Source organism: Python bivittatus, unplaced genomic scaffold, assembly GCF_059951505.1.
Source record: "Python bivittatus isolate LINGU-HERP-01145 unplaced genomic scaffold, Pbiv_v1 ctg000480_np1212, whole genome shotgun sequence".
Classification (NCBI taxonomy): domain Eukaryota; kingdom Metazoa; phylum Chordata; class Lepidosauria; order Squamata; family Pythonidae; genus Python; species Python bivittatus.
The window spans coordinates 66,254,595-66,542,952 of NW_028277075.1; the positions used below are offsets into that span (position 1 = coordinate 66,254,595).

The following is a 288,358-nucleotide window of genomic DNA, read 5'->3' on the forward strand; positions in this document are numbered from 1 at the left end:
GACAGACTTATTCCTTATTGTTTAGAACTGGTTTGCAATCAATCAAACCTTCTTACAGTCACAGGCAGATACAAATTAAATAGAAATGGGGAAAAAATGTAAGGCTAAAAAAGAAAATAAATTAATTCAATGTTTTAGACATTCCTGCTCACAGGAAAAACAAACTGTCAGAAAATGTCCTAGTGTTAGCTTGAAATCATTATGAAATTCATAACTGGCAAATTAATAGAAATGCTATAAGAGCAGATTAGCATTTATAAATACCTTCAAGGCCTCACTATCTTGGAGAGATTTTTTTTATATATATATATATAATTTTTTTTTTTACTTCTGAGATATGACCTTTCTGGAGGCCAGAAGTAAAGAACAGTTGGAGCCTTGCTCTTATAGGCATGCTACAGTGGGGATGGTGCTCCTGCCGAAAATCTGTAGCTCTGGAAAATTCTTGACAACATATTACTACACAAGTCCTGAAATCCATGTGTGTGTGCCTTTGATTTAACTTCCCAAAACAATACAATGTACTGGATCCATCTCTCTCCCTCTTCCTCTACTTCTGAGAGGCTATCTTGCCATTTTTTTAAGAGAGGCATTTATATCCACACTTCTTCCATGGTTATATGATTATATTTAAAATTACAAAGCAGAGTCCTGACCTCTTTTCAGAATGATCTGTATTTGTAATTTGTAAGGACAGAAATGGAAAAAAACTAGTATTAATTGTTTCTGGATTGACTTTGCTGTGTTTGATGGCATGGTGAAGATACATTGGTTTAGGATGCCATGGAACGTTACGCCCATCTTCCATGCTCCTTTTGAAGCTTTTTGAGCTCAGGTATCCCAAGTTCACAAAGCCCGTGTAGACTCTTCTTTTAACCTCCTCTAAGTGCATTTGGGGTCATGAAAGAAATGAGGCGTTGCAATTTGTTGTCCTTGTGACAATGAAAGGTTCAAGCAGCTGGGCCCATGCATGTTTTACTACAAAGGATATCTTACTATGGATTTAAAATATGTTACCAACTGTTACCAATTCTTCATCTCCATTAAAATATTTTTACCTTGTCTCTTTTGGACATCCTCAAAACATATATCATTCTATTGTACAAAAACTTGTGCCATGTTAATTGTTCAAAGGCTATTTGTTGCAACTTTTTTTTTTTTTTTTGCTGTTTAAAACAACCAGTCACTAATAAATTTCAGTATGCAAAAACAATATGAATGGAAATTATTTTTGCTTCATAATGATAAAAATATTTTGAAAATCACAGAGGCATAAAAGGAAAATCACAGATTGAAAATCACAGAGGCATAAAATCAGTTCAGAATTTATTACAGAAATTGTAACAACTGAAATAACATCAAATATTTCAAAAGTCTTAAACAATTTCAGTGGTCCTTTTTGGTGTTTTATTAGCAGTTTCATCTAAGTAACATTCTGTAAAAGATTAAAATGTGAAAACTTTTCACAGAAAGCTAATTAATAAAAAATGATTTCACCAAGGATTTGACAGCACTCCTTAGTTGCTGATTTCTGTGCAAAATGTTGCATCCTTGCTCTGTGAGGCTGGCACATATTTGCTTTTCATGAAATTTTTCTTAAGCTGGAGTTACGGGAGCTTATGTAAGTATATCCCTGTATAAGGAAAAATTAACAACTTTAATGCATTCCTTGTACAATAAAAATCTAATTCAGCAAATGTATAATTAGATAATATTTTTGAGATTAACCATTGATATAGTGAAATAAAAGCCATAAAATTTAAATAAACCTATAGACATACTTTCCTAGGAATCATAAGGATAAAACAGGAAATACTGCATTTTGTAATATAACAGTGAACATGGCAATGAATTGATTGGACAGTGAATAAACAATTAAAAAATGCCATCATGGTTTCTGCTTATTCTGTGCTAGTGATGAAGAGCTGGCCATTACTGGAACATAAATAGTACTGAAAGCCCAGCAGCAGTGTGTAGGAAGAGGCAGTGGGCCAAAAACAGAGAAGGAAAGCAGAGGAAGAATTTCATTACCTGAAAATGCTTAAAGAACAGTTAAAACAAGGAGGGGTTGGTGCCAGAAACTTTGAACATTAAGCAGATTACAAAAGAGAACGATCAGCTATCAAAGGCAATGGACAGATCAAAACACCGATTTGGCAGTGAGGTTTTCTTGAAGATTTTTAGTGGAGGATTAACAGGAAGAAGAGATGAGGAATAAAGGACAAGTTCAGAGAAGACTGTTTTAAATTTAGCATTGAAGGAAGCAAGGAACTAAGCTAACATTAAGAACAGGAGGTAGAGCAGTCAGGATTACTAGAGCTGGTGTGATATGGAAAAATGCATTGGAGTTACTAATGTGTCAAAATGAAAAGTGTACAGGAAGGCACTTGTTACAGGACACCACATCTGCCTTGTCTGTCACAGCACTTGCCCTTTGGAGCGTCCTCCCATCTGAGATCAGGTTGGCCCCAACCCTGCTGGTCTTTTGGAAAGCTCTTAAAGACCTGGTGTTTTCCTGGGCAAGGGAGTCAGGAGATTAGTGGATGTGCAACCATGATGTGCTGGTTGCTTGGTTATCCCCAGCTGTCTTTTTATGTTTATGTTTTGTTTTAGTTAACAGAATAATTTGTAATGAAGTTTTCAACTGTGTTATCTCCCAGAGTTGCTGTTGCAAGATGGGTGGCCAGATAAATTGAAATGAATGAATCATTATGGAGAGGGTAATTAAGGAGATGCAGAAAGGCCAGACAAAACCATTCTTTATGAAGAACAGATCAAAAGCATCTAAGAAGGCAAGAGGAAGAATTTGTCCAGGATTGGAGACTTCATTCTGGCTTAAAGATTTGTACTCTCTGTCTTCTCATGAGCACAGTTAACGTATTTATAAAACAAGCTACGTTTGGAGTGGTTTCTGCGCTGAACTTGAAACTGTTTTTCAAACAGACTGAACCATTATAGTACAGCAAAGTGAAATAATATGCAGCAGTAACAACACTTTACTCAATTGTTCATAATATAGCCTTCACAGTATTTTAACTAGAGCTGTAAAAAAAGCTGCATCTGGGAATTCAGTTGTCCTTTACCTTTCCTAAATGACAGCCTAGTCACAGTAGTTATTTATCTTGTTTCCAACTGATGTGCAGTTCATTGGCTACATTGCTCTGAAGAGTTAGGAACGTTTAATTTTAAAAAACCCTCCCAGTATTACTTTCTTTAGATCATCTGAAAATTTAATTTTACGAAATAGTTGCAAGTGTTTGTAACTATACTTAAAAGTTTCCAAGAGCTTTTCATCAGGCAAGATGATTAAAAAAGGGGTGGGAGGAACTGTGACTTGGCTAAAGGAACAGGCAGTCCCAGAAAGGCACTTATGGTGGGATTCGGAGCTCTCCCAAATCATGCTGGGAAGATGAAACAAGCAAGTTTGGATTTTTTTTTCTTTAATCGTATAGCCAGTATAAAGAGACTCTTTAGTCTTTACCTATCACCCAAAGCAGGCTGGCATAGTAGCTAGGCATCCTCACATATACATAATTCTGAATAAATGCAATACGCATACTTACTAAATCCTCTGAAATTGTGCTCTGACTGCTATGGTCTGAAGGAAAAATGTGTCCCAAGGTGGCTATTTGTTTAAGAGAAAAACATTTGAAAGCCAGCTGAATTGATTTTAAACATTCCAGTAGACAGATCTACACAACACACAATTTCCCAATATTCATTCTGTTCAGTTATCTCTGCACATTTCCAAAAACTAAACGGAGATGTGCATACACTATCCCTCTAAGGCTTTTATGTTTATAAACTATAGAAAATCCATACTGTTGTGTTGTTTGTTTTGTTTTTGGATCACATAATACTGTTTGGTGCAGTGGACAAGGCGCCAGGCTAGAAACCGGGAGAGCGGGACTTCTAGTCCTGCCTGAGGCACGAAGCCAGCTGGGGGACCTGGGCCAGGCGCTCTCTCTCAGCCCTGGGAAGGAGGCCGGGGCAAACCACTTCTGAAAGTCTTGCCCAGAAAACTGCGGGGACTTGTCCAGGCAGTCGCCAGGAGTCAAAAACTGACTCAAAGGCACCAAAAAAAAAAAAAAAAAAAAGCCAACATTTGTTTCAGTTTCTCACATATGTTTGGAAGCCAAAAGAACAATTTAATTAAAAATTGGATAACTACTATAAAAAATAAGTGGATTTTAAGCATAAATAACAGGTTTTTGATAGACATTTGCAATTAGTTTAGTCATTTATTTGAATTACAGGGGAATTTATTTCAACTGTTTTTTAAATAATTACTTCCTATCAACCACGGCTGAAAATGTATACCTTAGAAATAATTTATAAAGGTTAAGGCATTTCCTTTATTAAGATAACTAATATTATTTCTAAGACTCTTAGTTAAGGCTATAATTATATGCACATTTACTTGGAAATAGAGCCATGATAAACATAACTTTAACACAGGCATTAAGACTCTGATCCGAGCACATACTATGTCCATAAAACAATTCTGCCATTATTTTGCTAGAAATAAAGATGATTTTTGCTCCCAGGAGACAAAGGGTGGCAAAAATAGTCTGGCTACATTCATTCTTTCTCGGGGCAGGGGCAGGAGCCTGAATCGCTTTTTAAATTATGCGAGATGACTGGACTTTTCCATTCTTCAATAGTAAAAGCAACCTGCATGTCACAGAGTTTTACATTTAATAAATCATAACACAGATTATAGGTAAACTATACTTGAATTATAAATATATAATTGATTGATTATGTGCCATCAAGTCAGTGTCAGCTCTTAGCGCTTGCCTAGATAGATTTTCTCTAGATCTTTTCTGTCCCCAACCTGGCCCTTCAGTCTTCCAACAGTGCACCCATCACTGCTGTAACTGAGTCCATGCACCTTGCTCCTGGTTGTCTTTCTTTTTCTCTTCCCTTCCACAGTATGCAAAGACCCAGCTCTCTTGAGAAGCCTATAATGCTGAGAAAGGTGGAAGGAAGGAGAAGAAGAGGACTATAATTTCAGTTAGATTCTCTGATATCAAGGATTATAAATTTCCCCTCACCTCTCTGTCTTGTGTGATACTGGCAAACGCTACCACATGTTGCAGTGCTCTTCCGTGCTCCTTCATCTATAGTTCGTATAATTAATAATTTTGTTGCAGTTGAAGTGCCTTGTACCTGGAAGAGTATCATAATACTGTAAGTTATTGTGGAAATCACAAGAGTTCATTTCTGTAGCATCAGTGCAGTGAGCTCTACTTATAATGATATTGAGCTGACTTGAGTCTTTGGATGCCTATACATTTTGCAAATAAATATTTAATCCTAACCAGCAACCTGTTATATTGATGATATTGTTCTTTTAATTAACAGACCAGATATATAAATATATAAAATAAATAAAAATTTGAAAACAGAACATCAAAGCTATCCCACCCTTTCTTCCTCCTTTAATTTTAATTTTATTTCCTCATGCTTTGAGGATGTTTGCTCCCCTATGCAGCTGACTACTTGTTATAAATCATGTAATTATTGTCTAACTACAAAAGTATTTCTTACCTGATGGCAAGTTTTAGGTAAAATGCAAGGTGCACAATAAGGCTGCCCAAACTGACAATCCTGCACAGATCCATGTACAAGAATTACATCATCCATAGCTTCATCATAAATATCACATTTAGTGTGATTTGGTACATCCAGTACATACATATTAGAAAACTGCACACACACTTTGTATGTCCAATCCTATACACCAAAGACATATTATATGAATTAGATGAACATTTATAGAAATTCTAGCTTGGCCATAATTCAAGACTTTCATGCAAGATAAAGTAGAATCTCTCTTAAATCAAGCTTAACTCATGATAACTGCATAGCCTTGTCCAAGATGTTTTTTATACTGAAAAGTATCTTGAAAGATTTTAACTTGTTGCCTTGTTCTGCTTATTATTTCATTCTTTGGATGAACCATACAAAACTTCAGTAAATGTTACTATGTATTTATTTATTTACTAAATTTACAGGCTACCCATCTCATATACATTTACTTAAATTATTTCCTAGACTTGTATCCTAAATCATATCTTGAATATAAGCAGAGAGTTTCAAGTTAAGCTTTCAAGTTATATATTCTAGTACTCAAACTATTTGTCCAATTTTTGATATTTAACTAAAAGAAAAGTTTTGCACAATTATGTTAATCAACAAACTGTATACTAATACATACATATTTAGTATACATTGGCTAAAACCACAATAAAAAAGTATATCAATTCCATTCAGTACTCAAATGTACCTATTCATTCAATAAGATAAAACATGAGATGTTGTATTGATTCCATTTAAATACATAGTTCATTTAAACAATAAACTATTCTTTACAGTTTTAATGCTCTTCAGTATTCTATCAATGTGTCAATTTGTTAATCATCCATAATTAATAATTCAGAGGCTGATGGTTTCCAGAGCTACGGACGACAGGCCCCTAAGGGGCTAGCCATCCCCATACTTGATGTCTTCCCTCCCCACTCCAGGCCAATCGGCAGAGCCAGGTCTTCAAATCCCACCGGCAGGCCAGGAGTGAGGGGGCCAATCTCACCTCTGGGGGCAAGATATTCCAAAGAGCGGGGGCTGCAACAGAGAAGGCCCACCTGGACCCTGCTAATCAGAGCTCTTTTAGCAAGGGGGTCTGAAGCATGCCCTCTCTGTGTAATCGGGTGGGACGGGTTGAAGTCATGGGGAAGAGGCAATCCCTTAGGTAACCTGGTCCCATGCCATGTAGGGCTTTAAAAGTGATAACCAACACCTTGAATTGGACCCAGAGGCAAACCGGTACCCAATGCACTTTGCGGAGCAACTGTGTTACATGGGCCCTTCTTGGGACTCCAAAAATAGCCCGTGTGGCCGCATTCTGGACCAGCTGTAGCTTCCGGATACTCTTCTAGGGTAGCCCCATGTAGAGCGCATTGCAGTAGTCTATCTGGGAGATAACAAGGGCATGAGTGACTGTTCGAAGGGCATCCCGATCCAGGAAAGGGCATAACTGATGCACAACCCAAAGTTGTGCAAAGGCCCTCCTGGCCCCGGCTGCTACCTGCTCTTTGAGCAGGAGCCGTGAGTCCAGGAGGACCCCCAGATTATGCACTGGGTCTGTCTGGGGCAGTGCTACCCCATCCAGCACCAAAGATGACAAAGTTCCGGATACAGAGGAGCCATTAACCCACAGCCACTCCATCTTACCAGGGTTCAGCTGAAGCCTGTTGTTCCCCATCCAGACCCTTATAGCCTCCAGGCACCGCGAAAGGGCAGTCACGGCATCACTTACCTCACCTGGGATGGAGATGTATAATTATCATCGGCATGTTGATGATACTGCATCCCATGATGGTGGATGATCTCACCCAGTGGTTTCATGTAGATGTTGAAAAGGAGCAGAGAGAGAACCGAATCCTGCAGCACCCCACAAAGGAGGGGCCGGGGATGGGACCTCTCACTCCCTATCACCACCGATTGGGATTGGCCCTGGAGAAAGGAGGTAAACCAGCACAGAACTGTGCCACCCACCCCCAATTCCCTGAGTCCCAAAAGGATACTGTGGTTGATGGTATTGAAAGCCGCTGAGAGATAAGGAGAGCAAGGATGGTCATGCTTCCACCATCCCACTCCTGCCAGAGATCATCCATAAGTGCGACCAATGCCATTTCCGTTCCATATCCGGGCCTCAAACCTGATTGAAAAGGGTCCAGATAATCCGTTTCCTCCAGAACCCTTTGAAGCTGTGACACCACCACTTTCTCAACCACCTTCCCCAAAAAGGGGAGGCGGGAGACTGGACGAAAGTTGTCCAGTACAGTAGGATCCAGGGAGGGCTTCTTGAGGAGGAGGTGCACCAATGCCTCCTTAAAGGCATCCGGGAACACTCCCTCCCACAAGGATGTATTAACCATTGCCTGGATCCAACCACATGTCACCTCCCGAGCTGCTTTCATCAGCCAGGAGGAGCGTGGGTCAAGATGGCAAGTGGTAGCCTTCACAATCCAAAGGATCCTGTCCACTTCCTCAGGATCAACTGGATCAAACTGTTCCCAGATAACTGGGTAAGAACGACCCCCTGGTATCTCCCCAGATCCTGCCCCACGCTTGGAGTCTAACTTAGAACGAATCCGAGCGATTTTGTCCTGCAGATGCTCCGAAAATTCCTCCGTGCGGCCCTGCAAATGAATCACCAAATCTCCCTTACCAAGGAGAGCTCTAGTGAACCCAAACAGGGCTGCCGGGCAGCATTCTGCGGACGTAATAAGGGTGGAGAAGTATTGGCGCTTTGCCATTCTTATTGCCACAATGTAGGCCTTGATAGCGGCTCTAACCGTGTTCGGTCGGATTTAGTCTTTGTCTTCCTCCAGTGGCGCTCTAGATGTCTCTTGACCCTCTTCAGAACCCTCAGCTCCTCTGTAAACCACAGGGAGTGTCAGGGCTGATGTGGCAAGAGAGGTCGCATAGGCGCAATCCTATCCAAGGGCCCGGCTGCCTTCCTATTCCACGCAGCAGCCAAGGCCTCCACTGGGCAGTGCAGCAGATCCATGGGAATACCCTCCAGCTCCCTCTGAAACCTTGATGGGTCCATCAGGTGCCAGAGGCGGAGCAGTCGCATGGGTCCTGCCTCCCTGCGGAGAGGGGTGGCATAGGAGAAATTCAGGGTCACCAGGATGTGATCAGACCATGATAACGGGGAAAGCTGTAAATCTCCCTTCAGATCACTTTGCCATTGCTCCAACAAGAAGACCAAATCCGGCATGTGGCCACTGTCTTAGGTCAAGTCCAGCACAATTTGAGACAGGCCCATGGCCTCCATGGTGGCTATGAACTCCCGAGCCACCTCCAAGGTCCATCCCAAGGATGGCAGGTTAAAGTCCCCCAGAACCATATGTCCAGAGAACTCTACCGCCAGCCCCAAGACAGCCTCCAGCAGCTCAGGCAGGGAGGTTGCCACGCAGCATGGAGGCTGGTTCAGTAGCAGTACTCCCAACTGTTTGCGGGGACCCAACCTAAAAAATAGTGTCTTACAGCCGGAGACTTGTGGAGCAATGCTGTGAAGGCCACCAGAGATTCTCGGATAACAACAGACACCCCTCCTCCCCTGCCCTGGCATCTCGGCTGGTGCCACACTGTGAACCCAGCTGGCCACATTTCCAAGAGGGGCACCCCCCCCAGGCCCCAGCCAGGTCTCGGTAATGCATGCCAGGTCTGCCCCCTCCTCGGTGATCAAGTCACATATGAGGGGGGCCTTGTTATTAAAATTTATTTCTTTTGAAAGAATTATCACTGGCAAAGTATAGTATTTCTGTAACATTTAGTTTATGCGAAAACAGAACACAGTAGATACCAGAAGTACAGTGGAACCTCGGTTTACGAACTTAATTCGTTCCGTGACTCTGGTCGCACCCTGAATTGGTCGCAACCCAAAGGAAATTTCCCCATAAGGTTCAATGTAATTACCGTTAATCCGTTCTGGAGTGGAGGACAGGGAGGCGGCTATTGCTTGGAGGGAGAGTCCCCCTCCCTACGACCACGTGTCGGGGCGGAAAATGGCCGCGGACCACGTGTCAGGGGCGGAAAATGGCCGTGGACCACGTGTCAGGGGCGGGAAAATGGCCACGGACCACGTGTCGGGAGGGAAAATGGCCGCATATCCTGTTCGTACCCCGAGGCGGAGTTCGCAAACCGAGGTAAATTTTTGCGGCCGGAGCTGGTCGTAACCCGAAAAGTTTGTTAACAGAGGCGTTCGTAACCCGAGGTACCACTGTATTCCAGTCCTTCCCACTGCTTCCAGAGTTCTTCCATCTGTCTCTGATTCAAAATGATAGTGTATCAGCCTCTCTCCCCACTTTCTCAAAGCTGACAATCCACATATTTAAATAGCAGAGATACAAAAATCTATTCTGAAATCATTTTCTAGAAACCAGTGAATGGGGATATTCATTGATCACTATCTATAAATATTGCCAGGATTTGCAAGCTACACCAATTATTAAAATTCCCAGCTTCTTCACTGAGAAGTCTATTTCAGTTGCAGCACAATTTAAGCGAGAGTAATAGCAAAACAACTGTACTAAAATCATAAAAATCATGCAGATATGCCTACCTGATTTGGAAGATTTTCCTTAAAAGTTTTGAGAGCAACATCAAGAGCAATTTTTAGCCATATTTTATATTCCAGGGAGGGTGGTTCCAAAAACGTATCAAAAGCTTCAAACAAATTATCAATGGAGATGAAACATGTCTGGAGAAAAAACGTATAAAGTAAGCCTAAGAGAGAATTACAACTGTTATTGTACCCTCTATTTGGGCAACTGTATTGACTTCAATTTCAATTTCTTCTTTGGCTGAACCTGACAAAATCTTGCACTTTTCATACCCTTGTGTGATAGAATGGAGCAGATTAACACTGTCTGCCATCCTGTCATGAGATCTACCATGCAATACAAGCTGTACTTGTAACTGAGATTCAGATGAGGTTTTCCACAAATGCACGCATGCACACACACTGAAGCTCTCATAAGGGAGTAGGAAGAAATTGAAATGGGATAAGGAGCTGATAGGGAGAGAGTTGTTCTTGGACTGAGAAAAAATGAGAAGATGGCTAACAAGGAAAATTGGATTTAGGTAGTTTCAGACTACCGAAGATATGCAAGTTCCTGGGTATGGAAGAACACCAGAGGAGTTGACATAAAGGTTGCTATGCAGGGAGGAAGACAGCATGGTATGGATCATGTCTACCTGGCACAGATTTCAGAGAAGAAGAAGAGGATTCAAAGATCAAAGTTCTGCTACCTGTGAGAGGTTGCTTGCTCAGTTTTAATTTAAAAACTTGATTAACTTTTTATGGAATGTAGTCATAACTACTCACTTAACAATAGCATACTCATGCTGACATAGTAATAAAAGCATTACTTTTGAGGACAGATAATTAATTCCAGCCTGTAGAGCAATTACACCATAAATCAATTTGTCATATTCTACTTTCTTCTGAAGTCAGAAGTGGGAGGAGGAAGATTTGTTTCTCTCAGCTTCAGGTGGGTAATCTCTGTATCTTATTCAATAGTCATACAAATATGTCTCTTCCCTTCCTTGAATTAGTTTCTCCTCTCCTGCTGGACGTGAAGCCAGAATAGAAGGACAGTTGGGTGGTTTCAGCTTGTGGAAGATATGGCAAATAGAACGGTTGAAAGAAGTGAGGGGTTTCAATGTCCTCTGCCACTTTCCATTAACTTTGTGTCTGTGTATTGTCGAAGGCTTTCACGGCTGGCATACGATGGCCCGGAAGACCCACACCAGCTTTCTGTGTCTGTGTTTCTCAACCTTAACAACTTGAAGATGTCTGGACTTCAGACATCTTACTGGCTGGGGAATTCTGGGAGTTAAGTCCAGACATCTTCAAGTTGCCAAGGTTGAGAAACACTGGTCTAGGTAGTCCTTTCAATGAATTCAATTTTCCAGTCTGTCACTTCTATGCCAGGAATCCAAAATACATTCAGCCTCAAATTCTTCCTCCACTCTTGCAAGATTGGAGAATGGTGGGCAGGAGCATACAAGGGGCAACAGAAGCATTTCAGGCCCAGGAGGGAGTAGTGGAAAGTAGCATCACTTTTCAGTATGGCTCAGAGCTGCAGTCCAAAGGCCTGTGCAAGTTGGAGACTAAACGTGGCATCCAGCTTTTTAGAGTCGTGTGGAAAGAGAAATCTGGTAGAAAGCCATATGATTTCATTGTTGCCTGTCAGATATAATCCAAGGTATTTCACTGAGTGAGCTATCCAATAGCCAGATTCTTCCTGCAGAAGATTGATTCCTCCTTGCATTAAAAATCTTGTAATTTTGTTTTTTGAAAACTGATTTTATATCCAGAGTATTCTCCAAAACTATGAATTGTTTTCATTAACTGTTTTATTGCCTTTTGTGGTTCTATGATGCTTAATATTACATCATCTGCATATATTCCTCTCCACAAAGTTTGAGACCAGTTATTTGTTTATCACCTGAAACTTTTTCTGCCAGTATTTCTAACACAATGAAGAATAGTAAAGAAAAGAGTGGACATCCTTGCCTTGTTCCTTTACTGATTTGGAAATTTGCAGAGAGTGCTCCATTAGCCATAATCTTTGCTTTCTGTCATTGGTATATACTTTTAACCCAAGCTTGAAACTCTTCTCTAGGGTTCATTTTATTCAGTACTGCCAGCAAGAAATGCCACTGCATTATCAAAGGCTTTTTCTACATCTAAAAAAATTAGTGCAGTTTTCTCCCTTCTTTTGTTTATAAGTTCTATTAGATTGATTATAAACCTACTGTTGTCCTTTATATTTCTCTTTGGGATGAAACCAGTTTGGTCAATATGTATAATATCTGAAACACATGTTTTAAGTCTACCAGTTAATATTGTTGTAAAAATCTTGTAATCTACAGCCAGCAAGGAAACTGATCTATATGACTGTTTTTTCTGGGTCATTCCCTTCTTTGTAAATCAAAGTTATATATGTCTCTTCCCATGTTGGTGGTATTGCCTTTGTTTCTTTAATTTCATTCACTGTATTTGTCAATGTTTCTAATAGTTCTTCAAATTCTTTGTAATATTGAGCTGTCAAACCCATCTTCCAAATTTTCCAAATTGCATTTGTTTTATTGCTTTTTTCATTTCTTGGACAGTTACAGGCAGTCCCCAGGTTAAGAGTGCCTGGTTTACGGACGACCCATAGTTAAGAACGGAGCCAATTGTAGCAAAACATGAGTAAAATACACAATGATTCAAGTTAAATAAAAGCACCAGGTCCAGATGGGTTGATAGCTCAATATTACAAAGAATTTGAAGAACTATTAGAAACATTGACAAATACAGTGACAAATACAATGATTTGAGTTCATTACACAATACTATTTATACAGTATTATACAATAATACTGTTCTGGCTTACATACAAATTCGAGTTAAGGACAGACTTTGGGAGTGGAACTCATCCTTAAACTGGGGACTACCTGTATAGGTATACTTAGTATTTGCCTAAGTTGATTGTTAAATTCTTTGATAACTGACTTTTCAATATATTTATTCATAGCAACTTCATCAATGTTAATCTTGTAATATAATTCTTTTTTAAAAAACCCTGCCAATTCTATTATTCATGATGTTGAGTGTAACAATATGGACCCTTTCTTTATTGCTGACATTGTTTGTATTTTTCTCTTTTTTCAAAGTTGATAGACTAATAATTTTCCTAGTTTATTCACATATTCAAAATTTTTCTGTTTGGCAAAGTTTATTTTCTTTGGTAACTCTTCTGGTTCTAATAGATTTAATTGCCGTTTAGTTTCTTGCAATTCTTTCATCAATTATTTATTTGGGCTTGTTTTATGCCTTTTTTCCAATTCTCTTATTTTGGCATCCAATTGTTCTTTTTGTTTATTGTATTCTTATTTTTGTTTTGTGGCTAATTTAATTAGAAGGCCCCTCATACTGTATATGTTTTGTTTGTTTCCCAGATAATAGTATGGGAAACTCCTGGTGCCCTATTTATATTAAAGAAAATTTTCAAAGACAGAATTTGAAATGCTCACACAAAACCAACACCATCTGTTAGGGCACATATATAAACTTTTCCTCAGATATGATACAGACACAGAACAAACAAAAAAAAAGTATGATAAAATGGGTGCAAATTTTTAAAGAAACAGTTACAATACAATAATGAGAAGAATTATGGACTAAATCTATAAAATTTACACCAAGTTATAACTTAAAGGAAAACTGGTATGAAATGTTCTATACGTGGTATACAACTCCATCAATAATATCTAAGATAGACAAATCATACAGTAATAAATGTTGGAAATGCCATAAAACAGAAGGAATATTTTATCACATGTGGTGGACATGTAAAAAAACCCCGAAAGTACTGGAAAGATATGTATATAGTACAGTGCTGAAAAATTTGGAATTTAAATTTGAAAGGAACCACAACTTTTCTTACTATGTATATAATCTCAGAAATAAAATTGACATGAAACCTCATAATTTAATGAGATAAATGCCTACAGCAATAAGAATAAATTTTGCCCAACACTAGAAGAAAGATACAATTCCAACAATATCTGGCTGGGAACTTAAACTTGGAGAATATGCAGCAATGGCAAAACTAACAGTATATATTCATAATAGAAATTTAACCAAATTTAAACAAGAAGGGTTGCCATACATACAATACATCACGCAGCATGGCAAATGTAATCACTTACAGTCTGGCTTCTAAGGGGACCTAAATATCTACAAATATTGTAAAATTAGCAGATGTATAAAAAGGGGGAAGTTAGAAACCCAATAGTTCTTGTTCCTTTTGGGGGGGATTTTAATTGTTGTTAAATTTGCTTTGCTCATCTAGTTTTTCCTTTTTCCATGTAATAAAAATTAAGTAAGAATACAATGGAAACCTTTACACTAAATAAACAGCTCAAGACCAAAACCTTTATTGTACAAAAAATACAGGTAGTCCTTGCTTAACTGGGGCCAGAATTTAGGTCACTAAGTGATACAGCTGTTAAGTGAATCATCACGTGACCAGACCCAATTTTATGACCTTTTTTGTGGTGGTCATTAAACGAATAACTGTAGTCATTAAGTGAATCACATGGTTCCCCATTGATTTTGCTTGCTGGAAGCAAATTGGGAAGGTCACAAATGGCGATCATGACCCTGTCATAAGTGCAAACTGGTTGCCAAACACCCAGATCACAATCAGGTGACCATGCAATGCTGCAATGGTTGTAACTTCAGGCACTGGTCGTAAGTCACTTTTTTAGTGCCATTGTAACTTTGAATGGTCACTAAATGAACAGTCATTAAACGAGGACTACCTGTACTTTGATCCAATCTGCAGTGGGTTTTTTTCTAATATTATATTCAATTCTGGTGAAAAACTGCTGGGCAGCTAGGGGGTTGGTATATTACCCAGTAGCCCTAGCTTCTTCCATACATAGGCACTCACACCCAGTCACCTCCAGGGCACTGGTCCTTGCTACTGAGATAATATTGCAAACTATAAAGTGTCCCCTCCTCTTCAACATTGGTGTTGCTATTGCTATAGCACCTGAAACTCAGCTAGGAATTTTCCAACGGGATTATATCCCTGTTGCTGTCAAGCCAGGTCCCCTAAATACATGGAAGGTCTGCATATTCATCCAAGAACATATAAAGGGATGCAATTTTATTCTGTGCAGACCTGGCTTTTAGCAACAGAGGTTGGAGACCAAGGTGCTTGTCAGTTCAACCACATAGGCCTTGGACAGGGACAAATGGCTTAGAAGAGGGGAGATGCATATAGGTTCCTCTTTGCCTGCAATGGCCATCCCAGCCTCCCCCATAAGACAAAGGAATTAATTTTGGTCTTGCATTCTTTACAAGAAGCAGAATAAGTCTGGGGGGAGGAGAACCACTCATGGTAAAGGGGTCATTCTGCAAACCATGATTGCTTCAGTTCTAGATGGAAGAAACAATAACCTAGAAAGATTTTGTTTACTTCTTTGTTCATTGAAACCTAAAATGCCAATATAATTTGTGATTAGCAAAAATATCAACCCCCAAATAGGCTATTTTTGACAAAGTAATTCTATACAAAACTGTATTGTGTACCCTTGACCAAAGATTAGTATACTCCTTCTATCTGGGATGGTCATCCTCTTCCATTGAGCGTGCAACTTTGGGAGGGATGCACATGAAATGGTGAGGGAAAGACACTTGTCTAGCCAACCAGATCTGCACATCAACATCAGCAAACAGGAGGGTGACAGATGTCACAGCCAGATTGCCCCCACATCCTATATAACAACTATGTAGGAAGCACTGAAAATGCAGAATGAATTGCTTTTCTAATCTAGTTATGTCTTCCATTACAAAAGCCTCAGGTAATTCCCTCAGTCATAAATTCTGTAACAAGATGTTTTGGTATTTTTAAGAGCAGCTTATCTTGCAAATATTAAGTAAATTAATTTTGTGCAATGGACACATTAATCTGCTGCTTTCTATACTGTTCCACACTATATTGTTTTATCTTTTTGACTTTAGGGCATTGGAGAAAACAGGAATGGTAATATAAAGCAGTTGGATAATTCAATATGCATTGTTTAACATCTGTTAAGATTTAAGTGATTTAACGTTCAAAGTATTTTGAATTCAGTTTTAAAACCCAAAATAGGAACTACCATTTCAAAAAATAAAGTTTTGTATAATTATATATAATTTGTTAGTCAAAAACTTTAATTCTAATACCATGTAAAATCAACATTATAAAGCAGAATTCTCCAACCTGCACAGCAGTTTCACAAGTAACCCCATATTCCATTTCTTGCTTAGTTAAGCAATTGAGCTCTCCTATAATAGCTCCAGTCACGTAGTAGTCCGTGTAGGCAGATGTAAGATGTTTATGGCTGTCTTTGCGGATATCTTTGTCAACATCTTTCTGAGTATCTTTATTAACTTCTTTATAAACTCCATAAGACGGGGCAGTACCAGAAAGCTAGGTTTAAAAAAACAGTAATAATTAATTTTAGACAGGTAATGAAATAACAATAATTTGCATGTACTGGCATAGGCTTTCACATCTGGCATCAATGAAGCAGGGATGAGTTTTTGGGCTGAATGGCCATGGTCTAGTTTTCTTTTGTTCTGACATTCCACCAGCAGCTGTGGCTGGCATCTTCAGAGGCAAAGTGAGGTGCTTTCTGATGTACCTCTCAGCAACTCACAGGCAACTGAACTGGGCTGACTGGGCTCTTGTATATGAACCTGGCAAGCTGATCTCTGATTGGTCCTTGTGTAGCTGGACTTCTGTTTATTTTGGACAATTCCAGAAGATCTGGTTCCTGATTGGACTGTTTTTGAGCCAGGATACTACTAGGTATTCTTTCTGGTGAGGCTGCTGCACCAATCAGCAGCCTGCCTCAAAGACAGACTAATCAGGAAGCGGTACTCTTGGAATTTCTTCAAAATGGATCAGTCAGACAAAGGACCAATTAGGAGCCAGCTTTCTTGTACTCCCGTGACATGGACTAATCAGAGATCAGCTTGCCAGCTTGCCATTCTTGCTTCAATAATTTGCACATATTTTATTCCACTATTAACCCTTCAAATATACATTTGGTAGGTGCACTACAGTAAATGCAGAAAGACAATTATAAAGCAAACTTCTAAAACTGCATACTTGTTCCCCAAAGGATGAACCAATGACCACCTAGCAGCCTTATAAATCTCTTCTATCAAGAGATTTTCCATGGAAGGCCACTGAAGCTGATGTCCTCTAGCTAAATGTGCTATGTTTCTCCTTAAGGTTGTTTTCCCAAGGCCATGTAGCATTTGATAGTACAGTATATTCTTTCAACCAGTGGGAAATAGAAGCCTCAAACACTTTATCTCCTTCAGGTTTACCTTAAAAAGATACAAACAAACATTCAGATTTCCTAATTTCCAGTAAAGTATCCAAATAAAAATGGAGGGCTCAATATACATTGAATTTGTTTCAATATTTCTTTTCCTAGTAAGAAGCATTAGGACAAAAAGAAGAAAAAGAAATATTGTATTTGGAGAAAATGAGAATTAACTTCAACATTAGAGTCATGCCTAAGCATCATCTGATCTTTGTGAAAAAAACGTAACTTGGAACCTTAAGAAAGCTTGCCAAAATCTGACATTTGCCTGATTAACCTTACAAATACTAAAAAAACAATCCTAAGTGTAAGTAAATTTACCACATTTGACTTAAGGTTTAAATGGTGATCTATGAGCACAGTCCAATTCAGATTCTAGGTCAGAAATCTATGAGCTGCAGGCAGGTTAAGTACAGTGGTACCTCAGGTCATGAACTTAATTCGTTCCACGACTCTGGTCGCAACCCGAATCAAATTTTCCCATAAGGTTCAATGTAAATACGGTTAATCCGTTCTGACCCCTACGAATTTGGTCGCCAAGCGATTTTGGTCACGACCCGAATCAAATTTTCCCATAAGGTTCAATGTAAATATGGTTAATCCATTCTGAACCATATGTATTTTTTTTAAAACCACAAAAATATGAAACAAAATACAGTACAGTACAGTACGAAGAGAGAGAACACTAACCTTGCTCGAGGTGACTTCTGGCGTGGAGGACAGGAAGGCGGGTGGGGAGGCGGTTATTGTTTGGAGGGAGAGTCCCCCTCCCTACAGGAAGCCATGACCACGTGTCACAGCAGGGAAAATGGCCGTGGATCCTGTTCGTCACCCGATGCGGAGTTCGGGAATGGAAGCAAAATTTTGCGAACGGTGCTGTTCGTGAACTGAATTGTTCGTGAACAGAAGTGTTCGTGACCCGAGGTACCACTGTACTATTTCTTCCAAAAAGTCTCTTGAGGTAAAGACAAAAGATAGCAATTATCTCTCTTAACTGCTAAGTCTTAGTTGCTTGGATTTGTGCAGCCCAGATGTAAATGCTGGGTAAATATTAAGGAAAACAAAATCAAAGGACAGGGTTTGTGCATATATTAGAGAGGTATGCAGCTGTGGGGTGCTCTCAGTCAACTTCCACATCATTCCTGTAAAATTATTACTAACCTATTGACCAGTCAATCTATCTTTGCCTGCAATCTGGATTTGTGAAACAGAAATGCAATGGCTGGATATGTGCTGTTGAAAAACCAGAGTTTGAGAAATCACTTTACTGATTCTTGTGTCAAATTACAGCACATACCATTCTGATCAACCAAAACAATAGGAGAGGAAAAAAAAATGTGGCTGCATGTTGAAGTCATATCTGTACTAGAATATATTATGTAGCAGAATTACCTTTTTAAAAGAACATTCCTTGAGGAGAACCAAGGAACCAGAATTTCTCTGAAAGCAATGGGCATTGGGCAGAGAATTCCCCATCATGCAGGCTACAGAGGCACAACAGCAAAGTCCTTCCAGTTAATGAATTCTATCATGGCACTGCCCTCCAAATGACATTTCCCCTGGGATTCATATAGCCCCCACCTGACCTTATTTAAATGAGTCCTTCATGTCAGTTCCCCCAGGCCTTGGGTTAGAGTGGGTGATGGATCCCTGAGTTGTATTTTAATTACTAGTCGGTATTGTTTCTCTAGATTTTTCTTTCTAGGTTATATACGTTTCTGTTTTTATTGTTTTATTCTGTAAGCTGCCCAGAGTTGTGATAGATTGTGGCAGCCTATACGTTTCATAAATACATAAAAATAACTGCTTCAAAAGGAAGATGGGCTAATCATTTACAGGGATTCCACATAACTGCTTCAAAATTATTGACTTGTTGATCAGTCAACCTATTGACCCTGAGGTGGCAGCAAAGAGAGTTTGATTGCCATTTACTGATAATCCAGATTTATGCAGCTGAGATGCAGCTGCTGGATAAGTGCTGTTGAGGAGCAGTATGTTGAGGCCATACTTTTACGGGTTATATTCTGCATATCTGCAGAGTATTTGAAATGAGGGCTTTGCAGAATAAGGGTTTGAAAGGGCAATAACATCTTCTTGAGCTGTCAAGAGTGAAAAGGGCCAGGAGATGAGATCATGGCATGACACCATCATTTCTAACAGCAAGCTAACTCCATTGGATCTGATTAACTTTGAACAAAAGATTCTAATTGCACAATATTTGAATAATTTTACTGAGTGAGAAAAATGAATTGATTTGAACTAATTTATGTCCAACCTATTCTCAAGCATCCCAGGCATTGAGATGGTCTCAAGCTCCTTTTCTACAATTTCAGTACTAAGCCACTGTCCTCCAAGCAATCAGTGATGATCTGAACACTATCCAGGTACTGCTGTCTTCATAATGTGCAAATCCAGCTATTACCCATGTACAGAAAAAGAAAAGCTCCCTATGCATGCAGGTGAGATGCTGGTACTATTAGTATTAATACAAATACCTAAGACTATATATTGGTGGAGGTTGATCTCAGTATTTTCAGCATGCTTTAGTATATACAGGTAATCTTCTGCTATGTCTGTAAAAGCTAAAACTTCCTGTTTACTGAACACTAACAACACTGACTTCATTGTTTCCATTCTGAACTAACTCTTAGAGCCATTTCTGATGCAACATAACTCATATGTTCCTGTTCTTTGTGTATAATAAAAAGAAAGCAGACTGTGGACCTATGTTGTCTTTTTGCCACTAGTTCTTTCACTTTCTTATCCAGGAAATGACTAATGGCTTGAGATTTCTCATTGAACTCTCATTGAGAATTCTCATTTACTTTAAAAAAACAGGTTGCTTACATGACTCTGGTTCTTTGAGTAGTTGCCTCTGTATTCATGCTTCTAGGTGATATGCCAGCACTGACCTATCATCAGAAATTTCCTACAGATAATTTTGGCAGGAAGCATGCTCTGAATTGAGTATAGCCTGAGCCCAGCTAATGAAGGAATAATATTTGAAATTGTTGGAAAGGAACAATTCTATCAACCACTAATGCCCACTGAACATCTAAAGTACAAAAGGATTGTCCTTAATCAGATTCTAATTGAAGAAAAATAGGCAGAACAATAAAATGATTAATATGAAAATCAGAGATCAGTTAGGTAGGAACTAGATATCACAGGAACTGTCAAAATGTGAATATTGTCTGTCCACAAGACACAAAGTTCTCCAGCCTGGTGTGCCTATGCAATGGCAACAAAAAACATCGTTGGCATAAGAAAATGAAAGCCAAGCCATGGGTTGAAATGATTTCCCACCTCACTTGGTTGATGTAACACTGTGGCAAAATTATATATTATGATTTGAAGAACCTGGGGCCATAAAAAGATTCATAAACCTGTAGAGCTTTGAACCCTGCCAATAGTTTGAAGCTATTTATGTGCAATTAGCAGGCATGGCTATCCAATAGCCAGTAGCAACCAGAATTCCCTCTCCCTTCAATCAATTCTGCATGTTTGAATAAATCTCTGTTGTTATTATAGTCACTAGAAGACCCTGTGAAAAAAGCAGCCTTAAAGTACATTGGGAGGAATGATCACTGTCAAAGCAACTAGAGAATCCTATGGGGAAACTGGAGATAAAGATGATCTGAATCTACATCAGAATGAAACACAAAGAGCAAAATCTCTGATGAAGAGGACCCCTCCCATGATGGCCACTAAATACCTCAGTAAAATCTGAATAAGCTTGGTGTTAGCAGTGCTTTAGCAATGACAATAGTCCATTATTATAGTTTTATTATGTGATGAGCTGACATATTATCAGATAGAAAAGATGCCAAGTGAAAGAAGTCCAGAAACAATATTCAGTGAAGTGGAAAGTGGAATAACAAGGCAATGTACTGAAATAACAATGAAAGAAAAGTGCTAAAAAACATGAGGTGGGACCATAGCTAATAATTCATATACTGTAAGGACAAAATTCCACAGAGGTAGAGATAGGTAACAGTGAACATCATACATTTTGTGAAGACAGTGGAGTGATGAAAAGAACAAAGAGAAAAATATGAAACAAAACAAAAACCCACTATACATCAAAGAAACTTATGCAGCTGGATTCCAGTGTGGACAAAGACCTTTTTGAAATCTAAAGATGTGAACCAACCTTTCTGCTAAAGTAAAGGACAGAAGGTAGAGACAAAAATGTGAATATAGAATGGTACCAACCATGGGTGTGTGTACAGTTGCACACATGCTTCAGCAGGATTTACAGAAAGAGAGAGTTTGTCTGCACTGAGTCAAAGTTGAAGTCAATAGACAAGTAGCATGCTCAGGTCCTGGATTGAGGTTCAAGGTGTTCATGAGAATGTTATTAGTTGGTCCAGAGTTAGAGTTACAGAGTTGCTGGATACATGAGTTTCAAGGCTCAAGAGCACAGAGACCAAGTTTCATTGGTTATTCCTAACAGAGATGTACCCATGACACCATGATATACAGGGCCATTGCCAGATGGGAACAAGAACGACACCACTCTTGCTGAAGAAACATCTACTGAACTCCTCTATTCAGCTCTCCAGAATGTATTGCACATCTAGGGACTGGGTAGTTGCTCAGATTGGAACCTGTGTCATCTAACTGCCAGCACAGCTGCTCCAGATGATTGCTGACAGAGTCAGCTTCAAGGGCTGAATTGGTTGCCCTTTCCTGGGGCTGACATTCATCTGGTGCATCCAGTGTCAGCATCAGAATCCCCTGAGTCAGAAGCAGGATGTCATAAGATTTTTGCCAGAGAGGATGAGATATTAAATCCTTCCACAAGGCAAAATATAGAAGGGATGCCATACAAAGACAAGTGGCTATAAGCTGCCAGGAAAGAGATTGGATCTATTCAAACATAAAGTCTCACGAAGTTACCAAAATGAAGTTGCATATGGTTGCAAATGAGTCTTCACAATTAAGTGAGATGCAGAAGAGGGCATTAAATGCTACAAAGCCAGTGTAGTCACCAAGGGATACTCCCAAAGTATGATGAAGATTGTGATGAAACCATTGCACTTGGAATAAAATATACTTCAATTAGAACTCTCCTCAGTGTTGCAGCATTAATAGTACAGTAATGTATTTTAACACATAGATGTAAAGATGGGCTTCTTCTACAGCAGCATCAAGGCAACATAGACATGTAGCAGCAACCAGGATTTGAAGAACCTGAAAAAGAAAAGCTTGTGTGCAAGTTACAAAAGAGTATTTCTGGGCTCAAACAAGCAGCAAGGGCTTGGTATGAAAAGCTGAATCAATTGTTGCTTAGTGAGGGATTCATACCAAGAAAAGCTGATTCCTATTTATATATCCAGTATTAAGAATTGGAAATTGACATACTTTTAAACTTATATTGTGGATCTAATCATGTGTTATGAGGATGAGAAAGACAATCAAGAAATTTTAGAACATCTGAGCAAAGAAACAGAGGTAAAACAACTCACAGCTTCCATATCTCAGAATCAAGACTTAAAGAGAAGAAAATGGAAGCTTCTCAACTAGAAGCAGAAAACAATTCTTAACAAAGTGCCTTGAACTATCTAATTGGGATTCTCCCCTTATTCTATTGTGATACCAATTAAATCCTATATCTGAGACGATGGAATTAATTCTGCTGGAAAAACAGACTGTAACTTAAAGTTTGTAAACCTGTATGGAAGGCAGTAATAGATGTAAATCACTAGTTTTATCAAAAAATCCTTTTATAGATCTATGGGATGGTAGCCAAGGTGACAAAGAGGGCATTGTTTTCTTCTATATAACAGCAAACAAATAATTATCACAATGAACAGTCCAATAAAAATAAAATATGCCCTACTGTTAAGGAAAGAAAAATCCCAAAACCTCAGTTGAATAGAATCAACCAAATTCTAATTTTTATTAGGATCACCCAAAAGGTCAAAAATGAGCACACAAGCTTTTAAATTCTTCAGAACTTTTCATCAGGCAGATTGTAGCAGACAGGGGCATTCAGTGAAGAGAGAAGGTGTGTGTCGATAGAGTCAAGATGGTGGCCACAACTACATGATCAAAGCCCAGTCCCTTTTTTATACGCAATACAGATACTCCTAATTATAGTAAACAGCAATATAAGGAACAAAGAAGTCTAAAACTTTGACCGGAAATGAAACAGAAATTCAGTTTCAAAATGGTTTGTAGACTACAGTATATAATATTACTAACATAATTCTAAGTAATATTAATTTCCTTATTCCAAGTTATATTCCCAGGTATTTGTTGATACCTATATCTTACCTTAACCATTCCTGATACAATTAAATGGATTCCTTGTGGTAGTTCGCCTTCTTCACATATGACATCTCCATAATCGTAATAAAGAACTTTTGCTTTTTTCTGAAAAAAGAAAGCAATAGTATTATAGAACACAGAATAAATAATACTTTCTTAAGCATACCCCCAAAGATATCAAGTAAGAGAAGTATTTTAAGGTGCTTTGAACATTTAAGAGTGTAGCAAATGACAAATATATACAGAAGAATTTTAAAGTTAGAGGATGAAGATCAACTTTTATCAGAAGTATATTAAGATATTTAAATTATGTAACTATTTCAAATAACTTTCCTATCCAGAAGATACCCACAACATATTTGAGTACAAAATGCTAGGGATTTTAGTTGGGCAAAGAATGAGCTCCAAACATTGGGCACAAACATCAAATAGTGGAATAACAGATGGATGCAAAGGGAGCCTGGGATGTGAAGGTGAAAGCCACTGGACCGACCTGTGCAACAATGGGAAAAGACCACATATAACAGGTATCAACTTTTTAAGATGACTGTAAAATAGGGAAAGACTTATTTCAAAGCCAGACCTCAGTTGTCAATGGTGATCTACAAAGCATCTGTAATGTTCCTTGGCATGGTCCTGTTGATACTTGACCTTTTAGAGGGCTTGCAATTTCTGGTTGGCTGCAGGAACAGGAAACTGAGGCAAAACTAATGAAAAGAATAGGGATTAATTTTAAAAAAAATTGTTGGTGCCAAGGCATGCACCAAATTACTATAAGTAAATTCTCAGGGGCAGAAAATAATCCTAATAATCTTATTGAGAACTAACAGAGTAACACAGTACTGCTAGAAGGTTGCAGACCAGAATTTATGGAAAATAAAATCTTATAGTATCCAAAAGGTCCTAAAGACTGTTATAACAGAGATGTGAAAGCTCTTTCCTGATGGAACCAGGAGAAAATAAAGCTGATGGTGGTGTAAAGTCAAGTGTGTGAGACATAAGACCAATCCCCACATCAGAAGATGATCAGAGTTCCCTGCAATGGGTTTAACATGCAGATCTGAATGCTGTAGACCATAAATCCTGTCCAACAAAGGTCACATAAAACTTCAACATTTTCCAAATTATGTATAAAATGCCAAAGAGCTTTCTTCCAGTCCTTTGTATATTCAGGCATTCCGGAAAGGTCATCTGCCTATTTGTTAATAGAAGAAGGAATATAGAAGGTGGTAAATCTATAGGAAAAACAGAGACCAGTGACTTTGTTTCCTGTTTCATTTCCATGCAGTCTATGAATGATTTAGGTACATACCAGAACAGGGAAACAAACCCCTTTGAACAGATGATGCTAGGACTTGAAGGCTGACTTAATTGCCAGCTTTTTCTCCCAGTTTGTTTAATTCAAAGGAATTATGTTTTCTGAAGTGGTATTTAAATCATTAGTGTGTGGTCCTTTTTGGAGGACTGTAAGAGCACCACTATCACAATATCTTTCCAGAATTCTGGTAATACAGCATCGGCTGGAAGATAAAGGCCTGTTTTACAAAGTGAAAAGCCTGTTGAGTCCCTTCATCCTTTTAGATCTTGCTTAAGACTGGAGCAAATTGGAAATTCCCTCTTCCTGGAAAATAATAATTGTAATAATTGACAAGTTTCAAAAGCAGTACCAACACTCTCTTAGAGGAGGCATCTGCATGGTAACAAGTACTGTGGAAAAATACTGTGGATTGACTGAGGTTTTTTTTTTTCCTAGGTTTTCTGAAACCTTTTTTCCTGAGGTTTTCCTTTTTTGCCTGCTTGGCAAACAAGCAGTTTGCTGACACTGTAACAGTATCTGGACTTATTTTATTGGGATTGCTAGACTATGTCAGCAGATTGCCCAAGTAGATAATGAGGACATTATTTAGGAAGTCCAGAAAAATGTTCATGAAGTTCTGAAAGACCATGAGAGCATTGCAAGGATAGAAAAGCATGCCTGTATATTCACAGTGCCACAGCAAGTATTAAACACAGCCTTCTACTTATCCCTTTTCTAGATTTGGATGAAATTCTAGGCTTTCTGGAGATCTACATTAATAAAAATTGTAGCTCCCTGTAATCTCTCTACAAATTCAGGGATCAGAACTAAAGGATATCAACTTTAAACTGTAAACCTATTGAGCCCCCCAAAGTCATTACACAGGTATGACTCCATTCAGAAAAAAGAAGGGAGTGGCTACTGGCAAGGTGGAAGATTCTTGTTCAGAAGTTCCCTCAAAACCATCAATTCTGGTTCAAGGATTAGGTCTATCTGCCCTGTTAGAACACTGGCTTCTACTATTAAACCAGTAGGGCAACTGATTTGGAAGTAGCTGGTCTGCCTCCTTTATGTCAAACTTTCTCTCAGAAATCTATTTCTAGATTGATTTCTCTGAGTTGATGGTGCAGCAAATCATGTTGACAGGCTCAAAATAGCTTTGTCAGTAAGAAGAGCTAAATTCAACCAGACCTGAAAAGGAGAATTTCCTTAGCCACTCCAAATCCAACGCCAACTTCCCATCAACGCTGGAAAGTTGTTGACACACACACAAAATCCCAACTGTTTGGCAGCTCAAGAAATAATTAGTTGGTCTATTGCTTTATGGGATCACCAGGCAAAAGTTGCCCATTCATGGTCTGTGCTTTGATTAAGCAGATAAAGAATTGATTATGGAGATAGCTGATGAGCTTCTTTAAACACAGAATCTATAAAATTGCCAGTAATATAGAAATAACAATGGTTCCAGTATGGACATTTTCCTCTGGTATATGGAGTTGAATCCAGCTTCAAATTCTTCAGCAACAAATAGTTGGCCCTTACTGAACCATCTGTTGCTCAGATCTAGGAGGCTTATGATGCTGAAATCAGATGGATGGCTTCAAAGGACAAGTAGAGAGAGCATGACACTTTCATAATAAAAGCAGAATCCCTTCTTATACTGAGTTCTCCTCCAACTGTGGGTATAAACATACTGGTGTTAACTATTTTAGGCCCAGAGTTATGATTTAGGCCCTGTCATAAATTGCCGTCATGAGAATGCCTCCTTTATCCTTTCATTTGGTCATCAAAGTGCAAGCACAACATATACAGGCTTTGTAGCATGGTGGGCAGGTCCTGATTAACAAATGTATCTGAAATATTATTGTTATAATTGTTTAAATTTTCCTGACACTAGTCTAATAAGATTGCTTAATTCTAAATTAAACTGTCTACTAGAAGCTGAAAATCAGTAATGTATTCCCTTTATGGAATTCTGTGTCTTAGACACTTTATCTTCTATTTTGCTGTGGGTACTTTTAATGGATCCTCATATACCAACTTTAACTGGGCTATACATTCTGCAAATTATTAGATGGAACTAGGCTGAAGTAAGGAGTATTCCATTAGGCATCAGACAGAAGACATACAGGTAGTCCTCATTTAGTGACCACAATTGAGATCAGCAACTTGGTCCTTAAGTGAAGTGGTTGCTAAGTGAAAAATCACATGGCCGCAACTATGCTTACGATTTTACTTCAGCTTTCCTTTGCTTTATAACATCAGAAGGATATGACCCCAAACAGCCAGGGGAGGCCAAACGGGAGGTTTCCAGAACTCAACTCATGAGGAAACCGGATATAAGGACAAATCTTATAGCCCTTTTACCTCACTCCTTTGTCCTGAGGAATGCTTACCCTGGTACTGGGATAATTAGCAAGAACAGAATATTTGTATTTACATTCATTGGAGAAGAAGGGATTATAGTCAGTCCTTGTTTAGCAACCATCATTGGGACCAGCAACTGGATTGTTAAGCAAAGCAGTCATTAAGTGAAACCATGACTATTCTTATGATCTTATTTCAGCTTTCCTTTGCTTTACAGACCTGCAAAAGTTGTAAATGCAAGGACTGCTCACAGGGTTATTTTTTCATCACTGTCGTAACTGTGAACAGTTGCTAAACAAGGCAGTTGGTAAACAAGGACTACCTATACAATAAAGTAAGCAGGCACACAATGGGGAATGCACATTGAAAGGAATGCGCTGGCACAGTGGGCCTAGCATACTGGGCTGCAAGCTGTGAACTGCTTAAAAGCCTTGAGTGTGAAACTGATTAGGGTCTTGTCAATTTCAAGCTGTAGCTGCCAGCCAGCCAGAGGGTTCTAAGCAACTAAGGTCACAGAGGTGACCGTGTTAACTTACCATTAGCACATTTTAGGGCAGCTCAGGAAAAGATAGCTTGTTTAGATAATCTCAGCTCTGGGTGGGGGATAGATTCAAAAAAAAAAGTCATACATAGGACAACACATACAAACTGACTGTAATGGCAAACACATGGCTGAGAGAGAGAGACACTGCAAAGGTGGTAAATGCAGGCACTGGTCGCAGTTACTTTTTCATCACAGTCATTAATTTCAAACAGTGGCTGTCTGAGGCAGTGACTAAATGAGGACTACCTGTACTAGTTTGCTTGATCAGAAAGGAAATCTTATGCTCTTGTATTTGTATATGACTAACTCTGAGCTAGGAAGATAGCAAAATGTTTCTTTCTTACTATTTAATTTTTCTGGAAGAACAATCAGAATATTTAAATGAGATGAGCAGCTTGCTACTGACTAAGCCTGTAAGGCAATGACCAAAGTTGTGTGCTGAGCCAACTGTAAAAGAGGTAACTGTTTTGGTTGTTGTAACTCCTTTATTATACTGCCAGAATTGATTGGGGGTTGTTTGCCATTTACTCTCCTTTGGCTATTGTTGCCATAATGAGCTCTAGCAAATGTGGATGACAGGTCTACTACAGAGGGAAAACCAAGAGAAACAGTGTTTCTGAGATAAGTAGCCACTTAGAGAATGAATTCTGAAGTTCATAGCTAGGTTGACTGTAGTCTAATTCAAAGGGATAGTCAAGAAAAGACGGTCATGAGTCAGTATAACAGCCCTGATACCTGGTTTGTGATATGCAAGAGATTCATGGGACACTCAGAAAAGCATCTGAGTTGAAACCAATACCAAACAAAGTCAAAGGGCAGACAGACTGCAGAGCATACCCTCCAGGTGTTGCGCAGCTGCTCTGCCAAAAAAACTCTAATCCTGCAGCCCTTAATTTCAGATGCTCACTCTATCTTTGCCCAATTAGCCTCAGTTGCCTCTTGCTGCTCCTCTTCGATCCAGAGGACAAGATTCCAGCAGTTCATCAATTTTAGTTGTGTTCTTTTTAAGTATACTGGTTATCTCCAGCTTTTCTCCAGAAGTTGACTTAGTCACCATTGATTTTTGCAAGTTCTGGCCCTAAAGAGATATCAAATTCTCTTCCTCCAAGGATTCAGACATAACATTATTTCTCTTGCAAAAGTCCACTTCTGCAATGAGCAGGTTTGAATTCAGAAAGCATGAAAACAATACATTAATCATTTCCAGCAGTGTTGTTTTAGATGAATTGGTTGTCTAAAGCTCTTCTCCTACACCTGCCATTGTCATCTCATCAGAAGTAAATAGACATGACAAGACTCAAAAAGCAGTGAATGGGGATGGGCTGTGGAAATGACCATAACCCATTCATGAATACTTATATATATTACATTCCTGGGAATCTACATGCATATCAAATAGGAAGCTCTTCTTATGCATTCTAATGATACTTCACCAATGAAGAAACCATGTAACAAAATTAAAGAATTATAACTCTGTAATTTGAGAGCCAGAAACCTATTCAAACAATATATTCAGTGTATGGATATGAGGCAGGCAGGCAAGCCAAGGGCACCTGATGAATGGCACACATAGGATCTCCAACTTATAATTTGGGATCTCTACTACTTTAACTCCTATGAGTTTCAGCCAGCATAGCTAATGTCAAGTGATGTGGGAATTGCATCTGAAGGATATCAAATTATCTATATCTGATGTACTGTATACATGTGGGGCTATGCATGAATAGTATTTTTTCAAACCTAAGAAGATCCCCCAGATCTTACACATGAAAGGAACCCTCAGCATCCCATCTTGGCACATGTGTACTGGATAGGTAGGATACACTTGATGTAGATGGTCCTTAAGGTTCCCAGGAGCCAAGCCATGTAAGGCTTTAAAGGTCAGATATATAAAGCACTAGAGTTATGTGCTCTGGAGATAGTGGCTTTCATCTGCCAACAAGCAGGCTGCTGCATTTTGGACTAATTGCATCTTCCAAGTAGTTTTCAAAAGCAGCCTCATACTGTATAGGATGCATTATAGTAACCTAAGCAGGAAGTAACAAACACACTGGCCTCCTTTTCCAGGAAACGGTGCAACTGGCATACCAGCTGAAACTGAGCACATGCCCCCTAGTCTTGCCCTCTACCTGCCTATTTGGCAGTAGGCCCAAGTCATGTAACTGTTACTTCAAGGAATACTACCTCTCCCAGAATTACCACTAAAGTGAAGAGAAAGTCGTATGGTTTCTAAACAAAGAGTAATTCAATTTTTTTGGGATTCATCATCAATTTGTTTTTCCCTATCCAAATCCTTACAGCCTCCAGACATTGGTCAGAACTTTCACAGCATTGCTGGCTTGGCCTACATGGCTTCAAGTAGAATGTTAAACAGCAGGGAGAAAATGAGAGGCTTAAGGCACCTGAGACTAGAATGAAAACCTCTCCACACAACCAGACAAGAACCATCTACTCAGGAAGAAGAACCACTGTCAAACAGTACCCACAATCCCCAAATCCTGCAGGCAGCTCAGAATGACATTATGGTCATGGCACTGAATGCTGCTAAGAGATCTAAGAGGACCAAGAGGGATGCACTCCCCTCATTTAGGGCCACTTCAGATCAACCACCACCACCCAATGCAGTTTCCATCCCATGCCCAAACTTGAACTCTGACTGAAAAGAATCAGTGTTTTTGGAGTTGAATATTTACCACCCTTAAATACCTAAGCATCATTACCTGAATGTATTCCATTTGGTTTTTATTATTCTGAAGCCACACAATATTGCACAGGAGATCATGCGCAGTAGGTGGAGCAATTGTAGGGGGAAGTCTTGCAAGTTGGTTTCTTTTTAACAGAATCACCTAAAGAAGAAAAATATTGTTATAATACAATTTACATTACCTTTTAGTTCTTTAAATTCATATTATTAATAACCACTATGAATGATTTCTACATTCTTAGATCTAAGACATCTTGAGCAATATAATTCTAAAGGAGGTAAAATGCATGTAAAAAACATATACTACTATATTTTTCTGATTGATGCAGAGGTCTTTCTTTCAATGTGCTGATATTTATTATAATTTCAAAAATAAAAAAAAATCCTGAGCTATTGTGTTTTAAATAGAGTATATTTTTACTACTCTCCAAAAATACTAGTGAGAACTAATGTGAGACAGATTGCTTACCTTTAACTGTCGTTGTCTGAGAGGGTGGTGATGTCCCTTGATTGGGAATCTTCCAAAGCTGAGGGGGACTTTTGAGTAGAAGCATGCCCCCACTATACATAATCTTGGGTCTGGCTCCCCCTATCTCCTCAGTTCCAATGACTGATATAGTAAAGGAACTGCAGATGCATTATGTGGAGGAAGCCATAAATGAGGCCAGTGCTTTTGATACATGTTGGTAAAGGCTTATCTGCTAACTGACACAGAAACAAATAATATGTACAATCCACCTGGAAAGAGTTTGAAATTAAGGTATCTTGTTCTACATGATGCCAAGAGGCAGAAAGTGTGTACCTAAAGACCTCCATGTTCATAAATAAGTTCATTAACAAAGATAGATCTATACATTGGTTAACTATTGAAAACTAGTTGGAACAAAGCAAGCGAAACATGATGTTAAGATGGAGCTATTAATAATGCATGTTCACCAAGAGAACTGAGTTAATGACCACCATGAATGGCACTTTGATAGTTAAAAAACAAGCAGAAGTTCAGTCGAGTTCTAGGATAGAACAAGTAGCTAAGTTGAAAGGGATTAGTAAGGCCTCTCAAAAAAGACTTGTGAGAGGATGGTGAAAAACTGCCTCAGTTTGGAAATGGTTAACTGAGGTAGCTGCTAGTAAATTTGACAATACTCTAGACAGTAACTGGATTAAATTAATGAGAGCAAAAAAGTAATACTGTTTTTTATATTTCCATTGCTTATCCAGTAAGGACAAGATGTGGATGTTGTTTCTCAGAAACAAATTGCAGCTTATTCAAAGAAATATGAAATAGTAATGATTAAAGAATTCAATCTGTTAGAAACAAGCTCTAACTATGGATCTTCCAGGAAATTCCTGACTAGTTTTGCTGTCAACTTTCTCCTTCAAAGGTTAGAGGAAGGCACAAGAATATCCATTACTTGACAATAACCAATAAGAAAGATTTAGGTAAGAAAATAGTAATACTGTAGCAGACATACTGGGGGAAATTACCATGCAGCTCTAGAGTTCTTAATACTAATAAAATCCACTTCATAAAAGTCAATTTTAATACATTCAGAGTTATGGTAAATATGATTCCGTGACAGAGAAAGAGCTCAGGATGTATTGGAGTTCCTTAAAAGAGAAATATTAAAAGCAGAATTGCAAATACTGTAATTCCAATGTTGGAGGGGAAAAACCCAATGTGGCTGCACATATCAGTGAGCACATGAAAATACAAAAGGATATATACAAGGTAGAAAGGGGAACAGATCACCAAGAGAACCAAGGATAAGCTAGAACTGGAGATATATGTGAAAGGGTAAAGCTCAGCATGAACCAAGATTGATAAAGGAGGCTGAAAGCAATAACAATACTTCTTTGGTATATTTAAAACAGAATAAAGAGAATCAATACTCAGTGAAGACATACAATACTAACAGAAAATTAAAAAAAGAGATACTAAATGTTGACTCTAACTTAATATTCTTTGAGAAGAGGATATACTCTACCAGACAACTGTGAAGACAGGATGAAGTGGCAAGATTGCCCCCTGAGACTGAGAACATAGTAAGGGCGTACTTATGTACTGTGAATGGGATTAGATTTCCAGGACCAAATTAATTACATTTGAGGGCAAGTACGAGAAATGTTTTAAGGATCAAAGACTACAGTTTAACCTTTTGTCCTCTGGAGGGCCAGAAGAAACTGTCCAGTGACATGGAGATATTCATTTTATTTATTTTCCACATTTCTATAGTGCCACAATTATATAAATTTAGCCAAATTAAGGGGGACCCCTAAGTTGCAGACCTGCTGTTTTGGGGACTGTGTGACACCATGTGGTTGCTGGACAAATAGCTACTCTGTCTTGCTAGGATTTAATCTCAACTTGTTTTGTCCTGTCCAATTCAAACCCTTACAATCTTCAGACATCTCCTGTCTGGCTCCAGATGAGATGTATAACTGGACATCCTCAAGGTATTGATGATATATCACCTGAATCAATGAACATTTTTTTTATACCAGCTTTATGTAGAGGTTAAATAGTATGGGGAGAGGACTAAGCCCGAGGCACCCCATATAAAAAGGGCCACAAACTCGACTGCTCATCCTTCTGATTATTATCCTCATTCCTTCCACTCAGGAAGGAATGGAACCAGTGTAAAATAGTCTTTCTAATTTCCAGCCCTTGCGTCTTGATCCTTACCCTAATCCATAGTCAACATTATAAAAAACAGCTGAGAGATCCCACAATGACTTTTTATGTTATTATTTTTAGTGCTTTGTGCATGATAATTTCTTTAAAAACATGACAGAATATCACAGGCTAATAAAGCTGTCATAAAAGCATTGCCTCAAACAAAATAATGCAAGCTACAGTATGTATAAAAATAAATGCTACATCAAGAAACACATATGTAATAGGACTTCTGGTAGAGGCATGGTGAGCTAAACATGTCTTCAAGGAGAGTGAAGATGATGACCATGGCAAAGAACAAAGAACAGGTGAGTAGACAGGTCCCACAGAACCCCTCCGGACAAGGAGAAGACAGAAGATTGCCCATGCGTGTTCTGGATGGCTGTTCTTTGCAAGGAAACTGCAGGATAGTGGTCACCAGAGGGTCTGAAGCTGGGAGATAAAGGGATTATTCATCAAGCTCACAACCGCAGTGGTGTCTTTTAACGGACACCAAGTTTGCTAACCTCGCTTCTAATCCTTTTGGAAATTGCTTATGTAAATGTCTTAAGACTATTAGAGGTCTTTGAAAAGTCTGAAAGTCACCTGGTGAATGCATCTTTCTTCTTGAACAAACAACCCCCCCCCCAAAAAAATTAACTATAAATTTAAGAACTTAAAGAATTCGAAATAAACGGCAAAAAACTAAAGATTTTGAACTAAGAAAGTTATAAATGAATTAAGAGTCCAGACAAATTTGGAATATTGAAACTTTTAATATAAGATTTTGGAATTTATATAAAAGAAACAGCTTTTTGTGAAAAGCAGAATTATTTTGACTAGCACAAGTCACAACAGAGATAAGAGACCTTATGATTTAAATTGGACACTAGAGGGGATTAAAGTCCAGGAAAAAAAAAACGTGACTTTAGCATTGGGATTTACCAAATGACACAAAATACTATAACATTTGAAATATTAAAGAAGATCTTCAAAGAATGGGGCCAGAAATTAGTAGCCACAAGATCAACAATATCAGTAACAATGTCTGCTTCTATGGATAGGCTGTATCTAAAAGATGTTAATGAAGGAATGACAGATTTGGAACAATTTTGCTTGATGCAGAAATAGGGGAATCAGAAACATTGGATAAAAAAAATACTGGATTAAAAAAAACCAACAAGGCATTCAAACTGGAAATACAAATTATAGGGAAAAGTGTGGATTACAAGATGGAGAAGAGCCAAGAGAACAACCCTAAGGATTTTTTACTGAATACATAAAAGAAGTTGGATAAAGCTTTGAAAATCAAAGGGAAAAACCAAGACAAGGACCTGGATAATGACTTTCCACTTTACAAAAGAGGTCTGCTAAAGCTTCGAAGAAGCCTCCACAATGGGAAAAAGAAAGACATGATTGAATTAAAGATCAAGGCTGTTAGAAGTAAAAGAAAGGAATATAAAGTTGGTTTGTTTGATCAAGGTTAAAATAAGACATCTTTTTATAAAGCTCTGGTAACTCATTACAGACTTTTGGCTGACACTGGGACTGAAAAGTTGATGATTTATGGTTTTGTAGATAGAAGGGACAGGTTATGGGAAGAAGAGATATTTGTTTGTAACTTTATAAGTGGTGATGAGTTATCAAATTTGTTTTTATTTGTGATGAAGACTGGAAGTCACTTCTTTACTATTTTATTTTTCTTTATTCTACTTCTTTCCCTTTTTTCTGTGTTCCATTCTTTTTCTTTCTTTGTACTTTTTATTCTTTCTTTTTCTGAGTTTAATTTGTATCTGCTTTTATTATTGTACTTTAAATCTTTAATAAAAATTAAAATGGGGGGGGGGACACATAAATAATAGAGAAAAAGAATTGCCCACTCAGGCCAGTTCACCATACTGTACCTGGAAATCTTAGTGCTCCTAGTGCAATGCCTTAAGATTTCTAGAGTTTACCTTGCTGAAGTCTTTTCAGATCTGATATCTAACCTACCCACTACCAAAGTTGAAGCAACTGGAAAGTTTAATTAGCTCTCAGTTTCTTCTTCATACAACAAAATTTGGTTATGGGGTACCATTATATCAAAATGTTCATTATATGATAACAAATATGCTGAGAGTACACAATTAAAGCCCTTGATTAAAATAATATTGAAATGTCAGAAAATTAGGAAGCAGAAGCAGTGGTTTACAGGTTATAGTGATTATGGGCACAACAAAGAAAGGCAGAAAGAGAGTTTATCTTCGAGAAATTTTCAGATCAGAAGGAAGAAGCAAAAAATCTGTCTCAGCACTGATCTCAGGTTCCAGATAATAGTAGGAGCAACTTATATTTGCTTGCAAAATTTTGTGCACAAATCTGTGCAATAAGCAAATATGCAGCTTTTTAATGTTCTAAAAATTCTCTCAATGAAAATGTATCAATATGAGGCAAATAAAAATAGTGCTTACTTTTACCTCCAGCTTTCTCATTTTTAAAACTGGAAATCCCAGCATCCAAAAATTGTAAATATAATCTGAAGATTTTTTTCTATATTAACAGAAATATCTCATAGTTATATGTATAATTTTGTTTGAATTACCTTATTTAATTCAGCTCCTTCATTTTTATCCACAATTCCTCCTGATATCATAAATTTAAGAGTTTCAAAAGCTGTATTTAGCACAGTCTGAACTGCTTGTTTGGTTTTCACAGCAATGACAATATCTGGATAGTCACGCTGCATTAACCCTAAAGTAAACAAAAATATCTTTCATACAAAAAATGATAAATACCATTCAAGTTAAGGAAAACTATTTAGGAATAAATGCCCCTTCCCCCAAGACTAGCAGCAACTGCAGTTTTGGAGATATGCAGAAATGGAACTGAGATGTCATGCCTAAAAAAAAAAAATCTAAATTCTAGAATGTTCTGAACAAGGCTCTGAATAAGTACAGAATTCCATTCACATGATATACAAGATTACAATATGTTAATATAGCAAAACTCACTATATCACACTGAAGGACAGACAACAAAAATACAAAGCATTCTTTTTCCAAAATTGAAAATTCTTTACAGTTGGCCCTCACTTAATGACCACTCATTCAGTGACTGTTCAAACTTATGATGCCATTCTTTACAAGTGCTCCTGACTTAATGAGTGGTACTTACAACTGGTCCTTGGAGTTCTAGCCGTTGCAGCATCCCAAGGTCACACGGCCACCATTTGCAACTTCCTTTGCTGGCTTCTGACAAGCAAAGTCAATGGGGAAGCTGCCATGAGGTCACAATTGATGACCACATGACATCCTTGCTTAATGACCTGTGGTAATTTGCTTAAATGACACCAACCAGGAGTGTTGGAATTGCCGTCACTAAGTGGCGTGGTCACATGACATTGTGCTTTATGACTGTGTTGGTTAGCTATGACAATTCCAGTCCCAAATGCCATTGCTAACTGAGGACCACCTGTATTGATTTTCAACAATAAGATGCTAATATACAAATATCGGGCATCTCTTCAATTATTTTTAAAGAGTTTCTGATTGTGCTTGCTTTGAGTAGGTCCTTCATGTGCATAGAAAATGCTGTTTTGGCTTTGTAAGAATTGACACTATGGAAATTAATGCTCCATTAATGGGAATGAAAACAATATTAATGTTCATAATAATGATAACCTCTTTAAATGCATACCTAACTCTTTCATGGCTTCTTGTTTGTTTTTTCCCAAAATTTTGTTAATTTCCTGTTAAAAAGGAATATATGTTTTATATTATTCAAATTCTAAATATCCAAGCAAGACCATTTTCAATAGTAGCACTCTTCCCAATGGGCTACAGAGCACAATGCTAAGCTTGTTTTTTTTCGCTTCTTCTATTTCTTTACTCCCTATGACTTTTTCCACATATGATGTCTTTTATGCTGTTAGTGACAATTATTTTTTTAGATAGAGTGCAATAAAAATAATTAAATAAATTGTTTATAGTCATCTATACCTTACTTTGCTCCATCTCAAAGTTTAGAGATATTAATGCAAATCAACTCTAAAACAGATTCTGCTAGAACACCCACCCACATACATTTGTGAATCATGATTATGACAATCAGGGGAAACAGTGGAGAAATTCATAATCATGAGAAAAGGGAGCATGTCTTAGAAATCTCACTCTCCTAACTATTCATATATTTGCACTGAGTTTCCATAAGAATACTTAACCTTTTTAAGAAATGAATATATCTGGAAGAGAAGCATTTTCTTGCCTCTAAACAGGGACTCCATATTTCTGGGGGCTGCACTCTCTGATGGAAAACAGAATCAGTCTGTGGAGTGTACCAATAACATAATCATTTAAATGAAACTGAACTGCTTTCTAGAAGTTCAGTATCATAATCTTGGTCTCTTTAACTTTTGCTTTGTGCACTCATATATATTATGTTGTAGCAATGTATTATGTAATAATGTTTTTGTGATATAAACATATTTTCAAAATATGTTATTATTATTTAAAGAAAATAAATGAAGAATGATATGACAGATACATATTCTCTTTAAATATATGGCTATTTTACTCACAACATAAACTTTCTCATGGCCAGCAATCTGTCCAATTAAACATTTTATATCTTCTTCACCTTGAACATATCCTTTGGCAATATCGTATCGGAAAGTGAGTTGTCTGTTTATTTGTTTATTCAACAAGAAAATCATTGTGGGTATCACTAGCTGAAATAGATAACATACTAAAAATCAGTATTTTTTTCTACACCCCTTCTGTAGTTTCTCTGTATCATTCTTCCCATTAAAGCTACTTCTTTGTCCACCTCTATACCTTGTCTTACTCCCCCATAATAAGGGTATTTCTGTTAATCTCCTGTTTCACCTTCCCAAATTCCAACATTACTTTGTCAGGTTTCCCCACAACAATACTAATTTCGTCAGCTTCCCTATTCCTTCCCAGCTTTCCTGTAGCTTTCTTCGGAACTCCACAGCTTTTCCAACTCCCCAACCATAGTAGCGTTGCTTGCTTCATCTCTCTTAGTTTTTTTTTTTTTTTAAACCTACCTTCCTTATTTCTGCACCTTTCCACTTTTACATTTTTCTGTTGAGAAAAAAGACTGAGAAAGTAGTAAGAAAACATAGAACACCTGAAGGTATGCAAGATTACACTATCTGAACACCATCATCAGTTAAATTTAATGAAGAAAGGCAACTGTGCAGTAAATGGCTCCCCTGGAAACATCCTTGGTACCCAATTACATTGGGCATTTTATGTCATATTAGCACTTTGAATTGTGCCTTGAATAACGATGAGTGAAGCTGATGAAATAAATGAACCTACATTTGGCTTGTAGCTACCCAATATAATTTTCTTTATAAGGAATGCTGCTGCGTCTCACATGACTTTCAAGATCAACCTTTCATTTTGCATTATCTTGCCAAGTTAATACCTAAAAGTGTTAACCTTACTACTGGTTGTTTTTAGGTTTGGGAGCTTGGGAAAGTTTTGAGAAGGCTACAGAATGACTGTAAGGAGGGGTATTGGTGAAGAACATTATGGAGCAAATTGGCTTGGTTGGAAAGAGATTAGAAATTATTTAGAAGGGAACTGAGTGTGAAATTAGGAATATTCAAAGAGAGGCTCTGATAAATTTGCAGTGTAGAATGAAAGAGTTTGCCAATAAAAGGAGTAGGTATATTCCTAAAAAGAAAGAAGAGTTAATTTAAAGGGGATTATTTAATGTAACGGTAATTGGATCTATTCTGCTTTGTACTGCTCAACCAGATAAGAATCATGCTATGAGATGTAATCCCATGAAAACCCATGTAATCCAATCTGTTTAATTAAAAGAAAAGCTGATAGGAAAGCATTGTCCTTTTTCAATTTAGGAGAAAAAATCAGCCAATGATTTTCTCTTTCTAGACAAATTCTCTTCCACTATTTGGAAATACCTACTATTAAGAAACAGCTATACAATCAATAAGACTTATCTGTTGGAGAGCAGATAGCTTTATGCAGCAGAACAAATGCATGGAGAGAGAGAGATGCTAAGGTAAGGATTACAACTTTTGTAAGATAACATTCCTAAGACTGGTACTTGTATGAAAAAAATAAAATAGGCTTCTTTAGGAAGTAATATGGAGATAGGAAAGCCTAAGTTAATTAAGTCTATTTATAGTTAAAAGCATATAGTGTGCTCTCTTCCACTATGGACAGAGGGAAAGTCAGGTAAATGCTGAATCACATAGATCGGTGTCAGGTGACAAATAGAACTGAAGTGACAGAGGAGGGAAATGATGAAAGCCCTGAAAATACTAATCTAACCAATAGGCCTTTATTATGTGAAGAAATACCAAGTAAATCTTTTAGATGAGAGGAGATAAATATGCAGAGTCCCTCTGTTATTACCTCTACATCTATTGCCCTATGAGTCAGTAAATTTATAGATGGAGAAAACCAGCACATGCAAAGTTGAATTCCAATATTATCTGCCCATGAAAAACATCATTCAGCACGTACATGCAACAGAAAGAAAAAAGAGAAAGAAATTTCCAGAGATGGAGAAGAAAATTCTCTTAAGGAGATTCCAAAATGAAAAATGTCATGTATGAATGTGCTATTGGCTTTCCGACTATGACTTCACTTGGTTAAGTCTACCTTTTTCCACTTACTAAGTGATGAATAGACACAATCTCATGGAATATCCATCTTTGCTTTTTTGTACTATGCATTAGTAGGAAAATCTAAGATTTCAGTAACCAGAATAGTTGGCCATCACAAAATGAGTGCTGACAATATTTTAATATAATGTGCCTCTCAAAAACTAACACCAGATAAACCAAAGTAGAAATCATAGTCTTTATCTCATTTCAAATTCAAACTCTCCCAAATTATACTCAGAGATATGAATAGATGATACTGTCTTTTTCTGGGCATTGTTTTCATGAAGCTTATAGTAAAGGAAAAGACAGACTGTTGAGAAGCATATTCAGTGCCTCTTCCTGTTCTGAGAATAAAATCAGGTAGTACGTCAAGCCTTCCCAACCTGATGCACTCCATAAGTGTTTGGACTGCACCCCCAAATTAGCAGAGACCATAACATTAAATGAATTTAATTGAACAGTCCAACAATCTAATGTTTATAGTCAACAGACTATACAGATAAATGGATTTAAGCTAAACCATTATTAATAATGTACAAATATTTTTTAACAATTTATTTTTTAAACAATTCTGAAACAAATGAAAACCTAAGTTTTTCAACTACAAGAACATAACATCGTTATGTTTACCTTCAAGAGACGCAGAATTCTTATAACACGAACAAACCGTAATATCCTGACAGAATAAGTAATAGCAGATGATGTACTCATTGATTTACCAACATTAATAACTACAACATCTATAATTCCAGTGATTATGATTAGTAGATCAAACTGGTTCCAATGAACATGGAAGTAACTCCTCCCCACTGCAGACATCTGTTAAAAACAATACATTGATATTAAATAGGCAGACAACATTAGATATAAATATTACAGGACTCACTTTAAGATATATCTTTGTACTTAAAATTACTGTATAATCAAAATTATTGCATAAATGTTAGAACAGTAGGATGCTAAATGTGAGAACATTCACATTGTTGAGTCTTCCATTTCTGAGAGTAGACTCCTGCATCACTATATAAGCCACAAATAAATTATTATTTATTAAATGTATATGCTGCCCAACTCCCAGTGACTCTGGGCAGTTTACAAATTATATAAAACATGAAAAACATGACAATAAAAAAAACAAGAAACAAAAAAGGATAGAGGTGGCAGAATAACAAACTGGGTAGAAACAAAAGAAAACAACCTAAGTTAAAAAGAAACTCCAGTCATCCCACCAAAGGTCTGGGTAAAGAGCCAGATCTTCAGATCCCTCCAAAACACCAGTAGGGTGGGGGGATCTTGGGAGAAGCTCATTCCAGAGCGCAGACATTGCGACAGAGAAGGTAACAACCAGCACCTTGAATCATACCCAGAAGCAAACTGGCAATCTGTGCAGCTTGCAAAGCAAAGGTGTTACATGGGCATACCAAGGCATGACCATCACTACTTGTGCCACTGTATTCTGGATCAGTTGAAACTTCTGGATGATCTTCAACGGTAGCCCCATATAGAGCGCATTGTAATAGTCAACCCATGAGGTGACCAGGGCATGAGTGACTGTCTGAAGGGTCTCCTGATCTAGGAAAGGGCACAACTGGCACACCAGATGGAGTTGCGCAAAGGCCTTCCTGGCCACAGCTGCCATCTGCTTATTGAGCAGGAGCTGTGAGTCCAGGAAATCCCCAAGTAGTGCACTATCCTTGAATGGGGAAGTGCCATCTCATCCAAGGTCAGAGATGAAATATCCCCAGATCTGTGTCTTACGAAGACACAGCCACTCTATCTTGGTAGGCCTAAGTTGGAAATGGTTCCTCCGCATCCAAACCCACGCAGCCTCCAGGCTCTGAGACAGGACCTCAATAGCCTCACTTGGCCAGCCCAGGGTTGAAAGATATAATTGGGTATCGTCAGCATACTGATGATACTGAATCCCAAACCAGTGAATGACCTCACCCAACAGTTTCACGTAGCTGTTGAAAAGGAGGGGAGAGAGAATAGAACCTGTGGCAACCCACACAGGAGGGGCCTAGGGAGCAATCTCTCCCCCACCCCCCAACAACACTAACTGGAACCCGCCCCAGAGAAAGGAAGAGAACCATTGTAAAATGGTGCCCCCAATCCCCAAAACTAGCTCAGAAGGATACCATGGTTGACAGCATCAAAAGCTGCCAAGAGATCAAGGAACACAAGGATAGATTCATCACCACCATCCCACCTCCACCGCAGGTAATCTACAAGTGCAACCAGAGCTGTCGCAGTACTAAATCCTGGCCTGAAAGCTGACTGAAATGGGTCTAGATAATCTGTCTCTTCCAGGGTTCTCATCAGCTGCAGACTAACCACCTTCTCAACAACTTACCCCAGAAAGGGAAGATTGGAGACTGGTCATTATCAAAGTCTATTAGGTCCAAGAACAACCTCTTGAGGAGGCCAACATTACAGCATGGACCCAACTGCAGGTCACTGTGGAAGAGCAGGCTGCTAAAGAAAACTGTAGGAACTTGCCTTTCTTCTTTCCCATTTGAGCCTTTCCCCTAGCATAAGTATGGCAGAATTGTCAATAAAGCAGCAATCTTGACACCGGTGTGGGAGGAGAAGGGAAGAGGGAAGAGGAGACATGTATTTTTGGAGCTCTACAGCCACCAGTAAACTGACAAGTGCAGCAGCCAATAGAAAGAAGGCCTTTTCCTTCAGAGGGAGTGGTGGTCCAGAGAACAACAGAATACAGAGGCCCAGCATGGGAAAGCACAACTTGGAAAGGTGCAAGAGCTCTATGTGCTGGCCATTAACAAGCACAACAGAAAAAAGTAGAAGAAATCCCAGAGAGAGGAATTAAGACAGAACAGGCTCTGTAAAAGGAAAACATTGCTATATAGTAGCAATAATATGGAGTATAGAAGTAATAGTAATAGAATATTACATAGAGAAAATTGTAATGGTCATAGGAATAGCATAGTAGTAACAGTAATAGAACTAAAATATAGGATAGGATAGAAGTAATAAGAAGCACTCACATATATATTTGTAAGTTACACACATCACTTTTATACCTTTGTTTTACAAAATAAAAAGTCTCCCCATCCCTTATAGGGAGATATAAAGAAACCGCCTGGCCCAGTGGTTTCCTGGGTCTGGGTCAATCTGATTAGGTATGGTTTAAAAAAGAACATGTGACAATTGGTGGTAGCCGTGGGATTGTCTCAGACTCAAGGAATACTGTACATGAGAAGTAAAAAAGCCTTATGTGCTAAAGGAAGAAAATTTGGCCCTCGTAAACCTCAGACTTTGTAGGCAATAGCCAGCATTCTGGCTACAAAAACCAGGCCTGTCACTACAGCCTACACCAAACAAATAGGGATAGAAAAGGTAGAAGGGGCTGCTTCTCCTCAGAGGAGGCTACTACTTGGGTAGAGACAGGTGTCCAGCCTAAGTCTGTAGTTAAAACAAAGAAAAAGGTAGAACATCCAGAAAAGGGGCTAGGCCCATATACTTGAGCCAATATCATATCAGAAATGTTGAGGCAACAGCAAGAAGATAGGCTTCAATTAATTAAAAAAGAGGAAGAGTGGATCTGGAGGGAGACAGAGAGGAAGGGTAGGTTAGAATGGGAAAAGATTGAGAGAGAGGCTAGAAGAGAGACGTTTAGAGGGCTGATAGACCTAATTAAAGGAGTCTAGCCTCCAGGAGGGGCACACTCACCTCTAGGGTTTCCTCAACATATAGGGAGGGAAAGTAGTCCCAAAGATATCAAAATTCCTAAATTAACCAAGGAAGACGATATAGAGGCCTATTTTACTATGTTTGAAAGGATTGCTACTTCTTGTAAATGGCCTAAGAGTGAATGGGTGGCCCAGCTGGCTACCAGTATAGCAGGAAAAGTTGTAAGGGCTTATAACAGTTTTCTAGCTAGGGAAGTAACTGATTATTATCATGTTAAAGAGATAATCCTACACTAAAATGATGTAGTTCCTTATATTTATCAGCAGCAGTTTAGGAGTTACACTTATGACAAACATGAAGAGGTTCATGAATTGTGGGTGAGACTGGAAGACCTAGTTAGGAAATTATTGAGGCCAGATGAAAGGAACAAAAAAAAAGTGGTAGAAGAAGTAACAGTTTCTATATATACTCCCTGCCAAAGGGAGATTTTGAGTGCAGGAGCACCACCCAGAAACAAGCCAAGGGGCAGTGGAATTGGCTGGGGCTTACGTGGCAGCAAAAAGGCAGAAGATGATTGGGAGATACAGAAGGAGAAAGGAGAATAAGAAAACCTGTGTTAGAAAGTAAGAATCATAAAGAATGGGAAGGATTGAAGGAGAAAGGTGTAAAGAAGCCTTTGGCTCCTGCCCAAATGAAAGGAATACACTGGGAAGAGAGACCTGTGGTTGGTACAATTATGGGAAAAGTGGACATTTGTCCAAAGACTGTAAAAACCAGAGGAAAAAGCAAAGTCTGCAGTGGTGCAAGCACTTCTGGGGAGCAAAATTACAATCCAGCAAAATGTACTGTCAAAGGCTTTCACAGCCAGAATACGATGGCTGGTGTGGGTCTTCCGGACTGTGTGGCCGTGTTCTGGAAGTTTTGTTTCCTCCAAAACTTCCAGAACACGGCCACACAGCCCGGAAGACCCACACTAGCAATCTAGCAAAAGTTAAAGGGGTGACTGTCAGAGGCCTGGTAGATACCAGGTGTAGGACTTTAATACGCCCTTACTTAGTAAAAAAAAGGCAGTATATATGGGAAAAGAGCCTCTCACACGTGTGTTTGGGCAGATTGAGCTGGTCCCATTGGTTAAAGCCAGAATACAGGCAAAGGGAAATGAATAGGTAATGGTGGTAGGGGTAATCTCTAAATTACCATGTAACCTGGTGATTAGAACAGATTTTCCAATTGCCAAGGGTTAGATTCAAACAAAGGGTTTCAGGGAGGAAGGAAAAGTAGTGGGAATAACCACAATAGTCCAGTCTAAGACAGAAGTGAAGAAGGAGCAGAAGCAGGATGGGAAGGAACCTGGGATCCTTCCCATCCATGCCGATTCAATAGGGGAATTGGAATGCCCTAGAAGGGAGAAAGTATTACAAAAGGCTGATAAAGCCAGAGGCAAACCCATAGGGAAAGACATTCCTAAATGAGAAACTGATTTAGGGCCCTTACAAAAGAAGGATCCTACCTTAAAATGCTGTTGGTTAACAGCAGCACAGGAGGGAAACGGAAACATCACTCAGATTCCAAGAAAAATCAGTATTGCTGTTTCAAATTAGGCTTCATCCATATACAAAGGAACAAATAGTTCCCCAGGAATACTGCATGGCTATATTGGATCTAGCCCATGAAAATCCATGGCCTGGACATAGGGGTAGAGATTGTATAGCATTTAGAATATTAGACAGATTTTATTGGCCAGGGATTAGTAGAGATGTGGCCTATTACTGTAGATCCTTACCCGTTTGTCAACTAGTGAAACTAATAGGGGAACAAGATAAAATTCCATTGGAGAAAGTGCCCTTAATTCCCACTCCCTTTTCTAAAATAGCCATAGATATTGTATGCCCTCTCCCCCGATCCAGTAAAGGCAATGAATATATTCTAGTTGTATGTTACTATGCAACTCGCTTTCTGGAAGCAATGCCATCAAGAAATGTGACAGCTAAAAGAATAGCAGAGGAACTGGTCAAAATCTTTAGTAGGATAGGCATACCAAGGATCTAATTTTCAGTCAGCCCTGCTTAAATATCTTTACACTGATTTAGGGATAAAGGGAATGGGTACCAGTGCTATCATCCCCAGGCAGATGGTCTGACTGAAAGAGTTTAATAGGATATGTATTAATCCAGAGAAACAAGTTAAGGGCACTAGGACACATTGCCCAAAAACATTCAGAAACAGCCAGTGAAGAACAGAAAAGGCAGTATGATAAGGGTTTAAAATCACAGGAATTCAATGTAGGAGACTGGTCAATCGTCAAAAACTGTTGGGTCCAAGGACAGCCTCTTGAGGATGGGGTGCACCGCCACCTCTTTCAAGGCTGGGCATACCACCTCTTCCATCAAAGAGGCCACCTCTACAGCACGGACCCAACTGTGAATCACCTTCCTGGCCACTTTCATGACCCAGCAGGGATGTGGATCCCAGTAAACAGGTGGCTGACAGCATAGAGAGCCCTCTCTATTTCCTCAGGAATCACTGGCTCAAACTTATCCCACATCACACCAGATCACGGCTCAGGCATCTCAGCCTGCCTTGCTCAGGCAGAGTCCAAGGCAGAGTGAATCTGAGTGGTTTGATCTGCCAGATAGCCTGAATAATCCTCACAGAGGTCCAAAAGATATTCTGAGGGGCCCTCCCTACCCAATAGGGTCCAGATGACCCTAAGCAGGGCTGCTGGACAGCTATCAGCAGATGCAATAAGGACAGGGAAATATTTTTGTTTTGTCGTCCTTGCTGCCACAAGATTATCCCTAATATGGGCTCTTACCTGTGTCTGGTCAGACTCGCTTTAAGCCTTCCTCCAATGGTGCTCCTGGCATCTCTTCAAGCGCTTCATCTCCCAGAACTGCTCAATAAATGAAGGTGCACTCCAGGATGAACACACAGGGAGAGGCCACATAGGAGCAATATAATCCAAGGCCCCAGCTGCCCATCCATTCCAGGTAGTGACTAGGCCTTATCCAAATTGCTCACCAGATCCTCAGGGAAAACCCCAAGCCCTCCCTGGAACTCCAGTGAGTCCATCAATCACCTGGGGGGGACTGATTGAAAGGGCCCTGTCTCCTTGTGGGGAGGGGTGGCACCAGTCAGCTGAAAGGTAACCAGGGAGTGATCTGTCCACAGCAACAAACTGATGTTAATGTCCTCCAGATCACACCTCAATTGCCCCAAGACAAATATCAGATCTAGTGTGCCACCTCCAGTATGCATTGGACCATCAATGACTTGGGACAGGTTGCCATGGAGGTCCATGGTTGCCATGGAGGCCATGAACTCCTGAGCCGTCCTGGACTCAACATCACCAGGTGACAGATTAAAATCCTCAAGCATCAACAGTATTGGGGACTCTATTGCCATCCCATCGATGGAATCCAGCAGCTTAGGCAAGGAGGACACTGTGCAGCAGGGAGGATGGTACACAGTAATGACTGTGGATTGACATCTGCATTTTCCTATAATCACAGGACTAAAAATAGCATAAGCTATTATCTAATAGTTCCAATGTTCATGAAAACTTTTAACCAGAATTCCAATCCCTCATTAAGAATATCCATTTGTGCACTAAATATTTCCATTCTAGTCACAGAATAAGAAATTGCAAGAGGAAATTCAATCACATCAACAAAAGCAGAATATAAGGAAATAGCCTGAATCGGCAAGGATGGGATCAGGAAGGCTAAGGCTCAGCATGAACAAAGGCTTGCTATGAATGCTAAAAATAACAAAGAAGGATTGTTTAGGTTTGTCTGGAACAAGAGGAAATCAAGGAAACTTGGCCCACTGTTTGGAGAAGATGGCAAGATGAGTGACAGACAACAGGGAAAAAGATGAAATGCTTATTTCCTACCTTGCATATGTCTTTTCACAAAAGGAAAAAAACCCAGTCCAACTTGTCAGAAGTGATACTGTGAGGAGCAGAAGATAAATGAAGATCAAAATAGGTAAGGAATTGGTGAGACAACACCTAGTTGCTCTGAATGAATTCAGTTCTCCTAGACGAGATGGATTATATCCCAGGATGTTAAAGGAACTGGTGGACGTCATCTCAGAGCCGCTGACTGAAATCTTTGAGAAATCTTAGAACACAAGAGAATTGCCAGAAGATTGGAGAAGAACCAACGTTGTTCCAGTATTTAAAAAAGGAAAAAGGTGGACCCAGGAAGCTACAGACCAACCAGCCTGACATCAATACTTGGGAAAATCCTAGGAAAACTAATCAAGCAGTGGGTTTGTAACCACTTAGAAATGAACAGGGTGATTACCAGAAGCCAGCATGGATTTGTTAAAAACAGGCCATGCTAGCCAAATCTTTTTGCTTTCTTTGACAATGTGACTTGATCAAGGGAATGCTGTGGCTGTACTGTACCTAGTCTTCCATAAGGTGTTTGATAAAGTATCCCACAGTCACCTTCTTGATAAACTGGAACATTGTGGATGGATGGTCTCACTACCAGATAGATTTATAGTTAGCTGAACAACCATAACCAACACATGTCCTTAATGTGTCCGTGTTCACATAGAATGAGATGTGCAGTGGGATACCTCAGGGTTCTGTCATAGGCCCAATACTCTTCAACATCTTTATAAATTACTTAGATAAGGGAATAGAAGGGATGCTCATAAAATATGCAGATGACACAAAGTTAGGAGGGATTGTTAACACTCTATAAGACAGGCTCAAGATTCAAAAGGATCCTGATAGACTTGAACACTGGGCCCTGTCTAACAAAATGTTCAATGGTAAGAAATGGGAGGTTTTGCACTTTGGTAAGAAAAAACATACACAAGATAGGCAGTAACTGGCTTAGCAGTAGTACTTGTGAAAAGAATCTGGGTGTCCTGGTATACCACAGATTAAGAATGACCCAGCAATGTGCTGCAGCTGCCAAAAGAGCCAATGCAATTCTGGGCTGCATCATTAGAGGTAGAGAGTCAAAATCACAGTAAGTGATAGTACCACTCTATGCTGCACTGGTCAGACCACATCTGGAATACTTTGGCCAGTTCCGGTCACAATACAAAAAGGACACTGAGGAACTGGAAAGAGTACAAATAAGAGCAACAAAGATAGTAAGGTGCTTGGAGGCTAAATCCTACAAAGAGCAGTGAAAGGAATTTGGCATGTTTAGTCTAAAGAAGAGAAAGCTAAAGGGAAACATGATAGTAGTCTTCTAGTATGTTAATGGATATCACAGGGAAGAAGGTGTGGATTTATTCTCCACAGCACATGAAAGTAAGAAGATCAATTGGGTGGAAACTTTACTGTGAGAAATCCAAATATAAAATAAGAAGGAATTTCCTGTGAGAGCTATTAAGCAGGGGAACAGCCTACTCCTGAGGTCATGGGTGCCTCATCATTGGAAGTTTTAAAGAAAAGATTGGACAACCATTTGTCCAGGGTGGTATGAGGATTCCTGCACTGTGCAGAGGGTTGGACTAGAAGACCTCCAAGTCCCTTCTAACCCTATGGTTTTATGATTCTGTTACAGCAGAACTGCTATAAAATAGTGTTTCCAATTCCCATCACAGACATTCAGAAGAACGTTATGATCAAAAGGTACTGAAAATGTAAGAAAATAAAAAGGGTTATATTTCCCCTTTTTTGGCAAAGATCATGCCCAAGTGAAACTAACAGTTTCTGTCTCAAAACAATGTCTAAAATTGCAGTGAAATTGATCCAGAAAATAAATGCCATTCACAAATTTCTGGTATAATTCACCAACTACCTATTCAAGCCTTTTATCCAAGTTATCTATCACTTTCCTCAGAAGTAGAAGTAGCCCAAGTGACTCCTCTTAAACACTAATACCATTTCTTCTCTCAAGGAGTTAATAATCTCTTAGATCAATCAGCCATCCTCTTTTAATGTCTAAGAATTCAAGAATAGTAACCAATCTTTTCATTGTGGTCTCTGTACATCACACAGATGAATTAACAGGCAGTGCTTGCCAAAGCAGCTTAAATCAAATAAAAAAATCAGGCATGCTCCCAATCTAAAAAGACAAGACTCTTCAAGGTCAGAAAGAGTGGTGATCAATATAATAGTACTGATTGATCAATCAAATTCATGCTGTACTGATATTATCTTCCTAAAGCTTTGTCTTGAATGTGTCACTTTTTCTATTGGCAAATGGATAGGGATAGAATTGCCACAACCAATAAATGGTTATGGCCAGAATATACTGCCTTTCAGTCTCTACTCCAGGTCAACTATTATTAGGTTCTGAGTATTCTATATGACAAGGTTAAAAAAAGTTCTCTGCAGCTGCTCCTTCTCTGGCCAAAGTAAACAGATACAGCAATCCCCTTTCCTAGGAAGTTTGGTCTAGGAAGCAGAGGGAGCAGTCTCCCAATGGCCTTTTCCATGGAACTCTGGTTGACAGATGAACCTCTATTTTAGGGGGCTATTTTCTAGGAGGCACAAGGTCTTTTGCTAGGCTTTTCAACTTAAAGGCACAACACCTCAATTTGTGTTGGGTCTCTAACACCCCAATTTGATCAGAACTAGTAATTAGAAATTAGAGGTGGGTTGACCAATGCCCTCTTCTGACCCCATGATGCAGCTTTGTGCCAACTTGGTTCTAAGGAAGATTTGGGGCCTCCCTTAGGGAACTCCTACTGCCTATCTTAGAATGAAAGTGGGGCTATCCTTAATCTCTGTTAGAATTCACCTTGCATTATTAAGAAACTATACAAAATTAGAAACTTCCAAGAATCCCACTGTTAAACTGTTTCTTGCATAAGGGGAACTTAGTTCTTAGAGAAGTGAAAACGTCAGAGATAAGGTTTTTGAACAGGAAGACTGTAGAGACATTATTATGGTACAGTCTTCAAAGTTTTCATCTTGATACCACCACTATAAGAAACATAGAAGCCTTTCCTGGTATCTGGTTAACATTATGCTTCATTAAGGCAAGCTTTTACAGGTAGTCTTCATGTTATAATGGCAGCTGGGACTGAGATTGCCATTGCTAAGCGATGTGGTCATAAAGCGTGACGTCACGTGACTGCATCACTTAGCAACAGCAATCCCAGGGCAGTCCTGGTTGCTGTTTTAAACCCAAGACGCACGTTAAGTGGGAAGAGGCGGGAGTCCCAGGTAAGGAGCGCAGGGATGCCATGGGGTAGGGCCTGGGAGGCCAGCACAGGTCATGCATGAGTTGTGGGAGGCTGGGGGAGGGCCAGTGTAGGCTGGTGTGAGTTGTGGGAGGGCTGGTGCAGGTCTTGCAGAAGGCCAGGGAGGGTTGGCGCAGGCCACGCTCGAGTCACAGGAGGCTGGGGAAGGCCTGGGAGGGTCAGCACAGGATGTGTATGAGTTGTAGGTGGCCAGGGGAGGCCCTGGAAGGGCTAGCACAGGATGTGCATGGGAAGGGGGATGATGTGTGCAGGAGAAAAAGCAGGAGCGACTTGCAACCTTCCCTGCTAGCTTCCCTATTGAGTTTGCTTATAGAAAGCCAGCAGAGAAGGTCACAAACGGCAATCACGCAACTGCAGCTCCCTGCAACATCATAATTGTGAGCTGGGTATCTGGATTGCTATCACTTGACCACATGGGGTCCTGCAATGGCTGGAACTCCACGGACCAGTCGTACATCCATTTTTTCAGCACTGTCATAACTTTGAACAGTCACTGAACAAATGGACATAAGCCGGTACATCTCTTTAACTTCAGACCATATCCTCTGCTTACCTCAAAGGGAAATTTTGTAAATGTCCAGTGGAACACAATGCCTGGAGGACATTGTGGAGGACATTACGCTGATGATAAACAAATTTAAGGGGTAGGATACTGAACAACCAAACTACCTTCTCACAGGCACAATTCCAATTATTAGCAATCAGGTCACCACCTTTGCCATGGTTTCTTTTAAACTTAGAAATGAAATTTTAAGCTCCCAGTTGTAGTACTGGTTGAATCTTAATTCTCTTGTATGTGTTCTTCTTTGTTGTTTTTTTACTATTATAACCAATTTTATTCTTTTCTGCTATGTCATATTGTTATGACCTGTGGTCACAATAGTAAATTTATTGATTGAACTGTGTATATATGTGAGAAGGACTGCTGATATTGTATGTGAATTTCCTCCCATACTGTAGAAGGTTCTGTTATTATAGCCCATCTCAGTAAAAGTAGTTTTAGCCTTCCTTTGGAGCTGATTTCCTGGTCTAACCTACCTAGTGGGACTGACATCAGTCTTGCAAGTTGTTATTTTGTTGCTCTGGACTTAAAAAAATATTTCAGCCCCTCTTTCCTAGGTAATGGTTCTTGTATTTTTCCCGCTTACCATTCCATTTCCCTTACTCTCTACACATAAAGAAAACGCAATTGTTTCATATGGCTAATTACCTGTTTGGTAAAAATCACACACAATGCTTGAATTAAACTTCAGCAAAAGGCAGGATATTAATTTTAGAAAAGCAATTACTACAAATACTGAAAATGTGATAGCACTATGTTTCATATTTATTAAAAAAAAAAAACTAGGGTTTCACATTCACACTTTTCTGATAACATTTATTTATAACATTTCTAACCTGCTTTTCTATTACAAACAATCCAAAAATTCACATTTCAGTTATTGAACATATAGCAGGCATATTTATTTACATTATTATTAAGAAACATATCATTACTTTATATAGTCTGTACCTTCAATATAGCTTCCAATATGTACAAACTCAGAAAATAGTAGTTGCACAATTTTAGTTGTGGAATAAATGGTGAAGCACTAGGAAGTATAAAGTAAAGTGCAATTGGAAAACAGTTCAAACAGGTTATCATGCCACTTATATATTCGAATTCCTCCATTGACACTATTTGGTGGCACATTTTCATAAACTTGTTTCTTTAAAGTGAAAAAAAGTTAGACATGCAATTAGTAACAGTCATTTAAATATCCAGAAAATATTACTTTTCGTTTCTTAAAATCATATGTGGCTTGTAATCAACATTGTCCAAGAACCTTGCTCTGAGAGAATAATTCAACAAGAGTCCAACTCTGCAATTTTATGAACAGTTAAAGATGCCAAGTAGACATGTGAACTCAAATTACTGAGATCAAAGAAAGTACAAGAGAGTTATTCTCTGTTTCCTCTGCTAACAGTAGTTATTCCTATGTCTGAGAATAAGAAAAATGGGGAGTAGTGTAACTCTTATGAATTCCATTTGGCCTCATCAAGGAATTTCAATGCATTTTGGGATTCTCAACATCCTAACTTTAGTCCAGTACCTTTCTTCTATCCATTGCTATCACTGCTGCCTCCTCAGCCTGGAGGAGAAATTGTAAGAATGTATTTTGGAAGGGGCTGGTAGCCCCCATACTCAGAACTGTTCTTTAAGAGTAGTTGTTGTGAAATAATCAGAGAGGGGAACCCACCATGGGCATCCTCCCAACATATTGTTTTGAAGCACATTATCCAGCTGAGGAGAAAAAAACTTGTATCAATCTCCCCCCACTCTGCCCCTCATTTAAATACATACATAAGGATATGGACTAATTCCAGGAGGGTTATAGTCAAGATATTCAACAGCCAGTGGACTTCTGGGTGGAAACATGACAGACTAGCACATCTCCATGTACTGGGGATGACACAGAGGCAAAGACTGCCGGGTGGTGCACCCAGGCTAATGGAGCTTCTGCAGACAGAGAAAGCTGCGAGATTGCCCACTTGAACTCTGGAGGGCAGCTCCTCACGAGGAAACCCGCAGGATCCAGAGGGACTCTGCAGGTGACTCATGAATATAGAGCGCCAGGAGCTGCGGGAGAAAACAGCATGCTCACAGCAAAGCCTGTTTAAAGGACACTGGGTTTGCCCAATCCACCTTCTAAAGCACTTTGGATGGAGAAAATTGAAAGTATAAAGAGCCCTTCAAAGCATCAGAGCACCCAAAGCCACCCAACTGAGTGTGCCTTTGACCTGTGGGAAAGATTAAAGTAAAAAATAAGGATACAACTATAAAGAATTTTAAAAAATTAAAACCAAAAAGCTTGCCAGCAGTTTTTAATGTGAAAGTTAAAAATGAATTAAGGGGACAGTCAAATTTGGAATATTGCCTTATTTAAAGTACTTTTGAATTAATTAGATACATAAAACATACTTCTGTGAGAAAGAGGATTATTTAAACTTGCTAAGGAAGTTTGGCTGACTTTGCTAAACAAAGAGATAAGTAGAGAAAGAAGGGAAACAGGAAGTTGTAAAAGATCATGCAACTACAGAAGTATGGAGTGCCAAAAGGGACTAAAGAGTTACTGACAGAGAAAAAAAAGTCACTCTTTTATTCTTTACTTCTCCTTTCTGGATTACAAATTAGGGGGGGAAATGGCTACTGCTAGAAAGGCAGCGAAAGTTACAGAAGGGAGGAGAGGAACATTTACAGACAGACAACAAATAATAGAAAAAGGGATTATATCAGAGTCCTTACAAAGGATGTTTGAAGAATTAGGGAAGAATGTTACACCATCAGTAACTGCATCAGTGCCTGTATCAGTCAAAAGAGACCTGGCTACCCTCGAAGAGAGAATGGAGAAAAGATTTACAAATATGGAAGAAAAGATTAATTAAAAAACTGTAAGAATCTGTAATACAGATGAGTGAGGTTAAACAAATCAAAGAAAAAATAGAAATTTTGGAAAATAAGACAAAAATAATAAATTGTGAGATGGAAAAGGATTTAGACAATGTGGCATTATTGGGATTACAAAAGAATTTTGTTTAAGATAGAACAGTTCCAGAGGAACCTGGTGAAGATATTAGAGAGTTATAGAATCCCTAACAACATTTTTGGAATGGAATGAAGAAGATATGGATGCAGAAGGGGACAAAGTGTATAGAATTAATACAGGATATGCAAAATTAAGAAAAGTACCAAGAGATATACTTGCATGCTTAGGAAGAAGACAAGAGACCATTTTAATACTGAATTAAGGATAAATAATTCAAAGTAATTGTCCTCAAAGAAATACCTATTAGAACAATTTGTAAGAGAAAAGAATATATCTTTTTGACAGATAAACTTAAACCGAAGAGGATATCATTTTGTTGAGATAAACTGGAAGGAGTAATTCTAACTTTTAATCAACAGAGATATTGACTTAACTCAGTCCAAAAGGTGAGATATTTTTATGAAAGGTTCAAAGAGGAGATGGAGAAAGTGCAACTGGATCAAAAGGAGGGAATCATGCAACAAATACAGCAAGAAGATGAAGAAGAGACCACAACATTGGGTGCCACTGGCATAGACTTTTCTAAGCTTATAAAATAAACATGGATTTTAAATGCCTAACCTGGAATATAAATGGGGCAAATGCCTCTCAAGAAAGAAAAGTATTTCATTATTTTAAAAATTTTAAAAAGATGCCTTTTGCCTACAAGAAACACGTATAAGAAAAAAAGATTTTAAAAAATTGATTCATAAAAATTTGGGACAAAAATTTATATTGGTAGGGACAGCCAAGGAAAATGGAGTTGCTTTGTATATATACCCAGTTGATAATGAATGACAAACATAGCAGATATATAACGGTTGAAATTAATTGGAATGAAACTAAAATTACAATATATGGGATATATATATGCTAAATGACAATAAACCCAGATTTTTTAAGTGACTTATAGAAAAACTGATAGAATTGTCCTATGAAAATTGGTGTTTTTTGGGAGACTGGAGTGCTTTGCCCACGAAAAGACAGAACCTCTGTGAAAGGAATTAAATCAATACGAGGTAAATTGCCAAAAATATTTTTTGAAATGATGGCCAATTTTGAGTTTATAGATAGATGGACACATAAAAATTGTGATTCCAAGGAATGTATGCACTTTTCTGAAAGACACAAATCTTTCTCAAAAATAGATACGTTTTGGATTTCTAAGAAACTCACTACATCTACTAATAAAGTAGAGATATTACCAAAATCTTTTTTAGATCATAACCCAGTAACTTTAATATATAAGAGGAAAAGTAGAAGCTACAGATGGAGGCTAAATGAAACCTTGCTACAAAAAGAATAATTGAGGACTGTAAAAAAAAAAAAGCTCAGAGAATTCTTTGAGATTAATTTAAATAAAGGCACAGACATAAGTAGTATGAGATACAAGTAAAGCCTTTATGAGAGGACAATTCATACAGCAAAATGGTTAACTGAAAAGACAAAGAGAAGATGCAAAAGATTTTAATGGAGATAAAAATGAAAGACAAATTAAAGAGGTCTCCAGGGAGGAAAAATATCTCACAGCAAATTAAACTTCTACAACACCAGCTTTCTATATTAACTATTAAAGAAATGGAAACAAAAATTAATTTTACAAAACAGAAGAATTTTGAGTTGGCAAAAAAGCCAGGGCAATGGCTATCATATAAACTGAGAAAAGAAAGTGAGAAGAAAATATTAAAATTACAAAATGGGAATGCTATAATAACAGATAATGCAAATATGCAAAGAATATTCCATGAATATTACACAAAACTTTATAAAGGAGAAGAAATTTCCCCAACGAAAGTGGATGAATATTTAAAGAAACAAAATTTACCAAAAACAATGGATAAACAAAAGCTGATGTTGAATGGACCTATAAAAAATAAGGGAAGTCTGTGAGGCTATTAAAAAAGACTAAAATAGGGAAAGCTCCTGGCCCTGACAGAGTGCCAGCCTCCTATTATAAATACTTGGTGAATTGTTATAACCTCTTCAAACAATGATGAATTCCATTCTGGAGAGGGGAAGGATACCAGAAAGTTGGACAAGTGCAAATATAGTACTAATTCCTGAAGAGGGTCAAGACCTGACTTTATTAAAAAAAAAAAAAACCAATCAATTACTTTACTGAACAATGATTATAAAATATTTACTATGATTCTAGCTGAAAGGATGAAAAGTGTCTTGCAAGATTTCATATATGAAGATCAATGTGGCTTCTTGCCTAAAAGACAGTTAAGAGACAATATTAGAAATATTTTTAATATATTAGAATATTTGAAACATCATAATAAAAAACAAGCAACATTGATATTTCTTGATCCAGAGAAACTATTTGACAAGCTGAATAGGACCTTCCTGTTTAAAATTTTGGAAAATATGGAATATGGAGGAAGTTTTATTAAATGGATGAAATAAACATATACTTCACAAACAGCACAAATAATAGTTCATGGTGAATTGACAAAACCCTGTGAAATACAGAAAGGGACAAGACAAGGATGCCTGCTTTCGCCACTCCTATTCATTCTGGCTCTTGAAGTTTTGAATAGAGATATAAGATGAGAGAATAGCTAGAGTGAAGACCAAAACAGATATAAATTAAGGGCATTTGTGGATGATTTGGTTTTAACATTGAAAAATCCTATGGAAGGAATAGATATATTAATTGAAAAGTTAAAGGAATTTGGTGCATTAGCTGGATTTAAAATCAGTAAGGAGAAAACGAATATGTTATCAAAAAATATGAGGATGGAAGATCAAAAAGAATTGATTGCAAAAACTGGTTTTCAGATTGAGAAAAAAGCAAAATATGGGGCATTATAGCTGATATGAATTGTATGTTATTTCAAAGTAATTATGTCAAGATATGGAGTGAAATTAAGAAAGATTAATTAAGATGGGAAAAGTTACAATTATCATTGAAAGAATTTCTGTGGTAAAAATGAATGTGTTATCTAGAATGATGTTTTTAATTTTAAACAATACCTATTTTGAAAAATAATTCGCCTTTTAAGGAATAGCAAAAAGGCATGTCCAGATTTATATGGCAGGGTAAGAAACCAAGGGTTAAATATAAAATTCTTCAAGATGCAAAAGAAAGAGGAGGATTAGGATTGCCTGATTTTAAATTGTATTTTGCAGCCTGCTGTTTGGTTTGAATGAAAAAGTGGATTTTGCTGTGAAATAAAAGAATGCTAGAATTAGAAGATAATGTGAGGTTTGGTTGGCATGGGTTTTTATGGTATGTTAAACCTAATGTATATTTCAAAAATCATTATGTGAGAAGCACCATATTAAGGATATGGAATAAATATAAACTCAGGTTATACCCGAAAATACCTTTATTGGTATCAGCACAGGAAGAATTTTATAGAAAAGAAACAGGCAAATAGAAATGGTTAACATATCAAGACTTATTAATACAGAAAGATGGACAAGATAAAGTCAAGAGAACAATTAACTGCAGAGGGATTTAGTTTTTGATGGTTTTCATATGTACAATTAAGAGAAAGATTTAATACAGATAAAAAGGTAATTGGGATTGAACAACATAAGATGGAATTTGAAAATGAATTGCGCACAAGTGATGAACATGTGATTGCAAAAATGTAACCTTTTGTTGAAATTTGAAACAGAAGAGGAACAAGTTAAAGACTGCATGATAAAATGGGCTAAGAATTTTGGTTATAATATACAGACAGATCAATGGGAGAGAATGTGGATAAAAGGACTCAAATTCACATTGTATTATAATTTAAGAGAGAATTTTTATAAAATGATGTACCATTAGTATATGATACCATAGAAATTGTATCAGATGTTTCAAGGTACTTCTAGTCAATGTTGGAAATGTGAAAAACACGACAGGGCATTTTAACATGCATGGTGGACTTGTGAAAGAGCAAAAAAAAAAAATGGAAACAAATACATATGATGGTACAAAGAATTTTGAAGATTAATATCAAGATGAAACCAGAACTTTTTTTATTGGGACTTATAATCAATTAGAAAAGACTGATTTTATATGTGGGAACTGCAGCATGACTATTATATGAACAATGATGGAGAAATATTGAAATACCCACAATGGAGGAATGGATTGTAAAGATGACAGAATTGGCTTGTTTGGTCAGGGATAAAACAATAAATACTTTTATAAAAGACTGGAAACCTTTTATGGACTTTTTGCTGAAAATGGGGAAAAAATGAAATGGTGATTTCTGGATTTGATTATTGCAAAAGCATTGAATAACAGGTGAAGGAATTATTGTAATGTAAATGAGGGAGAAGGGATAATGAGTTTATTTGTAACTGCTGTAAAGAAGGTTGGAAGTCATGTCTTTGTCTTTTTTTTTTCTTTCTTTAACTATATTGTTCTCTGCACTGTTTTTTTTTCCCTCTTTTCTTTATATATTTCTGCATTTGTCTTTTATCTATGTAAAAACTTGCAAATAAACTACTTGGAACTGTAAACTGATCATGAGAGCTAATCACAATCTTCAGCTTCACAATTCTCTGAGCAACTGAATATTAAGAATCTTCCACAATGTATTGTCGAAGGCTTTCACAGCCGGGATACTATGGCTGTTGTGGGTCTTCCGTGCTGTGTGGCCGTGTTCTCGAAGTTTTGTTTCCTAACGTTTCACCAGCACCTGTGACCGGCATCTTCAGAGTGCAGGAGCACAGACAGGAGCAGTTCTCTCTGTGCCCAGGGTGATGTGGCCCTTTTGTGGGTATTTATAGAGATCTGAGGGGGGGGGAAGGGGGGACTTGGGGGGGGGCTTGGGTTACTGAGTGGCTGCTTGTTTTGGTGTCAGAATCTGTGTGTATCTTCCTGGGGATTAGCAAGACAGAAGCCCTTACACCCAGACTATACGGACTCCCCAAAATCCACAAAGACTTGATCCCACTCAGACCCATCGTAAGCACCATTGGCTCCCCAACATATGAATTATCCAAACATCTGGCCACCCTTCTATAGACCCACGTTGGACAGACTCCAGCCCACATCAGAGACTCAGGACATTTCATCAACAAAATCAGCACCCTGAAACTCAATCCCACGGACAAACTGGTCAGCTTTGACGTGGTCTCCCTGTTCACCAAGGTACCAGTGAGGGACACCCTGGCACTCATCAAACAGATCTTCTCAGAAGACATCACAGCTTTATTTCAACACTGCCTAACAACCAGTTACTTCCTATGGGACAATGAGTACTACGAACAGATGGACAGTGTCACCATGGGAAGTCCCCTGAGCCCAGTCGTAGCAAATTTCCACATGGAACATTTCGAAAAATGGGCTTTAGAAACCACACCCGTTACCCCAACAGTCTGGTTCCGATTTGTGGATGACACCTTCGCAATTTGGAGTCAGGATGAAGAAGACCTAGAGAAGTTCCTGAACCACCTAAACAGCGTCCACCCCAATATACAATTCACCATGGAAAAAGAAGTGGACGGCCAACTTCCATTTCTAGACACATTGGTCATACGCAAACCAGACCTCAAATTAGGACACAAAGTCTACAGAAAACCCACCCACACAGACCTGTACCTACACAAAAACTCCAACCACCACCCACGTCAGAAAAGAGGCATTATCAAAACCTTCATGGATCGTGCCAATCGGATCTGCGAAACCCAATTCCTAAACTCTGAACTTAACCACCTAAATTGGGTCCTACAAGCGAATGGCTACTCCAAAAATGAAATAAAAAGAGCCATCAAACCAAGAAAACCACATGCGACTGAAGAAGAAAAACAGCCACCTACCAACAAAGTATTTCTGCCCTACATCAAAGGGGTCATAGACCGCATGGAAAAACTGATGGAAAAACACAATTTCCAAACAATCTTCAGACCCACCAGAAAAGTACAAGAAGTGCTAAAATCAGCAAAAGACAAAAGGGATCCCCTCACCGCTGCAGGAGTATACCGCATACCATGCAGTTGCGGGCAAGTATACATCGGGACCACAAAACGCAGCATCCATACCAGGATAAAAGAACACAAAATACACTGCAGACTACCGCAGCCAGAAAAATCTGCAGTAGCTGAACATGCTCTCAAGCACACTGGACACAAAACCCTTTTTGAAAACACAGAGATACTGGACAACACCAACAGCCACTATACCAGGCTATACCGGGAAGCCATTAAGATTCACAAACACCAGCACAGTTTCAATAAAAAAGAGGAGAGTCTAAAAATCAACAAAACCTGGCTACCAATCCTGAAAAATACAGCCTGCAAAAGGTCAAGGAACTCAGCTCAACCACCAGGACGTGTGAACAGTTCACTCAATGAACTTGCTAATCACCTCCAGCAGCCCCTTGTTAGCAATTCAATAGAAGAAAAAACCCTGCCTAATCCCCAGGAAGATACACACAGATTCTGACACCAAAACAAGCAGCCACTCAGCAACCCAAGCCCCCCCCACCCACCCCTTTCCCCCTCAGATCTCTATAAATACCCACAAAAGGGCCACATCACCCTGGGCACAGAGAGAACTGCTCCTGTCTGTGCTCCTGCACTCTGAAGATGCCAGTCACAGGTGCTGGTGAAACGTTAGGAAACAAGACTTCCAGAACATGGCCACACAGCCCGGAAGACCCACACCAGCCAATCTTCCACAATCTTTCTCATAAATCTGCCTTGGAAGTTGATTACAGGTAGTCCCTGGGTTAAGAACACCCGGGTTACAGACGACCCATAGTTCAGAACAGAGCCAACTGTAGCAAAATTTGAGTTAAATACACAATGATTCAAGTTAAATACACAGTAGTTCAAGTTAATTACACAATACTACTTATACAGTTTTATACAATAATACTGTTCTGGCTTACATAGAAATTCGACTTAAGGACAGACCTTGGGAATAGAACTCGTTCTTAAACTGGGGACTACCTGTACTGGTCTCTACTAGCCTTTCTGATATTGAGTTTCCAATTTCGAACTTAATTTGCTGCAGTTCCTTTTTTCTGGCGTTCTATAACTGATTGCTATTTCGAGACTAAATATTTGCTGAATTGGAACAAAAGCTGATTTCCAATAAATCTGGGTGCTTGGACCCAGTAGTTCTTGATCACTGTATTCAGCATTCCAGTTACTAATCTTAGAATATAACAGTGTATATATCACCTTCATAATATAAAAATGTTAATTTTTTCTTCATAGATATTTTAATATACATTAATATATACTAACTTTGATGGCTTAGAAGGTTCCTCTTTCACAGTGTAAACCCATTCAGATAGCCATTTCTTAACTGTGACCAGCATGCCTTTGCTTTCCCAATATGTTTTTACTTCATGAATATTCATAAACCTGGAATAATTAAAAGCATATACTTGAAAACAGAAGCGAAAATGTAAATACAAGGTAATCCTCAATATCTTCCATTGTACCTGACTGATAACATGAACATACTGTATTTTCAAACAATGTTTCTAGTTACTGTCTTTGAGTCAATTATTTCCCCCTTAAAAACTGTAGTTTCTAGGTTTGCCTTGTTGTGTGACATACCTGTATGATATTCTGTATGATACAGATACTGATATTCTGTGTGATACAGAAGCCATTCTTGCTTAAATTTAGTCAAACTTCTGTTCTGAATATATACTGTTAATTTTACTATTGCTGCATATTCCCCAAGTTTGGTTTCCCAATCTGATATAGTTGGCAATGTGTCTTCACATCCATCAGCATATAACTTAATAAATTGGGGGTTTTTTTTCAGTTATTTGTTCTGGAACAATTCATAGTAAAAAGTTTTTTTTTTAATTTTTGAATAATGCTGTGTATTTCTTTCCAGCATTTTATTATATGATTTATTTATGTTTGTAATTATTGATGGAGTTATGTATCATTTGCAAAACATTTTGTACCAATTTCCCTTAAATTATAGCATAGGGTAAATTTTATTTTTTCTATAAGTCATCCCATTGTTGTATTGTAATTGTTTGTTTAAAATGTTGCATCCATTTTATCATACAGTTTTTTACTTGTTCTTCTCTATGTTTTATCTTAATAGTAATTTGTATGTATGTCCTAATAGGTGGTCTTGGTTCTCTGTGTTTCAAATTATGTCTTAAAAAGCCTTCTTTCTGAAGATCACATTTTATTCTTCCAGAAATCTGTAAATACATCGACCATGGTAGATTTTGGCCTTCACCAAATAATTCTTGCTGTGTCTTTAACCTTAATTAAGTTTGGATGTATCATATCCACATATGTAATTATATTTTTCTTGCAATAAATATCTCCTGAATAAAAAGCATTTGAGAGTGAGAATAAAGTCAAGATTGTTGAACATACTATCTTTGTGGAATTCCATATTTTTATCAGGCTCTATCTTAAAATATGTGATTTTAAGTTTTTTCTTCTTTTGTATCATTATGCCATAAATACCTGTGAAGGCTAACATTGGCCTTCTAATATTGGCATTCTGCTGTTTGGGGATTTTATCCATTCAATTATTCATGTCAAACAACTTCACAGTAATATAAAATTTGGAAGAGCAAGCCACCTCAAACCTTGTAAAAAATTTTATTTTACTCCAGGTTTTTTTCTTCCTTTCCAAATAAATTTATTAACTACTTTTTGCCAAAGATTTTTGGGGGGATTAAAACTGACACTATTTGAAAAAAAAATGTAGGTAATATATTCATGTTAGCAGTCACAATTGATCCTCACCAGGAGAGTTTTAAATATTCCCCTTTCAAAATCTTTTTACATTTCCCTCCATAATCTGGTTTAATTATTTTGAAATTGCAAATTGAAAAGAGACAAGTTGAGAGCTTTTGCAGATGACCTGGTGTTGGTTTTGGAAGATTCCTTAAAAGGGATTGAATTACTAATGAGAAAATTAAAAGAATGTGGTACATTAGCTGGTTTTAAGATTAATAAATAGAAGACAAAGATGCCAACAAGAAACATGAAGACACAAGATCAAATACAATTGATGAACAAAACAGATTTCAATATTGAGAAAAAGGTAAAATATTTGTGTGCTACTTTGACAAATATGAACTGTATATTATTTCAAAATAATTATGTTAAGACATGGAATGAAGTTAAAAAAGACATGTTAAGATATTACAGTTATCATTGTTATGGAGAATTTCTATGATTAAGATGAATGTTTTGCCTAGAATGTTATTTTTGTTTCAAACAATACCTGTTTTGACAACTGATGTACCAATTAAACAGTGGTAGAAAGATGTATCTAAATTTATCTGGTAGGGGAAAAAAACACAAGTCAAATATAAGGTGTTACAAGATGCTAAGGAAAGAAGAGATTTGGATTTACCTGATTTGAAATTATACTTTGCAGCTTGCTGTTTACTTTGGCTGAAAGAGTGGGTGATGCTGAGAAACAGATTATTGGAGCTAGAAGGACAGGATTTCAGGTTTCGGTAGCCTGGTTATAATATGATAAAGCTAAAATTAATGTTGACTTTAAAAATCATTTTGTTAGGTGGGCCATATTGAGAAAATGGAATACAGGTAGTCTTTGCTTAACAATCACAATTGGGACTGGAATTTAGGTTGCTAAGTGATGCAGTCATTAAACAAATTATCACGTGACCGCTTCGCTTAGCGACTGCAATCCTGGCAGTGCTAGTTGCTGTCATTAAGTGAACTCCCCAGACGTTAGATGAGGCAATTTCCTGCTGGCTTCCCACAACCAAGTCAGTGGGGAAGCCAACAAGAAGTTGCAAGCCCCAGATGCTGCTGGATGAGGGAGTGAGGGGGTGCATGGGATGTAGTGCAGGTCGGGTGCATGAGGGCCTCAGAACTGCTTGGATTTTAACCCGAGTCAAGAGGCTTCTGAAGCCTCTCCACTCTGGGGCTGAAAATCCTCCAGGGCTCGAAATCCTACTTGGCTTTCTGCATGTTGGTTTTTCAGCCAGCCCACAGGGACAAGAGGGAGTGCTGCAAAGAAGGGGGGGGGAAGGCTGCTTTCAGTTCTTCCCCTTCTTCCCAGCACAACGCTCTCTTTGCAGCTCCTGGGAGGGGTCAGGGCTGGCTTCACACTGGGAAGAACGGGAAAAGAGCCGAAAGCAGTCTTTTTTCCCCCTTCTTCACAGCGTGAAGCAAGCCCCACTCCTCCCAGGATCTCCAAAGAGGGCTTTGTACTGCAAAGAAGGGGGGGAAAGCCTGCTTTCGGCTCTTTTCCCCTTCTTCCCAGAGCAAAGCCAGTCCCATGGGGCCCAGCAGCTAGGCCAGGTATCCCTTGTCAGCAGCAGGAGCAGGAAGATGGCGGTGAAGGTCAGCTGGGATTTGACATTACCCACAATGGAAGAGTGCAGGGCGGCAGGGGGCCAAAAGGGCAGAGATTGGGGGAAGATAGGCGGATCAGGGGAGTTGAAGTGCTCCTGCAGTTGAAAGTGTGGGTGGGCTGCCAAGCACCCAAATTTTGATCACGTGACTGCGGGGGCACTGCAATGGCCATAACTTTGGGCACAGGTTGTAAGTCCCTTCGTTCAGTACTGTCATTATTTCAAATGGTCGCTGAACGAATGGCTGTTAAGCAAGGACTACCTGTAGATATAAATCCAGATTGTGTCTGAAAATACCTTTGTGGCTTTCACCACAAGAAGCATAATACAGAAGACAAATGATAACATAAATGGTAAACTTATGGTGATATATTAGAATTTTCACAGGGGCAATTCAAAATGAAATCAAGAGATGATTTGACATTAGAAGGATGTATGTGTCAATGTTTTTTCTATGTACAATTATTAAAAAGATTTAAAGTACATAAAAGAACTTTTGGTTTTAAATACCATAAGAATGAATTTGAAACAGAATGATGTACAAATGATTAACATGTTATTGCTAAAATGTATAAACTGTTATTGAGTTTTGAAATAGAAGAACAAGTGAAAGAATGTATGATAAAATGGGCCAAACATTTTGTTTATAAATGGAACAATGGGAGAATATGTGGATGAAAGGACTGAAATTTATATTCTGTTATAATCTTAAAGAGAATGTTTATAAAATGATATATTGTTGGTATTTGTCACTGGAAAAATTGTCTAAAATGTATAAAGTTACTTCAAATCTATGTTGGAAATGTGAAGAGGGGACTTTTGTCATGATTGGTGGGCATGTAAAAAAGCTAAACAATTTTGGATCCAAATACATATATTAATTCAGAAGATGTTAAAGATTAAAATACAATTGGAGCCAGGGGTGTTCCTTTTGGGACTGAATGACAAAGAGTTGGAAAAAAACTCATGGAACTTTGTTTTTACACATCGTAACAGCAGTGAGACTTTTATATGTTCAACAGTGGAAGGATGTGACATTACCCACAATGGAAGAGTGGATCGTGAAGATGATGGAGCTTGCTGAGATGGCTAAATTGACAGCTTTGATTAGAGACACTGCTTGGAAATACTGATTGGAAACCCCTTTTGGACTTTTTGTGTGAAACAGAAAAAAATGAAATTATAATATATGGGTTTGATGATTAGAAAAATATTAGATAGAAAAAATGAAACTTATGTTGTAACCCTAGAGTAAGAGTTCAATTTTAATCTATAACTATAACTGTTGTATAAGAAAATCAGAAATCATTTCTTTATGCTTCTTTTTTCTTCCTTTTCTTTCTGTACTTTTGGCTTTGTTCTCTTTATTTTTTTTCCCCTTTTCTTAAATATTAGCTCTTTTTAGTTTTTATCTTTCTTGTTTAAAAATTTAATAAAGTTATTACAAAAAAAAAAAGAATTTACTACTGCCTGTCAAATACAATCCCAAATATTTGTTGTCTGGCAACCCAACCCTTTCTGCACAAAGCTTTCTTCTTCTTGAAGTAAATGCCTTGTTTAATATATTTATTTTTTGTATGTTAATTTTGTATCCTGAGAATTCACAAAAACCTTTGTTTTCATCAGTTCTCTTATTGCATTTTGCAGTTACATAATAGTACATCATCTGCATAATATTTTTATTCCTCTCCTTGAGTCTTGATGCCTAGTATTTATTTTTTCAACGCTTATTTGCTAATACTTCTAAAGCAATCAACAATAGTAAAGGAGAAAGAAAGTGGACATCTTTATCTGGTACCTTTACTCATTGAAAAATATGTAGATATTTCATTAGCTATGATCTTTGTCATTTATCATTGATATATACTTTTAACCCAAGCTTTAAATTCTTCTCCAGGATTTCTTTTATTCAGTACAAGTAGTATTTCCTTTTGCTGATCTGTAAATCTCTAATGTGTGTTGTATCCAAATATTCTATAATCTTCTCCAAAGTTGGTCTTTTCCATATAGTTGAGAATAGCATTTAACAAATTGACTCATCATCTCTTAATTTGAAACATGTTTCTTTCTGTCCCAAATTGTTCTTTTTTCAGTTGATAAGCGAACGATTTACCTGATTTGTTACCTTCCTTGAAATAGTTTGGCTTACTAAAAATTCATTTTTTTGTAACTCTCATCTCCTTCCAAAAGTTTTAACTAGTTGCAAATTGCCTCCCCCCACCAATCTAGGATCTGATTCTGCTTGTTTCTTGATTCTATTTATTTCTGCTTGTTTCTATTTGAACAAAATACCTTGCTAGTTTTGTGCAGCTTGCTTTCTATTTGCTGCCAAAGAAATAAATACTGTAATCCTCTCATAACACTCTACTAGATTCCCAGGCTGTGAAAAAAGAAACATCAGGAACTGAATTCATTTGGAAGAAGCTCTAATTCAGATTGGCTTTTCAAGATTGTGCTTGAAAGCAGATCTGCTTTAGTATCTGAATGGATTTCAGCCAGGAAATGCTAGACATGCAGATTAGAATGCAGAGTTAAAAAACTATCCTAGAAGGTAACAATGGCAAGCATTTCCATCCTGCTGCCAAGAAAATTACATGGGTATGTTCATGAAATAATCAAAATGGATTTGATAACTTTAGCTATAAATTAGTGCAGCTCTTAAAGGTCAAGTTTTTTAAAAAGGGAAGCAGATGTATTTATTCAAGAAAGTTCTTGCCGTGTATATATATTGTGCATTTCATAATTTCTTAGCCTTTGGATTGCTTCAAATGTGTTTTTTAAATAGTTTTTGATACTTTACTCAATAAAACCTTTCTTAGTGCTATACTAAAAAGTTGTGACAGAATAGCTTAGGCCAGTTCTTGAAACTGGAGATGCCCAGAGTAAAATGTCCTCCCCATACAGTCAAATGAATTTAGGTTTGAGAACCTTAGAGGCTTTGTAGAGGTTAGGGTTGTGACTCTGAAAAACAAAAAAACAAGGGCCTGTTTTGAATTCCTATTGCTCCCAGTGGTGGAACATTCAAAATGAAAGGCTTCATTTTCTTCCAAGCTTAGTATAAAATTTCAGAAAATGCGAGTATATTCTTCCAGGTTCAAAACACTTGAAATTGCTATTGCAAGAATATGACATTTTATATATCCCTAATAATAAACTTTATTTCAATTTACATTTTTATTTTTACATATCAATGATAATGTAAAATGTAAATAAATATTACAACTGAATTCTAATTACTCTAGTAGTTTTGGGGAAAATCATCCATTCAACCACATTTTTAAATATTTGAAATACCCTTTTAAATTTCATCTATCAAACTTCTTGATGTTATGAACACATGTAACTAAGTGACCTTAGTTCATAAAGATCCTTTAAAAACAGACTAGTATACAATTTCTATTTTTTTTAAAATTAGGCTCATTGAGAAATGTGAAAATAATATATTCCTAGCTTCAAAAATTTTATAAATATTACATTGCAAGTTTGAATAAAACAGATTTAATTCATTCTGGAAAGGAGTTGCACTTCCCCTAAAACACAAAGATCATTGTTTGGGGGTGCTCTTGAACCCATTGTTATAATTAGCAATCTGGATAATATCACTGATATGGTATGATGCTCTGATTAATTCCCATTTATACAGTTTAGATTTAGAAATTACAGCTGCTGCAAAATGTGGTAAAAGTCATAATTAGGATTATCTGGTTTATATGGTATTAGAGTTTGCTCCCAATTCATAGCAACGGTTTCGATTTATAAAGTTTTTCAACTCATAAGACAGAACCCATGCACAAAGGTCACATTCTAAAGTCCTTCTCAAGTGCCCTCACATCTGAAACTTAACTGCAAGAAAGAGTGGAACATTCCCCTTAGAAAAATTCATTTGCAGCCAACATGTCTTTGTTCCTGTCATTGGGTTATGAAATGTTCATTCTCCAAAGTCTTTTAATGTTTTCTTTAAATCAAAAAAAATCATTCTGTTATATGTCAATAATTTAAACTCTTGCTTCAACTCACTTTTATGGTATTTTATATCGCTGGCAATATATTTTTTATTAGATCTATATTGCGTTATTTTTTTAAAAATACAGCATTGCTCTATTTATAAAAGGTCTAACATTTTGTCAATAAAAATAATAGCAACAACGATAAAAATAACATATTAAATTACAATATCTTCTTTTCTTATTTGGAATATTGAATTACAATAGCTGCATGTCCATTTAGATTTTTTAAATTAATTGTTAAGCACTTACTTTCCTTCAATATCAACATAGCTTTCTGCCGCGCCTATCAATGTTTGGGCAGCATCTTGGTTCAGCATACCACGGTTATATTGCTTCTGATAACTAGCCTATATTTAAAAAAAATATTGAATAAATATAATGCCAGAACTGTTGGCTAGTTAACCTATAAGTCAATTATTTATATGAAATATATTCATGCTAATTGCTTGCCTGCTTTTATTCATACAACCCTATCAGTTTACTAATTCTACTTATGGACTCCACTGAGAAGCACTATCACATCTGAGATAAAACAGCAGTTCTATATGTGGTTCTTAATCTCTGATGTCATATAATTTTGATATGTAACCACTTAAAGTTGCAATCTTCAATTGAGTCTGCCATCCTTTATTAACTGATAGCCATCTTTGGACTCCAACCATTCTAAATCTGAGGGGAAAAACAGGTAGGATTGCAATCATCCTGTTGTATAAATGGCAGTCACCTTGAATTATCTGTAATAGCTATTGAGAATGTTTCTCCATCTTAAAACTCTAATTGCATACCAGGGACCATATTACATCAGTGATTTCTCTTTGTCACAGAAAATACCTAGTAATGAAGAAAGAAAACTGATTTCCTTTTGCTTGTCAAATCGTTTTCTCAGAACATAAAGGCAGTTCCATTCCCCATGGAAATAGAAACAATGACCACAGACATGCAAGTGTCAATGTGTAATGTGTTTAAAGTTTTACCATTCTGAACTTTTTGAGCCTGATGAAGTTCCTCTCCTAAAGACTGAGGTTTGGCAAAAGCTACCATCCTTTCAAGAGATAATGAAATACTTCAAATGAAGCCCTAAATCCTAGAACCCAAAGGAAACTACAGCCTTCTCCTATAAAAGACGACAAAATAATTTTTGAGCAAAAGATCCTGTCTGCAGTGAGTATAGGTTCTATGAATGTTAACTAGCATCTAAATAACGATGATAGCATCCTTGCATTGTTGATTTTGTTGATTCCCCATTGACTTTGCTTGTCAGAAGCCAGCTGGGAAGGTTGCAAAGCCTAGTCCTCATTACCAGCAAACTTAATTTTAAAATGACAAAATGGGCATCAAAGCTAACAATCATGGGCCTCAACTAATTTGGAGACCAGAACTTTATAGCCAGTGAAAAATGGATTTGGACCTGGCAAAGATATCTTGATGGAAAAGCATGGCATAGTGCAACTCAGAGATTCTGTATGCCAGGTATGAAACTAACAGAAAGATTATTTATACTTGAAGCTCTTTGGAGGCAGGGGGTTTGAGGTCTGTACTGCTGAACGTGGATGCCTTTCCTTAGCCACTACAAGTACTCCTCAATTTATGACCACAGTAGGGACTGGAAAATTTATTAAGTGCTGCAGTCATTAAGTAAGGCATCACGTGACCACACCCAATTTTACGACCTTTTTTGCTGTAGTCATTAAGTGAGACATCATGTGACCGCAACTTCCCTGCCATTTGCAACCTTCCCTTCTCCTTTGATTCTGCTTGTTGGAAGCCAGCTGGGAAGGCTGCAAATGGCGATCACATGACTGTGGGGAAGTGGCAATGGTCATAACTGCGAGGACCAGTTGTAAGTCACTTTTTTCAGTGCTGTTGTAACTTTGGTCAGGAAACAAATGGTTATAAGTCAAGGACTACCTGTATTGCACTCATCTTTCCTCAAACCCTTCACTGCTCTTTACTGGCCAGTTAAAAGCATTATTACAATGGGGATGTGATGTAGAATGATTCTCCCCACACACCATTCTCTTAGCATAACTGTACTTCATCCAGCCTGCTAAACAAGTTAGTGAACTTACCTGAGAGTATCATATGTTAGGAAGGTATGTGGACATTTGAGATATACAAGTAGTCCTCGAATTATGACTGCAATTGGGACCGGGATTGATGTTGCTAAGCAATGTGGTAGTAAAGTGCAACATCATGTGACCACATTATTTAGTGACAGCAATCCAGGCAGTCCCGTTTGTCATCACCCAACCCAGTAGGAAGCAGAGGGAGTCCCAGGTAAGGAGTACAGGGGTGCTGCAAGGGGAGGGCCTGGGATGCCTGGCACAAGCCGCGCACGAGTCGGAGGTGAGGGTGCTCAGTGCAGCGCAAGCTCAGAAAAGCCAGGGAATAAGGGCGCGGGGTGCATGCAATTGTAGGGAGGCCAGGGAAAGAGGGCATGGGGTATGTGCATGTGTGTGTGTAATCACAGGGATGCCGTGGAAACAGAGTGCAGGGTGTGTGCGATTGCAGGGAGGCCATGGAAAGAGGGCACGGGGTGTGTGCAAGTGAAGGGAGGAAGGAGGATGCGGTGCGTGCAAGTGAAGAAAGGCTGGGGGGGGGAGAGACTTACCCCAGCGACTTGCAACCTTCCTTGCCAGCTTCCCATTGACTTTGCTTGGAGGAAGCTGGCAGAGAAGGGTGTAAATAGTGATCACATGACCATGGGATGCTGCAATTGGTTGTAAGTGCAAGTTGGTTGACAGGCACTCGAATTTTGTTCATGTGACCATGGGGACACTGCAATGGGCAAAACTTTAAGGACGGCTTGTAAGTCCCTTCATTCAGCACTACTGTAACTTCAAATGGTTGCTGAATGAATGGTCATAACTCAAGGATTACCTGTAATATACATGTGATGGAATGTCTTCCAGATTCAGAGAACAGAGTATGACCATTACAGAAAAAAAACCCTTAGGTGTGTGGGGGGGGGGGAGCATGAGAAAGAAACTCAGTAACTCTACCTTAATTAATTAACAACTAGGTGCAAATTGATCTGGAGAACTGCTTTAGTAGCCTTTCAAGAGTAAAGGTAGTATATTACCTTACTAGCAATAAAGATCATTCCAGAAATCCAAGTGGTTCTTATTTCCTGAGTATGCCAGCCTAAAGGGCTTGATAGGCAAAGGGACCACCGCACTTTCCCAAACCCACATCCACCCAAAACTCACTTGCCAAGCTCAGCTATGATGGTATGGGATGGATTTGCTGGTTGGTAACAAAATAGGTTTCCTGCTAGAAAACCTAAACCAGTCTAAAGTGGCAAATGCAGATTGGACCAAACCTCTGAAATCCAAAAAAAGCTTCTGTAGGAGCTACAAGAATAAGGACCTATGTGAACCGTTTTTTTCCTTGCCTTCTGAAATGGACCAAATTTTTCATAGGTTACTAAAATTGTTTATACAGGTATTTGTTGTGATGAAGGGAAAAGTAATTTCTTTTCTTTTTGTTTACTATATTCTTACTTTCCATTCTTTTCTATTTCTTTTCTATTTTCTTTTTTTCTGTACCTTCTATTTTTTTTTAGTTTGTATAGTTTTTTATCATTGTAATTATAATTTTTAATAAAATTACTATTAAAAAATTGAAATAGACCAAATTTTTATTGCTGGATGGAATTTGGGTCAAAGAGACTTGAGGCACTGTATTCGAATTTTCTTTATGGTTACATTAGTCACTGAATTAGTCTTCAGCTTTTTTAGTACTGAAGGTGGGAGCAAGAGAAGTTTTCTAATGCTAGGAGGGTCCAGGGACTCTTGGACAGGTCTAAAAAATGATAAATAGGATACAGCTAATGATGGGATCAGCTGCCAGTGTGGGTGAAAGGACCTGGAGTTGAATTGGCTTAGACAATTAATATTTTAGCATCTTACATTTTTTGATGAGGATGAAATGGCTGAGGAAGGAAGGAGATCTAAATTAGCAAGAACTGGAGTCTTGCAAATTCTAATTGCAGATGAGCTTGAAACAAAAGAGGCTGATCTTAGAGCCAGTCCTAAATGAAATATTGAAGTAAGTAACCAGCTCCTATACACCTCTGGTGTGAAGTTCTGACAATAAGCACAGGAATCAACATGGTGGCCTTTTCTGAGACAATTTTAGAGTAGACGTTGAAAAGTATCCAATAGTATCAACAGTTAAGAATACTGTATGCCATCACAGAAGTGGAAGAAAAGAGGAACTGAAGTTGCCCACTGTTATAACGGTATGAAAGAAATTATAGATTTTCAGTTATCTAAAAAATATTTGATTTATAACCTGTCTTTAATTCAGGAGTTAAAGGAAGAATACATAGTGATCTTTCCTATTTTTTCCCCACAATAACATTCCTTGAGATACATTGAGCTGAAAAAGAATGACTGGCCTAGTCACCCAGTGAACCATTTGTGGCTGAGGGTGTACTAGAAACTGGATCTCCTGATGCCAGTGCAAAATCTTAACTACAACACCACATGGCTCATTTGAAATATGAGACAGCTAAAAACAAATTGACCAGAATTTGATTTTTTAAATTTAATATCATAATTTCCCCCCAGCACTGTAAAAACTGTTAGGGAGAATATGAACAAAGGTGGTCCTAAATTCATCAGGACCAAACAATGTTATTCATGCTAGGATCACTTCTGACAATGGATGGTGTCTTGCCAAGCAATTTCGACAGAGATTGCCAGTATGCCAACAAGAACCCCAACAAGACCAGAACAGAGTAGAGTCACAAATCCTGAAAGGCTTAAATGCTGTTATTAAATATAATTATTTCAAGAGATAAAGGATTAAGGTGGACCTGTCTGATAAATCCCCGATAATGCAAATATGAACACAAATTATCAATGTTTCCTTCAATCATATAGAAAAAGCAGTACATACCAACCACTATTGACTCCCTCACAAGAAAAGCAAGACAGCTGTCAAAATGGTGGGCTTGAGGTGAGAGCCATGCTCCTTTCAGATGTATATTGAGAATGAGGCAAACTTCCCACAATTAGAAAAAATTCCAATATAATTAAGGGTAGGTAGAAAACCTTCTATGATGCTATAGACAGATTGACCACAAAAATATAGTACATTCTGTTTATATTTTAGCCTTCATGAGAAATTCCAAGAAGTACAGTGGTCTACTTCATGCATACATAAGAATAGATTAGATTGGCCCTGGAATAGGAGCATCTGTCAGTCATGATACTGTTAAGCAATCTTAAATCCAAATAGACCTATACTCCATCTCTCATGAAAGAAAAGAAAATTAAGAAAATGAAAGAGGAATGTTAAAAGATATCTTTAAAGTCATGAACTAATGTGGTGAGATAGTTTCTGTGTTATTGTAGATTATAAAAATATCCAAATTATTCCTCATAGAATTGTATTATAGTGATGTAGCAATTCCTTTTGAAATATCCTATGGCATATTAGAGACTGTATGTGGGTCACAGAAGTATTACTATACATTTTATTATCAGAATATGGTCAAAATTCTGGATTAAGCTGTGGAAGAATGTAATAATACGTGGGAACAACCTTAGGAGACAGGATGAAGAGCTGATAATGTAACCTTACAATAAAGATACAGCTGGTACTCATAGTTCTTGTCTGGACTACCTCAAAGGGCTAACAAAGGACCAAAAAATATTGGTTCAGGGTCCCTCAACCCAAGAAAGACACCAAGAATCCTCAAAGGCAAGTAATAATTGCTTGCTGCTCCAAGGCCAGCCAATGAATTTTCCCAAAGCAATATATCACTCAAGACAGGTGTTCTTAACCCCTTAGGGGTCTGTGGATGGATTCAGGGGATCCATAAATTTGAATGGGAAAAAAATTACAACTTTATTTTCAGTAACCTCTCCCTGAAATTTAGCTTTTCATTCAATAATAAATATAGGCAACAAAATAATGTATGGCTTCTACACTCTAAAAATGTTTATTAAACCCTATAAAAAAGTGAAACTAGAACATGTTTGGTTGAGTGAAGTACCTTTTATTTCTCAAATATTTGTAATTGATAATGGTCAACCCAGCTTGCATTTCAAAGGTTCTTTTGTGCCTAAATATTCATACAAGCCATTAATCCTATGATTCTAGTAATCTAGAATCCATTGTCTTTATTTTTTATTTTCTCTGCTTCTTTCTCAGAAAGTGAAGTTTCTCAGATTCTCAGTGGGGTCCATGGCACAAAAAAGTTAAGAACCCCTGAATTACAAAGTGGATATTATTTTAAAATTTACATGGAGGTGGCTAAACAAATCAGTTGCCAGGGAATGCAAGACAATGAAGGCACTAAATGCCTTTCTATTTCAGTGCCCTCATTTCTTGCAACACCCCCCTCCCAAAGCAGCATTTTATTATCTCAATTATTTCACATATATATGAGGATTAATTATTTATTAACATTGTGTGACTTTTATAAACTACCCGAGGAAGGTGATGTTGTGGCCCAAACCTGGCTCATCTAAAGCAACCCAATTACTTTGAAAATACAACATAATTTTATTAGGCATGCAAACAGTACAGTGTACCCTGGGCTCCCAGCAAACCATTGGCAGCTTGTTGGGCAGCCCTGAGCAAAAGCAGAAGCAGAGCTTACATGCCCTTGGCTTACTACGTTGCAAAGATAAGACAAAGAAAAAAGCAGAGACAGTGTAAATTACAGCATGACACTGGAATGTTTTTGATAAACCCATTCGGGTGACCTTCTTATTTAACCTTTCCAACTAGGACAACATGTCAGCTATACTATCTTTGAGATATGGTCAGTGAATATAAACAATTTGGTTTACTGGGCCACTGATCCCTGACTGATTCTTCTCCGTCGCCACTCAGGATCAGTTCAGCTTGCTGTAAATGTTTTTTTACAAGGGCACTTTAAGCAGATCATATGTGGGGTATGGAGGGAGCATCTCATAGTCTGGTACTGAATGCAGCTCACAAGTGTATGGGGGGTGGTACCTTTTACTACCACACTGAGTATATTTATTTGCTTCAATTTATATAGCTGCCCATCTCAAATATATGACTCTGGGCAGGATACATGACTCTGGGTGGATATATAATTTACATAATTACCAAAATGGAATGGCTGAAACCAAGGAGCTATTGAGGGAATAAGAATAAGCCCCCCCCCAAAGCTCTTACCCTAGTCCTGCTAAATACTTTTGCTCTCAGATTACATACATCAAATACTATATTTAGAACAAAAAAACATTAACACAAATAAAAATACGAACTATCTGTGCAGTTAAGAGACGTAACCTGGCTTCCTCCATTATATCAGCAATTTGTTGAGGATCTCTCTCAAATGTAATATCTGCACTGCATTCTGGACACCTAAGTGTTCTGACCAATTGATTAACTTCTTCTGAATTTAACTGCAGAAGGAAGAAAAGAATAGTAGTGTAACTAAAAACCAATGATAATGATATTAAATTATTCAGTCAGTTAGGGGAGGAACAATATTTCCCATAATGTTTTGAGAATAAGCAACATACATTAATTATATTAATTACATAAATATAGTAATTAAATAAATAAGGATGGTTACAGATAGCAGGCAATCTGCCATGAAGGTTCAGATAAGCAAAATCCAGAGACTTTTAAAAAATATACAGTGGTACCTCTAGTTACGAACTTAATCTGTTCCATGACTCTGGTTGCAACTCGAGTTGGTCTCAAGTTGAGGTAAAGTTTCCCATAAGGTTCAATGTAAATACGGTTAATCCATTCCGCCCTCCGAATTTGATCGCACCATGAGGCAAATTTCCCCATAAGGTTCAATGTAAATACGGCTAATCCGCCCTCCGAATTTGGTCGCACCCCGAGGTAAATTTCCCCCATAAGGTTCAATGTAAATATGGCTAAACAGTTCTGAAATATATGCATTTTATTTTTAAACCTCAAAAACCTTCCAAACGCCACAAAAACCTTCCAAACGCCACAAAACACACCACAAGCCTCACTGAACATCTCCTTGCTACCGCGATCTCGCCCACAGGAAGCCGCGACCGCGTGGCAGCAGGGAAAATGGCCATGGATCCGGTTCGTAAGTAGAGGCGGAGTTCGCAAGTAGAGGTAAATTTTTGGGGCTGGAGCTGGTCGTATCTTGAAAAATTGGTAAGGAGGGGCGTTCGTAACTAGAGGTACCACTGTATTTAAGATATTATGAGTTTAAAAAGTTCAAAAAATACAACCCCCCAAATAACTACAAAAGACTATAAACAAAAAGAGGGAGAGTTCTAAACATTTTAGGAATACCATATCCCTCTCTTGGCCTCCTATCAAAGTGAACACCAGTCTGCACTATTTGGACCTTGTGTTGCACACTCAGGACAGATTACTGATTTTGTTGGTGTTTTTGTTTTTGCCATAAGCATTATTGTTCTGAGGGACTTCAATATCCACGTCAGAATAACCTGACTAAAGTAGCTCAGGACCTTTAATGGGATTAAGGTTAGAGCTCCCATCAATTATATAAAACTGCTCCTGAACATAAATATTGTGGGAATACCTACATAACATTGATTCCAGATCAGTGCAAATGCAATGTATAGAGGACCCTTTGTATAGCTGGTGATTGTTATTCTAGAATAAAAAAATAAACTACTAATCTAGATCTACGTTTCTAGATTGATAGTATTTGTACCAATAATGGTACTCAGAAGCCATCTAGGTGGGATGTAAAGCAAGTTCTTAAAATTTCCCAATTCGGTGTGTTCATCAGCACTTGGGATACATTCTCCCTAGCTCTTCTGTGGCCTCTCTACTTGCATATCTCACCTGTTTCAGATCACTGAACTAGCCCTCTGCGTTTGCCTCCACCTTTGGACCACCTTTGACTCACTACCAGTGGGACTTACATGGCTGTAAGCATGTTTAAGATTAAAGCCTCACTATGCTGACACAGCAACAACAATAGTAATGAATAAATATAACAGAATGCAAGTATACGTAAATATATAAGCATCCTTTTCAGGAAAAAAAAGTGGGCCTTTTTTCTATCTTAGTGAGAACCTGGTTCTTTGCTATTGTGATTAGCGGGATATAAGATGTGAAAGACTGAGAACCACTCATCTAGATCTTCCTTAATTTATGCCAGAAGTTCTAATAAATTACATTAACTTTTGAAAAGGCTTCCTAGGGACTGACTTTCCAAAATAAACAAAATAACCCAAAATATTAAGCTCTTAGCTAATTAGTATTACCACTGAAACTCGATATTGTAACAGGTAGTCCTTGACCTACAACCATTTGGTCAGTGACTGTTCCAAGTTACGATGGCACTGAATGAATAGGGGTTACGACTGGTCCTCAGAATTCCGGCCGGCCGAGCATCCCTGCAGCCACATGATCATGATCTGGGCGCTTAGCACCTTGCTCATGCTTACAACCAGTTGTCAAGTGCCCCACAATCATGTGATCACCATTTGCAACCTTCCCTTCCCCAGAAAGTCAATGGGGAAGTCAGCAGGGAAGGTCACAAGTCGCTGGGATAAGTCTCCCTCACCTGCGCACCTTTGCCCAGCCACTTGGTGCTCACACTGCCCCGGCCACTGTGCACCCCTGTGCGTCCTCCCCGACCCATGCCTTCCCTGACCTGCATGCTGCATCTTGCACACCCCTGCACATCCTCCCCAACTTGCACAGTGCCCCTCATGCACCCTCCCCAACCCATGCAGTGCCTCTCACACACCCTTGCACCCTTCCGTGCCCTCCCTGACCCACACAGCACCTCTCGTGCACCCTTCATGACCAGTGTGGCATCTCTCACATACCCTTGTGCACCCTCCCCAACCCACACCCTCCCTAACCCTCCCCTGCACTTCCTCACTCGCTCCCCCACCCGGCAGCAGCCACATACCTGCCTGTGGGCCTGGGAATTGCAACTTCCTGCCAGCTTCCCTACTGACTTTGGTAGGGAAGTCACATACCCTCGCACCCTTGCATGCCCTCCTTGATCCACACAGCACCCCTCATGCACCCTCCATGACCAGTGTGACACCTCTCACACACCCTTGTGCACTCTCCCCAATCCACACCCTCCATAACCCTCCCCTGCACCTCCTCACTCCCTCCCCCACCCGGCAACAGCCACTTACCTGCCTGTGCGCCTGGGAATTGCAGCTTCCTGCCAGCTTCCCTACTGACTTTGGTCAGAGGGAGCTGGCAGCAAATTGCCTTGCCTAACAACCATAAGATTCAGTTAATGATGACAACCAGGACTTCAGGGATTGCCATTGCTAAGCAATGCGGTCATATTTTACAACCGCTTCGCTTAGAGATGGAAATTCCAGTCCCAAATCCTGTCATAAGTCGAGGACTCCCTGTATGTTCAATTTATTATGCTGAGGTCAGCATGTGATTCTCCGAAATTTCTTTAATGATCCCTGGAGCATTATAAGCACCTAATAGTAAATGGGGATAAATACCAAGTAGAAATTTATCAGCAGTAGTCCACTATTCTTTGGTGTATCTCATATTTATTATCAATTATTTTTTATAAAACTGAACACAGTATCCTTCTGGATAGGCTTTCTGAGTTGGGTATGGGAGGCATAGCTTGGCACTGCTTCTAATCCTACCTGAAAGATTAATTAAAAAGATAGTACTCAAATATTACCTGGACAATCAATAGTTATGTTGTGGTCCTTTTAGAAATTTAATTTTCCTTTCCCATACTGCTTTAACGTCTACTGTATATGGAACTATAAGAACAGATTATCTAAAAATATAAATTGAGGGATCTCAAAAATTCTCTTTTTTCATCAAATGCAGATAATCAACATCCTGGATCAGAACGATCTTGGGTGAAGATGAAATCTTCAGGCAAGATAAACATACTATTATCAAATGGTTCATTCCCTTAGCTAAATTATATTCAATTCACTCTAGAAAAATGTGCATTCCTCCACACTGTTTTCCACTTCAAGTTTATACTTTAAGGAGAGTGGCAGGACGCACATACTAGAGGTGGGATTCCTCTATCACAAAAACTGGGCACTCTGCTATTCATTAAAACAGCACATCTTTCTTCAGGCTTTCATAGGAGCCTGAAAAAAGGTGTACCTAATTTAAGGAGCCGACTCATTAAACCTAATGCAATTTGCAAAGCAGTCACTTCTTTTTGTTAATGTCACATAGAATTCTGGAAAAAAAAAAGACTGGCTATTCTAAAGCATACCAGAGAAGTACTGTGTTACATGAGATCCAAAATCATTTTCATAGTCTGCATAACCCAGTTCTTTTCCCTGTTTGATCCCAGTTCCCAAACCATTGATGCCCTCCTTGCCTATGGACAGTATTTTTCAAGCAAGCTGTGCTTCTGCTAATTGATTTTACCAGGGTCACAAAAGTAATCAAAAGCCAAAAGATGCGAACTCCATTAAAACCTACAGTCAAACTCTTCACTCTAGTTGTCTTAATTGTAAATATTCTTTTGTTTTTTTACATTCTGTATTACTATCACACTCTCCATCCAGTTCCTCCATACTTCTTTCTCTCCACTTACAACTATTCCATCCTTTCCCACTCAATTCCCAAGCAGCCTATATCCTTTCCACATTTCTACTTCAAAAACCCCTGCAAGCTGAATAATGAACAACTCAATTGTATTATGAAAGCTAATATCCTACATTTAGTCATAGCAAAGTAGTAAATGATATTAGTTTATGTGCTTTCTAAACTATATTTTTATTTAATATTTGTAGTACTTACTCTATAAGGATAATCCATTTTAATTGCTTCTTCTGCCATTGCCCAGTTTGCATCAGCCAAAAATCTATCGAGCTTTAACATTGAAAAAGTGTTGGCCTCCATTTGTCTAATACGTTGAACAGCATTAAACATTGCCATACGCTTTGGAAGAGTAATATTACAAAGCCCTGTAGTGAAAGAAAAATAATAATAATATCATTAAGAAATGTGTATGAGATCTGTAAACATCAATGATAGTTCCCTATAAACTACCATTTTGAGAGGTGCACCTAAGATTTTAACAGCATTTTCACTCATTTTCTGAAAATTTTATTGGTTTTAAAAATGAAACTATTGCTTGTTCATAAAACTTGGTGCACATGAAGGCCTGTAACACCTCTATAACATACATAATAAGGATCAAATTAGCCAAAAATTTGGCACTTTAAAATTTCAGTAAATTAAAATTGTATGAAAACAGCTTTTTGCAAAAGCAAGCAATTGAGAAATAATAATAGTAATAATGGCAATTACAAAATAGTTTAATAGTTTAGGAAAAGATCAATTCTTCAAAAATACATAGAACAGAAGAAATCTGAAGACATGTCTTCCCTGGTGAGTCAAACTTCAAATCTATAAAGGTTTGAGAACAACTGTACATCCCATGACGGCCTTACCAGTTTACACTTTCTCTGATATTGGTAATTGGTATAGCTAAGAACTTAGCAGATGTCAGCACAGAAACTAAGCATGATCAGATCTGGCTAATACTCAGATGGGAAACCTCTAGAATTTAGGGCCATAGACAAGACTGGAAAATAAAGAACAATCGCAAAAGAAGGCAATGACAAACTAAATGGATGCATCCATGAAGTCTCCAGGAGTAAGCAGCAACTGTTGCAATTCCTACCTTCTGGAATGATCTCTCCCCTGCCCCCCCCCCCCCCAGATTCACAAGGCTCCCACCCATCAGGAAATTATTGAAGACCTGATTATTCTCTCAGGCCTTGGGGACAGAGTGACTGCAGAGTCAAGTTTTTGTTTTGGTTCAATCTGTTTTAGTTTGTTTTTGTATTTTGCTCTTCTGAGTTTATTGCATTTTTTAATCTGTTGGGTTTTGTTTTGTTTTTTTAGTTGTAAGCCACCCAGAGTCACTTAGGAGTTGGGCAGCCTATAAAATAAAAAAAATTAAACATAAATAAAATAATTCAATTTGAAGGAAACTTCATATACAATTTTAAGAGAAGCCTTGACTTCAATTGCTAGCTCTGTTTCAACCCATTATCCTCTGCCATTTTCCACCACTTTCTCCTGCTCCCACCTTTGCCTTTACATTGCTTCTCACCGTAGTCCACATCACATACTCCCTGTGCTCAATGCCTTCTTTCTTTCCTCACAGTTTCCCTACAATTTCTCCCATCCCTACCTTCAAGTTTATGTACCATCCCATCATTATCACCAACTAGGGTTCCTATTCTTTCCCTTCCCACCATGCTGTTTTTCACTTTCTCCTGCTTTTTTTTAGTTCCCTGCCCTATTATCCCACCTCTTTCTTAAAATCTTCCTTCCTTTGGCACCATACTCTCCTTTGCTGACTTTGGCAGTGACTTTTTGTGTGTCCTGTAGAGTAACCTATTACTCCAATTAAAAGTTATTCTAATACTCAGTTTTAAATGTCAGTTACAGTTCACTCTTGTATCTCTTCAGAAGTTAAATGGGACTTAATTCCAAAGTCAGTCTGTATAGAACTGCCATCTTTGGTGGATTTAAAGTAAATGGAAAAATATAAAAATGTATTGATATTTGGACTGTGGATTAAAATTTAGAATATGAAGATATCAAGTAACATATATCATGTAAAGAATGTTTCTGATTTGACAATTCAGTATAAAAAACTGAAAATGATTAAGACAGATATATTGAGCCCCAAATGTAAATTTAAAGCATACATATGTGTGTATACATATATAGAAATTTGTATGTGTATGCAGCTACATATTTACCTATGTTTGGCATGAAATTCTGTGAGTATAAATCTGAAGTTAAATTCCTATCCAGACAATGTTTACACCTTAAAAACTTCATTAAGTAAGGAATTCGAATTCAAATTACTGGAAATGTAGATGCATTTTATATATAATTATCTTGCTTAACTAAAAACTGGCCAGATACACAAGTTAATCAAATTACAACATTTTCCTCAAATTTGCATTTGTAATATGCAACTATTCAATATATTAATAGCATAAACCCAGACATACTAACTTAGACATGTCCAACTGCATTCAGTAGGAATTATTTCCAGGAAAATGTACACAGCATAACCTATCTGTTAGAGACTGAATAGAAAAACAAATTATTTTTTAAAATGGTATGTTTAATGTGTCACCTAATGTTACAACGAGCTTCTTCACAGTGGTTGAATTAATAATCAAGGTTAACAGTGATGCTGTTCCAGAATGCATTAATATCTGAAACACAAAAGATTTGAAGTTACGATTAGCAACCTGATAAAATGTTTGTATATTTATGCTACCATATTTTAAGGGACCAGAGCAAAGTAGAAAGAATAATACTGAAACATAGAATACAATATCACCTAATATGTTGAAAAAACAAAATTAAACATAACCAACCACAGAAGTATAGTTCTATATTCTGAACTGAAAACAGAGTTTCCTCCCCATAAGAAAAGGAGCTAAAAAAGAAAAATAGTTAAGTTGCCTTCTCCACCCATCCCTTCTCTGCCACTAATTGTTCACATCAATATTTTAACAAAGAGCAATTAAGCTTGTGTTACTAGAGGTGGCAAGATGAACTTTTAGCAACTTATTTCTTTGGTTACAAAGAGTCAAATCCAAGTTTAGCAGTGGAGCTAAAATTATTTATTTATTTATTTATTATTTATTTATTAATCATATTTAGATAGATGCCCATCTCACATAAAAGTGACTCTGGGCGGCGTACAATAATGAAAAAGAATAAATACATAAAAAACAATTGCAAGTAAAAACAACTATAAAAGCACACAAAACAGGAGGGGATAATATTAATAAGGAAGCTATTGCAAAATCTCCCTGGTCCCCTGGGATCCTCAGGCCTGATCACATAGCCAGGTCTTGAGGGACTTGCGGAATGTTGAGAGGGAAGGAGCTAATCTCACTTCGGGGGGAGAAGATTCCACAAGGCGGCCGCCACAGCAAAGAAGGACCACTTTTTTGGGACCCACCAAATGTAATTGCCTGGCAGACAGGACCAGCAGCATGCCTTCTCTTCCAGATCTGATGGGAAGGGCAGATGTAATCGGGGAGAGGTGGCCCCTCAGATAGCCCAGCCCATGCCATGAAGGGCTTTAAAGGTCAAAAACAGCACCTTGAATTGGGCTCGGAAGCAAACTGGCAACCAACGCAGCTCACGGAGCAGAGGTGTTGTCAGGTTCGGCCGGCACGGCACTTCGGAGAAGCTTGCAGCCGCACCGCACGAACTCCGCCGGCGGTGGCTAGCTGAGGGAAAGAGGAACTGAAAGCGCCGCTAATTAATGGGCCACCTGCGCCCAGCCAAACAGGAAAACCGCAGCGGAAGTTTTAACTCCACACTGATAACGGTGCGAGCCAACAATGAGCGGGGCCGCAGGCAGCGAAACAAGATCACCACGCAACTCAGAACCCTTGGGCTTGCACGTAATGGGGGGGAACCAACCCACGCCGGAGGGGACTGCCAATCAAGGACAACAGACCCTGGCCGAACCTGCCATCATGGACAATTAAGGGGGATTATTGGGGGGCCGATAATCCGCAGCGGTAACGCGATCACGGGGCGAAAAAAGCGCGGGAAGGGGGGAATATAACGAGTGATGCAAATGTACCAAGCCAGTCCTGGCTTTGCTTGTAACCGCTACATTACGCATGAGTAAACCTCTTTTGTGAACCACACGTGTCACGGGAGTTTCTCTGTCGAACGGGGCAAACCTTACAGGTGTAACATGTACCGCTGTAGGTGCACACATAACTGCCTGCACCACTGCATTCTGCATCAGCTGAAGCTTCCGGATACCCTTCAAGGGCAGCCCCAGGTAGACCGCATTACAGAAATCCAAATGGGAAGTGACAAGGGCATGTGTGACAGTGAGTAGAGGCCCCCTTTCTTGGAACAGGTGCAACTGGCATACAACATGAAGTTGTGAAAAGGCCCTCCTAGCCATGACTGCCACCTGTTCTTCGAGCAGGAGTTGTGAGTCCAGGAGGACCCCCCAGTCTGTGCACAGGGTCTGTCTGGGGTAGTGTGATCCCATCCACTACCAAAGATGGTATAGCCTTAGAATCAGAAGGCCCCAAAACCCAAAGCCACTCAGCCTTGCCAGGGTTCAGTTGAAGCCTGCTTTTCCCCATCCAGACCCTCACAGCCTCCAGGCACTGGGATAAGACATTCACAGCATCATTTAATTCTCCAGGGGCAGAGATGTATAATTGGGTATCATCAGCACACTGATGATACCTGTGAGAGACCAAGGCTATCAGGAAGGAGGGGGTGAATTCCAGGAGGGGAAAGGAGACAGAAGACAACACAGTGCGCGGAGGGGGGAGTGAAACAGGTTCACAATAGCCACTCCCTAGAATCTCCCAGGGTATATCCACTAGTTGCAATAGTATAGATTTAGTCTGGTAAGATTCTATCTATAAGGTGTAAGCAAATAAAGGAACTTTACTCAGCTGGACTGTTTCACTGTTGTTCTTGGGCTGGGCCTGACAATACCTCACCCTATGGCGATGGATGAGCTCACCCAGCAGCCTCATGTAGATGTTAAATAGGAGGGGGGAGAGTACCAAACCCTGCAGCACCCCACATAACAAGGGCGAGGGCAGGATCTCTCTTCCCCAACCACTACCCACTGGAATTGGCCCCGAAGGAAGGAGGTGAACCAGCACAACACAGTGCTGCCCACCCCCAATCTTCTGAGATGATCCAGAAGGATACCATGGTTGATGGTATCAAAGGCTGCAGAGAGGTCAAGTAGGGCAAGGATGGATGCACAACCTCTATCCCACCCTCGCCAGAGATCATCCAAAAGTGCAACCATGCTGTTTCTGTCCCATACCCAGGCCTGAATCCCAAATGAAAGGGATTCAGATAATCCATTTCATCCAAGGTCCTCTGAAGCTGTTGTTCAACCCCTTTCTCAATCACCTTCCCCAAAAAGGGAAGGTTAAATACTGGATGAAAATTGTCCAGTATAGTGGGGTCTAGTGATGACCTCTCGAGGAGGGGGTGAACCAAAGCCTCCTTAATAGGTGAGGGAACAACCCCCTCACTCAAAGAAGCATTAACCATTGCTAGACCCACTCACACAACACCCTCTGGGCCACTTTAACCAGCCAGGAGGGGCATAGATCTAAAGAGCAGGTGGCTGAGCTCACAGCCCTAAGGATCCTGTCCATTTTCTCAGGTCCAACAGGTTCAAACTGTCCCCAGATAACAGGGTAAGACTCCTCCATAGGCATCTCCACTGGACTTGCAGCCAAGCCAACATCCAACTGAGAACAAATCCAGGTGATTTTATCTGACAGGTGCTGGGAAAATTCCTCCGCACATCCATGCAGAAGGTTCTCCAAGCCATTCTTACCCAGGAGGGCTCGTGTCACCCAAAACAGGGCTGCAGGGTGGCCATCTGCAGACGCAATAAGAACGGAAGAGTAATGGGACATTTTCCATTTTAACCATATTCAATATAATAGAATTACCTTAATTTCTTGGACAAATATCAGGATATACAAGGAAATTGAGGGGAAAAAACCAAATGCAACTGACTGCTGCAAGAATCAATTTGTAAATATCAGATCATTTTGGTCATACATGTTTCTCTTAGGACTAATGTAAGAAAGATGGAAAAGCCCTCAAAGCAAGAACGTGAACCCTATCCCTCACCACCAGTTCTTCTCTTGATTTTATTTCACATTCCCCTTGACAAAATTCTATATCTTGCAATAAGTTAGCCATTTGTGTTTGCCTATTACAGTATTTTTCATCTATAAAATGCTTCTTGTGCTGAGATCCACAAAGGAGTTTTCAGGCACAACCTGGGTTTGTATCTATTCCATATTCTCAATATGCCGTGTCTAACATAATGATTTTTAATCCACATTAACCTTGACTTTATCGTACCACAAATAACTATGCCACCCAAATCTCAGGTCATGTCCTTCTAACTCCAAAAGCCTTCTATTACTCATCAACACCCACTCTTTCATTCAAACCAAACAGCAAGCTGCAAAATACAATTTCCAAAAAAAATATTTTTTTTTTGGTATTATATGGTATTAAAACACTAGAATCAGTAGGCTGAGCAGCATAAAAGTCTGTGTAAATAAGTAATCATAATAGGTATCCCTTTGATCATGTTACCATCCCTTTAGACAAAATAGTTATAGTGTGGAATGAATCCAACTGTTGAGTTCTGGAAAATGAGATCATGCACACATTCAAAGGGGACACTGTAGCAATATTAAGCCATTCTACAGACTGAAATTAGCATGCTAATTTTGTATTTTTTAATATAAATTAGGCCTCATATCTTTTACATGTCAAACTGAAATATATTTCCGTTACTATATCTAGCATGCTGGGTGTGGCTTCACTTCATGGCTTCAAAAAGCGGATCCAGAAGACATTTTGCTCAAAAGATTTCCATAGGTTTAGTTTCTAATACAAACTGATCAGAAATGTTGCTTTTCAAGGTACTAATTTATTTTTACCTGGGTCTTAATGCTAGCCTCAGCTGGAGTCTCACTATCTTTCTGGCTAAATTGAAGAGCCATGTTCAAAGTAAAAGTGCCTCTCATTCCACTCCAAACAATAATAGCTCCCCAACGCCAATTAAATCCATAGCCAAGTCGACTCAAAAAAGGGCTCAATGCCAAAATAACTAAACCCCTAAATAAATAAAATGTAAAAATAAGCAAAAATATATTTAAAATATTAGCAGTTTTATATAATAATCAAAATTATAAATACATATATTAAACAAATAATTAAACTTTATCATCTACAAGGCAAAAGACTGCATTTATCAATCAACATAAAATTCTGACACTAAACAAAAAGATCTCATGTTATTGTTTATTTCATATAAACACCATCTTTTCTCTAGGAGCCCAAGGCAACATACATGGGAGTTTTCTCTTATAACAACCAATCATTCTATGAAGCTGATTAATCTGAGAAAGAGTGACTGGCTCAAAGTCATGCAATGAACTCTACTATAAATGGAGAGTTAAGAGACTTATGTACCTGAATGGGAAGAACCTGAGTCTCTCCACCCCAAGTCTAACAATTTAACCATTACACTACACTGGCTCTCCAATGTATTATTCAAATACTCTCTATATACCAATCTTTCCAAAACATAGCAGGTGTTATGAAAATCTTAGTACTCTCATGTTGATTAAATCACTATGATTGGTTTTGAGTTATACTGTAATTTACTTAGCTCTAATACAGCTTACAACATCCAGACAGATAATGACCCTCAATTGCAGGCCTTTTTTAAAAAAACTTTCTTTCTTCTTCTTCCCTATCCTGTTTAATATTTTTAAAATTCAGCTTTCTGGAGAACTCCAAAGCTTCCACATTTTTGACATTCTGACATGTCTTGATATATGTATTATTCAGCTATCGATTTTTCCCCCATGGATGAGTATGATATATGCAGCACCTAAAATAGTGGCATAATTCATTTCAACCATCAGGGAAGAAGAAGGGAAGTGACTCCTTTATTCAATAGCAGAAGCTTAATGGGAAATAGTTTTTCTATAACTGGATTACAATCCAACTCATTAGGAATTGTGAGAATAAACTATACATATACAAACTTGATGACAGAGCTACCAGAGATTCAGCCAAACAGAGTAACTTACACTGAGGGCTTCCATGCTAAAATAAACCACAGTGAATGGATCAAAGATTTTTGATAATTACTGTACCACTAAGAATTTTAATAGTGCAATCATATCAGTTAAATATAAGTTCGACTCTGACTGTGGCTTACTTCCAGTTAAATGTACAGAACACAGCAACCTAAGAATATTAATTACTGTAGATGGGTTTTATAAGCTGATACGCAATGTTAGTCAATTCCAAAAAAAGTAAAAAGGCAAGTATTTACCTTACAAGATTCAGTGAAAGGTAGACTGTTACAATGTAAAAAAAAGCACGAGTATTTATGTTTGGAAACGTTTTTTGAGCTATCACAATTCCCATTATAAGGTATATCATAATGTGAGCCAAAAATGTCAACATGGACCAAAACCTGTTTAAGAAAAAGCAGATTAAGAAACACATTAAATCATGCCAATGAGGAAAAAAGTATTACAATTATTTATCATTTACTAGTATATCCTAAGCTAAATTATACAAATTCTCACTGCCCTACAAAAGTAAATCTCCCACAAACATTTCCATTTTATACATTTTTATTATATGTTTAGTTAGTAATAAATGTTAGCCCATTTAAGATTATATGTTGGACTGGAAATATATTTTTAAAAAGTAAAATTAGAGATGGGCAAAATGTAACTAATTCCAAACTGCTTTTTATCTAGACTAACTGCACAATCATTGAGACTAACGAGACAATAATCTGAATATCTCTTCAATATTTCAAAAGCATATTTACTAATGTGCTAATAAGAGTATATAATATGTAGAGTATAAATTGTTCTTTTCCTCTCCCAAATTAAATTGAAAGACAAAAAAAAGTATAATTCCATACCACTTCAATACGGAAATTATGGCCACAGAACATGATGTTTTAAATATTCTCTGTTCATTTCAGTTCTTGAGAAAACTACAGATTTTATAATATGTGAGATTATAAAGAAACATAGATTGCTTATCTGTAACTTTGTCCTCTCAGTGATTGTCTTTATATATCAGTCTCTGCACCTGCGCAGAACAATCTTTGAAATATTCTACAACTGATTTCGTTAGGAAGCTTCAAATTTACTCTGCTGTGCTTGCTCTCAGGCACTAATACTGCATTTTCTTAATTTTTTTAATTACTAGCAATGTCTCAGAATACAGCTGATATGTATCTACATCAGGAGTCAGCAAACTACATCCTGCAGGCCAAATCTGGCCCATCAGCTGTTTTTGTACAGCTCATGAACTAAGAATGGATAGGCAGGTGGGTGGCAGATTACCAGGCCCGAGTCGCAACCAAGATCCAGGAGGGGCGCGAGGGGGGGGTGTCCTGGCAGCAGCCTATCAGTGGCCTCCTTGCTGGTGGACTGGGACTCTCCAATATCTGCCATGCTCCTTGGTCTGTAGACCTACCAGCCACACCTGTGGAGGCAGAGGAAGGGTGGGATCTGATCCTTTACAGAAAAAGTATCCTGAGCCTTGATCCACATGAAGACACCAGAGTTGGGTGAATGCATAGGTGATTACCCAATAAATTACAATTACATATAAACAGCCTGTCCTTCATTGTGATCACTGTATGTCACACATATGCATGACTACAAAGCTATACTTACTGATGATGGGGCAGGTTCATCATAACAAGAGATGAAAGCAGAACACCGTATCTGCACAGACTCCAAAGCTGTTGGGGGGCTGGAGGCTAGTTCCAGAGCCCAGAACATTTGTTAATACATGCTTTTTACCATTTGCTCCTCTTACAAACCAAGTCCCAATCTTCTGTATACCATTACCCGACAGGCCCACAGATATTGACTTCTGCCACCCACCATTGCTTTGGTCAAACAAGTTCACAGTGATAACATTTGGAGCAGAATGGCTATATGGGAATTCAATGGTCTACCCATAAACCCAATACAGGATTTCCAAGCATTCTGAAACTGGAGGGAAAAAATATTTTTGTGAAGATTCCTTCATCAACTGTAGGAGAGTAAGCAGGGTTGGAATGTAAACTGGAGAGGCAGAATTGGATGTGGCCAGTTGGAATACTGGGTCTGCCACAGGAATAGTTGGGCATATCAACTCAACAGTGAGAGATTATAAGAGGTCTCTGTAGAATCTTTGCCAGACACTAAGCAAAAGAATTGAAGAAGTCTGTGAATCCACTGGCATCAAATCCAACTCACAGTCATCAACTGGATTTGAGTCTCAGGGAAGAAAGAACTTATGAACCCTTCAAAACAAACTAGAGGGTTGACTATCAGCAAGGATGATGGATTCCAATCTGCAGAAGGATGAGAAAAGGATTTTGCTATCAATAAAAATGGCATAGTGGATGACAAATTGTTACTATCACAGGAACTGCTGGAAAGGAATCTTCTGTAATGGGGCTGGGGGGACGCAGGGGATAAGAAACCATTGTCTTCAAGCTGAGTATGGCTACTGATGGCAGTAGATTTAATATGGTCTCCAAAGCGTAAAGTCTAGATTTTTGCATGGGACATAATGAGGATAATATACAGTGGTACCTCGGGATACGAACTTAATCCATTCCGTGACTCTGGGCGTATCCCGAGTTGGTCGTAACCCAAAGGAAATTTCCCCATAGGGTTCAATGTAAATCCGGTTAATCCGTTCCGCCCTCCGCCCGAATTTGGTCGCAACCCGAGGCAATTTCCCATAAGGTTCAATGTAATTACCGTTAATCTGTTCTGGTGTCCACGGACCACACGTCGGGCGGGAAAGCAGCCGGGCGCGGCATGGTGCGGCGCGAAAACGGCCAGATGCGGCGCAGCGTGGCGCGAAAACAGCGCAGCGCGAAAACGGCCCGGTGCGAAAACGGCCTGGCACAGTGCGGCGCGAAAACGGCCCAGCGCGGCACGAAAACAGCCTGGCGCGGCGCGAAAACGGCCGCGGACCACACGGCAGGGCCGGAAAAACAGCCGCGGACCACGTGGCACGGGCGGAAAAATGGCCGCGGACCACGTGGCACGGGCAGAAAATGGCCGCGGACCACGTGGCACGGGTGGAAAATGGCCACGGACCACGTGTCACGGTGGAAAATGGCCGCCGATCCGGTTCGTACCCCGAGGCGGAGTTCGCAAACCGAGGTAAATTTTTGGGGCCGGAGCTGGTCGTAACCCGAAAAATTCGCAAGCAGAGGCGTTCGTATCCCGAGGTACCACTGTATAATGAGGACTTGTACATGGCAGAAAGAAGTGGGAATGTTGCTACAATGGGGCCTATTAAACCATTCAAGAAAAAATTTAGAAGAATGTTGGTTCACAACTGAAGAAACACAACTTTATTTATAAACCAACAATAAATATCCAAGAAATGATTCAATCATCTAAGGATGGCAGAAGTCCACTTCTATCATCAGGAATTTACTGCATACTTAGCAGCTTTGGATAGGTATATATTGGAACTACAAAGTGTATTAACTCATCTAAAAGAACATGAAAAATATTGCTGGCTGGAACAAGTTGAAAAATCCACAGTAACTGAACACACACTGCTACATAATGGGCACAAAATTCAGTTTAAAGATACACAAGTACTACCAATCATGTCAAATCATCATGCACAACTCCATAGAGAAGCTATTGAGATTTCTATACACCACAATAACTTTTACAAGAAAGAAGAGAGTCTGAAGATTAACAAAGCCTGTTTCCAGCTTTATGTCACATCAAAATAAAACAGCCCTTAATTAACAAACACCATTTAAAATCTTCAGCAATCTCACCTGAAAAATAAATAGCAGTGTGTTTCAAAGAAAGACCAATCGAAAATGTGATCCTTTGGAACTTCTTCAAATTGGACCAATTAGAAATTCACCTGGTTGAACAGCCAATCAGAAACTGGCTTTCCAGAATTCCAATGACATGGTCCAATTAAAAATTAGTTTGGTTACAAACTCAAGAGCTCAGTCAGTTCCTGCTCAGTTGCCTGTTGCTGCCAAAAAGTGTGCTACAGAGCAGACTGCTTTCAGAATAGTTTTTATGGACTGTTTTAAATTTTATAAAAATACAGCTGATGATTTTAAAATTAACTGTAAGAAACCTTACTGTGGGAAAGCTTTGACTCTGAAAAGAAAGAAAAAATAAGACTGGGTTTTGAAGGTTAACTAGAAGGAACCAAAGACCAATTAAAGGAGACAATATGTACTAACATAATGGAGGAATATTATTTTACTACAGAAGAATTTAAGTTGGCTTGGGAACATGTTGACTTATTTTCAAAATTTTTTGATACTTCCAAAGTGGAGCTAACAGAGGTTGTAGAAGAAGGAAAGGTTCTACTGGATAAAGCAGAAGTTGAGGATGATTTGAATAGGGACCTTACAACGAACTTTAAAAAATTGTCAGACTATAAAAGAGATATGGAAGACACCGAAAAAGATGTTGTGGATTTGAAAAGGGACTTAAAAATGTTTGACTATGACATGGAGAAAGAAGCTGCACTGGACCTACAAATTATGTTAGATGATGTTTTAACAATTAAAGGGAACATCCAGATTATAAATTAGAAGAATGACACTGAGAGTTATCTTACTTTGGACCCACAGAATGGAAGTATGAAAACAGACAGGGAGAAAATGGTAAGAGATCATCATGTGGGACTTTATTTGAAGAAGTAACTGAAGATCAAGCCTTTTAAAAAGAAGAAAAAGGAATTCAAAGTGGACTTATTTGATCAGGATTAAATTGTATAAATTGTGATTTTGGGTTGTTATTACTGGAATAATTTCTTTTGACCAGGACTATAAGACAAGGATTTAAAGATTTTTTTTCATATGGGGATAAACTTTCTATGTCCTATTTGTTACAGAAGGTTATAGGTTAGAATGTAAAAGGGACCTATTTGATTTAGTTTAAGATATATATATTACTATTACTGGTATTTTTTATGCCTATGGGAATAAATCTTTTATCTTTTACTTATTAGAGAAAGCTATAAGTTAAAGTGTATAATGGATTTATTTGTCTAAGGTTAAAATATATAGGTTATTATTACTGGTACTCTTAATACTTTTGCTGTGTAAGATTGATGATTTTTTAAATAATTTGGCTATTATTAAGGGATGAGAAATGGGAAGAAGAGTTTTTTTTCCTATAATACTAGAGGAGCTGTTAAGTTACTGCAAATGTTTATACTTATTTGAAGGGGGGGAGTAACTTTAATGTGCTTTTCTTTTTCTTTTCTCTTTTTTTCTTTTTTTGTTTGTATATCTTTTTTTAGTTCTGTATTAGCTTTTATGTATGTAAAACTTTAATAAAAATATTATTAAAAAAAAGATTAATACCTCCACCACCATCCCTGAGAACACCTTAACAAGCTTGGGCACAGCAGTCAATGGGCAGTCATACAGATGGCGTACAAAAATTTTTCTTCTGTCTCCCTGACCAAGTTTAAAATGCAGGCTCTCAAACTTAAGCCCACTGTCATGAGCTTTCTTGTGAACAAAATGAAAGTTCTATGGACCACAACTATAACCATTTTAATTTATCAACATTCAATCATACCTACCATTTCTTTTGTAAGTACATGGTACACAATTACAATTATAAATACAGAATTTGCAAAATGGAAATTCATTCTACCATTCTACAGCCATTTCAGTGGCACTAATTTGTATTATATCATATGTAAAAGAGAGAAATTAAACTACCACAAACATTTACAAAGTGGTTAAGACAAAGAGATAAACTCTTACTTATAAAGAAAAACATCCATTCCTGGACTAAAGGTTACTGAATCTAAAAGAAGGCCCAAAATAGAAAGAGCTATAACTCCAGACATGCCAAGCCATTCAGCTGAAGATAGAAAGAAAAAAAAAAAGTAAAGTCATTATTATATGGAAGTAGGCAAGTCTGCTTTAAAAATTAAGCATTTGACAAAGATAATACAGTCAACTTACCCACAAAAAAAATTATGTATGCCATCGAGAAGCTTAAAACTACTTCAATTATTCCATCATTGAAAATACGTTGCAACCAATAAATAACTAGCCTTGAACTCAAAAATCCAAATGCGGCACTTGCAAAAAATTTTAAAACCAGTTTTAAAAGAATCTCTCTAACTACAAAAGGAAAAAATAATTATTTACAATTTGATTTGGTTTTTACAAAATTACATTTAGTATTGCATATCTGTGTCACAGAATTTTAATATTCCCATTTTATATCTGATGTAGACTGTCTAGATCAAAGTCGTATTCTTGTCTAACACAAATCAATGTGGCAGGCCAAATTTGGCTGCACTCCTACCCCATTTAAAACAATATAAGGTCTGAGAGTGATTTAAGTAATAACAAAACTATAGCCTTAAATCCATTGATTTAAATGGGACTAAAACATAACTAACATAGGATGCAATCCTATATACTTACTTGGGAGCAAATGTAATTGGACTTATAAGTAAACGTCCATAGGTACCAGTCTAATTTTTCTCTGAGGACAATATGCATAAATCTAAAATATGTAAATAATTAACAGTGGGCAAAGCAATATTCAGTGACAATAGAATAAGAAAATACTATGTCTTTCCAGGAATGTTTTTTTTCTTTAAATCTGTGAACTGCTTTATGATTATATCATTCAGTTGCTGACACTGTTAAAGAAATTCACAGATTAAAGCAACACTTATCATTCAAGATAGTTATATCTAAATACCCATTTAAATGCCTAAATATTTTCATTAATATTTTAGAATAGAAATTATGGACATGTATAGCAGTACAACTACTGAATACAAGGCCAACCAGCCATCAAATAGCTAACATCCTGCCTGAGATCTGTGTGGCTCCGACCCCGATGGCTTTCCAGAAGGCCTTGAAGAACCCTAACCCTAACCTAAAGGGCAGATTGAGGCCTGGTTATAGTACTAAGACAGCACTGATTGTGCTTGTCAGTGACCTCTGGCAGGCTTGGGATGGGGGTAGTGCATCCATCCTGGCTCTCCCTGATCTCTCAGCAGCTTTCGATACCATCGATCACTGTATCTTTCTGGGCCAGCTCAGTGGGCTGGAAGTGTGGGGCAGTTTTGTGATGGCTCTCCTTTCTCCAGGTCCAGTTCCAGACAGTATTGGTAAGAGGGGAGAGTTGAACCTGAGGTGCCAGCTTGGAGGGGTGCCTCAAGGCTCTACATCTACATGAAGCTACAGAACAAGGTTATCCATTGGCATGGGGTGTAATATGATCAGTATGCTGATGATACCCAGTTGAACATCTCTTCCCTGGGCTGACCAAGTGATGCTATGAAGGTCCTTTCCCACTGACTGGAGGCTATGAGGGTCCAGATGCGGGAGAACAGACTTCAGCTGAATCCTGGCAAAATGGAGTCACTGTGGGTTTTAAGTCTCCCCTCCAGTGGATTTTCCATCTTTAACTCTGCATGAAGGTACACTTTTCCAGTTAGAGTTGGTGACCTGGAAGAGCAGGTAGCAGCCATGGGCAGGGGGGTTCTGGTACAGGTTTGTCTTGTGCACCAAGTGTGGCTATTCTTGGACTGGAAGGCCCTGCTCATGGTGACTCATGCCTTCATCACTTCCCATTTGGATTACTGTAACACACTCTGCATGGGGCTGCCCTTGAAGAGAACTCAGAAGCTGGAACTGGTCCAGAATGCAGCAGCATGGAGATTTTTTGGCATTTCTCACTACACCCATGTAACACCGCTGCTCTGCAAGCTGCACTGGCTCCCAGTAGGCTTCCATGAACAATTCAAGATACTGGTCATCACCTATAAAGCCCTCCATGGCATATGGCCACGCTACTTGTGGGGCCATCTTTCTCCTATTGTTTCTGCCTGTCCCACCAGATCTGGTAAAGAGAGCATGCTCTGGGTCCCCTCTATTAAACAATGTCATGTTGTTGTACCCCAGAGTCATGCCTTCTCAATGGCACCACCTGCTCTATGGAACAGCATCCCCCTCCTTGGAGATTCAGATGGCCTCAAACCTGTTAGCCTTTCACAAGGCACTGAAGACCTGGTTGTTTCCTCAGACATTTTGTCAGGAGATAGATGAGCTCTGCTACTATTGATGGTAAGTGGGGTTAACAGTGTATCCTTGAGTGCCAGAAGGTTATGTTTGGGCTTTGTTTTAATCTTGTGAGCCGCCCAGAGTCACTTGTCTGGGATAGGCAGCTATATAAATCATATAAATAAACAAACTGATTTTTCTCCCAGACCGTCTATTAGGGTGGATGGGACTTCCTCAGTTGATGAGTTTTTGTAAATGTTTGTACTGAGTGGTCAGATGCTATCTTGTTATCAATATGACACTGTGTTTTTAGTCTGCTTTCTAATTGATTTTGAGGTGCCCAGAGTCATTTTGGAGTCAGGAGGCATCTAAATCCAATAAAATAAATAAAATGCCTGTTTCACAATCCAGTTTCCGGAATCTATATTTATTGCTATATTTCCTGAGATACTATACAGCGATTATTTTTCATAGTATACAAACAGAGTGAACAAATAAAGTGATTATCATTACATGACCCTATTAGGGAACATGAGAACAATGATTAATATCATACTAAATACTATAATTCAAATAGCCTCGCAAATATATACTTAAAATGTATCAGTTGAGAATCATGGCATTACAGTATTTTATTCTATTCAAGGAAAAATTAAAATAAAATAGATACATACCCACTTCCTGATGGGTCTGACGTGCAAGGTCCCTATATAACTCAAAAATAATTACTGTGGTTGCATCATTAAACAAAGATTCACCTTTAATTAAGTTGATAACTATTTTTGAAAGGCCTAAAGAAAAAAAAATATGAAAAGTAATGTAGTTAAGATTCACTTTTAATGTTAACAAGTAAAGAATCTTATGTACAATACAGGGGCATTACCCCAGTTTGGATGCATTTATATTTTTATCTAAAAAGCAATGATGAAACAACAGCATCATGATTTTCTCCATGTAAATCCCATTAGCACTTTAATGTAAGTCTATACACATGCATATAATGTCTCCAAAGTCATTTCTGTGGTTGTCCACAAGAGGATATCTGACTGATTGAAGCAGAGAATGAGGTGAAATTGGCAAAGGATGCTAAGAATAATAAAAAAGGACTTCTTCAATTATATTCAAAGTAGAACAATCACTATGCCAGTTGCTTAAATTGAAGTAATTGGGGATGATCAGCACTGAGAAGTCTTAGGGAAGATATGACAACATTACAGTACCTGAAAGAATATTGCCTAGAATATACATTATCCAAAGAGTTAGTGGGCTTCCCTTCAGTGGATATTCTAAAGAGGCTAAATAATCTTGTCAAAGTGCTTTAAACTGTACTCCAGCAGTGAACAGGAGTTTGGAGTTAATGACCTAAATGGCCCTTTCAAAGTCTAAGATTGATTTTATAAAACTGAAATCAATCCTAATGTACCTTCCATGAAATCTATCAATCTTGTAGCCATTAATTACCTTTTCAGATGTGACAAGTGATTTGGACCTGTCTGTTTTAGCAGCTTTTTACAGTGGGTACAGATAACAGTAAGGTCTGCTCCTAAACACAATAGAGCCTGGGGTATCCATCAACAGGGAGCATTTCAGCACCATATTTAGAACACTTATGCAAGTACTCTTGAAATCATAGCATTTGGTTATGGTAGGAATGCCCCAAGTCAGAGCCCATATTGCCTAATTCTTAATGACCTCTCTCAAAGATTTTTTTTTTAAAAAAGGAAAGAAAATAAAAGCAAAAAGGAGAGAACAATTTGGAGAAGTGTAGAAGTAAAAATAAATGAATTAAAGAGATTTAAGAGTTTCAGCACAGTTCTAAATAGAAAAATTGAGAAAGTTCCTATCAATGCATGGTCAAAAAGAAACTGAGGGAAATATTGGAATTGTAACCATGAGTAGGTGCACTATGGAGATCCCTCCAAAGATTTTTTTCAGCTATCGGAGGCATCCACAGGGTTTAGTGTGTTCATCAAAATGATGAAAACAATGTAATGCTGCAAGCTCCACCTCTTTAGCAGATGCATGTGACAACACAACATACAGGCAGTCCTCAGGTTATCATGGCAATTGGGATCGGAATTCTCATTACTAAGCAATGCAGTCATAAAACACGACATCATGTGACTGCATTGCTTAATGACAGCAATCCCAGCAGTCCTGGTTACTGTCATAACCCCAGGACAACACAGGTTGTTAACCACAGACCTCACATGACCATGACGTAGGAAGAGGCAGGAGTTCCAGGCAAGCAGGCCAGCAGGAGAGAGCTGTGGGGGAGAGCTAAGGGTGAGGGGCTGCCGCAGGCAGGCTCTATGCAGTGGAGGTGGGTTGGTGGGTGCCAAAGACAGGTGCTATGGACCACAGGCAGGTGTGTGGGTGCTGCTGGCAGGCTATGGAGTGTGGGTGGGTGGGTGCCATAGGCAGGTGCTATGGACTGCGGGTGGTTGCCACGGGCAGGCAAAAAAGCAGTGGGAGAGGTGTGAGACTAGGCTGAAGCTGCCATAACCTAAAGATGAAGCAGGCACGTAAGCAGAGAGGACAAAAGCCAGGAATCTTATCTATGAGATCCCTTCAGGGAGGTAGATAAGAAGGAAGCAGGTTGTTAAGAAAAATTAAGGAAAAAACAAAGGACCTGAACCAGAAAAAGGAAGTTGGGCCTGAGCACATGGAAGCCCTCACCCCAATCCCATCAACTTGTACTTTTGGGGATAAAAGGGGTCCCAAAGCCCTCCCACTCTGAGTCGTTTGAGTCATCTGAGTCATCCAGACTTGGCGGCTTCCGTGCCTCTACCTAGTGCCTGGCAGCCTAGTTGGGAAGGACGTGGGTGTGTGTGTGTATGAGAAAGAGCAAATGTACCTTGCAACCAGTAAAGTTTTGCTGTTACTTTAAATTCACTGGGTCTCCGTGTATTACAAAGAACCTCTTGTCCCCCAGTGTTCGGTTGGAAGTGATTTGTGTGTATCCCTAATTATTTCCCCGCTGTTGACCAGGGCTGTGTGTCTGTCTGCTCCAGCCGCACCTATCTGGAAAACCCAGGTAGAAAGCAAGGGGGGCTGACAAGATCCGCGTGCCTCAACAGGCTGTGCGTGTGTGAGTGATTTGTGTGTTTCCCCAATTATTTCCCGGCTGTTGACCAGGGCTGTGTGTCTGTCTGCTCCAGCCGCACCTATCTGGAAACCCAGGTAGAAAGCAAGAGGGGCTGACAAGATCCACGTGCCTCAACAGGCTGTGAGTGTGTGAGTGGGTGACCATAAGCCGAACCTGGGAGCAGCGTGTGTAACAGAGGGAACAACCCGTGACCTCCTGCCAGCTTTCCCATTGAGTTTGCTTGACCACAGAACACTGCAACCATCATAAGTGCAAGTCAGTTGCCAAGCACCCAAATCGTGATCACATGACTATGGGGACGCTACGATGGTTGCAACTTCATGGACCGGTAGTAAGTCCCCCTCATACAGCACTATCATGACTCTGAACAGTCGCTGAACAAGGTGATAACCTGAGGACCTACCCATACATACAAAAAGGGAAGAGTTTACATCACTTCACTATGACACTACTTTCATCCTTTGACACCCCTGATTCAGATACCTCTGTCAATTACATAAGGTTCTCAAACATGCCTGTGTGATGCCTAGAGACCACAATGAAGAATCCTGAGTTTCTGAGTATGCTTTTAAGTTGTAGGCAAAACTGCCTTACTGCTTTGTGCGGAAAATGCCCCCTTTAATAAGAAGCAAAGTGATTGGAGATAGTTGAAACAATGTATCTTTTATTGGCAAGCACCACTACAGTAAAGTGATCACTGGGCTCCTCACCAAAAGAACACAGAAAAACAAAGCAAGGTTACAGGCTACAGGTAGCCCTCGACCTATGACCATGTGGTCAGCAACCGTTCCAAGTTATGACGGAGCTGAATGAATGGTGGTTACAACTGGTCCTTGGAGTTTTGGCTGTCCCAGCACCCCATATGTTTAAGATATGATGAGACTCTGCTGTTAAAACTTACATGGCTATCCTTCTCAAAACTATTATAGATAGTAATGACCTAAAGGCCAGATCTTGTAGGAAAAGACAGTAATGTTTATTTTATTCACCTGGAGAGGTTCCTTTCCAGAGCTTATCATTTAGCATTATGAGCATGTCTGACTAATAATCAACTTTAATAAAAAAATAGTCAAAAGACAAACCTAGTCTTTTCACTATTTTTGTTGTGTTAAGGTTGATTATCAACTTTCTTTAGCTCATGAAGTTAACAAAAACTGTGCTACAAATGCTATGATTTTACTGAGGGTTTATTTTTTTATTTGAATTTTTAAACATTTTCTAAAAAAATTATACATACATAATTAATAAAAGAATCTTAAAATATAAAAGACACACAAACTAAAAATACAAATTAAGAAGAAAAAATCTACCTTATATTTTACATTTATCAGTAGTCACTGGTTAACTAATGAATACACACTATAATATGATCAGTTCAAGATACTGTAAAAAATCACAAAATCTCTGCCATAGTAACACCTGTTGCTGCATCTCTTGATTAACAGAAAATATTGCCTTTTCCAAAACAGACAGATCACACATTTCCGACAACCATTCTCTGACATCTGAAATATCATATTTCCAATTTCTCAGTATTATTATTTTAGCTTCCTCCCATGCTCAATACAATCATAGTTCCTGATAAGCAGTCAGATTCCAAGCTTTGGTATATAGTTTAACATTATATTAACTTCTTTCATGTTTAAATATTTTCTCATAAATCTGCTTATATGCATTAAATATACACTATCCCCAAAAGGATTCATTATTGTAATAAAACTAAAATTAGATTTTTACTTACCAATGTTTCTTACAGAAGCCACAGAAAGGACAGGATCTGTTGTACTAAGAATTATGCCAAACAGCATGCTATCATCCCAAGACCAATTCTGTTTATTAATTTTAAAAAATAACCATCCAAGGAAAGCACAATTCATCAAAAATCCAGGAACTGCTAGAATTACCACCTGTAAAAAACAATGTATCCATATATTCTTGGAATTAAAATGGCTATAATTCATTTATGTTATCTCAAAAATTATTTGCTAACTACAATGCCATTACATTATGATAACAAATACATACAATTAAACATATGATTTAATTTCCTCATATTAACTGAAATGTAAACTGCATACAGATAGTTCTTGCTTAACAACCATTTGTTCAGCAACTGTTCAAAGTTATGACAGCACTGAATGAACTGTAGTTATGGCCAGTCCTCAAAGTTACACCCATTGCAGGTCACATGATCAAAGTTCAGGTCCTTGGCAGCCCACCCACGTTTATGAACACAGTATGTACTTCAACTCCCCCCACCTGCTTATCTCCCCCCTCATCTCTCCCCTTTTGGCTGCCTTGCACTTCGCTGCTGCCTACCCTTGCTGTCTTCTGCTGTCTTCTTCCTCCCACTACTGACAAGGTGTGTCTGGCCAAGGCAACTGCTGGCCCTTCACAAGGTGGGTGAGGGGAATTTAAATGGAAGTGAGCACGGAAGGACAGGAGAAGCATGAGGTCCTCCTCTAATGACAGTGCAGTCCTTGCCTAAGGACTACCAGAACTGCCATTGCAAAGTGGTCCAGTCATGTGATGTTTCACTTGACAACTGCTTTGCTTAGCAATGGAAATTCTGGTCCCAGTTTGGGTCATTAAGTGAGGACTACCTCTACTTACCAATGAGCGATTCATCTAGCAAAGTTATAAACCCAGAATATTCACACTTCACACACATCCTGTTTATATTTGATACAATAGACCACCAGAACATAGGAAACTGTAATGGAAGGTATGTGTGAGGAGGATACTGGAATGGAAGATCAAGGCTATCAGGAGGGAAGGAGTGCATTCCAGGAGAGGGTACAAAGCAAGCGCTTTCTCAGCCCGGAGCAAGACCGTGAGAAGAAGAGGTTTAGGCTAGCCCCTCCCTAGAGTCTCACGGGGTATATCCACTAGTTGCTTTAGCATAGATTTAGTCTGGCGAGATTCTGTCTTTAGGATGTAAGCAAATAAAGGAACTATACTGGACTGGACTTTCTCCTCGTTGTTCTTGGGCTGGGCCTGACAGAAACAGTTATACATATTTGGTTCGTCACAGTTGCATGTATGGAATATGTTCAGCAAGAGGATAATATTTGGAACAACATCAACAACACTATTGTGGAGAAGAATTAAGATGAACATAATGCATCTGACAGAAAGAAAAAAAAAGATGGCTCTTCGGATATAAGTTCAATTATCTCTTTCTCCAGTGTAATTAGCTAGAACTGGCTGGACAATCTCAAGTAACAGGACAATCTATACTGCTCTTATTGGGATCTGCAACGAGTTCATATTCGCATTTCCAAGATTAATATGAAAAGAGAGAAAAAATACTAAATGGAAATATGATCCCCAGATTATTTTTATCTTGGTCCCAAGATCTACTTCAAAAACAGTAGAAGGATCTCCATCAGCCTTTTTTTTTTCTTACATGTATCCACAGTGCTTGAATTATGCCACTTTGAAACCAATTTGGTAAGGAGCTTTACAGTTAACTTAGATCCAATGTTATTAATTCAGCCAGTGTGTTACATCCATCAACCTGTTCTTAGCAGACCATCTCAAAGTTGCAGAGCCGTCAACATCAAGACAGTTTCTGAAAGAAACTGCCAACTATTCTCTAAAGCAGTCCTGTACAACATACCACTCACGGGCTGCATGCGGCCCACCAAGCAGTCTTGTCTTTTTAAAAAAGCCAATAAATTCACCAACACCCCAAAAGACATGCTACCAAGTGCCTCCAAGCCTCACTGCCGCCACTAGCTCCAGCACCACTGCTGCTCTGCTAGCCAACAAACAGGTATTCCTTTGCAGCCTGCAGTTATTTTTAATTATCAGTATGGCCCTTTACCCTCTACAAGTTGTGCAGACCTGCTCTAAAGGAACCACATTGCTCAAACCAGGGAGAACCAACTCCACTATTACATTGATTATGGACAAAGCTGGAATCAAATAAAAGATAAATATCTTACATGGAGCTATTATTTTTGGACTTGTCCCTGAAGAGCTTTCTTGCAGAAGTTATCATATAGCCAATATATTATTTCCTTTTCTACTATCCTGTTTGGAATGTGACTTGTCAGGGACAGAGTCAAGTACTCACAACAAAGTAAGGAAATAAGCAAGGTTCGTACACAAAATACAAACTGTTAGATAAACCAGACATAATCAAAATCCAAAGGCAAGTTAGCCAAAGGCTGAAATTGACAAGTCCCTCAGCAGCCATCATAGGCCCAACCATACCAAAACACCCAAATTCACTTCACCTTCCCGCATATTAAGCCAGTCCCCAAATCAAGCTCTCACACAAGTTGTTTTAATAATATTTTTTATTAAAATTTTAAAATACAAAGTTAAAAAACTAATACAAACTAAGAAAAATATAAAAAGAAAAATTGCTGAGAAAAGGAAAAAAGATATACAAAGAAACGACTCTCCCCTTCAAGTACAATTTCAGTAACTTATCACCTTCTCTGGTATTTCAACAAAAGATCTCTTCTTCCCATATCTCATCTCTTATCTATAAACAAATTATAAAGCCTTTTCATTCAGTTCTAATCAGCAAAAGTCCATTAAGAGTTCCAGAAATAACAACATATATATTTTAACTTTAATCAAATCAGTTTCATATTACTTTCCTTTTAACACAGTAACTTATCGCTTTCTCTGAAAATACAATAAAAAATCTCTTCTTCACATAACTTTAAAGCCTCGTCATTCAGGCCTAGTCAAGAAAAATCCATTAAGAGCTACCAGAAACAACATATATATTTTAACTTTGATCAAATAAATCCACTTTGTATTCCTTCCATTTACTTTTAAGAATCTTGATCTTTATCCCTTCAAATAGCATCCCAGAAGTTGATTTCTTATCATTTTTCTCTTTGCCTTTTCTCAGAAACTCCTTCACAAGTTTAACATGTCTTTTTTGTAAATCCAAGATAAGAAAGCTATCCAAGTCACTCTTCTGTTTATTATTATTATGTCCCCTATAATTATTAAGTCATCAGCTGGTTTCATTTGTAAATCCAGTGTAACATCATTTTCCATATCATTTTTGTAGCCTGATATTTTAAAATCCATTTTCAGAGCCACATTCAAATCAGCCTAGTCTGTTTTATCCAGTAAAATCTGCTTCTCTTCCATAACTTCTTTTGAATCCATTTTTATAATAGTTCCCAAATATCTTTGAATTCTTTCACATTTAAATAATATTGCTCCATTGTGTATTAACGGGTTTCTCCTTCTTTAATTATAATCTTTAGTTCTTTCTGGTTCCCTCTAATCAACCTTCAAAATTCCCTCTTATCATGTTTTTTTTCCTAATCAACAACATTTTCCCATGGAAAGGTTTCTTACAGTTAGTTTCAAAATCTTCATATACATACATACATATATAAAACATTTTAAACAACCCACAGGAAATATTCTTGTAATTAATTTCAAAATCTTATTTCAAGTCCATCTGGCCCCCTAATCCATTTATAACTTTCCAAAATCAAAGTTCTAGTCACCCTTTTGTTATTTATTCTAAAATAATTCTATTTAATAAAGAATTAGAGGTTCCTATATTGCCTAGACAATGGGAGAGTGTCTTAACTTCTATAGCAAGAGTGTCAATGGATCTTAAACTATGACTTATACAACAAAAAATAATATTTAGAATTTATTGGACTCCATTATGTTTGTATAGAAAAGGATTAACACATCTTGTTGGAGATGTAATAAGGACAATGCTTCTTTAAAACACGTTTTTACAATGTCCTATACTTACTAAGTTTTGGGAGAAAGTAGTATACCATATAAATGTGACTGTGCAACAAAAACTAAAATTCTCAGAGGATAATATTCTTTTGAATTATATACCTAGTACATGCAATCTGATAACTGCACAAAGTAAATGGGTTATCCATGCCCTTACTATGGCTAAAAGAGTTATACTGCAGCATTGGAAAGATAAATCATGGCCCCATTTACTCAATGGATTGAAGACCTGATTACACTTGCCACCTATGAGCAGATTGCCTATACAGACTTTGTATGGATAAATACAATGACATATGGGATTCATTTATGCAAAATACAGTAAGTTAAAAAAAAAAGGCATGATAGTTATATAAATGTATTAGAAATATATATATATATATATAATGTTTGTATTAGAATATATATAGAATTATAATGCTATAACAACGTATTATATTTTATATTTTTTCTGTAGTATTCTTTCACTTATTTCTTTTTTAAGCATTTGTTATGTATTTTTATTTGACAATATATGTATCTTTGTGTTTTGTTCCCTTTTTTTCTTTTTCTGTTATTATAAGAGCAATTTAATAAATAAATAAATAAGGATAGAAGGAAACTCACCCAGTGTAATGAAACCTGCCCTTCTGAAGGTTCTTATCATCCAAAAAGCCATTAACAAGCAATTTCCTAAAGTGGTTAAGAAAGGAAGTATGTGTACCCAGCGTCCTTTTGAAGGCGCCGAATCTCGGTTTAGGTGAGATGACTTTCCCCCAGCTCCCAGAGCTCTAAAACCCCCTGGAGACCACTGTCCTATGGTCTCCTCATGGGGAGCCGTTGTATGGAGCACTTGTGGGTGATCCTGGTTCTTTCTTGCTCCAGAGATGAATTCTGAGGAGCCAAACCATTCACTAGCTCCTCTTTCTGCCGCAGTCATTGGCTCTGCGAGTCTTCAGTCCGCCATTGCTTCCCCAGAAGTCCCTCTCACATTGGTCTGTGTGCAATCTCTACTTTTCCTGTATGACATTTAAAAAGCCCCTGTTTTTTCTCTTGCTTTCTTTTCCACTGTCTTAATAATTCCATCACTTTATGATATAGCAAAGACCCATAACTTCCAAATTCACCAGATAACATCTCAACTGTAATCCCAACTCACTTTCACTTACTAACTTTTACTAACTGTCACCAACTAATTCACTCACATATACTTTATTCATATGGTCCTGGAAATTTAAACTCAGAGAAAAAGAATATTCCCCGACCATGATTTTGTCTATCTCAAGATTGGCTTGCATGCACTTTCTTGCTTGCTTGCAAGATGGCACTGAGGAAAAGATCCTTGAAAGCAGATACTTTGGGGGGGGGAAATCATCTACCCTATGGGCAAGTTGAGTACCTATGGAGGGAACCTCTGAGAGTTCAGTTTTTGAAAAGCACAAGAAAATATGAGAAAGCCCTGAAGAGATTATTTCCTGCTCAGCAGTTAGCTCTTCTCTGATGAAGGTGACTGAAAGACTCTGCAACAGGGCTTTTGTTTTATTCTTCTGTGGCTGAGTAGCTAAAGAGAATTACCTCCCCAGAGGATGAGATTTGGAGAGGAAAATCAGAGACAAAGGTTTTTGCTCACCTTATTTGTGAAGGTACTCTTTCAAACCACAAGGTTTGAACCACAAGGTGGCACTAATGTCAAAGGAGAAAAAGTCAATTCCCACTTTTTTTATTCCCAAAATGATGGGAACTAGTTAACATTTTATTTTATCTTCAAGACCTGATAAGCAGGACCTCTGGATCTGAGTTAATAGAGGCACATGGGAACTAAAAGAAGGAAGTTCAGCCAGGGATATTTCCAGATCTAAATGCAGGTGAAGTAATGTCCCAACTGTTGCATAACATTGACTTAATCCAGTCTTTTAAAACTCTGCCCCAAATATTATATACATTTGAAGTGTTAAAATATGCTGATTACTGCTACATCTGCCACATAATCACTTCATATCTTTGTATGATCAAAAAGTGGTATGAAACATGGGATAGTTAATACATCATATCATCACAAATCAATACAATGGCTAACAGTAGGCAGTTTAAGATCACTATCAACCAAAAAAAAAGAAGGCATGATAATTTGAAGCAAGACAGTATGAACAATATCTAACTGAATTTGGTAGAAACTGCAGAGCAGGAGTCATCATTGATATTGGTTGCATCAGTGGAAGAAAAAGTCCCCAACCGTTATAGGTTCAATACTACAACCAAATTATATCTGCCATGGTTCCCAGAATAATAATGTGGATTTGACAATCAAGATAAGCATTACCTATTAGAGATCTTTTCCCCAGAGATCATGGGAAAGATATCTGATCTGGCTTTTTATATTATCAAAAGCAGACCTCAAAGGTAGTTCAGTGGAAAAGGAAGGCAATAGAGCCAAAAGACTGTTAGAAGACACCATCAGAATTAGGCTGTGAACCCACACAGGAGCTATGATAAGAGGCAATGGGCTTAACAAAAGGAAATATGCAAGAACCTGTTTTTATTTTGTCACAAGATTCCTATCTGCCAACTATACCTGATGGATTCAGACCAAAGTGATCATCTCAATGGTTGCCTGATATACCTCTACAACTGTTGGGCTTAGATCTACTAGCATTTGAAGGAGACCCTTGCCAGCTGGTCTTGGAGGCCTTAGCTACTCAACGTGGAGATTGTTCTAATTCCATTTTACATGAGTGTGAATTAAGGGAATCAGCAACTGTTACTGAATGACCAGGCACCATGCACTCTAAATGCAGATGAAGGGGAGCCCCAAATAGCTCAGCCTTCCTATGTTCAGTAAGTTCTCTAACTCTCCTCATTGTCCATTATCTCATAGAATGTTTTAAGTTGGCATTCTGAGACAATACATTATGTATTTTAAAATTATATTTCTAAATATGATACTTTACAGGAAATATGGCTTTAGCCTGTTTTATATCCAAATCTTTTTTACAGCCTTAATTTCTGAGGATGGTAGATTGTGTTGGGGACTTAAATCTGTTTATCTCTGTAATACTACAAGCTGAAATATATGAACACTGGACCAATATGCAATGACTGCATTATTCAAATGTAGATATATCTCCCTGGTGTTAATTAATATTTACATTCCTTCTACTCATGTCTATACCCAGACAGATATCTGGCAAAAGTCAATTTGTTGAATTTGTTGCAGCCTTTACATTCTAGCACATATATACTCATGACAGAAGATTTTAACCAAGAATTGATGCAAACAACTATCTGCTGTGTATGAAATTTCATGTTTAGCCCCTTGATATGAGAGATACCTCCCCTTCCCCTCTTATCCTTCAATCAAAAAATCCAGTTATTAAATTGGTTGTAAATTTTGTTTTATACTGTTTTTGCTGTTCTATGACTGTAATAAAAGAGCTATCATCTATCTATCCAACTATCACAGGCAGAAGGAACAGCCATTTGCCCTGGCCAATGAGACTTTATCCAGACCAATACTCAAACAAGAGCTCTTCCACCCACCAGTCAAAGCACTGATAAAATATTTTCAAAGCAGACATTAGAAAAGGCCTTAATAATGAAGAAAAATAACTACTACAAACTCTAGAACAGTCCAAAGTCTTTTTTTCCCTCCTTCCCTATTTCATAACTAAGAGCTATTTCTTTCTCAGAGTGTGAAGCAGTTGGCATCTGTGCACTGTTACCGTAACAGACAAGTCAGGACCCAAACCACAGAATTAGGCAGGACTAGAACTGAGGAACAATTGCTTCCTTCTCAGTGATGGTTAAAATCTGGATTCTATGTACAAAAAACGAATCTACTACAGCAGGGTTCAGAATTTTTCAGAACCCCTGATTAGGAGGCCAAGCTCTAGAGATAAAAAGTTAGCTGAGTTCAAATGAACTTTTTTTTTTGCCCCTAGTCTCTCATAGAACCCCATCAAGTTCTCGCAGAACCCCAAGGTTTCAAAGAATGGTTTGAAAATCTCTGCCCTACAGGATGCCCTCCTCCATTCTTGCCAAATGATCTATTCAAGAATAGGTCTCTACTTCCTTAGACTAGTTATTCCTTATTCATGAGAACATCTGCGCTTGGGATGCAAACGGCATAATTAAATGTGCACATTCAAACATCTATGGGTTCATTAGAATTTCATCCTTTACCTTGAACAGCCCTGTGTTCTGGGGTAGTATGACATAGGACCTAGTTTTATCATATGTGGGGCTTACAGCATGTCCAATTATTTATTCATATCCTCTGATGAGGATTCCTCTGTAGAGACATGACATCATGTTGTCCAGTAAAAGTTTGATAATATCTGCAAGGATCACCCAGTTTTCTCTCAACAAAGTAGGAACACACGTGGCTATCCATCAGCAGCAATTTACTGTCATAAGAACATTTACAGAAAATAACACATTTTGAGCAATATGCTTCAAAGAACCATCTGGAAGAACTTGTTCACAGTGATACAGAAAAGTCCAAGAACAGGTAAAAGAACAGGTAAAATATACAGGTAGTCATTGCTTACTGACCACTCATTCAGTGACTGTTCGAAGTTATGACAGCACTGAAAAACAAGGCTTACAACTGGTCCTTGAACTTGCAGCTGTCACAGCATCCCCATAGTCATGTGATTGCAATTCAGGTGCTTGGCAACTGGCTCGCATTTATGATGGTCGCAGCATCCTGCAGTCACATGATTGCCATCCACGACCTACAGAACTGGCTTCCGACAAGGAAAGTCAATGGGGAAGTAAGCAGGAGGTCACAAACGGCAATCAAGTGATGTTGTGCCTAATGACCATGCAGGACTTGCTAACAACAGCAGCCAGAAATGACGTTGTAAGTTGGCATGGTCACATGATATCATACTTAACGAATGCAACACTTAGCAACAGAGTTGCTGGTCCCTATTGTGGTCAGTAAGTGAGGACTTTTTTTTTTTTATCCACACTCCATCATTACCAATTCTGTGGTGACTGGACGAGTCCCTGCAGTTTTCATGGCAAAGTGTTTCGTAAGTGGTTTGCCATTGCCTCCTTCCTAGAGCGGAGCCCAGCTGGTGAGCGCAGGGAGGCAAGGTTTTCTGTTGCTTTGTGCCGTTTTCAGGCATACCAGCAACTGGTCCCATCTCCCGTGCAAGGCGCCGCCAGCATTTTTCCTCCCACTGGGGTGAGAGTATCCATTTATCTACTCGCGGAAGCTTTCGAGCTGCTGGGTTTGCAGAAGCTGGGGATTAGACAGGAGCTCGCTCTGCCGCGCGGATCTGGGCTCAAACCGCTGAAGTGTTGACCATTTCTGGCCAGCAACTTTCAGCGTCATTAAGCCGCTGCACCATGTCCCCCAAGTGAGGACTACTAGTAATCTAAAAGGCTGAAAAAGAAAGAATAGAGAAATTTTTTTTCCTGATGATCTAGCTGTGGCTACTGAAAAAGAACCAAACAGGAAAATAAAAAGCCAGCGTACCTTTCAATGCACATTGATCGGATGGCAATGAAATATCTCCCAAAGCTCTAGCCCATAAAAGATTCACAAACTAGGCACAAAATCCATGAGTGACAGCAGAGAGTACTATAAAGAAGCACTATCAATTTATTTGATTTCTTTATTATAACAATTATACTTCTTCCTTCCTCCAAGAAGCTTCTCCCAAATTAGCCAAATGGTTAATTACTTGAACAAGGTAATCAGCTGCTCAAAATACCAGTGAAGAGTGGTAAACCCATCAAGATAAAGTTACTACTTACACATATCCTAATATAAGTACCCTGAATTCCACTGACCAAAATATAGGGGGAGCAGAATGAAAAAAGCATAAAGGATTACAACAGAACAAATTACACCGGAATGATTTATTAGTAGGAATGTTACCAAAGAACACCAACTAATCTCCTTTTAGGTCCCCAAATCTGTATCTCAGAATTGTATTGTCTGCTATGTTTGTGAACAAAAACGAATAAAGAGGGCAAACCATATTTTTGAGTCCCAGTTTCTATTGGCATGCCTAAGAATGTCTTAGTCTGAGAAAGTTTGGATATGCAGAAATCATAGCTTTTCTTCCTAATTCAATAAAGGAACTTATTAATAGGCTGTTGAAAGCCCATTTGTGATCTTTCCACCAGTACTGACATCCCAACAACTCTGTGGCATGACTGCAGCCTTTTTGCTGATTTGTCACATATCCATGCTTTCATGCAGACAGCCAAACAAATGTTTTATGTTGAGACTTTTGGTGAGGAATGGCAACCTAGCATGTCTCCAAACAAGTGGAGACGATGTTGCAGCCATGACTGAAGGACCGGCGAGTAGACTGCTCTCACAGAACCTCTCCGAATAAGGAGAGGATAGGAGATTCCCCACTTGTGCTCTGGATGCTGCTCCTCATGAGACCATAGGATAGCAGTTTCCCATGGGTTTGAGTGCTGGGAGATGGAGGGAAGCCATCATGCTCTCAACCACATTAGAGCCTTTTAAAGGCCACTGTGAAGGAATGGACTTATGAAAGCCAGGCTCAGGGAGATAAGCATGTTCTTAGCCCCCAACAGGAGCGTGGGAAGTTCAAGAAGATGAGGCTGGCACCTCCTTAAGGAATTCACAGTGTTGTGGCTGGCTGGCTTGGGAACTAGGGTTCAGTCTGGAGAGATTTCTGTCTTGAGGTTGGAGCTAATAAACGCAACAGAACTGTATTTGCATTGTCTCTTGGAGTTCTTTAGGCTGAACCTGACAGGCACTGGGTTCACTAACCTCACTTTTTTTTTAATAAAAATTTTATTAAAGATTACAACTGAAAAGATAAAAATACAAACTAAGAAAAATAGAAAAAGAAAAAAATAGAAAGTGCAGAAAAAGAAAACAAAAAAGAATAGAAAGAAAAAATAGAAAAAAAGAAATATATAAAGAAGCAACTTCTGCCTTCATCACAAGCATAAACAATTTTAGTAATTTATCCCCTTCTCTTGAAATATAGCAAATGCTCTCTTCTTCCCATATCTCATCTTTTATCTATAAACAAAGTCTTAAAGCCTCATCCATTCCTGGTCAGCAAAAGGCCATTAAGGGTTACTAGAGATAGTTACATATCTATTTTAACCTTTAAATCGATTTTATATTCCTCCCCTGTACTTTTAACAATCTTAGTTTTTAATCCCTTCAAATACTGTCCTAGAACTTGGTTTCTCTTTTCATTTTTTCTTTGTACCTTTGTATGAGCTAAAAGGTACTCAGGGATAGCTTCTCCGTCTCACTTCTCCAAACACTGTATCGAGAAGATGCCATGCACCTTTATCTTCATGTATTAGTCCGCTTTTATTCATCAGGAAGGTTAAAACATAACAGGGCAATCCAAGGATATTATGCTTCCATGCCCACTCAAGCGAGGCAAATTCCTTACTTTACATCAGCGCAGGCCGGCCCAGCCTTGTCAAACAATCTCTGAGTCCAAATTGTCCCTTTCTGGAGCTGCTGAAAAAGCAATTACTAAGGGGAAGAGTCATAAACCTCCAAAAGGCAAAGGAAAAGTCAATCAGATGCCAAACATCAACTTAACTTCCCTGGACTACGAGCAGCTTCCAGGTGTTGCCCACTGAAGAGTCTCTTGCTGCAGGTGAAAGGGAGGATTTATGGCCAGTTCTTAAAGGAGACCTGTTAGATGGAAGCTACCCTTCTTTTATTCCATACAACCTTCTCAGAAAATCCTCCAAAGCTTTAACAGGTGTCTTCTGTAAATCCAGTATAGAAAAATTGTCCAAATCACTGTACTGGTTTGTTATTTGTTGTTGGTTTTTTTATCTGCGCTCAGTCATTACTGACTCTGCAGTGACTACATGGACGAGTCCTTGCAGTTTTCAAGGCAAGTGTTTTGGAAGTGGTTTGCCAGAGCCTCCTTCCTAGAGCAGAGCCCAGCTGGCGCACGCAGGAGGCGGGGTTTCCATAGCTTCGCGCCCTTTTTGGTCGAGCGCGGTTTCGCGTTTTTACCGGCAACTGCTCCCGACTCCTTTTTTCCAAGGCGCCACCAGCATTTTTCCTCCCACCGGAATGAGAGTACCCATTTATCTACTCACGTGAGTTTTCGACCTGTTGGGTTGACAGGAACTGGGGAGGAAACAGGAGCTCACCCTGTTTAACGCGAAGGCTGGACTCGAACCGCTGAAGCGTCAGCCATTACTGGCTGGCAACTTTCAGCATCATTAAGCTGCTGCACCACCGCGTCCCCCTCTTGTTATTTGTATGTCCCTTTTAATTACTAAAACATCAATTGGTTCCATTTGTATACCCAGTATATCTTTTTCCATATCATTCTTGTCATTTTTAAATTCACACGCAAATCAGTTTGTTTGTTCAATATATTTGTTGTTTTTATTGATTGTTGTACACCATCCAGAGTTCCTTCTTGTGAGATTGGTGGCCATATAAGTGTGATTAAATAAATAAATAAAATTTCAGGCTTGTCCAGTAGAGCTTGTTCCTTTTCTGTAAGCTTAAGAATTTAAAGAATTTGAAATAAACAGCAAAAAGCTAAATAAGACTTTAATCCAAGAAAGCTATAAAAGAATTAAGGGACCAGATGAATTTCAATTATTAGGACTTTTGCTATAAGATTTTGGAAATAATTATATAAATAAACAGTGCCTTCATGGAAACCAAATTGTTTAGTCTGCCTTAAGTCATAACAGAAATTTGAGACTTCATGATTTCAGAAACTGGACACTAGAGGGGACTAAAGATTGCAGGCATAAAAGGAAAAAGGAAAAAAAAGACAGGCTTGCCTTTTGTCTTTGGTCAGCACTGAGACAAAATGACAGAAAATGGTATGACATTAGAAATACTCCAGGAGATATTTGAAGAATGGGGACAGAAACTAGCAGCTACAATGTCAGCAATGATGTCTGCTTCTATAGAAAGACTATGTTCAAAAGCCCCTTCATGGATCACTGCCTTGTTGTGGCGAAGGGGCTTGCGTAACTCAGTGAAGCCATGAGCTATACCGTGCAGGGCCACCCAAGACGGACAGGTCATGACAGAGAGTTCTGACAAAATGTGATCCACTGGAGAAGGAAATGGCAACCCACTCCAGTATACTTGCCAAGAAAACCCCATGGACAATGTTAAAAGGCTAAAAGATATGACACCGGAAGATGAGCCCCTCAGGTCGGAAGGTGTCCAATATGCTACTGGGGAAGAGCGGAGGGCATTTCCAAGTAGCTCCAGAAAGAGTGAAGCGGCTGGGCCAAAGCCAAAAGGACGTTCAGCTGTGGATGTACCCGGAAGTGAAAAGAAGGTCTGATGCTGTAAAGAATAATATTGTATAGGTACCTGGAATGTAAGATCTATGAACCAAGGCAAGCTGGATGTGGTCAAACATGAGATGACAAGATTGAACGTCAACATCTTGGGAATCAGCAAACTGAAATGGACGGGAATGGGTGAATTTAATTCGGGTGACCATTATATCTACTACTGTGGCCAAGAAACCCTTAGAAGAAATGGAGTTGCACTCATAGTCAATAAGAGAGTGGGAAAGGCAGTAATGGGGTACAACCTCAAAAACAACAGAATGATCTCAGTGCGTATCGAAGGCAAACCATTCAACATCACAGTAATACAAGTCTATGCCCCAACCACTGATGCCGAAGAAGCTGAGGTTGACTGGTTCTATGAAGACCTACAACACCTTCTAGAACTAGCACCAAAAAAAGATGTCCTTTTCATCATAGGGGATTGGAATGCTAAAGTAGGAAGTCAAGGAGTAATCGGAATAATAGGCAAGTTTGGCCTTGGAGCACAAAATGAAGCAGGGCAAAGGCTAATAAGAGTTCTGTCAAGAGAACAAGCTAGTCATAGCAAACACTCTTTTCCAACAACACAAGAGACGACTCTACACATGGACATCACCAGATGGTCAATACTGAAACCAGATTGATTACATACTTTGCAGCCAAAGATGGAGAAGCTCTATACAGACAGCAAAAACAAGACCAGGAGCTGACTGTGGCTCAGATCATGAGCTTCTTACTGCAAAATTTAGGCTTAAATTGAAGAATGTAGGGAAAACCACTAGACCACTCAGGTATGACTTAGATCATATTCCTTGTGAGTACACAGTGAAGGTGATGAATAGATTTAGAGGATTAGATTTGGTAGACAGAGTGCCTGAAGAACTATGGATGGAGGTCTGTAACATTGTACAGGAGGCACCAACTAAAACCATCCCAAGGAAAAAGAAATGCAAGAAACCAAAATGGCTGTCTGATGAGGCATTACAAATAGCTGTGGAAAGAAGGAATGTGAAAAGCAAGGGTGAAAGGGAAAGATATAAGCCACTGAATGCAGATTTCCAGAGAATAGCAAGGAGAGATAAGAAGGCCTTCTTAAATGAACAATGCAAAGAAATTGAGGAAAACAATAGAATGGGGAAGACTAGAGATCTCTTCAAGAAAATTAGAGATATCAAAGGAACGTTTAGTGCAAAGATGGGCATGACAAAGGACAAAAAAGGCAGGGACCTAACAGAAGCAGAAGAGATTAAGAAGAGGTGGCAAGAATACACAGAAGAACTATACAAGAAAGATCTTAATGTCTCTGATGTCCATGCTGGTGTGGTCACTGACCTTGAGCCAGACATCCTAGAGAGTAAAGTCAAGTGGGCCTTAGGAAGCATTGCTAACAACAAAGCTAGTGGAGATGACAGTATTCCAGCTGAGTTATTTAAAATACTAAAAGATGATGGTGTTAAAGTGCTGCACTCAATATGCCAGCAAGTTTGGAAAACGCAACAGTGGCCACGGGATTGGAAAAGGTCAGTTTATGTTCCAATTCCAAAGAAGGGCAATGCCAAAGAATGCTCAAACTATCGCACAATTGCACTCATTTCACATGCTAGCAAGGTTATGCTCAAAATCCTACAAGCTAGGCTTCAGCAGTACGTGAACCGAGAACTACCGGATGTACAAGGTGGGTTTCGAAGAGGCAGAGGAACTAGAGATCAAATTGCCAACATTCGTTGGATCATGGAGAAAGCACGAGAGTTCCAGAAAAATATCTACTTCTGCTTCATTGACTATGCAAAAGCCTTCGATTGTGTGGATCACAACAAACTGTGGCAAATTCTTAAAGAGATGGGGGTACCAGACCATCTTACCTGTCTCCTGAGAAATCTGTATGCGGGCCAAGAAGCAACAGTTAGAACCGGTCATGGAACAACCGATTGGTTCAAAATAGGGAAAGGAGTACGACAAGGCTGTATACTGTCACCCTGCTTATTTAACCTATATGCAGAGTACATCATGAGAAATGCCAGGGTGGAAGAATCACAAGCCGGAATTAAGATTGCAGGGAGAATCATCAATAACCTCAGATATGCAGACGATACCACCCTAATGGCAGAAAGTGAAGAAGAACTAAAGAGCCTCTTGATGAGGGTGAAAGAGGAGAGTGCGAAAGCTGGCTTGAAACTCAACATTAAAAAAACTAAGATCATGGCATCTGGACCCATCAGTTCCTGGCAAATAGAAGGGGTAGAAATGGAAGCATAACAGACTTCATTTATTTGGGCTCCAAGATCACCGCAGACGGAGACTGCAGCCATGAAATTAAAAGACGCTTGCTCCTTGGGAGGAAAGCTATGGCAAACCTAGATAGCATATTAAAAAGCAGAGACGTCATCTTGCCAACAAAGATCCGCATAGTCAAAGCTATGGTTTTTCCAGTAGTAATGTATGGCTGTGAGAGCTGGACCATAAAGAAGGCTGAGCGCCGAAGAATTGACGCCTTTGAACTGTGGTGCTGGAGAAGACTCTTAAGAGTCCCTTGGACTGCTAGGAGGTCAAACCAGTCAATCTTAAAGGAAATCAACCCTGATTGCTCATTGGAAGGATTGATAATGAAGCTCAAGCTCAGATACTTTGGTCACCTAATGCGAAGAGAGGACTCTTTGGAAAAGACCCTGATGCTGGGAAAGATTGAAGGCAAAAGGAGAAGAGGATGGCAGAGGATGAGATGGTTAGATAGCATCACTGAAGCAATGAGCATGAAACTCAGGGAGGCAGTGAAGGACAGGAAGGCCTGGCGCAATATGGTTCATGGGGTCACAAAGAGTCGGACACGACTTAACGACAGAACAACAACAACAAAATGTTCAAAAGATGTTAAAGAAAATGACAGATGTCAAAGAGAATACCTTGGAAGATCTACAGGATAACGAGCTGAAACAAACTTCATCTGATGCAGAAATATTAGAATATACAGAAAGTGTTGAAATACTGGGGGGAAAATTGTAGATTATAAGACAGAGATGATGGAAATACCTATGACAAGCCAAGAGAATGACCTGAATAATGATTACCTACAAAAGATAATGATTTACAAAAGAGGTTTACTAAAGCCTCAAAGAAGTTTTTGAGATGGGAAAAAGAAAAATTGAAGAGAGTTCAAATCCTATGACAACATCTGAATGAATGAAATATCAAGATTGCTAGAAGCAAAAGGAAGGAGTACAAAGTTTGTTTGTTTGTTTGACCAAGGTTAAACTAAGACATGTTTCTATAAAATTCTGGGAACCCATATGGACTTTTTGCTGACACCAGGACTGAAATGTTAATGATTTATGGATTTACATAGGGATAAGGAATGGGTTATGGGAAGAAGAGATACTTGCATGTAACCTTATAGGAGATGAAGAATCACTAAGTTTGTACTTGTGATGAAGATCAGAAGTCATTTCTTTAAATATTTCTTTTCTCTTTTTCCTATCTTTCCCTCTTCTTTTTTTTTCTTTTGCTCCTTCCTTCCTTCCTTCCTTCCTTCCTTCCTTCCTTCCTTCCTTCCTTCCTTCCTTCCTTCCTTTTCCTTTCTGAGTTTGTATTGTCTTTTATTATTGTTTTTTAAAAATTCAATAAAATTATTTTTAAAAAAACAAATGCTTTATGCTAGTTTGTCTAGCTTTGCTGATAAGGAAATAGTTTAGTCCTCAGAGGAGAAAAAAGAAGGGCCACAGATGGGCTCGCATTAGAGGTGGTGTTAAGAAATCATCAGAGGACTCTGGGAAGAATGGAGGAAAATAGAAATGGAGATAAGGCTGGAAGCCAAAATAAGCTTAGACAGCTCTGACAATTAAAAACTATGGTTTCAATAAAGAATAATATGAGCTGGTTAACCTGAGCTGGATTGGGCAATGTTTGCACTGCTGAAGGATTATTGGTTCAAGGGCCATTCTGGATATACGTTTGCTGAAGAGACTAGTTGAGTGTCAACCAAAGAAATGTGCTAAAGATCAAAAGAGGAGGAGGTGCCACATGAATGTGTCTACCAGTGCAGAAAACTATTGGTGGAGCTGAAAATTACTGTATAAAAGAAAAGTTGAAAGATTTTGCCAGAGAGAGAAAAGAAAAAACACCTACCATTCTGACTGATAGAAAAGTGCCATCAATCTCTGTAAGTCCTTAATTCTAAAATTAGGAAGTAGAATTAGAAAAAGAATACAGCTTATGTAAGTAACTAATGCGCGCATAATTCACATGAAAATTTGCAAATATGTGTGATTAGGCTTTAGGTTTTAGGCTGGAACCTTGCGTAGAGAAAAAATGTTCTTCTCTTGCAGTTTAACTGCTTATCAGCTGAGGCTTGGGAGGATGGAAGAGTTTGCAATGGAATGCAATGCAATTAACTGCTTGTCAGGTAAAACTAAGAAAATACTGACATGTATAAAACCACCCAGAGTCACCCAACAGTGAGATGGGTGGTGACAAATTTGAAATAGGTAGGTAGGTAAGTAGGTAGGTAGGTAGGTAGGTAGGTAGAAAGAAACTATGCTTCTCATTTTAATATGCTTCATAATAAAAGGGGAAGACCCTGAAGTAGTATCTTGCACTAAATTTCTATCAAATCCTAAAAACCCAATAGCTACTTCACAAAGATTGCAATTTCCTTTTCTCAAAGACAAGAGACAATATTCTTCATCTTGGAACTCTAAACTCCAGAGATGGAACTCAATGTAGATTTTCAGCTGACAGAACTGCTTCAGTCAGAAAGATGGGAAAAGATTAGTTTCCTTTCCCCCAAAGCACCCTATTTACACTTCAAAATCTGAACCATAGAGTTGGGAGAGTCTACTAAACAGATATTTATGAGGCATGGGAGAGGGCTCCTAGTGTTTGAACTGAATGCCATTTTTGAAATTTTGTATTTCAACTTATGGAAAGCAGTCTCAATGGAAAATATTCAGCCTGACATTCATTTTTACAACTCCTGAGATTTGGATGCCTGTATCTACATCAATCTATATCGAAAATTGATTTGTTCAAGCTGTGTTGTTGGAGAAGGCTCCTGTACATTCCTTGGTCAGCAAAAGTGAGTTTAGTACTGGCGTGTATAAAACCAGACATCACTGGAGGGAAAAATCACAAAATTCCACCTTACTTATTTTGGCCATGTCATGCGATCAAACTCACTGGAAAAGGCAGTTATACTCAGAATGGTCAGCAGTAAAAGGAAACAAGGCCGTCAAAAAATATGCTGGCTAGACACCATCAAAACCAACACCAGCCAGAGCATCAAACAACTGAAAGAAGCTGTACAAGTTCAGAAAATATGGAGAGAGCTAGTCCATAGAATCACCAAGAATCAGACACAATTGAACAGATAGCATCACCATCATCATCTACATTTCCTCATTCAGTGATTCTGTCAGGAGACTTTAACCCTTCAGTCAATAGCTCTTGATATTTACCTCATTCCAATCTCATTTATACTGGTAGAAAAGAAATAAATCCAAGAAGCAAACCCAAGGGAACATGCAGACGTTTCTGCTCTGTGTCTACACGAGACAGAATGATGCTAAGTAACTTGATTGAAGCTAGTACTGAACACTGATAACAAACTGAAATTTATAAAAATAATTTTACGCTGTATTGAAAAATCAATTTTCCACACTAGACAAGCAAAAATAAGAGACCATGAATAAATAAATGAATAGAAAAGCAATGCTTGATACAGTGATAACTGTTACAACAGTTTGCAACATTCAGCCAACATTCCTCTGCTCACAGAGTCACAGGTCTGAACATTCTTTTACTTTAGGCCTACTTATAACTTTGAACCAGCAAGTGGGATAACTATTTGTTGAGATAATCTAGCACCAGGGCTTGACTAAATGCAAAAGAAAGACCATATTTTGCAAAACTCTCATGCAAGCATAACAATACAGTTATAAATTGTTCTTAAAACTGCAGTGAAAACCATTCCACAGGAATGTAGGCTAAGACCTAGTGAAAAGCCTGAGTTAAAACATTTCAGATTTTATGGTCAAAGAATTCTTATGACTCGGCCAGAACCAATCTTTTGCTGAATTCATCCTGATAAAGGAGACTCTTACCTTCCCCCTCCTTATGATATATCTTGCTTTACAGCTTCCACTTTAATTCCTCTCCTTTTCCTCACAAATGTTGAAGCACCACTGAACATCATCCTGGACTCTTGTCTAACTTCTTCTCCTCTCCACATCTTTCACCATTCTGGAAGGAGCCATAACTAACTTGAAATTTGCCTCTTTTTGTAATCAATAATGCTGTTTTGGGGGGCCTCGTCTCTGTTACTCCTTTTGAGGTACCTTATAAAATATTTCCATCATCCAAATTAGAGGTACATAATCTCCAGCTCCTTGTTACTGAACTGCCTCATCATCTGTGACTAGAAAGATAAAGGCTCAGAATACCTAATACAGATGTGCCACCACAAATCCCATGAAAGATTTGAGGAAATGTGAGGAAAAGAAATGGCAAATGGTTGAGTCACTGATTATCATGTTTCTAAAGAAAAAATTGTAAAAAAATAGTGGACTTACCTGCCAAAATGATTTTCGAAATATATATAAATCCATCTCAAATGCAGCTGTAAATATTATAATTGGTGTAAATAAATGAAGGAAAAGTATCGGATCTATATTTGCGATTTTCTTCACAAAAGGCAACTGACGATAAAAATGAGCAAAAGGTCTTGTTAATTGAATAAAATGTGTATTATAAAACTCTTAAATTCTCCCCTTCCCAAATACAGAATTGAAGGGAGATGAAAACAGATACTTTGTTGTAACTTTGTTGATATTTTGTTGTACTGTTTAAAATTTGGTGTGAGGGAATGCTACTACATCCCACCACTGAACACAATATCTTTAGAAAGGCTAAATAATGTAAATTACTCTTGTACACTAACTTCTAATACTATCTGATAGAATAATCTGCACATGGATTCACTAATAGTAACTCTGCATTATAAATATTTTTAAAATGTAGAACCTGTACGAAGTTTACTGATGAGGAATATGCCTCAACTCAGGAAACCACACTATTTTTAATTCCCAAAAAAAGTCCTTTCAAATGCAATCCCAAAGGTAAAAATATCAGTACACTTTTAAGGTCACCAAAAACATGATGGGATCCTGGTGCTTCCCAATAACTCTTCTTCTGTGAAGCATACTTTGTTTTACTACTGTTGAGAAGCCAAACTATGTTTACAGTACTCCAGATGGTCACCTATATGCCAGGCAGATTGCAGACATTCTGAATAAAAATTCATTCATGTTAGACACAGAATTTACATCTTCACAAGGGATGGTGGCATGCTCTGGGTCATGTACAAAGCCAGGTTACCCAAGTCCCTCACTCGTTGCTAGTGACAGAACTGAAGCTTCTTTGGAAAGAGAAGAGAAGCTGTTAGACTAGAGCAGGAGAGAGCATCTTCCCACAGGCTTCAACACCAGGAATTTACAATATGCCTCTTGTAAATATTTTAAAATATCTCATTCACTCATTCTTTCATCCGTCCATCCATCCATCCATCCATCCATCCATCCATCCATCCATCCATCCATCCATCCATCCCATCTATATTTTTGCCTATCTTATAAACGGGACTCTGGGCAGCATACAATAAAAACAGACATTTAAAGACTTGCACTAATTAAGCCTTTACTCTCTGTTGTCTTTATGTCTCTGTGTAAATTACCATATATCCTAAACAGCGTTCATGAATCTCGCTTTAAAGATTATGTCAGAGCTCTCTTAAATTCAGAGGTGCAGTATTACATTCTATTTTATATTTCCCTTTAAAAAAAATCAATTACTAATTATTTCCTCATGAGTTGGGTAGTTCTGGAAGTTACTTTTTTCCATAATCCTGAGTGTTTGTATTTTACTATTTTACACTAAATAAGGGTTATTTATTTATTTATTTCTGCCTTCAAGTCAGTGTTGACTCCTGGTGACTGCCAAACAAGTCCCTGCAGGTTTCTTGGCAAGATTTTCAGAAGTGGTTTGCCACTGCCTGTTTCCTAGGGCTGAGAGAGAGTGACTGCCCCGAGGTCATCCAGCTGGCTTTGTGCCTATGGTGGGAACTCACAGTCTCCCAGTTTCTAGCCTGACGCCTTAACCACTACATGGTTGAGCCATTTGACTGGCTCAAATAAGGGTATTACATTTGATTTTTTCTTCTTTTTATGTATTTATTTTGTTTATTTCTTGTGAAATTGTTCTATCTCCCAAGAGGGGAGGAAGAGAGGTAGCTACAGAATTTATTTCATTATCATTTTCTTCCTTTTAATTTGCCAGAAAGGTTAATGTAGTTTATGGGAGCTCCATCTCTCTCACGTTAGGGTTAGAGGAGACACAAGGTAAGGTGCCCCCCTCGGAGATAGGTGGTGGCAGCAGGAACTTCAGGCCACTACACCAGTCAGGAGGCAGGGTTATAGGGTGTATAGAACCAGAGGATATCTGGGACAGGAAGCTTAAGACCTCCACCTTTCACCATGTGTATTCAGCCATACCATTACAATTGTTGTTCTAAATCCTATTTATCTGCTATTAATAACAAAGAACTTGCTCCCCACAAGAGGCCTGACCAGCCCAGATAACTGCTCCTTCCTCTGGTGTCTTCAATGTTATAATGTTACAACACAAGTAGAAGAACCACCCAGTTGCAAGGAATGCCAAGACATATTATTTTAAAAGTAACAGAATCAGGTGCCATGAAAACCTACATTTTCCCAATATTTCTGCTACAGAGGGAATACTTTGTAGTGTTCAAAGTGCCATGGCTAGAAGCACAAATTCCACTTAAGTTCAAGCCAGATAAAGATTTTGGAAGGCATGTAACATCTTTGCTGCGGGAGCTGCATTGGGTTCCGGTTTGTTTCCGGGTCCAATTCAATGTGTTGGTAATCACCTTTAAAGCCCTACATGGCATGGGTCCAGGCTACCTGAGGGACATCTCACCCCCATTACATCAACCTGCCACCTGGTCTGGCAGAGAAGGCATGTTGCGGATCCCATCACTGAGAGAATGTCGACTGGCGGGTCCTAGGAGGAGAGACTTCTCTGCTGTTGCCTCCGCCCTATGGAATACTCTCCCCCAGAGGTGAGACGGGCCCCGACCCTCCCAAGTTTTCAGAGGGAATTGAAGACTTGGCTCTGCCAACTTGCCTGGGGTGAGGAAAGATACAATCAACCCTGGGGATGGCTGGCATCTTGACAATGCGTCCTGAGGATTTCCAGTGGAGGAATAATGGCAGAAGGTTAATTCCGGCTGAAGCTCTGCTGAACCCAAAATTATAAGCGTGGCAGACCAGGTGTCCCAGGAATTTTTTCCGAGACATGAAACATTCTCCGGGCAGGGAGAAGCCTCAAGCTGCACGTCTTCCAGACAACTATAGCTTATTGAACGTTCATTGGATGCAATCGGATGGTGAGCAACCAGCTGGGAAGCAGGTGGAACAGCTTGTCTGAGCCTCGCTTAAAGCCTCCTTAAAGAGACACTACTTCCAGCCACCCCACTTCTAAAATCACCATTGTTGTTTATTATTCAAAGAATTTAAAGAGGCTATCCCCAGTACAGAAATACTTCTTCTCTTGGTTGGCTTTCATTATTTTTTGGGATTTCTAAGTGCATTGTACTGGATTGGAAGGATTGAAATATGAGCATGCAACTCGGAAGTTTTAAAGTGCTATAGAAAGTTTTGTATATTTTCAGGAGACTATTTTTCTATGTATACCTTACCTTTGTTCTTGAAAAGGAAGATTTTTATATAAGTGGATTCCTCTGGAGTTGGAGCGATCTATTTTTAGATGCTGTGGGAAAGTTTTGGTCTGCTGATTTTCCTAAGCTGTGATTGCCTGTAGACTTCCTCCCCCTTTGCTTTGTTTCTAGTTGTGGATATCTGGTTACATTTGATTGTTGGGAATACTATCTTGGGCCACAAGAAGGAGCTAAAGTATTATATTTGGATTTTTGCATTATTGAAAGGAAGAAATAGCCTTTTTCTCTCCCCTTCTAAGTAAGGGGGGGGGGGGAAGAAGAAGATAGAAATAAAGATAATGGCTACCAGAAAGTTAACAAGACGTGGTTCTGGTGATGTTGACTGGATAAAAGGTATGTTTGAAGAATATACTTTAAAAACAACACAAATGATTACCCAAACTGTCACTCAAGCACTGATGTAAAGTTTCTTGAACTTGAAAAAAAGGTTAGATCAAAAAATTGATCAGAAACTGAAATAATGGAAAAGAAATTAGGAGGGATTAAAAATTTTAACGATAGAGTTGACTTGTTGGAAAATGAAAGGGAAAAAGAATTGGACAAAATTACATTATTTGAGTTGAGAGACAAAGAGTTCTGTTTGAGGCTTAGGGGAATCCCTGAAGTTAAAGAAGAAAACAAATATGATTACATGTGCCATGGCAGAACTAATTGACTGGGAGGAAGACAAAATGTTAGATGAGATAGAAAATGTTTTTCGCATAAACTCCAGATATGCAATTGTACATGGTAAGCCAAGAGATGTGCTGGTACAGTTTTCTAGGAGAAAAACAAGGGATTTGATTTTGCAAGCGCATTTTGACTCTAAACTTAACATTGAAAGTGTGGATATAACGGTCCTCAAAGAAATACCAGTAAGGGTTTTAAGGAAGAGAAAAGAATATGCATTTCTGACAAATGTTTTGAAAAAAAACAAAATTCCCTTTCGTTGGGAAAAATTGAAAGGGATAAATTTCTCCTACCATCAACGAAGATTTAAATTAACTTCGATCTAACATGTTTATGTTTAAAGTTTTGGAACATATGGACTTTGGAGAACATTTTATATAGGGAATAAAGTCAATATATACGCATTAGAAGGCTAGTATTATTATGAATGAAGAATTAACTGAATAATGTCATACACAAAAAGGAACAAGACACGGTTGCCCTTTGTCACGTCTGCTCTTTATTATGGTTCTCGAAGTTCTTAAAAGAGACATTAGAAGGGATGAACAAATAAAGGGCTTAAAGATTAAACAAGAGGTTTTTACATTGAGGCCTTTTGCCAATGGTTTAGTTTTGATATTACAAGACCCTCTGGTAACTGCTGAGCACTTGATGAAGAAACTGAAGGAATTTGGCTCACTGGTGGGTTTTAAAATAAACAAACAAAAAACAAAAATGTTAATTAAAAACATGACCCTGCCTGATCAAGATTTGCTGATGAGCAAGATGGGTTTCACTATTGAAAAAAAGGTGACATATTTCGGGGTGATTCTATCTACTAAGAATAGTGTGTTGTTCCAGAATAACTATGGCAAAATTTGGAATGAAGTGAAAAAAGATTTGGTAAGATGGGAAAAATTACAATTGTCTCTCATAGGGAGAATTTCAGTGATTAAAATGAATGTTTTGCCTAGGATGTTGTATCTTTTTCAGACTATACCGATTTTGACTACAGATTTACTGTTTAAACAGCGGCAGAGAGATATATCTAAGTTCATTTGGAAAGGCAAAAAACCGAGAATTAAATATAAATTGTTACAAGATGCCAAGGAACAAGGAGGTTTGGGTTTGCTTAATTTAAAATTGTATTTTGATGCTTGTTGTTTGCTTTGGATGAAAGAGTGGATAACCTTGGAGAATAACGAATTATTACTACTTGAAGGTCATGAATTAAGATTCGGGTGGCATGCCTATTTGTGGTATGACAAAGTTAAAGTTAATAAGGATTTTAAGAACCATTATATTAGGAATGCCTTACTGTGGATCTGGAATAAATATAAGGTAAGACTGTCTCCTAATGAACCTTTGTGGTTGTCACTTCAGGAAGCATTTACTAGAGGAGAAAATGTGGGAGAAATGAAGTAGTTAAAATATAAAGATTGATTAAATTTTGAGGAGGGTGAACCAAGTTTTAAAACAAGAGAACAGTTAGAATTAGGTTTTACATGTCACTGGTTTACTCAATATGCAATTGTTTGAACGTTTTAAGTTGGACAAAAAGAATTATAGATTAATGAAATATCTTATTTTGAAGACTCAACTCTGTATAAATGAACACGTTATTGCTAAAATGTACAAGATGTTGTTACAGATGAACTTAGAAGATGAACAAGTCAAGGACTGTATGATTAAATGGGCTAAAAATTTTGGATACAGTATCATGTTGGAACAATGGGAAAATATGTGGAACAAAGGTTTGAAATTTACATTGAATTATGACTTAAAAGAGAATTTTTATAAAAAGATGTACTGCTGGTATTTGACTCCTGATAAGTTATCAAAAATGTATACTGGTGTAAGAAATGTTTGTTGAAAATGTTCACAGGGTGAAGGAACCTTTTATCATCTTTGGTGGACTTGTGAAAAAGCTAAAAAATTCTGGGACTAGATATGCATTGTTATTCAAAAAATTCTTAAAGTGAATATTAAAAAAAAAACAGAATTGTTTCTACTGGACTGGAGAAAGGATTGGAGAAACAATATGGATCTTTGCTTCTATATATGATCACAGCTGCAAGACTATTATATGCGCAAAGATGGAAAGACTCACAAATACCTACAGTGGAAGAGTGGACTATTAAACTAATGGATTTGGCTCAAATGGCGAAGCTAACAGCCTTAATAAGAGATAATACTATTTCTAAATTTGTCTCCTCAAGGCAACCCTTCCTAGATTATGTGCTTGGGTTGGGAAAAAATGAAGCTTTGATTGTGGGATTTAATGATTAGATGGTTTGTGTTGCTAGAAATAATGTGAATTAGGAATAAATAGTGGTAAGAGATTAACTTTTTTTTAATTTGTACTTATATCCATATTGGAGATAGTCAGAAGTCACTTTTTGTTTCATCTTTCTATTTGATCTCACTCTTTTAGTTTTTGTCTTTTTCTTTAAGTCCTATCTTCTCTCTTTTCTCTCTTTTCTGATTTGTATTTTAATTGTACTTTTTATATATGTTAATAAAAGTTCTGATCACGAGACAATGCGCCCTGAGTTTATTAACATCTAATTAACATCTGCCTCTTGGATGTATTATAAAGGAAGTGTGTTTTGAACATATTGTAATTATTTAATTAATATTTATCTATTTTAATCAATATTAATTCTATTTTTACTGTAAACCGCCCAGAGTCACCTCACAGTGAGATGGGTGGTGACAGATTTGAAATATAAATACATAAAAATAAATAAATTTTGGTTAATTTTTATTGCATGTAAATAGTAACATAAACAAGGAGAGCAATAGGTAGTGTAGATTTTCCAGCAAAAGTTTCCTAACCCAGATTTACAGATGTATTATTTATTATTGAACATAATTTTAGATGTTGCAGTATACATGAAATGATGTATGTAATTGATGAGTGGAAAAAAATTAGAAAATTAGATGAAATGTACTGTTGCAGAATTAAAATATTCTATTAGAATAATATTTCATCAGAAAAAATTCATACTGAAGCCACTTGAGATGGCTTCTCCCTCCCCATGGGAGGGGTGGAAATGGGCCATTTGAATAGAGCATAACAGATATTTTCTTTTCTCACAGGCATTATTTTCCTGCAAACCATTAAATCAGTACCTTGGACAGTATCCATTTGCCCTGTATCCATCCCAATAACAATGTAGTACATTTGATCAGTGCCCAAGTTGGCAATTTAAAAATGATATATCCATCCTGTAATTTTTGGGCTCACAGGATCCAAAGTAAGTTTTAGCTTATTCCTGGGCAGTTCAATTTAGATGCCAAAAGGGGCCTGGGGGAGGGACCAGTAATGGGGAAGTGAGAATATTACAGGACTAAAGCTTGCTTGTATTGATTTATTAAGATGATTTAATAAACCTTATTCTGTTTGGTTCATCATATGACTGGCCCTATGATTATTGCTAAAGCCAAAACGTATGCATCTTACAAATAAGTAATTTCTCATTCATATTTGATTATTATTTTATAGTCTCATACATTCAGAAATAATGCATGATCAAAATACCTATATACAACACCATTAATCCATAACTCATACCACATAAACAGCTACATTCTATATTAATTCAGAGTTGATAACTAGTACATGGGAAACTGGATAAATAGGAAGGGTTTCAACAATACTGACTTTGGTTGGGGGTAACTCTTATTTATCAACTACTAAAGCTTCCCCCCACACACATTTGCTAATATAGCCATGCAAACTTTAGCAATTAATACTACTAAGACTGAAGTACTTGTGCTATTAATTCTAAAGCCAAGTGTATTAGTGTAGGAGAGCAAGTAACCAAACATTTGCTTCATGGTAGTTTAAATAAGCCTCCTATGTAATTTTGGAGGTTGGGGAACAGTTACTACACCAACATCAGGAAACCAATCTTCCTCAAAGACCAATATAAATATGTGATAGATCAGAAGATATATCCATTCTATGCCCTAATACTTTTAATAAATTCTATTATCCCTGGGCTTATTTTTTAATTGGAGAGGAAAGAAATTTTTCCCAGTTATTCCAGCATAATAAATCATTTAAATCTGAAGTTCCTAAAATAAATGGGATTCAGTGGACTCAAACAATGCCTATTGTACTTGGTTTCTTTAAACTGACTTCATTAAAACAATGTAAAGACAGGTCTACCCATGTCTTAAATCCATTCATAAAGATTCTAGAATGATGGATTTGCAGGAACAGCTTCCAATATCTTCTGGAAGTAGGCAACCCAATGGATCTGTTAGAGGCATGTAGAGGAGACTGAAATTCCTTTCTTCTTTTGCTACCCCAGTCTAATGTAGATTAATCTACAATTCCTGTTTATAAACTATAATAAGATATATTCCCTGATTTCTTATGTGCTACTATTTTAATACAGTACCTGTTCTGAAAAATGGGCTACTATTCCAAGGATAAGTCCAACAACAAATATAATTACGAGAATAGGAATTTTTGTTTCCTTCAAAATAGTTCGTAATAAGGCTGAAAGAAAATATTACCATTAAATATGTAATTTTGTACACAATCTCAAGGCAGTATCTATGTTTCAAGTAAGTGCCACTTTTTTGATTCAGTAATTCATATGCAATATTCATATAAATTTTAACCATAACTTCCTGAAGTAATTGAAGTAACTATTATGCAATTACTACAGCTAAACAATACCAAAGAAACATTAATATAGTCTAAGCAGAATGCACAAGATAAAAATAGAATAAAAGCAACAATTTGGAAAATAAAAATTTTTGTCTGGTGCCCAGTGCCCAGTGTGTCAGAAAGTCTTATATAACGAAGATGCCATCACCAAGGCAATCTTCTCTTGACCATTTACCCATTTCATCTCATATGGCAGTAGAATCTAAAGAAGACCTGTAATAAAGATTTGAATAGCATATAAAGAATCAGTTACTTGGTTCCTGAATCAGGAAACATTTTAAAGCTCTCTGTATTCGACCCAGAAAGAAACAGAGTCTATTGCAGTTGATATAGCACAAGTATAATACCACAGATGTAATTTCACCTTCAGAAGTATTACTATACCTTGGTCACAGAATGAAGGTAAAAGTTACATCTATCTTATTTTTCTGTTTACAGAACTCCTATTTTAAAAAATCCATTTCTTTTTCTTATAGAATCATGACTCAGGAAAGGAGATGAAGAAAAAATATTTTTCATGTTGTAAGCAAACTGCATTTCTACAAAAGAGGATATCACTTTGAAAGCTAAAATACTGCTCTCATTTTATATTTTTGATAAATAACTATCAGATACATATTTGATATACTAAAATACAATAACTAGCAAGCCTAGAAATAATAAAACAATCAAGAACTCTGAATTCTATTCATGGCAAATAAAGGAAAAGCTTAATATGAAGACATTAAAGAGTTTCTCAATATAGCAATAGCAGACAAACAGAAATTTTAAATGATTTTTTGAAAAATAAGAATGAAAACAATAAATCTTACTATCTTGTCTAATCTTCCCCATGGCCATATTATTATAATGCATATAACTGTAGACTCTTCCTCTTAAAAGTAGCAATTCCAAACTTTAAAAAAATGCAAGATCCAATTACAAATCCATTGCTGGCATATTTGGTATGCCACTATAAAACACAGTCATGGCATATATTTATGACAAGGTAAATTATCCATTTCTCTTAGCAAAGTAATTTTGGGAGATTAATTAATAGGATTTGCAGGGCATATGGTGATAAAACAAAGCCCTTGTCATTTTTCTAGGATGGAGGTGAATTTCCAATAAAGTGCAATTCATTACATCCATACAAATGACTTCTCTGGATGTAGCAAAATTGTTCTTTTGAATGCATTTAGACAGTAATAAGAATAACAAAGATTAATTTAGCAGGGGTTGCATATATGAAAATTTGCTTCAACCTAAGAAAACATTGCTTAGAACAAGAATATACTGTCTACTGCCAGCAACATCACAGGGAATGTTTCCTGATAAGGCATCTATCATGCAATTGGACTATTTCAGTCACAAAATTTTATGGGAAGAAAAATGTCCTTCCACTTGATGGTATACCTTCAAAATATATTTTTATTTGTAGCCATACATATGGAAGGTGTTTGTTTTTTGTGTCTCCCTGTCCTTGCAGGTTTTTTGGCAAGGTTTTTGGAAGTGTTTTGCCACTGCCTTCTTGCCTTTGCGCCTAAGGCAGGACTAGAACTCAGTCTCCTGATTTCTAGCCTGATGCCTTAATCATATCAAACTGGCTCTCTATATATGGAAGTACCCTGCATAATACAGGTAACCTTTGCTATCCGATCACAATTGGGACCAGAACTTTGGTCACTAAGCGATGTGGTCATTAGGTGAAACATCATGTGACCAAGTTGCTTAGCAACCACAATCCCGGCAGTCCCAGTTGCTGTCATTAAGTGAATGCCCCGGTTGTTAGGCAAGGCAACTTTCTGCAGGCTTCCCACAATCAAGTCAGTGGGGAAACCAACAGGAAGTTGCAAGCCCCAAGAGCTGCCAGGTGGGGGAGGAAGCAAGGGGGTGCATGGGTGTGTGTGGGAGGCTCAGGTTGGGTGCACAGGGGTTGAGGCCCTCACGCACCCAACCCGGAATGTACCTGACCCTACCACACACTCCCATGTACCTCTTCACTCCCTCCCCCACCCTCCACGGCTGAAAATCCTGCTTCAATTTTCAGCATGAAGCTTTTTCAGTCAGCCCCCAAAGCCTGTACATGTTACAGGCTGCCTGTTATAGCTTTGCACGGGGCTTTGGGGGCTGCCTGAAAAACCTTAGTGATGAAATCCAAGCAGGATTTTGGCACAGGGAATTTAGCACACGGAGCAGATCGTAAGGGCAAACTGACTGCCAAGAGCCCAGATCACAATAACTTCGGGTCAGGTCATAAATCCCTTTGTTCAGTGCCATCATAACTTCAAACAGTCACTGAACAAATGGTCAGGTAGTGAGAACTACCTGTATTATAAGTCTGGTTCACACACTGCATTACATCATAAACTGCAATTCACACAGCATGCTAAGACAAAACCAAACAGTGTTATCTTGACACAATGTATTCCCTCATTACACTAAACCATGGATTACTTATCCACGGTTTGTTGTATAAAGCACAACTGGATAAATTCAGACAACACACTATACCATAACACATTATTTAACAAGCCATAATGGTTGGATTCACACAATGAATGGTGTGTGAATAATGGTGATGGGTGCATTGTCAGAAAACCTGAAGGACCAGGTTAGGAACAGATCACCATGAATAAAAATCTATGTGGTTGCTAAGAGTCAATATTGACTTGAAGGCACCTAATCTATCAACTGTGCTGAAAGCCTATTAAAAAAAAGGCTACCTAGAAAATGAAGACATCTACTACATAAATTTTTAAAACAGCATGCTTATACACTGCAGCTGTGACCATTAGTAAACTATTTTCTATATTTTTATTAATGTTGCTAAAATGTGGGAACATTTCAGTTCTTCACAGAGAAAGGTACACAATTTTATTTCTCTACAAACCAGCTCTCTTTATATTTTGCATGCTGCCAAACTGAGCTATTGCAATTACACATACACTGTGACTGTACTAACACTCCACAAATATTATCCTAATTACATGTGAAGCTCCAGGCCCCAATTTCATTGGTATAATGTACTAAAATTAGAGATTTTTGAAAGGCTGACATCCAAGATACAGACAGGCCAGACTACTCTAATACTAAGTTTCTGTGTCCTAAGAAATGGTTTGCAGAAATCATAAGGATAATTTACAAAAATTTAGCATCAATTTTAATAGAAAGGCAATACAATTTGGATGACAGTTTGTGAACAGATTCCTGCATCACAAAGCAAAACGTACATTAAACTGTTCCACTAAAGCAATAAATTGCTAGTCAGCTGCACAGCACTTACACTCCATCCTTCTTTCAAGTAGTACAAGATAGCGCATGTGGTCTCCTACCTCCACTATGGGCATCCATGGAGGTGGCAAAGGGAAGTTAATGATAAAACATGCATGATGGCATTATGCAAATGCTATGACTTACATCAGGACACAAGTACATAGTGATAGCATGTGTATGATTGTCACCTTGTCCATGCTGTCATTTAATTGTAGTTTGCTGCAGATTCTACCAGCCCTTACATTTATCACAACAATCCTATTGCTAATTAATGACAATGACCTAATCCAAGACCCTATTGGAGGACAGACATAATTTTCTATGAAGGCAAATATATTACGAATTTGTCAAAGCATAAGTGAGACTTTAACATCACCATTCAGCCAGAGATTGCTGAACTTACATATATATCAAAAGGTTATAGGCAATCACAAATGGTCTTAACACAATGGGTTTTTAAGACATTACAATTATTGATAGGTAATCTGTCTCACATGTAATCTGCATCTGTATAACCCATCTGCTTTTAAATCCTACATCAGTCCAGCAACTCTATGCTTCTGATGAGATGAGCTGCAGCCCACAAAAATGTATGCCTTTTAATAAAATTTGTTAGTTGGAAAAGATACTACAGATTTCTGATGTTTCAACTAATCCAAGGATATCCAGCTCAGTAGTAGTTTGAACATGGATCTCCCACAATCCTAACATAAGGCTTGCCTTATTACCAACGTTTAGGCAAAGAGTAAGAGGCAGATCAGGGGCAAAAGAAGGGGAAAACCGTTTTTCCTTTTTTTTTTTAATTGTTAATGATTTTACAAACTGTGTAGCACAGTATTGTAGTCACTGTTTGAAAATAAGAATGTATCCACGTGTTTATGAAATGCTGTAGTTTATAAAATTAATGAAGGCAGTTCACAGTAATTAAGGGGGAGTGCAACACCATCCAGAACACGGATATCACCCAAAAGTCTGGAAAAAGATGTGCATTCAAAAACACCTCCTTCAAAGAATGTTCACAGCCTTAATCAACAATCTCAAAAGCTGCAGAGATGCAGAGATGCAGGAACAACAGGGGCCTTATTCCCCATCTTTTTTCTACAGATTATTCAGTAGAATGATCAGCTGTCTTCATGCCAAATCAAGTTCCAAATCCAGGCTGAAAAGGATCAAGATAATCCATTTCATCCAAAAGCTTCTGGAGTTGCAACACCAGGGCATTTGCCCACCAGGCTTGATTAAACAAAGAATCTGGAAAACAAGGCAATAGCCTACTTTAACTTGACCCAGCCTACTTTAAGTGGCAGGAAATTCCACCTACAAAAGAGAAGTATGAATGAGATAAGTAATCACTAGAATGTTATGCAAACTCATCTCATGCAGTTAATTTATGCTTTAGTATATCGTGAGAATCCAGAAAATTAGACTGAGTAAACCACAGGGTCTCATCAACTGTAGCATCTGGGCTCTCTAAACTCCCCCAAGGAAACTTACCTCCTGCCAAATTTGAAATTATTTTTGGTATCAGGTGAAGACTTTATTAGTCATCCATTTAGGATGTTTTAAATTTTTTTCCTTTTAATTGCTACAGCTGTGCTGTCTATGCTGTTTCTTATTGTGTTTATAGTAATTTGGACATACTGCTTCTATTTTATTTGTTCAACTTATAGTTATTTGCAAGCTACTCTAAGAGCTTTTTGCATTTTAGTAAAAAAAAATCACTACCTAAAAATAAACATGGATATACAACACAGCTGTCAATTATACATTGTGATATAATACAATTTTTAAAACATCTTTCTGGTTTCAGACTGCATTTAGGGCACACTCCCTTCCACATCTACATCAGAAATCTAAAACAATACAGAACAGTACACCCAAGACTGAATTGGCATATTGTATCACATTAAGTCTTAATGTGACTTGTTTGATTTTGCCTATGCTTTGTTCAAATCCTAGGTATTGCAACTCCTAAAGAACAGCTTCAGACATTTTTTGTGAATCCATTAATGTGGTTTATCCACTAACCATAAGTAAACCATATTGTAGCACAATGTGCAACCTAGCCAAAGATTAGGTTTTTGCTTTTTAGGATCCAAAACGTCCAAAGTCATGTTTAAAGGGATAGGTTTGGGCATGTAGTTATGTCTCTATACAAGACCTTGGTCAAGAACAAGTAGAAACCTCCGACTTCCTACCTCCGAAGGCGCAGCTCATAAACACTACGAACACAATTATCGGCATTTCCTTCTTGACGACGTGAAATTTGCCAAGAAAGTCTTCCGCGTGGCTGCCGCTCCCATATTGCTCTCCATAACGAGGAGAAATAGGGTAGGCCAACTGGCCGGTGACAGCAAGACTCAAGTTTAAGGAATTCATCCTGCCACATATACGCCGATTCACACCCTCAAGAGGGCGGGACCTTCCTATGGCGCCACATTTTACATTTCCCGCCAAATAGTGACTTCAAAAACCCTTAAGCGTCCCTACCACACACGCGCGCTACCACTCCCCTTTCTCTTTTTTTCCCTCGAGCGTCGGCTTTCAGACCCTTCCTTCCAGCGGGAGAACCGTTGGAGTGGCCCAGGCCCTTTTCAAAACTGCGCACGCCACGCCAATGGGCGAGTGCGCGTTCCATCAAAGTTCCACGGGGTGGGAACGGTCTCAGCATCTCCTTGGAGCACAGCGCGCGACCGACCGTTGGGGTTCCAACTCGCCGGGTCTGCTGCGCTGCAGCAACGCGTGCCTCGTCAGCCGCGAAGAGCCGGTAGGCAGGAGAAGGCGAACGGTTCCCTTCGCCGTAGCTGATCTCGTGCCCGAAACAAAAAATTGATTTGTGAATTGCGTCCGGCTTACAAGGCGGAAGGTGGCCCGAAAGACAATTTCCGAGCCACGTATTTCTTGAAAGGGGTTGCCGGTTGCACCATTGTCTTTTGGTATAATTTAGAAGAAAGTCTGTCAGCCCCACTTCTGGTATTTCGACGCTTTATAATGAACAGTTGTCACCAACTGGCAATTCCGAGTTTTCCGAGGAGTAGCCCTGTAACAAATATATCCAGCCTCCTGGATTTTTCCTCTTCCTTTATTCTGTGTAAATGTGTTTTCTTATAAATTTTAACTATATATTTATTTATTGTTTTAATCTGTTGTAAGCTGCCCAGAGTCCCCCACTGGGGGGAGATGGGCGAGGATAAGTTTGATAAATAAAATAAATTTACTTTGCAAAAGATAGAAACTCTCGCTTAGATATTAAAAGTAGTTTTAAAGTGCTGATACTTCTATTTAGAGCACCCTATGGAGATCGAACTCAAATGGAGTCTACATGGGTTGAAAAAATTACAAATAAATGCCAGTACTTAGAAGCCAGTGGCTCCTATGGTGAATTCCTGGAGAAAAACCTAAGAGGAAAGGTCCATTTGACCAGAATTCAATGTCCTATTGTTACCTGGAATTTTAGGCTTCATTATTAGCATTTTTAAAAGGTGGTATTAGCATTTTTTAACATGGCAGTCTAGGCCTCTTTTCTAACCTTAGGAAAGCAAGTTTTTCTTCTGGGCCAAGGCCATTTCTGCTGGTATATTTGAGAACTTGCCTTTTCAGTAACTAAACAATAGAGAGCATATTCTGAAAGTCCTTGAATACACTTGCAAGTTTTAAAGATACAAACCTGGCTGGGAAAGGGAGTGACATAACCCATACATTTGCCACTCATGGAATGTTATCTGGAATCAATGTTTTCTGTTGTTCAATTCTCATTTGTAATTAATGTCTTTTATTGTTTGATTAGTTGCTTTCTGATGTATCACATATACTGAATGTACGTATCATTTATTTCTGTACCCTATAAAAAGACTTGACACCCCCCCCCTTAATAAATGCTTTTTGCTTTGCCTGAATACTGGGTGGTTTGTATTTTCAGGTAGGCTATGAAGCCACCTTTGCAAAGGAAAAATTGTTTTCTCTCCCAAATTCAGGGAAAAGGTCTTCAGCTCCATGCCACTCAGGGTGCCTGGGTTTTAAAGGCAACACTATGTTTAAGGGAAATCATCAGTTCTGCTACCATTTGTGTGAATATAGTACATGAAAAAGGCAGAGGGATGATTTACTAACTGTGAGGCTCTCTAGTCCATAAGCCCATCCATTCCTCAAGCATTTCTAATGAACTTTAACTGAATTTTTAATATTTTCAACCTGTCTTTTATTTTTTCGGATACTGTATATGCTGATATTTATAATGCCAAAATCATAAGCATGTCTGTATTTTTGCTAGGAGAATGTCAATCAATGGTGAACAATACTGTATCTGCTGGAGTTAATACTGTAACTGTAGCAAAGAAATCCATATCAGTTGGATTCAGGGTTTGTAGCCAAAGTTTATTGTAGACTGCAAGTCTTGGATTCTGGAAGCTCAAAATTATAGGCATATGAGGCTTTGATAATACAGATCATAAATGTTGGTTAAAGGGAAACACCCAAGAGAAGAATGGGCTAAATATTAGCATACGCACACATATTAACCATGCACGTTATATAAATATAATTCCAAACTTTCCAAGGACCTCATATAGAAACCAGTCTGGATAAAAGGACCTTATTTTAGAGTTTCCAATCAAATTTCCAATTTGGAGGTGTAGGTATAAAGAAGCACAACAGTATATTCCATTTATGTCATGGAACTTATTAGATTGTTTTTTATTTCTGATTAAATTCTATAAAAAAGATTAAAATGATCTTCATAATTCCACTCCTTTCCTTAAGCCAAACAGATTTTTTTTTAATTGTGCAGGTTAACCATGTCACTTTTAAAAGGTTAGTATTTAGATTTAACTTTATTTTCAGCAATAGAATATAGTTTAAGAATGTTTAATGCAGAAAGATTCCATTCGTTCACCAATTTAAAACTGCAGAAATAAAAAAAAATAGCCTGTCATAAATGCAAGGTCTAATTCAGTAATAGGACTCTATTATATTCTGAAGCATGAATAAAATTTGAGGGCTTTCCGTGCAGCAGTAGTCATTTCAATTGAGTTATGATGATGCTTTTAAACACAATATTGTTTAAAAGACCAGCTTAGTCTTTTGACTTTAGCATTAAAATTCACAGTAGTTGAAATTTTTTAAGTAGTTTATCTTCTGATTGCTTAGCATATAAAACAGTGCCTCATATGGCATGATAAAAATACTATAATAATAGTGAAATGATTATAAATAAAACTTTTTAAAACTCTATATTTTGTATTTTTGCTCATAATATTGCTGAGTATATTCAGTGTTAACTGTCTTATTTCTGTAATATCTAAATAGTAATATTCACAATGCTTTTTGAACATTAGTGTTGGAGAAGACTCCTGAGAATACCATGGATAGCCAAAAAAACCAAACAAATGGATCATGAAACAAATCAATGCAGAGTTCTCACTTGAGGCACAAATGACCAGGCTCAAATTCTCATAGTTTGGACACATTATGTGAAGACCTAGCTCTCTTGAGAAGTCTATAATGCTGGGAAAGATAGAAGAAAAGAGAAGAGGACAACCAACAGCAAGGTGAATGGAATCAATTATGACAATGGATACTCCATCGGAAGACCTGAAGGATCAGGTTGGGGACAGATTGTCTTGGAAAGGGTCTATCTATGTGGTTGCAAGGAGTCAACACTGACTTGATAGCACATAATCATCATCAATCCCACACTCCTGAAGTAAGGTCAGCTCCATCCCTACTTATTTTCCAGAAGTCCCTCAAGACCTGGCTATGTCATCAGGCCTGGGAGTCCCAGGGGACTGGTGAGATCTTGTGGTGGCTCCCTTACTAATCTAATCTCTTATATGCCTTATGCTTTTTAAAAATGACTGTTTTTGACATGTTTATTGTTTTATATCTTTGTTGTATGCCACCCAGAATCATTTCTTGTGAGATGGGCGGTCATATAAATTTGATAAATAAATAAACAAATCACCCATAAAGAATAAAGTACTCATAAAGTACCCATAAAGAATCCATAAAGAATCACAAAGAATCAAGTACCCATAAAAATAATCAAGTACTTATAAAGAATACTCTAATATTTTTATGAACATTCTATTTGTTGTTTATATTTAACATCTTAAAAGTGAATACTGTACATATATCTACTGTATAATTAGCATTATTTTAATTATTGGCAAAATACCATTAGTATCACGGGAAGAAAAATACCTAAAGATGATCTGTGCATATATTTCTATACTTCTCCTGGCATTTTTCAAACCCAATTCCTTTACAGCATTTATAGTGAGTGTACTACTTACTAGATTAATAAAGATGGACACTAATCATGAACCTTGCCCCTGCTGATTCAGACTATATTGAGAATCAAAACTGCATACCTTTACCTGGGAATAACTTCTTACAGTGACGGTATATTGGGGATACAGTAGGTATTTTCTTTGTTAAAACAATTATTCCATCTTTTAATCTTTACAATTTGCAATGCAATTTACAATAATAAAATTAATACATAGGAAAAATAAAACAATATAAATCAGGCAGAAGAAACACAGCTAATAAAATTTATTTTAAAATATCTTTTGGTTAAGTTCTGTTATTGATCTAGTATTAATCAGATCAATATTCAATCATTTTGGCCTTTGCATATCACAATATAATATATATATACATATACATATAGTACCCCCACACACGCACACTAATTAAGAAATGTTTATATGTCCAATGTATATTTGTGTAACCCAACTGTATGTTCCCATTAATTTGGCAGTCAAGGCACACCTGATCGTAATAATGCAATCTAAATTATATATTTGTTCAGTAAAAGTACATACAACTACAGTGTTTACAAACTCAATAAAAAGTGTATCACCAACAGAATTCACAACTATGCTTCTATCAGTCATAACACTTGCCCAGACAACATTCATAGAAACTCAGCATAAATCTATGATTAATATTCCACTAATGGCAACAGTGATCCTCTTGCCTAGAAATTATTGTTTGTATTTTGTGAAAATATCAACTGCTGTTTATATTTTCATATTTGGTTTACATCATGGTTAAAATGTTATGAACCACCATGGGAAAACTTTTGCTCTAAAGGATGGGATTTCGTTTTTAGGGGGGGAAAGTAGATATAAAAAGACACATCTTATTGTCTGAATTCTGTTCTCATAAGAATGTATCTAAACTCCTATTGAATAGGAAGTTTAACTCAGGACCTTCAAGGGTTTTGCACAATCCAAAATAAGTTTATTGTTTCATAGCAAGGACAAGGTGAATGGCATTAACTCACGGTATAGTAGAAATACACATTAAGATCCTTTTAACTGAAAACAGATCTGATTGAAGGGGATGAAAATAAATGTTGAGACAGTCAGAAATTATAAAGTAAAAAAAGTGGTTATTTGTTGCTCTCACAAGGCTGTTGATGTTTTGCAGTGAAAGATTCCCAGGGTGGTTGGTCCCTGCAGAGAATACTGGGATTTCTTTGGATCAAATTGGAGCCATGCTTGGCTTAGTGCCAAAGGAGTTTAGGATTCAGGCAGTTGCAATATTTATTTATTTATTTATTTATTTATTTATTTATTTAATTTGACTTAGCCCCACCCATCTCCCCCCAATGGGGGACTCTGGGCGGTTTACATCAAATTAAAACAAATAAATACATAATTAAAATTTATAAAAAAGAAAAACACATTTATACAAAATGGAAGGAAGAGAAAAAATCCAAGAGGCCGATGGAAGCAACACCAGGCCTCTAGGGGGCTAGCCAACCCCATTTCTGATGACCTCCCTCCCTGCCCCAGGCCAGATGGCAGAGCCAGGTTTTCAAATCCCTCCAAAAGGCCGGGAGTGAGGGGGCCTGTCTCACTTCCGGGGGCAAGATGTTCCAAAGGGCAGGGGCTACAGCAGAGAAGGCCCGCCTTCTGGACCCCGCTAGTTGGAGTTCTTTTGCTGAGGGGGTCCGGAGAATGCCCTCTCTGTGAGATCGGGTGGGACGGGTTGAAATCATGGGGGTGAGGCGGTCCCTCAGGTAGCCTGGCCCCATGCCATGTAGGGCTTTAAAGGCGATAACCAACACTTTGAATTGGACCCAGAAGCAAACCGGTACCCAATCCAGCTCAGGGAGCAAAGGTGTTATATGGGTCCTTCTTCGGACCCCAAAAATAGCTCGCGCGGCTGCATTCTGGACCAGCTGAAGCTTCCGGATACTCTTCAAGGGTAGCCCCATGTAGAGCGCATTGCAGTAGTCTATCTGGGAGATGACAAGGGCATGAGTGACCATTCAAAGTGCATCCCGGTCCAGGAAAGGGCGTAACTGATGCACAACCCGAAGCTGTGCAAAAGCCCTCCTGGCCGCAGCTGCCACCTGCTCAAGCAGGACCCATGAGTCCAGGAGGTCCCCCAAATTACGCACTGGGTCTGTCTGGGGCAGTGCTGCCCCATCCAGCACCAACAATGACAACATCCCGGATACAGAGGAGCCATTAACCCACAGCCGCTCCATCTTATCAGGGTTCAGCCAAAGCCTGTTGTTCCCCATCCAGACCCTCACAGACTCCAGGCACCGCAAGAGGGCAGTCACGGCATCACTTACCTCACCAGGGATGGAGATATATAATTGAGTATCATCAGCATACTGATGATACTGCATCCCATGATGACGGATGATCTCACCCAGCGGTTTCATGTAGATGTTGAAAAGGAGTGGAGAGAGAACCGAACCCTGCAGCACCCCACAGAGGAGGGGCCAAGGATGGGACCTCTCGCTCCCTATCACCACCGACTGGGACCAGCCCCGAAGAAAGGAGGTGAACCAGCACAAAACTGTGCCACCCACCCCCAAATGCCTGAGCCGTCCCAATAGGATACCGTGGTCAACAGTATCGAAAGCCACTGAGAGATCAAGGAGAGCAAGGATAGTCGCACTTCCACCATCCCACTCCTGCCAGAGATCATCCATAAGTGCGACCAATGCTGTTTCCATTCCATAATCAGGCCTGAAACCTGACTGATAAGGGTCCAGATAATCTGTTTCCTCCAGGACCCTTTGCAGCTGTGATGCCACCACTTTCTCAACCACCTTCCCCAAGAAGGGGAGGTGGGAGACTGGACAGAAATTGTCCAGTATGGTAGGATCCAGGGAGGGCTTCTTGAGGAGGGGGTGCACCAACGCCTCTTTAAAGGGCACTGGAAATAGTTAATACATTCCTGCAAGGATGTATTAACTATCGCCTGGATCCAACCACATGTTACCTCCCAAGTTACTTTCACCAGCCAGGAGGGACATGGGTCCAGATGACAAGTGGTGGCCCTCACAGTCTGTAGGATCCTGTCCACTTCCTCAGGAACAACAGGATCAAACCGTTCCCAGATAACTGGGCAAGAACGATCCCCTGGTATCTCCCCAGACCCTGCACCACGCTCGGAGTCCAACTTGGAACGAATCCGAGCGATTTTATCCTGCAGGTGCTCTGAAAATTCCTCCATGCAGCCCTGCAAATGAATCTCCAGCTCCTCCTTACCAAGGAGGGATCTAGTGATCTGAAACAGGGCCACCAGGCAGCACTCTGCAGACGCAATAAGGGCAGAGAAGTATTGGCGCTTCACCGCTCTTATCGCCACAATGTAGGCCTTAATAGCGGCTCTAACATGTGTTCGGTCTGATTCAGTCCGTGTCTTCCTCCAGTGGCGCTCTAGATGTCTCTTGACCCTCTTCAGCACCCTCAACTCCTCTGTAAACCACTGGGAGTGTCGGGGCCAATGTGGCAAGAGAGGTCACATAGGTGCGATATAGGTGGTTACAGCCATTAAAATTAATGGGACAAATTTTGATAGGCAAGGGAGGATTAAAAGGGCTAGAATGATATACAGTATGCAGACTAACACAACGCACATGGCAGAACAGTCTGGATATTTTTTTTCTGGATATTTCTGAACAGTCTGGATATTTTTTTCTGGATAGTTTTTAAAGGTCCTACAAGTCAGTTCATATGAATAGGGATTGTGGTTAGAGATTACAGACTTCCATCTCTAAGATACAACACTGTCTTATAGCTTTAGGGCTCTACTAATTGTTTGTCATGCTTCTCCCTCAACCAAACTGCAGCTTGTTTCTTAGAGACTGGTTTCATTCATCACACTTTCATAATGGCTTTATGACCTAGATAATGTATGCAAACAACCATTGTGGCAGAAATGCTTCTCACCCCATTTCCCTCATACATTCATTCACTAACTCAACCTTTACTCGCAAGCATCCAAGCCAGCATTCCAGCTGCCTATGATAATTGAACCACATCCTAGTGTTTTCAAGGATGTGCCAGACATCAAGAGGTAGCCTCACCCCACTTGGGCTCTTAGCTTACAAAAGCAAATGCTAAGATAGAGTGGGTAGGCGGGTATGTATAGGAGGAAAGGTGATAAGCAAACGGCAGACAGACAGGGAAGCGGAGGCGACAACTGGCAGTTATTACAAGCAGACAAGAAGACTATCATTCAATTGCCAGGACCATAAGTTATGGTGAGCAGCATATCCTGGTAGGAGTCCTGCCTGGAGCTTGGAGCTTTGCAAGGAGCTCAGTAGCAACTAGAAAAGGAACAACCACATTGAGGCAGCACCTCATCCCAGCTACAGGTGTGCTGCAATAACATATTTTGAACAGATTTGCTATGCTATGGCATGTCCAGTCCTTGGAAAGTGAAGAACCCTCACAGACAATCATTATGATGGCATCATTCTTTATATGATTTTTTCCAGCCCTGCCACAAAAGAACAGCCACATTCAGTCGGACCAAAAAACTATTTGGCTTTGCATTAGATTTCCATTATTGAATAAGAAATTGGAATAATATGCTCCCTCTGTCATTGTCTTCTCTTTCCCTTTCACTCCATAGTTATGGGACATAAAGATAAATTCAGTATTGGAGGGGTGGTAGTGGAGACATTTTGAAGACCTTTCGCAGGTGTAATTGTCCATTTGGAGCATTCTACTGGTGATGGAACTGAACAGGGTACAGCAAAGATATGATAAATTACTGATACAGAACAAACTGTTTTTCATAGTAGTTGAAAACCATTAATAAACAGCCATGTAACTTGGAAGAGAAAACAGATGCTTCTTCAATAGGTATATTTACTTCAGTTTGACACAGCGTTAGGTAAAAAATAGACAAATGATTCTACTCATGTCCTTCCTCCCACTCCATTAGGCAAGATTGGATAATGAGAAAACAATAGCAAAGGCTTTGAAAATACTAGGAAAATGAGCCTTCTGTTAGTACCATCCATTTTCATGTTTTTCCATCACTTTTTTCTGTTCTCAGTTGATTAAAAAAAATCTCAATTGTTCTCACAAATGTGACAAAATGAAAAAAGATAAAGGCAGCTTCTGCAATTAGTGTGAATGATATATGGAATAAATATCACGTACAGAAAATATATTCAGGGCTTTAGAAGACTGCAGATAGCAGGGCCACAGCATCTTAGCACCAAGTATAACTGTGTTATCCCCAAAATACCTAATACCTTGACTGAAATCTCTAAATGGATAGAAAATAATGAGTTGAAGTAAAAGTGCCAGGAAACCTCAGTAATATCAGTGAAGGAGCTTCAAAGACTTCAAAGAACAACAATAATTTACAATGCCTATTACACCATATGTTTCAGCATGTAAGTGCTTGAGTAATCAAGAATTTGTAAGCTTTGGGACTTACCCCAGGTTTTTGAACACTCACGCTAATGGTCCCAGAATATTTTTTTCAAATATCCTGGTATCTGCATCTAACTACATTAGCCATCCCTACATCCATATGTCTGTTTTTCTGACAGTCTGACTATTTATTATGTAGTTCTATTTTTAATAGAGACCAAATGCAACATGTCCTCTTCTCAAACCTAAAAGGTGCAGAAAATGACTCAGTTTAGGTCACAAAAACAAATTCCAGATAGTAGCAAATAAAAAGTTCAAATAGGTTCCTGTAATACTATTAATTGAAAATCTAAAACTGGAGACAAAGAAAATGAATTATTCTCTTTACAAAGTGGCATAAATGTTATTTCCTCATTGACACTATGGCACTTTCAGTGTGGTAATACTGGATTTGTATACTGCAAAGCTAGGTTCAAATCCCCACTAACCACAAAGTTCTGATCCTAACTTACAACTTAAGGTTAGAAAATGGCTTTGAACTCCTTGGATAAAAGTGTGGTTGGATACAATTATAGCAAAATATTCTGTGATATATCCAAATTAAATTCTATACAATCTACATTTCTGTTAAAGAATCATTTCCTTCTACATGAACTTCCTATCTAAATTTGCCCAGATATTATAGCCCTATTCAGAAGCTTCTCTTCAGGTTTGCTATTGAGTTGTTACTAAAGTCTTGATAACTTACCTGGCCCTAAATTTGATTTGTGATCAGGGACATATGAGTTTGGTTTTAATCTGGTGAGTATAGTATTTCTACTGTTTTGGTTTAAAAATTACTTTGAATTGATTGTTATCCTTGTTTCTTGTTTGGTTAGCCTGGGAATTTCTGCAGTTGAAGGATAGCATTTCTATTAACAATATTTGAGAACTTAACATAGGTAAAGGGAAAAAAGCTTGATTACGTTTATTCTTATATTAAGGAGATGGTACATAAAGTGCCCCCTGTAAAACATACCAATGGTTGAGATGGAATCAGTTTCTTCTCATCTTCTTTCTTGTAAGAAAGCAATAAACATATAGGGCAAAACAGAAATGTAGGAGGCATTTCATAATGATAAATTTTGAAGTACAAAAGCTCATTGTAAAAATACACATCACCATATCCCCAGGGAAATTTCATAGTCACACTGCCCAAGGTACAGAAAATTATATCCTATTTTTCCATTAGGAACTAACATAGAAATCCAAGACAAATAACTAAGAAAATCTCCCAGTTAAGCTTTCAGGACATGGTTGCACTCTTAGATGTACTGTAGATACTGGGAGTAAGCTTACTGAACTCAGTATTTTTTCTGATTGCAGAGATTCAAAACTTGGAAACCACCCTGAATTTTAACATCATTAGAATTGTAAGCAATCTTAATTAAGTTTAAAAAATTAAAACTTAAACTTCTAACATCCCTAATGTCTCCCACCAATATCCACAAGGAGGAAGTTCACACCTCACATTAAGCTATGGTATGTTTAATCAAAGTAAATTACATAAACTGCAACCAGTGTGGTTCACAATACACTAATCTATTACTGATGATTTGTAAGCTACAATGGCTGAGATCATAGAACTCATTGATTTAATTTAATTTAATTTTCAACAGCTTAAGTTTTAAGCTGTTAACATCAAGTAAGAAGCACATCAAAGGAAAGAGGCAATTGTTCTCCATTTCTCTTGTTTATTATTTTCTGACTTTATATTGGAGCAGGCAAAGTTTTTTTTGGGGGGGGGCTTACTGCAGATACTAGAAAAGTTGAGATATCTATCAATCTGTCATCCTGTCTAGGCACCTGGGTATGTGCAAGACCACCTGCTTCAACTGGAATTGGCCCATCCATTAGATCTTCCAGGCAGAAACTCTTTATAGTCCCATATTTTTGACAGGTGGGGGGAGGGCAGAAGCTAGAAAGCACTGCTTCTCCATGGTAGTGCCAGTGCTTTGGAGTAGCCTCCCAACAGAAATCATACTCCTTGTTGGTCTTCAGGAAAAATACTTTCTCACCACCTTTCCTCAGAAAGAAGCATCCACTAGATCCTACTTTTCTCCTTAAATGGAAGGAGTCCTTCATTCATGAAATAATACTGTAAGTCTAGATACCTTCAAGAATTTCAGGTTGACAAATCAACCATGAAAAAGGCATCAGCATGGCTGTGGAGCTGACAGAAGGCTGTGTTTTTCTGATAGGGATCCCATGACCCAGGATGTTTCCTTGGCCTGGAACAGAGGTTATAATTTGCTAATGAGTAAGATATGAGAAGATAGGAATAGAACGTCTGTGAAGCCTAGAGAGCTACTTACAAAGTTGGAAAGAGAAAATGGCTAACAAGGAATTGATTCCTAATTTTCTTCAAAATCAGCCAAAGTTTGGAGATGAAAAGGAGAAAACATGGATGGTTGCCCAGAGCAGTCAGGAAGATTACTTTCCAAAAGGACAGGGGCCAAAGATGGAGCATTCTATCACACATTCCTACACAAGCTTTTACTGGAAGATGAATCCAGCACCCAAAACCTCCTAAAGTTATTTTTCATGCTGAGAAATAGTAAGGAGTAAATGTATTAGAAAGTCAACCCACAATATTAAACTGCAATTTGATTTGGACAATGGACTTATTTGAATGCTAACATAAAAGTGCAGCATAATACTCACTGTGAATTATCCTGGCTGCGCAACTAGACATGTCAATACTGAAAAAATAAAAAAGGACTAATAATATTCTTGACAAGCAGAACGAAGGAACAATATGCATCTGGATAGAGAAAAAAATTATTTAACTGCATCCTGACAATCTAGTTTGAGATAAAAGAAGAAAAGAGGAGAGTTCAAAAAATGAAGTAGAAAACTGCTAGGCTGAATCCTTAATAATACAAAAGGCTTTGTCTACTCACCTGATAAACACAGATTTGTTTTACCAAAGATTTGAGAAAGAAATGTATAAATCACCTAGCTTCAAACCATCAGAATAAAGAAAATTACTCCAGTTTATGACAGCAAAAAAGATATTTTATTTGTAATTTTCCTAGACTTCAGGATTTGACTTGGCCTTTCAATAACCCTTCCCTTTCCCACTTTGTAGCAAAATGGGTTCCATTGAGTAACAACAATTATCTTACAAAAATTAACACAAACTTACAAAATAATATATATGTACATTTAGATTTCATAGCCAGGTGTATGGAATCCTTAATCCTAAATATTTGTGCCCATCATATTTATTACTAACAGTCTCTTTGTTATGTGCTAATATAACATTCTTCTGTTACATATAGTTATTATAAATCTCATCACATCTAAAAATATGTTAATACTCTATATTTGTCAAGGTCAATCAAATTCTTAACCAAGTGGAATATCTTAGGCACTCTACTCTAGCCTCAGCTTATATATTCCAGCAGTTTATATACAGCTCCAAATATGGCATCAGACACCTGATTTTCAGATGAGACACATCACTAATGGAATTTAGAAGCTTCTCCTTGCATGTTTATATAAGCCCATTTTAATCTGCAATTTATCTGATAATTCAAACAATAATTTGCTGGGTAAACCACTGTGAAAGTATAGGTGCAATTATGTATTGCTGTGGCTGTGCATGTACTGTCAATAGACAAATTTTTACAAGTTTATCTACAAGAAGAAAACGTACAACTAATAGCATCTATCTGTCAGGGTAGAGGCTAAATACATTTTTTTGCCTACTATGGCAGAGTGCCCAACAATACAATGCAAACCATGTTACCTCAGATGAGTCACTCCAAGTTCATTTACACTTTCACTATTTTATACTTGGGATTTCAGACAGGAGAAAAGGTATAGAAATGGTTTTTCATTATGTCACTCCTTGTGTATTTACTCTTATATTCTATACTTCTATCAATATATTCAATCTATCTTCACTGTGAGATTTTTTAAACTGCAGGTCTGACAGAACAAGCACCTAACCTAACTTTTGGACTTAAGTGTTTCTTGGCTCTCCCATGCTTGCCTGATTAAAAGTTATGGTAAACTAGTATACTCTTTTGAGCCATTTGGTCCTGTGGACTTTGGATTTAGAAACAAACACATGAAAAGAAGCCCTGCATTTCAATGCTCCTGCTCCAAAGAAAACTGATTTGAAAAGCAGGGTCTGCCCTACCATTAGGTAGACATAATGGAAGCCAGCAGAGGATTTTGAGTGTTGTGAATCCTTAGCTATTCAATGTCTTACTGTATTTTTACTGTTAAGGATGGGGCAGGAATACTCGAGGGGGCCAAAGTAACTTGGCTGGTTATGGAAACTTTGCCCCCTTGACTCAAACGGACAGGCCTCATTTGTTGCCATCTTTGCCTCCACAACAGTCAGTCTTGGGTGGGCCAGCGGGCTTATTGAGACAAAGCAAACTTTATCAAAGAACAGAAAACCAGTGGGCACCAGAAAACCAAGAAACGAACCAGCTTTGAATCAGAAAAAAGGAATTCCAAAGGAAACTTGTTTTCCCGCCAGGATGGCGAGAGATGAGAAAAGGCTGAAGCCAGGAACGCTGTAATTGGAAAACCTGTGAATCTGATGGCATATAATAGCCATAATGGAAATACAAAGCGCTCCTTCCCCCTCTTCCCGCCACGCCGCCTCCTTCGCGACCAGCAACAAAGAACTTCTGAACTTGAGGAGGAAGCAACGAGGGGCGCGCGCTCGCTCGCTCGCAGCCGCGGTCTTTTCACGGCTCCGCCGCGGGGGCCAGCCCGGGCGTAATGAAAGGTAATTGGCCGGGCTGCGCGCCATCTGCAGCTTCCAAATGTCTCTAATTGAGTTGGCGTAATTTTTTGCCCTTCCTAATGCACTGCCTTGCCGAGGGGAAACGGCCACAGGGTGTGGGCGGCTCCTGATACCCCCCCCCCAGGGAGTGACGAGGCGCGCTAGTAATGATGTTGTACCGCAGCTCATAAATAGCCGAGGAGAAGCGGGCTTGGGACCGCTCCGATCTCCCTGCCGCCTGCTCCCCGTGGCGCTTCATCCGCAGGGTCCGTCTCTGGGCTGACGCCGGAGCCATGCAGTGACTGAAGAGATCCGGAGGAGAGATCGACCCAGGGACCCCTCCCCTTGGCCTCGCTCCTGCCAGCTGCGATCGGGCGACCCAGCAGGCTGCCTCAGCAGGCAAGGTTACCCTCAGCTTCGGGGCAAGGTACCTTCCTTCACCGTCCCCATCTTGTTCACCCTGCCACTTCTTTTTCCGCGGGCGCCCCAAGTTTAGGAGGCTAGGAGCACGTGCTAATTTCTAAGATTAGGGGCTCCTTTAAAACAGATCCATAAAATCTCAGAAATCCTAACTAATTTCCACATTTCTTTGTCTGTTTCTGGAAAGGCAGACCTTCTTGGGCCCGGGGGCCAAGAGTGACGGGGGAAGGTGGGAAATGAAATGATTTTGGTCTCCTTTTAGATGCAGCGGCATCCTGGTCTCCTGTTTGTCTGCTTGATCTTTTGCGCTGCTCTCTCAGAGACGTTTGGGCTGGTTTTATCCGTAAGCAATGTAAGTAAGCTAGTTTGGTGCAGTGGTTAAGGCATCAGGCTAGAAACTGGGGGACCATGAGTTCTAGTGCCGCCTGAGGCACAAAGCCAGCTGGGTGACCTTGGGCCAGTCTCTCAGCCCTAGGAAGCAGGCAAGGGCAAACCACTTCTGAAAAACCTTGCCAAGAAAACTGCAGGGACTTGTCCAGGCATGGATAGGGGGGAAAAAAAGTAAGTAAGCACACCCCACTCTCAACTGCTCACATGTCTTTCAGCGGATGACAAGAACTCCCACAGCATGTGCCCTGACTTGACCTCCTGGTCCCTTTTCAAGCTGAGGACATCATTACGAAAGTGTGGCTCACCGGGGGATGTCTGTCTCTTAAGTGCATCTGGCAGTGATAAGGCAGGAGAAAAATCAATCACACTGGCAAAGATTTGATCAGGTCCAGCTGGGGAGGCACAAGCAATTTGTTGAAGAAGAGCAGAGGGACTGAAATGAAAGGGATGCAAATCTTTTGACAAAATCCAGGAGCAGACCTAAGATTAAATCCTTGCTACTGAGATGTAAAACTCAGGGGTTCTAACTCCTAAGCATTTTTACCCAAGGAAAATAATTGATTAATTCCTATAAAGTCTGTGGAACTTATTTCTGCATTCTCTGAAATCCTAAAGGATTTTAAAATTAATTTTTGTATACAGTTGATTTAGTCCAATAATATACAGCTTGTTTTTGAAATTAAAAGTATCCTATGCAAATTCCAGCACAAAACCAACATCTTGTGGTTAATTGCATTTTTTTTCAAATAAATAGAAGTTATTGTAATGAAACATGATGAAGTCCATTTAAGTGGGTACTTCTGTATTCCCAAGATGGTATCTCTGTTTTAAAAGAAATATTGGGTAATATGTACAAAATTAATCATGCAATTTTTCCTTCTGTAAGGCTAAAGAGAAAAGAGGATGGACTATGAATAGTGCTGGTTATCTGCTTGGCCCACGTGAGTCCAAACATTTTATATATATTTAAAACAGTCTGGAAGAATAATAGTTTCTATAGTTCTTTGCATATGAGTTGAAATGTTAGAGAAATGAGATATATAATATTTTATATTAGCTCTCACTCCCTGCTTGATGGGAGAGTGTATGAAATTGTTCAGGTATGGCTCTCCCTGGCTTAGTTTAACCTATTTTCAGTTGAGTACTTTGAAGGAAAAATTCCTCCATTGCCTCACTTGAACTCTTAAGAGCAAACCAATTTGAACTGAGAGCCGTATTTCACTTCCAGACCAAGTCTGTGTATTAATCTGACATACCAGTATCTTCCTGGATATGCTGATTAATTTTCTGGTTCCATTTCATAAATAGAAGGAATATGGTTCTTGAAAATGTTTTTTGTTTAAGGTTTCCCTAGCATAAAAATGTTCTGAAAAAAGTGGTGTGTTATATGGAGGCTACCTACCAGTTCACACTGAAATCAGACTGTTGTTTCTATAATGTCAGCCTGTACACTCTCTTTCCAGTTTTGTGTGATCAGTTGGAAGGACTTACTTGTTTTCTTTAAACTTCCCAGTAATCAAAGATGTATTTGCTTTTGAAAATTAATCACATATGGATTGAAATTTTAGGGCAAGGGAGAGTACCTTCTTTAGCCCAAGAACCTGCCAATTAAATGGATGCAAAAAACTCCCATCTTTCTTGAAAGGCAATTATATTGGGGGGGGGGGAATAATTGAACAGACCATCTTGGTGATTTGTGTTTTTAATTATTACTATCTAAAACAACTTCCATTGTTCATGATACAAATAAGCAAACACAATAATACTTTTTAAAAATGGTACTTATAGGTTAGAGAAGTTGGTTGAAAATTACAGATTGAAATTGAACAAGGACAAATGTAAGGTCCTTTGCTTAATAAAAAAAAATGTAAGGCACAGAATGAGGAATACCTGCTTTGGTAACAATATGCATGAAAAAAATCTTGTCATGTAGTTGATCACACTGAGTATGAGTCAGCAATGTTCATTACAGCTAAAAAGGCAAATGTAATTTTAGGCTACATCAACAAAAGTATAGTCTCCAAATCATAGGAACTAATGATCCTGCATTAATTACATCCCCAGTACAAGTAGCGTGTCCTGAGAAACTGGAAGAGGTGCAGGGAACAAGGAGGAGGAGGATTTGGAGATTGGAAATAAAGTTGTATGAGAAGAGATTGAAAAAGCTGGGGGTGATTATCCTTGAGAAGAATTGAGGAGTTTAGGGGATATGATAGTGTAGCATTTTTAAAGTATCTGGCAGGATGTCACGTAAGAAGGTCGTTTTTTTCCTCTATCATTTAGAGGGCAGGACACATAATAAGGGTGAAAGGTTTCAGGAAAGCAGATTCTGGTTAAATGCTAGGAAAGACTTTAACACAGCAGTTTGCCAGTGGAAACACTTCTTGGGAGATTGTGAATGTCTGTCACTGAATATGTTCAAGAAGAAGCTGGATGGCCTTCTGTTGGGGATACTTTTAGTTAATTCCTACGCTGAGCAGGGGCTTGGACTTTATAGCCTAAACAGCCATTTCCAATTCTATGTTTCTATCCCAGTATGTATCCTTTGCTAATCAGCAGCGGGCTCAATTGGAGCTAATTTGGGGGGTGGTATTCAAGTATGTGATAAATGAATTAATTAAAAATATTTGAGAGCAAACCAGCTAAAGATGTCCTTTGCTGCCTGTTGTGTACGCTAGACACACTGAGATTACTCAATATTTTAATTAAAATACTATGCCTGGACACTGTAGGAATAACTTTAAAGCCATACAACAGTAGCTGGGTGGTGATTACTTACAAAAAGTAAGGCAGGATCAATATATTGTCTAAGAACAGAACTCAAATACTTTCACTTGGAACATTTTATTCTGTTGTGTTGGGTTCAAATGAACGGTGGCAAAGTGGATGAAAGATGGCCAAATCTCCATTCCTTACAAAGGAAATCTACTTTTCAGGTTCAATTTTCTCTGAGGATAGGTAATAGCCATCATCTGTTTCAGGTCGTATTGAACAGCTCCTCAAGGAAATGCCCAGTGCAAGGGGGAGAGAAGAGCCACCTGGGGAATGTAAGATGGCTTTTGGAGGCTATTTGTGTAAACTAATTGCAGTTTACTGTAAAAATAAACAATCTTAATAATTATGTTTCTTAAAATCAAAGGAAGCAATCACTATGTTACATTTTATCATGCAAACATATTGAGCCCAAGTCAGCACACTATGTGCATCCAAATATGTTCACCTTTTTCAACCAGGGCTATTCAAGAATGAACAAATAAATGGCTATAAAGTGGATATTGTATCAGAGGTGCTTTTCTTTAACTCAGTGACAATGGCTAAGTCCCATATTTGGCTGAGTCAAGACATTTGCATTATGCCAGATTTGACCAAGCTGTGACCTTCCAGATGCCACTGAACTTCAACTCCTAGCTGCTCTAACCAAAATGAGAAATGTTAGGAGTGTAGTCCAACAGCACCTGGATGGCAACACCTTGCCTGTCTCTTCATTGTATCAACAGCTGCATTGATTACACCCACAGTGTGACATTGTGCTGAATTTGCTGGTGTTGTATGCCAGTGTTGCTGTAAGTCAGACACTTTGGTTTACAGTTGGTGTGTCACTTCAAGTGAAATGCTTTTTTTCCCACTCATTCAATGTGCACCATTCCATCAAAAAATACCTGTTATATTTTTGTTGAGAACCTTTTGACCTGGTGGGAGGATATCTCACAATATGCTGGTGACTGTTAAAGTAATAAAACCTGATCTCACCTCTTGTTTTATTTACAGATGCAATAAACAGAGTTTTTAGTGACAAACATGGTTTAGCTGGTAAACGTGACATACATCTCGAAGAAAATATAAAAGCAGGTAACTTTTCTTCTTCTAATACTTTCCTCATATGTATTTCCAATCACATCTAAAAAGCTGTTCCTGATTTCTTTTTAATTCCTAAATCGTAATGCGCAATCTTATCTGGTTGAAGGGCTGCCCTGGTTTCCTGCCTAGGTTTAAGCTGGACAGCTGTATCACCAACAGTAGTGGATGGGAGTAGGATGAAATCCAAATTAGATTTCACTGTATTTTATTAAAATTAAATATTAAACATTAAAATTAAATTAAATACAGTTAATATGATTATCATTCAGTTGTTGTGAGAATAGACTCACTTGCACAGTGAGTCTCCCTTTGGTCCTTCCTTTCCCCCTCCCCTGATCATCTTGAATGCCCTCCAAATCTGCTTGGGAAAAATTCCTAGAGTGTGGATAGGGAATTCACCCTCCATTGTCTATGCAATGCATTTTTCAGGCAGCGAAAGACTGTATAATCAACAAAGTATAGACACATAAAACAAAGATACAAATATTTCCACCCCAGAAGAACAATTTACATTTAAGAAGAACATATGGATATTTTGACATGTTTGATATTTAATAACTTGAGAAATATTATTATATTAAAAGAATGAAAGCTAACCAAATCTTTAATCTTTCTATTAAAGATTCTATATTCCAGTGGATAGTCCCAAACAGTTTGTTTTACATTCATCAACTTTCATTTCCAAGAAGTGACCCCTATATTTGCTTCAAGTTATTAGAACATTGTTCATAGTTAACCCTTAACGACTACTTTTGTCTAGTCTTCTCACCTTCATTCTGTCATGGAATCAATAATACTTGATTTTTTTCCAGATGCTTCTACAAGACTGCTGACGTATAACAATATTATTCGTACAATAATTGAATTCTTGGCCTATTTACATCTTAAAGGTTAGTAGAGTTTTCCCCATGTAAAGTGAATAGTTGTGCTACTACTTTAAAATAGGGACATACAAAATTGCATGTACAAATTGCTGTTGCTCAGAGCTCAAGTTGTCTAGGCATGAGGGCCCCTGAGAAGAAAATAACAGTTCATTGTCCATATAGTGACATGTACCAACTTCCCATTCCAGCTAATAGTCAGTATACTATTAAACAGAGAAACCATGCAGTGGTTCACTAGTCAATAGGAAAGCCAGTCCAGGATTAGCTCTTAGCTTATGTTGTATAGGGTCGTGTTCATCCTCAAGAACGGAGTTTCTGATTTAGAAAAGCTAATCTGGCGGCCTCTGGGATTTGGAGTGTCTTTGCTCAACTTGGGTTGGTGCCCCAATCAAAATGCTATGACATATGCCAGATGTTCCTCTTCCTTAGCTGGACAAATCCTCCTTGGCTGGTTACTGCCAAGCTCTCAGTTGCCCAAAATTAGGCCATGGGTAAGATTGACTGGGGTGCAGAATAAAGGTTTTTGAACAAGAGTCTCTGATCCTGGAATCTGATTCTCCCAAGAATGATCAGGTTGGCTTCCTCACTATTTCCTTTTAGCATGTAGTTTATTATTTTTCTGCAAGAATTCTCTCCCTTTTTAAACTTTTGTGTGCTGTTTTCCCTCTGTCTTTATTCTCCACATTTTGTTTTGTATTCTACTAGATTTCAGGCATGGAAACTTGGGACTCTTTTGAGGGTCCAGAATAAAAAGAATTTTGTCAATATTAATACTGATAATTTGTTAATATCAATACATACTGATTATAAAATGCTGTTGGCATTTTAACTCTGACATTAGTAAGCATCCCTTCAGTTTTAATGGGTTTTTGAGATATTTGGGTGTAAAAATGAAAGGGAAAATGCAATATCAAACAGAGAGGATATTGAATTACAGCTTTTCAATGATAAATAACTTTATAATTATTTTAGGGGCATTATGTTGAAATATGTTTTGGGGGGGAAGTATTTATGAATTCCAAAATTACTTCCAGGTTTTTAGGCCATATAATCTTTTTTTCTAAAATGTGTGCTGTGTATAAGGTAGAAAACTAGTTGTAAGAAGAAAAAATAACAGGAAGATGAAAGGCTAAGGCTGTAATTGCAAGTCTGATAAAAGCACTGTTGTCAATGAAGCAATAATCTTTGAGTCAAAGCCAGCCAATTTTTAGAAGGTATTTTCTAGTAAGGCACTGGTGTTACTTTAGATGCATCAAAGCTCTTCAGTGGCCTGAGGTTGCAATAAGTGCTTCCCTGTTGCAACAATTGATTTCTCAGGATTAAATTAATAGCTTAGGGATGTCTTGATTTTTTTGAGAACCTGTGCAAAAGTTTTGACTAACATCAATATTATTTTGTAAATGAGCAGTCACTGTTACAGAGTGCCTTTTTCCCTATCTTGTATGCAGACACGCTTTTACTTTTTCTTTCTTTATGCAGAAGCTGGGGCTCTTGACAACATAGCTACAACAGTTTCTTCAGAAGAAAGAGATCAGTCCTGAAAGAGAATGCATTTATACTCTGAATTAATTGAATCTGAACATTGAACAAAATAAGACATTTATTGTTTACAATGCCCTTACACTACAACTGATTGTCAAGTTCTTTTCTCCCCAGTGATGTTATATTATAAGATTTATCCTGAATAAAAAATGATTACTTTGGATAAGTTACAAAATAATAATAATAAAAAAAATAGCAGCTACTTCTTGTGCTACTTTTCCTAGAAGTGGGGCTTCTGTTCTTTTTAAATCTGTTTCATGTCAGGGGTAGTGAAGGTGATTTATTTATTTTTATTATTATTAAATTTATATGCCGCCCATCTCCTCCAGCTCAAGCTCAGATACTTTGGTCACCTAATGCGAAGAGAGGACTCTTTGGAAAAGACCCTGATGCTGGGAAAGATTGAAGGCAAAAGGAGAAGAGGACGGCAGAGGATGAGATGGTTAGATAGCATCACTGAAGCAATGAGCATGAAACTCAGGGAGGCAGTGAAGGACAGGAAGGCCTGATGCAATATGATTCATGGGGTCACGAAGAGTCAGACATGACAACGACTGAACAACAACAACGTCTCCCCCAAATGGAGAAATCTCATTTACTTTAAAGCAAAAGGCATACACAATAATTTAATTTGGTCTTTGGCTGTAAATTCATTTAAAAAATGAACAAGTACTTATTTCAAATAATATAAATCCTCTCTGGGTCTCTTTCTAAGAATTAACAGCAAATCAATCAAGCAATTGAAACAATCTCAATTCATAAAGTCATCCTTCATAGCCCAGAACCTTCTCTATATGTCCGGGCTCTGTTAATTCTATTCCTGTGCGATTGATACAAGTGAGATGCTGTGCTGAATCCATCTATTAGTAAAGGCGCATGCCATAAACAACATAGCACTGTAGTGGGAGAGATTTCTTGTTCTCTTACAGAGACCACACAAAACAACCTTTCAGAATATTAAAAATATATTGGATTATCCTCTGTTGTATTCAGGCTCACCCACTGATGAACTGGGGAGAGAGCTGTAAATTTATCACTTGTCTATATGGACCAAAAACCACTCTCAACAACAATGACCCACTTAATACACTATTTTCTTTGGAAAACAACCCTTCAGGAGGGAAGAAATGCTGGTGAAGCTGGTTTTGAACTTATGGCTTTTGAAACACACAAACAAAAGTAGGGAAAAGGGTGAGATGCCTCATTTATCCCTTGTATTAAATATTAGAATTTTCAGAAGGAAAAAAGGTTCCCAACTTGAAAAAGGCTATAGGGTTACCGTGATGTGCGTTTTCACATAATATACAGTTGGGTCTTAAACGAAAGAGTCTGTGAGTTGCATGTTTTAAAATGTATATTGTTAGAGAGTTTTCATTTTAATTAAATGTTATCATTAGCATAATTGATAAATGCATATCTTCTTCCAAGCTGAGGCCAAGAAGCACATTAGAATTGTAGCTTGTGAATCTGCCCATCGGGGCCAAGTTCTACTTAAAGTAGGAGGAAAGCTCCTACCTAAATGTGCAGAAGAGTTTTCTGTTAACTGAGCACATTGGATTTCTGGGTGTTCCTTTGGTCCCTCTATTTCCTGACTTTCTCAGGTTTACAAAATTGAATGGGTATGAGTATTTTCTTCTCGTAAGATTCACAGAGGAGTTAGGCTAGTACAAATATGCAAGTTTGAAGTTTCTCAGAAGATTTAACTAATTTGTTTTTGGACGCTTATTAGGGCAGTATGGTGACATCTCAGAACTCACATAGCCCTGCCCTATGTTGGGATATTCAAATTAAAAAAGAAAAAGTTGTCAATAAAATTGAAAAAGTGAAGGTGCTACTGAGATTCAGTTATAGGTATTTAGGCTTGATAGTGAGTTACATGCCTGATATCCTGGAGCAGCATAGGGCTGTCAAAGGGAAAGTCCTAGAGGCTGTAAATTTCATTAGTGTGGGATGTTAGATGCAAAAATTGAAAAAATGTCAATCTGTTCAAGTTTCTATCAAAAAGGCAACTTTATAAGTCTCCTGGGATAGCAGGGTGTCTTGGAACTCTTTCAGATGAACACTATGCACATATTATTTTAATTCCCCTTCCAGCAATATAGTGATTTGAATCATATGTTAACTTAAAATAGTGAAACATTTTATGAGAAGGAGTTATAGTGCTCTTTCAAAGTCATGCTTTGTAAAGCAGGTAATATTCAATTCCCATTTTCCCCCAAAGAAGAACCCTATTTTCTTTTCTTTTACAGATCTGGATATAGAACAGAAAGGTGAAGAGCTTCTTTTTGCAGTAGAGACACAAATCAAGAAATTCAGTTGGGGAATTCCCAAGTAAAGGCAAATGGGATACCCCAGGAAAAGAGCAGTGGAGAATTAAAAAAAAAAAAAATCCTTATTTGATGAAGAGGAGCCCTCACTGAACATTGGCTTACTGTAATATACCTTCATTTCACTTAGGGGAGGCAGCTACAGAAAAGAGAATATAGCATAAATTAGCTTGAATTCAGTGTCTGATTTTTTTTCCTCTGACACTTTCTTAATTGGAGTCAGCAGGAGGTGCTGTTGTGCTAGGAAAAAGACAAAGTTGCAGGTATAGTTCATTTTGGAGCACAGCAGGTCAGGTGGAAGCAAAGGGACAGAACCCTAATCAGATTGTCAATATCATACATAAAATGACATCATCTCCTCTAACTACACAGCTGGGAATGAAAAAGCAATAGCAGGATAGGCACAAGAACCACTTCATTGTGAATGATGAGCAGAATTAATTGTTACCAAAAAGCAAAGTTGCTTCATCTACTAAACTCCACTTTGTACTGAAGGCTGACCAAGGATAAGCTAAGAGTATTATTCATATTGATTGCTCTCTAAGCCAAGAAATAGGGAATCTTCAGTCTGATTGCTGAGGTTTTATCCTTAAGCAGATTTCAAACTAACCACTCCAGAACCCTGGCAGGAAATCTGCTTCATTCATGAAGTGCCATTATGAGAAAGCCACTAGCATCATCATGAGTAAGTCACTAGCATCCATTAAGGATAGGATGTGACCACATCAGCCTTTACACAACCATCCACTGTATGCGGGCCAAGAAGCATCAGTTAGAACTGGTCACGGAACAACCGATTGGTTCAAAATAGGGAAAGGAGTACGACAAGGCTGTATACTGTCACCCTGCTTATTTAACCTATATGCAGAGTACATCATGAGGAATGCCAGGGTGGAAGAATCACAAGCCGGAATTAAGATTGCAGGGAGAATCATCAATGACCTCAGATATGCAGACGATACCACCCTAATGGCAGAAAGTGAAGAAGAACTAAAGAGCCTCTTGATGAGGGTGAAAGAGGAGAGTGCGAAAGCTGGCTTGAAACTCAACATTAAAAAAACTAAGATCATGGCATCTGGACCCATCAATTCCTGGCAAATAGAAGGGGTAGAAATGGAAGCAGTAACAGACTTCATTTATTTGGGCTCCAAGATCACTGCAGACGGAGACTGCAGCCATGAAATTAAAAGACGCTTGCTCCGTGGGAGGAAAGCTATGGCAAGCCTAGATAGCATATTAAAAAGCAGAGACGTCACCTTGCCGACAAAGATCCGGATAGTCAAAGCTATGGTTTTTCCAGTAGTAATGTATGGCTGTGAGAGCTGGACCATAAAGAAGGCTGAGCGCCGAAGAATTGATGCCTTTGAACTGTTGGTGCTGGAGAAGACTCTTGAGAGTCCCCTGGACTGCTAGGAGGTCAAACCAGTCAATCTTAAAGGAAATCAACCCTGATTGCTCATTGGAAGGATCGATAATAAAGCTCAAGGTCAGATACTTTGGTCACCTAATGCGAAGAGAGATCTCTTTGGAGAAGACCCTGATGCTGGGAAAGATTGAAGGCAAAATGAGAAGAGGACGGCAGAGGATGAGATGGTTAGATAGCATCACTGAAGCAATGAGCATGAAACTGAGCAAACTCAGGGCAGTGAAGGACAGGAAGGCCTGGCGCAATATGGTTCATGGGGTCACGAAGAGTCAAACACGACTTAACGACTAAACAACAACAAAACCCCATGTCAAGATTTAGTACCGATTTCCTACTTTTTAAAAAATGAAACCTGAGTTTTGTATAGGCATTTCAAACTGCTGTTTTGTTCACATCCCCCCAAACCCCCAAAATGGTACAAAATTTTGATTCTATTTGGAGTTGTCATGGCTGAATTTGTCAGCCTTACAAGGTAGACCAGACAGGAAACACGACCAGATGAGCTAATGCTACTTTATTGTAAAGCTACATTAACGGAATCTGGCAAGTCTGAAAGTGCATTTCTCCCCACATCTCCTTTACAGTCCCAGAAACTGGGGGGGGGGGGGATCCCTTCTGAGCCTCTTGCCCCACCCACATTCCCGCTGCAGGCTCAGCTGCCTTTTATCTGATCATTCCTTTGGCTGTGTCTCTTTGCCCTGTCTCCCAAGGTCATTCCCACATTCTGTTACAGAATTGATACTGGTGACTCTATACAGGGACAGGGAGTGTGTCATTTCCCCCTTTTAATGTTTCCAATGTCAATCTATGGCTTCTCAAACCTCTCCTTAATAGCTCTTCTCTGGAAGAGGCAAATGTTAGTCCTTTGATCTTCTACTTTCCGTTCTTTCTCTCTGCTAAGTTCCTGTTATTCATAATCCCATATCACTACATTTTACCTGTCTGACCATCTACCTATTTAGTGCATTTTTATCCTGCTTCTCAGATAACTGTCTTCCAGGACAATTCATATCCTTTAAAGATTAGGGCCATCCTTAGGCTTATGATAAAAAATTAAGAGAAATAGAGGGAAAGGGAGAAGATGAACTGGCAATTCCATTCAGTGCTCAGGGTACTCTTCCCGCTATTCGTCCTTTGTCCCCTGGTCAATGGAAAGAAAACCAGGTTACTTTATTTTCCGCTTCTCAGTTGTTCAAGGAGAATTGGTGGGGGGAGGCATGTGAGGGCTCCATTTCACAGAGATTCAATCAAGCTTCCTGCAGCAGTTTTTTCTGGCTGATGTAAAAATCAGGTTGGTCTTCTGGAAGGCTTCCTTGTGGCCATCTGAGTCCATGGAGAGGGCAAGGGGCAGAAAATGATGAAAGCAGCAATTCTAGCCCCATCCCTTTTGTACGTGTGTTGTGACATCACACATGTATGAAAGGGAAGAAGATTTCATGGTGATGTCTTTGTCTATGGCCCTTGGAACCCTAAGTTCTCCATTGTGTCCATATCTCTAGCTCCACTTGCCAGATGGCTTTCTCATTCCTTTACTTAGGACCCATAAGTCCCCTTTCTCCATCTTTGTCTACCCACTAGCTGTTCCTACCTTCTCAACCAAGCCTTCAAGACAGTTCAGTGATGGGCAGCCTGAAGCCCAGCACTGCATTGCGTGCAGTCTTCAAATCTCAAATGCCCTCTGCAAGCCCGCCACTCAGGCCAATAGAAGAACGATTTGCACCTTCTCTGGGAACCTCCTGAGAGGGGTGGGAGCAAGAAAAGCCTCAGAGTTATATTAGAGGGAAGCTGAGATCTGGTCTGATGGAAAGTGCCCATTGGGGCTGTCAGCTATCAGTGGGAGGCTAAATTAACTTCCCAAGCAGGCCTGAAGGTAAGTTTGCTACTCGCCAGAGAGAGAAAATGATGGTCTCACAATTAACATTGGCCACCTTTCATTGCTAGCATGTTGCTCTTAAGAGATTATTATGAAGAGAATGCAGCCCTCAATAGAAAATTGTTTCCCACATTCAGCCTTATGTGATATTTAATATCACATGAATAATAATAATAATAATAATAATACTTTATATATTGTTTCATCTCTTACTGTATGTTTAATCTCTTATTCTATATTTTGTTGCATTGTTCTTTTGACTGAGGAGCATACATGTTTATTTTAAAAATACACATTAATGTTTGTAAGGCACGATTACATTCAAATGACACTGGGCTTGTGTACCTTTCAATTTTTTTCTTTCTCTTTTTTTCATTTAGCACCATATAGCCACACATAGCATTCATGATTCGTTTAACAAATCTTAAGAAATATGATGATCTGACCAAACCGGAGCACAACATTATGTTTCTCCAAAGATTTATTTGGTATTGTTAATAAAAGGGATACAAAATCTAGTTTGAATTTGAATGAATATCATTCCAGTGGGAAAACAATATTATTTGGTTCTCAGAGCCACAAAAATAAATAATTCTGTCTTTAACAGGGAATTATTACAGAGATAACCTGGATATTGTCCCATATGCTGTCAAGCTAAAGGCAACTTTGAGCTAAAGAAGATGGGGTGGAATTTGGAGTGTTTGGAGAATTTATTTTTTTCATTTTTAAAAGCTATCGTAATTTGGCATATGCGTAATTCAGTTGTCAGATTTAATGGTACACTAGTAAAAGGAAATCTTTTTGTTTATTAGATCAGTTACTAAGATGACAAAGCACTTTGTCACAAGTGTACTGTAGTTCGTATTAGAAAATGCATTGCAGGTTGTACAATGCAGGTAAGATGGGTGAATATAAAATAAAAGATAGCATATTGGTAGGGGGAATAATCCACCCTGATCCTATGTTATAATGAAAAAGTAAAAACAAATTAAATTAAATTGTAGGAAATGTAACATAGAAGCAAATTGATACTGGATGACTTGTTATAATCAACTATGATCCTTATGGCAGAAAAAAACGAATGGCAAACCTTGAGATTCAAGGGTCAGAATGTATTGTCTGAAAAGTTCCAGAACAAATATGTCAGTCCTTCCAAGCATAGGTGTAGTCACACATAGGCACAAACGTCTGTAGCTACATCAAGTGAAATAGGAGGCTAGCTTTGTGCCCTGCATGTATTGATGTGTTCAAGCACATACAGTCATATATGAACACACTCACAGCACAAATACATAACCATCCTGCTTACCATGGCCACTTTTTCCATATACCTGTGTTGATCCAGTGGTGAACCAGTCATTTAGCAGAAGTGGATATAGTTTCACACAACATATGACTCTTGTTTTTTTGCTTGCATTTCTCTTCCACCTTTTCTCTGAGGGCTCAAGGCAGCTTACGTGGGTCTCCCCTAATTTTTTTCCTCCACTACCACAACCCCGTGAGAGAGACTAAGCTGAAGGCCCTCAGTGACCTCCAGGGTTGAGTGAAAGATAGCTTCCTCCTTCCAACTTCAACGCATTAATCAATACATTACACTGAACATCACACAAAGAATCAAATTTGGTTCCGCTGCTTCTACCTCTCTCCCCGCTTCCTACCCCCTCAACAGTTTTATGGTTTCTTCAGAAGAGGAGAGACCTTGAAACGGCAAATGAATTGTGAGATACTCAGAGTTCCAATTCCTTGTCACATTACATACTACCCACTTACTAGTTTTATGAGGAAGGATGCGCCAATGAGCTTTCAGCCAACACTGCAGCCTAGCACACACCTACCCAGAGAGAAATTCTTGGAGAATAAAACTAAGGGGAAAAAGAAGAACAAACTTTTTCCAGATGCAAATCTTCCAACATGATATATATGAAATAAAACTATGATGACAATCCAAATGGTTTGCCTGCAGAATAAGAGTCCTGATGTGCAACGGTTGTTCTGAGATGCAGTCGCAAAATATATGTCAGCAAAAGAATAGATTGAAAGATCTGCCAACTTGGCCTCACCCCTGAATTGCATGGACTGAACTCAAGGCAAGAAGTTACATATACAGCTACCATGCAAATAATTGGGGCTTCACCTGCACATCAGCCATTGCATTATTATTGATTACATTCTTTCTTTACCTAGTTTTGTAGGTGACATACCTATCTGCATATTCATTTTATGAACTACTGTATTACACATGTCCTCTGGGTTGGGCCTAAATAAAGAAATACTAACATTAAAGAAGAGAGTGGCATTGAATATCACTGCTTTGAAACAAGGACAAGCAGCAGTAATACAATGAAACCAGGGAGGAAAGAAGTAAAACATACTTGAGACCTTAGCTGCATAATAATCATAATCATAATATAGAAATGTAAGTGGTTTTGGAAAATGGCAAGGGCTTTGCCTTGCTTTGAGAAAACATTAAAGCACCAAATGCATTGCTCAGCATGTATACAGTGTGAAAATTTGCATCTGTCTCTTTGAATTGATAGGAATGTGTATCAGCTCCACATGTGTTGACCAATATTAATATATCTTTTCTCCGCATCTAGTACTTGCTGCATTCAACATCATCTTGTCTTTGTCCAACTCTTTGTATTCTGGGGCTCTGATCAAATACTTTCAGCTGAACTCTCCTGCTCAAATCCTTGAGACCCAAGAATCTGAGCACGAGGCCCCGTCACAGCTACTTTGGGAACAACGCCAGAAAGAAAAAAATATGTTCTGTTTTGGTGGGGACATACCACAGGCTGCCAAGACAGGCAAAAGGTCTGGATAATGCCTTCCTGGACCAGAGTACAGAACTTTCAGTGTGGAGTAACTTCATAGTAACTGGAGACTTCGTAATAACTTGATCAAGGTTGCAGGATCCAAAAACTTCTTCAGTAGCATTGCTGACCGTTTTATTTTCAAGAAAGTTAAAGAAGAGACAAAACGTTCAGTTTTCTAGTGCTTATCCTAACCAATGGAGAAGAGCTGGTTGAAGAAGTAAACGTAGTGGGAATTTTGAGAGCATGTCATGTTGGAGTTCAAGATACTACAAAATGAAAAATTGGAGCATAGTTGTATAAGCACATCAGATTTCAGGAGAGCCAGTTTCAACAAGCTTATAGAAGTACTAATTAGGATCCCATGGATAGAAATTCTTAGGACAAAGAGAGGGCAGTAGTGTTGGAAACGTCTAAAAAATAAGAGATTGAAGTCCAATTGCACACCATTCCAATGAGGAAAAAAAGTGGGGGGCAGTTTAGGAAGCCCTTATGGATGCACAGGGAGCTTTTGACTGAACTAAGAGTTAAAAGGGACATGAATAGGAAATGGAAGATGCGTATAATCATAAAAGAGGAAAACAGACCTTTTCAATCCTCTTGACCTTCTGAACTGATTAACTAGAGTCAGGATTCAGGATCTTCATCTGTCTGAGTAGATTCCTTAGCTCAGCTTGTAAACGAGTTGCTTGTTAGTTTTCAGAGTGACAAATTTGCTGGCAAATTGTCCTGATATGCAGAACAGGACAGTCCTTCTAGCTTATCATTATTTCTCTTAAAACCAGCTGAGATACAGCAGTGATGAAAGGCATTTGTTCAGTTCAGTTTTGTCATCTTTATATATGGCAGCAGTCCTCAGTAATCTATGTTGAACAGGTCCATTGTGTGACCAAAAATTAAATTCTGTCAATAACAAAAAAAGAAAAAAGAAAACAAAAAAACTGAACCCAAATCTTATACTTTCTTCTTAATTTTAAAAAGCCACATTATTATCATCAGTTAACTAAAGAAAATAAGATCTTTAATTATGTGAATGTCCCTTAATATCTCATTATCTGGCAGAGCTGAATGAGATTTCTTAAAATTCTTTTTATCAGAAACTCATTTTTAGGGGGAAAAAAGTCCCACCAAACATAAAAGCTGTACTTTGGAGAAAAGAAACCTTTTATGGGAAAAAAGGTGTTGATTTAGTGAAAAAGGAGGGATTGGTTAGTACATCCCCTGCCTTGTAGTATTTTCCTATTGTGTATGGACAAAGACCTTTTATTTAAGTATATGGAAAAAATACTGTACTTTCTTTTTAAAGTATTGTAAGACAGCATTTCTTCCTTATACTTAAATAAAAGGTCTTTGTCCATGGATTGCAACTGTTCATATTAACAATTGTTCTTCAGCTACACTTAAGAAATAAGCTGCTATTTAAATTCTGGAAGATCCTTTAGTACCTGACTTTCCCCAAGAGACTGATGAAGCATAAATGAAGTACAGCCCTGCCGGTACCTCACTCCATTTGGAAAAGCAGAATTTCCACATGCGTATGAGAAGGGAGGCCAGGTTGACTTCCTCAACTTGCAGCCCGCTCTTCCCTCAGCTCTGAGCTCGGGCCTCTTCACCACCAGCTCTTCTGTGTTAGCCAGCTGAGCAGAACCATTCAGAAGGACCTTGTGGTGCCTGGCTTCCAGCTGCCCACAGAGCCACTCCATTCTGAACTGGGCAAATTGTGCCCTTGGCCTCCCAGTGAGAAGGCCCCACGCATGGGAACCTCTCACCCCTTCCCTACTTAGCTTCTTCCTATAGGCTGCTAAATGAAGCGGAGTTGTTCTTGCTGTGCTGCTTTCCCTTCTTGGGCTCTGAGTGCTTTAAAGCAGGTTCAGCTGGACAGCCAGTCTGCCATCCTTGTCCCCATGGAAGGGAGGCTGAGGTGCGAGCCTGGCAGAGGGGCCGCCCTCAAACCTCCTCACCTAACACCTGCTACTCCCACACTTCAGTCTAGAATGGGTGGGAAGCAGCTTGGGCTACCAGTCCCCCAGTCCTCCCAGCTCAAGTAATTCCAGTTCCACTGCGTTACTTCTCCTGTGAGCTTATCACCTGAGAATGGCCTCCCTTTGGCTTAGGCATTGGCTATGTTCCTTCCCACCAATCTTGAGGGCAACCAGATTTCACCTGCCAAAAGTCTGGCCCAAATGAGGTAGTGGTGTAGGTGATCTTGAGGCTGGCCTAGAAACCTTGGAATGGGACAACTGCTGCAGAAGAAGGCCAGGATTCCCCCAGTAGCACTTTGGACCCAGTTCTGTCCTCTGATGCTAACAGGACCTTCATGGCTGCTCCCAGCTGAGTAGAAGACCAAACCGCAAACCTTATCCATCTTCTGCTGCAAGCTGGTCCAGGGCTTGTTTGCTGATCCCTTCCCAGGCCTCAGAGGAGGGAACTTGCTCTGGGCCTTGTTTCACATTTTGCTGGGGCAATCTAGTTTGCCAAAGGAAATAGAAACAGGTTTTGACAATGCTCCAGCTTTCTGGGCACAAGCTGAAACAATATGCAAACCTCTCACAGCCACTCATGGTGAGGTCATAACCCATATTTTGAGAACCCTGACAGAAGATGTAATGGAGGCCTAATCTGAAGAGAAGAGTCTTGAATAAAGTGCCATCCTAGACATCATTGCCTCCCACAACATCATCCAGCTTTAATGAATGGCTGTAGGTAGAGGAGTGAGAAGGTCATTGTTCCAGGTAGGTGCCCCCTGCCCACCATTGTTCTAGCATGTTCCCCTCTAGAATCACTTCAGGGCATATTAAGGGAAAGGAGCCCTGCTATGAAGAAGAAGCAAACAGGGAGCATAAAATGACTGTACGAGTCTGCAATACATTCTTTCCCTCCTCAAGTTCCGTAGGGTAGAAAAAAAGCTTAAGGAGAGGAAAAAAGGAAGAGAAAATAGAGTGGCTTATTGATAATAAGCCTAAATGGTCTTTCATCAATTAACTTATAATCTATGCAAGTCATTTCACAGCTGTTTCTATCTTAGCTTAATGGATATGTCAGTTTACAACCCAGAGCCATCTGCTTTCTGGGGTGCTTGCATCATTTCCTCTCTTTTAATTTAATAGCTGAACGTTTAAAAAAACATTTGCAAATCTTTTTATTACACGCAGTACCAGCAAAACCAATCTGTTAAATACAGACCAAAATCTGGTTTTGAAGCATTACCTTGGTTTGCAACGGGTTAATTTCCTCCTCCCCACTCCAAATCGACACATCTTCCAGTTGGAGATGTTTATTTTCCAAGATTAGAAGCTTTGAGCCTCACCTTTGCTGGGCCATCTTCTTGCCTTGAGGCCCTGCCTTTCCCTCTGTGGCTGGCAAGGCAGGCTGGCTGTGCCTCATGAAATGCCCCCGTGAGCTGTAGGGCTGTTGTGCCCAGCCTGCCTCATGTTTTCCTGGCAATGGGGGCAAATTGTGTGGCTGGGATCTGCCACCTTTTGAAAACAAGCCCACCTCATGCTGCCTCCCTTGTCTTTGCAGCCAATTCCACAACTGTGAGCTAAACAGAAGCACCGTTGGCACTGAAGTCCTTTCTATTGTCTTCTCTGCACTGACGTGCAGCTTCCTCCTTGGGATAACTATGAGGGTGTCAGAAAATCCTTTTCCTCCTTCCCCAACACCACTTCAGCAATAGACCACTCATGCAGGTCACAGAGCAGTGAGGCTGCTGCCCTTCCTCCTGACACACTGGAGCTGCTGCATCTCACATCGCTTCCTGCCGTAGCAATCTCCCAGACTGTTTTCTGACCACTCAATAAGTGCACCCAGATCCTTCTACTGAAAAAGATGGGGAGGGGGCTTACTATTTTTTTGGAATCTTTTTTGTGGAATGGGGTTAGTGGAATTTTGTTCACTCCAGGATCGGGGTAGGTAAAAGGATGAGCTTTTATTGATCCGTTCTGCACTGGTTTGAGATGAGCAGAAGTCAAAACACTTGTGGGTCAGACTCAAATTCCAAAATGCCTTATCCAAAGAATAAAGACAAATCTATCCCTGTCTGTCACTCTACACTAGCTGACTGAAACACAGAAAATCAGTGTGCTGATGCAATACATAGGACGGCTGTGCAGCACTTCTGCTTGTCTGTGTTCCTGGGAGGAGGCATGGCTGCTTTCAAGAGGCACCTTTGTGGAGTCAAATTGGAATAATCACCCAGCCCATCTATGGGCACTCATTTTCTCTCTCATCTGTTAAACCATGGATGCGCAAGTGGTCCTCAAGGATTGCATGCAGTCCCCAAGACTTTTTGTAGTGCTTCCATCAGGAGAGCAAGCACTCTGTGAGAAGACCCCAATTTGCCTTTAAACTCAGGAGAAGGAAAGCAGCATTTGCTATTCTGATGCAAGCACTGTGTGGAGAGAGCTTTGCGTCTTTCCTTCCTTCTCCCTCTAAATGCATCTGGAACTCTGAGTTTACAGGGAGAAAGGCAGAAAGTGGCTTCTCAGTCATGGCTCTCAGGAGCATTCCTACCATATTCTCTCCACCATCAACCACTCCACCATTCTATATAATGGCTGGATACATAGTCAGCCATCCCTCCAATCCACACCTACTGTCAGAAAATCCCACTCACGTTAGACCCAGTGTCCTGTTTTCTGAGCAAGCTGTCTCTTGACAAGGGCTCAAGCCTTGGAGGGCATCTCCCTCACTCTAGGGAGGTGCCCACCACCATTCCCTTTCTTGCTCCAGGAGACAATATAGAGGATTGCTGCAGTACACCAATCTTCTTGGGTATATGGCTTAAATTTAGTTTGAAATAAAGTAACTAGATAGATTGTACAATACATTAATTTTCAGATCAAAATTCTTCAAGCTATCAAAGAACAAGGTACCTGTGTTTGGCAGGAAAATAGAGCAAATCGTTGCAAGTTATATGTAAATGGTTAAAAAAAACTTGAGCAAGTAAATGAACTGCACTTTCTAAGAATGATTACTATGAAGAGGGAAAATGAGTGAAGAAAAACATTTGTATAATGTTCTGTCCACTTTGTTGTATTAAAGTAAGAGTAGGTATACCAGGGACATCATAAAAGTAAGCGGAATGTAGTGGGAATGGGATATTTGTGCATGGGACAGGAATGGGGTAATGAATGAATGTGGATTGAATACAAAAGTGAGTGACTGTAGAGGAATGGAAAGATAACCTTAGTGAAAGTACGCAGGAGCCGTTATAGGAAAATAAAAGGCAGCTCAGCCCTGGGAATAGAGGGCACATGAGAAAGAGCTCCCCCAAACCCCACCTGGATTCTGTTTGGTAAAAGACCTGACCTACCTTAAAGAGCTGACAGTGACTGGTAGGAAAGAAGCACTTTGAGGTAGCTTGGTCATGTGGGCTGGTCTGCATGACCAGGTTGCCCCAGCATGAGTGTGGACCACTAACCATTTCTCAAGGGCAGGAATGCATCATGTCATCCTCTATCTATCTCCAGGCCACCAAGTTGGCAAGCTTCACCCACCTTTTTCTGCTACGCATCAAAAGAAGCATTTTTCAGTTTGTGCTGGCAAAGGGGTGTTGTCCAGCTCACCTTCTGCACCTCATTTCCTTGTAGTCAAAACCTTCACTCCAACTGGCTGCTCTATGCAGTGGCTGGATTGCCCTCGTCCCTCCAATCACTGCTTGTTGCCCTCCATGGACAGTTTGTCCTGGGCTTCTGGGCTCTCTTCTAAAGAGAGATCAATTCTCCTTTTTTTCCCTTTGTTTTACTTGTGGACCAGTGAAGTTTTCTGTACCCACCTCTCCCCCAGCTTCTGCTTCATTCAGCCACCTGCTCTCACTGTGTTTAAATCTCCATGGACTAATTATGAGCTAGGAGAGAAAAGGAGGCACAGACTGAGAAGGAGTTTCCCAGTTCTAGCCCAAGTGACGAGAAGGAGGTAAAATGGAGATCCTTCCTTCCTTCCTTCCTTCCTTCCTTCCTTCCTTCCTTCCTTCCTTCCTTCCTTCCTTCCTTCCTTCCTTCCTTCCTTCCTTCCCCTAGTTGATGTGCCAGATGGAAGGTTATCAGATCTCCAGAAATGCTCCTGCATGCTGTAAAGGCATGGAAAAGAATGAGCAGAAGCTGAGAAGGGAAGTTAGTAATATTAGATGGTATGACCGCTTTCTTGGAAATCTGATTAGCAAAGTTAGTTAGCCGGGGTATCCTTAAAGGTAAAGGATTTTATAATTATATAAGTGTTACTTTACTGTGATTGTAGATAAATCATAGTGTATATTGATTGTATTGCCTTTGTGAATTTTAAATGTTGTTACTTTTTACTTGTTAAATTTGACCATGGCCCGTTGGGGGCACTCTATAAATAAATTGTTTGTACAAGGAGAAGTTAACAGAGGGAGGAATCATACAAAAGGTCTATCCATGGAAAGCACATGTCCACAAAGACCTACTCACCATCAACTGAAAGTCATGACAAATGTGTTCTGGATAGAATACCAGGCCATCCCCATGGCCAAAGCTGAAGAGGAGGTTGAAATCTGAAAAGCAGTTTCTTAAGCTGACTTCATTACCATGGAAAGTCGAGCAGCTTAAGGCTGCAATGAAAAAAAGCCCATAGAAATTCTGACTGAAGATCAAATTGCAAAACAAATATGTCAAGGAAGAAGTGAATGGATTGAGAGAAAAGAGAATACCAAGAAAATTGCCTCTGCATGGAGTTGATGAGATCCACAAAACAGAAAGGTGAGACTTTTAAAGAACTAAAGGCAATATATGAAACAGTATGAATGTAGTGGAAGCAAAGATGGTTTGTAAAAAATAGTAAACTATGGAGAGCGATTGGTGTTGGTATACACTAGATCTAGCTATATCTCCTTTACTTGTATTTTATTCCTTTACATTTTTTATTTATTGCTGGGTTTCTGTGCTTTGTATAAAGTTGCTTACCCTGCAAGGGAAGAGCATGATGGGCATTTATATAGGTATTTAAGTTTGTTCTGCTAATGAAATAGAATGGAAATCATTAAACAGGACACTCTTTGTATACAGAAACTCACTGTACATGAGGGATGACTGGCTGCAAAATTCCACTCATTTTTCTTAAAAGGATTCAGTGCATTATATACTGATTTGTGTACTGATTAGCCTCTTCATTATTGTGCACTGGATAATAACTCTTCCAAACTGTAATTGAACATACAGAATAAAACAAGCTATTTGTTAAAAACAAAGGCTAAAAGCCAGGAGTACATTTTATGTAATTGCTAAAGAAAAATGATTAGTTTAATGGCATCAACCCAAAGCTGTCATCATAATATCAGCAATGTTGCAATGACTGGAATGAAATTCACAACTTCATGACTTGAACAGAGATTGTTTTGATATAAGCTTTCTAGGCAATGAGGAAATGTTACTAAATGGACAAATTAGAAAGAAGGGAGATAATGGAAATAAACTAATCTGGAATATATACATTATATATTTCCATTCCGCCTTCACCATGCTGCCTTAGGAATTAAGTAATTTCTTCATATCCATCAAAGAGTTCTGCAGAATGAGAATGGACAGAAGCACATATTCAGAATTATTGATCTATTGAAACATACGGATAAGAAGGACCTGATCAAAGGAGTGTTAATATTGAAAAAACAGACAAAACAAAGTTCTACAAACATGCCATATGAGATCTTTTCAATGCATATTCTTGATATTTGCTGGGTGTAACTTACGTACTTCATGAGCTTGGCTATGAGAACAATATTGGGTGATAAAATTAAACTGGAACAGAAAGATGAGTGGAATTGAGTGAAACGAAAACAATCTGGATAGATTGGACATCATCTGAGAAAAATTCATATTAGCTCCATAGCTTGCATGAAAGGCCCAAGATAAGCCTAACTAGTTTTTATAGTAAGTTCTCATTTTTTTCCAAAAAATGAATGGATAATATTTATTTATAATATTTAGAAGAAAGAAAGAAAGAAAGAAAGAAAGAAAGAAAGAAAGAAAGAAAGAAAGAAAGAAAGAAAGAAAGAAAACTTCCCCAGCCTAGTGGTTGCTAAATATGTTGAATTTTAGTTGTGACGATCTCCAGCTAGCATGTTGAGGCAGCGCTGAGGAAGGAGGAAAAAAGTTATCGAGTAGCTGAGGCCATAGAGGCATTCTTTCTCATCCACAGGGATTAGCCATGGGTGCTGCTTTTTTAAAAAAAATGGTGGGAACAGTTTTGCAGACAATAAAGAAAAACTTTCCCAAAGCCAAGGCGAGGTGTCAAGTAAGCCTCTCTGAGGACAGTATTTCTCTGATGAGTCAAAAGGCAATCCTCCCAGGAAGCCACCACAAATGGGGACAGATGAACGAAGAGCTCTGGGAGGGCCCAGCAAGTATACGCAGGGCAAGGTTGCCCTCCAGTCATCCAAGGGTTCCAAGTACTGTAATGAAATAATATATGGAACAATAGAATTAATGGTACCTTTCATTCTTGTGGGGCTCCTAGACACAACGGTACTTGGGTTTCTAGCAAACAAGTTCCAGAACACTCAGAGAAGATGACCATCCAATGGTATTTGTTAGGTTTTAGGCCTATATAAGTGTTTATCAAATGCAGTATTCATCAGAAATGTATATAAATTACCTTTTACCCTAACATTATCTTGACATTGATCATTCTGGATACCTCAGAGCTCAGAAGCTTGAATCCAAAGCTTAGGAGTGCCTAAGGTTAGCTCTTTCATTCATAGATAAAAATATAATGTAATAACATCTTAGAAATGTATAAACCAATACATTAGGAATAAGCCCAAATTACTGAGTAGACAGCCAAAACGTAGTTCCACAGCTGTGATCATGTACATGAGCAAAGAGCTGTCTCCATAGCCTTCTCCTTGAACTTGTATTTACTGCCACAGAAAATGAATGAGGAGTGCAGGTAAAATGTGTGAAGTACCAAGTACAAATGCTTGACATTTAGTCATATTTTCTCTCTCTATTTTACCCCACCCTCCCCTAGGTACAGAACAACTCTCATTATCTGTCCTTTCGTCACAGAGCCTCTGACACTAATTTTGCTGTGCTGATCACTGAGAAGGCTAAATTACTATCTCTCTCAATGCTGCCTCTCAATTTGGCATAAAGCCAAAGTGTGAGAAAAAGAGGAGGAAAAAAACATACAAAACCACCATGCCCAGCTCAACTTGCATCTAGTTTCATCATCACTGATTTAAAAGTGAAAGCCCAAATCAGATCTTGGATAACCTTTGGGTAAATAGAAGGAGGTGATAAAGGCTCAGCATGGTAAGGTTCTGGCATCAGGTCTGTTCCAAAATATTTGCTTTCCACCTGTAGAATGAAAGCAAATGTATCCTGTTTTTCTTTCAGAAAGTTAATACTACATTAATTTAGGCTTTGACCGTCATGCCTGCCTTTTTGGTAGTTACATTATTGAGCAATTCAAAGGTAAAAGACTAAAAGGAAAAAAATGGCAACCACTACGTAGGACAGAATTTATTTTTCAGTGATTAACCATTACATTCTTTTTGTACAATAAACTTATCACAAGAAATTGTACCCATTGTATGAATGCTGTATCTCAAAGGAGGATGTAATTAAGTTTGGTATATAAATTGTTAGTACAGGTAGTCCTTGCTTAATGACTGCCCTGTTTAGCAATCATTTAAAGTTACGAAGGTGCTGAAAAAGTAACTTTATGACTGATCCTCGCACCTACAACCATTGCAGCGTCCCCACAGTCACATGTTCAGGATCTGGGCGCTTCACAGCCAGCTTCTGACAAGCAGGGTCAATGGAGAAGCCAGCAGTAAAATCTTAAGTCACGATCACATGATGTCTTGCTTAACAACCACGGGTGATTCACTTAACAACCACAGCAGAAGGTAGGTCATAAGGCTGTTGCGGTCACGTGATGTCTCATTTAATGGCTGCATCACTTAGCAACAGAGTTGCTGGTCCCGATTGTGGTCATTAAGTGTGGACTATCTGTATTACTCTTTACTTGTACTGCATTAATTAAATATTTTCCATGTTATTCAACTTCTTGACAGACTGATTTAACAAAGTAGTTATTCTTGTAATATTCTAATATGTTAATATCAAAGAACAGTAAGAATTTAGCATACTAGTACCTATAGTTAGGCATTTAGAGATAGCTTAGCGCTATTTCAGCTGCAAATACTTGTTTGAATACAGTGGACATGAAAACAGTCCTTTGCTCAAAAAATTTGGGATTTCTTGAACCTTCATAAATGTATGTTATAGGTTTAATCTCAAGAATTATTTTGTGTTAGTTGAGTTAGAAGTGCATGAGAACAAGTTTATTGTTGTCATTAAAGGTAATTTCTTTCTGTTGAAAATTTTTAAATAGCCCCCTGATATATTTTTTAAAAAAGAATAATAAATTGGTTCTCAGTGGAACTATATAAAACAAATACTTCTTTAACTGTAATAAAAAAAAAAAAGACATTTCTGAGGCCTTCCATAAAGCCTAGAAGACTGGCTCTGTGCCTGAGCCTAGGGCCTCAGGTGTGTGATGGAGCCCATCTCCTGTTTATGTTGAAGGACAAACTGATATTTTGTAATTTTTTTCCTGGCTGCTGTATGTTTTATTTTAGATAGATAGATAGATAGATAGATAGATAGATAGATAGATAGATAGATAGATAGATACACACACACAAACATATATAGATAGCCACTCAGAGTCATGTACTTGAGATGGGAGGCTATATAAATTTACTAAATAAATGAATATAAAAATTTAATACAGAATTGTTTAGTTCCAATTATGCAACAAAAATATGCAAGGAACCTAAAAATTGACTTTGCTCATTTTAAATTCAAAGCGAATAAATCAGTCATTACTAAACAGTAATAGATTTTCAAGATAATAATTAATTTGGGCGTACATTTCTGCAATAACCTTAATATGCATTAACGATACCCACACCAACATATTATTTGATATTTTTGAGGATTTTATGCAGAGTCCTATGGAAATAATATATTTCAGAGAGAACGCTGTGGCTAAATCTAAACAGTTGGTACTATGATCACAGAGATATTCCATTTCAAAACATTTCCAAATAATCTGATTTGTTTGTATTTCTTTTTCTTCAGATGTTGTACTGAAGCATTCAAGTGTATATACAGTAATCTATAGCAATCTATGGCAAAGTAATGTTCTCCAGATCTTTCGGATCATAACTCTCAGCAATCCAACTAGTCTGGCCAGAGTTAAAAGAGTGTGGAAATTATAATGTTACAATTATTTATAGTTAAAAGTGTTATTTCATTAATATATTTATATGCGTCTGTGAAAAAGTTGTATTTACTGAATATTAATTACCATAAATTAGTATGTTTATTCACAAGCATTGCTATTTTGTCCTGTTAAATTTATATTTCAAACTCCAGCATGTAGTGGCATTCATGATCCTAATAACAATCTTTGATGGTATACATATAAAAGACTACAAATAAAATAATACACAAAAAGGAAAGGAAAAATACACAGAGCAAGGAGCAAGCCTCTGTCGACACCTGAAATGACTGGATGGGATGGGATGGGATGGGCAGGATGGAGAGATTTACAGTATGTGGATTTTCTCCTTCCTTCTGAAGTAACCTCTTGAACTTCTCTCTTACCTGGATGACAGAGACAATGGGCAAAAAACCGTCCTGCCTTTTGCCCTTGAACATGCTTCCTTATGGTCATCACAATATAGGTAAGCAAGAAGGGATGTCTGCAGGGTAAGGTCAAAACTGTCAGGCCCAGCCCAAGAACAACAGTGAAACATTCCAGTTATGTTCAGTTCCTTTGCTTGCTTACACCACATAGACAGAATCTTGCCAGACGAAACCTATACTACTGATCAAGGATAAAATGAGATTTCTTTTTTCTTTTTCTTTTTCTTTTCTTTTTTTGCAAAGTTCTGGCAACCTTTATGGACTTTTTGTTGACACCAGGATGGAAAAGTTGATGTTTTATGGATTTGCTTATAGATAAGGGATGGGATATGGGATGAAGAGATATCTGTTTGTAACCTTATAGGGGGTGAAGAGTTATTAATTCTTTTATACTGGTTGTGTTGAAGGTTGGAAATCACTTCTTTATATATTTCTTTTCTTTTTCTTTATTATATTCTTTCTTTTCTTTTTCTTCTTTTTTCCTGCACTTTTTATTGTTTTTTCTCTTCTCTTTCTCTAAATTTAGTTTGTGTTAGTTTTTACTATTGTAATAAAAATTCTTAATAAAAATTATATTAAAAAAAGAAAAAGAAAAAGTGATGGGATTTTCTTTTATCCAAATTTTGCAGGAAAGGTACATCTTCAGGGTCAGGAAAATGCTTTATTTAAATGAAACTATTCTATTTTGCCACTGTATAGAATGATCATTGTCTTCCTTATTTTTCCGCAAAACTAGAAGAATACGAAACAATTTTAAAAACAAATTCAGGATATTATACCTTAATAGCAGCCTTCAAAAAAAGAGCTTCTATTTTTCATTGCAGAAATTGTCACTGGAAAGATCTTTTCAAGCAGTGGAACTGCCTGCCTCTTGGAGTTATGGGGGCTTCATCACTGGAGGTCTTTGAGTAAAGGTTGGTCAGCCGCTTGTCTGGGATGGTCTGAGGATTCCTGTCCTGGTCAAGAAGTAGGACAAGACTTCAAAGGTCCCTTCCAAACCTACGATACTATGAAAACATTCAGACTGCTGTAAAGGCACACAAACTTTTCAAACTTTCTTTCCATTCAGTGACACCCCATTCACGGATGAAGACGCCCTTGGTTCAGCTTTGCTCCAATCAGCTGTGGATGATAATAAAGCTAATGATTTAAAACGTGCTTTAGTTAATACTCTGTATCCTGTAATTCAAGGATCAGGAGGACATTTCTCTAGTAAATGACAGTGTGATCTTTTATCTACAATATTATTCCATAGTAAATGTACTTAATGATACATTGTGTTCACCTGCTTTTTCAGAAAACCTTCTGTCCTATAATTGAAAAGTGCTTTCCTTTGGGCTGTTTTGGTTTCACCAGCAGTGAGTAGAAGCCTTGTTGAGCAGGATAGCTTATTGTAAAATATTAGTGGCATTAATTTTCATTATGGTAATAGCACGCAGGGTTCAAGCTACAATTCTGATAAATTGTACAAACCAACATGCACACCCACCAATTGCAACATTAGTCAAAATTCAGCTCTTGACATTCATATGCAATATTTATGCGACCCACATCACAGTAGAACTAAATGACCCAGAATCTTTAATACATTTTGTTATATTTTGTGAAGCATGGTATAATTTTCAGTTTACAAATGAGAAAGTTAAATTTGTAATGTTTTCAAAGGCAAAAATTACATTTGCTGTGAGCAGAATTTAGAATATTTTTTATTATTTTGCTTTTAAAAGTTTAGCATATAGCATAAACTATTTGCCCTGTGCCTTGGAATAAAATGGCAAGAGTTGCCTGTTTCTCCTTTTAGCCCAAGTGATAAGTCACACAGGAACAGCCAATGGGCGTGGCCAGAATTAGGGGCTGCCGGCCATAGCCACTCACTGCCAAAACTGACATTCCTTTGCAGCAGTCAAGAATTGGACAACTGATTTCACCCAATACCAAGATTCTCACAGAGGCTTCTTTAACCAGATTTATTGAAAAGGAAGAAGGATTAGGTTACAGAAATTTCAACAATGGGATTGTTTTATCTCCCAGCCTGCTAAGGTGGGAACTTTTCTCTGTTCTTAATCATGACCTCTGATTGGGGCCATTCTTTTGACTTATAAGAGAGAGTGTCTAAATGTTCAAAATAGGAATTTTTCTCAAGCTCTGAACATAATCACATATTGATTGCTTCTTCCCGCTTCACCTCACTTCAGCCTCCAAATGACATGTGGTATGCACAGTAGGCTGAAGCAAGAAGGAACTTTCCCAATGCTCTTTGCAACTTCTTTGTCACGCTTGTGACCTTTTGGAAGAGTGCTAAACCAGTGATAAAAAACCAGGTTGTATGTGCGGGGGAGGGCACAGGATAAAGATCACTAGAAGTGTATTTAAATCAGAGTTCCCCAAACTGATCAGTATCTACCCCCAAGGGTCAATGGAACTATCCATTATCATTATCATTCATAGTACTATTAGTTAAAGTAGTATTTATTAAATTACTTTCATATAATAAACATTTAGGGGTCAGTGAACAATCTGAAACTTCATGAACAGGTTGATGAGCTGAAGAGTTTGGGACCCCTGATTTAAATTAATAGGTCCAGCACCCTTTCAGAAGAATGCTATACCTGTGTTCAAAAATATCCCAATTAACAGGTCAGTGACACACAGATCCTCACGTTCAAACTACTTGGCAAGTGATTAAAGTCCTCATCCCAGGCACTCACCCAGAGATTTTGAAGCCACCCTACCACACATTAAGGACAGTGACTGGAGATTGTTTTTCCTGTTGGCAGGCAACCCTGGGGGGGTAGGGAAGCACAGCCAGGGGAATCCACCAACTTCTGCCCTTGAACTGACCCACATTAAAATTGCAAGGACAACACCAGTCACCAGACTTATCATTAAGGGAGAATAGGGTTTGGCTATCAGGGCACCATAATTTATGCTGGCAGAGTCACTTACATGGGATGGGCAGCCATACACATTGAATGAATGAATGAATGAATGAATGAATGAATGAATGAATATTATTTTTCTGCTGACTCAAGGACTGGATAAATATTAATGCAGCTGTGAGGAAGAGCCCTTTGCTTATAAATAAAGTCTTTCTATTATTTTGTTACAAGACATGGATGGATGGATGAGTAGAGAACTAGAGAGCTAGATGTTGTTCTGGAAGAAAAGACTTCACCTTAGCACAAATTCCTTGAATGTGAAAGAAACCCCAAATCCCGCAGGATCTTGATATGGGCATAACCTGGCACACTAAGATTCATGCCTGCAAAAGCATCACAGAGAGTTTTACACAGTGACTCAAGGTGTGTACTTGTACTAAAATCCAAAATGTGCAAACTCTTTCTAATCAGCTTCTGTCACAGAATAATGCCACTGCCAGAACCACTTCTGCAAATAGGTCTTTGGATTCACCCATGTACCACTTGTTTTTTCCCTCTTTAAGCCACCCGTTATGAATTATATTCTTATATCTAATTAGCTTTGTCATTTAAAAGGATTTATTCCCCTTTCTTTCTTGATGTAAGATTTTCCAGACTTTCCAAAACTTTTGCTTAATAATGTAATTTTACCATAATGATCTTTTGCCTTAAAGACATTGAAAACATTGCACACCCTCTGACTAGTTTTCTTATTACAGTATAATATAGATAGATGTGTTTCTAGCTGCAGTAATTACTTTAATTTCATAGAAACATAAGACTGTTGAGTAATCAGCTATTACTAATGTAATTACTCCAACAAAAATGGTTCACAAAGAGACAGTGTTAAGGTTGTTCCTACATTGTACTAATTTAATAGTGAGTCACATTTGTCTCTGAAGTGGATAATACAGGATAGCAAAAATCCACATTATAATTAAGATGTATGAAAAGCATTTTTTGAGATGTACTATCGGGGTAGCTCTTCAAAATAAATCTGTATCTCTCTGTCATTCTTATGTCATTATTGTTTGTATTACAGTGGCCTCCTGAAAATCAAGGCATGTACTTGCCTTATATGAACACTGAAGATGCAATTTTTTTATTTAAGACATGATATTTAAGCAGATAAATATTCAATTTCATAAGCAGAAAATGTGCACTACACAAGACCAGTTTTTTCCTCCTAGAGTCATAGTAGCTAATGTTTTGAAAATAAGGTTTTGAGCTGAATTCTCAGTGATGACACTGGTACATTTTACAAAATGCACGTGCAGATCCTACTTTTGGTTTTATATGCAGTATGATAGAAAATAGACACAGCTCAATTACAGAGAAGTAACTGGATGAGGTTGACTATTTGCTCTAGCAGGTCCTTAACAAATCTATTGCTTCTGACTAGAATTTCCATCAATGATTGATACGTGTAGTGCAGTGTAGTATAGTGTAGTATTATTATTTTACATTAATATATGGATGGAGGTAATGGCAATGTGCACTGAAGCCATGTGACCTCATTCTCAACCTCCTCATGTTGACAGAGGTCTGCAGGAAATATGTAGCAACATTTAGCAATTGATGCAGTTACAATGCTTCACATGAACACTAAGCCTAAATGCGCACTGTTTGGGTTTCCAGGAAGGACTGCATCCCCATGACTATAATCACACTCTTCCTATGAACTAATCTTAAGGAGAGATGGCCCCAGTATAGTTTTCAATCACTCTCCACAAGGTTTGTTAAGCCTATATAGGAAACTAGTATTAAGGGACAAGTTAGCAAAAACACAATTGTTTCATTCCAGGTTCTGCAATGTGTAACTCAACTTATTTTGCATTATAAAATCATTATACTGAAGAAGGTGAAAGAAAAATCAAGGGGATCAGCTTGTTTGCACCTAACATTCACTGGAAGAAAGAGAAAATGATTGATGGTTTGAAGGTTTCAGGCATCTGGGGGGGGGAGAAACCATGTCATGTTGGAGTTCCCTAGAATTAGGGGAGGAAAAGTTAAGAGAAATTAGACATGTACTTTGGACTTCAGAACAATAGGTTTTACATTAGAATGCAGGTGAAAGATGGGCAGCATGTCTCCTTTGAAATCCTAAAACAAACTGAAGGGTGGGAGAAGATCCTGAACATGAGGAATTAAAAGCACAGGCATGAATTATCTCTGTGAAAAGGGAAAAGGGAAAGCTTTAAAAGGTTTGTATGGATGAATACCAAGCTGAGGAAAGGTGTTGCATGAGTAATGGAATCAGCCATCTAGGGCTGATAACTAGCAGGTTGAGCCTGTAGGAATGGAAAACTGGAACTCAGACTGAGATAAGAATGAAGAGGAAAAGGAATGCAAAATATAACGATTTGGGGGAATAAGTCTGAAGAATCAGAGGTTGTTCATTTGTTGACTGGAAAAGGCAGGGAAATAACAAGGAGAACAAGAAGGTGGAATTCTGTTTTCTCTCAGAACCCTAACATAACTAACCTCTATTTCAAGAAGCCCTAGAGTTCCAGCTATAAGTCCAGTGGTATGATTGAAAATTGGGAAAATTAAAACTCCCATCCCATATCAAGATTTTGATATGAAAAATCTAGACTATTGACTATCATGTAAAAACATCCTCAGTATGTTATCAGTATGTTTAAAATGCTTTACAGGTAACTTATTAACTCCTCTAAGAATATATGTCAATCTTTTAGAAACATTCATTTAACAACATTTATTCTTCCCCATAAATTTATGGAGATTTTTAACCACCTATTTTTTAAAATCTGAGATAAACAATTAAGAATATTAACCTTCACCAATAAATAACTCTTTCTGGCTGTAATTCCAACATATTTAAATGTATCCACACTAAATGTACCAATCCATTTTTTACAATATCCACGGAAATATTAGAAGCGATAGGAAGCTTATTAGTGTTATTTCAATTAACAAAATAGCCTGAAAGTTTATCAGAGTATTGTATAACATCCATACATTTTGGTTAAAACATTTGTAAGGCATAACATAGCACCTACATACAGCAATAATTTATTCTGGCAACCCTGATAACAAATCATACTTATTTTCCTTAATAGAACAGGCCAAAGAAACAAACCAAACCTGAGCAACAATCAGGTCTAGAGAAAAACAGCAAGGAACAATTCTCTTAGACCTCAGGTTAGTAAGATTGATTATTTATCCAAAGGACAAAATTAAAGAGAAAACCAAATTTAGCCTCCAACAACATGGGAAGAAAAAAAAACTTTATTCCAGGGGTTTGTAAATTTTGTCAGGCTGTAGAAACTGTTAAAAAAATTCCTGGAACTCCTGATCAAGAAGCAAAGCTATAATGATAGAAATCTGACTGTGTTTGAGTGAACTTTTTTTGCCCTTAGTCTCTCCCAAAACTCCACTGAGTTTTTGCAGAACCCTAGATTTCCAGGGAACACAGTTTGAAAAACCCTGCTATATACCAGTCTATAGGAAAACAACCAGGCCTAGAGCCATAGCTAATTTTACCTTTTTTACTGTATCCATGTTTTATTGCAAAGATAAAGATGCAGCTAAATGAACTACTTGATCTTAAGTAATCTTCATAAAATTTATTTTATAAAAAAAAATTAATTTGTAAATCTGACAGTGTTGAATCAATATTATAAAAGCAGGTATAACATTAAAAAAATGCTGATTTATTGATTCAGAGTCCTTGAAAATCCTTTATTATAGGAACAATATTAGATTGCTGGTATTGTTTAATCTGGAGGCCAATAGTTTTCTGGATTTCTCCCTTTACTCATAATAATCTATCTTAACACATTAATAATAATGTTCAGTGTCAAGGGCATAAAGATGATTAAGCTGCATTTTAGCAGACATGAAACACATGTTTCTGGAGGGCTGTCTTGCATAATTATTTAGGGAATTGCTTAATCTTATTTTCCAACTTTTCATGTTCCAACTTTCTTCTGTTTTGAAGTAATATACACAATAATCTGATCGTGAATAAATTCCTTAAAAGAATCCCACACAATCCCTAAATTCACTAAATATTTATAGAAAAATATTTTTGACATTTTGTTTCATCTTTTGGTAAGATATGAATTCTTTAATAATAGTGTAATGTCATAATAACATAGTGGTTGTAACATATGCCTAACATGCAAAGGGTTACTGATTTGAAAGTTGGCAGAAATGTTTTTGAGAGCCAGCGTGATATACAGGTAGTCCTTGACTTGCATCCATTCATTCAGTGACTGTTCGAACTTGCTATGGGGCTGAACAAGTGGTATTTACGACAGGACCTTGGATTTCTGGCTGTCACAGCATCCCCATGGTCACATGATTGCAATTTCTGATGTTCCCTGCCAGCTTCCCATAAGCAAAGTCAGTGGGGAAGCTGGCAGGAAGTAGGAAGTCACGGTCACTTGTGGTCCTTGCTTAATGATGGCAACCAGGACTGCCAGAACTGCTGTCGCTAAGCAGTGTAGTCATGTGATGTTGCGCTTTACAATCACATTGCTTAGCGACAGCAATTCTGGTCCCAGTTGTCGTCATTAACTGAGGACTACCTGTAGTGGTTAAGGGGTTGGACTAGAAATGCAGAGGCCTAGGTTCTAGTCAGCTATGGAAGCTGACTGAGTGATTTTGGGCCAGTCACTCTCTCTCATCATGGAGAAAAACTATCTGTGTGGTTGCTAGGAGTGGAAAACTTGATGGCACATAATCAATCACTCTCTCTCTATCCAACCTACTTCACAGGTTTCCTGTAGTGGGGAAAAACAGGTCTTCTACAATGTTTATATACCATACTGTATAAGTACATAATAATGATGTGCTTAAATACTAACTTGGTATAGATTAGAACTTTTTTTTCTTTAAAACAATTGATAGTGTAACTGGGCATGGTCAGAAATTATAATTGAACCCATATGGCACTTGTCTATTTGATTGACTAAAGATAGAGAAGCTAAAAAATAATCCATTTGGGAACAAATCGTGGAAGGAATAGAAAAAGAAAGTACATTCATGCTGACAGATTCAAAAGTCAGCATATACAGTATCTGTAAAATTAAATTCCAATTGGCAGGCTTGTAACCTTTTCCATAAGATAGATCTCAATTTACTTGAAATTGTACCACAATCCAGTAAAAGGTCATGTATGTGAGATGGGCAGCTATATAAATCAAATAAACAAATAAATAAAGGACTTAAAAATTGATTAAAATCTCCAGCCATAATTATTTCAACAACAGCCAGAGTAATGAAATTATGTAAGATATATGGCTGATGTCCAGTTGGACCTTAATTAATAAGCATTCTCCTTTTATTGCAACTTTTAATCTCTAACATAAAAAAACTCCTCCTGAATAGTTTACTTTATATTCCATGAATTTAGAAAACTGAAGATGAATCAATCAGTGGTACTATAACCTAGCAAATTTAGGGTTACCATTTATATATATTTGTTTGATCCAACTATCTCCTAAATAAGAAATCCTTATTTTACAGAAAAAAATATGGATTTCTTATAATAACAACTTCAGGTTTTAATTCCACTAATTTAATAAAAACCTGTCTTCTTCTAGATGGCCATCTTAGGCTTTTAACATTCCAAGAGACCACAAAAGATGGCAAAAATGTAAAAAATGTGGATACCCACCATCCCCAATATTATCATGGATCAAAGTTTAGGAAAAAAAAAAATGACTAAACCATATTACATACAAAAAGGAAAAACCAAATAGAATAAAAAAGAAAACAAATATTCTAAATTTCCAAAGTATAACCAAACACACAAAAACATGACAACAGCCAACCCCCACCAAAAAACAAACACCCAACCTGATGAATCTAAAAAGAGAAAAATATATGGAAAAAAGTTTCCACCCCCCCCCCCCAAAACTAAGCAGGCTATCTCCAACTAAAACTGGAAAAAAAACCTCATGATATTTGTAAATAAAACATACATTTCTCTTCTGAGCCTAACTGAACAAATTTCTCAGTGATTTCCAGATTAGAGTGTTTCTTGATACCAGAATCCAGGAAAGAACAAAAAAGAAAAAAAAGTTGATACCAAAAATAGTAATTTTTTAAAAAAATGTTCCACTCCTTTTTGTCTTGCTACTGAAACATGCTCCAATAAACAGTTTATGTTGCTTTGTTGACAAAGTCACTCAGTTTCACCAAAGTTTTGACTCTTCATGGATGGAGTCTATAGTGTTGATTGGAGTGATGTCTTGCCATGTTATCTGGGATTTTTTGGCCTATGGATTCCTGTGAAGTAAATAGGCTGCTTGTCAGTATGTCCCCTGCCGTTTGTGAGCTAGATCTCTGCCCCTATTAACTCCTGCAGAGATCAGAATGGAGTGTGATTACCTGGATCTGGGAAGTTATCAGTGCCTTGTTGCAGAGGGGGCATTTCCTGCAGTCTTGAAAGAAGCCACAGTCCACTTTCTCCTTAAGAGGCCTTTCCTGAAAACAACTATCACTCTGTCTCCAACCTTCCTTTTTTATGGAAGACTGATGAGGCTGTTGTGGGCAACCAATTATAGGACATCCTAGAAAAAGTAGATTACCTTGGACCCTTTTCAGGCAGAATTCAGGCAAACCACTGCAAAACTGTTCCAGCTGCCAGGCAGGAGATCTACTGGCAATTCTCTTCCCAATAGGGAGCTGATCATCTTATAAATTAGCACTTGGCTGATAGCCCACCAATGCAATAAGGAAGGAGAAATAAGTATTTTTGCCTCCTTTATCACCAGGTTGTAGGCTTGAATCTGAGCTCGTACCTATGCTCAGTCATTGATTTCTGGTCTTTCTTCAATGGTACTCTAGGCATTGTTTCGGCCACTTCTAACTCAAGGAACCTGGCTCATTGCCTGTTGAATGGGGATGACTCAAATGTTATGTCTCAAGCCTTCAGTTTCATGTGGTATGCATTTGTTGCACAATACTGTCTAGCACACACAAATAATCTTGTTAAGGATATTTATTAACTGAAATGTATGCCATTGTTACAAAACTAGTAAAGCAAATGGAAAACAGTTCCTTTCATTCTAACAATTGAACATTAAAACAGGGGCTTTGCAGTTCTTCAGTTTTATATCATCTTTAGTCAGATATTGAGTATTGAACAAAGGAGAGCAACATAAGAGTATACAAATTTTACATGCACACACATACACACCATGTTAGGAATTCCTTTCAAGAATAATTTCAACATCAGAATAATCCAGTTAACCTTTTTTATTGCTCTGCTAATTTGGAACAAAATAATGATCAATTATGATAATGTAAAAGGAGTAGAAATAGAATAAGAAAATAAACGAAGTGGTTTATACATTTTATCAAAATTAAAAATAATTTCAAGCAGTACTTTAGCTCTGCAAGTAAAACACATTATTCTACTTTCAGTCCTTTGGATTTAAATTCAGAGTAAAGAATCTGTGATAAGCATCTCCCAAATTCTTCCAGGATCATTTGTTCAGCTAAGCAAATGGAGTAAGCTTGTTTTTCTGCCTCTTCAGCTTGAGCAAGAAGACAGGCACATGTTGCCTCAACCACTTCCCATGATATACATGTACTAGACTGTCTATTGCCACACACACGGAAAAAAAAAGATTGTATTTTAAGTATATAAATTGATGCAAAGAGAGAATTACCTTACTTATTCATCTAATTCTAAATTTACTCATGGCTTAACTAATTGTTCTGTGGCAGACTTGTATCTCAAAACTTACTTATCTCTGAACAGATGTTAAGTGGCAACAGAAGTCAGTTTGGGATAGCTGAAAAAATTGATTTTTTTTTTTTCAATTTGCAGCTTTCTTCCTGCAACCAGTCTCCTTTTATATACAGGTTGCTAAAATCTTGACAGGAAAAAAGTAGGGACATGCTGTCTGCAGAGAGGACAAGTGCTGAAATATGAGCTATGTCACAATGCAAACTCCACCTGCAAACTCCGCATACTTGCAGGCAACGTTATGACAGATGACAGAAGACAGACAGACAAAAACTTATTCAATCAATAATCAAATTGTGACAGATGTATGAAAGGGGGAGCTTGAATTATGCACACTGTTATTTTGGCATCTTCATGGCTAGCTGTGGATATCTATGGGTACTGGGTGCAGGGTAGAAGCAGGGAACAAATGATGGATAAAGCACCCAGCTGTTACCTTACACTCCCTGCACTCTTTGTGCCATTTTTCAGTGCTTTAGTCTGTGCTTTCGGAACTCAACTAATGCCAAATGTCAATTTTAGTTTTTAGCCAGGCAATGCACAATAGTAATAAATGTACTTTTAAAGATACCAAACTAGGAATAATTTTTTCCATAGAAACAGATAGGCTTCATAGCTGTCTCTCAATCATTCCTATTCCTGAAGTAACTACAGAGAGAATAGTAAATTCTTTAAAAGCTTACTGAAGCTTCTCCTTATTGATTACTAGTCATTGACCAATTAGATTCAATTTTTAAACTTCTAGATTACACAGGTGTTGAAGATTATATAATACAGTGTAATGCAGTTTTTGAAGATTATTTCCACATTTTCTATTTCCATCCATATTGCAATTCAGTATTAACAAGATAATAGTAAGTTCTGGAAAAGTTCTGAAATCATATGTTGTATAATACACAAAACATATATACAGTGGGGCAAAGAAGTATTTAGTCAGCCACCAATTGTGCAAGTTCTCTCACTTAAAAAGATGAGAGAGGCCTGTAATTTTCATCATAGGTATACCTCAACTATGAGAGACAAAATGGGGGAAAAAATCCAGAAAATCACATTGTCTGATTTTTAAAGAATTTATTTGCAAATCATGGTGGAAAATAAGTATTTGGTCAATATCAAAAGTTCATCTCAATACTTTGTTATATATCCTTTGTTGGCAATGACAGAGGTCAAACATTTTCTGTAAGTCTTCACAAGGTTTTCACACACTGTTGCTGGTATTTTGGCCCATTCCTCCATGCAGATCTCCCCTAGAGCAGTGATGTTTTGGGGCTGTCACTGGGCAACACGGACTTTCAACTCCCTCCAAAGGTTTTCCATGGGGCTGAGATCTGGAGACTGGCTAGGCCACTCCAGGACCTTGAAATGCTTCTTACGAAGCCACTCCTTCGTTGCCCAGGTGGTGTGTTTGGGATCATTGTCATGCTGAAAGACCCAGCCATGTTTCATCTTCAATGCCCTTGCTGATGGAAGGAGGTGTTCACTCAAAATCTCACGATACATGGCCCCATTCATTCTTTCCTTTACACGGATCAGTCATCCTGGTCCCTTTGCAGAAAAACAGCCCCAAAGCATGATGTTTCCACCCCCATGCTTCACAGTAGGTATGGTGTTCTTTGGATGCAACTCAGCATTCTCTCTCCTCCAAACATGATGAGTTGAGACCAAAGCATTCTACTTTGGATTCATCTGACCATATGACATTCTCCCAATCCTCTTCTGGATCATCCAAATGCTCTCTAGCAAACTTCAGACGGGCCCAGACATGTCCTGGCTTAACCAGGGGGACACGTCTGGCACTGCAGGATTTGAGTCCCTGGCGGCATAGTGTGTTACTGATGGTAGCCTTTGTTACTTTGGTCCCAGCTCTCTGCAGGTCATTCACTAGGTCCCCCCATGTGGTTCTGGGATTTTTGCTCACCATTCTTGTGATCATTTTGACCCCACAGGGTGAGATCTTGCATGGAGCCCCAGATCGAGGGAGATTATCAGTGGTCTTATATGGCTTCCATGTTCTAATTATTGCTCCCACAGTTAATTTCTTCACACCAAGCTGCTTGCCTATTGCAGATTCAGTCTTCCCAGCCTGGTGCAGGTCTACAATTTTGTTTCTGGTGTCCTTCAACAGCTCTTTGGTCTTGGCCATAGTGGAGTTTGGAGTGTGACTGTTTGAGGTTGTGGACAGGTGTCTTTTATACTGATAACAAGGTCAAACAGGTGCCATTACTACAGGTAACGAGTGGAGGACAGAGGAGCCTCTTAAAGAAGTAGTTACAGGTCTGTGAGAGCCAGACATCTTGCTTGTTTGTAGTGACCAAATACTTATTTTCCACCATGATTTGCAAATAAATTCTTTAAAAATCAGACAATGTGATTTTCTGGATTTTTTTCCTCATTTTGTCTCTCATAGTTGAGGTATACCTATGATGAAAATTACAGGCCTCTCTCATCTTTTTAAGTGGGAGAACTTGCACAATTGGTGGCTGACTAAATACTTTTTTGCCCCACTGTATTTGTACATGTGTTAGAAAGTACAGCTGATACAAATTACTGAGCTCTGATTGGATAACTATAAATTAAAAGAGCAAACAGAGGTTGGAAGGACCAAATTGCTAGACTCAAAGGATTATCTAAAAATATTCCAATATTACTAAAGAAGTGTCTTAGAAAAAATATTACATAGGTAATTAATATTTACCTTTCTTTTTTGGTTTTTGATAATATTTCAGAGTTAGAAAATGATTCAGAATAATTTCCTTCGTTGGTTTTAAATTCCATTTGAATTGGCATATTCATCAGTGTTTTTCGATCAGGGCTTTCCTCATAATTTTTGCATCCAACACATTTGCAGATAGACGAGCACATAATTTTGGCCTACAAAGAAACAAAATATTTTAATTCTAAAAAGATACATGTTATTTAATAAAGATACACAATAAAAACCCCAGTGAGATTTGACTGTTTTGCAACCCAATCATACCTTTGCTTCATTGGAAATAAATCTCTTGAGTTCAGTGATATTTCTTTCCATTGATCAAAGATTCTTTTATCCAGATAATATTTATATATTTTAAAGTGAGAGGATGCAATTTTGCCTAATCCCTGTCCAATCTCTGCTTGCCCTACTATTCTAGGAGGTTTTCAACCTCTCTGAAAAAAGCTTGGGGTTCAAACTGACTTAAAGATGAAGGAGGAATTGAAAAAAATATCTCACTCCCTGTTCTGCAAATGAAAACATTCTGTGTCCAGAAGTGCGGTCATAGACATTTAGGATCTAAATCTAAGCATTTATTTTAAACTTTTATATACAGCTTTTCCAGACATATGAAACCATAGATAGCAAAAACAGCACCAGCCACATGTAAAAGGAAGGTATAGACAAGCTTAGGTAAGTAAAATCTCCAAGTCAAGTTTGACTCCTAGTAATTTCATAGTTGTATATATTAGGGCTGTGTAGTGGATTGGATTTTATCTCTAAAAGGTGCTTCAAAGCACAAACATGAATGTAGCAACTGTATCCAATACTTAAATCAGTCCAAGCAGTTTAACGTGCAGCTCTGTTAGGGTGTTGCAGATTGATGCTACATTCATACATCCATGTACTCCAAAGTAACCTTCAGAGATTGAAACCAAAGCTTTACACAGCCCTAATATCTGTGTTGTCTTCCTGGTTGCAATATAAAAACAATTTGCAATTACCTTCTTCTGGGAATTTTTTTGGACTTCCCAATTTTGGGATTTCTTGGTGCCTATCCAAGTACTAAAAAGGTCTGACCCTCCCTAGCTTTTCAAGATCAACAAAAGTTGGCTAACTAGTGCCAATCAGCATTCCACAGGCAGGCATTTTCTCTTTGTCCTGCTTGTGTTTTCCTATTTGCCATTCACTCAATCCATTTTTAGCTTCTTTAAAATTTACAGATCCTTTTTTTATTTACAACTACTTACCCCAGTTTTCCCTGATCAGCATATCTGTGGAAGTTCCCCCAAATAAAGACTCTTAATGCTTATTCTGAGTATCCTTCAACTATGAAAATACTTCTATAAAACTGATGAAAAATATTTTCAACAAACCTCAAAGCATTCACAGTAATTTTTTAGGCACCCTGAACGCTTACAGTTACAACCTTTATTATGTCTCGGTTTGATATCTCCAAGTTTTCCTTTTCCAATCTTTGGCAGGAAAGCTTCTGGATTTCTGTCAAGACAAGCCTAAAATAAAACATTTTATTCATATAGAATATACCTCTCAAGCAATTTGAAGAAAAAATTAGATTACTTTATTCCTAAAGCAAGCGTTTCTTAAAGCAGATTATGCTTCACTCTTTTCAAGAGACAGAAATTACCAAGCGTACTAATGCTTCTATGAAACAGAATTAAATAAGGCATAATGTATGTCAAGTAGAATTGTACTGTCAAATTACCTAAAGCACTGGAATGTAATTTATATGTATATCAAGAATCCTTGATCTGAACCACCAATCCTAAAATAAAGAATTGTAGTATGTTTCACATGTATTTAAAGAAACCCTAACAAGAACAGAAAATCAGGAATCTGGTAGCACATTTTCTGACTAACATTTATTAAAAGGGATAAGCTTTTGTGAGCTGCAGGTCACTTCATCAGATCTTGGATCCTTAGTTCAGATCAAGGATTCTTGATGTACAGATAAATTACATTCCAGTGCTTTAAGTAATTTTACAGTACAATTCTACCTGACATACATTTTGTCTTACTTAATTCTATTTCATAGAAGCGATAGTATTCTGATGAACTGTGCAGATCTGATGAAGACTTTTGGTAGTATAAAAATCTCAGCTCAATTTGAATTCAAATCTGCATGCACTGGCTTTCTGCATCTATAAACCCATTGACCACTAGGGATAATAGATAAAGTTACAGAGGGACTCTGCACTTTTATCTCCTTGCCTTGTCTAAAAGACTTACTTAGAATGCTTCTGCATAACATGTATCCTATTGGTTAGATTGATTTTTTTTTCAGGATTGTCATCACTTCCTTCATCTCTCAGTTCAGTTTTCTTTCTTTTTTCACCGAACTTGTTGTTTCTTTATAAGAAGAGAGCACTCTAGACTGTTAACTGTAGATAGATTTAAGTAATTCAAGCTTTTCTATCACTATTTCCAAAATACAAGCATCAGCATCAAGAATACTTTTTTTAAAAAAAAAAATAGTATCTTAATTTTAGTGTTCCCTCTATACCCATTCTTTCTACTGTGCAAAGGTACCTGCTATCCAGCATTGTGGTGATAGAAGAAACTCCAGGGTGTAATCTAATGGATTGATTGCTAACAACTCAACAGTCCTGTCTGCAATTCCTTAAAGCAGCCATAACTTTTCTCCCTGCAGCTGCTATACGATCCAGGAAAAAATGCATTTGCAGACAGTTGTTATCTTCATACCCCTCTATGCTCCAAAACATTTTTTTTGCCTTTGTATCTAAAGTATCACTCAGATCTGGTAATTGCAGTGCCATTCCTACTATTTCCAGCACTTTCCTAATAAAATTGAACTGAGAACAGCCAATATTCGAGTCACCTGCAGTGAGTCGAAATTGCATCAAGGTGACTGAATAGTCACCAGTAAACTGTGATATGGTATTTACATATCACTATTTCAAAAGGCTGTTTTAAAGAATATGTTTACCCAATTTGTTCTCTTGAATTGATGGAATACATAAATGCAACTCATTTAAAATGCTTTAAAAATAACACAACCTAATGAATATAAAATAAAATAATTTGCGTATCAAAACAAAAAAGAGAATATAGTTGTATTACCTTAATAGCCTTAAATCGTTCTATTTCATGCTGTGGATTGTTATAACAATTATTACAGTTGCAGTTACTACAGAAATCAGCATTGGCAAAACAATCGCAGTATCTGTGTTTAACAAAGGAAATATATGAAATTGTTTATAGTTCAACATTTCAGATATTGCTCATTCTTATCTACTATTTACTTTTATTTATTTAATTTATTTAAAAGACTTGTATGGCCACCCCTCTTATCATCACAACTCTGGGCAGCGCACAAACCATAATAAAAGCCATCAAAACAGTAAAGCCAAATGAATCCCGGAACCCCAACCAACACTCCCCAACTGATCCCCAACTGCAATCACTGGGCTCCAGCCCCACCTTATCCCAACGCCTGAAGGAACAGCCAACTTTTCAACCCCTTCCAGAAGGCTAGAGAATGGAGGGTTGCCGGATCCAGAGGGAGAGTGTTCCACAGAGCAAGGGCCGCTGCAGAAAAGGCATGCTGCCTAAGCCCTACTAGGGAAGGAACCTGGAGCATAACCATCCTACCAGATTGAGAAGCAACTAAGTTGAGTCATGTGGATATTTATGAGTTATATCCTTTATATATCTTGCCACGTACATGGGTATTTTGAAGATTGCCAACAGATGTACTTCCAGGAAATCAGTTGCTGCTAAAAGGCTCTGGGATACACTTCATATTCTCCAAGCACCTTATTTTTTTATTTTTTTCCCCCTGTATTTGTTATTTTGTCTTTTGGGATTCCTTTCCATTATATGCAGTTATACTATTCTTGGTATCCATCTAATTTAATGCAAAAGTTATTAAGCAATCTTCCCATCTTCACCATGAGCCCATCTTTAACTTAAGGTTGTTTAAACAAGAAAAAATACAGAAAGGAAGAGGGCTGAATGAGGGTCAAATAAACAGAAGCTCATATCCTTTTAACATGTACAGTACTTAGCATATAAAAGCAATAAGCAACAATTATTTTCACTTAATACTATGAGGAAGGGAGGAAAATATTAAATTATTAGAGATTCACATTTTGTCCTGATTGGTTACTTTGTGCTGTGTATCTTTTAAAATGAAAAGAAAAAGAAGTTGCAGCTTTAGAAGTGTCAACATTTATTTATTTATTTATTAAATTTGTATGCCACCCATCTTCCCCAACGGGTGACTCCGGGTGGCTCAAAAAAGCATGTCTATGGCTATTCAAGTATCAGAAGCATGTCTATGCCTATTCGAGTATCATATCTGAGTTTCCTACAATAGCATCTGCATGATATATTTGAGTATATAGAAAAGAAACAAATTACACACCCAAATGATATCTCAGTGACATTTTATTTACTTACAATTTGAGGCACTGTGATTTAGTGCAGTTGCATGGCTTCTTTGACTTTGTATCCCAGGAAGTACAAGGAAACCTAAACAAACACATGTGTCACATCTAAACTATTATGAAGTATTGATGAAATAGTACATATTAAAGAGATGACACCAACATAGTGGTAAGGTAACAAGAAAAATATAACTGTTTAATTTCCAGTTCTCCATTTAGTTTCTCCTTTTGGTCTCCATGATTCTACCTTTTTGATATAGAATGATTAAATTATAAGCAAAATATTTATCATTTATTGATGTTTAAATTGTATACCTTGCATTTTCATTGGATTTTCTAGCAATTCCAAAGCAGATATTATTATATTGGGGAAAGTGCCGTAGTTTGATCCTAAGATAAATTCATATAAGATAGTTCAGTTTCTTTAAAAAGTTAACACATCTGGAGATCTGAATCAATATATTTAATTCCAATGTATATTCTCATTGTTTGATTATGTAACAATATGATTCCGAATATGAATTTTCCTTTGGATCGTGTATGATGCAAAATTTAACAAAAGATCTAAAAATGTAATGCTCACTTGATTGAAATGAAATATATCTAATTAGAATCTGTGTGTAGGCATCAATAAAAAGATACGTACTATGTAAAAGTACTTTCCTTTATCGAAAACAATTCTAAACAATAACTTTTTAAATAAGCAGAGATAATTATATAATGCCTATTTCTTATAATGATGCCAGTGATGTATACATTTTTACTATTCTTACCCAACTAAAGTTAGTTTTGTTGGCTCCTGAAGAGTCAGATCTGAACTGCTTGTATGTATGGATCCATTATCAAGCTGCTCAAAATAAAATCCAAACATTCTTTTTGCATTATATTATCATACATTTACACATTATTTAATATTAATATAAAACATTAATAACTCTTATAACATCATTTGAAAGAGTTGATATTTTAAAACGTTGCCTTCAAACTATAGCACATTTTCTTCTGTTTATGTTACTACATATTGCACATTGCTGATTAGGAGCAGCTCCAGATTTTTGAGCTGAACCCCAGAGATCAAAGAGATTATTTGCATGTGCTATTCAATACCACAAGTGTGGGAAATATTTGAAAGAATGAAAAAGCGAATAGGTGGAACAGGAGAAACTGGAGCAATGTAGAGAGGATTGGAGTAAAAAGAGAAGGGGAGAAAGCAATGGAGAGAGAAAAATTGGCAAGTATATTTGGGTGAGAGAGTTGGAAGAGAAACATAAATTGATACATACAGTATGTTGTAATTAAACAAATAATGAATGATGAAGAAATGGGAAAGAGAGCATGGAAAAGAGCTAAGCAAAAGGAATAAGGGAATAGGTAGATAATAGTAACCAGGAAAAGGGTAAGGATTAGAGAGGGCTCTATCATTAGGCAGTATGAGATGGTTGCCATTAGCTTCGCAAAATCAAATCAAATGTTTATTACAGTCATAGAGCAGCACAGATTAGCTTGGCAGATATTGGGTGGTAAGGAGATGACAGAAGTAATAGATACCTGGTTTTCACTTTTTTGGAGGACAAAGCCAGGTATTTCAGACAAATTAACCTGCTCCAGCTAAAGCAATTGGCTGGAGGTATCTACTCAGGTGAAGGGAAAGATGCTAGCTTTATTAAACAGGGGAGGGGAGTGAGAAAAATCTCTCCGCCAAGCATTTTGTTGCCCAAGTGCATTCTTTCCATTATGAGTCTAGACATACTCTACTTTTTCTGTATGCTAGCTGTTTTTCAGCAGGAGAACCTTTCTCCCCACAGTGCAAATGAATAGAGGAACTGCATCCTCCATTAATGAATTATTCCATTCACTTGCATAAGACATAGTGGTTACCTCAATGTATCCTCACTATGGCAGTGGTAATTGAATCCACACAGGGGATGCCAACCATAATATCTTATCATATGAAATATATTTATTTAATAATACAAATTTAGAAACTGCCTGACTCTTAACAATTCTGGGTGGCTTACAATTCTCAGCATGGAAAAGAAAAGCATGCTGTGGTTGGGAAGTTATTTTTAGTTGCATTATGAAGCCTTCTACAGAGAAAGCCTACAATGAAACCATAGAAATATGAATCCATGAATCTGAGCAGACTATGGCAAAATAATAAAACTATATAGGCATCCTTTGGCAAAAAAGAGGGGGCATCAACATATAGTATAAGATTATTAGATTGAAAATATTTGCTTGAAAGAAAAGGAAAAACATATACTTACCTCTTGCGCACAGATATTCAGTTTACCTGCAACTGGCAAAAACTGCCCAAGTACAGATGTTACCGAGTTGCTTGCATCTAATAAGAAAGTGCTTATTGAATGAAGTTTGGTGCAACAATGTCTTCAGTACATATCTAGGTAACTAAGACTTACATTATATAAGAATGAAGATTTTTGCCACAAAAACCAATACTTGGTATTTATTGTGATGATTATTTCTGAAATAGGAGGATATCCTTTAAGAGGATGCTTGTCCTACTGCTCTAATAGGCAGAAATATGCTAATAAATCTAGAAATCTCCTTCCTAGTGGGAGGAACAGTATTCTCCAAATTGAGGTGCCATAGCAACAAATATATGTAGGCAGAAAAATGGAAAACTTGTTCCTACCTGTGAAACAAAAATAAAGTACAGACTGAGAGAAAATAGGGAAAAGGTAAACAGAATAAATGACAATACTAAAAAATAAATCAGGTTGCTTATTGGTAACTGAAGTTCTTCAAGTGGTCATATGTTCACACAAATGAACTTACATGCCTACATATTGTATCACTGACAGTGTTTATTATTATAGTTGGTCGCACAGTCAGCCAGATGATGATGATGATGATGATTTTGTCTCCATCTTCCTCTGTATATTCAAAATCTCCCTCACCATTACCTCAGTTCCTTAAGCTGAAACAGTTAGATTCTAAAAAACAATATCTATATGGAGATGGAAGGTGGATTGTTTGAATGCACAGATGACAACTTAAAGAACCTCAGTTATAAGTAAACTTTCATGATTTTTTTTTTATAATCTCTGTGCATCACACAAATGGGAAAGTAGCAAGTTATATTTACTGGAGATGAGGCAGGTAGTTGGATACTGTACTGAAGAAAGCATAGCTCTATTAAAGGTTATAACTGCCTGAGATTGTGCATCTTATTTATAGTGAGTGACAAATGAGATATTTGAGAAAGAATATCAGAACTGCAGATGTCTGGTACAGGTCTTCCTAGTAGAATGTGATTGGACTCTGTTCTAGTAGAATTTTATCAGATTCTCAATGGTGGAAGTACTACGTTAGCTGTTATGCAGTATAAATAGTGCCTGAGTAGTGGTGGTAAATACAGTGTGAAGAGAAAGTGAGCTCTTACTTCAGAGGTGAAATGACACAAAAGGCCAAGACATCTTATGAAATGTTTTTGTGCAAACCCAGTAAAATAGCTGAGTACATCAATGTTAAGATAATGCAATGAAGTCTTTATCAATTTCAGAGGTGATGAGATCAAGATAGAAGTATGGTCTGAATGACATGAAATTTCATATCACTTTCACTAAGAATGTAACATTTACATGGAATATGAAACTTGTCTATAAAAATGAGCAATGGGAGAAAGAAATGATCCTTTTTGTTCCCAAGACAGTTTTTCTCACTGATGTGATTGTCAGAAGGAAGATAACCTTCAAGGACAGTACATGAAACAGTAAAGTAGTAAGAACTACTTTTGTCATCAAAGCAGAAAGTACCACAGAGACCAAGACGACCAATGGATATAGTGGAAAACCTTAAGGAATTCCTGAAATTGAAAATCTCTGCAATAGAAAATGAGAACAAAGATGGTGAAGAAAAGGCTAATCTCTTGGCATAAAGAGAAAGCAGAATCTTTCTCTTGACAAACTGTAACTCTGCATAAATGATTGAAAATATTGTACAAAAACAGGATATCTATCAGTCCATCGATATAGGGATTATTTCTTTTTTGGAGGCAGGATTCTGTAAAGCATATTAAGTTCTCGTGGAGGGAGGAAACCACAGAGGAACTATGTTTGGGTGACTTCACAGGTACATAGGATTTAGGTACCAAGCACGGCATCAGTGAATGGGAAATATTATGGAGGAATGGGGTAAGTCTTTTTGATATATATACAAAAGCCAAGGGTGCTCAATAGATGAAACATAAACAAGTATATGCATCCATTTTTGAGCTGGAGCTACAAATAATTAATATGCTTTCATATAATCTCTTGGAGATACAGTTATTCCATGGCCAGAACACCATAGTCTATAAATACCCTTGGAATGGTAAACAGAAGTACTCAGAATTGAAAATGGTGGTCTCCAATTGCAAACTGCTGCTATTTTCAATTGAACAGATAGTTACATGGTATCAGGGCTGTATTAGGAGCTAGCTTGTCCCAGAGCAGGAGAGTAAAGATTCTAAACAGGCAAGTATCACAGAGCTGAGTGTGGGAAATAGGTTACTCTGTGATAAATGTAGGAAGAATGCCAAATTTGAATCCAAGAGGATATAAAGCTGAGAAACATCAACTCCCAGAAGATAACAACTGCTAGTAATGGCTTTAGTTCTGGGATTTTAATAAAAAATTCCATCTAAGCTTTGCCATGTTGAGTCCCTGGAAAGCTTTTCCATAAGTCATGAGCAATTCTTCTCATTAGCTATTCTTGCTTTGTAATCTTACTTGCCATTATATTATCAAAATTAAGAATTTTTAAAATCCAATATATATTTTTGATTATATTCAGCTTTGGTTTTTTTCAAAATCAAGAATCAAGCATTACCTCATCATTTCATCCAACATTCCCAATATTTCCATATTGTCTACTAATTTTCTCTATTAGTATCAAGGATAGCTGATTCTCTTCTGCATTTACCATCTCCAGGAGAAAGTTGTCAGCAAAGCAAGTTGTGAATTTTCTGAAGGACCACACTTGGAAGAGTCTGTTTCCCAACAGATGCCAGGTAATTAAATTCTCTCATCACTACTTGATGTATTAGGAAGCAACAATAAATACTACTCTGACATGGGCCTGGGTATAATATTATCCCATGGCTGTCTTGCACTGGTCAGCTGGCTGCAAAATTGGTGCCCCAAGGCCTCTTATGCTGAGCAGCACTGCCCTCTGAAACTGCTATCCTGCTGTCATGCTCCTTGATGGCTGTTGCTTTTGAGCTGGTGCCAGGCTTCTTAGGCAGGAACAGCAAGGAAGTAAGGTTTAGCTATAGAAGATGAGCCAAGAGGCTAGGACTATCTCTTCCATGGGGAAGATGGAGGCCAATGATGAGAAGGACCAGGTCTGATTGCCCTACTATGAAAGTATCTTTGCCAGTGGGGAACAGGAAAGACAGTGATTAATCAAGCAAGATCTATTAGTCACAGGAAAGAAGAAAGAATATGCCAGGCAAGAAGAGAAAAGAAAAGTGAAACTGAATAAGAAAAAGATTCAAACAAGGAAAGATCTCACTGCTCATAAAGGAGAGAGATGGGGGGGGGAAGCAGGTTTGGGGTTTCCTAATTAAATCATCCTAGATATGCTTTTGAAAAAAATATTACACATCAACCCAATAATAAAACTAAAGATTGATGTTCTGGTTAATGAAAAATACTGTCACCCAAGTGGTCAAAGTAAAGTGATTATTTTGCAGCTCTATTTTGTAAGTAGCAGTTTCATAGTATTTTTTTTTAATATAAAACATTTATGTTTCATGGCATACTGTGATACTTTTCATTTTTGACTCAGAGTTTTTGTATCAATATATGGAAAGACTTCAGTGTTATGACCCTCAGGATAATGAACTAGTCCTCATGTGACACTCTTTGATTATTTGAGTCTGAGATCCTTGTAATGGTGAAAGAACTGATCCAAATCCTTCTCCTTTCTTTTTTATTCTTCCCTCTTGCCTTTAACTGTGAGAGAAACTTTATCTGTATGAGACAGCAAATAAACATCCGAGAGGTTATTTCTGCACAATGTACTTAAAATGGTGGTTATAAGAAAAATGGCAAGGTCAAAAATATCCTGAGGAAACGACAGCAGAATGCTCTGACTGAGTGGAGCAGAAGATACAGATTCCCATGATCTTCTGAGGTAAAATTTCACGTGAGGGAATGATGACTTGACAGTAATAACATCACTATTATTTCTGTTCTATGACAGGAGAAATTTGAACTTCAATGTGAATTATAAATTGTCTGAGTGCAAAATTCAGTGTGAAGAAAGGTTCCTTCTATTTTTGGTGGAAGAGGGGAAATATGCAGGAGCAGCATGAACATTTTCTCCTCTAACATAGCCTTGCTACTGCCCATTTCTAGTACCTTCCATGCCAAATATATCTCCCTGCTCTGTTGCGACTCATTAGCAGAAAAGAGATAGAAAAATAATTCTCATTCAACTGGAGAAATTGCTCCCACATGGGAGACTTGGCATCATAACCAGCAAGCTGCTTGACCCCTTTTCTTTTTCAGTAGAATTCTGATTCCTCTGAGAGTCACAAAATAACTCTAGGCTGTCCTCTCACTCCTAGCACTCTACATTGTGCCAATAAGGTTTAAAAATAGTTTATTAATAGAAAGCATAGAAGCATCCACAGAATCTGACAGTTTTGTGAGAATGAAATGAGCACTGTAATGTTATGACTCAAGCTCTGTGCATTGTATATGTGCATGCAACATAATGATGTACGTATACCACAGATTGAGCTTTAGTCATGACACTTATTTTGTCATCTGTCCCCCTGTCCCGTCATAGATACCCATGAGAAAGGAGAAAAATTGTTTCCTTAATAAATACCTGAAAAAAAAAGAAGAGAAAGTTGGCAAGCAAATACCAGTTTCCTGTCACAGAGTAAGGAGAAACAAAACTGAAAACAGGGTGCTCCCCTTCTAGGGAGGGTATTTCCAGCTTCATTGACATATCACTGCCTATTGGAACAAAGAGGAAATGAAGAGAGAAGTTCCTCCACTGCAGGAAAAATAGGCATACAGTACAATGATTGACACTTCTTCCAAAAAATCAATTTTTATTCATTAAATTAAACAAAAATTAAGAATGCAAAGAGATATAAGAGTTGTGAAAAAAGTTTGAAAAAGAAAGGAAGTAGTTGTGTAGGAAAGTCTGTGAGTTACATACAAAATGTCATAGTTTCAATACTTTGTGTTACATGTTTGGGTGGGGCCTCTAGGAAAGTCTTAACTGAAAAGCTGGAGAATCATTGCCACTTAGCAACATAGAAGAGACTTAGCTTTATGGGTCAATAGTGTGATTTGGTATAAGTTAACTTCCTATGTATTGCCACAATAGGAAAGTTAATAGTTTTTTTTCCTTCTAAGGCTATCCAAAACACTTACTGTATTTCCTAGCAAACATGCACGTGCGTACACACATGTATCTCCTATCATATGCATTTTAGTAATAAATTGCATGAAAAAAGCCCTGGCCTGGAGAATATGTTTTGCTACTATCTTTTCTTACTGTGCTCCCTAGTGTCCACTACTTGGATTCACCTCACCACTATTTTGTATCTCTTCAGTAGCAAGCTACCACATTGAGATAGGCTAATCTACTACTTAAAGTTGTTTAGGATGTTTTCTAATACCCATTTATTTGGAAGTAAGACTCATTGGCATATATTATATAAAGACTGAAGTTTTAAAATTAAGTGACAATACATATTTTCAGGTAGTTTTGTGGTAGGGGAGGGTAAGGAAACTTTAAATGTTCACTAGGTACTTAGAAGTCATCTTATTTTTTAAAATATTTTTTAAAAATTGTGAAATGTTTTATTCTTCTCATTGTTTGCCTTTATACTGTTCAAAAAGAATGATTGTTATATATAATATAGTATATACAGTATATTATTGGTGCATAATATGCTTTTCATTGTTGATAAAAGAGTGACATCAGGTGGATAGTTTGCATAAATACAGTTAATTTTTTAAAAGATTTTGCTCAGGGCCTTTCCCCTTTCATAAAGGTAAAAAATAAAGGTATATTTTTTCAGAAAAAAAATTCAGAAACTTTCTCTTCTCCTACATTCTTACTTCTAATATGGTAACATTGAACTTTCTTAAAACTGAATTTGTTATATTTTATAATTTGGGAAATGTAATATTTCTCTCAGTTTTATAGGCACTGGTTAATTGTCATGTAAAAACTTGCTGAAAATATACAAGCAGGACCAGTATGTAATAATATAATGAAGGTACCCAAATATAATAGAATAAATCTAAATAGGAGCATGCATTCTATGGTCCTTTAGTCCAGACAGTACAGTCAGTAGTGAGGGATGCTGGAATTTGTTGGTCAAAAATACCACAGGTTGTCAATCCGTGAGAAGCCAAGAAAGGGTTAAGTTTTTGAAGCTGGGCATTGCACTTATTTTTTTGTAATGGAGTCACAATTGGTAGGCAGGTAGGTCAGTTATATAAAGTGGACATGATCACATCATGCACAGGGGAATTTTCTGTCCCCTCGTATTATGAAGGCCTGAACAGACTGTATCATAATTTTCAACACATAAATCTATCATTAGAGTTCCATATGAAAATTTAAGATGTACCAACATAATAAACAATTTGAATATCAGATATATTATTTATACTTTCCAAAATTTAAATATCTACTGAAGATACTTACGCTGTTCTTGATATTGGGGAACCAGATGAATGGCTTTCAGTTCTCTTGTCTCAGTATTGTTTACACAAAGTATATGAGTGCCACTTTTCAACTGACATATTATCTAAAATGCATAACCAATTATTAGTTTGCTATAATTTTCATTTTAAGTGTAGCAGAATTATTTATGTAAAAAGCACTCACTAAAATGGTTACTTAAAACCAGCTTGTTAAATATCAGAAATTAACACTGAATATTTGTATAGTATTGGAAGAATATACATAGATGTTGATACTCACATTTTCACAATGCTAAATTAATACTTTACATTTCTGTTTATTACACTCAGATTGCAATCTTATATACATTTATCAGGGAGTAAGTCTTATTAAACTGAAAGGGTCTTATTCTGAATTAAAGAGTTTAAGATTGAACTCTAAACTTATGCATTAAATAATTAAAAAGAAGTCTGAGTGTCTGCATGCACATGAGAAAGGAGAAGGAAGACCAATCCTATCCATGCCTACTAGTGGCTTATACCCCCAATCTACTTTCTGCTACCTGTGACCTTCAAGTGCATAAGGATTGCCCATTCATATTATAAAAACAATATCTGATAAGCTTTTTAAAAAAAGTAAATATATGTGGTGCCACTTGGATAGCTATGTTCACCATAAAAAAACCTAAAGACTAGATAGATTACTCAAGGAACTTTTAATAAAAACATACAAAGTTCTCTAACACAAATATACATTGTTATTACCAAAGAGTTATATTTACCACTTGAGGATTGGAATAATTTCTCTGTGAACAAGAGGGTTCCTCCACAGCATTTTGTGCAACTGCCAGATTGTGGCCTGCTTCTGCATCATTTGAACTGTGAAAAACACCTTCTTCAGAATTATTTACTGCAAGGCTAGCAGCTGTCTCTTTGACCTCACTCTGAAATACAAGCAATTTCATATTTTAAATGGGATGCATTGTGTTGGAATATTAAGAAAAAGAATAACATTTAATAACATTTCAACAGAACATGCTGACATTGATAGGTAAGTGAGAATTTCAAATTGCCACTGTTTTTAAGTGCCATTAAAATATTTTTAAAAGGAATATTCCATTTTCTTTAAACAAGTAATTAAAGAGTGACATAGCAACAAAGAAAATATGGGAAAAATCTTTGGAACTTCTCCGGAGGAATGTATGCCTTATGATCTGTTGCCATTTGGTCTTTAAGGGTTTCATCAAAGACCCCTACACAGATAGCAGTTGTAAGATAGAACATTTTAATTTATATTTATTTTTTATTCAATTTATATCCTGAGTGTTTTATATTTTTCAACAATCCTAAAGAAGACTCTATTACAGTTTTGATACAACAAAGGATATGGGAGATACAGTAACATTATAAATGACTAATATGTATAATAAATAGTCTGAAAACCTAATTCAGAGAACATATAGGTATAGTACATAGAAACATAGAAAGTTCAGCTTCAGAAGGCCTTCAAAGAAGTGAGGAATGGGTGATTCTGCTTGCATGATTGTGGATCTAATTCATAAACTCCTATCAGACAGTGAGATAAATGTCAAATTAATACTTACAAATTCATCACAAACAGGAGCAGTATCCTGAGGTAAAACATGGATACCATTGCAAGATTCTATTGTGCAAAACAAATGTGAAAAAATTATATGGAGGAATTATTATTATTATTATTATTAGTAGTAGTAGTAATAGTAGTATAACCCATTGAATTAAAAAAGAAAAATAACTTTGGAAGTACATGTCTGAGATTTAATTCAAGTATATTCCTCAGTACAAAAACTAAACATTCTTTCCAAACAGAGCATGTAAAAAAGGAAAGCTAACTGAAGTCTGTCAATAGAGTTCATCAGAAAAGTCTAGTGGGAGATCCCTAACAATCTCCAACTTAGGAATATGGCTGTATGTGAGGTGAGATAATGAACATTTCTGAAAAAACATGAAAAGACCATAATTGAGGCTGAACACAGCACTGACACCAATAAAAGCATCTCAGACTCTGTTTTCACAGCATTAGCTGAAGCTGAACAGAACATGTGGCATTCTATTGTATAGAATAGTTATCTACTGGTTGTGGCTGACCGACAGAGTTTGCCACAATATTACTATCACCTTGCCATTAAGACCTAGAATAGGAGTATTACTATATCTGACATAGACTCTGTTCTATGTACTATCCATTTTTGGCTGTCTCAGAAAACAAGCTGCAGTTGAAACAACCCCGAAAAGCATTTTCACACTGTCATCAATAAACAGAAAAGTATAGTATTTTTATTAATGTAACCAACACAGCTGAAAGTAAATGATTTTGGGAGCTGTACTTCAGTGACATTTGGAGAGCTATGGCTCCCTATTTCTATTTACACAATCATCAGTCTTTAAACATTAACATATTTTAAAGAAATATAATCCAGTTAGCATATTTATAGAAATATACCTGCACAATTCATGTATACTTTTAACAGTGAAAAGACAAAAAATCAAGATTTCAATCCAGAATTCCTATATATAAAAATCCAGTGATAAGCCTTTTCCAGTAAAGGAAGGGTTGAGTAGGCAATTTTTAAATTTTCTTGCTCACTGCAGTTCTCTGCTTCTTTGGAAAACTGTTTAGGATGTTGGGGAACTACTTAAAATAATGTGAAATGTGGCATAGGCAGTTAAAGGAAAAACAGTTAAAAAATCATCTTAACCATTCTTCCTAGGGAGAGTCACCTCAATATTAGTCACATCATAAATAGACTCTCTCCATTTGCAGGTGGAATATCCTGGTTGCAATCTAATTTATTCAAACATAGAAGAACCAATATTTTAAAATCACTTACCATCAGAGCAACCTGCTAAGGTTTGTGACGTTGTAGAATTATTAATAATTCCTTTGATTTGGTCACAAGGAACAGTGCTATTTGCATTTGAAGGAGTTAATAAAGGTCTCAATACCTAGAAACAAAGCAAGCATATTAATCGAACTTAAACTGTTATTTATATTGTTAAAATAGGAATTTATTATTATCCAATATTGGGTTTTCTTTAGCAGAAAATATTTTCTCACCTAAGTTGTAGCACCTCATTTTTGCTGATCCACTATCTTTTGCAGCTATATTGTATAACTCTTTTGCACATCATAATCCATTCTTATAGAGACTGTCCCAGATCCTCCAGAACAGATTTCTGAAGGGAGTGAGGTGTTTAAGACAGTTGGATATATTAACAATAATCAGTGGTCCTGATATAACCATAATGAAGTTTTTTTAAAAAGTGCCTTAAGTCAGGCTTGACTCCTGGTAACTGTATCCATATGGTTTTCTTGGTAGCATTCAGAAGTGATTTGTAATTACCTTCTTCTATCATTTTAATCTTCCCAGCCTATACACTGGACATACGCCACAGACTAGCACTTGGCAGAGCAGCCATGAAGGAAAAGATAGTCAAATGCTGTGATGTGTCAATACCTACAAAGATCAGAATCATACAAGCCATGGTATTCCCTGTGACACTCTATGGAAGCAAAAGTTGGACTATGAAAAAGCAGGATAGGAAGAGTATTGATGCCTTTGAACTTTGGTGTTGGAGAAGACTCCTGAGAATACTGTGGACAGGCAAGAAAACAAATCAATGGATGATCAAACAAATCAAACCAGAGTTCTCACTCAAGGCACAAATGACCAGGGTCAAATTATCCTATTTCAGACACATTATGCGAAGACCTAATTCTCTGGAAAAGGCTCTAATGCTGGGAAAGGTGGAAGGAAAGAGAAGAAGAGGATGACCAGCAGCAAGATGGATGGACTTTGTTACAATGGTGCTGAATGCACTGTTGGAACACCTGAAAGACCCGGTTAGAGACAGATTGTCATGGATCTATCTATCTGTGTGGTCACTATCTGTGTGGTCACTCTATCTGTGTGGTCACTAGGAGTCCAAAAGGACTTGATGGCACATAATCAATCAATCCCAGCCTAGCAGGCAGCCCTGGAACCCCCAGAGTCCCACATACAAAAGCCAGTCCTAGCTTCTTAGATCAGACAATGTCAGGTAGATGGCAAGTTATCTTTAGTGGAATTGTGAAAAAGTTAAATTTGTATATGCTTAATTATGCTATAACAAAACTAGGAATAATTATAATTTCCTACAACATTATAAATCTATTATAATGTTGTTTTGATATTATGTTGAATAATATCAATTCAGACATTTTAAAATAACTAGATAATTTATCCATGTTTCTCACCACACTTGCTTTAAATATAATGCATTTAGAAATATTCAAATGAAATTAAAAGACACTTGCTCCTTGGGAGGAAAGCTATGGCAAACCTAGACAGCATATTAAAAAGCAGAGACATCACCTTGCCGACAAAGATCCGCATAATCAAAGCTATGGTTTTTCCAGTAGTAATGTATGGCTGTAAGAGCTGGACCATAAAGAAGGCTGAGCACCGAAGAACTGATGCCTTTGAACTGTGGTGCTGAAGAAGACTCTTAAGAGTCCCCTGGACTGCTAGGAGGTCAAACCAGTCAATCTTAAAGGAACTCATCCTTGACTGCTCATTGGAAGAATTGATAATGAAGCTCAAGCTCAGATACTTTGGTCACCTAATGCGAAGAGAGGACTCTTTGGAAAAGACCCTGATGCTGGGAAAGATTGAAGGCAAAAGGAGAAGGGGACGGCAGAGGATGAGATGGTTAGATAGCATCACTGAAGCAGTGAGCATGAAACTGAGCAAACTCAGGGAGGCAGTGAAGGACAGGAAGGCCTGGTGTGATATGGTTCATGGGGTCATGAAGAGTCGGACACGACTTAACGACTGAACAACAACAAAAATTCATATTTTATTTCTACATTATCTGAAATTTAAATGCTATTAATTTAATTGGTGTATGTTTTACACAATCAGTTACAGGTGTTCAAATGAAATAAAAACCAAGGAAAATACACCCATAAATTAAATGAAATCAATAGCAACTGATTTCCCTATTCGCCTGCCCACCAATCCATCCACACTAATTTCCCTTTATTTTATACTTGTAAAGTTATTTCCAGATCAAATATGACTAAAAGACAGAGGTGCCCACCACACCATCTTGATTTCCTAGACTAGTCATAGAAACATAAAACCCGCCTTATGCTCAGTCAGACTACTAATTCATCTAGTCCAATATTGTCAATAATAAATATGGAACATACATTCAGGTACTTTTGCAGCCTGAGATGAAACATATATGGTGACTTTTATTCCTATTTCTCCCACAGAAATTTATTGAACAGGCAGTTGAAACCAGTAACAAGTAAGATTTGTCACTGCTGAATGCTGGCTCAGAAGTATGGTAACAGTTACTTGCCTGAGGAGGAACGGCTATGCAGCTGCCAATCTCCTCCCTGAACATCAGCTGCTTGAGGCTGTAGACTCATTCTGCCTAATTATAGGACTGAATCTGCATTTTGAATCTATACACGAACAAGTTCCTGATGTGAAATTTCTCACAGAAGCCTCTCATGTTCAAAAGCATTGTAACTCTTGATTATTTGCTACTAGGTTTAATTAACAAGAGAATTCTGGAAACAGAGCTGGAATAGGCAAATTATTTAACCAAGACAACCCATTGAGGAAAAGATACAGATGAGATATTTATCATCAGGTTTAGGTCATTCCTGCTACATTTCCCATTGCAGTGTCTGTTTTGCAAAAGACAAGCCAGTAAGATTGATGAACAACTTGCTCAAAGTTAGAAACTGAAAAGAAAAATGGGATCTGAGTTTCAAATTTCAATTCTCCAATATTGCCCTATTTGATTAATTTATTCATTTATTTTCCACCAAGAACAAGTTTCCCCCTAAAGATTACCCCACTAGATCACCTGATACTTTATTCGGGATATTTAATTCCGCCCAAAATTAATTTCCACATTGAAAAAAGCATCCCCGTATCTTTACTGCTTCTTTGCTAAAGAGAAAATTTCCCATTTTTATCACTCTTCCTCCATCTCAGATAAATCCTATTCCAGTAGTAATCCAATATTATAGATTGACTCAGACTGGATTTATAGATTTACCTAAGAATAAGTCACACTGGAGTTAGTAGGATTAATTCTGAGTATGGATACATAGGATTGCTTGTAAGTCTGAGTTCACAAACTGCAGTAAGCCATAATAGTTGGTTTTTAGATTGTGTTGTGTAAATGCATTGTGGTTTGAAAACCATGATCTAATGCTTAGTGTGTTTAATAAACCATGGGTAAGCAAACCATGGCTTACTAGAATATATGAACCTGCCATTACACCAGGAGACCAAGAGTGAGAAGTGAGAAGTAAGGTGAGTCAGGCTTCTTCAATGGCCACAAAGATCCATGTGAACTACTGGGCAGAAATGCAGCTACTCCTGCTACATATAGATGTTTTCCATCTGCAAAATATCTGGTGATAGCAACATAACAAATATGGGACCAAGCACAATGGAAAGGATACAGCAACAGCATAGACATGAGCATATTGGAACCCAGATCTAGTAATGACTTTCTTTCCTAAAATAATTAATCTAAAAAAGATAAAAGGGTGACAGAGTTGATGTCTGGTTAAATTCTAGTTAAATTGATGGAAAGTACTACTAAAATAAACATAGAGAAAAATAAATCTTGCTGAAGAATCAATAACATATGCAAAAATAAATCCTCTCTCACTAACCTAGTCTCTTTTGAAACATCAAAACATGAAAGTGGCGGGATCCTATAGATAGTGTACTTTAAAAGGCCTTGCACAAAACTCCTCACCAACAATTCCTGAACTGAATTACCAGACTTAGGATAAGAAGACAGATCCTTTTATGGATTAGCCCAAGGAACTACAGAACAGGAAGTAGGAGGGATAAATAAAACAATTTTTTTCACAGTGAAACAAGCTGGCTGTGCATACATGCATACATGCATAAACAACAGGAAACAGCTTCCAGAGCAGTTGTGCAAGCCTGGAAAAAAATGCCGTTGATCTAAAGGGGAAAAAAGTGTTTTGTACATGCTCCCATATGTTCTGAATCACCTGTTTTGAAAGATTTGGACAGCCAGTCCTATAAATTATCAGTTCTTACAATGGAGACATGTAGACTGGAATGCTCTAAGTATGAATGGGCATCAAAGCTTTTTAACTTTAGATATGGTCTGGAAATGGAATTGAATAATCCAGATTCAAAGGCAACATACCATCAATACCATTCAATAGAGAGCAAAAATGTCCTCTTGCTCTTGTTATAATTTTCCACATGTATTTTGCTGATTGCTATATAATGCAGAATGTATTTGTATAATAATGAACAGATATATAAGTTTTCTCATTCAGACTGTCAGGACTTAAATGATAAAATATTATTTTGGGGCTAAAATATATAATTGTACATCCCGTATATTAAAAAACAAGGAGTTGCATCCAGTTGTGTCCATCTGGTAACCTAATAGCTTTTAGTAGTATATAAAATCTTTCAAATTTGAAACATCTTTAAATATTCCAATTTGAGTTCAAAGCAGTTATTTTGAGCTCAAGATGGTCCAAACAGCTCTCCAGAACTCAAAATAGTTGTTTTGAACTTGAAATAGAACACTTTGAATCCAAACAATTTTGAATTTAAAATGTTTTGTACACCTCTAATAGATTTTTTCCCCACTTTCAGCCCCTTTTATCTCCAAATCTGTTCTAATGAAAGACCCTCTGAAGTAAATGTGGATGGTGATAGATAAGAGCAGCTCATATTGCATATCTGTGTTCACTTGTATGGTGATAATGTAACCCAGCACTCTTAAATTGTTTTAGATTTAACCAACAGTACTGAATAATATAATTAATTACAGTATAACGTAATTAGAATATAACAAAGTACAATAAATATAATGACTATGGTAATTTTCTAAATGGTAAACAGAAGCACAATCTTACTGGTATAATTTCTGTATTTGTATTGACTGCTCCATCAGGAGTGTTGGTGCCAAGAGATAGCACAGTATTTCTATCTTGTGTCATTAAAGAAGAAAATTGAACACTGTATGAATGCAGTTGCAGTTCTGGTAAATATGCACATCTTGCTGCATCTGAAGGAGCTTCTTCGGATAATTTTTCATATTTTCCAAGGATTTCATCACAATAATCTTGTGTACATGGTTGCATTTTTACCTCAAGCACTGCATTTTCATTTTCTCTGTTAAGAGTATGTTTCAAATGATCAACTGCAGTTTCACCCATGCAATTTAAATAAGTATCTTGACTGCAATGGAATCCTTTTTCAACTGGTTTATTTAGTAAATCAGTCTTAAGGTTATGGTTTTCAGAACTAAATGCAAGTCCATTATCTGTTCTGGATATTCCAGCAAGAGTTAGATGATTTTCCATAGGTACAGTTAAAATTTCAGACTGGCTGTGTTTCATCTCAATGGAGACACGTCCTAAACCAGTTTTCATCTTGGCAAATGTTTCAGCTTCAAAATAAGCAAACAGAAATAAGCAAGAAAATACAGAACATATAACTCTAATCATAAACTTAAATACACTGTTTTCTATACATATTGGGACAGTATACTATATATGCAAGATCTCATCCTTATATTCTAAGTAAATGGCAAAACTTATTTTTGCATATGAATTGATTATATATGAACCTCAGTGCTTACTTAAGTAGTGTTACCTACATATTTGCATTTTAACTGCATGAGTATGAGCCACTTCAATCAGCACATTGCAATTTTTGCATACATCTGAAATACTAAAATACTTTGTTTCCATTAGACATAGATGAAAGTTTTATCATTCTATTGTTCCTGATATCTGTGTTTTTATGAAAAAACACATCTATGCCAATATACTTTAAACATCACCCTATGTACTATGTAAATTAATATTGGATATGCAAGTCAGCAAGAAGCAAATATAAATAACCAAAAACACAACAACAGTATAGTCAACCAAATAAAAAATATATTTTCTTGAATATACCAGCCTTTCAAAATTTTCAGAGCATTATATCCTCTGCTTTACAACATCTGGGTAATTTTTTGCCTTATGATTCCCTTACATGATTCCCTACATGAACAGAAACTGTAGGTCAATGTTAGGAGGGGGGAAGTTACATTGTATAATATCAAATTTATCTATTGTAGATCATTTATTTAATATACAGTACCATCATATTCCACAGGGACTCATGGTAGTGTACATTACAAACTAAAATAATTGTAACAGTACAGTAATACAAAAATTATTTTTAAACTGTCAATCTTTTTCATAAATTTCATAAGTTATAATAGGTGTACCAGTGAAGATCTTAACTAAATACCCTTTGAACAGCTCAGATTTTAAAGTTTTTCTAAGGTCAGGAGTGATGGATCTGAATTTCTGGTGGATGACTCTCCTTTAGGGTAGGTTCCAATGCTAATAAACAAGATAATCCTGTTTCCCAAGGAATTCACATGAGGATTAGAGTTGGTGGCGTGAAATGATTCTACACACCTGTTTCATCACATGTGTACCAAATTAATCAAAGAGGAACATACAGCTATTTCAGGAAATGCTTTTTCTGCATTGTGTATGGTGGAAATAATTACTGTTGGGCTATACATGCAGCTGTTGAAGCTCTTTTGTTTCCTTTTCACTATACACACACACACATAGACACCTCTGAAAATAATGGGTAGTTGTGGCTCTCTCATGTATGGTCGAAGATGGGCTGCCTCACACTACAATGTCGGCTGTGCCTGCCACAGACATAAGTTGTGGGTATATCAGAGTTTAATAAGTGTGCATTATCTTTATCTACGTACATCCGTAAGTTGCAGCTGCCGGATAGACAAGTACGCATCACCTCAAGTAAGTCTAAGGGCTACAGACCTGACCCCTCAAAATGTTTCCCCAACCTGTGGGTGGGGGTGTGCGTGCGCAATTGTCACATGAGGCGAATATGTCCTCACAGGTCATTCGTGCATACTTCTACGTTTCTCTCTCTCTCCCGCTCACCTTCCCCCTCTGCAGATTCCCGCCTTTTCCCTTCCATCATTCTTACGAGCACTTGCTCTAATTTGCGGAGGAAGAGCCGTTGGGCGGGGAGGGGGGGGGGACAGCGGTGCCTCGAGCAGAGGCGGAGCCTGGAGGGCACGCGCTGGTTCCGGGTCAGATGACCTCGCCATCAAGAGTACAACCCCGCTGACAGCTTAGTCGGCGTCAGTGCGCGCGCGCGCGCGCTGGCCGGGCAGCGACGATCCCTCGCGGGGATTCCATAGAACGAAACCCTGATAGGCTTTCAAAGGAGAGGGCGGGACTGGTTTCCGTGTCTATTTGCCCTTGCTAGCTGGCGATCGGGAAGCACTAGGCGCGCAACCAGGACACCCGAATTCGTACCGTCCATATCTCAAAATAGGAGATCCTGTTAATACCTCGAGACTGACAGGTATTAACCACCTGCACCACACGCACATTCTCCTGAAAGCTGTAGTTTCGGTGCAGTTCATTTGCCTGCCTTCACGTACTTAAAACCAGTAAGTTGGTGGGTTTCTTGTTCTTCAACAGGCCAAACAGTTCATATCTTAATCATGTGGCTGTGTTAATTAGCATGCGGCACAGTAGGTACAGCCTTAAGTATTTATATACTGACATTGGAAGCACATTCTCCCCACTGCAGAAGATTTAACTTAACTCTTTTAAAGTTAAACCCTCAATAGAGAAAATTCTGCAGCTTGTACTCATTTTAATATCCCACAAAAGGAAAATATAAAGACAATGTGCAATTGTGGTATGTACGGATTATCCTCCTTTTTCCCCTTCTAAGGGAATGAATAGGGTTTGAGAAATTCGTCTTTTTTAATATACTAACATTGTAGATATTAGTGTAACTTCTCTCTTCTCCCCAGCAAAATATCTAGGATAAGTATTATATGAGGACTGGAACACATCTCTATTGCATGTGACCTGTTTGTGGGGTGAGATCTGTTGTGCTTATATGCATTTAAGCTTCTTACTGTGTAAGATAGTAACCACATGCAGCTCTATAGATGTTGGCAAACTCCAATTTCTTTGGTTCTAGCGATTATCTTCAATTGCTATAAAGTTAATAAGTGGGCAGTTGCATGTTAAGAGAAAGTGAAGGAGAACATGAATAGGAAGCACTTCACAGTAGAGCCTAAGGTCCTTCCTTCACTTGCCTTTTACATTAACCTTACCAGGATTTCTGGTGCTAATGTTGCTCCTTAAAACATGATGGTAATCTTTCTCACCCTACCCCCAAGCCCCAGATTTAAGGTATTCTGGAAAACAGCCAACTTTTTCTGCTCAAGATGCCAAGGGAGCTATTGTGCGCAGATTTTGTTGTGTGGAGTCCCTGGGGTTCTCTGAGCTTGGTTCTTTTCTTGCAAATGTTTCATTACCCGGCTAGGTAACATCTTCAGTGCAGATTTTGTTGTACTTCCCCACTCTACTAATGTGACCAGGCTAGTCTTGCTCATTGATAGGTATCCAGGGAGGAATGAGAGAAGCCAATACATTGCTATTGACTATTCATTAGCTAACCATGGTTTTCAAAGTATTTGTTCCCTCCACTAAGGAAAGTATGCTGCACTAGCCTATTAGCTGAATGAGCACAGATCACATCACAGCAAGCTATTGCATTGTTGCAGTAAAGACTGAGGTACGCTAAGTGAGTAAGTAAGTGTACCTAACGAAGTAAGGCTCACAGTCCTTGCCACTGAAAGCTTCAGCATCAGAAAGGGAAAAGTCCCATTCTCGCACTTTGTGCCACAGAACGTCATGAGCTGGTAAGATGAATCTTTATTTTCATAAGAAAACCAGTTTAGTGCAATGAAGGTAAGATATTGGTGTTGGAAAATCGAAGTTTGTCTATGAAAGCTCACTGACTGATTTGATACCACTGTCTCTTAAGGCCAATCTTTCTTGAATGGCTGATGTAACAGAGAACGAAATCCCCTGCTCCCCTGAGAATATATCATGTTGTTATATGACCACAACAGGATTTGAGTTTACTCCTTCCAAGTAAGTTTTAAAAGGCCTTCTATTCTTTGAGAGAAGACGGGAATTCACTTTAGCAGCAAATGCTATTTCACCAATGGCCATTTTACCAATGGCCAGACATCACTGGATCCAGCTCAAACAAAAAGTTAAGATTCCAGGTATCTCAGGTCTTATGATTAAGTGATGCACACCAAAATTCAGACATTTGCAAGCTAAATTGGGCTTAAAAAGAATATTATGCTAAGAACTCAAGCAAAACATGTAAGCTTCAGGATGGTTTTTTGTTATTCTAAGAATATACTAGTTCCAAATGCAGTTAATATGATACAGAAAATTTAATGGAGTAAATTTTAAATATTAGCCAATATCAGTTTTATATTCAAGTGATGAATAAGAGAAATTGGAAAACATGGTTTAAGCATCCCTTAGGAAACCTTTCGTGTCTTATAATGCCTGTTTTGTACTTATACATATGTCGACAAGCAAATTCCTCATCTACTGGTTTTTGTTGTTACATTACATATATTTTTAAAGTCTAAATATGGTCAACCCAATTCTTTCAAAGTGAACTTCAACAGAAATTTCTATAAAAGCTATGAATAATGGGAACAGTCATCTCTAATATAAAATCCACACTTTTAAATAATATTAATTTCTTTATTAAGAATAAGCTGTTTACTACGTGTTTAACAATTTACAACCAAAAGCAGTATTATTTACATGCAGTTGACATTCTAAGAGGATATAAACCAAGTTTAGAAATTGTTCGTGGGTCAATTTTTAAAAAAATGACACTTGACGTTTCAATCACTTACAGTAAAATTCATGTTAACTTCAGCCAATTACACATTTACATTCCCAAAAAGAATGAAACATTGCATTGATAATGCACTAATTAAGCATGTTTACAATTGAAATATCTAAAACCTGAGTCAAACCTAATGATGCTCTTGATAAAAAAAGGTTCTTTTTGAGACTGGTCAGAGACTGGTCAGTGGTTAAAATAAAAGCATATACTTAATAGTCCAGAACACTGACTTTAGAATACAGCATGGCATCCAATGCTTTATTTTTTTCCATACTTTTTGTGATGTTTACCATCTTTGATCATATAAAACATGCCCCATCTATTCTTGTGCAGATTTATGCATCAATATTTATTCAGAAACAATATATCTCATTTTCATTAATTGAAGTCAAAGTGATCAATAACAAATTCTCAGGACAGCAACTTCAGTCCCACATCTCCAATTTGTTCTAGTTATTAAAAGCTCTGGAACATCAGGACTTTATTAGGTTAACCTCTGTATTTGTTGCTTGATATTTCTCAAAGCCATTAAATTTGGAGAAACGGAAGTAACTGATGCACAAGGCCAGAGAAGACTTCATTGTTTGATTTTTGTAATGTTTGTATTTTCTGGTTCCTAAATGAAATTCCTGCCAGCCATGAGAACAATTATCTTTTTTCCTTGTAATTTCCAATACAGATTCTCTAGTAATACCATTCATGATTTGTCACACTCTCTACATTTTAAAAAATAATCTGAGATCATAACTCCAACTTAATCTATGACTTATTTAAGTGTTAGGTATTTATTATATTAATGACTTTTTATGAATGCATATACGATAATAATTTCTTAAGGCGGAAGGTGTCAAACTACTTTGACTAGTCTTTGCATTGTAGATTGTCCAACAGGTTTTAAATCAGATGATTAATTGTAATGCACACAGAGTTATAGGATGAAACAACGTTAACTGAATAAACTCCTCTTGAAGCAAAATAGTAACTTCTCTTTTTTTGTAACAGTGTAAAAATTATTCTCATAAGAAATAGCTTTTGTTATCTTAATACAAATGAAAATTGCTTGTGAGACTTTTCATGGAAATGTACTCATTTTTATCTGCTTATATTATACCCAGCATTACTGAAAATTCAGCAATTCTTATTTTCCAAATTCAGCAATTCCGCTTTTGAAATTTAGCAGATAATTACAGGCTTTAAACCTGTATAAATAAAAAGCCTTATCTGACATTTTAAGTAACAACACAGGCTTAATTCCAAGTAGCAAAGTATTTTCTCTCTACTAAGCACAATTCACTATATTTGCCAGATGTTTTAAAATGTTCAACTTAATGAAATATCTTTATTTATGGAGTATGTCCTAAATGGTCACTTTCTGATAAAAACAGTAACAATTAAATGAATTCATGTCTGCTACTGTTACATTTCAAGTTATATTTTTCTATTAGCATGAAATTGGAATACACATACATATTCTCTTAATTTATAGAATACAAATAAGAAATTGTTAAATTAAGACAAACTGGGAATAAATGTCATTTTGTAATTCCCTTGCATATAAAAATCTCAACTGTCATTTCTCATGAAAAAGAAAATTCTTCTGAACAACTGAAGTGACGGACCTTGGAAACCACACAAGAATGCTTGTTTATATACCTGGGAATGGACTGCTACTTAGCATACCTTATTTTCAGTCACTGTACAGAAGAGTTCTCATCTACAACATTAGCCAACTAGTTCTGCGATTAGAAAAATCATTTAGTAGAGTTTTTGCCGATATGAAACAAGTTACGGATGTCACACAATGCTTGTCTGATGTTTTTCCCAAAGCGATGGGAATCCTAAAAAATAGTTCAAAATCCAAATTCATAATCACATGGCAATCTCATACTGTACATAATGTATGCATGCATATATACAATTTAGATTTTTTATGTATGAAACTGATTTCTATTTACTATTTTTGTTCAGTGATATGATTTTTATAGGGTTTTTTTTATAAAACCCTTTAATAGTATTAATGGGCTTTGGAAAATAATACAGACTTCATTTTATGTATTTACTGTAAACATTTATATGATGCCTATATCTATTAAAATACTGTACATTATTATAAAGTATGTATATATGTGCGTGTATGTATACACTGCTATATGATTAAAACCTTTTCATCCGAACACTCTCTGAAGAACTATCTTGACCAGTTTCGTAAAATCTAAAAGTATGGGAGCTCAGGGGGATGCTGAGTAAAGGGACAAGATGAAAATTTCAATTTCTGTGTGCCCCAACCTCCCAACCTATCACAAGGTGGTCAACTGAAATAATGTCTCTGTTAGAATGTGTAAAGCAGGAAGATTTTACATGGAGATGGTCCCAAAAGAAATAAAGTCCAACCCATATAAGGCTTTAATCATCAGCATCTTGAACTGGGCCTGAAAACCTACTGGCAATGAGTGCCACTCCTATTAATAGAATAATTATTCTATTAACCAGCTAACACCAGTCAACAAGCTGGCAGTTGCATTCTGTGACAGCTGCAGCTTCTAACTTCAAGGGCAGCCACGTGTAAACCAAAATACAGTAGTCTGGTGTGGATCCACTTAAGTTGCCCAAATGCTCTTCTAACTTCTACTGTTGGAGCCGGGGGTCCAGGAGGTCCCGGATTGCATACCAGTTCTTTCCAAAGAACTACAACTCTAACCAGAGGAATAGGAGGACAATCCATGGCATCTGTGATGGAATGTCTGACGTTTGTCTATCATCAGTCTATTACTGAAACATAACCCCAAACCAATGGATGACCTCCCCCAGCAGTCTGATGTAGGTATTGAACAGGATGGAGGGAGGATCAAGTTCTGAGGCACTTCACATTGGAATGTCTAAGACCTCATCCCCTCCTCCTCCACCAATGACTGAAATTGCTTGTATAGAAAGAAGTGGAACCACTGCAAATCAGTGCTTCCAGTTTTCAACCCTTGCAGATAGCCTAAAAGAGATATCATGGTAAGTAATATTTAACATCTCACAAGACAAAAAGAGTTGTACCACCCTTCAAGAACCCACCATAGGTGCACAATGAAGACTCTCACATCCAGGCCTGAAAAAATAACTGAAAGGAATCATCTAGGGCCTCTAGTTGCAGATTTCAATGGAGTTATTGTGTTTTTTAATACAAGTTTATAGAGGCTGGTGAATATATTATTTCATACTATCTTAAAATGCATTAAAATATTGTTTTGCACTTACGATATGATCCAACTTAAAAATTCTATTTAAAAAGTGGTATTTAACACATATTTATGTTTAATATGTCTTAGACATACTAAACTATAGAACTCAAATTGTTTTCTAGTAGGAATCATTATTAAACAGTGATAAAGAACAAATGCTATCTCATAGTACATTAGGAGGAATAGAGAGTTCAGATCACAGGAACTAATTGTTCCACTGTACTCTGTGCTGGTCAGATCCCATTTGGAATATTATGTCCAGTTTTGAGCACCACAGTTCAAAAAAGATAGTAATAAATTGGAGCAAGTTCATGGAGGGCTACCAAGATGGTGAAGAATCTGGAAACAAAGCTCTATGAGGAACAGTTAAATGATCTAGGTATGTTTAGTCTACAGAAAAGACAAATGGAAAATATGGTAGCAGTCTTCAGATACACAGTATTGAAGATTGCCATGTGGAACAGGGAGTGAACTTATTCTCTATTACACCAGAAGGCAGGACTAGAACCAGTAAATTAAAACTACAAGGAAAGAGATTTCCTAGACATTAGGATGAGCTTCCTGATTATACTAACTGTCAACCAATAGAACAGGCTGTCATGAGAGGTGGTGACTTCTCCTTTATGAGAGGCTTTCATACTAAGGCTGGATGATCATCTGTCAATGATGCTCTCGTGAATTCTACACTGAGCAGCAAACGACTGATGGCCTCTACTGTCATTTCCAACTCTATGATTTTAAGATAAAAAATGGATTTATTTTCTGTAGCTCCATTTTTTTACTTGAAACTACACACAGTAGCTAACTCTAGTAGGCAAAGTCTGAAGGAATGAAGGCCTAACAAAATTAACGTGCATTTTAATCCATAGCTGTAGATCCAAATAAGTTATTTTTTGTAGGTAAATATTAAATCAAAATTATTGTGTGTTTGCAATTCAATATAAAGGATAAGAATGCCAGTTTCATATTAAGTGTGCTGATTATTCTCTTTTTATGTTCTCTATTGTATCTATATTTTACTATCCCATGCAGCAATTACATCTAAATGGAATGAATAGTTTGGTCAGAGTATATGGTGAAAGTGGAGAAAAATAGGTTCCAGAAGCCATCTTCTCTAGGAAGTCATTTCTGAGGCCTGGATGAAAATGCGTCAGCAGCAGCAGCAGCACTATATTAGTTATATAGGATAAAGCCACTTGATCCCAAATGATAACTGCTTAATATATGGGTGGCAGTATCTAGCTGTATAGGTCTAGGCTTAGAAGCTAAGCAGAGCTGGGCCTGATTAGTACTTGACTGATAAAAACAATTCTGCAGAATGCAACGACAAGCTACTTCCATTATGTTGCTAAGAAAGCTGCATGGATGGAGGGGTCCACAAAGTCTTAGAAGTCAAAGGAGATTTTACTTAAACTTTTGGTCCCTGAGAACTTCATGAGGAGCTGGAGAAGCCTTTAATGTATGCCTGCTTACATATAAATATGCACCCCCGCAACCTCACCCAACCCACTGTAACTCCTTACTCACACACACACAGAGTCCAGCATTTCTCTTTTCTCAGTGAGGAACACAGCAACATTCTGCCCTTTTCATTGGGCATATGAAAATGAAAGGCAGTTCCCTCATAACCCAGTAATCAGTGGGTACCAAGCACCAGGGATTTGGTTCTGTCCCAGTGCCTGGAGGCTGCCAGGATCTGCATGGGGAGGAACCATCTCTGAGCTGATCCTATCAAGACTGAGGGGTTGTGAGTTTTCGGGCTGCCCAGATTTAGGGATACTCTGTCTTTGATCCTGGATGTATCTGCCTAATCAATTTGATCTGACAGGGTTAGTGCGGTCTAGGTTCTTTTGATGGATGCCATCTATCAGGACCCCAGAAGTGCACCTTCTCTGTAGCAGAACCTGCCCTCTGGAAGGAGGTTCCCCATGAGATCCAAATGGCCCCCATGTTGCTGTTGTTCAGAAGGCCTCTGGCGAGAGAGAGTAAAGCCCCTTTGCTTTGTTCCTGCTCAGTTTGTCATTCTCATGTAAAGCCCTTTGCTTTGTTCCTGCTCAGTTTGTCATTCTCATTTTATTTTATTTACTTTTTATTAACTGTATTCTCATTTTACTTGTTCTGAGCTGCCCAAAGTTGTTGGGAGTCAGGTGGCTTAATTAATTAAGCAAGCAAGCAAGCAAGCAAGCAAGCAAGCAAGCAAGCTGGAAACAAAACCTGCAGTGTAGTAGGTCACAAGTGGCTTGTGTGTTTTCCAACCTTTGTTTAGCATAACCAGAATATATACGTGCTTATTTGGAATAATGAAGTATATTATATAACAATACTAGATATTATTTTAAAAACCAATCATGTATATTATACTGTTTCTCATAGACCCAATTTCCTGATGAGATAAGCAGCGTAGAAGAATATACCTGATACAAAAATGGGGCTATTAGTGAATCAAACAGGAAGAGAGTAATGGATCTTAAAACTAATAAAATACTTACTGTTTCAGTACAGGAAAACTTGCTGGATACATGGAAATGGATGAGATTATCACCCACAATAATGTAAGACACACCATAACCATCATCAGCAACCTGTAGAAAATATATGTAGAATACCTCAGTTCTTCTACATATCCATAAAAAAACCATCTCAAGATCATTTTGATTTTAAAGTCCAGTACAAAATGCTCCATAATAGGACATATTTGTATGTTTCAATAAATACAGGCATCATATTAAAATAGTTTATCGTTCTGGGAAAAACTGAAGGGAACATCAGGCTAATATACTATGCCCTCTCAAGGTGATAGGAGCCTTTTGCTTTGTTTTCAACTAATACAACCTCAGTAGTTAAATCGTACACTGTGATTAATCATAATTATTATTAGTCAAATGAACTTATTAGAGGCAAATGGCACCATCACTAAAATGCTAGCCTTGCTGAATTTTAATGAATTTAGACCATTTAATGGACTTGTTTAGGAAATTGTGCAGGAAACATATATGGAGGAATACTAGTCCTTCGAAAAAAGCAGAATTCAACTTGGCAAAGTCCATAAATTAATGTTACCATGAGCAGAGAAGCTTCTCTGAAAATGATTTATGGATGGCACTTGTGAGACATTAAAAAATCACATAACAAAACTTAATCACCTCCCTGTTAGAGGGCTTTTTAACAACTATGGTTCTTTTTTCCACGTGTGGTGAATTTATCATTATATTCAAGTATTCCAGCCATCAACTTCTGATATCATTCTAAAATAGGGAACAGATTTATTTATTCTGGCACTTCTGTCTATCTCTCATGAATCCATGAAGAAACTAATATACAAAATATATATTCAGTTAAAACAGTTTTAAAGCTGTTGAGATAAAGATTTCTAAAAATAGGATACATTTGATAGAACATGGTTTTCTAATATGTGAGAAGTGGTCTTAAGTTGATAATGTTATACAATACAATAGATGATTAAGAAGTATATCAAAGCAATATTTATTTGCTGGAATATATAGCAATCATATTTAAAATAATAGATCTTAATTTGATTTTTTGTTCTGTAATGTCTTGTATTATTACATGATTAATTTAATAAAATATAAAAAAGAAAAATATTTAGTAACATATAGTTTGCAGAATCCTCCAGTTGGGGTTTTGTTAAATTATACAATGCATTATTTAAAGTTATCTTCCTAGATTTTTAATATATTATTCGTTGGGCAGCTAAAATAATAATGATAATGATAATAATAAAAAAATCAGCATTGATAAAATCACCATCAGTCAATTGCAAAAGACAGCTTTACTTGCAACAGCTCACATCCTGCGATGATACCTTTAAGACCATCAAACAACATCTGCCTATCCCAGGTCCTTGGGAAGTGCTTGATAGGTGGATAAAAATGCCAAATCCAGTCTAAACATCTGGCTGACTGTGCGACCAACAACAATAATAAAAAAACAGAACTTTTCACTTCTCTGATCTGCTCCAATATATAAGCAATGTAACTTCTCAGCCTTTTGTTAAGCTGTTCACTGACAGGTAGAATTAATAGATTCTACACATCTCAAAAATTGTAACATGGAAACTGGGGTAGTTGCTTAGGTTATGGGAAGAATGATTTATCTAACGTTGTTCAATCAGTTCTTTTAAAAGCATGAAATTTCTGATCAACAATTCATTTGTTTAATCGTACATTTGCTCTTTTCCTTAGATATGAAAGCTTAAGGTTCATAAATGTCATGATTCTATTGATAAATATTTCAGCCATATGATGTCTGTAGCATTGTGTGATGGAGAACGTGATTGGGCATGAATCGATTTGTAATACTAGCTTCTTTTAAATAAAAACATGCAAACATACAGGTCCAAAGCCTCCACCACTGGACTCCATTCCAGGATTCTTATTCAGGTCAATATGTTGTTGAGGTGTTTGACTTGTTGAAAGTCTCCAGGGCTCTGCCAAAACCTGGGAAAGAAGGTGTAAGAAATAGCATACTTATCAGCTGCTTGCAGCAATAAAAACTGCTATATTGAAATCAGAGAACACATGGAACTGGTTTAAGCAAACTATCTGTACTTTTGCTAAAACCCTTTACAATTACAATTTCCCCAAAAGGGATGGAATGCCACTACTGGAAATAAGCCCCAGAGCAGCAATGCTGCTACTATAATTACAGTTCACTGGAATGCATAGTTGAGTTTTCCCATGAGTAATGAATGGAAGAGTGTAAGACGTGTCAATATTCAGTGCATGTTGCTTTCAACTCTCAAAAGCCCAGAGAATATACTGTTTATTACAGCTGGGTTATCATGAAATCAGATCCCTATATATCCCAGGCTATTTTGGTGGTGGTGATGAGGAATTGCTATAAAAATAGCATAGAGAGGTAATGTGGTCCCAAGTAAAAAGCCTGCAAAATGCAACAAAAAAGTTGTAATGGGATTTTTGTGGAGGGGGTTTCTTCAGTTTGAGGGAGTGTGGAAAACAGCAATACTTGTTTCCATGGTCCACTGCTATGTTTCTGTAACAGTTAATATGAACATGAACAAATCATAGGCATGTTTTAAGCAAAGCATCAAAAATATATATGAAAGAGATAAGGAATTATGATGAATGAAAAACCTTTTAAGGCTTTTGTCTTCTGATTTTAGTGTATTTATTTTACATACATTTTAGTCTGCTTTCCATTAAAAAATAATCCCTAAGCAGGCTTCTGTGACACCAAAGTCACAGAAAGTACAGTAGTGCAGGGATGGATGACATGTGCAGTATACACGGAAAAGGCATAAAACCCTGAAAATCCTGTTTTGTTTTGTTTTTTCCATACAAGCACCTAATTCTGCACCTTAAAATAACTGCATTTTTTCTCAGGATTGCGTGAAAACTGCAGAGGATAGCCGCACAACTTTGAAAAAAGCTGTAGCTTCTTCAAGAAGGTGCAGACACATACTATGATCATATTTTTGAAACTGAATCCAAAGGAGATCATCAGGAATTCCAAAGGCTGTAGCCTAGGCCAGGAAGTCAAAAACAATCATAGAAGAAGACAATGGCAAACCAAACATTACCAAGAAAACTACAGGGATGTGTCCATAGAGGCACCGGCTCCACTCAAAAGAGGCAGTTCCTTTATCACTTTTCTCTTAGAGTTTTCCTTATTCAGAGAGCTTTGAGGGAAATGTGTTAATTCTTGAAGACTCCTTTGCCTGCTTCTAAGGAAGCCCACTTTGTTTCATATAGCTCCCAGATGTTTCCAAATCATTCCAATTTGATTCTTGATTTGGTCAAGTCCAATGCATACCCTCTATTTTTATATTCAGCATTTCTATTTCCATGTTTCCAGGCCAAAAAGGCTAAGACTGAATATGGAACAGTACTTGCAAATGACTGTAATTCTTGTTTCAACAAATTAAGGTGTTCAGAGTGTACTGGGTTGGTTTTCCTCTCCGTCTATAGTTCTCAATGTGTACTTTGAATGTATACATTTATAATCTGCAGATATAAATATATATGTTTAACCTTCTTTGATATACTAAATTCTTAAAGTATTGCTTATTTTTTTATTGTTGCAAAGGTTTTTAGCCTCAGAAAGTTTTCTCATATGCTTCAAAGTTTCTAAGGTTTTTCAGTTATTTGAGTAATAACAGGTCATTAAAAATACAGGGAAAAAAATTAAAGAAAAAAACAAATTACTTGAGCAACAATTATTATATGGTTACTTACTTCCTTGAGGAAAGGAGATTCAACAGCAAGGTATTTGGAGACCACATAAAGACAAAAAAGGTGGCGATCGATGCCAGCGCCAGTCATGGCAAGACGATACAAGAGCTGATGATTAGAAGCCGCTGCCTTGAATAGCAGACGTTTCTTTTCAGGCTGTAAATTAAAAGGGAGAAACAACTCAGTATTTCTGTTTAAATACTATTAAAACAAAATAACATCAAAGTCTAGAAAAAGACAGAGAATGGATCCAACCAACAAAGTCCCTTAAGGAGCACTTGGAGTCAAACAGACCATCCACTCTGTTTCCCTCACCTGGAGGAACCTACCCCTGCACTTGTACTGCAGATGCTCTTCTGGGGAAGTTTAATGGTTTTCTCACATGGAAAATTATTAAGGAACAAATGGATGGAGAGTAGAAAAGGGAGCTGTTATATATGTTTTTTATATTGGTATATGCCTCTTTGTATGAGAAAATCTACTGAAAATGTGACTTTAGATGTATTCTCTCAGTACCCTATAATGCAGATTCTGAAGGTGAAGTTCAAATCTTCTGACACTGCTTACAGTCTTTCAGCTGAAGCAGTCTCTTAACTCATGAAAAAATTTTTTAAAATGCACCCTATAAAATACTGCTTACAACAAAGCTGCAGGGGTTGATAAAAATACCTGCTGAGTGTTTGAAATCTTTATTATTACAACATAATGTAGTTGAAGTGCTACTTGCTGTTTGTAAGCAAGTACAGTATGAAAAACACAGCAGCTGTCAAGGGACTGAAAAATATCAATTTATATTATTGTACCAAAAAAAGGGCAATGCTAAAGAATGCTCAAACTATCAAAACAATTACAGTTAGCTCACATGCTTGTAAGGTAATGCTCAAGATTTCACAATCCAGAGGTCACCAATACATGGGAAAAAACAGCTAAATGTACAAGCCAGAGTCAGAAGAGGCAGGCGCACCTATCACATTGCTAACACCTGACAGATAATGGGAAAGGCAAGGCAGTTCTAAAAGTTTTCTATTTTTGTTTTATTGATTATAAAAGCTTTTGACTCTATAGACCACAACAAATGGATGGAACTTAAAAATATGGGTGCACTGGGGCACCTCATCTGCCAAAGAAGAATCTGCATGGTGAAAAGAAGCAACAGTTAGAGCAAAATCTGAAGCAACAATTGAGAAGGGATTCTTACATACTGTCATCCTATCTAGTTTATATGCAGTATGTATGATGCAAAATGATGGACTAGAAGAAAGAGACACTGGAATTAAAATTGCTGAAACATCAACAATCTCAAATATGGTGATTGCATCATTTTAATGGCTGGAAGTGAGGAAGCTTTAAAGAATCTTTTGCTTAAGATGAACGAAAAGAAGACAAATGCTGGTTTGGTGTTCACTATTTTAAAAAGATGTCAAAAGGAAATGCCAATCCAATGCTAATAAAAGGAGAAGCCATAACAGATTTTATCTTCTAGGCTCAAAAATTTACAGGGATGCTACATGAGAGAAAGACTGACAAACCTAAACAACATATTAAAATGTAGAGACATCACACTGATAACAAAGGTACATTTTGTCCAGATAATGGTTTTCCCAGTTGTAAAATGTCGCTGTGAAAGCTGGATCATCAGAAAGGCTGAACAAAGAAAAACAGACAGCTTTGAATAGTGATGCTGGAGAAAACGTTTGACAATACATGGGACTGCAAGAACAAATCATTCAATACTAGATGAAATAAAACCAGGCTGGGTGTGGGAAACTCTAATACTGTGATGAAACTATGCTTAGATACGTTGGACATAAAATATAAAGAAAAGAGTCACTGGAGAAGACACTGATGCTTGGAAAAGTCAATTGATAAAGAGGCCAACAGAAGACAAGGCAGATAGGCATTATCACTGATGACATAAACATACAAGGACTCAGTTACTGACAGACAATCCTGCAAAATGATGTCCTTCTCACAAAGAGCCAGAAGTGATTGAACAAATGAATACAACTGTATTGTGACTATAATCTGTATTGTGATTATGTTCCTATAATCAATGGATCAGAAAGGTGATGATTTAATGGCTTCTATATTGCCCTAGAAAACTAATGTAATGTTTTAAATAACATGAAAAATAAAAAGAGTACTTTAACACTGAAAATAATTTTTATAACCTTTTTAATAATTGAAAACAAAGAGCCAACATTTTGAAGACTTAAACTTAAGATACCAAGCATAAACAGTACATTCTGTGACCACCAGATGGCTTCATTTTTTCCCAGCTACTTACTTTCCAAAGCAATACTGTATATGCACACTCACCAAATTTATTATGCTCCATTTGGAAAAAAACAATATAATGTTTACATAAAGGTAAAAGCAGAAATTGCATCAAAAAAAGTTTCACTTCTATTTTAAGACTTTGAAGTTTTCCTGAATGTATCTCAGCCAATTTTTAAAGTATTTTTAATTTATTTTTCTAAAGAAAACAATTGAAACTATTTTCCAACACTTTAATTAGGTAGTTATTTACTACAATGTATTTATACTACTCAGGAAAGCAGACCGAACTCTTTATCTTAGAGATTGTGGGCAGCAATAAAACTTAAATAAAAATAAAGGTAACACTATGCTTGATTAGCACATTAAACTTACACTTTCATTTGAGTCTTCCATAGCTTGCACAAATTTGCAGGACTGGACAGTACATGAGCGGACTGTTTCTGTTCTACCTTCTCTAAATAAGCGGGTCATAGATGCTTCATACGTTAAGCAAAATTTTCCCATGTCCTTAACAAAAATGCAAAGTTATTTATATGCAACAGTTAAAAAAATCATTGTCAGTCACATATGAACGTAAGTCATGTTATATTATGTTATATTATATCAGCCACATAAGCATTAGCATCCATTCTTAAATTCAATACAAAGACACCTTTATTCCCAATCATTTTCCAAAATAAACTAGGAAATATATGAGAATAAGCTAAGGAATATATGATGCATACCACTTATAGAGAGGAGCAAAAGGACAGACAGACGGAGGTGACAGCAGTGGGTTTTGTTCCTGGTGGGCAAAAGAGTGTAGGTACATATGGAGGCCACACCTAATCTCCCTATGGCAGAATCTTGTGCAGGTTCTTAGCAGTTCTTTTACTGATTTCAACAGTTTAATCCCAACTACATTCTGGAATTTAATTTAATTCATAGAATTGCACTCTTAGTATTTTCATTCTTATCCCACTGAGCTTCCTCTGCCTGTTTTCCTTATTCTATCACTTTTATCATTTTAGTTGTTCCTTTCTGAATCTTTTCCATATCTGGAATGTATTTTTAGAGAATTACACGCAATGTCACATGAAATATGTGATGCTATTATATTAGTTTCTGCTTTATATACAGTCTCTCTGCATCAGTTCTCAGCACTATATTTACCTTTGTTGGGCTGTTTCTATCCCTCGGAAGAGGGCCTGACCATACTTCAATGATTATACAAGTGTCCTTGTATTTTTTAAATAATGTATTCATTATAAAAAAAAAAAACTTTTGTTAGAAAATAATAAAAGAGAAAGGAAATCAGTAATTAAAACACATGCCTGGAGAAATAAAAGCATATATATAATGGCATAATTCATTATTCATTGTGCGGATCAAAAGAAAATTATATAAGAGGCTAAAACTGCAAGATGAGAAAAAGAGCAATACTGCAGGAGACCCTTCCTGAATGGGATGTAGTTGTGAATTAACAGATCTTTACAGGCTATGGCACTGCTTGATAAAATAACACCAAACTGCGCAATACAGAGGTGCTTAAATTTCATTTTTGGGTAACTGGAAAAACACTGCAGTATCAAAGGGCTTCACTATGGAAAAGCCTGTCCCTTCCAATTAGCTACACTGGAAAGTTCATTTTTTTCATCTGGGAAACTCTGTTTTTCTTTTTAACCAGGATCTTTAAAAATAGGATCAGGTATTTTTATCCTATTTTTTTAAGAGAATATCTGAATTAGACTAAAATACATACGATACTTACCCGATAATGAGCAAGCTGCAAAGCAAGTTGCACAAATGCATCGGGACTAGTTTTGGTTTTCTTCATTAACCCTTTCCCAAATGCATCGAAAGGAAAAGAGTGAAAATCCACATCCTCTGCTAATGGTCTTGCAATGTCAAGAGACTTTTCAATCACTTCTTGGCACTGAACAATAGCAACAAGTAGCATTACAATGGAAGATATTCACAGATCACAATTTTTTTTCTACACCATTTTATCTTAAATGTATCAGTTTATCCTAAATGAAATCAACACTGATCTTACTGATCTATTTTAAGAACAAGTAACAAAGCAGACATTTTTATTGAATGCTTACTTCAGTCAGTAAGAAAGATTATAGGGATGCATTTTGAAGTATACCCAATAATACCCGATCTAGAATAATACCTGATAACACCCGATCTAGAATAATACCCGATAATACCCGATCTAGAATAATACCCGATAACACCCGATCTAGAATAATACCCGATAATACCCGATCTAGAATCGGATGTGCACCCACCTCTTCAGGGATTTCCCACTGCAGTCTGGTAGGCATAGGAATGCCTAACGTGGTCTCTCCTTTGCAATGCCCGTCTTCTGCGTATCCCAATTCAAGACAGTCAGAATACATGGCATTCTGGGGATGGATACAGTACAGATGGTTGGGGGAATGAGAGAGATAATTATAAGCATGCTAAATATACTGCTGCCGACCATAAGAGAAAAAATAAAGTTCCCTATTAAACCTTGCATTTTGATTAAAAGCTTCAACAGCTATAGATAATTTATACTTAATCCTTTCTTCAAACAGCTCAAGAAAACCTACCTCTTCCACCCCTCATTTTACTTGCACAACAGCACTATGAAGTAAGTTAAGACTGAGAGAGGTACGGGCCTGAAGTCACTTAGTGGGTTTTAGACCTGAATGGAAATTTGAGTTTCAGTTTCCTAAGTTCAGCACTTTGACCACCATCCTGTACTGAATCAGTGTGTGGCTGATGAATATGTGGTACTAAGTCCTAATCTGATAGGAAACACATCCCTTCATTTCAAAATAAGCGAGTTTTAAATTGAATGTACATTGACAAATTGAGAGCATGCATGTTGACAATGTAATATGACATCCTACATTTCTTAAAATAAAAATTATAGATTCACTAGATAAGAAAATGTTTAATAATGCAAAAACCTGTCTCTCTGTGTTCTATGACCCCCATATCTCATAATAAATTTCCACATTTCTTAGGTATGTATGCCAACTGTACAGGACTAAATACAATAGATTCATGGGATATAACAAAATCATGTGCAATGTTATGGATAAACTTCAATTATTCCGTTTCTGGGATATGTTTATTCTGTGAGGAACACAATGTCAATAATGTCTATTTTCCTGATCCTGCTTATTTGCTGGTGTGCAGTCCTAGATACTCTATTCAGAGGTCAAGGATTGCCCTCAGCTTCAAGAAAAAAGCATGCACTTCTGTTGTAAATCACCATTTGATTTATGATAGCAAAGAGTAGTGCAATTTAGGCTGCAGTTCTAGTACTTGCATAGTCTTCTGCATACCTCTTCTAGTTCCAAAAGGGATGAGAACTTTCTGCAGGCAAGAGTCACATTTGGCCCTTGAATGATGCACACCCCAAAAATAGTTAACACAACCAATACAAAAGCTACATTTGATTTGATTTCATTAAATTTCATTAAATCTAATTAATATGAACACTTTCCTGGCAATATGAATGCTCACCTCCCAAAGATGTCCGACAATTGGGGCATCTGCCCAAGAGTGTTCAGAGTTCAGGCCCATTTTACCATTTCTGAACACTATGAGAGTAAATGACTTGTCAAACCACCTATGAAAAACAATAATTTCCATAAACTGTTTTATCACCATATATATTAATAGCAATCTCTGAATGGCAGTATTTATGCAGCCAAAATGGAGCCATTCAACTGCAAGAGGGACATATCTAGAGACTTGAGAAAAGTCTTCTGATTTGCGAAAATAAAAAAAAAAAAAGCTTTAGAAAAGATACCCACAGGGAGATGTTATGCCTACCTCTCCACAAACAGTATAATAAATATTCAGCACAGAATATGCTAAATGGTTGGAATATTGCAGAAAAACTGGTGAAGGGGCAGAGAATGAAGCAGAACTTTCCACAGTTCAAAGTGTATGTAGCAAATGCTGTACACGACAATGTTTCACTTGTTTGTAATAAAAATAGTGAAGTACAAAGTGACTAAACGACAATGTTTCACTTGTTTGTAATAAAAATAGTGAAGTACAAATACAAAGTGACTAAAACATAAAAGTTTGATTATCTTATGATATTGTACTTGCCATTCCATATGAATGTAATTGGGGGAGGGGCAGAATTTGCTAGGTGACATGAATCAATGAGTGGGAATTTGACAAGGGAGGATAGAAAAAGTTATTGGACTGTTTGGACATCCAAGAATGAATGAGAATGGTAAGTATTCTCAAGTTTGGTGAGTATTTGTTTAGAAAAACATTTCTTATACACCAATATACTTGTTTCAAATATATAGTTTAAGATGAATCCATTCATGCATATACATGGAAAACAAACAAATTGAAAAGAGTGATTGACTTGATTGTTTATGATGAAAGATTCAGAGAATTAGTGAAGGATATGGGGGTCTTGAGGGACAGGCCATTTTTCTACAGTTCCCAAGAGTGGGTTTTGGTGAAAAATGGTCGTAGAAGAAAAGGAATGAAGTAAATTAAACAACAATGAAAGTAGACAACTGCAGGAAAAGAAAGTATGAGCACTATATGAAAAAGAAAACAGAGTGATCACCCAACAGAATGAATGGGAAAGTTGTCTGGAACAGAGTGAAAATATTATGTAGCAGAGTGCCACAGTATTGTTTGGAGACACTAATGGGAAGCAAGGGAGGGAGGGAGGGAGATTGCTTTTGCTTTCATGCAAAAAAATTGAGAATTAATAAAAATATTTTATAGAGACCGCAGAAGCAGGGAGGCTAGCAAATTCCCAACTTGAGAATATATTGTCAAGCTACACAGTTAGGGCATATGATTCCATTCATTTTGGAAGACCCATCTAAACAATGGATCCAAACTGAAACTCTATTTAAATTATTAAAAATAATGTTATAAATCAATGGTTCTTTCACCCAAAACATTTTTCAAAAACAAACAAGACTGAAAATGTCTTTACCAAAACAATGCTCTAAATCTGGAAGAATAAATATATTCCCTTGATAAAGGATACTGTACTTCTCCCCAACCCTTTTAATAAAATATGTAGTACAGGACAATTACTATGATCTGGCTCAAATGAAGCTTTGGAGAAGATATAATCTTTAGAATAAAAGATTTCTACAGTAACAGGGAAACTTTCAATAAAGAACAGATAAAAGAATGAATAGGTGATCATGTATTTTTATGAAACCAACTTAAATCTTTATTGATATTAAGGATATTAGAGCTTCAGCAATTCACCCTTATACCAGTTTGGAGAATTTAATATTTAACCATCTAGAACAGCCAAAAGGAACTATTTCAAAAATGTATTGGTTACTATTACAAACAGAAATAAGAGATCACCTCTTGGTTTAAAAGGAGCTTGGGATACTGAAGATTCACTTCAGCTTCACTGCAAGACCTTCAGTAGAAGATTGTATATGGCTGGCACTTGACTCCAGTCAAATTGGCACATACCTATCTTAATTATTCTTCCAAATATTGGAGAGGTTGTCATAAAAAAGGGGCTTTCTTTTGTGGTGGCCGTGTGACAAAGCTATATCCCTTTGGCATAAAACTGTTGATGAAATAAGCATCATTACTAAATAAAGAAGTCAAAACTCCCCAGAGTTAAGGTTACTGCACTTATTCACTGGACTGGATCTCAAGCTTGAAAACAAGAAAATTATTATTTACTTAACCTTAGCAGCTAAAATAATAATTGTCCAACATTGGAAAACTTTAGATAATTTAATAAATGAAAGATTAACAAGGCCTCTTCAATCACCATGTTAAAAGAGATCACAGATAAACTTATGATAATGAAACACCAGAGGCAGGAACCACAATTTTATTAAATTTGGATGGACTTTATATTTTAACTTAGTTGCAACAGATGTACTTTTGGCAGCACTTTAGATATACAGGAGACACAATGTTTAGTGAATGGTTCAGTATTGAGCAGGGAGTAAAAGAAGCATCCTTTTGATCAATATATTTATGGATAAACATAAAGGAATGCTTGTGCTGATGTTAGAGATGTGTTGGGAATGTGAATACTGTATATGTGTATTTTTGTAGGTGGGGGGGCAGGCAGTAGAATCTGCCATGCTGGGACATCAGTGGTGGCTAGGGAGAGGAACAGAAGGCATTGCTAAGACTGGGGATTAGGAGAGGAGGGCTAGAGGAATATGCTATACTAAGGACAGGAGAGAGGGACATCATGTACCAGCCTTACTTCATGTGTCCTGCTGGATTTTGTTTTGCCCAAAACCTGGAACCACCAAAACATTCTGAGTTTCATTTCTACTAAACCATGGCTCCCTCAAAATGGTCTGGAAAACCTTTAGAACACAATGGCTTGTTCTGGTTTCAAATCAATTTTTTTCCTGTCTATTGCACATGTCTAGTGGTAAGGTATTGATTGGTGTAAACTAAATTTAGTGTAGCTTTATTTTATTTTCCTTTCCTCTTATCTACTGTTTCTTTTGCTTATTATTTCATAACCCTTTTCTGTGCACTGCATAAAGAGGTTATTGTAACAGGTATCTATGTATAACCTAGTATAATTATACTAAGTATTAGTCATTCCTTTATCCAGAAATTGTATGCTGAGGGGAAAATAGGCCCCAGCAGCTATACAATTATCAGCACCTCACCAAAACCTACAATTCTCAGTAATCTTTGAGAATAGCAGTAAGAGTTAAACACATGGAATAGGCATTTTGTGGACAAAGCCAGAAACTCTTCAGTGAAAGATACAAATATAACATTTATTTAAATGCTGAAACAGAATTGAAAGGTAATCTTGGCTTCTAAAAGGACTCATTGTTCAATTATTTGAAGATTCCTTGGAAAAACATTGTAACCAAAAGATATTAAAGTAAGTCATACTATCAATAAGCATTTCACTGAACAGTGTACTATTTGTTCTTTGGTTTTCAATGGTAGCCAAATACAAGTTTTCAGAAAGAATTAAAAATCTTTTTTCACCTACTGAAAAGGGAATGTTTATATATACATGAAAATGGTGAAAGAATATCTCTTTCTCAAGCACGGTATACCTGTCATAGCATTTGCCATGTAGAAGTGCCTTTGCGTAGGCATCCATTGATGTCACTGGGTCCTCTTCTCTGTAACCTTGAACAGTATCGTCCAAAGTAACAAAGAAAGCAGCCTTTTCAATCGCATCCAATGACTGCTTGTTCTTTCCCCTTGCAAAATACGTTTGGCGAGCTTTAGCCCAAGGAACTCTGCCAGACGAATATAGAAACATTATGTAAAGTCACCGAACAATTATCCTTATAAAAAGAGTAATTTTACATTCAGATTTAAAGTGATGTCTAATGAAGTGTGTGTGTGTGAATATGTGCGCATGCCTTCAAGTCAGTCACTTATATGTGTATGTGTATGAGTCAGGTGGCGACTGCCTGGACAAGCCCCTGCAATTGGCAAGATTTCGGAAGTGGTTTGCCATTGCCTGCTTCCTCAGGCTGAGAGAGTGACTGGCCCAAGGTCACCCAGATGGCTTTGTGTCTAAGGTGGGACTAGAACTCAGTCTCCCATTTTGAGCCTGGTGCCTTAAACACTATACCAAACTGGCTCTCTCTAATGAAGAAACAACAAAAATTACTGCAAATTTCACCAATGCTAAATATGAAAAAAACTTGCACAGGAATGGAATTCTCAAATGAAACATTTACATAAAGCTTCCTTTCAACTTTTAACGATGCATTGGTTTAAAACTCATCTGTACAAACTAGAGTCTTCATGCAATCCTCAGGTACTCCCCATCCCCTACCCCCCATCCCCAATTCCCTGGCATTCCCTCTCTCTTGGCATCAAAACCATTTATCATGGCCTTTCATGCTGAAATGCTGCTAAAAGTCAGTAGATGGTATGATATTACACATGCAACTCTGCATTGTATTCAATATATCTGGATCCAATCCATTATGTGCACCGTATAGTGCATTCCTGCTATCCTCCTCACCTAAATTCCCATTAAGTGGACCCTAGTAACTGAAATAAAATAAATTTACCAAAGCCTACGCTCAACTATTCCTTAGCTTTAGAAGTAAAGTATATAAAATTAGTTGTAACCACCTGAACGCTGATATCCAAACTTTCAATTTAAAAGCAATACTGCTGCTAAAAAGGGGACAAATCCCACAGATGTTCACTTTACAATTAATCCAAAGCAGCAAACCAAACAACAAAGAATGAACAGACTACAATACTTGAGGTTAACCCAAATAGTAAACCAAAGATCAGATAATATAAAAGCAAAATCGTTTTTAAAAATTAAGAGGCCCTCATTTACCAAGTTTCCTACCTGTCTCCAGCAGTAAGAGCTGCTAACTTCTCTTCACCTGGCTGTGGCTCAGATTTGTCATTTAGAATCCATTGTATCTGCTGTTCAATCTCCCTGGGTTTTAGTAGTCTGCCATCATAGTACAACCACACTTTGTAATAGCATCCCTTGTGATATACAGCAATATGTTTGCTGTCCTTCAAATGCTGGATTGTGTCTAGAATTGAAATCCAAAATTTGCAATGAATGTATGTTTCAATAATAAAAGGTTTTATAGCTTGCAGTACTCAGCTACAAACTACAGCTACTAATCAATCAAACTGAATCAACTATTTCATTCAACTGTGTAAGAGGTGTTCACTCTTTACTGTAATATTCATGAAAAAGCAGCTGAATATTTTTAAAAAATGTTTTGGTGCAAAAAAACCCATTCCTTTTTAAATATACCCCAGATTGTTATCTTCCACGCACACAACCATGTAATCTAAAGGTGTCTGTACACACCACTCTTCCTAAATTTGGCATCATGGGAAAGTGCTGGGACTGGACAGTAACCTGCAGAATTTCCAGCTTTACAAGTAAGGCATATAAAATTAGTTGTATGTTCACCATGTTAGTGAAAGAGGTCTTGATCGTAATTGCTAGTGGCAGCTTTTATATGGGTTGAGATACTTAGCCGAATCACTGAAGTTGTCTTATGGGCAGGTAACCACTTGGAAATGCACACATATAACGTTAAAAAATAAGTCTGTCTCACTTCTTGCTATTCGTTTTTAAATCTCATGAAAAAGATTCAAACATTCATCATTCTACCTTAACACATATCATTTCACATTGAAAGCTAGTAGTTTTCAAGCCTTCTTAGATGTTATATTTAAAAATGCTCAAATATCACAAAAAATAAAACTGTTCACATCTTACCGAACTGATATTTCATAGGCTTAAGTCAAGAAATATAAACACTATAATTGTTATGTACTTTGCATACAAATACTGCAGATATCAACACTTCCAGAAGAATGCATAAAAACAACTTGCAAATTAACTATCACACACATAAAAGCATTGTCTTTTTAAAATAAAGCCACAATAATTTGTGATTCAGTGTCAGGACCTGATCATTCTTTTTCACTATCAAGAGTTACATGCTGAAAAAAGCTTAGGAAAAATTAGGTATAAACAGAAAAGATTAGCGAGGACATTAGTAGTGATTTTAGATAATTGAGGGAATATTAACAAAAATAAACTGACTTATTAAAATTAGGGAAAATGGGCACAATGTTCATGACTTACGCCAGTTGAATTAATAGTCACCTTGTGAAGTATTATATGAGACTGTTACAAGGGCCAGTTCAAGAAAGCATTGTGAACCATTTGAATCTGTTACCGTGCATGCCTTTACTAAATCTTTAAATTATCTTTCCAAAAAGGCATATCAGGAAATTACAGAAAAATGCACTTTTAATCTACTCTGGTTTCATACATTTATTTTCTTCCATCTAAGCCCAGTTTGAGATATGATGTGCATTTAAGAAGACTCTACATAATCTCTATGGGAAGTAAGTTTGAACTCTATGGCAGAGATATATGCAAGCAAAGTGGGGATAGCGGCTCATTTTATTCTCTTGCTCAGTTATCATACGTAAGGTAAGAGAGGTGGGAAAAAGGATCCGAGGATACTAAAAGCATCTCCATTTGTGAGATGACTCTAGTACCATATTGTTTTTCCAGTAGTGACTCTTAATGAACACACAATATTGGGAATTAAAGCTAACTCCTCTGCATTAAATAGTATTTTCAAATTATTTATTATTAATGCAATTGAAATACATTTAATTACACAAATAAGTTAAATTTACCTAATTGTTGCCATCCTAACACATTCCCATAAGATGACTTTAAAGTACTTTGGACTTCCTAAATTATATTTTATTACAGTTCAACCCTGAGGTATATATATTCTCTCCTATTGGTATATTTTATCTGTTCTCATAGGCCTACAGAAGAAAGTGCTGGTCCATATACCAGCTTGCACAAAGTACAGCATAAATTACAAGGTGTTCTTAATGGGACAGATGTTCACTCATCTAGTCATTTTTTTCAAAGAGCAAGACCAAGGCTCTTTGGAACCTTTTGATTCATGTTTAAAGTTTTCTTGATTTAATGCTATGCTGAAATTCTTTGTTAGTTTTACTTTTTTAAAAGGTTCTTGCTATACTCACTTTTATTGTACTGTATGATACATACCAGTATGAATGCAGCTACAGTAGCATAAAAGTAGCATTAAAAAAAATAAATTAAATGATTCAGTATCCATTTAAGGAATGTGCATACGGATTTCTAAGATATCTCACTCTAGTTCGTTCTTTCATTATCCACTTTTTACTGAGATGACCCACACTGAAATGGCCCATGCACTTTAAGAACTGGATCTCATACCACACTATAACAACTTTCATTATAGTGTGCAAGAAAAATCACACAGCTTCGGCAAACGCAGCAATTATAGGTTGCAGAAATTTGCTATTTATAGAATGTAAAGAAGGGGCCAAATACATTGACAGGACTAACACTGTACCTGTCTCTATGCCTGGTATACGGCTAGTGTTGAACAAACGTTCATATTGAGAAGAGCACATTGGGATGGTTTTGTAAATCATAAGCTGAAAGGAAAAAAGGAAAGTCAAAAGATCCCCCAAACAAAGGTTTCAAAACAAGGAGAAAGTGTAGCTCTCACGAAGATTAAAGCAGCAGCGGAAAATAAGAGGACTCGAAGAAATGGAAACAAAAATAACAATAATCACACAAAACAAGACCTCTCTAGTAGGTAGCAAGTCATTTCCCAACAGCATTTCTTTCTTTTTCTTTAAAAAGGAAAGGAATAAGCAGAACTTGTAGAAATGCAAGCTGAAATGTTTTCTTTTTAAGCAGTGAAGTATTTTAAATGTGGCTATAGATTTATTCACTGGCTACCACATTGTTTAAAGTGTACAATTCACTCCATTTCCTTAGGCCATGAGTGTGACATCAGAATATAAAGCAGGCAAGGGAGCTTCCATGTCCAGCATAGGACTCCTTACAATACTTGTGGCTGCTGCTTAAAGAAACTACACTTTTTCCAGGCTTATACTATAGCCACGTGGGTTCAGGAAAACCCATATTTGAGTTAAGGAGATGTTAAAGTGCTACCCCCCTGCTGCCGCCTCAACTCAAAAGAACATTTTCCCAAGTGCACATGGCTGTTGTGTGAGCTCTGGAAAACTTCTTCAAGAAGCAGAGGACAGGTATAGAGAAGAAGGGCTCTTGCCCTCTTTGGATAAGAATACTGCATACCTGTACACTATGCATAGCGTGAATGTAAAGATTTGTTATTAGTAGAATAGAATTAACAGGGCATTCTGGCATTATTTTACACATTGAACTCTTTGATGCTCCATGTCTTCAGCTGATTCTTCTTACCTGTTTCATTTCCTGGAATACGGGAGGTATTAAACATCCTCTCCCATTGAGCTGAGCAGAGTGGAACAGTGGATCCCATCAGAAGAATCTATGCCGCAAATGAGCATTACAATTGTGTTTTACAGAAATAATTAGGATGTGAAGAGAAAAACATAAGTGAAGGTTAGAGAGATTACCAGAAGATCTGGGGATTCCTAGACCACTTCATGTCTGCAGCAACCTATAAAGAAGTCATTTCTATTTGAGACAAGAAGTTTTATGTGGTTTATCATGAGTGTGTGTGTGTGGGGGGGGGCATCTGCCATGTGACCTTTCCACAGGAGATGCCTTCTCTTAATGAAATATCATTCAAAAGTCTAGCTTCCAAAATCTATTTTTTCTTCCTAGATTTTTCAGGTAGGTATTCAAATATATTCCTTAGGATATTTATGTAATTAAGTATCTTCCACAGATCCTTTAAGACACTTTCAATAAAGCACTAAATTATAATCAACCAAAATGTGGGATACCACCTAGAATTTGGATCTCTTATATATCAGATAGTGCAAAGGTTCTCAAATTGGGAATCATGACACTTTAAGAAGTCATGAGCAACTTAGAAGGAGATTGTACATTTCTTAAAAAGCTGATCAGGCTGGTGTAGGCAAAGCAGGAGCACTGTCAAAACTTGCTCCCCTTTTTGGGAGCAAAACACAAAGGGAGTTTTGAGAAATGACTCTGGCCATCCATCAAAACCATTTATCAGAGTAAAGCTGTGACCAATAATCAACTTCCTGTTGGCTGGTGACTTCTGGAATGGCATGTAATAGTGCAGCTATAGCCTTTGGAGTAGAAGTGGAAATGTTTTAAGTTTCTAGCCGTTCGAAATGATAATGTTTTGTTGAGTGGCAAAAGAAAAGCTAAAGATGACCAATCTAACAGAGGTGCTGATAAAAGGGGAATTGCACAAAATACATTTTTTAGGAGGTTGTCATATTGCAAAATTTGAGAGCCCTTGCAACAGTGCCAGAATACAAATGTAAATTATTTTGTGTGTGTGTGTATGTATATAGACCTTCATTCATTCTCTCTCTGCACATTCTATCCCACACACTGGAGATCTGAGATCTTCCTCCTTAGCATCTCTGTAAATCAATTTTCCATTTTAAAAATAGAAGAAACACCCACACTGGGAAGGGGGGAAAACCTCATGGAACACAGCACACTGTGCATCACTGCCCTCATCGATATCTTTTCCTGCCAATGTGATTACTGCAAGTTCCCTAACATTTTACAGCCTTTGGCCACAAAATGTGGCCTACACCTGCATTTGCACAACTATAACCATACAGCCAAGTGAGAACTTGAGTTCTTTTTCCCATGGTATCAAAGGTAGCTTGTATTTGAAGGAAATTGTTAGGTTACATAAAGAAACTAGTTTGGATCTAAAAATACTTCACTGTGATTGCACTTAGGACAGGGATAGCTAAAATGGAAGTTGAATTGTACACTTATTTCTATATAGCAGCTCATGATAATATATATGTGTGTTGTATTCGTTCCATATCTATAAATATATTGGTGAGCCCAAGTTTCTACCCATCCCACACTTATGAGGAGCCTGAAATACCTGTTCATGACAACAAAAGTGACAACATTTCTACAGTGGAAACTGCATAGTACAGCTCTATACAGTTTCATAGCCATAAGTCTAATTATCCTAGAGTTCTGGCATTACAGGCAGTCCCTGGGTTGTGAATGAGATCCAATCTTAATTCTGTCTTTAAGACGAATTTGTAGTTAAGTTGGAATTTAGATATTTAGTGTCAATTGGTCAAATGTTTGTCCTAGTATATAGTATATAAAATGGCAGATAGCGTTCTCCTTCCTCAAGCCAATGAACTGCTAAAACCACGCAATGTTTTCATGAGCCCCACAAAGTAGTGCATGCATTTGTTATTATGAACCATTGTACTTAACTCAAAATTTTAATATAATAGGCTTTATGGCAGTCCGTTTGTAACTATGAGTTGCCTGTAAGTTGGACGTTTTTAACCCAGGGACTGCCTGTATTTCAAAAGACCAAACAGTCATTATGGGTTGTAATAAATAGTCACATTGTGACTTTGGAAATAAACAGCTCCAAATCTCAGACGTGAAGAACTGTAGTAAAATAGGAAGGTTCAATACAGAGTCATGCCTCTATGGCAATACCCAATACTTCTGCATCAGTGTAAAATCATGATGGCAGGAAGCTACCTCTTGCAGAAAAGATGGGATCCAAGGGTAAATACTATTCTTTATTTGGTGTTTCCCATGCACAGCTCTGGATTTTTAATACAAGTATTGCAGAATCAACTTTTTCAGGAAGTGAGCATTATAGTGTGTTTCTGTGCAATACTGAAGGCCCCCCAAATATATGTATTTTAAATAATACAATTTTAATTTAAAAGAAAGTTAAAAATATTAAATGGCTTAAATCTTGCAAAGTCTCATGTGAACACATGGCCTGGCACAATTTTAGTGTGTGCGTGTACACGTGCATGCACGTTTAAATAAATAAAATTGAATCAATGGGTACCATGATGTCTGTGAGCATCACACTGCTGATTCTTGAAGTAGGTGACTATTCAGTATAGTTATATGAAAATGCTACTCTTTTTGCAGGATACACCAAAACCTCTCCAGAATGCTTTATCCCTGAGTTCTAAGATTGGAACTTTATTGCTATTATGAGAATAGGATTAAACATCCCACTGAATCTGAAGTTAGCAAAAAATACCCTAGTTACATGAGCCTGAAAAAAAAGCCCTTCCTGGTTTGTCATGTAGTTAATTTTAATTTGATTCCTAACTCTATGTTACTCAACCATCCTGTATTTTTTCATTTATCTTGCAAAGCATTTTCAGGTCTTGTACACATTGTATGTACGTTTGTCAGTAGAGTGTCTTATTTTTCCTCTCAGCAATTTGTCAATAGAAAATAATACTTCTTACATAGGAGATTTAAAAACTTAACTATTTCTGAAAATTTACATACTGGCTGGATTTGTTGTCTGTCCAGTTTTCTTCTATATAGCAAGATAGCATGGATAACATTGCCAGCTCTAGCTGCCTGCACAGCAGTTGGAGTAGAATACAGCAAATCCTAAAAGATGAAGAGAAGAGCCAGGAACAGGTGCTAAGGTATTATGCTCATGAGGACCACCCAGAAGCAAATATCACAGTAGTAGGGAAACAAAAGTATACTCAAAATATATAAAGGTTTTTCTTTGCTTATAGGTCCCTGCAATAGCATGCCTGAATAATGGTCTAAATGTCATGTCCCTGATACACCAAACATGGGAAGCAAAGGGAAGATAGGCTATTTGGAACTTTTTTTATCATCACAATCTAAAAAGTGGCGAATACGCCAATAAGGCTGAGACAATTCTGAAAACACAGTGTTTGAAGCAAAAACATACTATGAAAATTTACACTAAGATCAAAAATTTATGCTGGCCATGACATATAATCTGCTGACTTGAATGAATGAAAGGCACCCGCACCCTTGACAGAAAATTATTTCAATGCCTCCTCCTAGATTCCATGTTTTCATGTCACAGGACAGCTCTTCATGCATAACAAGACAATCTCTTGTTATGCCAGTAATATCACTGGCACACAATGAAAAAAAAATCCAAAATCTCTGCCTTTATTAGGACCAACCAAGACGACACAAAAAGATTTGCAAACAGACTACAGTATCATTTATTTGCCTTGGGACACATAATAGCTCACCTTGAAACAATGACATTTGTTGTTCAGATATGGGCACAAATTCTAGTCCAGGCAATTACATGTCAGTTGGGAAACAAGTTGTGATCTTATTCCAGCTGAATGGCCAATTTTTGGTAAAACTAAACAGTTCACTCACCATTGCAAAGTAATTACTGTTTACCATAATAGGCCCACGTCCTCGAAGATAAATGTATTCTTCCCACCAATCACTAACCTACAACAAAAAACATGATCTGATTCATTTATCTATGAAACTTGACAGGATATCAAAAGGCATATAGATTCATTATACACTTCATAGAGATCCACAATATTAGTCCAGTCTTCTCAAACACGCCACAAATTATGGTAACTTGGTTCCTTTGGTGCCCCTATTGGTTTTATATAAGCAATGACCTCCACCCAACAGCTTTAAAAGGAAGCTCATCCAACTCACTTCTCTTTCCTGTGGGAAAGGGAAAATGCTGTCTTGGTTAATGTTTGGCAATAGTTGTTGGAAAGGTGACCAAGGAAACTCCTGTCATTTATTTTGCTTATTGCAGAACAGTGTGGAAGTTGGTGCTTGTTTAGTCCTGCAGGGGCTTCCAAGTAATATTGAAGCTAAAAGAAGAATGTAGGGGGTGAGCATGTAGAAGATGACCTTCACCCAACTATGCAACTGCAAAGTTATCATACTCCCTAAGGAACATAACATATAGGGCTGAAAGATCAGACTGACCCTCACTGCATGATGGATAACAGGCAATCAGTCCTTTCTACTGTGATTAATTAATTTTTCATTTTTTTTTACTCAGTGCAATTGTTTAAAATAAAAAGATAAAGAAATCAGATTAATCAGGAAATCATATAAAAACTGCACCTCCCAAGCCAGGAAGCTAAATCGGAAATGGATTAAAGTAGAAGTTGGCAAATTTGTTTAAAGTTACAGGAAAAAAGGTTGAGAATCAGAATTAAAATTGCGCAATTCAAAACATTTTGAATTTGCAGAAAGCATTCCAACCATTATGTGTTCCATGCTCAGAGTTTCAAGCATTTTCTTTATTTATTTTGAAGGTTTATATATCCACCCAACTCATGTGATCATGACTCGATACATCAAAACCAAAGGGATTTAAAATTTAAAACATTTTGTGCATTTACATATGCCTTGAAACTTACTGTTTTTCCATGCAGAAAAGGGCTAGGATTAGGATTAGGCTAACAAAAGTGCCTGATGACTTAGAACAGTGTTGTCCAAACTTGGCCACTTTAAGATGAGTGGACATGGCTGGCTGGGGAATTCTGGGAGTTGAAGTTCACTCATCTTAAAGTGGCCAAGTTTGGACAACACTGACTTAGAATAATTAGCCTCACTAAGACAAGGAGTGCTTGCAGAAGGTCCCCTCCTATCATGACCTACAACAGGAGGGACAAGGAGGCAGGCTTTATCAGTGGCCACTTCCCTTCTTTGGGACAGCTTATTCCCCAGGGCAATAATAGCCCCCACTCACATGGCCTTCCCAAGAATAGTTAAAACTTGGCTTCTCCAGAAGACCTTGGGTGATTCAGCAGCTAAAGGAAGATCCACCCTGTTACTATTTTTATTGTTTACTTTTTTATTGTTTTTTATTATGGTATTCCTTGTATTATGCTTTGATTCTGTATACTGCCTAAACACTCTGGAATTAGGAGTTTATAAATCTTCTAAATAAACAAACAAGAAAACAAATAATTTTCAACAGTTTAATTCAGGCATCAGATGCTGCTCTCAGACACTCTGGCAACAAGAACAGAGCTGGTGAAGACTGCATGAAAGTATCAGTCAGAATGTTTGAGTATGATGGGACTATTTAAAATTCACTTCTGTGGATAAGTACATCAAAGTAGCTATTATCACTTTCTACAAATAACACATTAATGAGGGTAGAAGAAACACACTAAAACGTTGTGTTTTTTGCTTTTACAAAGTAACTTTTTGGAAAATTCAGAAATGAAGAAAACTTGTGAAAGTTAAATATATGATTTCATGAAACCATTTGATTTACCTACTTACATAGTTTGTAGCCCACCAAGACTTTAACTTCAGATACCACTGTAGCTTTGGTCCCAGATTTACAGCAAAATCTTTGCCAAGACCTTCCATTCTTTTAAATTCTTCATTGTTCATAAGTGGATGAACGGATTCTAAATACTAAAATTGTTAAGAAGAAATGAGGTGGCATCAACACAGCAGGGTCTACCTGAAGAACTCTCCACGGTTACCCTCCACAACAACAGCTAAAAGCAATGTTCTGAGTAATATTTTCACAATAGAGCAGCAGCAACACCTAGCATTATTCCCAAATACATCAAAATAGAAAACTATGATACGGAGTCAGTTAATTTAAAATAATGGTTTAAATTGTGGCTTAAAACCTAGATAGTGACCAATTTTAAGTTACAGTTGTCCAATTTTGGACTAAGGTAACTGGTATATTTGCTTAACCTAATCATGATATGTGAAGAGGAGGAATGTGTTTATAAATGATTATAAAATAATCATTTAGTCAATGGACAATTAATTTGGATCATTTACAGTAGGAAAAAAGATATCTATTATCTTCAAAATGTCCTGAGCATTATCATATTACAATTCTCTCTAACACCTATATTCAACAATGTGACTGAGCTTTTACAGATATTTGTAGGGTTGGTCTGATCTCTCACCTCCTATATCCTGGGCCCATTTTATCATGTAATCTTTACATAATGAAAACTGCACTTATTAGAGGAATATATTTTAGATGTTTGGGGGGGAAAACGGTTGCTTTTGCTTTGTTCTTTAAACACACCCTTGGAAATTTAAAGACTTTGGACATCTGGTCTTTAATAGTATAAAAACAAGACAAAAAACATGGTCAGTGAATACATCAAGTAATAATTACAGCTCTACTTGTATCTGGAATCAGGTTAACAAAATATCATGTTAAGTTTGGAAAGGTTTTTTTCCTTGATACAAATCTTTAGATGAAGCAAATCAAAATTAACATTTCACCCCAATCTAAATGTTTAGGGAGAAAAGTTTCAAAGATCCACCTTACCCTATTTACGGTATCCTTAACAGCTGGAACAGGAAGACGCGGTAAGGAGGTCTGAAAGCTATACAGCATTGGTTTACAACCAGAGAAAAGTTTCACAAGTGCCTGAAAATAAAACAGAAAAAGATAAAATTTTGCAGACTACAGAATAGCAGAAAAAAGTGTCTTCACCAGAAGGAATGCTGGAAGACTTTTTTTTCTTCTCATCATCCTTTTAATAAATAAACAGCATTTATACATTAATATAAAACATCATTCAGAATGTTGCTTTATATTATGCTAATATATTGTTTTATTTATTTTATTGTTCTTTTTACTGTAATCTGATTCTATACGCTTCAACACAGGAAGCACCATAAATAAGTTAAATTTCCAAACTAAGTGCAATATGCCTTTGCACTTCCTTTACTGAAGATGAGGGTCAGAATAGCATATGTATCTGTTGTTTTTGTAAATCTATAGTTTTTTTTTTAATTTAAAACTGTTACCCTCTTGAATAAAAGTATTTTTTGCCTTTGGTTAGTAATCCCAATTCCCAATTCTAACTGGACTTTAATTACATCTAATATTTGCCTGCATTTTTCTTTCCCTGTTTTACTGCTTCAGGAGGAGGACCCTCATTAACTCTGCAAAATTCCACAGCATGCACACTGACAGTGCAACATAAATAAGACTTTTCAATCTTTTACACAACAAAAATGTTAGTAGTCCAACTGCTAAAGGATACAGTAGCATTTTCCACCTACTTCCCTTACAAGAACTTCTATAGGCATGATCTGCATTACTGTGGTGGTAATCATGATGATCTGCCCAATTCCTACTGGCTGCTTTCAGCTGCTGTGGGCATGCTACCATCTCTTCAGTTTTTGCTGACTTCCCTCCATGGCCATTTTGGTTTGTGCTGATGGATTGACACGACACAAGGAGAGGAGCAGCAGCACCAAGATCACTAAAGACAGTTGTAGACTAGGCCTTTGTATAGCAACATTCTCGTCAGACACATGTGGAATGAAATGTCTAACAGACAGATCCCTCTGCGGGTCACATCAAGATCAGAGAATGATTCTGAATAATGTTAAATAACTTTTTAGGCCGTTCAGAAGGTGTTTTATCTTTCCATTTTAGCACAGAAGTTTACACTGTATTTGCTTATGTCTTCTCATATACACAATATTCATAAGTACAAGAATATTTCACAGCACTTTCAGTTCTGGCTCATGAAATATTTATCCTACTTGCCTTACTTATCCATAGAATGGTTCAGTATGATAGGCATTGCCTGAATGGGAGATTTTTTTGCTTCCTAGTAGGAATTTTCTTTAACATGGCATTGTGAAGTTCTCTCCTAAAAGCATAGCTATCAGAAAAATAATTACATTCTATTTTCTGATCTTTTGCAGAACATAGCATTCCTCATACCAAGGACACAGATTAGTATGTTACAATAACGATCTCTCTCATGGTTCTTTATAAAAAAGAAAAAAATATGAATAATTAAATTACAAAAATAATGAGAAATAAGGATTAGGAAAAAACCTTGAATGGTCAATACAATTTAACATTTAAAGTAAAACAGACTTCTTTAGCTTGGTGTCTTCTCAATGGGCAAGACTTCAACACTGGTAATCCAGAACAACTGATGAAACTTAGGAAGGTTCAAGCCATCCAGTTATGTTAATATTGTTCAAAAACGTGAGGGTTTTAGTCCTAACAGAAGAAAGCAATAATCATCTGAATTTCTCCATACACTTGCTATTTCAGTAATGGTAAATGATTTCCTGCTCATATACAGGAGTAAAAATCAAAACAGCAGAATGTATTAGTTAACACTGCCCAAGCTTAGCATTATTAAAAAAAAAAAAACAGATTTAAAAGCAATAAACTGTAGGCCATGCCAAATACCCAGCCAATGAAAACATTAAGCTGTGTCAAAACAATGCTCTGGGCCTTACCCTTCAGATACAGCCTGTATTCAAATGAGAAAGCTCTTGAAATTATCTCTGAAGTAAACTATCAAACATTTAGTATGCAACTGGTTTCTATTATTCACAGAAGTATTTAACATTTTAGTCACTATCCTTTATCTAAATTCCGTCAATATTCTACCAATAAACACAAGTGGCAGGCTGTATGAACCATAAGAGGTAACTGTATATAATCCTGCTTTTTTTTAAGGCCATGCTATATGATGGAAGTTTAAATCCTACACGTCTAGCATGCTTTACAATGGAAGTTGACTTAGAGCAGCTAATCAGTAATACATATTACAGTCCTAAATGACTTTGTTTCTTGGGAAAAACTATTGTGATGAATATTTAACTATTAAATGTTAAATGTTGTGCACTTTTCATGTGGTGTTAGCTACATAAATTTGCTATGGTGAAATGGGTGGCCATATAAATCCAATTAATAAATAACTAATAAACAATTGTTTTAACCAAATGTAGCCATTCTGAAAACAACTCTACAAACAGTGGCTATAGTGAGGTAAGATGACATCAATGTCACTTTCAAATATATGGCAAAATTACCTTACCATCCATATCTTGGTTCCTGTAGAAAGTTTTCCATGCTCTGCAAAAATCCAACCATGGTACGAAAGCAGCATCTTCAGCGAGTAACGCATTGAGAAAATAAGAGTTACCCACAGCCCTGTCCCAAACAGAATCCCACTGACAATATTCTGCGTTTGGTTGGACATATAGCCACTGTTAAAAAAAGAGTGAGAGAGGAAATTAAAGTACAAGTCAACAATTTTGCAAAAATTTAAAACCATAAAATAGACTAAAAGGATTTAATTAAAAAAAAACACCACTCATTATGAGCATACTGCAAAGTTCTGCAGATTTAACAATCCACTAGTAGTTAAAAAGATATCCCAAAAGGGGTGGGGATAATAGTGGGGGTGGGATGGCTTTCAGTGTATGAAAAATAGTTCCACTGATGATCAGAGAACAATGGCACTTATTCTAATACATTTTTCTCTTTTTCATATTTAAAAATGGTACCTCTGATATAGTTTTGATTATGCCTCCTCTAATACTTCTAGAAAAATTGCACTGAGATACTACAATTATTTTTTGATGGAGGGGGAACAGCAAACATATTGCCCAGATTTTAATTCTAGTCATTGCATCAGTATTACAGATAACACTTTTTAAAAATTAAGAGAGGAAGCTGCCATTACTATCCTCACAAATTCATTAAAAATATTTCAGTGGCCACCTCCAAAAACTAGAGATGTTGAATGGTCTTATCTACCACAGACTCATTTTTGGGGGCAATAAAAGCTAACATTCAGGCAAACCCTCAGCATTTAACAGCTTACTCTTGAAATCCCTTCCTCTCCAAACTCCAAGGGAGGGGGAGGGTCAGGCTAAGAGGAGATTGCCTATAGAAACTGCTTGCTTTTTTCCTCCCCCTCCCCCATTCATTCACCAGAGAAGAGATTGGAAAGAAAAAGAGTAAGCTGTTTGCTCTTCTACACATTGAGAGCAATTGCGATCATGTTGGCAGCGGGAGACGGTCAGGCGAAGGAGAGATTGCCTACAGAAATTGCTTGCTTTTTTTCTCTCCCCTGTTGCAGAGCAGAGAGATTGGAGAGAAAGAGATTTCAAGAGAGTACTGTAAGCTGTTTGTGTAGTGTGTCCACGACTCCCAGCCCCAGGCCACAGGTGTGATTTTATTGCTTTCAATGTGTAGAAGAGCAAACAGCTTACTTTCTTGCAATCTCTTTCTCTCCAATCTCTCTGCTCTGCAAGGGGGGGAAAGAAAAAAAACACAGATCAGGACAGGACAATGCGTACTGACTGTAATGGTAATCACGTGACTGAGGGATGCTGCAAGGATTGTAAATGGCCGTAAATGGGCTGTAAAGTTATTTTTTTCAGCACTGTCATAACTTCAAACAGTCTTTGAACAAATGGTTGGTAAGCGAGGATTACCTGTATTTTATTACAGCCATGTGCCAAGACTGCTTCCGATTTTTTTGCCACTACACTAACATGGGTCTCCTCTTATAATCCTGTTTTGTTATACCACACAGCTATTCACTGGTTCCCTATTCAAGCCAGAGTCCAATTCAAACTACTGGTGCTTGTGTTCAGAGTTCTTTGGTCACAACCTTCCACTTTCTGTCCCAACTTATTTCTTCCTACATCCCTGCTTATTCTTTATGTTCCCTAGGCAGGGTTTTCTTTCTGTTCCTCATTTGGAACACAGGGTCTTACTATCTGATTTCTGAGCTTTCATGGATCTGGTCCTGTAACACTGCTATCAGTTCCCTCTTTCCTTTACCTCTGTGAAAGCTTGATGACTTTAAAAGGGGGTGAGATAATTTAGAGACTTAGTATGATCATGGTGATTTTATCCTACACTTACTAAGACTGGAAGTTTTCAGGTTATATTTTTTAAAATTATGTATACATGCATGCTCTCCATTACTTTAGGGCATTCTTTAAAAATATATGGTGGTTGCATTTGATTTTAGTTATAAATATTGATTTTATTAGGTTGGTTATTAAATTGTGACCTAATATTATTGGGTGGAATTTTATAAGTACTAGAGTTTTTTTAAAGGCACATATTAAGTAAGTAAATAAATAAAAATAATAATTGGTTGCAGAGTCAGCCAGACGCTTAGACTGGATTTGGCATTTTTTCCCACTTATTGAGTCTTTCCCAAGGACTTGGGATAGGCAGATGTTGTTTAATAATATTAAAGGTATCTTCACAGGATGTAGACTGTTCCAAATAAAGCTGGCTTTTGCAACTGACTGATGGTGATTTTGTCAATGTCAATGGTCTTCAAGTGGTGCTCCAGATGTTTTGGGAGGTGCCTATTACTATTGGTACTATCTTTGCTTTCTTTTGCCAGAGTCATTCTATTTCTATTTGCAGGTCTTTGTATTTTGTGATTTTCTTCAGTTCTTTCTCTTCTATTCTGCTGTCTCCAGGTACTGTAATGTCCACTATCCAGACTTTTTTGTCTGTCTTATCAACAATTGTTAAGTCTGGGGTGTTGTGTGGCAGGTGCTTGTCTGTTTGAATTCTAAAACACTTTAGCTTCTTCATTTTCTATTACTTTGTCTGTTTTGTGGTCCCACCGATTCTTGCTTGCAGGCAAATGGTATTTTTTGCAGATATCCAATGCACCATTGTTGCTACTTTGTCATGCCGTTATTTGTAGTCAGTCTGTGCAATCTTCTTGCAGCAGCTAACTAGGTAGTCCACTGTTTCTTCAGCTTCTTTGCATTTGCAGGCGGCATTTGCTTCTGGCTTTGCATGCATTTGTTCTTAAGGCTTGGTCTTGTGCAGCCAGTATTAGTCCTTCTGTCTCTTTCTTCAATTTTCCTGCTCTTAGCTTGTTGTTATCTGCTTTGCCTGCTAGTTTTTTTGTGTACCGGCCATGTAATACTTTGCCTTGCCAGGTCTATTTTATATTCTTCATTTGGTCTTTCTTGAAGGCCAGTTTGGTATCTTCAGTATTCAGTAAGCCTTCATGGTGTACTAGCTCCAGTGCATCTTCTTCACTGTCCTTCAGATATCTTCTAATGCCCTTTTTTCTTCTTCATCTCTCTGTTGTACTTGCAGCATTCCACGCCCACCTATGCTCCTTGGTAAGCAGAGTCTGTCAGCATCGTTGTGTGTGTGAATGAAGGGCATGATTCATTGTCATTATTTTTCTGGTCTTCCTACCCAGGGCTTCTACTTCTGCTTGAGTCCAACCCACTATTCCAGCTGTGTATCTAATGACTGGAATTGCCCAGGTATTAATTGCCTTGACGGTATTTCCTCCACTGAGTTTGGACTTTAAGATCTTCTTCACTTTCATGATGTATTCACTACTAACCTTCTTCTTGACTTCAATGTGCTTGATGTCGTCAACTTGAAGGATGCCTAGGTATTTGTAACGATCTTCTTCATACACTTTCTTGAGCTTATTTCCATAGGGCATCTTGATTCCTTCAGTTTTCACTATTTTCTCCCTGTTGATGGTAAGGGTGGCATATTTGTCCAGTCCAAACTCCATTGCAATAACCTGGTTGTATATTCGGACAGAGTTGAGTAGCAATTCTATTTCAGATTATGTTTTTCCATACAGCTTCAGATTGTCCATGTAAAGGAGGCGGGGTAGCCTGGCAGATGTTTTTGATAGCCATGGCCTGACTTGGTAGGTGTCATCTACATACCAGATCCATACTTTAGTTTATATGTGTGGCAGTGCTATAGTTTCTAGGCATTGCATTACAATCTCTGCTATGAGTCCTGACAGTGGTGATCCCATGGGTGTGCCTCTGATTTGTTGGTATATTTGTCCATCAAACTGATGGTATGTAGATGACACCTTTGTTATAATAAAAAAGGAACAATTAGAGAAGACACATAAAACTATCAACAACATCTTCAAGGGAATAAAATTCACTAGAGAGGAAGAAAACAACATACTACCCTTCCTGGATATCCTCATCAGCAGAGGAAACATCAGCAAATTAGAAATCCAAGTCTATTGGAAGACAACCCACACTAATCAACTACTCCATTACCAAAGTAACAACCCAACCTCCCACAAGAGGAGCTGTGTAAGAACATTATTCAAACGAGCACAAATGCACTGCAGCAACCCAGAACAGCAGAAAAAGGAAACAGACCACCTATGCAACATCTTCCAACAAAATGAATATCCACGGAACTTTATCAAAAAGTGCCTGGCCACTCAACCTACTACAACACAACCAACACATGCTATGAAAAGGATCACACTGCCATACATCAGAAACATCTCAGAAACTACCCACAGACTACTACAACCACATGACATCTCCATAGCCACAAACCAACTAAAGCCCTCCAAAACATCTTAGGCAAACCAAAAGACCCAGTAGCCCAAGAAGAAAAAACGGGAGTCATCTACAGCATACAGTGTAAGGACTGTAACAGCCACTATGTAGGACAGACAGGCAGAAGGCTAGCAGAGCACATCCATGAACACCAACTAGCAGAAGACACGATGAAAACTCCTTAATCTCACAACACATGGACAGACTTAACCATAGTTTCAACTGGGAAACTGTCAGCATCTCAGACCAAGCTAAATCCAAAAATGCAAGGGAGCTTCCTGGAAGCTTGGTATTCAGACAAGACAGGCACATAGAGATAAATAACATCTGCACACTATTCAAAACAGACAATAAAAAGGAAAACAAAAGACCAGAACATCTCCTCACCAGCAACTATCACCCAGATAAGCAGAGATTAACACCAAGATTATCACCAGACATACAATCAGCAGTAAACAATACCCTAATCAAGGAACTACCAGAGGAAAAAACAAGACAAAACAAAACCCACACCCCACGAACACTGGCAGGGCATGCCACTGTATATAAACAAAGAGCAAACCCCATTCCATTCTAGCACTGAAGATGTTACCAAGCTCAGAGAACCTCAAGGACTCCACAGTTCAACCCTGAGCTACACATATTCACTTCTTTTGGTACTGTGTCTTCCATTGTGCCACTGATCTTTGCACAAAGTTTCTGATGTTTCTACTGACTCCTATTATTTCTAGGCACCTGATTATTCAACCATGTGGAAGGGAATCAAATGCCTTCTTGTAATCAATCCAAGCTACATTCAACTTGGTCTTCCTTTTCTTACAGTTTTCCAAAATCATCTTGTCAGTTAAGAGCTGATCTTTTGTTCCTCTGCTGTTTGGGCAGTTTCCGTTCTGCTCAGGTGGAAAGAGCTTGTTTTCAACTAGACGCTGTTGGACTGCATCAGCTATAACACCAGTTAATAAGTTGAAAGTTGTTGGTAAGCAGGTAATTGGCCTATAATTGCCTGATGCTGCCCCTTTTGTTGGATCTTTCATTATCAGGTAGGTTTTGCCAGATGTTAACCAATCTTCAATTTCACCTCCTTGCAGTATGTTTTTAAACTGCTTGGCAATGAGCGGGTGCAGACCAGTCAGATGTTTCAACCAAAAACCATGCCGTTCATCTTCACCTGGTGTTGACTAATTCTTGATCTTGCCCTTTTCTCTACCATTTCTGCTGTTATTACAAGTTTTTTCACTTCAGCTTCTTTTTTATTCTTATCCATTACCTGTATCCATGCTGCATTCTTGTTGTATTTCTTTGGATATTATTATTATTATTATTACTATTACTACTACTACTACAGGTAGTCCTCGACTTACATTCATTCAGTGACTGCTCGAAGTTACGACTGTACTGAAAAAACAGACTTACAACTTGTTCCCAAAGTACAGCCAATGCGGTGCCCCCGTGATCACGTGATCAAAATTCAGGCACTTGACAGCCGCCTGCACTTATGACTGCAGGGGCACTTCAACTCCCCGCACCTGCCTATCTCCCCCAATCTCTGCCCTTTTGGCCACCCTGCGCCTTGCCTTGCATGGTGGCAAGTGGCCCCAAAACTGCATGTCTCTGGGACTGCTTACTACACTGCAGCTCGGGGCTTCTTGGAGTGTCACAGCTCTGGGGCTGCAAGAAGCCCCTGAGCCATAGTGCAGTGACAAGCTGCAGTGCCTGGGAAGCACCAGCAAGCATTCGTTGGCCCAGCTGCCTTCTCTCCCAGTTCCACACACTGACCTTTCACCTTTTGTGCTCAGTCGCCCCAGGAAGCGCCAGCAAGCTACAGCACCTGGGAAGTGCCAGCAAGCATTCGTCCACCCAACTATCTTCTCTCCCAGTTCTGCGCGGCACAAATAAGAATATCAGCCAATGGGGAAGGCAGGAAGTGGTTTTGCCCAATGGGAGCCACATGTTGGAAGATTTGCCAGAGAAGATAAGTCAACCCCTGGAGCTTTCCCATTGGGCAAAACTGCTCCCTGCCCTCCCCACTGGCTGATATTCTTATTTGTGCTGCACTGCTGGGCCAGGCTGAGGAGCCACATGTAGGAAATGTTCACTGAAGAAGCTGGGTCCAAAAAAGAGACAGCAAATGCAGCAAGGCACTTCTGATTTGGCTGCGGTGGCTGGGTGCAAAAGGCGAAAGGTCAGCGTGGGGAACTGGGAGAGAAGGCAGCTGGGCAAATGAATGCTTGCTGGCGCTTCCCAGGTGCTGTGGCTTGCTGGTGCTTGCTGGTGCAGCTGAGGGTTCCAGGGGCAGCTGCGGCTTTGCACTGCATTGTGGCTCAGGGGATTCTTGCAGCCCCAGAGCTGTGGTGTGCCAAGAATCCACTGAGCCGTAGCATAGCACACAGACCCAGAGCTGCATGGTTCTGGGCTGCTTCCTGCCCCACAAGGCAGGGTACAGGGTGGCCAGAAGGGCAGAGGTGGGGGAGATAGGTGGGTGGGGGGAGTTGAAGAAGAGGCAGTCCCTTAACTTACTGGGGCTCAGGGCTGGGAGGAACCAAGCCTGGAATGACTTAGATTGGGGTGGGTCCTCAGCTAACGACTGATGGAATTTGTTTAACAACGGCAACAGGGAGTGCCAGGATTGCAGTCGCTAAGTGATGTGATCATGTGACGTCTCGATTTATGACCACATTGCTTAACAACAGAAATTCTGGTCCCAAGTGTGGTCATAAGTTGAGGACTACCTGAATTAATGTTGGAGAATACGCAAAGATGATTATGATGATAATCTCTGTCCTTGCTTGTTCTGCAATTTGACTTTTAATCAAATGAGGGGAAAATGCAACTTTTCCCACTTCTAAGTTTTGAAAACTCCTACACCCAACATGCCAGGAGCGCTAAGAACTATATTTCCCAGATGCCTCATTTGCTTTCTGTTATATTATACTAAATACGATTTCCGGGACTCTTGTATTTGTAATCTCCTATGACAGAAAAAGAGATTCTATGTTATTAATCCATTAATACTATTATTAATAATCCATTACATTAAGGATTATTTTATTCAAATTTTGTTAAATTTCCATTTCTTAACCACATAAGTGAACTAATTCCTAACAGATTATCTTCATCTGTACAAATATCTTTTGGGCAGACCTACTCAACATAAACCTTTGAATTTCTCCTTAAGATTACCTATGTATTTTTGTTTCAGTACAGGTAGTCCTCGCTCACCAACTGCAATTGGGACCAGAAACTCTGTTACTAAGTGACACAGTCGTAAAGTGAAACATCATATGACTGCACCGGACTTATGTCAATTCCATTGCGGTTAAGTGAAAAGTCATATGAACGCGACTTGTGACTTTCTGCCAGCTTCCTCATTGACTCTGCTTGTTGGAAGCTGGCTGTGAAGGTTGCAAATGGTGATCACATGACCACAGGATGCTGCAACTGTCATAAATGTGCACTGGTTGTGAAGCAACCAAATCATGATCATGTGACTGCAAGGATGCTGCAATAGCCGTAAGTTCAAGGACTGGTTGTAAACCTGCTTTTTCAGCACTGGTATAAGTTTGAATGGTCACTGAATGAGGCAGTCGGTAAGTGAGGATTACCTGTACTCCCAAATTTGCAGGGAAGACATACCATTTTTCCACTGATGATTTAAACAACATGTGTGTATCATAAAAAAACAAAGAAAAAATATTTCCTTCCTGAACCCAGTGGCACATCAGCAAACACAAGGTAAACTAATAGATGGATGGAAGTTTCTGAAGAAACATGGAAGTGTCAGAGTAAAAACAAGCTGAAGTTTTTTTCTGTTGTTATGATTATGATTGTTATCACCACGAACATCAATAGCTCCATTTTTTCTAAACCAAATTTTTGAATGCTTCAGCATCACCAAAAATGGTCAAGAAAGACTGATAAGCGAATAAATCAAGGACAGAAGTTTACTTACGTTGTATCCAGGGTCTGGTTGATTTTAGCTATTAATCCCAGTGAAGGATCTATTTTCGCATACATTGTTGACATTACTCCTACTACGACAATAAGCCAACTGGACGGGCTAGCAGGATAGACTCCTGTGATTATGCCATTCTGAAAAGGCAAGACATCTATACTTAATGTTTTCTGGAAACATCATTTCATTTTCTCAAGAGAAACTTTCAAGGAATGGACCCAGCATACAGGAAGACATAACCATATGGATGCAATCTGCCTTGCAATATTTGCCTTCTTTATAGATCTGTATTATACCCTGTTAGAAAAAATATTTGCTGGAATGGGAAGAAGAGGGGGCTGATGCAATGGAAATGGATGAATACTGCACTGCTGGATAGTTGGCAATTTTGGAATTTACAGAAAAATAGCAGAAAAGCTGAAATCTGCATAATTGTAAGCCAACTCACCAACTAAGGAAAGGATGGATATATACTGCCCTGAAAAAATAGACCATCCAAAAAGATGTTACACACAGATACTGTTTTCTATCATTTAAATGGACAGCGTGAAGCAGAAATTTCAGTGGAAAGAGGGTAGAGGAAAACACTAATGCTTGTCAGATCCTAATGTGAAGGTAAAGAAATATAAAGACACAAGGGGAACCTTTAAAAAGTATCTTGAAGCGTAATAATTATGTCTATAATCTCATTTTTCTTCCATAGAATTTAAAATGGCAGAGATGCGATTGTCTACAACTACTCCATAAGGTAGCTGATTAATAGATGGAGAAGAGTTAAAGAACTCTGTAGAAATGTCACATTTACACAGGAAACATGGATATGCAGCACTGGTTGTTTGTTGCATGCTCTGCCCCAAGTATAAATCCAGGTCTATCTGCATTACCTTGAATCTGATGAACTTCTTCTTCCAGGAATAGAGACCAGACAGATAGATCTGCCTGAGCGCTTCATGGCTCATGCGCAAATCGATTCCATCTGGTGTTACAGTAAACTGAAACGCAACTGCTTGATGGGCTTCCGCCATCTTAAAATGTATCTGCCAAGTGAAAGAACAATTTTTAAAAAATCAGTAGCCATTTACTTTGCATGAGATATTAAATCAGAAACAAACAAAAAATAACATAACTTAGTGCAAATTAATGCAGATCAAGTATTTGCCATCTTGTTTTTTTGCAGGTGTTAAATACTACATGAATATTACTCTTTTCTTAATATTTCAGTGGAAACAAAGACATAGTGACTCTGGGTGGCACACAGATAAAAATTAAAAGTAAACAAAGTATATCAAGAAAAAAGACAACTAACTGGAGACAAAACCCCAAAAAAGTCAAACAGCAAAACAACCAATTGAAGGGGCTCAACCGCCATCCTATCCCAAGGCTGGGGAGAATATCAGGACTTACCCAAAACATCAGGAGTCACTCCTCTTCAAAAAAACTAAAGATTTGTTAGAAGATCAAAAATACAGGTAGTCCTTGCTTAACAACTTTTCATTTAACAATGGTTTGAAGTTACAATGGCCTCAGAAAGGGTGCTTTATGGCCTGTAAAGCACTTCTGGCCGTTGTAAAACGTCACACTGCCCCCCCTCCCGCTGTCATACGGCTGCATTATGGGCGCTTGACAATTGGCTCGCATTTACAACTGGTTGCCAAGCCCCCTGCGAACATGTGATCGCCATTTGCAATCTTGTCTGGCAGGGAAGTTTGCAAGCAGAGGGAATGCAGCTGTGTACAGAAACAGAGTTCAAATCCTGAAGATATAAGCTCCGTTCCTCCAGCCCCACCAAGGATTTCCCCTCTGTTGGCAAAGGGGGGGGGACCCCTTGGCAGTGGGAAGGAACAGAGCTCAGATCTTCAGGATTTGAGCTCTGTTCCTTCCCACCACTGTGGGGGGAGGGGGAACCCCTCAGTGGCGGGAAGGAAGGGAGCTCAAATCCTGAAAAATTGAGCTCTGTTCCTCTAGCCCCAGGAAGGATTTCCCCTCCATCCACTGAGGGGAGGGCAAACCCTTTGGCAGGCTTTAGGAATGCTAGGAGTGAAAGGCCTGCCTGCCGGGAGGATTTCAGCTCTATGCAGAGCTGAAACCATCAGGCAGGGAGCCCTTTTGCCCTCAAAGAGCTGCCCGCTGGGAGGATTTCAGCTCCGTGCGGAGCTGAAATCCTTCAGACGACAGCTCTTTCACTCCATCCACTTAATGACCTGGGAGACTGCTTAATGACCGTCACTGGGAGTATCCATATTGCGGTCACTGAGCAAAACAGTCATGTGGGTGTCTTGTTTAATGACCGCTTCGCTCAATGACCAAGATTCCAGTCCAAATTGTAGTTGTTAGGTGAGGACTACCTGTATGCCCAGAATAAAAAATAACATTGTTTCATAAGTTTTAAAGCATTTTATTTATTATATACATTCAGTACCTTATTACTTAAAGTTTTTACAGTTCTTGGAAGATTTATCAATCCTAAACCACTAAGTTCTTCTAGAATAATTTCTATATCCTGGTTGACAGCAGCCCATAGCCTCCCAAGCATGCCCCTATTCATCTGGACTATAAACACATTTTCCTCCGTAACACCACAACTAATTTTCCTTCTTAAACTTTATATATCACTGTTTTATTAACTTATATTTAAGATCACTAGATGTATGTTTCATCACTACTTCCTCAGTTACACGGATGCAAGCTTGTTTTTCAACCAATTCAAAGGGCTAATATTTACTTTCAAAGGGAAGAGGACAAGTTCCTTGAAAATATTTTTTCCTACCAAACCGTTACCAAAGGCCCCTCTCTAAACATTTTTCCTAAATGTTACAATTAATGTTGTAAATCACCTGGGTACCTTTGCTAGGAGGATATGGGCACAATTTTGAAAAATAAATAAAGCAAGACAGCTGGCTACTGAAGAGATGGTATTTTCATAATATTGCATAATTTGGGGTAGAGAATTTGCTAGCTTGCAATGTAATTGCAGTTAATTTCCTCCTTCCAAATGTATATACCAACTGGATCCAATATATGCCAATATATTTCAGAACTTAAACACATACAAGTACACACAAAACTGCCTATGTCAAGCACAATCCATTAGATAGAGAGACAGACAGACAAATTAATGCATATGAATCTTCTGAAAGAGTTTTTAAGAATTTTCCCACAAAGCTTTTTGAAACTCATATGGAAAAAAGGAAAGAATAAGTCTAACATTGCAAAAAAAGCCAAATGAAACCAAACTGTTTCCACCCCCATCTTTAATCCATTTGGTGAAATGCTCTTCTGAGAGGCTTTCTTATTGACAAATAAAGCTCTTTTTACTTTCTAGGCTATTTTAATCATAAACAATTTTAACTATGCTGTATTGTGTTGCTGCTGGTGATTTTATTTCAATTTAATTATTTTTTTCTTGTTTTGGTTTTCAGTTCTAATTTTTATGGCTGAAGCTTCATAAGTGTTAATAAGAGTATTAACAAAAATTATATTAGAAAAAGACAAAAAAGAACAAGTGCAGAACACTGCAGTAGGACTGGAACAGCAATAAATGAGAGAATAAGTTTCAGGTGATAATTCCCTAAGATAATCAAACATTGTATATCTTTGATTTTTCTCTATACAAAGAGTTGGAATCAGGGACAAACAAATTACTCTTGTAGACTGAGGAATTTATCACTACATAATTTATACTGAAAGGTTACTAAGAAAACAAAATGTACCTATAGAAAGCAGTCTCTCCCCCTTCAATACCTCAGTGTTATGGACAGAAGGCAATGAAGCACACATGATTCATTCCCAAGTTATACAGAAAAATGGAGGGAAGAATTGCTGTTTCAATGACATTTGTATGCAGTCTAAGATAGTGGCTTGTCTAAGATCTTTAAGTGTTAGCTTTCTAGGATTTCTGAGAGTGGTAGTCCCAGCAAACCAATAGGATAGCAAATCTGGAAAGCCTTGTTTTAAAGATTTAGCAGTTGGATTAAACACATTTCCATGCAAATTGCACATATTTTAATCTCTAGCCAGTCTGATAACAATTCTTTAACTCTTGTGTTCTTTATCTAACTACCGTATTGTTCAGTCACTTATGTATGTGTGTGTCTTCGAGTCAGGTGGCGACTGACTGGACTAGTCCCTGTAGTTTTTTTGGCAAGGTTTTTCAGAAGTGATTTGACATTGCCTGCTTCCTAGGGCGGAGAGAGAGTGACTGGCCCAAGGTCACCCAGCTGGCTTTGTCCCTAAGGCACGACTAGAACTCACAGTCTCCCGGTTTCTAGCCTGGTGCCTTAACCCCTAAACCAAACTGGCTCTTTAAAGAAATTATCCCAGGAAAAAGTGCTTCTTGGGACTCTGGTGTTTTTCTTTTATCAAAAATAAATTGTATTATTCTGTAGTATTGAAACTTCTTTTTCAAAGGAACACTTCTTCCTTCTTCCTTCTTCTACTTTAGCATGAGTCACGTTCTGTGGCAGATTTCCTTGAGCATGAAAAACACAGAAACAACTATCTCAGAGACAAGGCTTTCTAGGTGTTTCCAGTTAGTCAGATAAATAATAGGGGTAAGCAAATTTTCAAGGAGGATAAGGTAAGGGCCCAAGCGGAGCCTGCTCCTTAAGATGTCTCACAAAGCACAAAACCCACCTCTTCTGTGAGCAAATAGGAACTGCTGCATCACTTTGCCTACTTCCTCCAGAGACTCTTTTCTTTTTCTTTTGGTACCTTCAAGTCAGTGTGGACTCCTGGCAACCACCTGGACAGGTCCCTGCAATTTTCTTGGCAAGATTTCAGAAGTGGATTGCCCTTGCCTCCTTCCTAGGGCTGAGAGAGAGTGACTGGCCCAAGTCCACCCAGCTGGCTTCATGCCTAAGGCAGGACTAGAAGTCCCGCTCTCCCGGTTTCTAGCCTGGTGCCTTAGCCACTCCACCAAACTGGCTCTCTCAATCACTCATGGCCACTGTTTTAATGAATTCTAATGTTACTGCTTTATACATTTAAAGTAGCGGTTCTTTAGTAAAAACTTCAGCCTAGGATATCAAACAGCTACTATAAATGGTCAGTCTGACTTTTATACAATAGCTTCCTATCTTTCTGGTGGTTGATCTGACATTCATTCATAACTTTTTCATTAGTTATGAAAGATTTAGTAATACTTTATGAAAATCAGAATATCATTTACATTTTAGGTAAAGAAATTAGGGTTTTGACGTTAATATGGAAACTTTCTTTTACCCATTAAGTTTCAAAGCAAATGAATGACTGTTCCATTCAACCATTCAACTTCCCCATATATGAACTAGTTCCACAAGGTATTAATCTAAACAAAAACAAAAGAGATTCAAACACAACTGTAATGTTGTCTAAGAAGCATTTGCTCACTCTATAAAAAAAATAATCTCCAATTCCTTCAATTTTGTGGCTCTAATGTTATTGGTAGTATCATTCTAAATATCTGTTTTTCACAAGAAAGAACTTCAGCTTTGCTAGTCACAATTATGAAACATGATTCAACAATAAAAGCCAATCGTTTTTTTGTTTGTTTGTTTTTTAAGAAAAAAGCTATCGCAACAATTCAAATTCTCTGTTCTTTTTCAAGATCATTCTTTGGATAGCAAAAGCTGTTTCATTGTCTACTGCAGTCTTTCCCCGCCTCTACATTTCTGAAGTGGTCATGTGCTTTGTCCAGAAAACTAGGTAAAAGGCCATGGTATTACAGAGCATGCGTCTTAATTTAGAAATGCAAATCTCTCTGTGCAAGGAATGCAGAAGTGCCATCAAATCTCTCCAACAAGAGTAAGAGGAAACATTTATTATTACTGCTGACATATTATTTGACAAAGCACATGTGTTCAGACCATGCTGAGAAATAATAGAGTGAAAGAGAAAATAGAAAGCTGGTGTCTTATTTCAACATAGCTTTACAAACTCTCTATGTCTGTAACATTTATCCTATTATTAGATAATTTCTTTAGTAAATACAGGACTAGGTCATAAAGAAATAAAGTCCTACTCACAGAATGGGACCTCAGCAGGAGTATACGCAGCTATTGTTTTTCTTGGGGCCTATTCAACCTGCACGGCAAGATCAAGTAAACGCATATGTTAGTTTGGATTCAAACATCAGGACTATAAGAAAATGCACCCCCAGCAGTAGGAAATATATACTGATGCTAAAAAGAAAAACAAAGTATCCAGACTTGATAATATATGCAAATACCTGGATGACAGTGCTATTATGAAGAACAATGGTTATTTTTTAACTTGGCATGTTCTCTTAATCAATAAACTTCATACTGAATAAGTTAACTTTCTGCAGCTTCACATTTAGTACTGAGGCCCTAACATTTCATAGTCCCACATCTAGAAAAGCTGGAAAAACCATTTAAGGGTATGGGATGAAACCCATTATTATATTATTTCATCTCATACTGTCCAAAGGTTATTCACTTTCTTGATTTAAACAGGCAGCCATACTGAACTTGAGACAAAAGATCTGCATGAGGCTTCCTGCAATTTTGGATCAGGCTGCATTTAAAAAACTCAGCCCCTAATTCACTTTCTGAAAGCCAGTTTGTGCTTCTGTGAAATTAAGTGGGTTCAAATAATGGGTATAAATCAATGTGCTCAAATAATGCAAATATGTGGAATATCAAGTGCAGAACACTTAGTTTATATTCCAATTGTTTATGGAGCCTTACTTTGGGGCTCCAGAACTGCTTATTTCTTCTACTACGCAGTATAATAGTGCCTTATCTAATTTCCTCGGACCAGAAAATTATATACTGTGTAAGCTGCAACTTCTGTTTTTGTACAACTGAATCTTTCGCAAGAGCCATAATGCAATCAGAAAGAGAGAGATCCGTCCGGAGCAAGTTAAGAAATACGTACGATATGCCTAACGCACACTTTTCTCCACAACCGGTTTCATTAAGAACTTGTGATTCAGTTTATGGAGGTATTCAATATGTCATCTGAAAAGCTTTCTCAAAACAGCAAACTTCTTGAAACCCCGCCCTTCCATCGCAGCAGGGAATGATCACATGACACGCTTAGAAAAGTAGGCAAAAGGTTACGCTGATTGCACAAAACACGACCAGACTGCAAACGCTCAATTTGTCTTTCACTCTCTGCAGAAAACGGGGAAGCGCTCCGAGCATATTATGCATTCAAAAGGCATGAACAATAATTAAAAAGCAATGCAAAGTAGCTAAATTACATTCAAGCCAACACCACAGCAAATCTACCGCTTTCTTTTCCACACAGTGCTGCAAATAACGTCTTTAAATATCTACCTCAATCATAATTATGAGATCTGTATCATAATTAGTTCGTATATAGCTTTTCATAAGTAAGGCAACGGAGACTCTCTGCATTTGATACGGAAGGCGTAAATATAGGGGAGAGAGGAAGTGGCAAGAGCACTTTCTGCCACGTGTTTCTTGCCCTTCTCTAATCAGTGTGAGAAGCCTGCACAACAGCTCCTGTGCTGGTGCTCCAGGGCTGACCTGAAGCTAGAAGAGGAGATACATGGCCATCCTTGTCAAAATGTCTGATGTAGCCTCAGTTTTAGAGGATGGAGCAGCAAGCACTGGGTCCACCCCCAAGTCCTACAAGCAGCATGCCTTTTTCTGGAACCCCTTATGCAGAAGTGCCACCTGGTTCTTCTACTTGTAAAAGATCTGCCATCAGATGAATACACCCATAAATACCCAAGGAGAGAGAAGGAATAAGGTGTCTTTCCTAACTCTTCATATTTGCTGTCTGTCATACAGCCCACCCCCCTTCTCCATTCAAGAGTAAGTCATACTACATTCAAGGGACTCATTTCCATTTAAATGTGCACAGGATCAAAAACTTACATGGCACTATCCTATGCAGACTGGTCCAGAAGTAACACCTGCTCACTTCCATGCATATGACTGCAGCCCCAGACTGCAGGTATCTAAACTGTTTGAAATGAATATTTTATGAATGATATTTTAAAGTTTTCCCCTTGTAGGAATATGCTTACAGGGATTTACACTATTTCACAGATTCATAAAATCGGAAGGAGCCATTATCTTACTGAGACCAACCTTCAACTCGCTGCAGGAATCCAAATTAAAGCATGGCTGTTTAGTCTCCCCTAAATGCATCCAATAAAGGGGAACCCACCAGCTCTCTGGATAATTGTTTCTATGACTTTTATGAAGAGTTTTTTTTCCCTAACATTCAGCAGGAATCTGTTTGCCTGAAACAGGCCATTTCCCCATTAGTGACATCTGTCTTTACTACCTCTGTTCTTACTACTAAATAGCGCTGTCCTGACTTTGTGTGCACAGCACATGGTAAGACAAGCAACTGGTTGATTCCTCCAGCTGTGCTGCTCTCCCTCTTCAACAGGTCACCATCCAGCAGGAAAATCAGCCACCAGTCACAGTGCTGCAGGAGAAATGGGGCAAGTCTGACCCCAGACTCTTGTCCACCTAGGCTGTGGCACTCCTGTCCAAAGTTTTTAAATGCCAGCTCAGAATTCTGAAAGTACATAGCTGAGACACAAACAGTATCCCTGAATCTGCTACTTCAGGAACAGCTTTAGAAAAATTCTACTGAGGACATCTAAAAACATCCAAATTGTGCTGTAACAGACATTACTGCTCCTCCTCACAACAGTATGAGAATGCCTCACTAACCATTTTAAAGCACATATTGTCATAATGTCACTTCTGCCTTATTCCCAGCCCACCACAAAGGCAGCATACATTTGAATTTAACTGTTCCAGTTTAGAAGTAGTACTTTCCCTCTTAACACAAGGCTTGCTGTACAAGCAATACAGGATGACACCTCATTAAAGCTGTTGACAAAGTTAGGCTTGGAATCTGCCTAGCTTCTATCAGCCACTTGAAGCTGTTGTAGGCTTCCTCCCCTCCAGTTGCTCAGTACTGCCATCCATGGGCATTTTGGGGGGTCTGCAGAAGAGACCAAACACCTGGCTTCCCAGAGGCAGCTCAGGGACAGGAAGAAATAGATTTGGAAAGACATCATTTAGACCAGTGTTTCTCAACCTTGGCAACTTTAAGATATGTGGAGTTGAAGTAACCCTATGAAACCCTAACCCTATGAAAAAGATATGCAATAACGTATTATTGGATGTATTAGCTGACGATACAGAATATACCAAGGTCTTCTCACTCCTAAAAGAAATCACACACTTTAATATTATGTATAAGATGCTAATACAGAGGTTTTAGATTAGCTGAGAGCCATGCAGGTGTACAGAGCTTATAATACAGCCTATTTTTACAGCATTATGCATACTGGCACATTATAGCTGCAATAATTGCTTTACCAATAGTGAGCTTCACTATTCCTGTAAACTACATAATCCTGTATCTATCAAGAAGTTCCAGCATGTGTTAAAAAGAGTAAGATGAAACAATGAACATTCTGTTTGCTCATCTAGCTATTCCAGTTATACAAGAATCTCTGTGTAGTTTATGTCCATGTACCCACATTGCATAAGGCCATAAAATCAATAGTGTGGGATGAAGCTTTAGGCAGCACCTAAATTATATGAAAAGCATCTTCCTTAATCCTAAATTTCGCAGACGGCTACCTGCTTTCTCAATATCAAGTGTTGAACTGAAAGCTCAAGCATTTCTTGGCTGAAAGTCCCAACATTTCTAAAGACTTATAGGGATAGATTTACCTGTAACAATGGCATGAGATTATGCATCATATTCTATCTCACCATGCATCTATACACCTGCATGGCTCTCAGCTAATCTAAAACCTCTGTGTTAGTATCTTATGGATAATATTAAAGTGTGTGATTTCTTCTGGGAGTGGGAAGACCATGGTATCTTCTGCACTGCCAGCTAATATTTTCTCTTTCATGAATATGAAAATTAGAAACAACACAAAGAAGAACTAAAACAGTTTCTCTAAAAAAGTTACATTCATATTATGAACACTCCAGGTTTTAAATTATGTAGTACTGAATTCAAGTCATTTGTTTTCCCTTCCACTTCTGAAACCTATGGAAGAAGGTATATAGCAGTTTCATTTAAAAACAGAATAGCAGCTGGTTTCAGAAAATGTAATACTGTAATAGCATTTTCCCAATACATATTCACTTAGAAGTAAGTCCCAATTACTTGGGTATACACTCCAATTATTATGACTAAAGTGTATGCTTGTTTCATAACATTTGGTACTGGAAGGGCAGGAAGAGAAGAAAAGACAGCAAGTAAGACTAAGCAGTTTAAGTAAAAATTTATTTCTGTTTCATGCATTAAGGGGAGGATTATCATATGACTGCTTTACCCTGTAAAACAATTAAACACTGCCACAGAAAGCTTTTCAACAAAAATAACACAGTTTAACTGGATGATCTAATATTAAGCAAATGTATTTATCCTAGTGTGATAACATGTGAGTAAAAGCTTCTTAGTAGTCTTTCCTTGCTAGGGCATTTTCCAATTTAAAAATCAACACAAATGAGAAAAGAGCAAGGTGATGCTTCTGTGTGGGTTGGACTACAATTTCTACCATCCTCAGCTAGAAGAGGGTTGGTTGCTGCCTGGCAGTTGTGAAAGCTATAAACCAGGCAGGGCCCTTTGTAAGACTAGGAACAGAATCTTCATTTCACCTTCCACGCCCATTCCCGCTATGTTCTATGTTAAGGTAGGATTCCTTTCTCCACTAAAATCTCTGACCCAATGAACACGGAATCCAAAATATTTAAGTAATTCTTGGGATTATATATTCACCAATTATTTTACTGCCTTGAAATAAAAATATTCATCCAACCAATCATGTCAATTCTTGATTCATGTTCTGAATTAGGTCACCTCCAGATGTGGGATGGGCAACTGGTTCCCCTCCTAAACAAGGTCCTGAGTCTCACACATCTGGAGAAGTCTACTTTGGGGAAGGCTGAAGTAGGGAGGGAAGAGACTCTTCCAGGGGGCATACAGCCAAGGACTGGCTGAAGCGGAGGAGGGAGTAAGATCCAAATACTGATGACAGTAAATCAGCTGGGCAGAGTCAAAGTTCCTCCAAGGTACGCGCCTAGGGCTCGCGACACGTGTCTCCTTTTGAAGCGCAGACAAATCCCCAGAGGAACAGCGGGGAGAGGGAGGAGAGCTCTCATTTTTTCCGCCAGGAGCTCCGGGCTCAAGATCTTGTAGTTTTGTCGGCCCTCCTCTTGAGAACCGCAGAGCTCCCACAAGGGAAGAAACGCGCGCGCACGCAATTCCCTGACAAGAGAGCCAGGCACGCTCCGGACACCGCCAGCCCGGCACCTGCCACTGCAGCTTCTCCCGCGGCGGCGGCCACATCCCTTCAAGTAATACTCCGCTACAGCCCACGCCAGGCAGTTCCCGCTCCACGAGTACTCTCTTTTTCTGCAAATGGGGTTTTGCAAGCACGTCCTTTAAAGGAGGGAAGCGGTGGGCACGAAAGGCGAGACACACATATAGCAGGGCAAGGGGGTGCGTCACTTACCGCTGTCCAGCGAGCACTGGAGACGAGGGGAGAGCGCCTGGACTCGGCAAGCGCGAGTGCGAAGAAGCAAGAAAGGGCGCGAGGGGGACTCGCGCGCAGTGCAGCTCCCCGTTACCGGCTAGGGCCGGATTGGCCGGCCTGCCAACATAAGAGGCGGGGCCAAAAGAGGCGGCGGCCGTAGGAAAGGGCGGTATTGCTCGCTCTTGGGCGGAGGCTGGACTGCGGGCAGAAAGTGCGGCTGTGGCGTGGCGGGAGAGCAAAGGAGGGGGTGCGGTCGGGTCGTATTTCGAGGCGGGCAGACTCTACGGGTACGTCCGCAGAAGGGAGAATTGCAAGTCTGCTCTCTTCCGACTCCGACGAGGTGCTGCAGAGGTGAAGGAAGTGGCCTGCTGACGGACCTCTCGCCGCCTGCCGTGAAAGTCTCTCAAAAGCACAGGAAACTTAACGGGTATCCTGTCTGGCGTGCGCCGCGCAACGGGCTGGCCCGGATTAGGTGGAGGTCCTGGCTTCAGTATGAAAGGGGAGGCTAGCATTGCAAGAATGGGGCCAGTTGCAAACTACGTCGGAACCAGAACATCCAGGCCAACCCAGTGTCCCCTCCTCTGGAGACTGACCCTAGCTTGTCCCTAGTCCACAATGTAAAGAGTCTTAAACTGAGCCTTCCTGTTCGAGAAGACTGGATTTTCCACTCTACCCGACAGGGTCCCTCCAGGCACAGCAACGTAGAAGGGGGGGGGAGCGTCATTTCCTCGTCTTAGGCAGATGGGGTCAGGTGTGTTTCGGAAATGAGAAGGTATAATCAGGCCTCTGGAATCCACTATGCCATTGACCAATCAGTGGCCTGAAAATGCTGGCATTCAACCCACGAGGAATTGGTGTTTGAGTAGCAATGTGCTGGGAACACAGAACGGAGCAACCCGGTTTATGGTGGCAGCCCTTTTTCTGTGTTTTTGATTTGAGACCAACCAAAAGGCCCATGTACTGATTGGACAGGGGAAGAATTGAAATCCCAAACATCTGTGGGTTTTTAGGATTAGAAAAGGCTGCTGGATAGACCAGACACTCTGCTGCAACACTGTTTTAAAATAAATATTGTTTTATTAAGTGTCTCTATTAAGTGCTTCCTATTCCCGACTTCTCTACAGTTACATCAGTACTGTAAAACAGAAAAATCATTTACAATTTCCTTGAAGGAAGGCAAAATGAAGCTAATGAATGCCACCCAGTGAATTGGGGCTGAACTGAGAGTCTGCTGCTATTAGCCTAAGCAGTTAACAGCTTTCTTCATGATTAAGTTGATAGGTAGTGAAGGGAAGCAGGGTTGGTATGAGCCAAATGTCAGGAACAGAAGGAATTTTGCCCATGTTCAGTTACGCTAAGGTAGAAGCTCCTTGATTGCCAGAAAGCCATTATCATGCAATTGCTTTGGCTTCACCTAAAGAATTTTACAGTGAATCCAGACAAAATTGTCTTCTATTTTTTACCTTCCTGTGTTTACACACTAAGTCATCTGACTTTCTTGTTTACTGCAAGAACCCAAGGAGAGCAAGTGCTCCTCCTTCAGTGCTAGGAGCTGTCCACTTGGAAGCACTCTGTCTGTAATAGAATTGCTGTAGTTCACTTGCTTGCTATATGGTTTCCTCATCAAACTGTCATGGGGTTTTCCCATGTTTTTCCATCTCTTTTCCCTGGCATCCTGTTTGATTTTATTGGAAAACTAGATTTCATCTTTCCTAACTATTAAGTTAAAATGCTATTTATCCATCCATGAGTCAGCAGAAAATAAGGTCAATGTGACATTTGCAGTCTCCATTCTCATTCTGTGCTTGCCTCTACTGTGCCTCCTCATAGTTTCTTGTTGTCAAATGATATTGTGCTAATTAATGTGTCAGTCATGATCAGCAAGTTGTTTTTCCCCTTTGCTTTTTTTGCCATCACTCCCCCCCCCCTCAGGATGTCACCAATCAGTAGAAAATATCCATCAATGAGGCCACTGCAACATGAAGGGGATGAGTCAGACTTGGGGCTCTTCCTGTCTGCTCTAAACTGGTTTGTCTACCTCTCCTCCTAAACCCCACTTGGTGTCCTTTAAATAAATAAAAATAAATAAAGAACCATGTGGAAAGGCATGGAACAGAAATAGTCCAAAGAGGAAGGAGGCAAATAGGCCCTGTAGAATAGGACAATTGAAGCTGACTAGCTGGTGGGCAATTATTGTCTTGCTTCACAGGGAATGTTAGGGGTGGAGAGTGGTTGAAACTGACCAATTAGCAACCACAGCCCAGTTCAACTGATCTCACTTTCTAATGGCTGGCAAAGCTTTATGGATTTTACATACCATGAAGCCATGGCAGTATGGTGTTGGCTTAAGCAGGAAAGATCTGCTTTCTGGCATACTTTAGGTTGTTTCTGCCATGGGATGGGCATGAGATAAGGACAACTTCCCTGAGAGAAGATTGGATTGTCAATACATAAGGATGCTTCATTAAACTGGGTTAAGCTGGCAGCGGAAATAGAGCTAAAGTGTCTTGAATTCTAGAATTCTGCATTTTAGAATTCTAAAATCCTCTGATATAATACACAAAGCGAAAAATAGAATAATGAAAATAAGGCTATAGTACAGAATGAAGCTAGAACTAGTTATTAGATTTATCGTTGTGTGTGGACAAATGTTAGTTGTGCAATAGTCACCTGAAAATGGGTGATCTAAAAGTAGTGTACGCGTTATCTTGTTATTCCTGGAAATATATATATTTCCAGAAGTATTTCATTGTAGTAAAAGATAATGTGGCTCTTATAATACTTCCGGTCCTTTCAATTATATTTTATCCAATCTTGATGCAACTCAGATTATGGGTTCATTAGTCTCATGAACACATTGTTCCATTTATAGTGTTCCTTAAATGATTTAATTATCCACATTACAAGAGACAATTTAGTTCAGTGACTTTCAACCTTGGTGACTCACAGCTTGAATGTTTCTGAATAAGGAAACCGTTGGTTCATTCTTATAAACAGGTGTGTATTTCTCTTGTACAGCTGCTACAACATCACAATAAGAGTTTCCATTGTAAAGGTTTTCTTCATAATAAAACTACTACTACTACATTTTCCCAAATCTTATTTGCAAAACACAACTGCCCTTCAGAATTAGGACACTACCATAGCAACATGCTGTCTAATAATCTGTTTGGAAAGTAGGTTGGCATTAACTGAACTACAGGACTTGCACAAGAAGGTAGGGCAAAGGTATTGAAATTGTCCTGTGTACTTCCTTGATAAGTTACGTTAATAGGTTTATCTGCATGTTTGATAATATGTAAAAGCTGTCCTTTGCCCTTTAATGTGATTAAAAAGTAACACTAGAGCTATTGCATATTGTGTCTACTCCAGTGGATAAAAAGGTTAAGACAACACATCAATAGTTATATGGCAGAGAACTCTTGGATTGGCAAATATTGCAAAATTTTATGCAATATTATGCAGGATGAATTATCTTGTTAAAATATATTAAAAAATCACTCTAGAGACAATGAATACATGCCTGACAATCCTTAGGCTATACCTTGGGTCTTTAAAATCTTGTGTTTATATAGGCCTGAGGCCATAATTATATTTTGTCAATACTGCATTATACTTTTAATACAGAATGGCCTAAGTTGTTCTTGGGTTACTGTTCTTTGATTTCAAAACTTCTGATATATGACTGGAGACAAGAACAGTTCATTCTGATCAAATCTGGTGGAATAAAATTTCTATTTGCCCACATGGCTGGCATGTGCATAAGCTGAGCTTCTGCTGAATTTGTTGGGTAAAAGGAAGAACTGTATGGGAAGATGCCTCCATGTAGATGCCACCACCATTTCATGCTCTGAAATGCCTCTACCTCATGGTTCAGTAGCTTTTTCAGAAAGGAGCATCATTATGTGATGGCATACAATGATACAGCCCTCCTTATATTAAAAAAAAAGTTGAAAACTCATACATTCCTGAAATTACACATTTTTGGTGACCATGTATATTTTTGCACATTTTCATTTGAATATTGTACTCATAAGATTTCATGCCAGAATTCAAAAAGTTATCTAGAGCTACAGAAATTGGGCAGTGCTCAATTTACTGAATCAAAAGTACAACTTTGTGAGATTTGGCAGTTTCGTAATATGACTATTTACATTTCTTTAAAATTTAATCATGGGGATTGGCAGATATCACCATGCCCTACATTCTGTGAAAGGTATCAGTTCCTGCACTCACAACCGAAGACATCTAGGAAGCCTTGATCCAAGGCATCAGCTTAACTACTGCTTTCCTGCTAATGTTATCGTAGAACCAGGGGTTGGAGCGGCCCTCTTCTAAAATAAATGACATCCCTTCTGAGAAATTACTAGGTACAGTGGAACCTCGGGTTACGAACGCTTCTGTTAACAAACTTTTCGGGTTACGACCAGCTCAGGCCGCAAAATTTTGCTTCGGTTTGCGAACTCCGCCTCGGGGTACGAACAGGATACGCGGCCATTTTCCCTCCCGTGACACAGTCCGCGGCCATTTTCCTGCCCCTGACACGTGGTCCGCGGCCATTTTCCTGCCCCTGATATGTGGTCCGTGGCCATTTTTCCGCCCCGACACGTGGTCCGCAGCCATTTTCCGCCCCGACACGTGGTCGTAGGGAGGGGGACTCTCCCTCCAAGCAATAGCCGCTTCCCTGTCCTCCACGCTAGAACGGATTAACGGTAATTACATTGAACCTTATGGGGAAATTTCCTTCGGGTTGCGACCAATTCGGATTGCGACCAGAGTCATGGAATGAATTAAGTTCGTAAACCGAGGTTCCACTGTATAGTAAATCAGGAGGGAAATAAAGAATTTTTCTAAGATCCAGGGTATCTAAGATATCTCCAAGGATATAAGAAATCATAAGAAAGCACCTGTGCTTGAGCTTTCTCCAACCAATTATACAAGACTGGAAAAGATATAATTTAAAGACCCTGAATAGATCTGGCAAATAATCCTAAAATACTCAATATAGATCCCTTCCACACTGTGGCCTCTTTGCTACCCACATTATTACAGCATTTTCACAATGCTTTCCACCCCTTCCTTGAGCAGGACAGGTCTCCCTCCAGCTGGCCAATGCAGGAGTGCTAAAAATGGAAGTTAGCTGGCCTCCCATTCTCTTCTTTGTTCTTCCTTCATGTTTTTAAGACAAAGTAAAGAACAAAACTTCCAACCAGCTTCAGAGGTGTAGCAAAGCTACAATAGCAACTAGAAAGCAAAAGAAGTACTAGAGCAAGCCCCATGATGCCTTTGTTTCAAAAGGGGGAGTAAAATGAGTGGAACTGGGTGGTGGGATGAGGCAAGATTCCTGCTGATGGAGAACTGCCCTTAGCAACTAAAGAGGAAGCTCAGCAACTCTCTCTTTCTTGTATTTCCTCTGGGAACAGCAGCTGAGCTGATTAAACTTCTGAAGTTAATCAGCTCAGTGTGTGAAGACTTAGAAATTCCATGGTATCATGAAAAGATACAAGAGCAGAGACAGGGAAGGTAAGCTAGAAATGGATGAGTTTTATGTGTTGTCTGCTACAACACATAAAACACTTATTTTAATGTTTGTTCTATTAAAATGTGTGGTTGTTTGCTACATAATATTTTTTACTTCTGTTCTCCTATTAAGGCAGGAGTCCCATGGTATCACCAAGCAGAACAAAAGCCGTCAATATTTGTCTTTTGCCTAGCTGAGGACTGTGGTATTGATCTCCCAGTTCCTTTCTCCAGTTATGATGTGAGTAAAGCTAGCCTGAAATGTTCTGCAACCACCACTTCCAAGTCCCTTGCCCCATAGTTCTGCCTGCTTTGCCTCACAAGGAAGCACAGCAAGAACTCTACAGTCTCTCATGAGCTGGACTGACATACTGCTTGTATAAAAATATGTAACATGGTTCAAATAAGTGCTCTACATGAAACGGATGTTGCTAATGTTTACATTTTTACAAGCAGCATCCTTCTCTTCTAGCAGTTGTCTGCTCTCTTTTTCTCTTTCCTGGCAACATACCTAAAGGCAAAAGGGGAGAAGAACCAAGCTGCTATGCAGGCAATTACCTTCTATTTCCCTATCCTTTCACATGTTCAATCAGCTTGAAAATTAGCCTCAGACTGTGGCTACTAGAATGATATTGATTAAATTAATTTCTATACAAGGTAACTATTACTGTATGGTTTTGTGTATGTGTCAAGTGTGCTGTTTTTAGTAGTGACAGTCAATACTGTCTAATATTTACTAATTTGACTGTCTAATCTTTACTATTTGGGGCACAATAAACTTGGCAGATGGAGCAAGAGCCAGTTAATCCATGCCATTGGTTTGTCAGTCCATGAGCTTCAAGCTCCTCCTCCTTCCCGTCTCACCCCTCCTACCATATATGGTGGAACTGTGCATACAAGGCAATGTGTAGAGTGCCTGAAGGGGGCTCTGCTTCTGGCCATGCTGGGCCTTCCCTGAAGGGGAAGGTGCCAAGTACCTGAAGCCAGGTCCCTTGGAGCTGGTACTTAAAGATATACTTTGCTAGGAGCAACTTTAAATGCCAACTCCCAGGGAAGAGAACTCTTCTAAGCACTTGGAAGTAGGGGAATGGTGTGTGTATGGATTTAACCTCATTCAGGTGACATAATTTAGTCACAGGAGGGAGCCTGGCTCAGGGGAAAAAAATCTGATACTCAAGGCTTATCCTATTACAGTGTATTAAACCCAGGCCAGTCTGAATGAAAATAACTCTGTGAAACATCCAACTGAATGATCCATGATTTTTTTTTCATGCAAAACATGTACTAGCATCCTTGTTTGTATTATATGTTAGCGTAAACAATGAGATAATATTATCTGTGTTTAAATAACTAAGAGCAAAACATTGGGTAAAATATAGTATAACACTCTGCAAGTAAATTTTCCAGAGAGTGTGTGACTAAGAAAGAGGAATGGGGGCTGAATCACTTCTCCCTTGCTTCCATCAGTGGAACTCAACTATTAAAATTTAATCCATGTAAAATACAATGTGTCCCCAGCATCCCTCTGTGCATGTTGCTTGAAGCTAGAAATTCATAATACTGACCCAGTGTTGTATAGGAAGCTGACCTTCCTTCTGAGGCTTCTAGACACCTCTAGCCAGTGATCTGCTTATTTAGACATAGGCTGATCAATCCTAAGTTAAGTTTCATGCTTATATGGAGTATTCTGATTATAAATTGGAGTTCTTTCCCCATCATCATGTTTCAACGGTCTTTTCATACCACATACTAAACCACAAATTAGCCAACCATATTTTAGCTGTTTTAACCATATTTAACCATAGTTTAGCTGCATGAACCCAGGCCTTATGGTTAGTTTAAGGATTCATGTGTTTTGCAAATCCAGAAAATGGGGTTAGCTGAATACATAATTGTTAGCTTAAAAATGGGAGAGTATTCAAAGAAACACAGCCCTTCTTCAGTTACCTCCTTGCCCCTGTTTGATTTTTCCTGTGATTAACCTTTTCAGAACTTCCTTACAGTGTCAATTTTTTGCATGTTAGATATGATTTACCACCTGGACATGATTACTGAGTAAACATAACAACCTGAAGATGGATCCTGAGAAACATAAGGCTTAGCCACTCTAGAGCTAATGTACACAATATGAAAATATAATTAGCTGGTTGTCCGACATTATCGCTAAGTGCCTGGACTGATTGATGCTTCAATACTGCAGTTTAAGTGGCAAGTGAATTGCACTATAGAGTCACACACCAATGCACACTGTGCTTAAGGAACTATGTTAATAGCAAATCAACATCTGTGCACCTAATCATGTATATTGCTTGGGATGTCAGCTGCCTTGTTAGAAATAACTGGGAAGAGAAAGAACACGTCCACCTTTGAAAAGGAAAAGGAAAGTTCTGTTGAAGGAAGCTAGGCTCGGGGTTCAGTTTGAAGGGGTAGGACTTGGTGTTACCAGACCAAGGGTGGGTGTGCAGGGAGGCAAGGAGAATGGGCAAGCTTTTTGCTTTACCTCTAATCAATGATCTCAGCAGCCAGTTGTTTCTGCTATTTATCTTTTATACAAGCTGAACATGTTGGGTTAATATGGAATTATCCTTGTAGGTGTACAGGAAGTTAGTCCAACTGAATTCGGTGGAGCTTACTATCAGATAAAGGGGTATAGGATTTCTTCCTATAATACCTTTGGCATTTAACTACCATATAACAAAAGTATTAATGCCATCAAAGCACCTTTTTTCAAACAGAAAAGAATAGTGGCAGCCAGTTGCCTTGGTTCAGTATTTTCCACAGCTCCTGGCTACTTAACAAACATGACACTTGTAGTAAATGGCAAGGCAGTTCTAAAGAAATCAGACTAAATCTTCCTTCCTTCCTTCCTTCCTTCCTTCCTTCCTTCCTTCCTTCCTTCCTTCCTTCCTTCCTTCCTTCCTTCCTTCCTTCCTTCTTCTGTCATGTGGGGATAGCTGCTTAGGAACTCAGAACCACAACTATTCCAGAGACTAGATCAAAGTAGTGACAAATGAAATATCCTTCCAACTTATTCATGAAAGCTGTGGCTAATGTTACACCCAAATTCTATCAGCCACATGTGTTCTTGCCAAGTTTTTAAGCAGGGAACAAATCCCTTGAGGATTTAATTTGCACACATACAGATGCCTCTGTGCATGCATGTATTATGGGGAGGGAGGGCAGAAAAAACTTACAAGGACAAAAATAAGGCAGGATGACTGAAACAATGGGAGATGTTTTGCTTTCTGAATAATGGTCATTATGGCATCCTCCACTGTCAGTCTAATTTTACTTCAACACTAGTGACAGATTGTGTCTATCGCTGCTTTGGGAATGAAGAGCAGATATTATAGCATATTCAGTTCTGTACTTCAGTGAAAGGAGATTGCCAGGAAGTGTGGGTGAGCATCTAAGGACTGCTCTGAAGCTACTAGCATCTCTGAGGTTTCTCTGTCTAATGGTAGGACTGGCCCTGTATTAGCAAATATGCAGTCAAAATCTATGCTTATATATTTATTTATTATAGGGGCCGAGGGCTGGATCTCTGCCCTCCCACCAACACTTACTGTTACCAGTCACAGAAGAAGGAAGAGAACTACTGTAAAACAGTGCCTCCCACTCCTAATCCCCACAGTTGGTCCAGAAGGATACCATGGTTGATGATACGGAAAACTGCCAAGATCCAGGAGGGCCAGGACAGATGCACCACCTCTGTCCCAAGCCCCCCAGAGGTCATCCACAAGCGCGACCAATGTCGTTTCTGTACCCCGGCCTGAACCCAGACTGAAAAGGGTCCAGATAATCACCCTTTTGAATTCCATTTAAATTGTGTGAAATTATCTAGCATTTTCAGTACTGACTGATTTTGGAAAAAAAATGTACCTTATATACCTGTGAGGTTCTTATTCTGCTTGTTGGCACAGGTTTTCTTCTTGTTTCTTGATGAGCAGGGTCCAGCATTATGTTTAATACCCTATATACAAACGGCCTTGAAACTCTAATTGAATCTTCAGTAACAGCTTAGTGGATTTGTAAAAAATATCTGCAGAATTTGTTAACTTTTTGCTCTCTCTGGTGCTCTCATTGACAGTTATAACTTACATAACTAGAGGACCTCACAAAAAAATGGATGCATTTTTTTTTCTGTTTCAGAAATAAATCTGGATCTCTTGATTCTTCAGTGTGTCTGTATCTGAAGGATTTAAGTAATTGATATCCCATGTTCAATTCTGAAGCCCTTTCTTGTTCTCATAATTGTCTGTCTGTTGAGGAGGACCTGAATTTCCAACCATCTGTTTTGTGGTATAGGCTAGAGGCACAGAGCTTCATTTCTTTAATTACTGGATTTGTATTTTTTTATCTAGACCTCTTCTTGTACTTTAATTATTTCTTGTATTTTGTAACTTCATTGAATGGCTCATTTTTGAGCTAAAAAAGTGAGAATACATAGACACAACAAGCAACCCCTGAAAATCTGGAAAGTAAAACATTTGGGTGTCATGTGCAGGGTTGAGGAAGAATTAGATGAATATACAAGTCATTCTCAAAAAGCTTCCTCTAAAAACAGATCATATAACTTCTACGGAACTGTCCTATATTTAGAGCCCCTGAGGTGAAGTTAGAAATTTGCTGGAATTGATTGCACAAGCCTGCTCAGCTCTACTGAACATTGGTAATGGATCACATCTTCAGACTGCCAAGTTAGAGAAGGGTGGATTAGAAAACATTGAGTGAGCTGATGTCTGGGGAGATCTAACTTCAGAACCTCACACAACTATCTTCTTGAAGAAAAAGTAGAATATTGTCAGCCCTCCCAGGTAAACCAGACAGGAAACATGATCAGATGAGCTACTTCTACTTAGGCTGTTCATGTTAGGCTACATGAACAGAATCTTGCAAGTCTGAAAGTACATGTCTCCCGCCATCCCCATGTACCACCTGATCAGTTAGGGCGGGTCCTTTCTAAGTTTCTTTCTCTGCCTGTTACTCAGCTGCAGGCTTCTCCCCCTTCTATTTGATTGTTCCCTAGGCAGCATCTTCCCCCCCCCACTGTGCATCTTCCAAAGTCATTCTCAAATTCCATTACAAATATAAATGTAAAATATTTTACAATAACAAATACATATTTATCAAATCATGTACATTTCCTGTGCTATAATTGTGATTTATGTGAACATTGATAAATATGTTCACATACAAGCTCATTGTGCAAAATGGTAACATTGGTCGATCACACTAGAATAATTCTGTAAATGCATGCAGTTTACAATTACATGAAAAAGAGTTTGTACCTACTTCTGGAAAGGACAGTGAGCCCTCATTCATGTTTTTAAAAAAATTCTACAGTGAGCTAGCTATTATACAGACAGCATTGCCATCTACTGGACAGCTTCATAACAGAGTGGTTTAATGGTTTCCCATAATCACAGCTGAAAGTATTTTGAAATTAAAATATAGGATTTGAACTTGTTATTGTGAACATCCTAATAAATCTTAGAATAACTTTATTATATAATCATTGGTTGAATATTACTTCCAAGCAGATAACTGGGACATGATAAAACTAACATGGTATTAGTATTAAACATCAAAATGAAAACCTAATATTTTAGAATACCGATGGCAGGATTTTAAAAGAGCTGTCTCAGTTTAGTAGCTTAAGAAGTCAAACAGCTATTTTTACAACCTGCTCAGTTGGAAGCAAAGTCCATTTCAGTGCAGTGGGCCTACTTCCACCTAATGGAGACTTTGTTAATGTACAACCTTAATGTGTATGCCTCCCATTCACAACTAGCATGGGTTTTGGAGCCAGGAGAATTATTCTAGTGTGATCGACCAATGTTACCATTTTGCACAATGAGCTTCCCAAATTTCGTGGCAATTCCATCCCCTTCCAGTCAGCAAAACTCCAGAGCAAAGTCATGGAGAAAGGGATACTACAGGATAGGCAATTACAACGGAACAACGTACTGTATTGGTGGAACAGCACAAGCCACATCCTCAGGTCCCTGATACTATCATAGGCTTCATTTGTATCTTACCAATCCATATTGGGTAGTTTTTGCCGCAGCTGTGATCAATATCAAAAAGTATCTCACAGGACGAGTCTGAAAAGTAGATGAGAGAAAGAACAAGAAACAACTTTAGGATGAATGAAGCAGCCACACAGTTAATCTAATAAAGAGATTCACACCACTGGTTCCAACAGTGTAGTGGAGGGTCGTCAGCCCTTCGAGGTAGTCCAGACAAGAAGCACATCAATGAATCCTAGCTCTGTGAAACTCGGGAGGGTCCCTTCTGAGACACTTCCCATGCCCCTTTTGCTTCTGTGGGTTGAGATATCTTTTGCATGGTGGTTGTCTAGGCTGTGGCTGTTCCTCCTGTCTCCCAGGGTCATTCCCACGTACCATTACAAGGATGAAGCGTGAGGACCCAAGCCAGCCTTATCATCTCTTCCCAGGCTCACTTGCAAGGGAGATTGCAGCATTTCTCTTCCCCTTCCCTCTCACTGCTGATTTCTACTATCCCCCCCCCCCTTTCTCCGTGTGTGTGTGAATGTTTCTCCCAGTGGAAGGGCATCAGGCTGAAGCTGAAAGCTTGGCTGTTTCTTCTTCATTCTTGAGATGCTGGGATAACAGCTTCAGAGGTGTCTCCTGAATGCCTGCTTTCTGCCCTTTTCATCCCCAGAGCACTGACAGCAGAAAATCAATAGCTGTACGTTGTTCTGGCCAGGAAGGAGAACAATGCAAAGCCTTACACCCTCTGGGATGTTCTCCCATAGATCATCAGCAACAGAGTTTCAAGCATGTAAAATGAGGCTGGAGGATGCATTCATTCTGATGTTGAAAACTGCTCCACTTTGATTTGTTTGCTGATGCTCTGACTTAGCATTTCAAGCCATCATTTGCTGGGAAGTCAAATACCTTCACCCCTGAAATGAGGAACAGAGTAAAGGGCAAATAGCTGCATACATGCAATCAGCACAGAGAATATATGACGCATGTCAATAGAGAGAGTGGACAATTGCTAGTACAAAACAGATCAATAGGTGGCTTGTATGCCACATCTCCCTGAATTTACTATTTTTTCAAGTTTTGAACCTGTTTACTTATTATATTTATATCTGACGTTTTCTTTCAGGAGCTCGAAGGGGCATACAGGAGTCTCCCCTGCATTTTAATCTTACCAAAAATCCCGGGAGGTAGACTAGGCAAAGGGATCATCAATGGTCCCAAATACCAGGGAGCTTCATGGTTAAAAGATGTTATGGTCTACTCTGATACCTCAGAGTTAGAAGCTGAAGGGCTGGATCCATCAGGTTGTCAGTATCAGGAGCCAGCCAGCAGCCTATCACTTGAGTCTGACCAGGCAGACAAATCAGCAAGAGCAGGTGCGGGCAGACTTAGATGATGAAGGACCAGGTTCTGGCAGGGCACTAGGAAGTGCCAACAGCTTCAGAGAGCAGAGCAAAGGTGATTTACTCAGCTACTCAAGAAGCAGCAGGATAACCCCTTTTACTGAACCCCACCCACAGCTGGGGCTGCTTAGGAGTAGCTGCCAGGATCTGGCTCTGTGCTGGAAACAACCTTCAACCTCACACCTACATTTCTTGCTTCTTGGATTCTTAACTTTACCTTTGTGTAGAAGGCATAGAGAATGGCCTTGAAGGACAGGAGGGAGAGCCGCTACCAAGGGAAATGATCAGACAAGCGCAGCTTGAGTCCATTCCAAGAAACTAACTTGAGAAAACTTCTCAGACAGGCCCCTTCCTAATTCACATGAAGATAAAGGGGGGGGGGAGCACATTCAGATGTGTAAAATTCTGTTACTAAAGCTGTTTCAATAAAAGTAATTTTAGACCTATGTGACATTGGTTTCTTAGACTGATCTATTTCTTAGGGCTGACACTTGTGAAATTCTCTGGCATTTGATTCATGGTTTGACATGGATGATTTTTGTTTCTCTGCCACTGCTTTGCCCCATTTCCCCAAATCTGTGCTCTATTGGCTATCCACCTTCTAGCCTCATCTCTTGTCTGTTACAGGTACAGCTCTGGACTAGACTCACTTCCCCTAGCACTACATCCCAGTTACACAACAAGAACTTGCTTCCCCTGTATTTCTCCTATTGCATGCGTATGACTGTGCAGCCAGGCATTCTGTTGGCCCTTGTATTCGCTTGAAGTGCTCTGGTGTGTTTGCTGAGTTTAAAACAGGACAAATGGAGATTTGAACAGGACAAATGGAGATTCCCTACCATAACCACATAGCCATAACCATAACATAGCCATTCTATAACATAATCCCATAGCCATAACTCCTCCAACACCCCCCGCCCCCACCAGTCTTGTTAGGTTGGCATCAGGCCACTTTTTATTTTTTATTTATATTTATATTTCAGATTTGTCACCGCCCATCTCACTGCAGAGTGACTCTGGGCAGTTTACAGCAAAAACAGAATAAACATTAATTAAAATAGATAAATATCAATTAATTAAAATATGCTACAATAACACACTTCCTATATAATACTTCCAACAGGATGATGTTAATTAGGCATTAATAAACTCAGGGAGCATCTTCAAGGCGCCAGCCATCCCCAGGGTCGGTTGTATCTTTTCTTGCCCCATGCAAGTTGGAAGAGCCAAGTCTTCCATAGAGTGGGGGCAACAGCAGAGAAGGCTCCCCTCCTAGAACCCACCAGTCGACATTCTCTCACTGACAGGATCTGCAACATGCCTTCTTTGCCAGACAGGGTGGGACGGGTCAATGTAATGGGGGTAAGATGGTCCCTCAGATAACCTGGACCCATGCCATATAGGGCTTTAAAGGTGATAACCAACACCTCGAATTGGACCCAGAAACAAACTGGAACCCAATGCAGCTTCTGCAGCAAAAGTGTTACATGTGCCATCCTTGGGGCACCCAAGATTGCCCGCATGGCCCCATTTTGAACCAGCTGTAGCTTCCAGATACTCTTCAAGGGTAGCCCCATGTAGAGCGCATTGCAATAGTCTAAATGAGAGATGACCAGGGCATGAGTGACAGACTGGAGGGATTCCTGATCCAGGAAGGGCTGTAACTGGTACACAACATGAAGCTGAGCAAAGGCCCTCCTGGCCACGACTGCTACCTGTTCCTCAAGCAGGAGTCGTGAGACCAGGAGGACCCCCAGATTATGCACTGGGTCTGTCTGGGGCAGTGCAACCCCATTGAGAACCAAAGATGGTAAACCCCCAGATACAGAGGAGCCTCCAATCCACAACCACTCTATCTTACCATGTTCCCTATCCAGACCCCCACAGCCTCCAGGCACTGCGAAAGGGTGGTCACAGCATCACTCAAATCACCTGGGATGGAGATGTATAATTGGGTATCATCTGCATATTGATGATACCTCATCCCATAGTGACAGAAGATCTCACCCAGTGGTTTCATGTAGATGTTAAAAAGGAGTGGAGAGAGTACCAAACCCTGCGGTACCCCATAACAGAGGGGCCATGGGCCGGACCTCTCATTCCCAATTAAAGGAAGTGAACCAGCACAAAACTGTGCCGCCCACTCCCAACTCCCTAAGTCAGCCCAAAAGGACACCATGGTCAATGATATCAAAAGCCACTGAGAAGTCAAGAAGAGTGAGGATGGGTACACTACCCCCATCCCACTCCTGCCAGAGATCATCCATGAGTGTGACCAATGCTGTTTCCATCCCATATCTGGGCCTGAAACCTGACTGAAAAGGGTCCAGATAATCCGTTTCCTCCAGTATCCCCTGGAGCTGCAATGCCACTACCTTCTCAACCACCTTCCCTAAAAAGGGTGGTTTTATAGATGTATGGAATAATGAGTCTTAATCCACCACTGAAATAACAGTCAATGTGATTTTCTAAGGTACCAACATTTATATCTTAAAATAATTTCATTTTCAATTTTTAAATGTGCCCACATATTATGATGTGAAAGGTAATGCCTTTTATCTAAGCTTGATACAGCCTGACCTCAGATTCCATCAGAGTGGCCAACAGCCTTCCACCATTTCTGCTGTAGAAGAGCATTTTGTAACAGCCGTGAAGTGTTTAATGGACCTTGCTCTTGTGCAAACAAAACTGAATTGGTGGTGACAAATTCACCCTTGGTGTAGCATGCTTGACTCTTCCACATTTACAGAAGGAACAGTTTTGATGCATGAAAGCTGAAAAGCATGATGTTGACCAAGATTTAAAAACCAAGCTAGAGTTTTGTAACTGCAGGTGTAAACATGTTTTGCTAATGTATCCATTCAAAAAGAAGTTATAACTTGTGGACTTATTTTTAATGAAATCAGATGGACTTCTGGGAAATGTCCACATTTCCCAATGTGTTTTTAAATATTGGGAACAGAAATACTGAATATCACAAGTAAAAATTTCACTGCATCATAGTTGCCTATATCGGAAACCATAATCGAGTTAAAGATTATTCAGGTGGCAACTAAAGTCTCAAGAGAAAAACTGGCTATCATTTTAAAAGGCTATCATTGGGTAGAATTATTTGTCCAAAATATTAAGAAGCCCCAAATCAAAACAAAACAGAAACTCAATTTTAAATAGATATTAGAATTTTATTGTAAAGGAAACTTGAATTAATCAAGGATTAATTGGGTTTGTAAAACAGAAAATTCCAAAAATGAAAGTTGTTCTAAATTATTAATTATACTTGAAAGATCTAGTTAAGTCATTTGAAGATCCCACTTCTGCCAGAACTTTGCCTGTCTAGGGCACAAAAGAGTTATTTTCCCATAAGACTCCCAGCCTGTGGAATGCCCTCCTCATTCTCCTAGTATTTGTGACGGAATGTCAAGAGTATGTAGAGCCATTACAAAAAAAAAAATATATCACAGTCCAGGGAAAGCAGAAAGCCTGAGGGAGGGGGGGAATTTCCTTGATTTTATTAAGTATAAGTTACAGTAGAGATCAGCTTTGGCTGGCTTTCAAGACTCTGTTATTATAACTGCAATAAAGTACAAAACTCCAAGCACCTCTTGTTTTCTGACCTTGACTATCTAGAATGGATGACAGTATGTAAGGAAATGGCAACACTTCATGTCTTGAAGCTTTTATTTTTAGTTGAATTGATTTTGATTTAGTGGCATTGTTTTTAATTTCCCTTGATCTTGATTGTCTTACTTTACTCTTCATTCTAACATTTGTTTTTCAATTGTAAGTTGCATTGAGCAAGGATGTTACCTAGCTAGTTTGGTCCTGTTCATGAGAAACAGTTAATAACATTTTTCATGATCTTCCCAAGGGGTGTCATGCTGGGTCCTGATGCTAAACTTGCACAGCCTTTCAGACAACTTGAACTGTCTGCTCTCTGAGAATGCCTTGGAGTAGAAGGCCAGTGCATCATGCAGCTTGGAGTAATCATATTTCTCTTAGACAGCAAAAGGGCTTTCAGTCTCCCTACAGTTAAGTATTGGATGATGCGGGAGGGAATAAGCACTGAAGCTGATCTTCTGTGCTTGGGGTAGGGGAAGAGAAGGACAGGAGGGAGTTAACTATTCAAATTAGATATGTGTGTGTATGCTTAGGCAGTTCCATTGGAAATGGGGCGGGTGGGGTGGAGACGAGAAGCTGGAACTAGCTATTGCAGGGGACTGTTCCCTAATTCAGGTAACATCCCGTGGCTTTAAATGTCATATAAACAGCAAGGTGGGATATACATTCAATAAATAAATAACCTCTGACTCTAACGTTCAGTGAGAAATTTTAAGTCCAATTTCCTCCTGTCAAATGCAGCACTTTTCAATCATGTCCTGGAGCATTCTGATCAGTTACTGACTGGCAGATTCACCTTAAAACAGCCTTCTCCAACCTGAAGCCTTCTAGATGTATATTTTTACTAATTATCTCAGATTGGATATGGGGATGGGGGTGGGGAAAGGACATCTGACCTAAAAATCAGTTCTGAGAATTCCCTTTTTTTTTTTTAACCTAGCTTCTTGGACATTTCAGCAAGAGTAGGAAAAGCAGATCAGTATGCAGGCTTGTTGTGCACCTTCCAACTTGTTGGGAAAGGGCTGGAAACATCATGCTCCTCCCTCATTACAATGACCATAGAACTGTCTTGTGATTCTAGAGGGAGCTGTGGTGGTAGGAAGAGCGATCGGGATATAGCACAGGGTCAAGTGGTCTGCGGGACCCTTTCTCTGGTTGTTTCTGCCATCCCACATGATCTGACAGGATGGGCCTGCTCCAGGTCCCTTCTACCAAACAATGCCATCTGCTGAGACCCAGGCAGCACGCCTCCTCTGTCATGGTGCTGCCCTATGGAATAACGTCCCTCCCAAGGTTCGGATAACCCCAGCCCCACCAGCCTTTTTTAAGGCTTTGAAGACCTGGTTCTTTCCTTGGGCAGTGGGCCAGGAGGCTGGGCAAGCCTATCTTTGGGGAAGTGATTGTGTAGAGTTTGAGTCTCCCTGAGTGCAATGTGTTGATTTAATATTTTAAAATTATTATCTATAAATAGCTGGCTAGAGCAACACCTGCAGAAGCGGCCAAATACTGTTCTGGAAAGAGAGAGCCATTTTGAAGAAACGGGCATGTCTTTCTTTCCTCAGTGAAGAAACTGACCACCTAGAAATATCTCTTGGAGATTTAATGCTACGTTTGCGCCTGTGCTTAAGCAGTTTCTCAGCAAATATATAAAAATGCTGTGCCCCAACATGCCAATACGTCTTTAGTGACTTCAGTCCAAAGGAAACCAAGCCTGGTGCTCTTTCCCTGAACTTGTCATGAGCCACGATTCAGAGTCTGACTCTGAATCAGATTCTGACAATGTTGCTCCAGCTGAGCCTGTGGAATGTCAGCCTCAGGAATCATTAAGCTATGATGCATCTGAGGCTAATCAGCCTCAGGCATCTCCTGATCAGCTGAAGCAGTCAGATGACGAGGCACGACCCCCCAAGCCCCAAGACATGCGCAGAGGTGAGCAGAGCAGCGTCAATCAAGGAGGCTCCTCGCAAGGCAAAGGGTGAGGCCTGAATAACTGCAGCCAGCCGCCAGCAGAAAGATTTATGTAGCTTGCTTTGCCTTCACTCTCCATTGAAAAACAACTACTTGAAAACCTAGCTCGGGTCTTGTGTGTATCCTGAATTCCTGACTTTTGGACTGGCTAACTACCTGATTTGGCTTTGTGACTTTTGGAACTGTAACCAGACTACTCTTTTGCTTCTCATACTACCAACAGTACTTTACTTTGCTAAATTTTTGTTTTGCAACTTGTCTGCTGTTATCTGCTGCTGCTCCTTGGCAACTGTGTCTGCTACCTTGAAACAGAACAGAACTTTTCTTATTGCTCAGAGAGATGTTATGAGGATGACGTGACTGCAGTTTCTTACAGTATACATTGGACATTTCTGGATGATAATTACCATGGAGTACATCTGATTAAATAGTGACCCATTCCCAGCCTGAGCCATCTTATGCCTCCTGCTACGAAACTTTGAGCTGGGACACCATCAGTGGAATGTAGCTTGGGATCCTCTTTGCAAACAGAATCCTGGACCCGTACAAAAATCTTCCTTGTTCTCAGATAAGTCTGTTACCAAAAGCAAACAAAAGAAAAGGTTATGCATTCCACTTGGTCTTTTTGCATGACAGAGCCAGCACTATCATTGTTGCTTATTTTGCATGTGAGTGCAAACAGTTTTGCATTTGGGAAAAGTGCCATTTATATTTATAGAAAGTACACAAAGATTCTGGCAAAAATCCATCCTCATGTCTGCAGAGTAAAAGCTTTATTTATTTTTAGAATATGGTTGTTTAATTTTTGCCTAAACATTATGTCATATAAACTGAAGAGCTGTGCAGTATTGCTCATAATTTAATGCTATAAAACTACCCAGTCCTCTAGGTGAATATTTTCTTAGCAAGCACAATGGAGCATCAGACTTCTACTGAACTGAACAGGAGTTGACAGAGTTCAGTTCCCACATACAAATAATTTTGAAAAAAATTCAGGGGCAAGGAAAGGTAAATCGGGGATGATAGGAATCCCTTGGTTCTGCTCGCTCCAGAAATCATTTGGCAAAAACATTTTTTCATTCTACCATCCATCAGAAGCTTTGGAGTAAATGTCAGAATCCAGTTTGGAATTCAGTATAAATCAAATGTATAGTTGTTGCTCCACCTCACCATGCATGAATACAATCTTCAGAACAATGTCAATGACTGAAGTCTCCAAATGTGGACTGACTTCTTTATTTATATATTTTTACACACCGCACACACACACACACACACATACACACTATCAGTGGGCCACATAGCAGATATATAGACCAGCTACAAGTACCTTGGTATCTACAAGTACCACAGTCACATGGGAACTATGAGGAGGAGGCAAGGAAGACAGCAACATCCAAGTACCACCAAAGGATAAGACAGGTCCTGAAGAGCCAGCTCAATGGGAAGAACACGATCCATGCCATCAACATGTATGCCCTGCCAGTCATCAGATACCCTGCTGGTACAGTGAGCTGGCCAAAGGAGGACATGGAGGCTGCTGATGTGAAG

At 38.2% G+C, this 288,358-nt stretch overlaps 4 protein-coding genes and 1 long non-coding RNA gene across 13 annotated transcripts; 2 read left to right on the forward strand and 3 right to left on the reverse strand.

Annotated features, from left to right (window-relative positions):
- Positions 1-1,401: 1,401 nt before the first annotated feature.
- On the reverse strand, positions 1,402-135,150 carry LOC103067910 (solute carrier family 9 member C1-like). The gene is made up of 27 exons (XM_088145101.1): positions 134,970-135,150; positions 129,242-129,342; positions 120,937-121,062; positions 101,103-101,268; positions 96,927-97,043; positions 94,189-94,350; positions 93,985-94,084; positions 88,510-88,653; positions 87,101-87,278; positions 82,741-82,822; positions 80,373-80,539; positions 75,893-76,033; positions 68,886-68,983; positions 61,553-61,672; positions 52,297-52,492; positions 40,575-40,763; positions 37,857-38,006; positions 36,977-37,028; positions 35,883-36,031; positions 30,665-30,790; positions 23,743-23,841; positions 16,344-16,553; positions 10,139-10,276; positions 5,554-5,739; positions 5,058-5,172; positions 3,564-3,625; positions 1,402-1,633 (listed from the first exon to the last, which is right to left on the reverse strand). Exons 1-27 carry the CDS (start codon positions 135,148-135,150, stop codon positions 1,583-1,585), a joined length of 3,606 nt encoding a protein of 1,201 aa, XP_088001227.1. The 3' UTR covers positions 1,402-1,582.
- Positions 135,151-149,133: 13,983 nt separating this feature from the next.
- On the forward strand, positions 149,134-156,550 carry GAL (galanin and GMAP prepropeptide). 5 transcript variants are annotated; one of them, XM_007427291.4, is made up of 8 exons: positions 149,134-149,211; positions 149,393-149,635; positions 149,891-149,980; positions 150,905-150,959; positions 153,000-153,065; positions 153,787-153,867; positions 154,689-154,766; positions 156,240-156,525. In XM_007427291.4, the coding sequence occupies exons 3-8, from the start codon at positions 149,891-149,893 to the stop codon at positions 156,299-156,301; spliced, it is 432 nt and encodes a 143-aa protein (XP_007427353.1). In that variant the 5' UTR covers positions 149,134-149,211; positions 149,393-149,635; the 3' UTR covers positions 156,302-156,525. The 5 variants fall into 5 exon arrangements, with proteins under 5 accessions (XP_007427353.1, XP_088002254.1, XP_007427354.1 ...); XM_088146128.1 differs by lacking the exon at positions 149,134-149,211 and having other exon boundaries at positions 149,278-149,607; positions 156,240-156,536; XM_007427292.4 differs by lacking the exons at positions 149,134-149,211; positions 153,000-153,065 and having other exon boundaries at positions 149,284-149,635.
- A 29,776-nt stretch (positions 156,551-186,326) lies between these two features.
- TESMIN (testis expressed metallothionein like protein) lies at positions 186,327-212,968 on the reverse strand. Of its 2 annotated transcripts, XM_088146130.1 has the most exons (14): positions 212,888-212,968; positions 210,821-211,356; positions 205,725-205,839; positions 204,459-204,517; positions 203,637-203,798; positions 202,877-202,979; positions 196,456-196,532; positions 194,962-195,035; positions 194,504-194,578; positions 194,202-194,273; positions 192,861-192,963; positions 191,135-191,272; positions 189,762-189,937; positions 186,327-186,916 (listed from the first exon to the last, which is right to left on the reverse strand). In XM_088146130.1, exons 1-14 carry the CDS (start codon positions 212,925-212,927, stop codon positions 186,724-186,726), a joined length of 1,923 nt encoding a protein of 640 aa, XP_088002256.1. In that variant the 5' UTR covers positions 212,928-212,968; the 3' UTR covers positions 186,327-186,723. The 2 variants fall into 2 exon arrangements, with proteins under 2 accessions (XP_088002256.1, XP_025021875.1); XM_025166107.2 differs by lacking the exon at positions 194,504-194,578.
- A 2,559-nt stretch (positions 212,969-215,527) lies between these two features.
- On the reverse strand, positions 215,528-268,402 carry CPT1A (carnitine palmitoyltransferase 1A). Of its 3 annotated transcripts, none has more exons than XM_007427294.4 (20): positions 268,264-268,402; positions 262,790-262,847; positions 257,672-257,824; positions 256,785-256,924; positions 248,533-248,704; positions 246,000-246,101; positions 244,973-245,110; positions 243,077-243,154; positions 242,201-242,308; positions 238,302-238,386; positions 235,745-235,940; positions 234,474-234,662; positions 230,926-231,031; positions 229,695-229,811; positions 229,169-229,333; positions 227,791-227,925; positions 225,142-225,294; positions 223,279-223,383; positions 221,416-221,508; positions 215,528-217,537 (listed from the first exon to the last, which is right to left on the reverse strand). In XM_007427294.4, the coding sequence occupies exons 3-20, from the start codon at positions 257,810-257,812 to the stop codon at positions 217,451-217,453; spliced, it is 2,310 nt and encodes a 769-aa protein (XP_007427356.1). In that variant the 5' UTR covers positions 257,813-257,824; positions 262,790-262,847; positions 268,264-268,402; the 3' UTR covers positions 215,528-217,450. The 3 variants fall into 3 exon arrangements, with proteins under 3 accessions (XP_007427356.1, XP_007427355.1, XP_088002257.1); XM_007427293.4 differs by lacking the exon at positions 238,302-238,386 and adding an exon at positions 239,183-239,270; XM_088146131.1 differs by lacking the exons at positions 238,302-238,386; positions 262,790-262,847 and adding an exon at positions 239,183-239,270 and having other exon boundaries at positions 268,264-268,400.
- A 171-nt stretch (positions 268,403-268,573) lies between these two features.
- On the forward strand, positions 268,574-278,008 carry LOC112540530 (uncharacterized). Of its 2 annotated transcripts, none has more exons than XR_003084604.2 (3): positions 268,574-268,711; positions 273,938-274,045; positions 277,331-278,008. It is a non-coding gene; the product is annotated as an uncharacterized LOC112540530 (long non-coding RNA). The 2 variants fall into 2 exon arrangements; XR_015797127.1 differs by having other exon boundaries at positions 273,942-274,045.
- The last annotated feature ends 10,350 nt before the right edge of the window (positions 278,009-288,358 follow it).

Bases quoted from the DNA above. Each gene is read 5' to 3' on its own strand.
- GAL (XM_088146127.1), top strand. From the start codon at position 150,257: ATGTGCCCTGACTTGACCTCCTGGTCCCTTTTCAAGCTGAGGACATCA. The intron at 150,365-150,904 runs GCAGGAGAAAAA...TCCTTCTGTAAG, and splicing joins GTGCATCTGGCAGTGATAAG to GCTAAAGAGAAAAGAGGATG. The intron at 153,066-153,786 runs GTAAGATGGCTT...TTTTATTTACAG, and splicing joins AGAAGAGCCACCTGGGGAAT to ATGCAATAAACAGAGTTTTT.
- TESMIN (XM_088146130.1), bottom strand. From the start codon at position 212,927: ATGATGGAAGGGAAAAGGCGGGAATCTGCAGAGGGGGAAG. The intron at 191,273-192,860 runs GTAATACAACTA...GTTTTATTTTAG, and splicing joins AACGATTTAAGGCTATTAAG to GCTTGTCTTGACAGAAATCC. The intron at 189,938-191,134 runs GTTTGTTGAAAA...GTTTCTTTGTAG, and splicing joins ATTACTGTGAATGCTTTGAG to GCCAAAATTATGTGCTCGTC.
- LOC103067910 (XM_088145101.1), bottom strand. From the start codon at position 135,150: ATGAATTCCTTAAACTTGAGTCTTGCTGTCACCGGCCAGTTGGCCTAC. The intron at 97,044-101,102 runs GTAAGTAAAAAT...TTTTTTCTTTAG, and splicing joins GGCTTCTGTAAGAAACATTG to GCCTTTCAAAAATAGTTATC. The intron at 37,029-37,856 runs GTGAGTAAAATA...CCTTTTTAACAG, and splicing joins GCCATGAGAAAGTTTATGTT to GAAATTAACAAAATTTTGGG.
- CPT1A (XM_007427293.4), bottom strand. From the start codon at position 257,812: ATGGCGGAAGCCCATCAAGCAGTTGCGTTTCAGTTTACTGTAACACCA. The intron at 231,032-234,473 runs GTATACCGTGCT...TGTTTTTCATAG, and splicing joins CATGGCAAATGCTATGACAG to GTGGTTTGACAAGTCATTTA. The intron at 221,509-223,278 runs GTATGTTTGCAT...TATTTTCTACAG, and splicing joins GTGGTGGAGGCTTTGGACCT to GTTGCTGATGATGGTTATGG.